The 283,270-nt window shown below is 45.5% G+C and overlaps 14 protein-coding genes, 3 long non-coding RNA genes and 4 other non-coding genes across 36 annotated transcripts in view; 8 read left to right on the forward strand and 13 right to left on the reverse strand.

Moving 5' to 3' along the window:
* Positions 1-8,884: 8,884 nt before the first annotated feature.
* Positions 8,885-26,761, reverse strand: LOC124059708 (protein NLRC3-like). The gene is made up of 11 exons (XM_046389961.1): positions 25,876-26,761; positions 24,204-25,335; positions 23,966-24,091; positions 23,107-23,223; positions 22,582-22,660; positions 22,270-22,498; positions 20,394-22,191; positions 18,712-18,885; positions 17,106-17,279; positions 9,961-10,007; positions 8,885-9,725 (listed from the first exon to the last, which is right to left on the reverse strand). Exons 2-11 carry the CDS (start codon positions 24,326-24,328, stop codon positions 9,184-9,186), a joined length of 3,411 nt encoding a protein of 1,136 aa, XP_046245917.1. The 5' UTR covers positions 24,329-25,335; positions 25,876-26,761; the 3' UTR covers positions 8,885-9,183.
* A 6,093-nt stretch (positions 26,762-32,854) lies between these two features.
* LOC124059709 (protein NLRC3-like) lies at positions 32,855-120,336 on the reverse strand. Its single transcript, XM_046389963.1, has 13 exons — positions 119,779-120,336; positions 118,113-119,243; positions 117,875-118,000; positions 117,331-117,444; positions 97,723-97,801; positions 97,411-97,639; positions 95,529-97,317; positions 94,616-94,789; positions 94,324-94,497; positions 93,009-93,055; positions 92,184-92,773; positions 34,168-34,182; positions 32,855-34,078 (listed from the first exon to the last, which is right to left on the reverse strand). The coding sequence occupies exons 2-11, from the start codon at positions 118,235-118,237 to the stop codon at positions 92,223-92,225; spliced, it is 3,408 nt and encodes a 1,135-aa protein (XP_046245919.1). The 5' UTR covers positions 118,238-119,243; positions 119,779-120,336; the 3' UTR covers positions 32,855-34,078; positions 34,168-34,182; positions 92,184-92,222.
* LOC124059706 (NACHT, LRR and PYD domains-containing protein 12-like) lies at positions 34,011-44,725 on the reverse strand. The gene is made up of 14 exons (XM_046389959.1): positions 43,064-44,725; positions 42,832-42,951; positions 41,983-42,096; positions 41,458-41,536; positions 41,146-41,374; positions 40,092-41,067; positions 39,267-40,055; positions 38,344-38,517; positions 37,272-37,445; positions 36,944-37,117; positions 36,619-36,792; positions 36,323-36,496; positions 35,008-35,054; positions 34,011-34,772 (listed from the first exon to the last, which is right to left on the reverse strand). The coding sequence occupies exons 1-14, from the start codon at positions 43,186-43,188 to the stop codon at positions 34,210-34,212; spliced, it is 3,912 nt and encodes a 1,303-aa protein (XP_046245915.1). The 5' UTR covers positions 43,189-44,725; the 3' UTR covers positions 34,011-34,209.
* On the reverse strand, positions 53,115-64,697 carry LOC124059237 (NACHT, LRR and PYD domains-containing protein 12-like). Its single transcript, XM_046389089.1, has 10 exons — positions 64,029-64,697; positions 63,785-63,916; positions 63,465-63,555; positions 63,260-63,328; positions 62,948-63,176; positions 61,066-62,869; positions 57,884-58,057; positions 56,214-56,387; positions 55,411-55,457; positions 53,115-55,175 (listed from the first exon to the last, which is right to left on the reverse strand). The coding sequence occupies exons 1-10, from the start codon at positions 64,151-64,153 to the stop codon at positions 54,628-54,630; spliced, it is 3,393 nt and encodes a 1,130-aa protein (XP_046245045.1). The 5' UTR covers positions 64,154-64,697; the 3' UTR covers positions 53,115-54,627.
* On the reverse strand, positions 70,532-99,556 carry LOC124059707 (protein NLRC3-like). The gene is made up of 13 exons (XM_046389960.1): positions 99,471-99,556; positions 81,720-81,861; positions 81,488-81,607; positions 80,639-80,752; positions 80,114-80,192; positions 79,802-80,030; positions 77,920-79,723; positions 76,993-77,166; positions 76,665-76,838; positions 76,337-76,510; positions 76,037-76,210; positions 71,522-71,568; positions 70,532-71,286 (listed from the first exon to the last, which is right to left on the reverse strand). Exons 2-13 carry the CDS (start codon positions 81,842-81,844, stop codon positions 70,739-70,741), a joined length of 3,762 nt encoding a protein of 1,253 aa, XP_046245916.1. The 5' UTR covers positions 81,845-81,861; positions 99,471-99,556; the 3' UTR covers positions 70,532-70,738.
* Positions 81,754-89,034, forward strand: LOC124059717. Its single transcript, XR_006843419.1, has 4 exons — positions 81,754-83,209; positions 83,441-87,715; positions 87,796-87,872; positions 88,574-89,034. It is a non-coding gene; the product is annotated as an uncharacterized LOC124059717 (long non-coding RNA).
* Positions 120,337-128,742: 8,406 nt separating the features above from the next.
* Positions 128,743-137,276, reverse strand: LOC124059712 (NACHT, LRR and PYD domains-containing protein 12-like; the record flags this gene model as incomplete). Its single annotated transcript, XM_046389970.1, has 8 exons — positions 128,743-129,465; positions 129,701-129,747; positions 131,031-131,204; positions 134,483-134,656; positions 134,812-134,985; positions 135,141-135,314; positions 135,470-135,643; positions 136,270-137,276. Coding segments are annotated over 8 exons (2,466 nt in total), but the record flags the coding sequence as incomplete, so codon positions are not given.
* A 2,691-nt stretch (positions 137,277-139,967) lies between these two features.
* Positions 139,968-141,823, reverse strand: LOC124059718. Its single transcript, XR_006843421.1, has 2 exons — positions 140,901-141,823; positions 139,968-140,360 (listed from the first exon to the last, which is right to left on the reverse strand). It is a non-coding gene; the product is annotated as an uncharacterized LOC124059718 (long non-coding RNA).
* Positions 141,824-142,519: 696 nt separating this feature from the next.
* Positions 142,520-170,871, forward strand: pak4 (p21 protein (Cdc42/Rac)-activated kinase 4). Of its 5 annotated transcripts, XR_006843417.1 has the most exons (12): positions 142,520-142,665; positions 158,259-158,495; positions 158,775-158,986; positions 159,068-159,272; positions 159,551-159,766; positions 160,424-160,876; positions 161,780-161,913; positions 162,344-162,470; positions 165,221-165,346; positions 165,441-165,575; positions 166,990-170,157; positions 170,189-170,871. XR_006843417.1 is itself a non-coding variant. In XM_046389966.1 (11 exons), exons 2-11 carry the CDS (start codon positions 158,295-158,297, stop codon positions 167,143-167,145), a joined length of 1,965 nt encoding a protein of 654 aa, XP_046245922.1. In that variant the 5' UTR covers positions 142,520-142,665; positions 158,259-158,294; the 3' UTR covers positions 167,146-170,871. The 5 variants fall into 5 exon arrangements, 4 of the variants coding, with proteins under 4 accessions (XP_046245922.1, XP_046245923.1, XP_046245924.1 ...); XM_046389966.1 differs by having other exon boundaries at positions 166,990-170,871; XM_046389967.1 differs by lacking the exon at positions 142,520-142,665 and adding an exon at positions 150,039-150,270 and having other exon boundaries at positions 166,990-170,871.
* On the forward strand, positions 169,232-180,656 carry zgc:152863 (uncharacterized protein LOC562658 homolog). 7 transcript variants are annotated; one of them, XM_046389974.1, is made up of 5 exons: positions 169,232-169,368; positions 176,250-176,356; positions 177,091-177,294; positions 178,994-179,138; positions 179,233-180,656. In XM_046389974.1, the coding sequence occupies exons 2-5, from the start codon at positions 176,263-176,265 to the stop codon at positions 179,564-179,566; spliced, it is 777 nt and encodes a 258-aa protein (XP_046245930.1). In that variant the 5' UTR covers positions 169,232-169,368; positions 176,250-176,262; the 3' UTR covers positions 179,567-180,656. The 7 variants fall into 7 exon arrangements, with proteins under 7 accessions (XP_046245930.1, XP_046245934.1, XP_046245932.1 ...); XM_046389978.1 differs by lacking the exon at positions 169,232-169,368 and adding an exon at positions 172,345-172,557; XM_046389976.1 differs by lacking the exon at positions 169,232-169,368 and adding an exon at positions 173,183-173,524.
* A 121-nt stretch (positions 180,657-180,777) lies between these two features.
* Positions 180,778-188,583, forward strand: LOC124059716. Its single transcript, XR_006843418.1, has 6 exons — positions 180,778-180,942; positions 181,037-181,147; positions 183,701-183,757; positions 185,512-187,222; positions 187,522-188,371; positions 188,444-188,583. It is a non-coding gene; the product is annotated as an uncharacterized LOC124059716 (long non-coding RNA).
* On the reverse strand, positions 183,785-196,938 carry hif1al (hypoxia inducible factor 1 subunit alpha, like). Of its 2 annotated transcripts, none has more exons than XM_046389964.1 (15): positions 196,781-196,938; positions 191,503-191,693; positions 190,716-190,876; positions 190,130-190,214; positions 189,636-189,748; positions 189,168-189,352; positions 188,952-189,058; positions 188,476-188,623; positions 188,070-188,344; positions 187,608-187,774; positions 187,422-187,526; positions 187,007-187,170; positions 186,047-186,158; positions 185,506-185,629; positions 183,785-185,197 (listed from the first exon to the last, which is right to left on the reverse strand). In XM_046389964.1, the coding sequence occupies exons 1-15, from the start codon at positions 196,813-196,815 to the stop codon at positions 185,130-185,132; spliced, it is 2,040 nt and encodes a 679-aa protein (XP_046245920.1). In that variant the 5' UTR covers positions 196,816-196,938; the 3' UTR covers positions 183,785-185,129. The 2 variants fall into 2 exon arrangements, with proteins under 2 accessions (XP_046245920.1, XP_046245921.1); XM_046389965.1 differs by lacking the exon at positions 196,781-196,938 and adding an exon at positions 192,591-193,492.
* Positions 196,939-198,627: 1,689 nt separating this feature from the next.
* Positions 198,628-208,696, reverse strand: zmp:0000000529 (WD repeat-containing protein 20). Its single transcript, XM_046389982.1, has 4 exons — positions 207,363-208,696; positions 205,182-205,364; positions 203,135-204,538; positions 198,628-202,587 (listed from the first exon to the last, which is right to left on the reverse strand). Exons 1-4 carry the CDS (start codon positions 207,777-207,779, stop codon positions 202,540-202,542), a joined length of 2,052 nt encoding a protein of 683 aa, XP_046245938.1. The 5' UTR covers positions 207,780-208,696; the 3' UTR covers positions 198,628-202,539.
* A 105-nt stretch (positions 208,697-208,801) lies between these two features.
* Positions 208,802-234,616, reverse strand: LOC124059719 (mitogen-activated protein kinase kinase kinase kinase 5-like). Of its 3 annotated transcripts, none has more exons than XM_046389980.1 (32): positions 234,251-234,616; positions 223,366-223,423; positions 222,182-222,272; positions 222,029-222,093; positions 221,553-221,608; positions 221,276-221,323; positions 219,996-220,038; positions 219,596-219,668; positions 218,946-219,077; positions 218,492-218,554; positions 217,995-218,076; positions 217,240-217,356; positions 216,976-217,051; positions 216,496-216,548; positions 215,705-215,751; positions 215,566-215,610; positions 215,369-215,389; positions 215,231-215,276; positions 214,793-214,946; positions 214,388-214,488; positions 213,962-214,003; positions 212,995-213,073; positions 212,817-212,905; positions 212,567-212,627; positions 211,815-211,917; positions 211,644-211,702; positions 211,357-211,457; positions 210,196-210,373; positions 210,008-210,076; positions 209,756-209,848; positions 209,531-209,657; positions 208,802-209,370 (listed from the first exon to the last, which is right to left on the reverse strand). In XM_046389980.1, exons 1-32 carry the CDS (start codon positions 234,356-234,358, stop codon positions 209,274-209,276), a joined length of 2,577 nt encoding a protein of 858 aa, XP_046245936.1. In that variant the 5' UTR covers positions 234,359-234,616; the 3' UTR covers positions 208,802-209,273. The 3 variants fall into 3 exon arrangements, with proteins under 3 accessions (XP_046245936.1, XP_046245935.1, XP_046245937.1); XM_046389979.1 differs by having other exon boundaries at positions 211,357-211,460; XM_046389981.1 differs by lacking the exon at positions 234,251-234,616 and adding an exon at positions 223,730-224,364 and having other exon boundaries at positions 211,357-211,460.
* Positions 234,617-239,049: 4,433 nt separating this feature from the next.
* eif3k (eukaryotic translation initiation factor 3, subunit K) lies at positions 239,050-242,282 on the forward strand. 2 transcript variants are annotated; one of them, XM_046389984.1, is made up of 8 exons: positions 239,050-239,387; positions 240,033-240,131; positions 240,322-240,442; positions 240,771-240,848; positions 241,353-241,419; positions 241,537-241,614; positions 241,693-241,818; positions 242,139-242,282. In XM_046389984.1, exons 1-8 carry the CDS (start codon positions 239,326-239,328, stop codon positions 242,168-242,170), a joined length of 663 nt encoding a protein of 220 aa, XP_046245940.1. In that variant the 5' UTR covers positions 239,050-239,325; the 3' UTR covers positions 242,171-242,282. The 2 variants fall into 2 exon arrangements, with proteins under 2 accessions (XP_046245940.1, XP_046245941.1); XM_046389985.1 differs by having other exon boundaries at positions 239,074-239,387; positions 240,774-240,848.
* A 363-nt stretch (positions 242,283-242,645) lies between these two features.
* Positions 242,646-255,725, forward strand: zgc:85932 (uncharacterized protein LOC405875 homolog). Its single transcript, XM_046389983.1, has 20 exons — positions 242,646-243,157; positions 245,289-245,358; positions 245,538-245,656; positions 245,844-245,977; positions 246,583-246,754; positions 246,898-246,969; positions 247,505-247,596; positions 248,057-248,131; positions 248,460-248,620; positions 249,818-249,975; positions 250,057-250,265; positions 250,464-250,506; positions 251,030-251,104; positions 251,206-251,266; positions 252,033-252,097; positions 252,889-252,957; positions 253,594-253,672; positions 254,256-254,372; positions 254,892-254,950; positions 255,149-255,725. Exons 1-20 carry the CDS (start codon positions 242,906-242,908, stop codon positions 255,173-255,175), a joined length of 2,109 nt encoding a protein of 702 aa, XP_046245939.1. The 5' UTR covers positions 242,646-242,905; the 3' UTR covers positions 255,176-255,725.
* trnak-uuu lies at positions 250,745-250,817 on the reverse strand. The gene has a single exon. It is a non-coding gene; the product is annotated as a tRNA-Lys (tRNA).
* Positions 251,666-251,737, reverse strand: trnad-guc. Its single transcript has one exon. It is a non-coding gene; the product is annotated as a tRNA-Asp (tRNA).
* trnak-uuu lies at positions 252,260-252,332 on the forward strand. Its single transcript has one exon. It is a non-coding gene; the product is annotated as a tRNA-Lys (tRNA).
* On the reverse strand, positions 252,729-252,801 carry trnak-uuu. The gene has a single exon. It is a non-coding gene; the product is annotated as a tRNA-Lys (tRNA).
* A 2,177-nt stretch (positions 255,726-257,902) lies between the features above and the next one.
* The window catches only part of actn4 (actinin, alpha 4), a 44,061-nt gene continuing 18,693 nt past the window's right edge, over positions 257,903-283,270 (forward strand). For both annotated transcript variants that reach the window (XM_046389988.1, XM_046389987.1), the window contains exon 1: positions 257,903-258,295. In XM_046389988.1, coding sequence (XP_046245944.1) covers positions 258,170-258,295 — 126 coding nt within the window. In that variant the 5' untranslated portion in view covers positions 257,903-258,169. The remainder of the gene's footprint in view (positions 258,296-283,270) is intronic.

Genomic DNA, 283,270 nt, shown 5'->3' on the forward strand with positions numbered 1-283,270 from the left:
CCACCTTTTGGTCATTTGAACGTATAAAAGAACCTTTGAAACCTAATCAGTGTGCACTTCTTCATACACTCCCCTCGAGGACACTTAGAACCACTGATATCCCTATGAAAAACCTTGAATTCCCTGACGGACATCACTTGGAACCTTTGGAGCCTTCTCAAGAACTTTGGAAAACCCTTGAGGACACCACTTTGAAGGTCTTCAGCTATTGCAACCGATCAGGAACTCTTGAACCCCTAAATACACCTTTATAACCCCCTGAACTTCCTTAGAAGCACTTTCACTGGCGTCTGGTGAGTCTGATCTCAGCCACAGAGACCGCTCGAGGACGTCCGTCCGAGGGCCACCGCTCTGCACTAATGGAGACTTCTTTATAAGATATGCCTACAGAGGAACGATGGACCTTTCTCTCCTTTTCCTTCTTTCTTTCCACAGCAGGATGCTGTTTGTATTCAGGTATCTAGAGGAACTTCAAGCGATACTGTACTGTAGCAGAAGTAGCCTAAATTGTGATCTAGCTCGTAGCTGTATGAAATGCAAGGCGATCACTTACTATACTCTCAGTAGTTGCAGCAATTTTACCTTTTTAGAGCAACTTTTGTCTTGCGTCGCCTCACAGAATGAGCATAAATATCCAGCGTACCTCTTCTCGATGGCACGGTTTGTTCACCTCACTTCCTGTTCATAATTTAGGCTACACTCCCTTAAATTCTAGACTGTTTTGTTTACGATGTAGCCTTGAGAAGTTATTGTTATGATATGATAAACTATGCATTTATTCCAGTGTGGGTGTCGTCATTGTGGCAGCTGCCGGCAGATGAAGACGTGCAGACGGGTCATCCTGCACTGAAACAACAGGAGGACATTTCACTGGAAAGGCCAAGCTGACGTCAGCTGGGTGCTGTTTTGAATTTTGAGACATTTGTGCATTTATAAAAACAAGCCTCTGTGACATTTCCTGGCATCCACTCTCTGTACAAACCCGCGGCTGTTAGACTTTCTAAATTGCAGCAGGAAATAATGCTTGTGTAAGTGCATGCACCTTCGTCAGCAAGACAGCTGCTTGGCCTTCTCCTCGACCCTCCACATCCACTGACCTTTCTCCTGTTTATATTATTATTGCTTTGGTAACTCGGAGACTGTGTGTGAAGTTTTCTCTGATGAGTAACAAGTCACAAGGAGAGGATGGAGGGAAGTGATTTTTACTTTTTTTAGACACGAGACGTTTCACTTTTTCCATCCAGCTTCTGCGGTGTTCAATATTCAGTATTTCAGATCTGATATCTGTTGATTTTAGTGGTGATAAGTTATTCTGATGCACAGTTCTGTTGTTAGCTGATGGTTTATACACATAAAAGATTTCTGCAGGAACACAATTAAAATGCAACTTTACTAACTTCACTAACTAAAGTACACGCAGCTGCAGTTGTTGCAGGGTAACATGAACTCCTGTACAGTTTAATGCAGTCCAAAGGCCTTGCAATAAATGCAAGCTTTGTGAAGCTTTTAGTGATGAATCACCTCTTTTTGAAGTGGCGGTTTTAATAATGTTGTTAAGGTGTTTTTGTTATCGTGACAGCTCACTTCAGATCAGCCTCCCGAGGTTCTGATCCCGGAACAGCAGGATAAATGCGAGTGAAAGTGGCTGCCGAGGAGCTTTTGAGCAGACACACTTGACCTTGACCAGATGAAGACTGAAACTGTTTTGGCCGTCGTGCAGGTGAGCAACCCAGTCAGCAGGATATAAAACCAGGGATCACACTTTATGTTCAGGTTTTATGTTGTGACATCACTGTGCTTAAGGACACGGTTTGGAAGAGATTTGCTTTGCATACCGTGTTTTGTCACCACAAACACGAAAACCATGAAAATGTCTGCTTCATTTGTCACATTCACGGCTGGAAAACAACTACACAATATCACAACAGATGGTTGCCAGGTGTCAATGCTAAAACGTATGTATCTTTGACAAACGTTTGTAATTTTAATAGCAGAACATTTTGGTTTTTGAAATGTTTCATATTCACATTGAGGCTCACAGTCCTCACTCTGCAGAAATACATTTCAAAGACAATATGAGGCCGCAGCAGTTTGAGTTTGACAAATAAAATGGGTCCAACGTGAATCCTTTTGGGCACAGCTGAGCGGTTCTGTAGGAACAGCAACAGGAAGAGAGTTTTGTATTAACCGCCAGAGTCTGACTTCCTGTCACGTCCTGTTTGATGGGAAGCCGGTGAGGGATCTTCCCATTTTCTGCTAACAAACTAGACAGAAAACTAGTATCAATTAAAAACAAAACAACAACAACAAACCAAAACAAATTAAAGAGTTTAATTTGAGAGAGAACAATGAAAAGCACAAAAAATTAAAAAAAATACTGTAGGTGGTAATCATCATAATTTAAATAGTACAGGTCTGGTCCAAAGCGCATTAAAATCCAAATGATTAAAACAAAAATAAAAAAAGGGTAAAGCTGTGACAAACTCTTGTTGTTTCACAGTTAGATTCATAATTAAAGCCACTCGGATGTCAACCTCCTCAGTGCGCGCCGGGGACTTGACTCGATGTATAATTTGTGATACCACAGCAGCACAAACAGCGTGTGTGTGCGCGTGTGCGCGCATGCGTGTGCGATCCCTCTTTCAATCAATAATTGAGTTAGCGGCTGAGGTTGTCAGCAGTTGTTCTTCCTCGCTGGTTGCAGAAGCTGCGGCCTGAACACGAGCATCGTGTGACTCAGCACAGCTCGCCGTCCTGTCGGGACTGCAGCAACAAACAAACAAACAGACTGCAGCAGCTTGGAGCTGTTCACGCCTCAGTCGTTCAGCGTCTCCTCCTCTTCTTCTTTTCTTTAGTCGTTTATAAAATCCAACGTAGATCACGACGTTTTCTGACTTCATCTGAGGACGCGCAAAGTGCTCGAACCAACACAGATTTCCGTTTCCGGCCTCCAAACTGCGACGCGACATGAGAGTGGCAGATTACTGGATCCCTTCACACCCGATCAGCAGCAACAAAATATAAATTAAAATGTGTAAAAACAAAAAAGCAGCATCCGGGTAACAACAGATACATTAAGATGTGCAGAAACACAGCTCTCATGCAGTCATTTTAGCCAGTTCGTCATCAGTTGCGTTTTGTTTTACCAGGGTAAAACAGGGAGGGACCACACGCTGACTGTGCTGCCTCGCCGACACCTGAATCAATAGGTCAAGTCAAGTCAAGTCAACTTTATTTGTATAGCCCATTTTTACAAGCAGTTTGTCTCAAAGGGCTTAACATAACATCATAGCAACATCCTCTGCCCTTCGACCCTCACATCGACTAAGGAAAAACTCCCAGAAAAACCTTTAACAGGAAAAAATGGAAGAAACCTCAGGGTGAGCAACAGAGGAGGGATCCCTCACCCAGGACGGGCAGACGTGCAATGGATGTTGTACAGGCAGGAAAGCAATTAACAACATGAGAAATGACATTACTAAAAAGATAAGCAAAACAAAATCTCAACTGTTTAGTTTCACTTTTGCTACCACCTCAATATGATTTTAACATTTCACAAGTTATAAGAAAATTATAGTAATGAAAATTATAATGAACTGCTGTAACATTCATGTATTCTTTTTTTATGTGATGTTGAGAATCAAGATCCTATCAGTTCGATTTCGGCCCGTAGGGAGAACCACCCCGCCGATAGTCGGTACACAGAGGAATGACAGGCAGATGACAACAATACACATTGGGTTGGTCATAGAGCCGGCTACAGTTCAACTTGAAGATCTGGATGGAGAGATACCTGCAGAAAGATACAGAGAGAGAGAGAGAGAGAGAGAGGGAGGGAGGGAGAGACACAAGACTACGAGGAGCACTGGACACACAGTTAGTGACATAATATAATGAACTGCATGTTAATCTGACGAGGGGAGAGGATAGAAGAGGAGAAGGAGGAGGGGAAACTGCTTGGTGGATCATGTTTGTGTCCCCCGGCAGCGTAGGCCTATAGCAGCTTAGCTATGATAGAGATAGGTGGATGAACCACTCAGTGAACTACACTCTCCTGAATCATTTTCCTCTGAGGGATACACTTTCATGGCGCCCGTTGTTCCCCGTTGTTTTAACAGATTTTTTCCAGATAAACAAACTTTCAAATTCAATTCAATTCAGTTTATTTATATAGCGCCAATTCACAACAAAAGTTATCTCATGACACTTTCCAATTTGAGCAGGTCTAGACCAAACTCTTTAATTGAATTGTCCCCCTTGAGCAAGCACTTGGCGACAGTGGCGAGGAAAAACTGCCTTTTAGAAGGCAGAAACCTCAGAGCAGACCCCGGCTCAAGATAGTCTAAGCCTATAGCAGCATAACTAGGGGGCGGCCTAGGCCAGCCCTAACTATAAGCTTTATCAAAGAGAAAAGTTTTTAGTCTACTCTTAAATATAGAGAGGGTGTCCGCCTCCCGGACCGAAATCGGAAGATGGTTCCATAGCAGAGGAGCTTGATAACTAAAGGCTCTGGTTCCCAATCTACTGTTGAGGACTCTAGGAACCACAAGTAGCCCTGCATTTTGGGAACGCAAAGTTCTGGTGGGATAATAGGGTACTATTAACTCTTTAAGGTATGATGGAGCCTGACCGTTCAGGGCTTTATAAGTGAGGAGGAGAATTTTAAAATCTATCCTGAATTTTACAGGTAGCCAATGTAGAGAAGCCAGAACAGGAGAAATATGGTCTCTCATGCTGGTTCTTGTCAGTAGTCATGCTGCAGCGTTCTGGATTAGCTGGAGAGTCTTTATGGATTTATTGGGGCAGCCTGATAGAAGGGAGTTACAGTAATCCAGTCTAGAGGTAATGAATGCATGGACTAATTTTTCTGCATCTTTCTGACTCAGGATGTGCCTAATCTTTGCGATATTGCGGAGGTGAAAGAATGCAGTCTTTGAAATATTTGCTATGTGCGAGTTAAAGGACATGTCCTGGTCAAAGATAACTCCTAAATTTCTTACAGTGGAGCTTGAGGCCACGGCTAAGCCATCTGGCAATGCAATATCACTGCATAATTTATTTCTAAGGTGTTCGGGGCCCAGAACAATAACTTCAGTTTTGTCTGAATTTAGAAGTAGGAAGTTGCTGGTCATCCAGGTTTTTACGTCTTTAAGACATGCCTGAAGCTTGACTAGCTGATTTGTTTCATCTGATTTCATTGATAAGTACAATTGTGTGTCATCTGCATAACAATGAAAATGTATGGAGTGTTTCCTAATAATATCACCAATGGGGAGCATATACAGGCTGAATAATATTGGCCCAAGGACAGAACCTTGGGGAACTCCATGACTAACCTTTGTGAGTGTGGACGATGTATCATTAACATGAACAAATTGAAATCGATCTGATAAATAAGACTGAAACCAGCTCAATGCAGTTCCTTTGATGCCAATTAGGTGTTCCAATCTGTGCAGTAATATAGAGTGGTCAATGGTGTCAAATGCAGCACGAAGGTCTAACAGTACAAGGACAGAGATAAATCCCTTGTCTGATGCCAGGAGGAGGTCATTTGTGACTTTGACCAATGCTGTTTCTGTGCTATGATGAGCTCTAAAGCCAGATTGAAAATTTTCAAATAAGTTTTTATTTTGAAGAAAGTCATATAACTGATTGACTCTGGATCAAGTGTGTGTTTTTTAAGGAGAGGTTTGACTACAGCTATTTTAAAGGACTGGGGTACATAGCCTGTTATCAGGGACAGATTGATCATGTCTAATAGACAGGTGCTAAGTAAGGGTAAAGCTTCTTTGAAAAGGTTGGTAGGGATGGGGTCTAAGAGGCATGTTGTTGGCTTGGATGAATATACGAGTGAGTATAGCTGATGGGGATCAATAAAGTTTAAAGTTTAAAGTGACATATTTTGTCATTGGAGGGAACTCACTCCAACGAAATTTGTTCTCTGCATTTAACCCACCCAAGTGACGTGCACACACACACAGCAAACCCGGGGCAGTGGGCGACTGCGTGCAGCGCCCGGGGAGCAGTGGGGGTTAGGTACCTTGCTCAAGGGTACCTCAGCCATGGACACCGGGACGGGGAATCGAACCAGCGATCCACCGGTTACGGGTCCGACACCCTAACCGCTGATCCACGACTGCCCCAATAGGTGAGAAGCAGTAAAGATGATTATCTGTTTCTACTGTTGGTTCTAAGACACTAATGTTTGCTGTTACATCAGGATCAGCTGAGGTCAGTAGGTGCTGAATATTGTCTCTAATGTTTAAGATCTTGTCATTAACCTGTTTGTGCAGATAGGGTTAAAACGGACCCGCCGGCGGGTCCAGATCAAATTCGGGGATTTACTGCTCATATACGTCTCCCATTTTCGAAATACAAACAAAATACCCATATATCTATCTTCTGTCATGTCAGAGCTTTGTGCTAAAGGAAAATTGGCTTATGTTATAAATACGTTATTCAGAAATAGTCACATTAGCTTAGCATAGCAATTCCCATTGACGAACACAGGAAGTAACATCCTTCTAAAACATTCATATTTATAAAGTTTTAACATTTCGAGTGAGCGCAAATGAAGGCATAATGTCATTATTTACCTTTTAGTCGTGTGGAAACTGGTCTTCATTGCATGGGAAAGGTCAAAACAATGCTTTATGTCCTTAGTCATTCCATCGTGTAAAATAGTCGTATTTCCCCATAAAAATCCACCGCGGTCTTCTCTAACTCGTTCTGACCAGCAATCGCAAATTTACTCGTAATGTTATACATGAATAGAAACTTGAAGATGTCCTCTACAAAACCAAAAGGTATTTATTTGTAATCCGCTGAGTAATTTCCGAAGCAGACGCTGTGTTTCATGTGTGCGCCGTGCACCCGAGTTGTAAACACAAAAGCATCGTCCAACTTTCTTCCTTGTTGCCGGTGTCAGGCTCATCTGAAGTGATTGACACCTCTTTCAACGAATAGTAAACCGACAAATGAACATTTAGGGGTTAGGGTGTCATGATTGCCCCAATGATGTCTGTGGACAGGAGGCGTGCGTAAAGCCCTGCGCCAATGATGTCTGTGGACAGGAGGTGTGCGTAAAGCCCTGCGCCAATGATGTCTGTGGACAGGAGGCTTGTGTAAAGCCCTGCGCCGCAGCTGAACTCATCGGGAGTCATTGACCGACGTCATTACGCATGTGTAACCTGGCGAATTAGCAAGTGTCACCGTGTTGTTGGCAAACTTTTGTTTGTTTGGTGAAGTTTGCAGTTTGAAGTTTGCAGTTTGCAGTTCCTGCAAGTTTTTACCTCTACACATCATGGCCAGGCCTAAACGGACTGTTTTCACTTATATACTCACAATCACTCCAAAACATATTATTTAGTAGGTACTATATAGGTATTTATAGGTATTTATAGTATTTATAGGTACTGAAGTTCTTGTGAATTTTAGTCTGGAATGCAGTAAAATGTATTTGTACTATTTCAAAATGAAGGAAAAAAAATATTACAATCACCCCCTTTTGTATGGTGCAATTTTTTTTTTGGAGAGCTTGGAGAGGTTTTGGAGAGGTTTTTGGAGAGGTTGGAGACGCCTATTTGTACCCTATGGAAATGGTTGTGTAGCACCTATGTACTTTTATGTATCTACTTCAAATTTTGGATTTTACTTTCCAAGACCATGTAGAATCAGGGCATGTACAGTTTGACAGTTTGATCTTTTCTTATCAGCCTTGAACTCACTGAAAACTAAAAAAAAGTTAGGCGATTTTTACTTTTTTGACATTTTATGCTATGTATGATCTTCTGAAATGGACACTTAATGAGTAAAATAAACAGCTAGACATCAATACATGTCTTGGCCCATGTGTCTTCTTTAATTTAAGCCCCCATTTAGCCATGTGCTACATGTATAGCATGAGATAATGAATGCTGAAGGCTATGTCTACAAAACGTCTCCAAATTTTGCTGAATTCCTATTTGCAGAAAGGGGTTAAAAAAGGTTATAAAGTCATTGCTGCTGAGGGTCACAGGGATACAAGGCTCGATAGCACTATGGCTCTGTGTCAGCCTGGCTAAACTTAAAACATTAGGCTGGCAGTAATGAGAAGAGAGTGAGACTCACCAGCAGGCACCAGGCAGGAGCGACGGTGGTCAGCCCGGGGAGGTTCAGCCTCAGGTGCCTGAGGATCCACTTGATGGGGACTTTAACACCTCCAGAAGGAAATGAAACTGACATCTTCAAATGCAGATCAACAATAGATCAACTTCATACTCCTTCAGGATTTATGAGCTCCTCATCCTGTCTCCAAGGTTGAGCCCATCCACCCTCGTTTGTGAACGAGTCCCCAAGTCACTTGAACTCATTTTCAAACAGCTGCCCCTGCAATAGAGGCTTTAAACATGTCCAACTGTGACTCTCACTCCTGACTCTCCTGCTCTCCAAGTGGCCTCTGTGTGACGGATGCTGTTCTGTAGTACCAGGGCCTGAGGGGAAGTGGAGCAACTACAGACACACAGCGACTGACTCCACTGCAACACTACACTTCCTGTTACATCACCCAAAGAATGATGGGAAGTGTAGTGCTAAAAACGTCTCATTCAGCCCAAATTTAAGACAAACAGCAGAAGTGAAGAAGAAAGACAAAATGCATGAAAATGAACATTTTGATGTTTTACAATATGAGTTGATTTTTGACAGAAGTGTCAGAATGTCTCATCAACATGTTTCTTATATCCCTGGAACACTGACACTCACCTCCATCCATTCATATACACAGATTTACTGTGGAAATGACTCTGAAGGATTTCTGACAGCTTTCAACCTTCCCAGGATCAATTACACACCAATAACATCAACATTAATATCAAAGTGATCAAGAAAAAATCTTTAGATGATGTGAGAGTCTGGAACCTGATTTTATTGGATAAACACGCTTATTTATGTGAGAAATCAATTCAGATTGTAAAGTACAGAAAACATCAAACTAAAATTTTTGTTACAAAACCTGAATGAAAACAGATTTAAAAGGTTATTTCAAAGTTATTTCAAACTGTGTGTGTGCAGTGCAGTCAGCAAAAACACTAAATTCAAACACTATGTTATGATAATGAGTCAGTGTGCCTCACAAAAAGTGTGTGTGTGTGTGTGTGTGTGTGTGTGTGTGTGTGTTTCTCTAACAGGAGGAGACTCTCCCTCCTACACTGAACACAGAGACACTGAGGAGGAACCCAATGACCAGGACCAGAATCCAAATCCAGCATAAAGAGGTTCAGTGAATGTGGTGTTGAAGGTGTGGAGGTGGATCAGTGTGTCAGAGGAGACTCTGTAGAAGGACAGAGTGCCAGCAGGACAGTCCACATACACTGCAACTCTGTGAGGGACAGAGGAGCAGGAGGGGAGGACTGTTCTTATGTTATTGTGACAGACACAGAAACCATCAACATCAGAGCAGCTCAGACTCCAGGACTGATTATTCCATCCAAACACACAGTCAACAGTGTTTCCTTTCCTTCTGATTCCTCTGTAAGCCACTGATACAGAAACTCCTCCACTCCACTCGACCTCCCAGTAGCAGCGACCAGTCAGACCAGTTCTACACAGCAGCTGATGCCAGTCAAACCTCTCTGGATGATCAGGATGAGGCTGCTTCTCTGTCATTCGTGTCACCTTCCTGTTGTTGTCAGACAGTTTGAGGTTTGTGTTTACTGTGTTTGTGTCCACTGTGAGTTCACAGGCATCTGATGGAGAGAACAAGACACAATACAGCAGCAGTTTATCATCTAACACACCTGATGGCTTCATTTGTTGCTTCATTAACAGACTGACTGTTCATTAGATCAAAACTTCACAGTGACTCATCTTGTTGGATCTTCTATCAAACTGAGAGCTGAATGCAGATACACAAGCTTTAGACTGAAACTACTTTAACATGTGCTGCCTTGTTTTCATCAATCAAAGTCAACACACACTTACACTTCCTCGGACCAGGTTTCAGCCTCTGCTGTCCACCATGTTCCACCCTGGAGGAAGAAACAAAGTCAGAATGAACCTTCAGAAGCTTCCTCATCAATGATCTTCATCAACCTTCACTCAGATCCACCATGAAGACAAAACAGCTGCATTTAGAAAACACATTTCATACACAGACTCAGTTCAACTTGACATCAAACATTCAGAAGAAAACAACAAGAGAAGAAGAAACCAGCTGACATCCACTTTTCTGACATGTGATGAAGCTCCCAAACTGTGTGTCACGTCCTGGTTCTGGTTTTTGATTTTGGAGTCCACGTGCCATGTTTCATGTTTGTCTCTCATGTGTTTTCATGTTTTATGTTCAAGGTTTCTCTCACATCCTGGTTCTCTGTCTTTTGGTTGTTGAGTCCTTGTGTCATGTTCCATGTGTGTCTTGTGTTTCCGTGTATTATGTTCAAGGTTTTTGTCATGTCCTGTCTTATTTTGAAAAGCGTCACTTGCCCTGTGTGTCCTGTTTTCTTGTAGCTTTGCTTTTGGTTTTCCTGATAACCAATATAGCCAAGTTTATTAGACAACCAACCCCCTGACATCCCAGGGTCGAGGCCAGGAAGCAGAGTCGCTGTCTTACACACTTCTCTGCTGCTTCTGTAGGACTGCCGCCCTCCGTTAAAAAGTAGAATAAATAAAAATATAAATGCACACAGTAATACTAAGTTTAACAATCCCATAGACATAGTGTCAGTGCCTCGTCCTCCCATAGTCCAACCAGCACAAAATTAAAGAACTGTTAATCAAAATAACCTCATAAAAATACAAACTAGCAAATATTTAGAGCCAAAAAATAGGACAGTCAGATGTGGATTATTAAATATACAATCCCTCCACTCTAAATCCCTCCTAGTCAGTGATCTAATTATTGATCATCAGTCTGATATATTCTGTCTCACTGAGACTTGGTTATGGGATGAAGAATATGTTAGTTTAAATGAATCAACTCCATCTGGTTATATTAACTGTCATGAGGAGGAGGAGGAGTGGCAGCAATCTACCACTCCAGTCTTCAGATTAACCCCAAACCTAAATCTATCCATAGCTCATTTGAGAGTCTCACTCTCAGCCTGTCTCACCAAAACTGGAAGTCAGGAAAGCCAGTTTTATTAGTTGTTGTGTATTGTCTGAGTTTTCAGACTTCTTATCTAGTTTAGTGCTCAGTACAGATAAAGTCATAGCAGATAAAGTCATCACTCCATCTCTGGACAGTCATAGTGGGTGACTTTAACATTCATATGGATGTTGACTCTGACAGTCTTAAGACAGCCTTTAGTTCACTCTTAGATTCAACAGGTTTCCTTCAGACAGTAAATGAACCAACACACTGAAGAAGAAGAAGAATCACTTTTTGGACAGTATATATATTTTTACATACACACACTGAATTCGTCTTCTGCATTTGACCCATCCTTAGTTGAACACACACATGCAACACCCGGCAAATTACATGCAGTGAAACACACACAGGAGCAGTGGGCAGCATCCAGCGCCCGGGGAGCATATTGGGGGGTTAAGTGCCTTGCTCAAGGGCACATCAGCCGGCTAATGAAGGGGGGGGCATTTTTCGCATTAATCATTCCGGTGGGGGAATCGAACCGGCGACCCTCCAATCACAAGCCGCTTCTCCAACCGCTGGGCAACGGCTGCCCCCACACTGCCGCCACACTGCCATAATCACACCCTCGATCTGGTTCTCAACTACAGCCTAGAAACTAAGAACCTGTTAGTTGTCCCTCAAAACCCTCTCCTTTCAGACCATTCACTTGTAATTTTTGAGCTAACTCTAACAGACTTTACAGCACACAACAAAAAGGTCTACTGCACCAGATGCCTCTCTGAGAATACTGTAGACAGATTTAGGGATGACATCCCATCACAGCTCCCCTCAGCACCATGTACCAGTACAACAGAGCGTACTGATTTAAACGTTACTCCTGCAGAAATTGATTCTTTTGTTAATAACACTGCAGCCACGTTGCACACAGTTTTAGATATGGTTGCTCCACTGAGAAAGAAGGTTACAAATCATAGGAGGCGAGCTCCTTGGTATAATTCAAATATACGAACACTGAAGCAAACATCAAGACGAGTGGAGAGGAAGTGGTACTCCTCCAAATCAGCTGAATCCCAGAGAGCCTGGAAAGACAGTCTACTGACATATTTAAAGGGTCTTCATAAAGCCAGAACAGCTTATTATTCATCATTAATAGAGCAAAACAAGAACCCACGTTTTCTCTTTAACAGTGTAGCCAGGCTGACTAAGAGTCACAGCTCTGTTGAGCCTTGTATTCCTGCAGCTCTTAGTAGTGAAGACTTCATGAGTTTCTTCACCAATAAAATCAATAACATTAGAGAAAAAATCAATAAAGATCTCCCCACAATAGCCAACATACTGCCAGAAACTTCTTTTAATCCTCCTCCATCTCTGGACAGCTTCCTGCCCATAGACCTCCCTGAGCTGACCTCCAGCATTAACAAATCTAACCCAACCACATGTCTCTTAGACCCCATCCCAACTAAGCTCCTCAAGGACGTCTTTCCCTTGATTGGCGTTTCCTTCTTAGGTCAGATCAACTTGTCTTTAACAACAGGTTATGTACCACAGGCGTTTAAAACTGCTGTTGTCAGGCCTTTGCTTAAAAAGCCTTCATTTGACACAGACATCTTAGCAAACTATAGGCCGATATGCAACCTCCCATTTTTGTCTAAAACACTTGAAAGAGTGGTTGCAAATCAGTTAACTGATCACCTACACATGAACAGTCTGTTTGGAGTGTTTCAGTCTGGTTTCAGAGCCCATCACAGCACAGAAACAGCACTGGTTAAAGTCACAAATGACCTCCTCATGGCATCAGACCGCAGGCTTGTTTCCATACTCATTTTACTGGATCTCAGTGCTGCTTTTGCGTTATCTTCGATCAGGACGTGTCATTTATTCATCACATTAAACAGATCTCTAAGATCGCCTTCTTTCACCTCCGTAACATTGCTAAGATTAGGAGTGTCCTCTCTCAGAGTGATGCTGAAAAACTTGTCCATGCTTTTGTTACTTCTAGGCTGGACTACTGCAACTAACTATTGTCAGGATGTCCAAATTACTCTATTAATAACCTGCAGCTGATCCTGAATGCAGCAGCTGGAGTTTTAACAGGAATCAGTAAAAGGGATCATATCTCCCCCATCTTAGCTTCTCTTCACTGGCTTCTGGTAAAATTCAGAATAGACTAAAATTCTCCTATTTACATATAAGGCCCTAAATGGACCAGCCCCATCACACCTGCAGGATCTAATAGTCCCATATATTCCCAATAGAACACTCAGATCACAGAGTGCAGGTTGACTTGCAGTTCCCAGAATTCATAAAAGTAGAACGGGAGGACGAGCCTTTAGCTATCAGGCACCCCTGCTGTGGAACCAGTTGCCAATCTGGGTTCAACAGGCAGACACCACCTCCACTTTTAAGACCAAACTTAAAACCTTTCTGTTTAGTAAAGCGTATAGTTGGCCTCAAACAAAGTGTGTAGGGCTGGTAGGCATAGTTACAGTCACTTCTTGACAGACAGCCACAGGTAGAATAGGTCTGACTAACTGTTAATCTTTAATCTCTATCATAGCTAAGCTGCTATAGGCCTATGCTGCCGGGGGACACAAACATGATCCACCAAGCAGTTTCCCCTCCTCTTTTTCCTTTTCTTCCTCCCCTCGTCAGATTAACATACAATTCATTATTTTATGTCACTAACTGTGTGTCCAGTTCTCCTCGTAGTTTTGTGTCTCTCCCTCCCTTTCTCTCTCTCTCTCTCTCTCTCTCTCTCTCTCTCTGTATCTTTCTGCAGGTATCTCTCCATCCAGATCTTCATGTTGAACTGCATCCCTCTGACCAACCCAATGTCTACTGTTCACATCTGCCTGTCATTCTTCTGTACACTGACTATCGGCGGGTTGGTTCTCCCTTGTGGGTCGGGTCCTGCTTAGGTTTTCCTCCTGTTGGGGGTGGGGGGCTCCTTGCTACTGTCTGCTTGCTCGGGGGTTTGAGCTCTAGGTGTCTGTGGAGCATCTGGAGGCGATCTCGATTGTATAGGGTGCTATATAAATGATTTGAACTGAATTGATAGGATAGTGGTTTTCAACAGAACGTGAGAAATACATGAATGATACAGCATTTCATTATAATTCATTATTACAATTTCAGTCTTGGGAAATAAAAGTTTAAGATGGCGGCGCGCGGTAGTGCAGCGGCTTCTCACGCTCCCAGGTTTAAGCCCTTTTTTTGTAGTTTTTGTGCTGGTCTGAAGGCCAACTCTACTTGTTTCGGTTGTCTAAACAAACGCATAAGGTACAGCCGAGCCAAACTTTTTAAAATAAGGGACGGCTCGAACACTATGACCACTACGACAACAACAACAACGGCCTCACATCAACTCGGAGCTTCATTGGGCAGACTGCAGCTGCTAAGAACACCGGACTGGCGTAGCAGGCTATACCGGACGGAGGGCAAGGGGAAGCGGTGTGCGCGGAAGCAGAAGAGGGGCAAACGGGGCGGCCTGTGAGCTAGGCTAAAGGCTAACGCCGGGAGACTTCAACCACGAAAACCTGACAGACACTCTGCCTAAGTTCTACCAGCATGTCACCATACCAACACGGGGAAATAACACGCTGGACCATGTTTACACAAACAAACGAGACGCATACAGAGCTGTCCCCCACCCCCACCTTGGCTTCTCCGACCACATCTCCATCATGCTGGTTCCTGCCTACCGTCCGCCGCTCAGACGCCACACACCAACACAGAGGACCATCACCGTGTGGCCCAGCGAGGCAGTCCCTGCACCACAGGACTGTTTCCAGCGCACAGACTGGCAGGTCTTCAGGGAAGCAGCTGTCCGTGAGGGAGAGGTGGACCTGGAGGACTACACATCTGCGGTCCTCAGTTACATCTACACGTGTGCACCAGGACAGTAACCACCTACCCAAACCAGAAACCCTGGCTGAACACGGAGGTCCGGTCTCTGCTGAAAGCCAGGGATGCTGCGTTTAGGTCAGGTGATAGAATGGCACTCAGGGCGGCAAGAAGAGAGCTGACGGCAGGAGTGAAGAGGGCCAAGACCGCATACGCCCAGAGGATCCAGGGACACTTTGAATCCAACGATCCACGGAGCATGTGGAGGGGCATTAAGTGCATCACAGACTATAACACCAAAGATGCACAATGCCCCAGGGACCCCTCTCTGCCTGAGGCTCTCAACAACTTCTTTGCCCGCTTTGAGGACCCGGACGCCCCCCTCAGCACCAGACTCACCCCCCCACCTGGTGAAGAGCCCCTCAGCGTGACCTCAGCAGAAGTGAGGAGGACCCTCCAGAGGATAAACCCACACAAAGCTGCAGGTCCCGATAATATCCCGGGGCGGGTGCTGAAGGGCTGTGCACATCAGCTCACAGAGGTACTGACGGACATCTTCAACACCTCTGTTCACCCTGCTAACACACGACTGCTCAGCACAACATCCGAGCTTCCTCATCGTGAAGTTTGCGGATGATACAGCTGTGGTTGGACGCATCGCCAACAGCGACGAGGCCGACTACAGGCAGGAGGTGGAACGCCTGGAGGGTTGGTGCAGAGAGAACAACCTCTGCATCAACATGAAAAAGACCAAGGAGATGATCGTGGACTTCAGAAGGGGCAGACATCTCCCCTTCCTCCCCTGTACATCGGAGGGACAGCGGTGCAAGTGGTCTCCAGTTTCAGGTACCTGGGCGTCCACATAACGGACGACCTCACCTGGAGCAACAACACTTCCTGCCTCATCAGGAAGGCACAGCAGCGCCTCTACTTCCTCAGGAGGCTGAGGCGTGCCGGACTGGGGAGCTCAGTCCTGACATCATCCTACAGATGTGTGGTGGAGAGCGTCCTGTGCTCCTGCATCACTGTGTGGCAGCTGCTCTGCAGCAGAGAAGAAGGCTCTGCAGAGGGTGGAGAAAGCTGCACAGAAGACTGTGGGATGCAGCCTGTCCACCACCACAGACATTTACACCTCCAGGTGCAGGAAAAGGGCCTCCTGCATCGTGAAGGACCCCACCCATCCCTCACACAAACTGTTTGCCCCTCTCCCCTCAGGCAGGAGGCTGCAGAGCATCAAGAGCAGGACCACCAGACTGAGGAACAGCTTCTTCCCAGAAGCTGTGAGACTGTTGAACTCTGGAGGTCCTCTGTAGCCCCTGCTGCCAAACTCACACCTCACACACCAACAAACACACAAACAACCACCCATGGAACATTTTGCACAATGCAGCATTTGCACAGAACTCTAAACTACTCATGTTCATTGCACTACTGCCATTTTGCACTACCCTGTCAGCCATTTGCACTACTGTTTATACTGTTTACACTGATGTTTATATCATCTACTGTTTTTCTTTATATTCTACTGTTTTTATATTATATAGCGTTGTTTGTATTTATATTTATTTTGTTAGGCAATTGGGCTTATACTGGGACCGGGGAATCTAATTTCGTTCCACTCATGTTCTACGTGTGTGAAATGACAATAAAGCTCCTTGAATCCTTGAAAATCATATTGAGGTGGGATGGAAAGTGAAACTGAACGGATGAATGACGTGAAAATTTTAAATTTTTATGAGTTGAGATTTTGTTTTATTTGTCTTTTTAGTAATGTTTTTCTCATGTTGTTAACTGCTTTCCTGCCTGTACAACATCCATTGCACGTCTGCCTATCCTGGGTGAGGGATCCCTCCTCTGTTGCTCACCCTGAGGTTTCTCCCATTTTTTCCTGTTAAAGGTTTTTCTGCGAGTTTTTCCTTAGTCGATGTGAGGGTCGAAGGGCAGAGGATGTTGCTATGATGTTATGTAAAGCCCTTTGAGATTAACTGCTTGTAAAAATGGGCTATACAAATAAAGATGTCTTGTCTTAATATTAGTTAGGAGGTCAGTCTCAGTGGGGACAGGGACTCTCAGCACATCAGTTACTGTCTTCACTGTTATCAGCAGTGCTGCTGGTCCACACTGTGAACCAACAGTCCTCAGCTTGTCACTGTGACAGACAAACTGTGTGTGAGCTCTTGTTGTCTGTTCATACCTGAGAGTGTCCAGTCTCCAGTGTGGATCCTCCAGTCCAGCAGACAGCAGCTCCACTCCTGAGTCTCCTGGATGATTGTAGCTCAGGTCCAGCTCTCTCAGATGGGAGGGGTTGGATCTCAGAGCTGAGGCCAGAGAAGTACAGCCTTCCTGTGTGATCATACAGCCTGACAACCTGGAGACACACACACACACACACACACACAAACAGATTGGTGGCTCTCATCAGTGACATCAGCATGTATATGTCCAACAAAACTGACATGGACATCTGTTAAACACAAGCTGAATCCTGACCTGAGAGTCTCCAGCTGACAGTTTGGACTCTTCAGTCCAGCAGACAGCAGCTTCACTCCTGAATCCTGCAGGTGGTTGTTACTCAGGTCCAGCTCTCTCAGACTAGAGGACTGGGAGCTGAGAACTGAGGACAGAGCTTCACAGCTTCTCTCTGACAGATTACAGCCACTCAGCCTAAACAAAACATACAGGACATATAAGAAAACATTTCATTGTATATTTAATATGACTCACACTGGTAGTTATTTGAGTAATAAAATGACAACAAAAATATAAAAGTATATAACAGTTATGGGTCACCCTTCAAAAGTTAATTCATCTCACTCCTGTGGAGGGTCAGCGAAAGTGAAGAAACAGTTTATGTCACGTTGAAGTTTCAGTTAGTTAGTTTTCATTTTTATTTTCTAGTTTGTCTCCTCTTGGGCGGCACGGTGGTGCAGTGGTTAGCACTGTCGCCTCATAGCAAGAGGGTTCCAGGTTCGAATCCCGGTCTGGGCCCTTCTATGTGGAGTTTGCATGTTCTCCCTGTGCCTGCGTGGGTTTTCTCTGGGTTCTCCGGCTTCCTCCCACAATACCAAAAACATGCACATTAGGTTAATTGGCTACTCTACATTGCCCCTAGGTGTGAGTGTGAGAGTGTGTGGTTGTTTGTCTTTGTGTGTTGGCCCTGCGATTGACTGGCGACCAGTCCGGGGTGAACCCTGTCTCTCGCTGTAATCAGCTGGGATAGGCTCCAGCTCCCCCGCGACCCTGACGGATAAGCGGTATAGAAAATGGATGGATGGATGTCTCCTCTTGTGTCTTGTTTAGCTTGTCATTTCCTGTCTTTGTCTGTTTTCCCTCCTTTTTTGACAGTTTGCTCCTCCCTGATTAGTTTCACCTGTGTCTCGTTACATCACCTATATACACCTGTGCTGTCCTTGTGTTTGTTGTGGATTTGCTGTGTTTCTCTGAGTTCCCTGGCAAACCCTACGTTCTCTGTTTTCCGGTGGTCTCAGTGTTGCTTATGGTTTCTGGATCTTCTTTGTTTGAACCATTTTTTTTAACCAGGACTCACAGTCGCCTTTTGATTGCCAAATTCAAACTAGAGGACTGGGAGCTGAGAACTGAGGACAGAGCTTCACAGCTTCTCCCTGACAGATTACAGACACTCAGCCTAAACAAAACATACAGGACATATAAGAAAACATTTCTGTCTGATTTAGATCTATATTTATCTGAAAAAAACGATCATTAAATTACTGGAGAACAGTGATGACAAAACTTGAAAACAATGATTGTTTATCCTTCACAAATTAATTAATCATGACCTGAGAGTCTCCAGTTGACAGTTTGGACTCTTCAGTCCAGCAGACAGCAGCTTCACTCCTGAATCCTGCAGGTGGTTGTTACTCAGGTCCAGCTCTCTCAGACTAGAGGACTGGGAGCTGAGAACTGAGGACAGAGCTTCACAGCTTCTCTCTGACAGATTACAGCCACTCAGCCTGAAGGAGAGTTAGTGATAAAGACAAACTCTGATATGGTTTCTGTTGTATACAACATAAAATATATCATATCTCACTGGCTGCCCCTAATGAGTTAATGAGTAACTGTCAAAACAGCAGTGACATCAAACACTAGAGGGCAGCAATACGACTTTACAGAGTCTGTCTCAAATCCCAATTTCAACCCCAGGGATCACACACACACACACACACACATTGATCAGCTCAAATATCTGATCTGACAGTGCAATGCATTTATGTTAACAGTGCAATATATCTTTACTGTTTAATCTGTTATTCTGTACTTCATGTTTAATTACATGTGAATGTGAATGTTGTCATGACTGGTGCTTCTGTAATTGTTGTGAGCACATTAGGCACAGCCAACCAAATTTCATTGTACATTTAGTATAATGACAATAAATTGTTTGTGTTGTAGTAAATTGTATTGTCACCGTGTTAACAACAAAACAGCAAATCATCTCCCTGAGCCACACAGTAATAAGATAATAATGCAGGCAAAATGTTGGAAAGGGGTTAGTTATCAAGAAAACAAAATATTAAAAGTGTAGCATCTCTTCTTTCTGCTGTACAGTTTGTGCCATGACTTTATTGATCTGTTCAGGTCGTGTGGATCTGCTCATCAATCAGGTTATGGAAAGTTTGGAAGCAGAAGTGACCTTGAATACCACAATCTCCATGATTAGCCTGAGAATTAGACTGTGGACGTTCAAGATCGATCTCTTGGACAAAATTGGTAACACAGTGTTTTTGGTATAATCTACACTGTTAAACACTACAAATGTTGGTCATCTGTTTTTAAATCCAATTCAAATTTTATGTCAGTCTGGATGTAAAGGCTGATCTCTGAAACAGAAGCTGAATCCTGACCTGAGAGTCTCCAGCTGACAGTTTGGACTCGTCAATCCAGCAGCCAGCAGCTTCACTCCTGAATCCTTCAGGTCGTTGTTACTCAGGTCCAGCTCTCTCAGACTAGAGGACTGGGAGCTGAGAACTGAGGACAGAGCTTCACAGCTTCTCTCTGACAGATTACAGCCACTCAGCCTAAACAAAACATACAGGACATATAAGAAAACATTTCATTGTATATTTGATATGACTCACACTGGAAGTTATTTGTGTAATGAAATGACAACAAAAATATAAAAGTATATAACAGTTAAGGGTCACCCTTCACAAGTTAATTCATCTGGTTTCTGGATCTTCTTTGTTTGGACCATTTTTACCAGGACTCACAGTCGCCTTTTTGTTTGCCTGCTTCTGTTTCATTAAAGTTCATTAAAGTTTCTTTTGTTCACCTCAACTCTGGTGTCAGGGTCTGCACTTTGGGTCCTGATCTTTGATGTGATTCTAACACTTCGCAGGTTTTTCAACTGATCAACCTATCAACTACATTTTTTGACTCTTATTTGACCAAAACACATATTATTTGAGAACAACCCGTCACATGTGATCCAGTCAGAATCTGCAGTTCTGTGGTCACTTACAGAGCTTTGTTGGAGGCTTTGACCACTGGCAGCAGCCTCAGAAGAGCCTCCTCTGAAGCAGAGTATTTCTTCAGGTCAAACACGTCCAGATCTTCTTCTGATGACAGTAAAATGAAGCCCAGAGCTGACCACTGAGCAGGAGACAGTTTATCTGTGGAGAGACTTCCTGACCTCAGGGACTGTTGGATCTCCTCCACCAGAGAACCATCATTCAGTTCATTCAGACAGTGGAACAGATTGATGCTCCTCTCTGGAGACAGATTCTCACTGATCTTCTTCTTGATGTACCTGACTGTTTCCTGTTTGGTCTGTGAGATACTTCCTGTGTGTTTCATCAGACCTCGTAGGAGAGTCTGATTGGTCTGAAGTGAAAGACCCAGGAAGAAGCGGAGGAACAAGTCCAGGTGTCCATTTGGACTCTGCAAAGCCTCATCCACAGCACTCTGGTACAGATGAGTTAGTTTTGAGTCATTTCTGAACAGTTTAAACCACTTGGATGTTGATGATTCTTCAGCCAGCAGGTTGACACCAGATTTGTTGAATGTCTGGTGGACATGAAGAGCAGCCAGAAACTCCTGAACGCTCAGATGGATGAAGCAGAACACCTTGTCCTGGTACAGTCCTCTCTCCTCTTTAAAGATCTGGGTGAACACTCCTGAGTACACTGAGGCTGCTCTGATATCGATGCCACAGTCTGTCAGGTCTGATTCATAGAAGATCAGGTTTCCTTTCTGCAGCTGCTCAAAAGCCAGTTTTCCCAGAGACTCAATCATCTTCCTGCTGTCTGGACTCCACTGTGGATCTGTCCCATCTCCTCCATCATACTTGATGTTCTTCACTTTGGACTGAACCACCAGGAAGTGGATGTACATCTCAGTCAGGGTCTTGGGCAGCTCTCCTCCCTCTCTGGTCTTCAACACATCCTCCAGAACTGTAGCAGTGATCCAGCAGAAGACTGGGATGTGGCACATGATGTGGAGGCTTCGTGATGTCTTGATGTGGGAGATGATTCTGCTGGCCTGCTCCTCATCTCTGGATCTCTTCCTGAAGTACTCCTCCTTCTGTGGGTCAGTGAACCCTCTGACCTCTGTCACCATGTCAACACACTCAGGAGGGATCTGATTGGCTGCTGCAGGTCGTGTGGTTATCCAGAGGCGAGCAGAGGGAAGCAGATTCCCCCTGATGAGGTTTGTCAGCAGCACATCCACTGAGGTGGACTCTGTGACATCAGTCAGGATCTCATTGTTGTGGAAGTCCAGAGGAAGTCGACACTCATCCAGACCGTCAAAGATGAACACAACCTGGAACTCTTCAAACCTGCAGATTCCTGCTTCTTTGGTTTCAATGAAGAAGTCATGAACAAGTTCCACCAAGCTGAACTTTTTCTCTCTCAGCACATTCAGCTCTCTGAAAGTGAATGGAAATGTGAAGTGGACGTCCTGGTTGGCTTTGTCTTCAGCCCAGTCCAGAGTGAACTTCTGTGTTAAGACTGTTTTCCCAATGCCAGCCACTCCCTTTGTCATCACTGTTCTGATTGGTCCATCTCTTCCAGGTGAGGCTTTAAAGATGTCTTCTTGTCTGATTGTTTCTGGTCTTGTGGTTTTGCTGGATGCTGTTTCAATCTGTCTGACCTCATGTTCTTCATTGACCTCTGCAGTCCCTCCCTCTGTGATGTAGAGCTCTGTGTAGATCTGATTCAGGAGGGTCGGGTTTCCTGCTTTAGCAATCCCCTCAAACACACACTCATACTTCTTCTTCAGCTTAGATTTGAGCTGACGACAAACTGGAGCAACAGTTCCTGAATGAAAACACAACAAATCAGTGAGTGGATGTTGGTGTTAATGTGAGAAAAGTGGAGTGTGGAAAATCCTCTTACTGCTGTGCAGACGGTCAGCCAGCTCCTCCTGCTTCATTCTCCTCAGGAAGTGCAGTGTGATCTTCAGAAATGCGTCTCTGCTGCTGCTCCTCTGCTCTTCATCCTCACCATCCAACACCTCCTCATCCTCACTCTGTCTCTCTAAGCTTTCTGGGTAATCTGGACTCAGAACCTTCTGGAACTTCTTCAGCTCATTCCTCACAAAAGTGACAACGTTCTCCTCAAGATGCTGGAAAAGAATAAAACAAAGATGAACCATGTGTTGATTTGATTTGGAGCTGAGCTAAAAGTTGTTGTTGGACATTTACACACCATGAATATGGAGTCCAGGTCTGCTGGATTCTGCTGGACAGACTGACCACCGAGAACATCTGACTGTTGCTGCTGAACTCTGTGGAGAAAACAGGACGTATGATGATTACACACATTTTAGCACTTGTTGCTTTTCAAGGATCAGCTGATCCAGTTTTCTGGCACCAATGAGGCCACCTTCAGGTTGGTCTAAGAAGCAGCTCACTGTCACCTGCTGACAAAGTGTTTGGTTGGTCAAACCACGAGTTTCATCCAAATTTCCTGGAAAACTGATGTGTTTCTGTGGACTGAATCTCCTGCTTACAGAAAAGTGAAAAAGCTACAGGAAACAAAATGAGTTTGAAAAAGCTTTGCTGGAATCAGCAGACTGAGACCACCGAGCAGCTGCCTTACAGTAACTTTGTAATGACAAATCTGGAGCCAGTGGAGTCTGAAAGCTGAGACCAACTGGTAGATCTTTTTGTGGACTGACTTGATAGAAGGAGAAGCTGCAGAACATCAAACTCATCTGCTTTAAACTCTTACCTTCCTTCAGCAGAGTCGTGTCCACCTCTGAAGTGAAGAGGAGGATGAAACATGGACCCGTCACTCTTCATGGACACACAGCTGGGTACAGGAGAGTCTGCTGTCTGCTGGTCCACACTGATAGAAACACACAGACAAACTAATGCGCCTCTCAGCCCTCTCAGCTTCACTTTGATGGTCAAGCTGGAGACAAAACATTCAAAGCTCTGCCGACTCCTGGAGATGTGAGCATCTCAGTGAAGGTCAGAGAGAGGAAGAGGAGGGAACAGGAGCTCTCCAGGGAGACATGACAAAGGCAGGAGGACAGCAGGACAGGAGGGGACGCTCCTCTGTCTCATGAGGATTTACAAGCCTTCATGCAGGACTGAGGGGACAGTTAATGTGCTCGTCAGCAAACAGCATTTTGACTTGAGTGTGAATGTGATGACGACACACTGGAAGCCTCCCTTTGCTTTCTGATGTGGACTCTAACTGACCCTGATGTCATGTACCTCAAATGAACAGCCTGAAGGAGTCAACAGTCCAGATGTGCTATTGGCTGATTTCAATTGTTCAGCCCAGCTCTGTAGTGAGAGTGAACAACAAACTGCTCTGAATCTTTGACACTGAAAAAAGCTGCTGGAAAATAAAATCCAACCTCGTCTATTTTGTTCACTTGATGAGTTGATTAGAAGGAACAATCAAAGTGAAGGGACAGCATGTGGGGGGGCAGAACAAATCCATGATGGTCTCTACCTGCTCTCATGCAGCTCCTGAGTAAATATGAAGAAATATGAAGTCAATGAAGAAGAATCTGAAGCAGCCAGGATCACAGGAAGTTATGGGAAAGTTCCTGCTAACTGGGACTGTGTTGACTTACTGAGTCTCTGAAGGAAGTCGTCCTTTAAAATATATTGGTAGACCCATGGACCTGTCACTCTTCATGGACACACAGCTGGGTTCAGGTTCAGGTTCAGGACAGTCTGGTTTCTGCTGCTGCTCGGGGCTTCAACACAACACACACAGAGCTTTGAGTGTGAATAATGATGGTGGAGTGATGTGAGTGCTGAGCTGTGACATGGAGAAGAGTCATGGACAGTTAGAGATCCTCATCTCACCTCTGAGCTTTGGTCTGGCTGTCATGTTCCCCACACAGAGTGGTTTTAGAGGGAGGGACTCCCTCCTCTGTCTCCTCACACTGATTCATAGCAGAGCCCACACCTTCACACAAACACAACAACATGCTGTCAGAGCTCCAACATTCATGACAACAACGTCTCCATCACACGTTACAAGATTTCTGCTGCTGTCCTGCTGGTGGACGTCCTGCTGTGTTTTCTGTGTTGTGGCTGTTGGATTCAGTTCCCCCTCAGAGTACATGAACTTGGATTCAGTATCACATCCTGAGCTGAGCTGACATTTAGCTGCAGGAAGTCGCCCCCAACGTGAGGAGAGAACAGTGGAAACCAAAGCAGAACCGCCTTCAGTTCCTGTGGTGGAAAAGTCTGAACCTCAGTGATGGTCAGCATGAAGCTTGTAGCTGCAACAACTTCTCCATCATTCACACAGTTAACATCACTGGGTGGAACTGGAGTCAACATGAGGACATGAATTCATCTGACTGAAACATCATCACATCTTTGTTCTAAAACAGAAAAGAGCTTCCACTTTGGAGCTTCGGTTCTCTGGAGTTTTTGTTCTCCTCTTCCACCTCTACAAGTCTTCATTACATCCACTCAAACTCCACATTTTTGATCGATTTTCTGTCCAACTTGTAATCTCAGCCCCTCAGATTCAGTGGAAACATCATCAGGAATGTGCAACACAAAGTTTGGGTTTATAGTTCAGTTCCTGAGTTTAGTGCCTGTGGCTCCATGACTATAAAGAAATAAGAAAGTCTTCATATTTGCTTTGTTCATCATATTTTTATTGTCTTGTGAAGCAGAAACTCCAGCTGAAAGCCCTGACTGAAGTTCTCTGCTGTCTTATCTTGGACTGATAGTCCTGTCCCACCACAGCAACACAAACCATATTAGCATTTCCTGACAGAGACGGTGGCGAGTGTTAAACCCAGACTGCAGGGTTCAAAGTTTCCCATCAGAAACCTCTGGGCTTCCTCACAGACACTCTGGAAGTCTTTGGATTCAGTCTGTGGGTCAGGACTAAAAGGACGCTTTGCTGCTGTTGACGACGGGGGTCCACCAGTTAAAAGATTCACACTTCTGATAGCAGGAGGTTTGTGACACACACCTGCCAATCAGAAACACCAACCTGACAAACCAAACCCAGGGACCACAACACAAGCCCCGCCTCCTCCAGTGTCTGACATCACAACATGAACTTTCCTAAATTTGTCTCCTGGTAAAGACAACAAGCAGCAGGAGTTCTTTGATTCACTGCTGGGTGTCGTTTTGTACCGTCAGAGAATAAACAGCTGATCGAGTTTCAATCAAAGATAAAAACCAGTTCAGGCTGTCAGACCAGTTCTGACTGTCCCTCATCTCTCAGCAGTGAAGTCAGCTCAGCTCAAGTTCTGACTTGTTTCCTGGTGCAGATGAAATGTGAATAAACTCAACATGAAAAGGCTCATTTTGGACCAAAAGTCACATCTCATAGACTCATTAGTGAATTCATTCATGAATATTCAGACCTACAAACAGGAAACAACAGTGTTGTCAGAATGCATCACTGCTCTCATCTACAAGTCTGTTATGTAGCTCCCAACATAACGAGTGACAGCAAACAGTTTCTTCATCAAAGGTGTGTCGTGTTACCTGTCAGGGGTCTCACCTGTTCAGCTCCACACGAGATCAAACACACTTTGTTTCTTCGTCCGCAGACGCCGACAGACGCTGCTGGTGTTCGTCCGACCGACAGCCGTCACATCCTCATACCTTCAAATCCAAATCCAGAAACGTCAGTCTGACGTGAGAGCAGAGAGCCAGTGTGAGCTGCAGTGCTGCCAGTCAGCAGCAGGTGGCAGTGTTACTGAAGGTCTGTCAGTCAGTCTGAACCGCAGCTGGAGACACTGACGGAGCTCCACAAAGTCCAGACTGCAGCAACACTGAAGAAGAAGACAATCAGCTTCATTACTGGATGAGGAGGGACAAACAGTCTGTGAACTCATGTGACAAACACAAACTGCATCAACAAGCACAGAAGAAGAAGAAGAAGAAGAAGATTCTTCATCGTCACGTACACTCAAACTAACAGTTAACTCGTGAAAAAGACGAGTTAAAGTTACTGACTGAAGTCCTGTCAGAAATGTGTTTTAATCTTGTCAAATAAACACATTACTGTTAGTGACGTCACATTCACATCAGGATTGTGAGGATTTCAAGAATACTTTACCAGATAAAGTGGTAGTTTTTCTCATTGAGCAGAAAGTGACTTAATTACAAAAGATAAGATAAGAACTTTATTGATCCCACAGGAAATTGTTGTGCCAGGGTTGCAGTACAAAGAAGCAAATGAAAGTATCAAGTTATCACACAAAATATAAAATAACAGAGTAATATAAAAAAATAGCTGAGTACTGTAAAAAAATAACATGATATACATGATATAGATAATGGCAGATAAGGTGCAGAATGGCAACGGAAGAAAAAACCACAAGAAAGCACACTATGCTTAAAATAAATTATTTAAAAAGAGAGAATTCTAACTAAAGAAATTAACAAAAATCCCGTGTAGATCGTGAGTGCTTCTACTGCCATAAGAAGGGTCATATGATTGCTGATTGTCTCTCTTTGAAGCGTAAACAATCTACCTCGAGTTCTTCCCAGCCGTACTCTGTAACTGCACTCTGAGAAACTTCAACAGCAGTTCTCAGCTAACAACTCGGCCTCTGTGTGGAAAGGGCTTAGGCAAATCACCAACTACAAGCCCAAAGCCCCCCAGTCCACTGACGACCTGCGACCAGCCAACAGTCTGAATGAGTTCTACCGTCGCTTTGATGGACTATCTGCCGGCCCTGAGTCCTCCACACACCCCATCAACACGGTCATTCACACCCCCCGCACCCTTGAAGACATCCCACCAGTGTCCACCTCCTCCACCACAGCCCTCTTTATCCAGGAGGAGGATGTTAACAAGCTGTTCAGGAAACTGAACCCTCACGAGGCTCCTGGACCAGACGGTGTGTCCCCCTCCACCCTGAGACACTGACTCCAGTGTTCACAGACATTTTCAACACCTCTCTGGAGTCCTGCCATGTGCCAGTCTGCTTCAAAGCCTCCACCATAGTTCCAGTCCCCAAGAAGCCGAGGATCACTGGACTTAATGACTACAGACCTGTGGCAGTGATATCTGCACTCATGAAGTCATTTGAGCAGTGATGGGTAGATGAGGCGTCATGATGCGTTTCGACACGTTGCCAAACTGTTTTGATACTGTGTTGATACTGTGTCACTGAATACTGACACCTGCTGGACCTTAAAAATCCCTACAGGCAACCGAGTTGACAGACTCAACTGACACTGATTTGATGACCTAGTATATACAATAATATAATTTAAGTCATTGTATTTTATATTGTATTATTTCATATCTTCATTTAAATTGAAAATATCTTTGATATTTTTAGATACGGTCAATAAATAATGTGAACATGTATCATAACGTGAAAATCTAAGTGAACGTGTTGTGAATGAGGATGCTTGTGGACTGGGATTTTTCTTTTAAATTTTTATTCATAAAAATAAGTTTCTCCAACGTTTTGAAATTGAGTCTGTTAAGCTTTTTTGATACAACTTCTCCAGCTGTAGAAAACACCCGCTCACACGGCACAGATGAGGCTGGAGTGCAGAGAAATTGAAAGGAAAGCTGGTAGAGGTTTGGATAGATTGTCTTTTGGTTGTCCCAGTATCTCATAGGATCCTGGGACCTGGCAATATTGCCCTCTGCCAGGTATCTCTGCACCTCCTGGATGGCATCAGCTGTGGCACTTTTGGTCTGCCTGCCCACTTCGATGTCGAAATGTTGCCAAAGGTTATCTAGAAAACAACAAATTGGCATTTTAGTACATGATTTCCAGACAACAACAAACAAATGATGCTGAATAACATGCCTGAAGTGGGTGCGGACAGCTGTTGTGAAGACGGTCCCGGCTGGGGCTCATTTGTGCGTCCGATTACAGACGCACATTCTGACCGCAGTCTACTGCTGGCCTCATTGCACTTGGAGGAACTGCGGAACCCGAGTGATTTAAATCACACTAAATGACTCCAGATTGGAAGCAGTGTCTGTGACTCGACGCTTCAGGTGTTCATGTAGGTGTATGGCTGCCTGTGTGTGCAAGGTTGAAGCATTACGCTCTAGTGCACGATAGAGCATTTTCATCATCTGGATGACCTTTGACCCCGACACTCGCCTCTCTTCAGACAACTCCACTGTGGCTTGATGAAAAGGAGTAAGCACAAGAAGTGTTTCTCCTAAGTCTCCTAAGTGTTTCTCCTAAGACAGCATTTCATATGTGCTGTTCCAGCGTGTTGGCACCTCATTGATAAGTTTCAGGGTTGGTCGTCCCATCTGTTGCTGCACTTCAGCAAGCTTCTCCTTGGCTGTAGTGCTTGATCTGAAGTATGTGACAATGTGCCTAGCTTTGTGTCTGATGGATGTAAGTGTGGGGATCTGATCACATGATTTTCTAACTAATACATTGAGACTCTGTGCGATGCAAATTGAGTGCCGAATTTAGAGCTGTCTAGCGGATGCAATCATGTTTGGTGCTGCGTCGGTCACAAGACACTTTACTTTATTGGTTGTGGCCCAGTCCTCCATCACGCCCCTTTTGACTTGGGCCAAATTGTCAGCAGTGTGACTTTGTGGAAAGTATTGCACTCCCAACACAGATGTACACAACTGCAAATTCTCATTAATGTAGTGACAGGTAAGAGCCAACTAAGCCTCCATGTTCACAGATGTCCACATGTCAGCTGTTCTACTCACTGCCACAGCTTGCTGTACTTCCATTTTCACTCGTTCCCGTTCCTCCTCATACTTTTTGGCCACCATTTGTTTGATGGTCTGAAAATTACACCAAGTCAAACCAAAAGCAAATCAATATATTTAAATGAAAGATTAAATAAACTGGATATATCAACTACTACTTTAGATAATTTCCACACAAACCTTTCTGGTGCGCAAAACATATGAGGGCTCAAGGACCTGAACCAGTTCCCTGAACCCTTCACTCTCAACAATGCTGAGGGGCTGGCAGTCCTTCAGGATGAAATTCAGCAGAGCCTCATCCAGCATCTGCTTCCTGGAAGCTTGATGGTTAAAAATGAAGTAAAGAATAAATTAATAGGAATTAATTATCAATAAAGCAACTGTGAGTAAGTTGTAGAGTGGCTGTATACCTGAGTTTATCCTGGGTGTATCTGGGACTTCATTCTCATGCCTGGCCCTATAATGCCTCAGCATTGTAGAGGTGCTTTTGTTTAAATAGGATAGTTCTGTCGAACAAATGCGACATTTAACCTGCAGAAAATAATATGAATAGTAAACTAAGAGTCACTTTGAAATGAATTTGAATTCAGATAGATCGAGTGGAAACTCTGAGAGGAACAGGATGAAACAACAAGGATATTAAAACAAAGACCTTATTTTCTGACATGAGATCAAAATGGTCCTACACGGCGGAAACCTTTCTCTTGGCTTGAGGCTGCGTCATAATTCTTGATGAATTCAACGATGATCAGATCAGATCAGATCAGATCAGATCAGAGATCCTCCCAGACCTTTGTGTGGACTGGTGAGTGCCAAAAGGCCTTTGAAAGTCTTAAAGGTATCCTGTGTTGAACCCCTGTTCTGTCTGCCCCAGATTTTTCCAGACCTTTTAAGCTTGAAGTTGATGCCAGTGCTGCTGGAGCTGGGGCTGTTCTCCTGCAGGAGAAGGATCAAGGTACTGACCATCCTGTAAGTGACTTCTCTCACAAGTTTAATAGATCAAGTATTCTACTATTGAGAAGGAGACTCTGGCATTGCTGTTGCCCTTACAGCATTATGAGGTTTACCTGGGGTTGGGTGTTAAACCCATCCAGGTCTTTATAGACCACAACCCCCTAGTGTTCCTCTCAAGGATGTATAACCATAACCAGCACCTCATGCGCTGGTCCCTCATTGTGCAAAACTACAACCTCAAAATCAACCATCAGAGGGGATCAGAAAATATCCTTGCAGATACTTTGTCCAGTGCTGTGTAGCATAGTGGTGGTACTGGGTAGTTCCAAACATGTTTGGACTTATATGGGAGGGGGTGTTACATGCAGGCAGGTTTGTGTGTGTGTGTGTCTCTTGTTCGCTCTTGGTTGATCTCGGTGGATCCACCTGTGCATCCAGGCTGTCCTGCTGATTGGTACATTGGAGCTTAAATCTAGCCATTCACCATTCAGGGACCTTGATATATATAAGCCAACACACCTAAAGAATCTTTATTTTTCTCCACCACATGGACTCCATTAAATTGTTTGGTTGTTGTGTTACAGCTTCCAGTATCCCTCTAGACCAGTGTTTTTCAACCACTGTGCCGCGGCACACTAGTGTGCCGTGAGATATTGTCAGGTGTGCTGTGGGAAATTATCCAATTTCACCTAATTAGTCTAAAAAAGAGTTTTTTGAAAACGCATAAATTATTATCTGCAAATAATGCGCCATTGCCGAGTGTCCGTGCGGTCCAGTGACTGGCAGAGTAATCATGTAATACTCTTCCATATCAGTAGGTGGCAGCAGGTAACCCATTACCTTGTACTTGGAGACAAGAGAATTAGTGATGCATGGATGGGACAGGTGGCAGTGACAGTAGCATTGTGGCTAGCGGGACTATTCGGTGACAGCGATGGAGAAGTTTTTGAAAAGGGAAAATGCTAACTCCGAACTGGACCCTGGACAAAATTCGGACCCAGATGAAGGCCCGAGTATGAGTGGAGGTCAAAAGAAAGCAACCAGACGAGCAAAGTCTCTGGCGCGAGGCAATACAGCGAAAGCTATGTTTCATTTGGATTTACTTTCACTGGGGATGCAACGACACCGACTCCGTTGTGCTTGGTGTGTGGTGAAAAGCTTTCCAACAGTGCTGTGGTCCCAAGTAAGCTTAAACGCCATCTCCAAACGAAACACCCTTCGCTTCAAAACAAGGATGTGGAGTATTTTGTTCGCCTGCGTGAACACACGGAGAAACAGGCAACTTTGATGAGAAAAACCACAAAGGTAAATGAGAGAGCCCTTAAAGCTAGCTACCACGTTGCTGAAATTGTAGCTAAAATCAAAAAAGTCCCACACTGTGGCAGAGACATTAATACTTCCCGTCTGCAAAGCCAAATGAGATGCTCGGACCTGAAGCGGCTAAAGAAATAGCCAAAGTCCCTCTCTCAGATAACACAATATTCAGACGTATTGATGACATGTCTGCAGACATCGAAAGTGTGCTTTTGGAGAAGATCCGTATCAGTAATAAATTTGCGTTGCAACTTGATGAGTCTACTGATATTAGTGGACCTGCTCAACTCTTGGCCAATGTGCGTTTTGTGGATGGAGACGCAATCAGAGAAAACTTCCTGTTTCCTAAAAAACAACAGGAGAGGAAATTTTTCTGGTCACATCAGAATATCTTGAAAAAGGAAGACTTCAGTGGCAAAACTGCACTCGTGTCTGCACTGATGGAGCTGCAGCCATGGTTGGGCGCACCAAAGGCTTTGTAAGCAGAGTGAAGGAAAGAAACCCAGACGTGATTGTTACGCACTGTTTTTTACAGCGCGAGGTCCTCGTAGCCAAGACTTTACCAGCAGACCTCGTTCCTGTGTTGGATGATGTGAACCTGTGAAACCTGTGAACCTGTGAAAAGTCGCATATTTGCAGTTTTGTGTGAGGAAATGGGAGCGGAGCATAAAGCCTTGCTGTTTCATACGGAGGTCCGATGGTTGTCGCGCGGCAAGCTGCTGGCCCGTGTGTATGAGCTGCAGGAGGAACTTAAAGTGTTTCTGACAAACCAGAGGTCCGATTACGCAAAGCTGCTTGCAAGTGATGAATGGTTGGCAGGGCTGGCATACCTGGCAGATATTTTTCATCATCTGAACGAACTGAACACACGAATGCAAGGCAGAAATGAAAACCTGCTTACAAGTACAGATAAAATAAATGGATTCCGTTCAAAGGTGCACCTCTGGCAACAACATGTGGAAAGTGGCAACCTTGATATGTTCCCACTCACCAATAAATGGCAAGAGGTTAATACTGCCGCATTGTGTGAGGTAATAGTCAAACATTTGAAAACTCTTGAGGAGAAGATGTCATTTTATTTCTCCTCAGCCTCCACTGAATGCCTTGACTGGGTTAGGGACCCAAAGAGCTCAGCATCAGTTGTTGGAAAGGACATGACTTTACAGAAGCAGGAGGAACTAACTGAAGTGAGAGAAGATGGTGGTTTAAAGCTAAGCTTTGCTGATCTACCTTTGGACAGTTTTTGGTTGGCTACTGCCAAGGAGTTCCCCATGCTGCCAAACAAAGCTATTTTGACTTTGCTCCCATTTTCCACAACACATCTGTGTGAGGTGAGCTTTTCAAGTCTGACTGCTATAAAAACTAAAAACAGAGAGAGACTGAGAGCTGTTGAGGAAGAGCTTCGTATGTGTCTTTCTTGGATTCCTGCCAGGATATCAGCTCAGTTTTAAAGATTAAAAGAGATGAAAACTTATTTCTTAGTGTTTATTTCATTCATATTCCAGACACTTTGACGAGAATGACTTTATATTGTTAATATAGGCTTTTAAAAACATTTTCAGCTGGTGCTGTGCCTCGTGATGTTTTCAATGAAAAAAATGTACCTTGGCTCAGAAAAGGTTGAAAAACACTGCCCGAGACTCCACCTCAATGGGGGCGTAACACTGAGCTTCAGGTGGTTGCTGATGAAGCTCCCCGTCGGTCACCACATGTCTGAGTCTGGACAGACGGATGGAAACTGACGCTCAGAGGCCTCAGAGGCTCTGCATCCAGGAAGGCGAGTGTTTGTAATTCGTCACTTCCACCCCTGACTGTAACCAGTTGTCTGTCCTCGATTGAACCTTTTAATGAAACAGCTTTGAGGTCTGGACCACATGAAGTAACTTGTGCTGGGCATTTTGCCATTTGTTTTTAAGGATCCATATAAATAACCAGGAGTAAACAGACTCGCCGTCGTCTTTTAATTCTCCATAACGGACACCTTGTGGGCATTAATCCTCACTTGATTTCTTTCTGTCAAGTCTTTCTTGGTGGCCAATCTGGTGGCAGCAGACGAGACAGAATCACTCATCCATCCTTCTCCCTCATGTTTTCCAGCCCCTTGTTGGGGATCCTCAGGCACATGGGATATGTAATCCCTCCAGTGGAACCTGTGCCCTGTGATCTCCTAGAGGGATGTGACTTTAACACCTCCAGAAGGAAATGAAACTGACATCTTCAAATGCAGATCAACAATAGATCAACTTCATACTCCTTCAGGATTTATGAGCTCCTCATCCTGTCTCCAAGGTTGAGCCCAACCTTGGAGCAACTACAGACACACAGCGACTGACTCCACTGCAACACTACACTTCCTGTTACATCACCCAAAGAATGATGGGAAGTGTAGTGCTAAAAACGTCTCATTCAGCCCAAATTTAAGACAAACAGCAGAAGTGAAGAAGAAAGACAAAATGCATGAAAATGAACATTTTGATGTTTTACAATATGAGTTGATTTTTGACAGAAGTGTCAGAATGTCTCATCAACATGTTTCTTATATCCCTGGAACACTGACACTCACCTCCATCCATTCATATACACAGATTTACTGTGGAAATGACTCTGAAGGATTTCTGACAGCTTTCAACCTTCCCAGGATCAATTACACACCAATAACATCAACATTAATATCAAAGTGATCAGGAAAAAATCTTTAGATGATGTGAGAGTCTGGAACCTGATTTTATTGGATAAACACGCTTATTTATGTGAGAAATCAATTCAGATTGTAAAGTACAGAAAACATCAAACTAAAATCTTTGTAACAAAATCTGAATGAAAACAGCTTTAAAAGGATTTCAAGTTATTTCAAACGGTGTGTGTGTGTGTGTGTGTTTCTCTAACAGGAGGAGACTCTCCCTCCTACACTGAACACAGAGACACTGAGCAACCGAATGACCAGAGCCCAAATCCAGCATAAAGAGGTTCAGTGAATGTGGTGTTGAAGGTGTGGAGGTGGATCAGTGTGTCAGAGGAGACTCTGTAGAAGGACAGAGTGCCAGCAGGACAGTCCACATACACTGCAACTCTGTGAGAGACAGAGGAAGAGGAGCAGGGGGAGGAGGAGGAGGAGGAGGAGGAGTGGAGGTCTGTACTTCTGTTATTGTGCCAGACAGAGAAACCAACATCAGAGCAGGTCAGACTCCAGGACTGATTATTCCATCCAAACACACAGTCATCAATGTTTCCTTTCCTTCTGATTCCTCTGTAAGTCACTGATACAGAAACTCCTCCTCTCCACTCGACCTCCCAGTAGCAGCGACCAGTCAGACCAGTTCTACACAGCAGCTGATGCCAGCAGTCAAACCTCTCTGGATGATCAGGATGAGGCTGCTCCATCATCACAAATGTCACCTTCCTGTTGTTGTCAGACAGTTTGAGGTTTGTGTTTACTGTGTTTGTGTCCACTGTGAGTTCACAGGCATCTGATGGAGAGAACAAGACACAATACAGCAGCAGTTTATCATCTAACACACCTGATGGCTTCATTTGTTGCTTCATTAACAGACTGACTGTTCATTAGATCAAAACTTCACAGTGACTCATCTTGTTGGATCTTCTATCAAACTGAGAGCTGAATGCAGATACACAAGCTTTAGACTGAAACTACTTTAACATGTGCTGCCTTGTTTTCATCAATCAAAGTCAACACACACTTACACTTCCTCAGACTAGGTTTCAGCCACTGCTGTCCACCATGTTCCACCCTGGAGGAAGAAACAAAGTCAGAATGAACCTTCAGAAGCTTCCTCATCAATGATCTTCATCAACCTTCACTCAGATCCACCATGAAGACAAAACAGCTGCATTTAGAAAACACATTTCATACACAGACTCAGTTCAACTTGACATCAAACATTCAGAAGAAAACAACAAGAGAAGAAGAAACCAGCTGACATCCACTTTTCTGACTGTGACTCACATGTGATGAAGCTCCCAAACTGTGTGATTCATGATGCACACAAACCTGCTAAATATGTGTTTTTCTGATAGATCGATTGTTCTTTGATGTTCAGTTTGAGCTCACGTTTGATTCGTTTCCTGATTGATCAGCAATTGAAGAAAGTTTGATCTGGCCTGTCAGGAGCTTCCAGAGTCCACACTGAAACACCAAAGCCACTGAGCGCCGTCAGTCTCCAGCTGGTCTGCGCTCGCCTTTAGTCATCTTTCCAGTGGAAAAGAAATGCTGAGACACAGCAGTGAAGACACTGAAGGACAGATTTGACTGTGAGGACATCAGGCAGAACCTTCAGAGCCTTTTGATGTGCTGGAAGAACCTTAGAGATGGTCAGCTTCTGCTTCGTGGCCTCTCCATCCATTTGTGTGGCCCAAAGAGCAGCACAGGCAACACTGTGTGAGCTCCATGTCTGCCTGTGCATCATCTCCTTCATAACTCACATCAGGTCTTCAATGAACTACTGGAGGAGAGCAGATCCACTTCCTGATATGCATGTTCACTGTTGTGTATTTAGATCAACAGCCTCCAGCTGCTGGGATGCAGTCAGAGTCCTTGTTGCAGAACCTGACTGAACTCTGATTATCTGCTTTGTTTTATGTCACCAGTGATGGAAAGAAGAGATTTTATACAAACAAAATAAATCTTTTCCATTTTGCAATTTTTGTTTCACAACAGGAAATCAACTGAAACGAAGGTACACGGATTGTCAAGCCTGAACTTTGAACCTCTTGAGGATTCTGCATGATGGTTCATCAACACTTTATATTATTTCATTCGTAAATCCTTTTTGACTGTATTTGTCACAGAGTGTGTGTGGTGGTCAGTAAATGATGGACAGCAGATCCTGGTGTGATATTAGTTAGGAGGTCAGTCTCAGTGGGGACAGGGACTCTCAGCACATCAGTTACTGTCTTCACTGTTATCAGCAGTGCTGCTGGTCCACACTGTGAACCAACAGTCCTCAGCTTGTCACTGTGACAGACAAACTGTGTGTGAGCTCTTGTTGTCTGTTCATACCTGAGAGTGTCCAGTCTCCAGTGTGGATCCTCCAGTCTAGCAGACAGCAGCTCCACGCCTGAGTCTCCGGGATGATTGTAGCTCAGATCCAGCTCTCTCAGATGGGAGGGGTTGGATCTCAGAGCTGAGGCCAGAGAAGTACAGCCTTCCTGTGTGATCATACAGCCTGACAACCTGGACACACACACACACACACACACAAACCAACAGATTGGTGGTTCTCATCAGTGACATCAGCATGTATATGTCCAACAAAACTGATATGGACATCTGTTAAACAGAAGCTGAATCCTGACCTGAAAGTCTCCAGCTGACAGTTTGGACTATTCAGTCCAGCAGACAGCAGCTTCACTCCTGAATCCTGCAGGTCATTGTTACTCAGGTCCAGCTCTCTCAGACTAGAGGACTGGGAGCTGAGAACTGAGGACAGAGCTTCACAGCTTCTCTCTGACAGATTACAGCCACTCAGCCTAAACAAAACATACAGGACATATAAGAAAACATTTCTGTCTGATTTAGATCTATATTTATCTGAAAAAAACAGTCATTAAATGACTGTAGAACAGTGATGTCAAATTCAGAAAACGATGGTTCATCCTTCACAAATGAATTAATCCTGACCTGAGAATCTCCAGGTGACAGTTTGGACTCTTCATTCCAGCAGAAAGCAGCTTCACTCCTGAATCCTTCAGGTGGTTGTTACTCAGGTCCAGCTTTCTCAGACTAGAGGACTGGGAGCTGAGAACTGAGGACAGAGCTTCACAGCTTCTCCCTGACAGATTACAGCCACTCAGCCTAAACAAAACATACAGGACGTATAAGAAATCATTTCTGTCTGATTTAGATCTATATTTATCTGAAAAAAAAGATCATTAAATTACTAGAGAACAGCGATGACAAAACCAGTAAACAATTATGGTTCATCCTGTACAAATTAATTCGTCCTGACCTGAGAGTCTCCAGCTGACAGTTTGGACGCTTCAGTCCAGCAGACAGCAGCTCCACTCCTGAATCCTGCAGGTGGTTGTTACTCAGGTCCAGCTCTCTCAGACTAGAGGACTGGGAGCTGAGAACTGAGGACAGAGCTTCACAGCTTCTCCGTGACAGATTACAGCCGCTCAGCCTGAAGGAGAGTTGGTGATAAAAGACAAACTCTGATGCGGTTTCTGTTGTATACAACATAAAATATATCATATCTCACTGGCTACTGAGTTAATGAGTAACTGTCAAAACAGCAGTGAAATCAAACACTAGAGGGCAGCAATACGACATTGCAGAGTCTGTCTCAAATCTCAATTTCAACTCCAGGGATCACACACACACACACACACACACACACACACACATTGATCAGGTCAAATATCTGATCTGACAGTGTAATGTATTTATGTTAACAGTGCAATATATCTTTACTGTTTAATCTGTTATTCTGTACTTCATGTTTAATTACATGTGAATGTGAATGTTGTCATGACTGGTGCTCCTGTAATTGTTGTGAGCACATTAGGCACAGCCAACCAAATTTCATTGTACATTTAGTATAATGACAATAAATTGTTTGTGTTGTAGTAAATTGTATTGTCACCGTGTTAACAACAAAACAGCAAATCATCTCCCTGAGCCACACAGTAATAAGATAATAATGAAGACAAAATGTTTGAAAGGGGTCAGTTATCAAGAAAACAAAACATTAAAAGTGTAGCATCTCTTCTTTCTGCTGTGCAGTTTGTGTCATCACTTTGTTGATCTGTTCAGGTCGTGTGGATCTGCTCATCAATCAAGTTATGGAAAGTTTGGAAGCAGAAGTGACCTTGAATACCACAATCTCCATGATTAGCCTGAGAATTAGACTGTGGGCGTTCAAGATCGATCTCTTGGACAAAATTGGTCACACAGTGTTTTTAGTATAATCTACACTGTTAAATACTACAAATGTTGGTCATCTGTTTTTAAATCCACTTCAACGTTTATGTCAGTCTGGATGTAAAGGCTGATCTCTGAAACAGAACCTGAATCCTGACCTGAGAGTCTCCAGCTGACAGTTTGGACTCTTCAGTCCAGCAGACAGCAGCTTCACTCCTGAATCCTTCAGGTGGTTGTTACTCAGGTCCAGCTCTCTCAGACTAGAGGACTGGGAGCTGAGAACTGAGGACAGAGCTTCACAGCTTCTCTTTGACAGATTACAGCCACTCAGCCTAAACAAAACATACAGGACAAGAAAACATTTCATTGTGTATTTGATATGACTCACAGTGGAAGTTATTTGAGTCATAAAATGACAACAAAAATATAAAAGTATATAACAGTTATGGGTCACCCTTCACAAGTTAATTCATCTCACTCCTGTGGAGGGTCAGCGAAAGTGAAGAAACAGTTTATGTCACGTTGAAGTTTCAGTTAGTCAGTTTTCACTTTTATTTTCTAGTTTGTCTCCTCTTGTGTCTTGTTTAGCTTGTCATTTCCTGTCTTTGTCTGTTTTCCCTCCTTGTTTGACAGTTTGCTCCTCCCTGATTAGTTTCACCTGTGTCTCGTTACATCACCTATATACACCTGTGCTGTCCTTGTGTTTGTTGTGGATTTGCTGTGTTTCTCTGAGTTCCCTGGCAAACCCTACGTTCTCTGTTTTCCGGTGGTCTCAGTGTTGCTTATGGTTTCTGGATCTTCTTTGTTTGGACCATTTTTACCAGGACTCACAGTCGTCTTTTGATTGCTTTCATCCGTTTCATTAAAGTTGATTAAAGTTCCTTTTGTTCACCTCAACTCTGGTGTCAGGGTCTGCACTTTGGGTCCTGATCTTTGATGTGATTCTAACAGTTTGCAGGTTTTTCAACTGATCAACCTATCAACTACATTTTTCGACTCTTATTTGACCAAAACACATATTATTTGAGAACAACCCGTCACATGTGAACCAGTCAGAATCTGCAGTTCTGTGTTCACTTACAGAGCTTTGTTGGAGGCTTTGACCACTGGCAGCAGTCTCAGAAGAGCCTCCTCTGAAGCAGAGTATTTCTTCAGGTCAAACACGTCCAGATCTTCTTCTGATGACAGTAAGATGAAGACCAGAGCTGACCACTGAGCAGGAGACAGTTTATCTGTGGAGAGACTTCCTGAACTCAGGGACTGTTGGATCTCCTCCACCAGAGAACCATCATTCAGTTCATTCAGACAGTGGAACAGATTGATGCTCCTCTCTGGAGACAGATTCTCACTGAGCTTTTTCTTGATGCACCTGACTGTTTCCTGATTGGTCTGTGAGACATTTCTTGTGTGTTTCATCAGACCTCGTAGGAGAGTCTGATTGGTCTGAAGTGAAAGACCCAGGAGGAAGCGGAGGAACAAGTCCAGGTGTCCATTTGGACTCTGCAAAGCCTCATCCACAGCACTCTGGTACAGTTCAGTTAGTTTCGAGTCATTTCTCAACAATTTCAGCCACTTGAATGTTGATGACTCTTCAGCCAGCAGGTTCACACCAGAGTTGTTGAATGTCTGGTGGACATGAAGAGCAGCCAGAAACTCCTGAACGCTCAGATGGATGAAGCAGAACACCTTGTCCTGGTACAGTCCTCTCTCCTCTTTAAAGATCTGGGTGAACACTCCTGAGTACACTGAGGCTGCTCTGATATCGATGCCACAGTCTGTCAGGTCTGATTCATAGAAGATCAGGTTTCCTTTCTGCAGCTGCTCAAAAGCCAGTTTTCCCAGAGACTTAATCATCTTCCTGCTGTCTGGACTCCACTGTGGATCTGTCCCAGCTCCTCCATCATACTTGATGTTCTTCACTTTGGACTGAACCACCAGGAAGTGGATGTACATCTCAGTCAGGGTCCTGGGCAGCTCTCCTCCCTCTCTGGTCTTCAACACATCCTCCAGAACTGTAGCAGTGATCCAGCAGAAGACTGGGATGTGGCACATGATGTGGAGGCTTCGTGATGTCTTGATGTGGGAGATGATTCTGCTGGCCTGCTCCTCATCTCTGGATCTCTTCCTGAAGTACTCCTCCTTCTGTGGGTCAGTGAACCCTGTGACCCCTGTCACCATGTCAACACACTCAGGAGGGATCTGATTGGCTGCTGCAGGTCGTGTGGTTATCCAGATGCGAGCAGAGGGAAGCAGATTCCCCCTGATGAGGTTTGTCAGCAGCACATCCACTGAGGTGGACTCTGTGACATCAGTCAGGATCTCATTGTTGTGGAAGTCCAGAGGAAGTCGACACTCATCCAGACCGTCAAAGATGAACACAACCTGGAACTCTTCAAACCTGCAGATTCCTGCTTCTTTGGTTTCAGTGAAGAAGTCATGAACAAGTTCCACCAAGCTGAACTTTTTCTCTCTCAGCACATTCAGCTCTCTGAAAGTGAATGGAAATGTGAAGTGGACGTCCTGGTTGGCTTTGTCTTCAGCCCAGTCCAGAGTGAACTTCTGTGTTAAGACTGTTTTCCCAATGCCAGCCACTCCCTTTGTCATCACTGTTCTGATTGGTCCATCTCTTCCAGGTGAGGCTTTAAAGATGTCTTCTTGTCTGATTGTTGTTTCTGGTCTTGTGGTTTTCCTGGATGCTGTTTCAATCTGTCTGACCTCATGTTCTTCATTGACCTCTGCAGTCCCTCCCTCTGTGATGTAGAGCTCTGTGTAGATCTGATTCAGGAGGGTCGGGTTTCCTGCTTTAGCAATCCCCTCAAACACACACTCATACTTCTTCCTCAGCTTAGATTTGAGCTGACAACAAACTGCAGCAACAGTTCCTGAATGAAAACACAACAAATCAGTGAGTGGATGTTGGTGTTAATGTGAGAAAAGTGGAGTGTGGAAAATCCTCTTACTGCTGTGCAGACGGTCAGCCAGCTCCTCCTGCTTCATTCTCCTCAGGAAGTGCAGTGTGATCTTCAGAAATGCGTCTCTGCTGCTGCTCCTCTGCTCTTCATCCTCACCATCCAACACCTCCTCATCCTCACTCTGCCTCTCTAAGCTTTCTGGGTAATCTGGACTCAGAAGCTTCTGGAACTTCTTCAGCTCGTTCTTCACAAAAGTGACAACGTTCTCCTCAAGATGCTGGAAAAGAATAAAACAAAGATAAAAATTGTGTTGATTTGATTTGGAGCTGAGCTAAAAGTTGTTGTTGGACATTTGCACACCATGAATATGGAGTCCAGGTCTGCTGGATTCTGCTGGACAGACTGACCGCCGAGAACATCTGACTGTTGCTGCTGAACTCTGTGGAGAAAACAGGACGTATGATGATTACACACATTTTAGCACTTGTTGCTTTTCAAGGATCAGCTGACCCAGTTTTCTGGCACCAATGAGGCCACCTTCAGGTTGGTCTAAGAAGCAGCTCACTGTCACCTGCTGGCAAAGTGTTTGGTTGGTCAAACCACGAGTTTCATCCAAACTTCCTGGAAAACTGATGTGTTTCTGTGGACTGAATCTCCTGCTTACAGAAAAGTGAAAAAGCTACAGGAAACAAAATGAGTTTGAAAAACCTTTGCTGGAATCAGCAGACTGAGACCACCGAGCAGCTGCCTTACAGTAACTTTGTAATGACAAATCTGGAGCCAGTGGAGTCTGAAAGCTGAGACCAACTGGTAGATCTTTTTGTGGACTGACTTGATAGAAGGAGAAGCTGCAGAACATCAAACTCATCTGCTTTAAACTCTTACCTTCCTTCAGCAGAGTCGTGTCCACCTCTGAAGTGAAGAGGTTGATCCATGGACCAGTCACTCTTCATGGACACACAGCTGGGTACAGGAGAGTCTGCTGTCTGCTGGTCCACACTGATAGAAACACACAGACAAACTAATGCGCCTCTCAAAGCTTCACTTTGATGGTCAAGCTGGAGACAAAACATTCAAAGCTCTGCCGACTCCTGGAGATGTGAGCATCTCAGTGAAGGTCAGAGAGAGGAAGAGGAGGGAACAGGAGCTCTCCAGGGAGACATGACAAAGGCAGGAGGACAGCAGGACAGGAGGGGACGCTCCTCTGTCTCATGAGGATTTGCAAGCCTTCATGCAGGACTGAGGGGACAGTTAATGTGCTCGTCAGCAAACAGCATTTTGACTTCAGTGTGAATGTGATGACGACACACTGGAAGCCTCCCTTTGCTTTCTGATGTGGACTCTAACTGACCCTGATGTCATGTACCTCAAATGAACAGCCTGAAGGAGTCAACAGTCCAGATGTGCTATTGGCTGATTTCAATTGTTCAGCCCAGCTCTGTAGTGAGAGTGAACAACAAACTGCTCTGAATCTTTGACACTGAAAAAAGCTGCTGGAAAATAAAATCCAACCTCGTCTATTTTGTTCACTTGATGAGTTGATTAGAAGGAACAATCAAAGTGAAGGGACAGCATGTGGGGGGGCAGAACAAATCCATGATGGTCTCTACCTGCTCTCATGCAGCTCCTGAGTAAATATGAAGAAATATGAAGTCAATGAAGAAGAATCTGAAGCAGCCAGGATCACAGGAAGTTATGGGAAAGTTCCTGCTAACTGGGACTGTGTTGACTTACTGAGTCTCTGAAGGAAGTCGTCTTTTAAACTGTATTGGTTGAGCCATGGACCTGTCACTCTTCATGGACACACAGCTGGGTTCAGGTTCAGGACAGTCTGGTCTCTGCTGCTGCTCGGGGCTTCAACACAACACACACAGAGCTTTGAGTGTGAATAATGATGGTGGAGTGATGTGAGTGCTGAGCTGTGACATGGAGAAGAGTCATGGACAGTTAGAGATCCTCATCTCACCTCTGAGCTTTGGTCTGGCTGTCATGTTCCCCACACAGAGTGGTTTTAGAGGGAGGGACTCCCTCCTCTGTCTCCTCACACTGATTCATAGCAGAGCCCACACCTTCACACAAACACAACAACATGCTGTCAGAGCTCCAACATTCATGACAACAACGTCTCCATCACACGTTACAAGATTTCTGCTGCTGTCCTGCTGGTGGACGTCCTGCTGTGTTTTCTGTGTTGTGGCTGTTGGATTCAGTTCCCCCTCAGAGTGAACTTGGATTCAGTATCACATCCTGAGCTGAGCTGACATTTAGCTGCAGGAAGTCGCCCCCAACGTGAGGAGAGAACAGTGGAAACCAAAGCAGAACCGCCTTCAGTTCCTGTGGTGGAAAAGTCTGAACCTCAGTGATGGTCAGCATGAAGCTTGTAGCTGCAACAACTTCTCCATCATTCACACAGTTAACATCACTGGGTGGAACTGGAGTCAACATGAGGACATGAATTCATCTGACTGAAACATCATCACATCTTTGTTCTAAAACAGAAAAGAGCTTCCACTTTGGAGCTTCGATTCTCTGGAGTTTTTGTTCTCCTCTTCCACCTCTACAAGTCTTCATTACATCCACTCAAACTCCACATTTTTGATCGCTTTTCTGTCCAACTTGTAATCTCAGCCCCTCAGATTCAGTGGAAACATCATCAGGAATGTGCAACACAAAGTTTGGGTTTATAGTTCAGTTCCTGAGTTTAGTGCCTGTGGCTCCATGACTATAAAGAAATAAGAAAGTCTTCATATTTGCTTTGTTCATCATATTTTTATTGTCTTGTGAAGCAGAAACTCCAGCTGAAAGCCCTGACTGAAGTTCTCTGCTGTCTTATCTTGGACTGATAGTCCTGTCCCACCACAGCAACACAAACCATATTAGCATTTCCTGACAGAGACGGTGGCGAGTGTTAAACCCAGACTGCAGGGTTCAAAGTTTCCCTTCGGAAACCTCTGGGCTTCCTCACAGACACTCTGGAAGTCTTTGGATTCAGTCTGTGGGTCAGGACTAAAAGGACGCTTTGCTGCTGTTGACGACGGGGGTCCACCAGTTAAAAGATTCACACTTCTGATAGCAGGAGGTTTGTGACACACACCTGCCAATCAGAGACACCAACCTGACAAGCCAAACCCAGGGACCACAACACAAGCCCCGCCTCCTCGAGTGTCTGACATCACAACATGAACTTTCCTAAATTTGTCTCCTGGTAAAGACAACAAGCAGCAGGAGTTCTTTGATTCACTGCTGGGTGTCGTTTTGTACAGTCAGAGAATAAACAGCTGATTGAGTTTCAGTCAAAGATAAAAACCAGTTCAGGCTGTCAGACCAGTTCTGACTGTCCCTCATCTCTCAGCAGTGAAGTCAGCTCAGCTCAAGTTCTGACTTGTTTCCTGGTGCAGATGAAATGTGAATAAACTCAACATGAAAAGGCTCATTTTGGACCAAAAGTCACATCTCATAGACTCATTAGTGAATTCATTCATGAATATTCAGACCTACAAACAGGAAACAACAGTGTTGTCAGAATGCATCACTGCTCTCATCTACAAGTCTGTTATGTAGCTCCCAACATAACGAGTGACAGCAAACAGTTTCTTCATCAAAGGTGTGTCGTGTTACCTGTCAGGGGTCTCACCTGTTCAGCTCCACAGGAGATCAAACACACTTTGTTTCTTCGTCCGCAGACGCCGACAGACGCTGCTGGTGTTCGTCCGACCGACAGCCGTCACATCCTCATACCTTCAAATCCAAATCCAGAAACGTCAGTCTGACGTGAGAGCAGAGAGCCAGTGTGAGCTGCAGTGCTGCCAGTCAGCAGCAGGTGGCAGTGTTACTGAAGGTCTGTCAGTCAGTCTGAACCGCAGCTGGAGACACTGACGGAGCTCCACAAAGTCCAGACTGCAGCAACACTGAAGAAGAAGACAATCAGCTTCATTACTGGATGAGGAGGGACAAACAGTCTGTGAACTCATGTGACAAACACAAACTGCATCAACAAGCACAGAAGAAGAAGAAGAAGAAGAAGAAGAAGAAGAAGATTCTTCATCGTCACATACACTCAAACTAACAGTTAACTCGTGAAAAAGACGAGTTAAAGTTACTGACTGAAGTCCTGTCAGAAATGTGTTTTAATCTTGTCAAATAAACACATTACTGTTAGTGACGTCACATTCACATCAGGATTGTGAGGATTTTAAGAATACTTTACCAGATAAAGTGGTAGCTTTTCTCTTTCTCTTTGTCTCTCTTTGAAGCGTAAACAATCTACCTCGAGTTCTTCCCAGCCGTACTCTGTAACTGCACTCTGAGAAACTTCAACAGCAGTTCTCAGCTAACAACTCGGCCTCTGTGTGGAAAGGGCTTAGGCAAATCACCAACTACAAGCCCAAAGCCCCCCAGTCCACTGACGACCTGCGACCAGCCAACAGTCTGAATGAGTTCTACCGTCGCTTTGATGGACTATCTGCCGGCCCTGAGTCCTCCACACACCCCATCAACACGGTCATTCACACCCCCCACACCCTTGAAGACATCCCACCAGTGTCCACCTCCTCCACCACAGCCCTCTTTATCCAGGAGGTGGATGTTAACAAGCTGTTCAGGAAACTGAACCCTCACAAGGCTCCTGGACCAGACGGTGTGTCCCCCTCCACCCTGAGACACTGACTCCAGTGTTCACAGACATTTTCAACACCCAGTCTGCTTCAAAGCCTCCACCATAGTTCCAGTCCCCAAGAAGCCGAGGATCACTGGACTTAATGACTACAGACCTGTGGCAGTGATATCTGCACTCATGAAGTCACTTGAGCAGTGATGGGTAGATGAGGCGTCATGATGCGTTTCGACACATTGCCAAACTGTTTTGATACTGTGTTGATACTGTGTCACTGAATACTGACACCTGCTGGACCTTAAAAATCCCTACAGGCAACCTGGTTGACAGACTCAACTGACACTGATTTGATGACCTAGTATATACAATAATATAATTTAAGTCATTGTATTTTATATTGTATTATTTCATATCTTCATTTAAATTGAAAATATCTTTGATATTTTTAGATACGGTCAATAAATAATGTGAACATGTATCATAACGTGAAAATCTAAGTGAACGTGTTGTGAATGAGGATGTTTGTGGACTGGGATTTAATTTTTATTCATAAAAATAAGTTTCTCCAACGTTTTGAAATTGAGTCTGTTAAGCTTTTTTGATACAACTTCTCCAGCTGTAGAAAACACCCGCTCACACGGCACAGATGAGGCTGGAGTGCAGAGAAATTGTAAGGAAAGCTGGTAGAGGTTTGGATAGATTGTCTTTTGGTTGTCCCAGTATCTCATAGGATCCTGGGACCTGGCAATATTGCCCTCTGCCAGGTATCTCTGCACCTCCTGGATGGCATCAGCTGTGGCACTTTTGGTCTGCCTGCCCACTTCGATGTCGAAAATGTTGCCAAAGGTTATCTAAAAAACAGCAAATTGGCATTTTAGTACATGATTTCCAGACAACAACAAACAAATGATGCTGAATAACATGCCTGAAGTGGGTGCAGACGGCTGTTGTGAAGACGGTCCCGGCTGGGGCTCATTTGTGCGTCCGATTACAGACGCACATTCTGACCGCAGTCTACTGCTGGCCTCAGTGCACTTGGAGGAACTGCGGAACCCGAGTGATTTAAATCACACTAAATGACTCCAGATTGGAAGCAGTGTCTGTGACTCGACGCTTCAGGTGTTCATGTAGGTGTATGGCTGCCTGTGTGTGCAAGGTTGAAGCATTACGCTCTAGTGCACGATAGAGCATTTTCATCATCTGGATGACCTTTGACCCCGACACTCGCCTCTCTTCAGACAACTCCACTGTGGCTTGATGAAAAGGAGTAAGCACAAGAAGTGTTTCTCCTAAGTCTCCTAAGTGTTTCTCCTAAGACAGCATTTCATATGTGCTGTTCCAGCGTGTTGGCACCTCATTGATAAGTTTCAGGGTTGGTCGTCCCATCTGTTGCTGCACTTCAGCAAGCTTCTCCTTGGCTGTAGTGCTTGATCTGAAGTATGTGACAATGTGCCTAGCTTTGTGTCTGATGGATGTAAGTGTGGGGATCTGATCACATGATTTTCTAACTAATACCTTGAGACTCTGTGCAATGCAAATTGAGTGCCGAATTTAGAGCTGTCTAGCGGATGCAATCATGTTTGGTGCTGCGTCGGTCACAAGACACTTTACTTTATTGGTTATGGCCCAGTCCTCCATCACGCCCCTTTTGACTTGGGCCAAATTGTCAGCAGTGTGACTTTGTGGAAAGTATTGCACTCCCAACACAGATGTACACAACTGCAAATTCTCATTAATGTAGTGACAGGTAAGAGCCAACTAAGCCTCCATGTTCACAGATGTCCACATGTCAGCTGTTCTACTCACTGCCACAGCTTGCTGTACTTCCATTTTCACTCGTTCCCGTTCCTCCTCATACTTTTTGGCCACCATTTGTTTGATGGTCTGAAAATTACACCAAGTCAAACCAAAAGCAAATCAGTATATTTAAATGAAAGATTAAATAAACTGGATATAGCAACTACTACTTTAGATAATTTCCACACAAACCTTTCTGGTTGGCAAAACATATGAGGGCTCAAGGACCTGAACCAGTTCCCTGAACCCTTCACTCTCAACAATGCTGAGGGGCTGGCAGTCCTTCAGGATGAAATTCAGCAGAGCCTCATCCAGCATCTGCTTCCTGGAAGCTTGATGGTTAAAAATGAAGTAAAGAATAAATTAATAGGAATTAATTATCAATAAAGAAACTGTGAGTAAGTTGTAGAGTGGCTGTATACCTGAGTTTATCCTGGGTGTATCTGGGACTTCATTCTCATGCCTGGCCCTATAATGCCTCAGCATTGTAGAGGTGCTTTTGTTTAAATAGGATAGTTCTGTCGAACAAATGCGACATTTAACCTGCAGAAAATAATATGAATAGTAAACTAAGAGTCACTTTGAAATGAATTTGAATTCAGATAGATCAAGTGGAAACTCTGAGAGGAACAGGATGAAACAACAAGGATATTAAAACAAAGACCTGATTTTCCGACATGAGATCAAAATGGTCCCACACGGCGGAAACCTTTCTCTTGGCTTGAGGCTGCGCCATAATTCTTGATGAATTTAACGATGATCAGATCAGATCAGATCAGATCAGAGATTCTTTTGGCCGATACATCCCATTGACAGATGTGTTTCCTTATAAACACAGTTTGGTGCGTCAGTGTCAGTTCGAAACAGTTCCTGTATCGGTCACGTGACTTTCTTAAAGCGATACGCGCACCGACACGGGGTTTTGCTCTATGAGCTCGACGCATGCGCCGATGCATCGGTGTTGCTGGACCCATCACTACATTTGAGTGCCTGGTTCTGTCCCTCCTCAAGTCCATCACGTTTTGGCTTATTCTATTTTATTTTATTCTACTGTTATATGTTACTCGTTCTTACGTTCTGTTTGCACCAATCACCAAGACAAATTCCTAGTAATGTGAAACCTCTTCACTTACAGGGCAATAAAGACGATTCTGATTCTGATTCTGATTCTAACCCCAGACCAATCAAGCAGCATGCTTATCGGGTTAATCCAGTTAAGAGGGAAATCATGAAGAAAGAGGTTGACGATCTTGTGCAGAATGGCTTTGCAGTGCCAAGTTCAAGCCTGTGGAGTTCATCTTGTCTTCTAGACGTTAAGTCTGATGGAAGTCCCAGGTTTTGTACTGACTATCACAAAGTGAATACAGTCACTGTGCCAGATGCACATCCTTTGCCTCTCATTGATGACTGTGTTGATGAAGTTGGGCCTGCAACATATGTCACAAAGCTTGACCTGTTAAAAGGATATTGGCAAGTTCCTTTAACGCCACGTGCCTCTGAAATTTCTGCTTTCATGACCCCTGACAACTTCCTCCAGTACACAGTAATGCCCTTTGGAATGTGTAATGCTCCTGCAACCTTTCAGAGGCTGGTAAATGAGGTGCTAGGAGGTATTCCGAACTGTCGATCGTAGATGACATTGTTATTTACTCTGATGACTGGGTAAGTCATGTAACTACATTAAGGGAAGTTTTCAGACTACATCCCTTACCTTAAATCTTGCCAAATGTGAATTTGGGAAAGGTACTGTGCTCTACCTTGGTCATCAGGTTGGTAGTGGATGAGTGTGTCCTGTGGGCGCCAAAGTCTCAGCTATTGCAGAATTCCCCGTACCTACCACTAAGAGACAGCCGCGCCGTTTCTAGGAATGGCTGGATCTTATCACCGGCTCTGTAGAAATTTTTCTTCTGTTGCAGCCCCGTTAACTGCTTGACCAGTCCTTCCCAGACCTTTGTGTGGACTGGTGAGTGCCAAAAGGCCTTTGAAAGTCTTAAAGGTATCCTGTGTTGCACCCCTGTTCTGTCTGCCTCAGATTTTTCCAGACCTTTTAAGCTTGAAGTTGATGCCAGTGCTGCTGGAGCTGGGGCTGTTCTCCTGCAGGAGGACGATCAAGGTACTGGCCATCCTGTAATTTACTTCTCTCACAAGTTTAATAGGCACCAGATCAAGTATTCTGCTATTGAGAAGGAGATTCTGGCATTACTGTTTGCCTTACAGCATTATGAGGTTTACCTGGGGTTTAGTGTTAAACCCATCCAGGTCTTTATAGACCACAACCCCCTAGTGTTCCTCTCAAGGATGTATAAGCATAACCAGCACCTCATGCGTTGGTCCCTCATTATGCAAAACTACAACCTCAAAATTAACCATCAGAGGGGATCAGAAAATATCCTTGCAGATACTTTGTCCCGTGCTGTGTAGCACAGTGGTGGTACTGGGTAGTTCCAAACATGTTTGGACTTATATGGGAGGGGGTGTTACATGCAGGCAGGTTTGTGTGTGTGTGTCTCTTGTTCACTCTTGGTTGATCTCGGTGGATCCACCTGTGCATCCAGGCTGTCCTGCTGATTGGTACATTGGAGCTTAAATCTAGCCATTCACCATTCAGGGACCTTGATATATATAAGCCAGCACACCTAAAGAATCTTTATTTTTCTCCACCACATGGACTCCATTAAATTGGTTGTTGTGTTACAGCTTCCAGTATCTGTCACACCGCGGTGAGGTATTGTCTTGTTTTGGGTTTTTGTCTCGTCACTTCCTGTTTTATTTTGAAGTATAACTCTCCTCTCGTTTCAGGTCACTTGCCCTTCCTCGTGTCTCCAGTCTGATTGTCTTCCCGATTACCTGAGTGTTTCCACCTGTTTTCCCATTACCCTCATGTGTTCAAATAGTCTGCGTTTCCCTTGTCTTGTGCCAGTGTGTTTCGTCTTCGTATGATCACGCCAGCGTACCTTGAGCCACAGTCATAGAAATCTTGTTTTTGAATCTCTTTGTTGAATCCTCTGTCTGAGTGAGTTTTGTTAAACCTTTTTCATAGCGCAGCTTAGTTTCTTGTTAGTATTTTGACATAGCCATTCCTCTTTATGAGTGATTTTTTGTTGTAGTTCTTTATAGTGTGATTTCGTTTTTTCCTCCTTTGGAGTGATTTTTCGTTGTTGTAAGTAAATATATTCCTCCTTAGGGAGCGCTTTCTGTTCGTTAATTCTTATAGCCTGCTTTCGTTTTCTCATTGTTTTGTAAATGTTTCATAGCCGTGGGTTCTCTTCTAGAGAGGATCTCACGTCAGGTAATTTTCATAGCCTCTTTGTTATTACACTCTGCTTAAAGGATTTGTCACAGACATTCTCAATAAAGATTGTTTTTGCTACACGAGTCTCTGCATCTGAGTCCTGCTCCGAGCCCCAGCCTGACAGTATCCCCCTCGACCATTGATTTTCAACCACTGTGCCGCAGCACACTAGTGTGCCGTGGGATATTGTCAGGTGTGCTGTGGGAAATTATCCATTTTCACCTAATTAGTCTATAAAAGATTTTTTGAAAACGCATGAATTATTATCTGCAAATAATGCGCCATTGCCGAGTGTCCGTGCGGTCCAGTGACTGGCAGAGTAATCATGTAATACTCTTCCATATCAGTAGGTGGCAGCAGGTAACCCATTACCTTGTACTTGGAGACAAGAGAATTAGTGATGCATGGATGGGACAGGTGGCAGTGACAGTAGCATTGTGGCTAGCGGGACTATTCGGTGACAGCGATGGAGAAGTTTTTGAAAAGGAAAAATGCTAACTCCGAACTGGACCCTGGACAAAATTCGGACCCAGATGAAGGCCCGAGTATGAGTGGAGGTCAAAAGAAAGCAACCAGACGAGCAAAGTCTCTGGCGCGAGGCAATACAGCGAAAGCTATGTTTCATTTGGATTTACTTTCACTGGGGATGCAACGACACCGACTCCGTTGTGCTTGGTGTGTGGTGAAAAGCTTTCCAACAGTGCTGTGGTCCCAAGTAAGCTTAAACGCCATCTCCAAACGAAACACCCTTCGCTTCAAAACAAGGATGTGGAGTATTTTGTTCGCCTGCGTGAACACACGGAGAAACAGGCAACTTTCACGAGAAAAACCACAAAGGTAAATGAGAGAGCCCTTAAAGCTAGCTACCACGTTGCTGAAATTGTAGCTAAATCAACAAAGTCCCACACTGTGGCAGAGACATTAATACTTCCCGTCTGCAAAGCCAAATGAGATGCTCGGACCTGAAGCGGCTAAAGAAATAGCCAAAGTCCCTCTCTCAGATAACACAATATTCAGACGTATTGATGACATGTCTGCAGACATCGAAAGTGTGCTTTTGGAGAAGATCCGTATCAGTAATAAATGTGCGTTGCAACTTGATGAGTCTCCTGATATTAGTGGACCTGCTCAACTCTTGGCCAATGTGCGTTTTGTGGATGGAGACGCAATCAGAGAAAACTTCCTGTTTCCTAAAAAACAACAGGAGAGGAAATTTTTCCGGTCACATCAGAATATCTTGAAAAAGGAAGACTTCAGTGGCAAAACTGCACTCGTGTCTGCACTGATGGAGCTGCAGCCATGGTTGGGCGCACCAAAGGCTTTGTAAGCAGAGTGAAGGAAAGAAACCCAGACGTGATTGTTACGCACTGTTTTTTACAGCGCGAGGTCCTCGTAGCCAAGACTTTACCAGCAGACCTCGTTCCTGTGTTGGATGATGTGAACCTGTGAAACCTGTGAACCTGTGAAAAGTCGCATATTTGCAGTTTTGTGTGAGGAAATGGGAGCGGAGCATAAAGCCTTGCTGTTTCATACGGAGGTCCGATGGTTGTCGCGCGGCAAGCTGCTGGCCCGTGTGTATGAGCTGCAGGAGGAACTTAAAGTGTTTCTGACAAACCAGAGGTCCGATTACGCAAAGCTGCTTGCAAGTGATGAATGGTTGGCAGGGCTGGCGTACCTGGCAGATATTTTTCATCATCTGAACGAACTGAACACACGAATGCAAGGCAGAAATGAAAACCTGCTTACAAGTACAGATAAAATAAATGGATTCCGTTCAAAGGTGCACCTCTGGCAACAACATGTGGAAAGTGGCAACCTTGATATGTTCCCTCTCACCAATAAATGGCAAGAGGTTAATACTGCCGCATTGTGTGAGATAATAGTCAAACATTTGAAAACTCTTGAGGAGAAGATGTCATTTTATTTCTCCTCAGCCTCCACTGAATGCCTTGACTGGGTTAGGGACCCAAAGAGCTCAGCATCAGTTGTTGGAAAGGACATGACTTTACAGAAGCAGGAGGAACTAACTGAACTGAGAGAAGATGGTGCTTTAAAGCTAAGCTTTGCTGATCTACCTTTGGACAGTTTTTGGTTGGCTACTGCCAAGGAGTTCCCCATGCTGGCAAACAAAGCTATTTTGACTTTGCTCCCATTTTCCACAACACATCTGTGTGAGGTGAGCTTTTCAAGTCTGACTGCTATAAAAACTAAAAACAGAGAGAGACTGAGAGCTGTTGAGGAAGAGCTTCGTATGTGTCTTTCTTCGATTCCTGCCAGGATATCAGCTCAGTTTTAAAGATTAAAAGAGATGAAAACTTATTTCTTAGTGTTTATTTCATTCATATTCCAGACACTTTGACCAGAATGACTTTATATTGTTAATATAGGCTTTTTTAAACATTTTCAGCTGGTGCTGTGCCTCGTGATGTTTTCAATGAAAAAAATGTACCTTGGCTCAGTAAAGGTTGAAAAACACTGCCCGAGACTCCACCTCAATGGGGGCGTAACACTGAGCTTCAGGTGGTTGCTGATGAAGCTCCCCGTCGGTCACCACATGTCTGAGTCTGGACAGACGGATGGAAACTGACGCTCAGAGGCCTCAGAGGCTCTGCATCCAGTAAGGTGAGTGTTTGTAATTCGTCACTTCCACCCCTGCCTGTAACCAGTTGTCTGTCCTCGATTGAACCTTTTAATGAAACAGCTTTGAGGTCTGGACCACATGAAGTAACTTGTGCTGGGCATTTTGCCATTTGTTTTTAAGGATCCATATAAATAACCAGGAGTAAACAGACTCACTGTTGTCTTTTAATTCTCCGTAACGGACACCTTGTGGGCATTAATCCTCGCTTGATTTCTTTCTGTCAAGTCTTTCTTGGTGGCCAATCTGGTGGCAGCAGACGAGACAGAATCACTCATCCATCCTTCTCCCTCATGTTTTCCAGCCCCTTGTTGGGGATCCTCAGGCACATGGGATATGTAATCCCTCCAGTGGAACCTGTGCCCTGTGATCTCCTAGAGGGATGTGACTTTAACACCTCCAGAAGGAAATGAAACTGACATCTTCAAATGCAGATCAACAATAGATCAACTTCACACTCCTTCAGGATTTATGAGCTCCTCATCCTGTCTCCAAGGTTGAGCCCATCCACCCTCGTTTGTGAACGAGTCCCCAAGTCACTTGAACTCATTTTCAAACAGCTGCCCCTGCAATAGAGGCTTTAAACATGTCCAACTGTGACTCTCACTCCTGACTCTCCTGCTCTCCAAGTGGCCTCTGTGTGACGGATGCTGTTCTGTAGTACCAGGGCCTGAGGGGAAGTGGAGCAACTACAGACACACAGCGACTGACTCCACTGCAACACTACACTTCCTGTTACATCACCCAAAGAATGATGGGAAGTGTAGTGCTAAAAACGTCTCATTCAGCCCAAATTTAAGACAAACAGCAGAAGTGAAGAAGAAAGACAAAATGCATGAAAATGAACATTTTGATGTTTTACAATATGAGTTGATTTTTGACAGAAGTGTCAGAATGTCTCATCAACATGTTTCTTATATCCCTGGAACACTGACACTCACCTCCATCCATTCATATACACAGATTTACTGTGGAAATGACTCTGAAGGATTTCTGACAGCTTTCAACCTTCCCAGGATCAATTACACACCAATAACATCAACATTAATATCAAAGTGATCAGGAAAAAATCTTTAGATGATGTGAGAGTCTGGAACCTGATTTTATTGGATAAACACGCTTATTTATGTGAGAAATCAATTCAGATTGTATGTGTGTGTGTGTTTCCCTAACAGGAGGAGACTCTCCCTCCTACACTGAACACAGAGACACCGAGGAACCAAACCAGAGCCAAAATCCAGCATAAAGAGGTTCAGTGAATGTGGTGTTGAAGGTGTGGAGGTGGATCAGTGTGTCAGAGGAGACTCTGTAGAAGGACAGAGTGCCAGCAGGACAGTCCACATACACTGCAACTCTGTGAGAGACAGAGGAAGAGGAGGAGGAGGACGAGGAGGGGAGGTCTGTTCTTATGTTATTGTGCCAGAAAGAGAAACCATCAACATCAGAGCAGCTCAGACTCCAGGACTGATTATTCCATCCAAACACACAGTCAGCAGTGTTTCCTTTCCTTCTGATTCCTCTGTAAGTCACTGATACATAAACTCCTCCTCTCCACTCGACCTCCCAGTAGCAGCGACCAGTCAGACCAGTTCTACACAGCAGCTGAGGCCTGCAGTCAAACCTCTCTGGATGATCAGGATGAGGCTGCTCCTCTGTCACTCGTGTCACCTTCCTGTTGTTGTCAGACAGTTTGAGTTTTGTGTTTACTGTGTTTGTGTCCACTGTGAGTTCACAGGCATCTGATGGAGAGAACAAGACACAATACAGCAGCAGTTTATCATCTAACACACCTGATGGCTTCATTTGTTGCTTCATTAACAGACTGACTGTTCATTAGATCAAAACTTCACAGTGACTCATCTTGTTGGATCTTCTATCAAACTGAGAGCTGAATGCAGATACACAAGCTTTAGACTGAAACTACTTTAACATGTGCTGCCTTGTTTTCATCAATCAAAGTCAACACACACTTACACTTCCTCAGACCAGGTTTCAGCCTCTGCTGTCCACCATGTTCCACCCTGGAGGAAGAAACAAAGTCAGAATGAACCTTCAGAAGCTTCCTCATCAATGATCTTCATCAACCTTCACTCAGATCCACCATGAAGACAAAACAGCTGCATTTAGAAAACACATTTCATACACAGACTCAGTTCAACTTGACATCAAACATTCAGAAGAAAACAACAAGAAGAAGAAACCAGCTGACATCCACTTTTCTGACTGTGACTCACATGTGATGAAGCTCCCAAACTGTGTGATTCATGATGCACACAAACCTGCTAAATATGTGTTTTTCTGATAGATCGATTGTTCTTTGACCTTCAGTTTGAGCTCACGTTTGATTCGTTTCCTGATTGATCAGCAATTGAAGAAAGTTTGATGTGGCCTGTCAGGAGCTTCCAGAGTCCACACTGAAACACCAAAGCCACTGAGCGCCGTCAGTCTCCAGCTGGTCTGCGCTCGCCTTTAGTCATCTTTCCAGTGGAAAAGAATGATGCATGATGGTTCATCAGCACTTTATATTATTTCATTCGTAAATCCTTTTTGACTGTATTTGTCACAGAGTGTGTGTGGTGGTCAGTAAATGACGGACAGCAGATCCTGGTGTGATATTAGTTAGGAGGTCAGTCTCAGTGGGGACAGGGACTCTCAGCACATCAGTGACTGTCTTCACTGTTATCAGCAGTGCTGCTGGTCCACACTGTGAACCAACAGTCCTCAGCTTGTCACTGTGACAGACAAACTGTGTGTGAGCTCTTGTTGTCTGTTCATACCTGAGAGTGTCCAGTCTCCAGTGTGGATCCTCCAGTCCAGCAGACAGCAGCTTCACTCCTGAGTCTCCTGGATGATTGTAGCTCAGGTCCAGCTCTCTCAGATGGGAGGGGTTGGATCTCAGAGCTGAGGCCAGAGAAGTACAGCCTTCCTGTGTGATCATACAACCTGACAACCTGGAGACACACACACACACACACACACAGAGGCAAACAGATTGGTGGCTCTCATCACTGACATCAGCATGTATATGTCCAACAAAACTGACATGGACATCTGTTAAACAGAACCTGAATCCTGACCTGAGAGTCTCCAGCTGACAGTTTGGACTCTTCAGTCCAGCAGACAGCAGCTTCACTCCTGAATCCTGCAGGTGGTTGTTACTCAGGTCCAGCTCTCTCAGACTAGAGGACTGGGAGCTGAGAACTGAGGACAGAGCTTCACAGCTTCTCCCTGACAGATTACAGCCACTCAGCCTGAAGGAGAGTTAGTGATAAAGACAAACTCTGATTCGGTTTCTGTTGTATACAACATAAAATATATCATATCTCACTGGCTGCCCCTAATGAGTTAATGAGTAACTGTCAAATCAGCAGTGAAATCAAACACTAGAGGGCAGCAATATGACATTGCAGAGTCTGTCTCAAATCCCAATTTAAACTCCAGGGATCACACACACACACACACACACACACACATTGATCAGGTCAAATATCTGATCTGACAGTGTAATGTATTTATGTTAACAGTGCAATATATCTTTACTGTTTAATCTGTGATTCTGTACTTCATGTTTAATTACATGTGAATGTGAATGTTGTCATGACTGGTGCTCGTGTAATTGCTGTGAGCACATTAGGCACAGCCAACCAAATTTCATTGTACATTTAGTATAATGACAATAAATTGTTTGTATTGTAGTAAATTGTATTGTCACCGTGGCAACAACAAAACAGCAAATCATCTCCCTGAGCCACGCAGTAATAAGATAATAATGCAGGCAAAATGTTGGAAAGGGGTTAGTTATCTAGGAAACAAAATATTAAAAGTGTAACATCTCTTCTTTCTGCTGTGCAGTTTGTGCCATCACTTTATTGATCTGTTCAGGTCGTGTGGATCTGCTCATCAATCAGGTTATGGAAAGGTTGGCAGCAGAAGTGACCTTGAAAACCACAATCTCCATGATGAGCCTGAGAATTAGACTGTGGACGTTCAAGATCGATCTCTTGGACAAAATTGGTTACACAGTGTTTTTAGTATAATCTACACTGTTAAATACTACAAATGTTGGTCATCTGTTTTTAAATCCACTTCAACTTTTATGTCAGTCTGGATGTAAAGGCTGATCTCTGAAACAGAACCTGAATCCTGACCTGAGAGTCTCCAGCTGCCAGTTTGGACTCTTCAGTCCAGCAGACAGCAGCTTCACTCCTGAATCCTGCAGGTGGTTGTTCCTCAGGTCCAGCTCTCTCAGACTAGAGGACTGGGAGCTGAGAACTGAGGACAGATCTTCACAGCTTCTCCCTGACAGATTACAGCCACTCAGCCTAAAAAAACATGCAGGACAAGAAAAGATTTCTATGTGATTTAGATCTATAAATGACTGGAGAACAGTGATGACAAAATCAGAAAAGAGTGATGGTTCATCCTTCACAAATTAATTAATCCTGACCTGAGAGTCTCCAGCTGACAGTTTGGACTCTTCAGTCCAGCAGACAGCAGCTTCACTCCTGAATCCTGCAGGTGGTTGTTACTCAGGTCCAGCTCTCTCAGACTAGAGGACTGGGAGCTGAGAACTGAGGACAGAGCTTCACAGCTTCTCTCTGACAGATTACAGCTACTCAGCCTAAACAAAACATACAGGACATATAAGAAAACATTTCATTGTATATTTGATATGACTCACACTGGAAGTTATTTGAGTAATAAAATGACAACAAAAATATAAAAGTATATAACAGTTATGGGTCATCCTTCACAAGTTAATTCATCTCACTCCTGTGGAGGGTCAGCGAAAGTGAAGAAACAGTTTATGTCACGTTGAAGTTTCAGTTAGTTAGTTTTCACTTTTATTTTCTAGTTTGTCTCCTCTTGTGTCTTGTTTAGCTTGTCATTTCCTGTCTTTGTCTGTTTTCCCTCCTTTTGTGACAGTTTGCTCCTCCCTGATTAGTTTCACCTGTCTCGTTACATCACCTATATACACCTGTGCTGTCCTTGTGTTTGTTGTGGATTTGCTGTGTTTCTCTGAGTTCCCTGGCAAACCCTACGTTCTCTGTTTTCCGGTGGTCTCAGTTGTTGGGACCATGTGCTGTCATGTGTTGGTGAGAACAATAGAGAGGCCTACATGTGACCCATAAAGCCTGACTTAGAGTGACTAACCGTTAGAAATCTATTTTATGGCGTACGCCTAGTCATAAATTCCTGAGCTCAAACTCCGGACGAGCACGGACATTGGCTGCGTGCCAGCCATCCCTAAAGAATCTACGGTGACGTCACTCAGGTAATAAAAGTTCAGCGCGACCCTCAGTCGTGGCTTTTTTCCCGTGCACAAGGACAGTGGAGAGCTGTGAAGTTCTCTACAACTTAGTCGCCAAAAGGGAGCAACTCCTCGAACGTTTGAGCATCATCATCTTAAATCCTAGGTCACAGTCTCTCGCAGGCCGAGAAATCGACTGTAGTGTGTTTCGCTTCTTTTTCCTTTTTTTCCTTTTCCTCCAACATGTATCGCTACAACCAGCTGATTACATGCGAACGAGGACCACGCGCGCCAACTTTGTTAAAGCAAAACAAAGTTTGTTAATTCACCGGTGATTTTTCCCCCGCAACCGCCGAGGGACCACTGTGCCGCATCATCTGAGACGCAGATCGTCAGCATCCGCCGAGGACAACGCTGCGACCGCTCAAGCGGACTGTTTAAACTTCCAACTCCGAAGGATCGGAGCAACGAAGAGTAAGAGGCTTATGTCTGGGCAGAGATAACGTAAAATAGATTTGCTTACACATGCTTTGTAACTTTGTAAGTGCTGCATTTAATTGTTTTGGTTACCGATCACCCACTTCCTCCGGCTCAGCAAACCCACGTGTCACTAGTTAAAGGACCAATAGCTGAGCAGATAGACTCCGGTTTACTGACTCCGCTATTGTGTGGTGATAAACGGGTTTCCAGAGACGTGAAGTGGTTTATTTTCCTATTTGGGTGTATTCCTCTTTCTTCTATCTCTTTCCTTTCTTCTTTTTACTAATCCTTCTGAACGGTGAGACTAAAGCCCGACCACGTGGTCACGAACCGTAACCAAGGGGTACGTGGCTCCCAAAGGCTTTCGTCCATGGTTCTTGTCTGTGGTCACGCAAAACAGGCCACGTGAGCCATTACCACTCTGGCCCGAATAACATACTTGACGTGTTGTTCTGTAGCCATTGTGAGTACTGTTAAATTACAAGTGTATTATTCTGCTGATTTAATGTGTTAATTAATTTGATGTTTCGTGTGCTGTTTTAATTTGCTGTTTATGGCTGCTTATTCTTTGTGCTGGCTCCCCCTAGCGTAGTTATTCACCTCCCCTTTTTGTTATAATCTACTGCCATCTTGTGGCCGTAGCTTGTCATCATTTTAGTTATAGTCTGCTGCCATCTTGTGGTCGTAGTGCGCCACCAATTTAGGGTATAGTCTGCTGCCATCTCGTGGTCGTAGCCTACCTTCATTTTAGTTTTAGTCTGCTGCCATCTTGTGGCTGTAGTCTGTCACTACTTCGATTTTAGCCGGCCGCCATTTTGTTTGTTTTTAGCCTTTAGCTTGTTAGCCACCCTCGAGCTAGCTTGCTAACCGCCATTTTGTTTGTTTTTAGCCTTTAGCTTGTTAGCCACCCTCGAGCTAGCTTGCTAACCGCCATTTTGTTTGTTTTTAGCCTTTAGCTTGTTAGCCACCCTCGAGCTAGCTTGCTAACCGCCATTTTGTTTGTTTTTAGCCTTCAGCTTGTTAGCCACCCTCGAGCTAGCTTGCTCGCTGCCATTTTGTTTGTTTTTAGCCTTTAGCTTGTTAGCTGCCCTCTAGCTAACTTGCTAACCTCCATTTTGTTTGTTTTTAGCCATTAGCTCGTCAGTCTCTTCTTTGTTTATTGTCTACCGCCAGTGTTAACTCTCTCTCACTCTCTATACACACACCCACACCGTTATGAATGTCTTTTGCTGCTGTATCTGTATACCTATTGTAGCTAGTAGTTTAGTGTGCACTCAGAAACTTGAACTATAATAGCTTTGTTTTGAAGTGATACTTATCTTTGGATGCTTGTTACTTTAATAAATCTTGTTATAGTTTAACCTGTCGTGGACTGTGCTTATTGTGGGAAGTATTAATGACAACAGTTGGATCCGTGACAGCCAGTGCTCGAGTTTACCCTTCCAAACATTCAGAGACTGTTATTTCCCTTATTAATTTGGCTATTGGTCCCTGGTGACAGGGTGGTGCCCCGATATTCGTGTATTAAGCATACACTGATTTTACTTTAATGATTATTTCCCATAATCATTGACTCTTTGCCAATAACCAAATTGCTCCTACTAAGTCGCACAACACAGTGTTGCTTATGGTTTCTGGATCTTCTTTGTTTGGACCATGTTTACCAGGACTCACAGTCGCGTTTTGTTCGCCTGCTTCTGTTTCATTAAAGTTCATTTTGTTCACCTCAACTCTGGTGTCAGGGTCTGCACTTTGGGTCCTGATCTTTGATGTGATTCTAACACTTTGCAGGTTTTTCAACTACATTTTTCGACTCTTATTTGACCAAAACACATATTATTTGAGAACAACCCGTCACATGTGATCCAGTCAGAATCTGCAGTTCTGTGGTCACTTACAGAGCTTTGTTGGAGGCTTTGACCACTGGCAGCAGCCTCAGAAGAGCCTCCTCTGAAGCAGAGTATTTCTTCAGGTCAAACACGTCCAGATCTTCTTCTGATGACAGTAAGATGAAGACCAGAGCTGACCACTGAGCAGGAGACAGTTTATCTGTGGAGAGACTTCCTGACCTCAGGGACTGTTGGATCTCCTCCACCAGAGAACCATCATTCAGTTCATTCAGACAGTGGAACAGATTGATGCTCCTCTCTGGAGACAGATTCTCACTGATCTTCTTCTTGATGTACCTGACTGTTTCCTGATTGGTCTGTGAGACACTTCCTGTGTGTTTCATCAGACCTCGTAGGAGAGTCTGATTGGTCTGAAGTGAAAGACCCAGGAGGAAGCGGAGGAACAAGTCCAGGTGTCCATTTGGACTCTGCAAAGCCTCATCCACAGCACTCTGGTACAGATGAGTTAGTTTTGAGTCATTTCTGAACAGTTTAAACCACTTTGATGTTGGCGATTCTTCAGCCAGCAAGTTGACACCAGAGTTGTTGAATGTCTGGTGGACATGAAGAGCAGCCAGAAACTCCTGAATGCTCAGATGGATGAAGCAGAACACCTTGTCCTGGTACAGTCCTCTCTCCTCTTTAAAGATCTGGGTGAACACTCCTGAGTACACTGAGGCTGCTCTGATATCGATGCCACAGTCTGTCAGGTCTGATTCATAGAAGATCAGGTTTCCTTTCTGCAGCTGCTCAAAAGCCAGTTTTCCCAGAGACTCAATCATCTTCCTGCTGTCTGGACTCCACTGTGGATCTGTTCCATCTCCTCCATCATACTTGATGTTCTTCACTTTGGACTGAACCACCAGGAAGTGGATGTACATCTCAGTCAGGGTCCTGGGCAGCTCTCCTCCCTCTCTGGTCTTCAACACATCCTCCAGAACTGTAGCAGTGATCCAGCAGAAGACTGGGATGTGGCACATGATGTGGAGGCTTCGTGATGTCTTGATGTGGGAGATGATTCTGCTGGCCTGCTCCTCATCTCTGGATCTCTTCCTGAAGTACTCCTCCTTCTGTGGGTCAGTGAACCCTCTGACCTCTGTCACCATGTCAACACACTCAGGAGGGGTCTGATTGGCTGCTGCAGGTCGTGTGGTTATCCAGAGGCGAGCAGAGGGAAGCAGATTCCCCCTGATGAGGTTTGTCAGCAGCACATCCACTGAGGTGGACTCTGTGACATCAGTCAGGATCTCATTGTTGTGGAAGTCCAGAGGAAGTCGACACTCATCCAGACCGTCAAAGATGAACACAACCTGGAACTCTTCAAACCTGCAGATTCCTGCTTCTTTGGTTTCAGTGAAGAAGTCATGAACAAGTTCCACCAAGCTGAACTTTTTCTCTCTCAGCACATTCAGCTCTCTGAAAGTGAATGGAAATGTGAAGTGGACGTCCTGGTTGGCTTTGTCTTCAGCCCAGTCCAGAGTGAACTTCTGTGTTAAGACTGTTTTCCCAATGCCAGCCACTCCCTTTGTCATCACTGTTCTGATTGGTCCATCTCTTCCAGGTGAGGCTTTAAAGATGTCTTCTTGTCTGATTGTTGTTTCTGGTCTTGTGGTTTTCCTGGATGCTGTTTCAATCTGTCTGACCTCATGTTCTTCATTGACCTCTGCAGTCCCTCCCTCTGTGATGTAGAGCTCTGTGTAGATCTGATTCAGGAGGGTCGGGTTTCCTGCTTTAGCAATCCCCTCAAACACACTCTCATACTTCTTCTTCAGCTCAGATTTGAGCTGACATCGACAAACTGCAGCAACAGTTCCTGAATGAAAACACAACAAATCAGTGAGTGGATGTTGGTGTTAATGTGAGAAAAGTGGAGTGTGGAAAATCCTCTTACTGCTGTGCAGACGGTCAGCCAGCTCCTCCTGCTTCATTCTCCTCAGGAAGTGCAGTGTGATCTTCAGAAATGCGTCTCTGCTGCTGCTCCTCTGCTCTTCATCCTCACCATCCAACACCTCCTCATCCTCACTCTGCCTCTCTAAGCTTTCTGGGTCATCTGGACTCAGAACCTTCTGGAACTTCTTCAGCTCGTTCTTCACAAAAGTGACAATGTTCTCCTCGAGATGCTGGAAAAGAATAAAACAAAGATAAAAATTGTGTTGATTTGATTTGGAGCTGAGCTAAAAGTTGTTGTTGGACGTTTACACACCATGAATATGGAGTCCAGGTCTGCTGGATTCTGCTGGACAGACTGACCACCGAGAACATCTGACTGTTGCTGCTGAACTCTGTGGAGAAAACAGGACGTATGATGATTACACACATTTTAGCACTTGTTGGTTTTCAAGGATCAGCTGATCCGGTTTTCTGGCACCAATGAGGCCACCTTCAGGTTGGTCTAAGAAGCAGCTCACTGTCACCTGCTGACAAAGTGTTTGGTTGGTCAAACCACGAGTTTCATCCAAATTTCCTGGAAAACCGATGTGTTTCTGTGGACTAAATCTCCTGCTTACAGAAAAGTGAAAAAGCTACAGGAAACAAAATGAGTTTGAAAAACCTTTGCTGGAATCAGCAGACTGAGACCACCGAGCAGCTGCCTTACAGTAACTTTGTAATGACAAATCTGGAGCCAGTGGAGTCTGAAAGCTGAGACCAACTGGTAGATCTTTTTGTGGACTGACTTGATAGAAGGAGAAGCTGCAGAACATCAAACTCATCTGCTTTAAACTTTTACCTTCCTTCAGCAGAGTCGTGTCCACCTCTGAAGTTAAGAGGAGGTTGAAGCATGGACCTGTCACTCTTCATGGACACACAGCTGGGTTCAGGTTCAGGTTCAGGACAGTCTGGTCTCTGCTGCTGCTCGGGGCTTCAACACAACACACACAGAGCTTTGAGTGTGAATAATGATGGTGGAGTGATGTGAGTGCTGAGCTGTGACATGGAGAAGAGTCATGGACAGTTAGAGATCCTCATCTCACCTCTGAGCTTTGGTCTGGCTGTCATGTTCCCCACACAGAGTGGTTTTAGAGGGAGGGACTCCCTCCTCTGTCTCCTCACACTGATTCATAGCAGAGCCCACACCTTCACACAAACACAACAACATGCTGTCACACAGTATTGATCAGCAGTCCCCTCAGTCACATGACAAACATCCAGAGCTGTGATTGGACGAAACACAAAGCTGACAGCTGACATGACATCGTAGAAATGCTGACACTCTGAGCTGCACTTTAATCTCTACTCGAAGATTTGTTGGACTTTCGGGCTCTTTAATGATTCAAGTTGAATGGTGCCAGTTTAAAACACGGACAGACTGCAGGGCGTCTCTACTCTCATGTTTACGGTAATGAACGTGACTTGCTTTAGGAAAAAACAAACAAACAAACAAAGTGTGAGAATAAACAAGCTTTCCCGCTGATTCCTGACTGTTAGCAGCTGTTAGCATCACAGCTGAAGCCGCTTTTCACTCTTTCAAACGTCTTCTGCTAAAAAGCACAAGAGCCGAGCGGTCGATCGTGTCGGCCGACAGACTCGACTCCTGCCACACATTCAAACACTTTGGACTCTGAGGATCGAGTCAAAGTAACGGAAGGCACAAACAGTCACATAACACGAGTCATTAGAGAACAACAGAGAGAAAAACACACGTTTACCTTTGAGTGCGGAGCCACTAAACAATCTGCGTCAGCAGCTGAGAGAAAGTGAAAGTAACACAAACTTCCTGTTACGCCTCAAAAACAGACGACAGCAGATGGCTGAAGCTCTGCGGTCAAACCAGCCTTCACAATGTTTTCAAGGGCGGCCCTTTGCCGGGGGCGGCATGTGAGGACCTCCGCCCCGCCCACCGAAAAAAAAGATAAAAAATATCTAAATAATTAATTAATAATTGGCGTCCCCTGGCGTTGTAAATACGCCCCCCGAGAGCGCCGCTGCGACTCTGCAAGAAGGGGGGTGGAGGTGGAGGTGGGGTCACTCACCGAGGTCAAACCACTGGAGTAAGGAGGAGGGGGAACGGGGATCCTCCTAATTGTTCCACAGTTATGGAATCAAAAAGCACTCAAAGTAAATTTCACTCATAACACCAGGTAGTTGCCTACTGTAGGCCTGTTTCACATTCCATACACTCTTGTTTATCGTCTGTGGGTTGTGCGAAGGCCAATAATACAGCCTTACTGTTCAAAAATGAGACTATCTGTACCCCACCAATGTGTTGGTTTAGTCCTGACCCCTGCTGTCCGTCACGTCAGAGGCCATTGGCATCAGCGTAACCTGTTGATTCCCGAGGCGACTCCGATTCAGGTAATAAACATAATGGGTATAAAAAGGCCAAAGCTATCGGGTGCTTATTTCAGAAAGAAAAGGAAAGAAGAAGAGGAGAAACGGTCCAAAAACAAAGGTATGTAGCTAATGTTCCCTCTGGAGTGTACGTGTGCGCGCATGCGTGTGCGATCCCTCTTTCAATCAATAATTGAGTTAGCGGCTGAAGTTGTCAGCAGTTGTTCTTCCTCGCTGGTTGCAGAAGCTGCGGCCTGAACACGAGCATCGTGTGACTCAGCACAGCTCGCCGTCCTGTCGGGACTGCAGCAACAAACAAACAAACAAACAAACAGACTGCAGCAGCTTGGAGCTGTTCACGCCTCAGTCGTTCAGCGTCTCCTCCTCTTCTTCTCTTCTTTAGTCGTTTATAAAAAAAATCTAAAATCTTTTCTGACTTCATCTGAGGACGCGCAAAGTGCTCGAACCAACACAGATTTCCGTTTCCGGCCTCCAAACTGCGACGCGACATGAACATCAGCGGACGTAACGCCTGCAGAGGTCAGGATCTGACAGGATCAGAGGGTCAGGATCTGACAGGCGACCGTGGCAGATCACTGGATCCCTTCACACCCGATCAGCCTCACCGGGAACACGACTGATAATAAAATTAGTCGAACAGAGAACAATAAACATTTTAAAAGAAAGTTAAACTCCTCACAAATAAAAATAAATCAACGTGCTTGTAGAGAAACATTTAAGCTCAGGTGGCCTCAAACCTGAGACTTTGGCTGGTTTAGAGCTTTTACTTTTTGTATTTTGTCTTCATTTCTCCACTTCTGTGTGAAGCCACAGAGGGGATGCAAATGAATGAAATTCCCGTTATGTTTTATTTATAGACAATAACAACAAAAACTACATTAAAATGGGCATTTAAAGGGTTATTTTAAAGGAGGAAACTCCTCTGACTACATCAGACTGCGTCACCTTTGACCTTTAACCTGAACTTTATTCAGCGAGGCAGGTTACATCCAAACAAATTCATATTTACAATAACAGAGAAATTAAGTTCAGCCACAACTTTATGGAAAAATGAAACAAGAAATCAAACATGAAGAGGCAGAAAACACAGCAAGACAAGAAGCAAAAACGTTACAGGACAAAAAGTAAAACTTGATTTATCCAGGAAACATGTTGGATGCAGAAGAGCAGGAAAGCTGGAAAAGACGAAGCCTCCTCAGCGAAAACATCTCGCTGGATTAATGAAGACTGGAAAGTTGAAGAACGAACACGAGCAATCAGCAGGTTCAGCACATTCACTGAATATTGATCTCCGCTTGCAGGATGACAAGAAAAAGTCGCTGATATTGAGAATTTGCTTCCACAGCAACGGCAGGATTGGTTGAATTAAAGCCAGACAGCACATGCTCACACACACACACACACACACTTGTCAGAACTAAATTATTATTATTATTATTGTTATCAAATGTACAATTTCAAAATAAAACTCTATTGTAAGGAGGGATTTTACAGTTGGTTTGTCTTCAGAAGTTGAGCAGGTTTTTGATTTTTTGGGTTGAATTTACTACCATCAACATATGGTTGAGGTTTTCAACAAGAGTCTCCTTCTAAAATTACTATCAGTAAGAAAAGAAACACAAGAAAAATAACTAAACATCCTGAAACTTTACTTCATGTGGAATATACAGTACGTGTGTTTGACCCCTAGAGGGCAGTGTTACACAGACAAAGTATTAACACAAAAGTATTAACATTAAAATACACGTAAAGCACCAAAAGTAAAAGTACTCATTATGTGTGACATAATTCAGAATAAACTTTACATATTATTGTATCATAATTTTAGATGCAGTCACGTGTTCCTCACTTTAATATTGAAGCTGGTAAAGGTCGATTAACTACTTTATACAGCCTATGTGCTGGGAGTCTTGGGGATCAAGAAAGTTTAATATGTATTTATAGTATTACATCATATTTTATTTGTTAATTATATGTTGTATTGTTAAGCAAAATCTGCCTCTCTGACTTGTATCAGAGGCAGGAGGACTTAGTGTGGCCTCCAAGAAAGGTCTCGCAGCTACTCTGTCCTGATGTGGAGACGGATCAAGCTCTCCGCCATCCAGGAAACGTCTGCTTAGGCTCGTCAAGGGTCTGGACTGACAAATGTGCAGGTGGAGGAGGAGTTAGTAAGACTCCCCCACATCTCCTCACTCCTTCTCCTCACTTCACCCTCAGGGGCCGCAGATCACATGCTGAGCCCCAAAGCGGGTCCTGGACTCTCTCACACAGAGAGCAGCCTGAAAGGTCTAATTCAGGGAGGCACTGCTGTCGACTCCCTGCTTTCACAAACTCCACAGGTGCTCTGAGCTGAAGCTGTTCCTGTTCCCGTCTGATCACCAGCCTGGACGGCCACATAATCTCTGTCCCAGCCTCCTGTCTGCAGGAGAAACCACTCGACGGCTGTGTTGTCCCACGGCAGCATACACCTGATATGTAGCTCCACGATGATCCGCCCAGCTCCATGTCTGCTCTGTGCTGGACCTGCAGGTAAACTCCACTCAAATATCTGCTCTCAGAGGCCTGTGGGGCAGTCCGTCAGTCTCACCTGGTCAATCAGTAACCAGTCCTTCTACTCTTCAGCTGTTTATCACAACTGTACGATGTGGAGGCAGGATAAAACCTGCTGGCTGAACTTTGCCTCCCGCCACTGATGCGGTTGAGTCGTGTCAGCGTATTGTAATTAAACATAAAGAAAATGCATCAAATACAGAGGATAATAAAAGAAGATGCCTGGACAGAACAACAGAGCTTCAGCGCTAATGATCGCGACCCGCCAGGCACACACTGAGCTCCTCTTTAACCTCATTACCCTGAACCCCCCTGTTAAAGCCTTAAGGTCACACTCTGAATCTGCAATTTTGCAATAAATTCTGAGCCATGTCAAGTCATCTTGTAAGTTTAAAAAGATTAGACAATCCTGTATTGATCCCCAGAGGGGACATTCAAGTACTGCAGCACCTCAGGATAGAATAAGTACAGGAACAAACAAGAAGGAAAGAAAAAGACAGAAACTATAGTGCACTAAATACTAAATACAATTCACACATACCGTATATGTACAAGAGTAAGTCTGTGTTGTACATTTGTGAGATTATTTTTTGGTTATGGTGGTGCACTTTATTTGATAACACAATGCAATGTGCAGTGGTAAGGGAAGAAGGCGGTCTCACCTGGAAAAACAGAAAGTTAAATAAAAAGAGCATTTTAAACATGTGGCTGTGAACTTGTTTTCTACTTGTTCTTGTGTTGCTGGGCTACTGAAAGAGCTCCAATGGTTGCACACCTGTAGCCATCATAATAGGAAATAAATGAATCACATGAATAAATAGTGGAAAATAAAAAAATGAAACAATTATTTACGAAAATATTTTAGATATTGAGGATTATTTGACCCCATTTAACTGTAAACAGGGTAAGTAAATTAGAAAGCAAATAGTTTCTTTCACACATGCTTGTATACATACTACATAAGGAACTATGTCACGTCCTCTGAACAACAGCACTGATTAAAAACAGATGTAGTAACCAGAGGAGGCCACCAGGGGGAGCAGAGTGTGTGAGCTGTGAAGGAGGCGCGTCACTGCCCGCCCTCAGTGAATACACACATGTAGTGATGGGAATTGTCTGTTCTTTTTGCTTTTTCCTCATTCTTCCGTCCTCTGATTGGTTGGTCAGAGCAAAAGTCACAGTCAAGTGCGACTAGCAGTTCTGAACTGCTCCGGATGATGTACATGGCACAGTTGCTGTTGTAGTGTAGAGGTTTGGAGTTGTCTTAACTGTGTTTCTTGTTGTATTAATAATGTTAATTATCCTCAACACCTGAAATTCCTCTCTCTAATGCCACACCTTGTCACATTGCGTTTGTGGATAGTATTGATGATTTATTTATAATTGCTACGTGATAGCGGTTGTATTAAGAGGTGGACTAAGTCAGGTATGTCCCCACTGAGGGCCCAGGTACCAAATGAACGACCCGCCACTGGAAGCAACACAACATCAACAAAACTACACAACAAAATATAAAATAAAATGTGCAAAAACAAAAAAGCAGCATCTGGGTAACAACAGATACATTAAGATGTGCAGAAACACAGCTCTCATGCAGACATTTTAGCCAGTTCGTCATCAGTTGCGTTTTGTTTTACCAGGGTAAAACAGGGAGGGACCACACGCTGACTGTGCTGCCTCGCCGACGCCTGAATCACTCGGTGGATGAATCACTCAGTGAACTACACTCTCCTGAATCATTTTCGTCTGAGGGATACACTTTCATGGCGCCCGTTGTTCCCCGTTGTTTAAACAGGTTTTTTCCAGATAAACAAACTTAAAACGTTAGGCTGGCAGTAATGAGAAGAGAGTGAGACTCACCAGCAGGCACCAAGCAGGAGCGACGGTGGTCAGCCCGGGGAGGTTCAGCCTCAGGTGCCTGAGGATCCCCTTGATGGGGACTTTAACACCTCCAGAAGGAAATGAAACTGACATCTTCAAATGCAGATCAACAATAGATCAACTTCATACTCCTTCAGGATTTATGAGCTCCTCATCCTGTATCCAAGGTTGAGCCCATCCACCCTCGTTTGTGAACGAGTCCCCAAGTCACTTGAACTCATTTTCAAACAGCTGCCCCTGCAATAGAGGCTTTAAACATGTCCAACTGTGACTCTCACTCCTGACTCTCCTGCTCTCCAAGTGGCCTCTGTGTGACGGATGCTGTTCTGTAGTACCAGGGCCTGAGGGGAAGTGGAGCAACTACAGACACACAGCGACTGACTCCACTGCAACACTACACTTCCTGTTACATCACCCAAAGAATGATGGGAAGTGTAGTGCTAAAAACGTCTCATTCAGCCCAAATTTAAGACAAACAGCAGAAGTGAAGAAGAAAGACAAAATGCATGAAAATGAACATTTTGATGTTTTACAATATGAGTTGATTTTTGACAGAAGTGTCAGAATGTCTCATCAACATGTTTCTTATATCCCTGGAACACTGACACTCACCTCCATCCATTCATATACACAGATTTACTGTGGAAATGACTCTGAAGGATTTCTGACAGCTTTTAGCCTTCCCAGGATCAATTACACACCAATAACATCAACATTAATATCAAAGTGATCAGGAAAAAATCTTTAGATGATGTGAGAGTCTGGAACCTGATTTTATTGGATAAACATGCTTATTATATCATATATATTAAGGGAAATTTTAAAGAATTTCCCTTCGAATCTTCTGATTCTGATTATTATATTATTTGTTACAAAACCTGAATGAAAACAGATTTAAAAGGATTTCAAGTTATTTCAAAGTGTGTGTGTGTGTTTCTCTAACAGGAGGAGACTCTCCCTCCTACACTGAACACAGAGACACTGAGGAACCCAACCAGAGCCAAAATCCAGCATAAAGAGGTTCAGTGAATGTGGTGTTGAAGGTGTGGAGGTGGATCAGTGTGTCAGAGGAGACTCTGTAGAAGGACAGAGTGCCAGCAGGACAGTCCACATACACTGCAACTCTGTGAGAGACAGAAGAGGAGGAGGAGGAGGAGGAGGAGGAGGAGTGGAGGACTGTTCTTCTCTTATTGTGCCTGACAGAGAAACCACCATCAGAGCAGCTCAGACTCCAGGACTGATTATTCCATCCAAACACACAGTCAGCAGTGTCTCCTTTCCTTCTGATTCCTCTGTAAGTCACTGATATAAAAACTCCTCCACTCCACTCGACCTCCCAGTAGCAGCGACCAGTCAGTCCAGTTCTACACAGCAGCTGCCAGTAGTCAAACCTCTCTGGATGATCAGGATGAGGCTGCTTCTCTCTCACTGCTGTCACCTTCCTGTTGTTGTCAGACAGTTTGAGGTTTGTGTTTACTGTGTTTGTGTCCACTGTGAGTTCACAGGCATCTGATGGAGAGAACAAGACACAATACAGCAGCAGTTTATCATCTAACACACCTGATGGCTTCATTTGTTGCTTCATTAACAGACTGACTGTTCATTAGATCAAAACTTCACACTGACTCATCTTGTTGGATCTTCTATCAAACTGAGAGCTGAATGCAGATACACAAGCTTTAGACTGAAACTACTTTAACATGTGCTGCCTTGTTTTCATCAATCAAAGTCAACACACACTTACACTTCCTCAGACCAGGTTTCAGCCTCTGCTGTCCACCATGTTCCACCCTGGAGGAAGAAACAAAGTCAGAATGAACCTTCAGAAGCTTCCTCATCAATGATCTTCATCAACCTTCACTCAGATCCACCATGAAGACAAAACAGCTGCATTTAGAAAACACATTTCATACACAGACTCAGTTCAACTTGACATCAAACATTCAGAAGAAAACAACAAGAGAAGAAGAAACCAGCTGACATCCACTTTTCTGACTGTGACTCACATGTGATGAAGCTCCCAAACTGTGTGTCACGTCCTGGTTCTGGTTTTTGATTTTGGAGTCCACGTGCCATGTTTCATGTTTGTCTCTCGTGTGTTTTCATGTTTTATGTTCAAGGTTTCTCTCACATCCTGGTTCTCTGTCTTTTGGTTTTTGAGTCCTTGTGTCATGTTCCATGTCTGTCTTGTGTTTCCATGTTTTATGTTCAAGGTTTTTGTCATGTCCTGTTAAGTCAGTCTTAAGAAAGCCTTTAACTCACTCTTAGATTCAATAGGTTTCCTTCAGATAGTAAATGAACCAACACACTGTCATAATCACACACTCGATCAGGTTCTCACCGACGGCCTAGAAACTAAGAACCTGTTAGTTGTCCCTCAAAACCCTCTCCTTTCAGACCATTCACTTGTAATTTTTGAACTAACTCTAACAGACTTTATAGCACACAACAAAAAGGTCTACTACACCAGATGCCTCTCTGAAGATAGTGTAGACAGATTTAGGGATGCAATCTCATCACAGCTCCCCTCAGCACCATGTACCAGTACAACAGAGCGTACTGATTTAAACGTTACTCCTGGAGAAATTGATTCTTTTGTTAATAACACTGCAGCCACGTTGCATACAGTTTTAGATATGGTTGCCCCACTGAGAAAGAAGGTTACAAATCATAGGAGGCGAGCTCCTTGGTATAATTCAAATATACGAACACTGAAGCAAACATCAAGACGAGTGGAGAGGAAGTGGTACTCCTCCAAATCAGTTGAATCCCAGAGGGCCTGGAAAGACAGTCTATTGGCCCGTCGTGAAGCCAGAACAGCTTATTATTCATCATTAATAGAGCAAAACAAGAACAACCCACGTTTTCTCTTTAACAGTGTAGCCAGGCTGACGAAGAGTCACAGCTCTGTTGAGCCTTGTATTCCTGCAGCTCTTAGTAGTGAAGACTTCATGAGTTTCTTCACCAATAAAATCAATAACATTAGAGAAAAAATCAATAAAGATCTCCCCACAATAGAAGAAGAAGAAGAATCAACTTTATTGGCAGTATATATATTTTTACATACACACACTGAATTTGACTTCTGCATTTGACCCATCCTTAGTTGAACACACACATGCAACACCCGGCAAATTACATGCAGTGAAACACACACAGGAGCAGTGGGCAGCATCAGGCGCCCGGGGAGCATACTGGGGGGTTAAGTGCCTTGCTCAAGGGCACATCAGCCGGCTAATGGAGGGGGGGAGTATTTTTCGCATTAATCACTCCACCACACCCAAATTTTTCCTGCCCGTCCGGTGGGGGAATCGAACCGGTGACCCTCCGATCACAAGCCGCTTCTCCAACCTCTAGGCCACGGCTGCCAGAAACTTCTTTTAATCCTACTCCATCTCTGGACAGGTTCCTGCCCATAGACCTCCCTGAGCTGACCTCCAGCATTAACAAATCTAACCCAACCACATGTCTCTTAGACCCCATCCCAACTAAGCTCCTCAAGGACGTCTTCCCCTTGATTGGTGTTTCCTTCTTAGATCAGATCAACTTGTCTTTAACAACAGGTTATGTACCACAGGCGTTTAAAGCCGCTGCTATCAGACCTTTGCTTAAAAAACCTTCACTTGACCCAGACATCTTAGCAAACTATAGGCCGATATCCAACCTCCCGTTTTTATCTAAAACACTTGAAAGAGTGGTTGCTAATCAGTTAACTGATCACCTATACAGGAACAGTCTGTTTGAAGTGTTTCAGTCTGGTTTCAGAGCCCATCACAGCACAGAAACAGCACTGGTTAAAGTCACAAATGACCTCCTCATGGCATCAGACCGCGGGCTTGTCTCCATACTCGTTTTACTGGATCTCAGTGCTGCTTCTGACACTGTAGATCACAACATTTTATTACACAGATTAGAACATGAGACTAGGATCACAGGGACTGCGCTACGCTGGTTCAAATCATATTTAACAGATGGATATCACTTTGTTCACATTAATAATGTTTCCTCTTCATATTTAAGGGTTAGCCTCGGTGTTCCACAAGGTTCAGTGCTTGGGCCGATCCTGTTCACCTTATACATGCTCCCTCTAGGAAATATTATTCAGAAACATGGCATAAACTTTCATTGTTATGCTGATGACACTCAGCTGTACTTATCCTTAAAGCCTGAAGAAACAGAGCTGTTAGCCAGACTCCAGGCATGTCTTAAGGACATAAAGGACTGGATGGCCTCCAATTTCTTATTATTAAACTCAGACAAAACTGAGGTCATTGTTCTCGGCCCCAAACACCTTAGAAATAGAATAGCTGACAATATTCTCTCTCTGGATGTCATTACGTTGGCCCCCAGTACGACTGTGAGGAACCTCGGCGTTATCTTCGATCAGGACGTGTCATTTATCCATCACATTAAAAAGACCTCTAAGACCGCCTTCTTTCACCTCCGTAATATTGCTAAGATTAGGAGTGTCCTCTCTCAGAGTGATGCTGAAAAACTTGTCCATGCTTTTGTTACTTCTAGGCTGGACTACTGCAACTCACTATTGTCAGGATGTCCAAATTACTCCATTAATAGCCTGCAGCTGATCCAGAATGCAGCAGCTCCAGTTTTAACTGGAATCAGTAAAAGGGATCATATATCCCCCATCTTAGCTTCTCTTCACTGGCTTCCGGGAAAATTCAGAATAGACTTTAAAATTCTCCTACTTACATATAAGGCCCTAAATGGACCAGCCCCATCATACCTGCAGGATCTAATAGTCCCACATATTCCCAATAGAACACTCACATCACAGAGTGCAGGTTTACTTGCAGTTCCCAGAATTCATAAAAGTAGAACGGGATGACGAGCCTTTAGCTATCAGGCAGCCCTGCTGTGGAACCAGTTGCCAATCTGGGTTCGACAGGCAGACACCACCTCCACTTTTAAGACTAAACTTAAAACCTTTCTGTTTAGTAAAGCGTATAGTTAGCCTCAAACAAAGTGTGTAGGGCTGGTAGGCATAGTTTCACTCACCTCATGATATATAGCCACAGGTAGAACAGGTCTGACTAACTGTTAATCTTTAATCTCTATCATAGCTAAGCTGCTATAGGCCTATGCTGCCGGGGGACACAAACATGATCCACCAAGCAGTTCCCCCTCCTCCTTTTCCTCTTCTTCCTCCCCTCGTCAGATTAACATGCAATTCATTATTTTATGTCACTAACTGTGTGTCCAGTTCTCCTCATAGTTTTGTGTCTCTCCCTCCCTTTCTCTCTCTCCCTCCCTTTCTCTCTGTATCTCTCCATCCAGATCTTCATGTTGAACTGCATCCCTCTGACCAACCCAATGTCTACTGTTGACATCTGCCTGTCATTCTTCTGTACACTGACTATCAGTGGGATGGGTCTCCCTTGTGGGTCGGGTCCTGCTCGGGGTTTCCTCCTGTTGGGGGTGGGGGGCTCCTTGCTACTGTCTGCTTGCTCGGGGGTTTGGGCTCTAGGTCTCTGTGGAGCGTCTGGAGGCGATCTTGATTGTATAGGGTGCTATATAAATGAATTGAACTGAACTGAATTGAATTGAATTGATAGGATAGTGGTTTTCAATAGAACATGAAAAATACATGAATGATACAGCATTTCATTATAATTTCATTATTAAAATGTCAGTCTTGTGAAATGTTAAAATCATATTGAGGTGGTATGGAAAGTGAAACTGAACAGATGAATGTCAACACACACTTCATGTCATGAAAATTTAAAATTTTTATGAGTTGAGATTTTGTTTTACTTGTCTTTTTAGTAATGTTGTTCTCATGTTGTTCACTGCTTTCCTGCCTGTACAACATCCATTGCACGTCTGCCCGTCCTGGGTGAGGGATCCCTCCTCTGTTGCTCACCCTGAGGTTTCTTCCATTTTTTCCTGTTAAAGGTTTTTCTGGGAGTTTTTCCTTAGTCGTGAGGGTCGAAGGGCAGAGGATGTTGCTGATGTTATGTTAAGCCCTTTGAGACAAACTGCTTGTAAAAATGGGCTGTACAATTAAAGTTGACTTGACTTGACTTGACTTGAGTGTGTGGTGGTCAGTAAATGATGGACAGCAGATCCTGGTGTGATATTAGTTAGGAGGTCAGTCTCAGTGGGGACAGGGACTCTCAGCACATCAGTTACTGTCTTCACTGTTATCAGCAGTGCTGCTGGTCCACACTGTGAACCAACAGTCCTCAGCTTGTCACTGTGACAGACAAACTGTGTGTGAGCTCTTGTTGTCTGTTCATACCTGAGAGTGTCCAGTCTCCAGTGTGGATCCTCCAGTCCAGCAGACAGCAGCTCCACTCCTGAGTCTCCTGGATGATTGTAGCTCAGGTCCAGCTCTCTCAGATGGGAGGGGTTGGATCTCAGAGCTGAGGCCAGAGAAGTACAGCCTTCCTGTGTGATCATACAGCCTGACAACCTGGAGACACACACACACACACACACAAAGACACAAACAGATTGGTGGCTCTCATCAGTGACATCAGCATGTATATGTCCAACAAAACTGACATGGACATCTGTTAAACAGAAGCTGAATCCTGACCTTAGAGTCTCCAGCTGACAGTTTGGACTCTTCAGTCCAGCAGACAGCAGCTTCACTCCTGAATCCTGCAGGTCGTTGTTACTCAGGTCCAGCTCTCTCAGACTAGAGGACTGGGAGCTGAGAACTGAGGACAGAGCTTCACAGCTTCTCTCTGACAGATTACAGCCACTCAGCCTAAACAAAACATACAGGACATATAAGAAAACATTTCTGTCTGATTTAGATCTATATTTATCTGAAAAAAACGACAATTAAATTACTGGAGAACAGTGATGACAAAATCAGAAAACAATAATGGTTCATCCTGCACAAATTAATTAATCCTGACCTGAGAGTCTCCAGCTGACAGTTTGGACTCTTCAGTCCAGCAGACAACAGCTTCACTCCTGAATCCTGCAGGTGGTTGTTACTCAGGTCCAGCTCTCTCAGACTAGAGGACTGGGAGCTGAGAACTGAGGACAGAGCTTCACAGCTTCTCTCTGACAGATTACAGCCACTCAACCTAAACAAAACATACAGGACATATAAGAAAACATTTCTGTCTGATTTAGATCTATATTTATCTGAAAAAAACGATTATTAAATTGCTGGAGAACAGTGATGACAAAATCAGAAAACAATAATGGTTCATCCTGCACAAATTAATTAATCCTGACCTGAGAGTCTCCAGCTGACAGTTTGGACTCTTCAGTCCAGCAGACAGCAGCTTCACTCCTGAATCCTGCAGGTGGTTGTTACTCAGGTCCAGCTCTCTCAGACTAGAGGACTGGGAGCTGAGAACTGAGGACAGAGCTTCACAGCTTCTCTCTGACAGATTACAGCCACTCAGCCTAAACAAAACATACAGGACATATAAGAAAACATTTCATTGTATATTTGATATGACTCACACTGGAAGTTATTTGAGTAATAAAATGACAACAAAAATATAAAAGTATATAACAGTTATGGGTCACCCTTCACAAGTTAATTCATCTCACTCCTGTGGAGGGTCAGCGAAAGTGAAGAAACAGTTTATGTCACGTTGAAGTTTCAGTTAGTTAGTTTTCACTTTTATTTTCTAGTTTGTCTCCTCTTGTGTCTTGTTTAGCTTGTCATTTCCTGTCTTTGTCTGTTTTCCCTCCTTTTTTGACAGTTTGCTCCTCCCTGATTAGTTTCACCTGTGTCTCGTTACATCACCTATATACACCTGTGCTGTCCTTGTGTTTGTTGTGGATTTGCTGTGTTTCTCTGAGTTCCCTGGCAAACCCTACGTTCTCTGTTTTCCGGTGGTCTCAGTGTTGCTTATGGTTTCTGGATCTTCTTTGTTTGGACCATTTTTACCAGGACTCACAGTCGCCTTTTGTTTGTCTGCTTCTGTTTCATTAAAGTTCATTAAAGTTCCTTTGGTTCACCTCAACTCTGGTGTCAGGGTCTGCACTTTGGGTCCTGATCTTTGATGTGATTCTAACAGTTTGCAGGTTTCTCAACTGATCAACCTATCAACTACATTTTTCGACTCTTATTTGACCAAAACACATATTATTTGAGAACAACCCGTCACATGTGATCCAGTCAGAATCTGCAGTTCTGTGTTCACTTACAGAGCTTTGTTGGAGGCTTTGACCACTGGCAGCAGCCTCAGAAGAGCCTCCTCTGAAGCAGAGTATTTCTTCAGGTCAAACACGTCCAGATCTTCTTCTGATGACAGTAAGATGAAGACCAGAGCTGACCACTGAGCAGGAGACAGTTTATCTGTGGAGAGACTTCCTGACCTCAGGGACTGTTGGATCTCCTCCACCAGAGAACCATCATTCAGTTCATTCAGACAGTGGAACAGATTGATGCTCCTCTCTGGAGACAGATTCTCACTGATCCTCTTCTTGATGTACCTGACTGTTTCCTGATTGGTCTGTGAGATACTTCCTGTGTGTTTCATCAGACCTCGTAGGAGAGTCTGATTGGTCTGAAGTGAAAGACCCAGGAGGAAGCGGAGGAACAAGTCCAGGTGTCCATTTGGACTCTGCAAAGCCTCATCCACAGCACTCTGGTACAGATCAGTTAGTTTTGAGTCATTTCTCAACAGTTTAAACCACTTGGATGTTGATGATTCTTCAGCCAGCAGGTTGACACCAGATTTGTTGAATGTCTGGTGGACATGAAGAGCAGCCAGAAACTCCTGAACGCTCAGATGGATGAAGCAGAACACCTTGTCCTGGTACAGTCCTCTCTCCTCTTTAAAGATCTGGGTGAACACTCCTGAGTACACTGAGGCTGCTCTGATATCGATGCCACAGTCTGTCAGGTCTGATTCATAGAAGATCAGGTTTCCTTTCTGCAGCTGCTCAAAAGCCAGTTTTCCCAGAGACTCAATCATCTTCCTGCTGTCTGGACTCCACTGTGGATCTGTCCCATCTCCTCCATCATACTTGATGTTCTTCACTTTGGACTGAACCACCAGGAAGTGGATGTACATCTCAGTCAGGGTCTTGGGCAGCTCTCCTCCCTCTCTGGTCTTCAACACATCCTCCAGAACTGTAGCAGTGATCCAGCAGAAGACTGGGATGTGGCACATGATGTGGAGGCTTCGTGATGTCTTGATGTGGGAGATGATTCTGCTGGCCTGCTCCTCATCTCTGGATCTCTTCCTGAAGTACTCCTCCTTCTGTGGGTCAGTGAACCCTCTGACCTCTGTCACCATGTCAACACACTCAGGAGGGATCTGATTGGCTGCTGCAGGTCGTGTGGTTATCCAGAGGCGAGCAGAGGGAAGCAGATTCCCCCTGATGAGGTTTGTCAGCAGCACATCCACTGAGGTGGACTCTGTGACATCAGTCAGGATCTCATTGTTGTGGAAGTCCAGAGGAAGTCGACACTCATCCAGACCGTCAAAGATGAACACAACCTGGAACTCTTCAAACCTGCAGATTCCTGCTTCTTTGGTTTCAGTGAAGAAGTCATGAACAAGTTCCACCAAGCTGAACTTTTTCTCTCTCAGCACATTCAGCTCTCTGAAAGTGAATGGAAATGTGAAGTGGACGTCCTGGTTGGCTTTGTCTTCAGCCCAGTCCAGAGTGAACTTCTGTGTTAAGACTGTTTTCCCAATGCCAGCCACTCCCTTTGTCATCACTGTTCTGATTGGTCCATCTCTTCCAGGTGAGGCTTTAAAGATGTCTTCTTGTCTGATTGTTGTTTCTGGTCTTGTGGTTTTCCTGGATGCTGTTTCAATCTGTCTGACCTCATGTTCTTCATTGACCTCTGCAGTCCCTCCCTCTGTGATGTAGAGCTCTGTGTAGATCTGATTCAGGAGGGTCGGGTTTCCTGCTTTAGCAATCCCCTCAAACACACACTCATACTTCTTCTTCAGCTCAGATTTGAGCTGATGTCGACAAACTGGAGCAACAGTTCCTGAATGAAAACACAACAAATCAGTGAGTGGATGTTGGTGTTAATGTGAGAAAAGTGGAGTGTGGAAAATCCTCTTACTGCTGTGCAGACGGTCAGCCAGCTCCTCCTGCTTCATTCTCCTCAGGAAGTGCAGTGTGATCTTCAGAAATGCGTCTCTGCTGCTGCTCCTCTGCTCTTCATCCTCACCATCCAACACCTCCTCATCCTCACTCTGCCTCTCTAAGCTTTCTGGGTAATCTGGACTCAGAAGCTTCTGGAACTTCTTCAGCTCGTTCTTCACAAAAGTGACAACGTTCTCCTCAAGATGCTGGAAAAGAATAAAACAAAGATAAAAATTGTGTTGATTTGATTTGGAGCTGAGCTAAAAGTTGTTGTTGGACATTTACACACCATGAATATGGAGTCCAGGTCTGCTGGATTCTGCTGGACAGACTGACCACCGAGAACATCTGACTGTTGCTGCTGAACTCTGTGGAGAAAACAGGACGTATGATGATTACACACATTTTAGCACTTGTTGCTTTTCAAGGATCAGCTGATCCAGTTTTCTGGCTCCAATGAGGCCACCTTCAGGTTGATCTAAGAAGCAGCTCACTGTCACCTGCTGACAAAGTGTTTGGTTGGTCAAACCACGAGTTTCATCCAAATTTCCTGGAAAACTGATGTGTTTCTGTGGACTAAATCTCCTGCTTACAGAAAAGTGAAAAAGCTACAGGAAACAAAATGAGTTTGAAAAAGCTTTGCTGGAATCAGCAGACTGAGACCACCGAGCAGCTGCCTTACAGTAACTTTGTAATGACAAATCTGGAGCCAGTGGAGTCTGAAAGCTGAGACCAACTGGTAGATCTTTTTGTGGACTGACTTGATAGAAGGAGAAGCTGCAGAACATCAAACTCATCTGCTTTAAACTCTTACCTTCCTTCAGCAGAGTCGTGTCCACCTCTGAAGTTAAGAGGATGAATCATGGACCAGTCACTCTTCATGGACACACAGCTGGGTACAGGAGAGTCTGCTGTCTGCTGGTCCACACTGATAGAAACACACAGACAAACTAATGCGCCTCTCAAACCTTCACTTTGATGGTCAAGCTGGAGACAAAACATTCAAAGCTCTGCCGACTCCTGGAGATGTGAGCATCTCAGTGAAGGTCAGAGAGAGGAAGAGGAGGGAACAGGAGCTCTCCAGGGAGACATGACAAAGGCAGGAGGACAGCAGGACAGGAGGGGACGCTCCTCTGTCTCATGAGGATTTGCAAGCCTTCATGCAGGACTGAGGGGACAGTTAATGTGCTCGTCAGCAAACAGCATTTTGACTTCAGTGTGAATGTGATGACGACACACTGGAAGCCTCCCTTTGCTTTCTGATGTGGACTCTAACTGACCCTGATGTCATGTACCTCAAATGAACAGCCTGAAGGAGTCAACAGTCCAGATGTGCTATTGGCTGATTTCAATTGTTCAGCCCAGCTCTGTAGTGAGAGTGAACAACAAACTGCTCTGAATCTTTGACACTGAAAAAAGCTGCTGGAAAATAAAATCCAACCTCGTCTATTTTGTTCACTTGATGAGTTGATTAGAAGGAACAATCAAAGTGAAGGGACAGCATGTGGGGGGGCAGAACAAATCCATGATGGTCTCTACCTGCTCTCATGCAGCTCCTGAGTAAATATGAAGAAATATGAAGTCAATGAAGAAGAATCTGAAGCAGCCAGGATCACAGGAAGTTATGGGAAAGTTCCTGCTAACTGGGACTGTGTTGACTTACTGAGTCTCTGGAGGAAGTCGTCTTTTAAACTGTATTGGTGGACCCATGGACCTGTCACTCTTCATGGACACACAGCTGGGTTCAGGTTCAGGACAGTCTGGTCTCTGCTGCTGCTCGGGGCTTCAACACAACACACACAGAGCTTTGAGTGTGAATAATGATGGTGGAGTGATGTGAGTGCTGAGCTGTGACATGGAGAAGAGTCATGGACAGTTAGAGATCCTCATCTCACCTCTGAGCTTTGGTCTGGCTGTCATGTTCCCCACACAGAGTGGTTTTAGAGGGAGGGACTCCCTCCTCTGTCTCCTCACACTGATTCATAGCAGAGCCCACACCTTCACACAAACACAACAACATGCTGTCAGAGCTCCAACATTCATGACAACAACGTCTCCATCACACAAAAAACAGGAAGTTGGGCTTCACTGTAACATCTCAGAAGTGACGTTCTGAACAGCCTTTTGTCTGCTGGATTCTTCAAGGCTGACAGACTTTGGCTTTTTGTCCTTTTGTTTCACAAAGTTAAAGTGAAGCCCCGTTCAAACTTTAACATCCAAGTGTAGAAACATGAAACCAGTCTGACCAGTTCTGTCAGTCCACTAGATGGAGCTCATGACCCACACAGCACAGACGGACAGACTGCAGTGCGTCTCTACTCTCATCTTTACGGTAATGAACGTGACTTCTTTTAAGTATTTTCTCCATCACAAACTAACAAACAAAGTGTGAGAATAAACAAGCTTTCCCACTGATTCCTGACTGTTAGCAGCTGTTAGCATCACAGCTGAAGCCGCTTTTCACTCTTTCAAACGTCTTCTGCTAAAAAGCACAAGAGCCGAGCGGTCGATCGTGTCGGCCGACAGACTCGACTCCTGCCACACATTCAAACACTTTGGACTCTGAGGATCGAGTCAAAGTACCGGAAGGCACAAACAGTCACATAACACGAGTCATTAGAGAACAACAGAGAGAAAAACACACGTTTACCTTTGAGTGCGGAGCCACTAAATAATCTGCGTCAGCAGCTGAGAGGAAGTGAAAGTAACACAAACTTCCTGTTACGCCTCAAAAGCAGACGACAGCAGATGGCTGAAGCTCTGCGGTCAAACCAGCCGTCACAATGTTTTCAAGTGCGTTTATGTACGAGACACTAATATAAACACGAGTTCATATGGCGACTTCGAACCGATTTCACAATAAAAGCATGTCCAGGCAAATAGAAAAAGTTACATTCAGTCATTAAATCAAATTTTCTTTAAGCTAATCATACAATAATACATGATCACATCAATATAACAAATGAATGAATGAATAAATAAATAAAGGTAAATAAAATATAAACACAATGAATATGAATAATAAATATCTCATCAAATTTGTTCTCTGAATTCAGAGTGCTATTTCAAGGAAACTTCCTGTTGCCACTTGTAACTGAGTCAGTTTAAGTTAAGTTCATAAATAGTTTTGAGTTTAAAAATAATCATTTATGTTTGTTTTTGTTTCTTTCCTTGTTAATGAACATGACTATCAAACTGATGCAGTTTGTCTCCGCGGGGGGTCGGGTTATTATTACCTGCACTCGGGAGACTCACCTTGAGAAAGAGACTTTACTGGCGTCAGTGAAGATGTTTGTTGTCGTCACGTTGCTGCAGTATGACAGAAGATGTGGTTAAGAAGGACTGAAAGACTTGAAGTTTTCTTCGTACCAACGCGGCCAATGAGGTGCGCTCGTTATGTGTTTGTTTACGTTCTGTAAGTGAGGCTTGAATATGCTAATTTGTTAGCTCATTTGAATATTAGTAACGTGACGACCTGTTTGCATTTCGCTGATATAACTTACAAGTTAAGTTTATTCTCTTATTTGTTTGTAACATTGTTGAATGCTTATTCTCTGTGAGAATGTTTTATATTGTTTTAACTCAGCTTGTGTTTTTGTGTATTTTATTTATTTAGTCCTCACGGCTTGACGGACTGATGACGTATCGTGACGTATCGGCACGTGGCAACTGCATGTTGAGGACGCAGATAAAAGCCTGGAACCAAAGACCGCTTTGTGCTCGTGATTAAACTGGAGGGGACTCACACCACTGACCAGTTTCACTTCAGGATGATAGCAGACCACACCACGGTGTTTCACAATGAGTTTCAGGACGTTCTGATGTAGCATTTCAAAATAAAGGCCATCCAAAATCCCACATATCAGCTAGTTTTTACTCTGTTTTCAGAGTGTAATTAAAAGGAAACCTTCTGTTGCCACTGACCAGTTTCACTTCAGGATGATAGCAGACCACCCCACGGTGACACATGACATGATGTTGTTATTGAAAAGAACTCAAATAATAACCATCATTCTAAATAAGCATTCTTCTAATCATCATTTCCTGTCCTGTCCACCCAATATGTGTTGTTCTCCATGTGCTCTTGGTTTCCATAGCGGCATCAAGCTAACAAATGTAGAGAAGTGCAGGGTGCTGTTTGATTGGCAGCAGTGAGCCTCAGTGTTTGAGCCTTTAACTCATTAGCTGGTGGTGGAAAGTAACAAAGTACACTTACTGAAGTACTCAGTAGCTTTTACTTTCACTCCTTGGCACATCAGAGGCAGAAAATGTACATTTGCTTTGGTTATAGTTACTTTCAGATTAAGATGTCACCTTAATAACATGTTATATGTTTACAAAATACAAACAGGATTCTTTGAAGCAGTGATTTTAACCTTCTGCACTGTGACCTCCAATGTGTCACTGAGTCTTCTGTTGGGTTTCAGAGACTTTCACCTCTAAATGTCTCACATGGTTTCATTAGTGACAAATGATTCAGCAGTTCACTAAAATCAGCTGGAAATCAGACTTTTTGTCCTCCTTCTCCCAGTAACCTGAGGTATCTGCTGACCCTTTAAAGGGACCCGACCTTCAGGTTGGGAACCACTGGATTAACGAGTGGCTGAGACTGAGTCCACCTGACGCTTCAGCGTGAAGGCGAGCAGGAAGAGGTTTTAATGAGCGCTGGATCCACTGAGTCGTGTCTCTGCAGAGTCACATGTTCCACCGTTTCCACCCAGCTCGTAATCATGACAACAATGAATACTTTATAAAATATTTTATGTTTCTCACCTTTTTTGACTCAAACACATCATCACCAGGTCTTGTGATGTGCTGCTTCAATGCATTTAAACAATTTAACACCCAGGATTTCACATTACAGACACCACTGAGCCGTTACAGACGGACCACAACACACACTGATGACACGAGGCTCAGCTATACAGCAGCTTTTGAGCCAGTTTTAAGAAATGAAAAAGCCAGAAAAAAGTAACGTGAAGTAGACAAACAGACACAAAATACTTGATGTGCTTAACAAGGTGTTATGTGTCTGAACAACAGACAGTCAAGCATCACTTCAGTGCTTTAATAAAGACTCAGAACACTAAAGGGACATCAGCTGTGACATCAACAGACTGCAGCTTGTCAGTTTTGCTGCTGGGCTGTCGGGTCTTCAGAGTTTATCTTCCTCAGCTCAGTCTCTGCATCTCTGTTTCCATTGCTTTGTCTGTGTCTAAACAGGAAGAAAGAAAAAGAGGAACGTAGTCACTTTTAACCTGATCGTGACCTCTGAGGAGCCTGGATTCTGATTGGTTGGAAGCCGTGGCTTTACCAGGTCACCTGCAGTATTATGTGTGTGTTTGATTGTATTTCTAACTGAGTGTACTGCCACTGTGTAAAGACAAGGAGAGCATAGAACTTGGGTTATATGTGTAACTACCAACCACACAAATTTACATTCAGTCCATTAATGTGACTGAAGGGGACATGAGAAATAACTGCTTAAGTATGAGAGAGACAGACAAGGAGAGACCAGCTGTCTGTGTGATAGATGGGAGGACAGTGGCTGCTGCTTAAAAATGTCTTTTTAACTCTCTCAGGTCACCTCTGTGGTCACACTGTGTCCCTGTTTGACAATATCTGACATAAAAATACAATTTCTTTGTATTTTCATATCTGATCATGTTTTCTTCCTGTTAAAATATGAAGTGTTGTTAAGATAGAAGCCAGCAGTTTCAACCAATAATATCACGACTTCCACCAATCAGTAGATCCTCAGCTTTTAATGACACAGAGTGATCATTAGATTTAGTCAGTGTTTCATTTGTGTATGTGGGTCCTGGAGGTGAAAAAGTCTGGGACCACTGTTTTCAAGAACCCTTCTACAATATGCACACATGGTAACACAATCTCCAGTTTCCTGCATGGAGCTCAGATGTTTGACTCCACCAGAGCAAAGAGATGGAGCCGTAAAATCTCCTTCAGACAGACAGTAACACAGAAACCCTCTACCTTCCCTCCTTGACATCCAAGATGTTTTCAGGCGGACGGAAGTTGAGCGTCTCAGGGAGCACGAAGACCAAGCTGCCGATTCCCGTCCCAGCGAAGATCAGCGGCGGCAGGAGAAGCCGGACGTCCTCCAGCAACACAATCGTGGGAGCCAATGAACTGCCGATGCGACAGATACACGAGGTGTAGCCTGTACCACACTGCCTGTCCAGAAACACAACCAGGAGGGTCAGTTTTAATGCTGCTGGCAGGGTTTACATTTAAGTAGTTCAAGTAGAAAGAAAGTCTGACACCAGTAATGCAAGATAACATCAGTACGCCATCGCTGTCTGCTGACGAAGGCTTTAGAATGAGATTTTAGAAGCCAAACCTCAGTCGCACCAGTTCTGCGAGACACTGAAATAAATACAAATTGTCACATTTTTACTTACAAAATACTGAAGAAATGATGACACTCTTGCAGTGGTGGATTGCAGCCTAAAAAATGTATGTTTTAAAGTTTCTGCATCCAGAAATTTTTGGTGAGAGCTGCAGAGTTTAGAGATATCAGCTGTAGAAATGTCTTCCTACTCTTGAATACAGAGGAATTAGATGGTACTTAACCTAAAAAACGTAACAGTGAAGCTTCCAGAAAATCATCACCCATTTGCTCAAGATAACCTACAGACCCTGTTGTGAGGAGTTTGGATGTGGCTCTAAAAATGAGCTGTCTAACTGTTATGGGAATTTCTCAAGAAATGCACACAGGGCCGTTGCTAGCCATTTGGGTGCCCTCAGCACAGATGCTTTGTGGTGCCCCCCTCCCCCCGGAATGAACAATAATTCAGAATTTATCAGTGCGATTCGCTTTATTTCCAAAACAACTCATCAGTATTAATGTTTTGAATAAATACTTCTGAATTAATAATGACACCAAACATGAAGTTAAAAAGGTTATAATGATAAATAAACACAACCACCATTATTATAAACAAAGATTTGTACGATGACTGTAGACTGAACATTGAACTAAACATTGTAAACACAGAACAAATTATTCAAGTATACACCCTTGTAAGTAATAATGTGCAAATTTCTCCAGTAAATAACTACACATAAGAACAAATAACTGCACAACAGAATTTACTCAACAGAGGGACTTTACCATCTCAGTACAGAGATCATTCTGCTATTCAATAGAACTATGTTACAGACATTTTCACAACCACCAGAGCTGACTTTTAAAGGACCTCTCCGCACAATTTCCACACGATCAGCATCTAAAATGTGAGCTGACCACAGAGCAGGATCAGTTGGAGGGGGCACATATGTCTCTACAGTGTCACTTGCTGATGGCCTCTCAGTGACAGGACTCACTCTGCTTTCAGAAGCGGTGGTTGTGTGTGGAGTTGTATCTGTACCTGAACTGGTAGTTGATGGTTGTTGCTGGTCAGGGCTGGGACCTGTTGCAGAGTCTACAGACCAGCTGCTGGATGGTTGATCATCTAAATCTTGAACCTGGAAACCGACGAGAACCGTTTACGTGTAAATGAGAGGGAAACCGCATAAATAAATAAGGGTGTTTATAGACATCCTGAAATGCAGCATCATGTGAAGTAAACTTGGCTAACAGGGTAACGACACTTGACTGCACCTCTGACGGCAGAAAGCCCCAAGTTAAGCTTAATCAGAAATAGCATAGCTAGCTAGTGTGACAGGTCGTCTCTCTCCCTGCCATTACATGGCACCGTGTCAACCCACTGAGCGTCCTGATTGAGGGGCGGCACTATGTGTCCCTAGAGAGGTGCAGATACACCTGCCTTTTCCTCTTCCTCCGCTTCCTTCCGGTGGCCACCGGTTTGGTGTGACCACCGTGATTGTTTGGCGTGGCCGTTGCGGGTGCACGGTCCTCTTCATTCAGGTAACGCATTCTGTTAGTCTTCCATTGCTCGTGTGTGCATAGAGCGCTCGTTTTGGTGACGCGATCTTGGCTCTGTATAGCGCGACCGGCTGCCGGGGCCGTGAGGATGCATCGCTCCGGGGAGGCCTCTCCTGGAGGTGCTCGCCTGCTCCTTTCGGTAAGTTCGCGACTGTCCGCCGTTCAGCGGCTTTGTTTCTCAGTTCCCAGCTGATTCTTTTCTGGTGTTTTGGTGCAGCTGAGTGAGCACGAGCTGGTTGTCCTCTGCCTCTTTTTGGCGTGACTGTAGCCTGACGGAGTGCTGCGTATGAATTTGTTTCAGTTACGTAACTTACGCGCAAAGTTAGTTTGTGTGCCTCCATGGTAAATTGCCGGCTATAATCAGCCACCCTTCCCTGGGTCCACACTGCTGTTTTGGCTTGTGGGTTTTGTTTCCTCTCTTGCTCCTGGGTCGTTTTCCTTGTTGGTCCGGACTCCGGCGGCTGGCGTGACTGAAGCGCCCTCCGCCTTTGTCCGTCTTGTTGAGCGCTGCCTGGGCCCGCTCCGCGTTATCCGCTTGAGCGTGGCACTGACTGTTTTGTGACCGTATGGTGCTCACGCCACCGATGCGGGTCCCGGTGGTGTGATTGTAATTGTGTTGGTCCTTTTCATTGTATTGATGAGTTTATTTAAATTGTTTTCCTTTTGTTTTTTCCTTTTATTTAGGTAAATGTTTGTTTAGTTCACTAAACAAACATCTTTCACATCTTTGATTTGAAGCCGTCTCGCTCTGTGGTGTTTAAACCTGCGTGGCCTTGATCTATATAACTAAACACCGTTTTGCTCAGATTGTGTCGCAGCTATAATCTCCATTCTCCATAGTTTACACCTCGCCACAGCAACTTCAACTGAGATTGAGGCCTAATCGAACAGACCACTGGGAGGCGGGGCAGGGGGGCACCAGGAGGAGACTGGAGAGAGGACCACAAAGGAGAGCCACCTTTTACTCCAGCAAGTTGGCATATGCTGCTTTTGTATTGCTTATACATATTAACATGCCTTGCATATATTTTATATATATATTGTTACTAGTACTTAGCCTATTGTGATGATTTTTTCATGAGTCTGATTTTTTGGTGCCCCCGCAGGCACTTGGTGCTCTACGCGCTGTGCGTAATGTGCGTGTGCGGAGCGACGGCGCTGCATGTAGTGATGGGAATCGTCTGTTCTTTTTGCTTTTTCCTCATTCTTCCGTCCTCTGATTGGTCGGTCAGAGCAAAAGTCACAGTCAAGTGCGACTAGCAGTTCTGAACTGCTCCGGATGATGTACATGGCACAGTTGCTGTTGTAGTGTAGAGGTTTGGAGTTGTCTTAACTGTGTTTCTTGTTGTATTAATAATGGTAATTATCCTCAACACGCAAAATTCCTCTCTCTAATGCCACGCCTTGTCATATTGTGTTTTTGGACAGTATTGATGGTTTTTTTTTGGTTTTTTTTAATAATTGCGACATGATAGTGGTTGTATTAAGAGGTGGACTAAGGCAGGTATGTCCCCACTGAAGGCCCAGGTACCAAATGCACAAAATTGCACGAAAAGTCTGCACTTTGCCCTCCAACTATCAGTTATATTAAAACGTGTCCAAATTTTACTGTGTTTTCTGTCGCTCATTTCTCTCACCTTTCCTGTGTGTGTGACTATGTAGCAATTCTCTCTCCTACTGGTGTTGTGTCGTTCGTGAACGATTCGTTCAAAAGAATGATTCTTTTAAGTGAACGTACTGAATCGAATCACTGCCTCAAGTGATTCGTTCGTTTCACAGTTCAGTTGAGCTGTCAGCAGCACAGCTGCCGCTGCAGGGAGGGAGGGGCCACACGCTGACTGCGCCGCCTCGCCGACACCTGAATTAAAGTGACATATTTTGTCATTGGAGGGAACTCACTCCAACGAAATTTGTTCTCTGCATTTAACCCACCCAAGTGACGTGCACACACACACAGCAAACCCGGGGCAGTGGGCGACCGCGTGCAGCGCCCGGGGAGCAGTGGGGGTTAGGTACCTTGCTCAAGGGTACCTCAGCCATGGACACCGGGACGGGGAATCGAACCATCCACCGGTTATGGGTCCGACACCCTAACCGCTGATCCACGACTGCCCCTTTCACTCGGTGGATGAATCACTCAGTGAACTACACTCTCCTGAATCATTTTCGTCTGAGGGATACACTTTCATCCCTGTTGTTTTAACAGATTTAGTTTCCACATAAACAAACTTAAAAGGTTAGGCTGGCAGTAATTAGATTAGATTACATTAGATTAGATTCAACTTTATTGTCATTACACATGTACAAGTACAATGCAACGAAACGCAGTTTGGCATCTAACCAGAAGTGCAATAAGCAGTAAGTGCCAGGTATACAGTAATTTACAGTATGTACAGGGTATGTACAGGTGTCTATGCTACAGATATAATATAAACATGATACACAGGTAGTTGTCATAATATACAGGGTTTCTAAGTACTATGAACATACTATACAGATGGATATGTGCTTTAATGTGCATCCAGTGTAGGCGGAAACTATAACACAATTTACAAATGATATTTACAGATGTTATATTAAGCTATAAATCACGAGTGCATTGGACAATATGGTGTGAACAGCGATAGGCAGTAGGCTAACTATATTAACAGTGAGGTAGAGGAACTAGTGCAACACTCAGTTAGGATAGGGTGGTGTAGTGGAGTGTGGTGTAGGGTGAGGGTGTTAGTGGGGGGCTGAGTTCAGTAAGGAGACAGCCCTGGGGAAGAAGCTGTTGCTCAGCCTGCTGGTCCTGGTCTTGAGGCTCCTGAAGCGCCTGCCAGACGGCAAGAGTGCAAACAGACCACGAGCAGGGTGGGAGGAGTCCTTGAGGATGCTGCGAGCTTGACGCAGACAGCGTTTCCTCTGGATGTCTTCAAGGGCTGGAAGTGGAGTCCCTGTGATGCGCTGGGCGGTTTTCACCACTCGCTGAAGCGCCTTGCGGTCTGCAACCGAGCAGTTCCCATACCATACTGTGACACAGCTGGTCAGGATACTTTCAATTGCACAGCGGTAAAAGTTCACCAGGATGGCTGAAGACAGATGGTGTTTCTTCAGTGTCCTCAGGAAAAAGAGGTGCTGGTGAGCCTTCTTCACAAGGCTGGAGGTGTTGGTGGTCCAGTTCAGGTCCTCTGAGATGCAGGTCCCCAGGAACTTGAAGCTGGAGACACGTTCAACCGTCATCCCGTTGATGTGTATGGGGGCATGCGTGCCTCCTCTCTCCCTGAAGTCAACAATGAGCTCCTTTGTCTTGCTGGTGTTAAGGAGCAGGTTGTTGTCTGCACACTATGTGGCCAGGTGCTGTACCTCCTCCCTGTAGGCTGTCTCATCGTCGTTGCTGATGAGGCCAATAACTGTGGTGTCATCAGCAAATTTGATGATGGAATTGGATCCATATGCAGGCCTACAGTCATGGGTGAAGAGGGAATAGAGGAATGGGCTCAGCACACAGCCCTGTGGTACGAGAAGAGAGTGAGACTCACCAGCAGGCACCAGGCAGGAGCGACGGTGGTCAGCCCGGGGAGGTTCAGCCTCAGGTGCCTGAGGATCCCCTTGATGGGGACTTTAACACCTCCAGAAGGAAATGAAACTGACATCTTCAAATGCACATCAACAATAGATCAACTTCATACTCCTTCAGGATTTATGAGCTCCTCATCCTGTCTCCAAGGTTGAGCCCATCCACCCTCGTTTGTGAACGAGTCCCCAAGTCACTTGAACTCATTTTCAAACAGCTGCCCCTGCAATAGAGGCTTTAAACATGTCCAACTGTGACTCTCACTCCTGACTCTCCTGCTCTCCAAGTGGCCTCTGTGTGACGGATGCTGTTCTGTAGTACCAGGGCCTGAGGGGAAGTGGAGCAACTACAGACACACAGCGACTGACTCCACTGCAACACTACACTTCCTGTTACATCACCCAAAGAATGATGGGAAGTGTAGTGCTAAAAACGTCTCATTCAGCCCAAATTTAAGACAAACAGCAGAAGTGAAGAAGAAAGACAAAATGCATGAAAATGAACATTTTGATGTTTTACAATATGAGTTGATTTTTGACAGAAGTGTCAGAATGTCTCATCAACATGTTTCTTATATCCCTGGAACACTGACACTCACCTCCATCCATTCATATACACAGATTTACTGTGGAAATGACTCTGAAGGATTTCTGACAGCTTTCAACCTTCCCAGGATCAATTACACACCAATAACATCAACATTAATATCAAAGTGATCAGGAAAAAATCTTTAGATGATGTGAGAGTCTGGAACCTGATTTTATTTTAAAAAACATGGTATATATATTATTATATAATTTGTTACAAAACCTGAATGAAAACAGATTTAAAAGGATTTCAAGTTATTTCAAACTGTGTGTGTGCAGTGCAGTCAGCAAAAACACTAAATTCAAAGTGTGTGTGTGTTTCTCTAACAGGAGGAGACTCTCCCTCCTACACTGAACACAAAGACACTGAGGAACCAAACCAGAGCCAAAATCCAGCATAAATAGGTTCAGTGAATGTGGTGTTGAAGGTGTGGAGGTGGATCAGTGTGTCAGAGGAGACTCTGTAGAAGGACAGAGTGCCAGCAGGACAGTCCACATACACTGCAACTCTGTGAGAGACAGAGGAGGAGGAGGAGGAGGAGGAGGAGGAGGGGAGGACTGTTCTTCTGTTATTGTGACAGACAGAGAAACCATCATCATCAGAGCAGCTCAGACTCCAGGACTGATTATTCCATCCAAACATACAGTCATCAGTGTATCCTTTCCTTCTGATTCCTCTGTAAGTCACCGATATCTCAACTTCTCCACTCCACTTGACCTCCCAGTAGCAGCGACCAGTCAGACCAGTTCTACACAGCAGCTGAGGCCAGCAGTCAAACCTCTCTGGATGATCAGGATGAGGCTGCTTCTCTGTCATTCGTGTCACCTTCCTGTTGTTGTCAGACAGTTTGAGGTTTGTGTTTACTGTGTTTGTGTCCACTGTGAGTTCACAGGCCCCTGATGGAGAGAACAAGACACAATACAGCAGCAGTTTATCATCTAACACACCTGATGGCTTCATTTGTTGCTTCATTAACAGACTGACTGTTCATTAGATCAAAACTTCACACTGACTCATCTTGTTGGATCTTCTATCAAACTGAGAGCTGAATGCAGATACACAAGCTTTAGACTGAAACTACTTTAACATGTGCTGCCTTGTTTTCATCAATCAAAGTCAACACACACTTACACTTCCTCACACCAGGTTTCAGCCTCTGCTGTCCACCATGTTCCACCCTGGAGGAAGAAACAAAGTCAGAATGAACCTTCAGAAGCTTCCTCATCAATGATCTTCATCAACCTTCACTCAGATCCACCATGAAGACAAAACAGCTGCATTTACAAAACACATTTCATACACAGACTCAGTTCAACTTGACATCAAACATTCAGAAGAAAACAACAAGAGAAGAAGAAACCAGCTGACATCCACTTTTCTGACTGTGACTCACATGTGATGAAGCTCCCAAACTGTGTGATTCATGATGCACACAAACCTGCTAAATATGTGTTTTTCTGACAGATCGATTGTTCTTTGACCTTCAGTTTGAGCTCACGTTTGATTCGTTTCCTGATTGATCAGCAATTGAAGAAAGTTTGATCTGGCCTGTCAGGAGCTTCCAGAGTCCACACTGAAACACCAAAGCCACTGAGCGCCGTCAGTCTCCAGCTGGTCTGCGCTCGCCTTTAGTCATCTTTCCAGTGGAAAAGAAATGCTGAGACACAGCAGTGAAGACACTGAAGGACAGATTTGACTGTGAGGACATCAGGCAGAACCTTCAGAGCCTTTTGATGTGCTGGAAGAACCTTAGAGATGGTCAGCTTCTGCTTCGTGGCCTCTCCATCCATTTGTGTGGACCAAAGAGCAGCACAGGCAACACTGTGTGAGCTCCATGTCTGCCTGTGCATCATCTCCTTCATAACTCACATCAGGTCTTCAATGAACTACTGGAGGAGAGCAGATCCACTTCCTGATATGCATGTTCACTGTTGTGTATTTAGATCAACAGCCTCCAGCTGCTGGGATGCAGTCAGAGTCCTTGTTACAGAACCTGACTGAACTCTGATTATCTGCTTTGTTTTATGTCACCAGTGATGGAAAGAAGAGATTTTATACAAACAAAATAAATCTTTTTCATTTTGCAATTTTTGTTTCACAGCAGGAAACCAACTGAAACGAAGGTACACGGATTGTCAAGACTGAACTTTGAACCTCTTGAGGATTCTGCATGATGGTTCATCAACACTTTATATTATTTCATTCGTAAATCCTTTTTGACTGTATTTGTCACGGAGTGTGTGTGGTGGTCAGTAAATGATGGACAGCAGATCCTGGTGTGATATTAGTTAGGAGGTCAGTCTCAGTGGGGACAGGGACTCTCAGCACATCAGTTACTGTCTTCACTGTTATCAGCAGTGCTGCTGGTCCACACTGTGAACCAACAGTCCTCAGCTTGTCACTGTGACAGACAAACTGTGTGTGAGCTCTTGTTGTCCGTTCATACCTGAGAGTGTCCAGTCTCCAGTGTGGATCCTCCAGTCCAGCAGACAGCAGCTCCACTCCTGAGTCTCCTGGATGATTGTAGCTCAGGTCCAGCTCTCTCAGATGGGAGGGGTTGGATCTCAGAGCTGAGGCCAGAGAAGTACAGCCTTCCTGTGTGATCATACAGCCTGACAACCTGGAGACACACACACACACACACACAAACAGATTGGTGGCTCTCATCAACAACATCAGCATGTATATGTCCAACAAAACTGACATGGACATCTGTTAAACAGAAGCTGAATCCTGACCTGAGAGTCTCCAGCTGACAGTTTGGACTCTTCAGTCCAGCAGACAGCAGCTTCACTCCTGAGTCCTGCAAGTCGTTGTTACTCAGGTCCAGCTCTCTCAGACTAGAGGACTGGGAGCTGAGAACTGAGGACAGAGCTTCACAGCTTCTCTCTGACAGATTACAGCCACTCAGCCTAAACAAAACATACAGGACATATAAGAAAACATTTCATTGTATATTTGATATGACTCACACTGGAAGTTATTTGAGTAACAAAATGACAACAAAAATATAAAAGTATATAACAGTTATGGGTCACCCTTCACAAGTTAATTCATCTCACTCCTGTGGAGGGTCAGCGAAAGTGAAGAAACAGTTTATGTCACGTTGAAGTTTCAGTTAGTTTTCAGTTTTATTTTCTAGTTTGTCTCCTCTTGTGTCTTGTTTAGCTTGTCATTTCCTGTCTTTGTCTGTTTTCCCTCCTTTTTTGACAGTTTGCTCCTCCCTGATTAGTTTCACCTGTGTCTCGTTACATCACCTATATACACCTGTGCTGTCCTTGTGTTTGTTGTGGATTTGCTGTGTTTCTCTGAGTTCCCTGGCAAACCCTACGTTCTCTGTTTTCCGGTGGTCTCAGTGTTGCTTATGGTTTCTGGATCTTCTTTGTTTGGACCATTTTTAACAGGACTCACAGTTGCCTTTTGTTTGCCTGCTTCTGTTTCATTAAAGTTCCTTTTGTTCACCTCAACTCTGGTGTCAGGGTCTGCACTTTGGGTCCTGGTCTTTGATGTGATTCTAACAGTTTGCAGGTTTCTCAACTGATCAACCTATCAACTACATTTTCCGACTCTTATTTGACCAAAACACATATTATTTGAGAACAACCCGTCACATGTGATCCAGTCAGAATCTGCAGTTCTGTGTTCACTTACAGAGCTTTGTTGGAGGCTTTGACCACTGGCAGCAGCCTCAGAAGAGCCTCCTCTGAAGCAGAGTATTTCTTCAGGTCAAACACGTCCAGATCTTCTTCTGATGACATTAAGATGAAGACCAGAGCTGACCACTGAGCAGGAGACAGTTCATCTGTGGAGAGACTTCCTGACCTCAGGGACTGTTGGATCTCCTCCACCAGAGAACCATCATTCAGTTCATTCAGACAGTGGAACAGATTGATGCTCCTCTCTGGAGACAGATTCCGACTGATCCTCTTCTTGATGTACCTGACTGTTTTCTGATTGGTCTGTGAGACACTTCCTGTGTGTTTCATCAGACCTCGTAGGAGAGTCTGATTGGTCTGAAGTGAAAGACCCAGGAGGAAGCGGAGGAACAAGTCCATGTGTCCATTTGGACTCTGCAAAGCCTCATCCACAGCACTCTGGTACAGATGAGTTAGTTTTGAGTCATTTCTGAACAGTTTAAACCACTTGGATGTTGATGATTCTTCAGCCAGCAGGTTGACACCAGATTTGTTGAATGTCTGGTGGACATGAAGAGCAGCCAGAAACTCCTGAACGCTCAGATGGATGAAGCAGAACACCTTGTCCTGGTGCAGTCCTCTCTCCTCTTTAAAGATCTGGGTGAACACTCCTGAGTACACTGAGGCTGCTCTGATATTGATGCCACAGTCTGTCAGGTCTGATTCATAGAAGATCAGGTTTCCTTTCTGCAGCTGCTCAAAAGCCAGTTTTCCCAGAGACTCAATCATCTTCCTGCTGTCTGGACTCCACTGTGGATCTGTCCCAGCTCCTCCATCATACTTGATGTTCTTCACTTTGGACTGAACCACCAGGAAGTGGATGTACATCTCAGTCAGGGTCTTGGGCAGCTCTCCTCCCTCTCTGGTCTTCAACACATCCTCCAGAACTGTAGCAGTGATCCAGCAGAAGACTGGGATGTGGCACATGATGTGGAGGCTTCGTGATGTCTTGATGTGGGAGATGATTCTGCTGGCCTGCTCCTCATCTCTGGATCTCTTCCTGAAGTACTCCTCCTTCTGCGGGTCAGTGAACCCTCTGACCTCTGTCACCATGTCAACACACTCAGGAGGGATCTGATTGGCTGCTGCAGGTCGTGTGGTTATCCAGAGGCGAGCAGAGGGAAGCAGATTCCCCCTGATGAGGTTTGTCAGCAGCACATCCACTGAGGTGGACTCTGTGACATCAGTCAGGATCTCATTGTTGTGGAAGTCCAGAGGAAGTCGACACTCATCCAGACCGTCAAAGATGAACACAACCTGGAACTCTTCAAACCTGCAGATTCCTGCTTCTTTGGTTTCAGTGAAGAAGTCATGAACAAGTTCCACCAAGCTGAACTTTTTCCCTCTCAGCACATTCAGCTCTTTGAAAGTGAATGGAAATGTGAAGTGGACGTCCTGATTGGCTTTGTCTTCAGCCCAGTCCAGAGTGAACTTCTGTGTTAAGACTGTTTTCCCAATGCCAGCCACTCCCTTTGTCATCACTGTTCTGATTGGTCCATCTCTTCCAGGTGAGGCTTTAAAGATGTCTTCTTGTCTGATTGTTGTTTCTGGTCTTGTGGTTTTCCTGGATGCTGTTTCAATCTGTCTGACCTCATGTTCTTCATTGACCTCTGCAGTCCCTCCCTCTGTGATGTAGAGCTCTGTGTAGATCTGATTCAGGAGGGTCGGGTTTCCTGCTTTAGCAATCCCCTCAAACACACACTCATACTTCTTCTTCAGCTCAGATTGGAGCTGACGTCGACAAACTGCAGCAACAGTTCCTGAATGAAAACACAACAAATCAGTGAGTGGATGTTGGTGTTAATGTGAGAAAAGTGGAGTGTGGAAAATCCTCTTACTGCTGTGCAGACGGTCAGCCAGCTCCTCCTGCTTCATTCTCCTCAGGAAGTGCAGTGTGATCTTCAGGAATGCGTCTCTGCTGCTGCTCCTCTGCTCTTCATCCTCACCATCCAACACCTCCTCATCCTCACTCTGCCTCTCTAAGCTTTCTGGGTAATCTGGACTCAGAACCTTCTGGAACTTCTTCAGCTCGTTCTTCACAAAAGTCACAACGTTCTCCTCAAGATGCTGGAAAAGAATAAAACAAAGATAAAAATTGTGTTGATTTGATTTGGAGCTGAGCTAAAAGTTGTTGTTGGACATTTACACACCATGAATATGGAGTCCAGGTCTGCTGGATTCTGCTGGACAGACTGACCACCGAGAACATCTGACTGTTGCTGCTGAACTCTGTGGAGAAAACAGGACGTATGATGATTACACACATTTTAGCACTTGTTGCTTTTCAAGGATCAGCTGATCCAGTTTTCTGGCACCAATGAGGCCACCTTCAGGTTGATCTAAGAAGCAGCTCACTGTCACCTGCTGACAAAGTGTTTGGTTGGTCAAACCACGAGTTTCATCCAAATTTCCTGGAAAACTGATGTGTTTCTGTGGACTGAATCTCCTGCTTACAGAAAAGTGAAAAAGCTACAGGAAACAAAATGAGTTTGAAAAAGCTTTGCTGGAATCAGCAGACTGAGACCACCGAGCAGCTGCCTTACAGTAACTTTGTAATGACAAATCTGGAGCCAGTGGAGTCTGAAAGCTGAGACCAACTGGTAGATCTTTTTGTGGACTGACTTGATAGAAGGAGAAGCTGCAGAACATCAAACTCATCTGCTTTAAACTCTTACCTTCCTTCAGCAGAGTCGTGTCCACCTCTGAAGTCATCAAGATGAAACATGGACCAGTCACTCTTCATGGACACACAGCTGGGAACAGGAGAGTCTGCTGTCTGCTGGTCCACACTGATAGAAACACACAGACAAACTAATGCGCCTCTCAAACCTTCACTTTGATGGTCAAGCTGGAGACAAAACATTCAAAGCTCTGCCGACTCCTGGAGATGTGAGCATCTCAGTGAAGGTCAGAGAGAGGAAGAGGAGGGAACAGGAGCTCTCCAGGGAGACATGACAAAGGCAGGAGGACAGCAGGACAGGAGGGGACGCTCCTCTGTCTCATGAGGATTTGCAAGCCTTTGTGCAGGACTGAGGGGACAGTTAATGTGCTCGTCAGCAAACAGCATTTTGACTTCAGTGTGAATGTGATGACGACACACTGGAAGCCTCCCTTTGCTTTCTGATGTGGACTCTAACTGACCCTGATGTCATGTACCTCAAATGAACAGCCTGAAGGAGTCAACAGTCCAGATGTGCTATTGGCTGATTTCAATTGTTCAGCCCAGCTCTGTAGTGAGAGTGAACAACAAACTGCTCTGAATCTTTGACACTGAAAAAAGCTGCTGGAAAATAAAATCCAACCTCGTCTATTTTGTTCACTTGATGAGTTGATTAGAAGGAACAATCAAAGTGAAGGGACAGCATGTGGGGGGGCAGAACAAATCCATGATGGTCTCTACCTGCTCTCATGCAGCTCCTGAGTAAATATGAAGAAATATGAAGTCAATGAAGAAGAATCTGAAGCAGCCAGGATCACAGGAAGTTATGGGAAAGTTCCTGCTAACTGGGACTGTGTTGACTTACTGAGTCTCTGGAGGAAGTCGTCTTTTAAACTGTAATGGTGGACCCATGGACCTGTCACTCTTCATGGACACACAGCTGGGTTCAGGTTCAGGACAGTCTGGTCTCTGCTGCTGCTCGGGGCTTCAACACAACACACACAGAGCTTTGAGTGTGAATAATGATGGTGGAGTGATGTGAGTGCTGAGCTGTGACATGGAGAAGAGTCATGGACAGTTAGAGATCCTCATCTCACCTCTGAGCTTTGGTCTGGCTGTCATGTTCCCCACACAGAGTGGTTTTAGAGGGAGGGACTCCCTCCTCTGTCTCCTCACACTGATTCATAGCAGAGCCCACACCTTCACACAAACACAACAACATGCTGTCAGAGCTCCAACATTCATGACAACAACGTCTCCATCACACGTTACAAGATTTCTGCTGCTGTCCTGCTGGTGGACGTCCTGCTGTGTTTTCTGTGTTGTGGCTGTTGGATTCAGTTCCCCCTCAGAGTACATGAACTTGGATTCAGTATCACATCCTGAGCTGAGCTGACATTTAGCTGCAGGAAGAACAGTGGAAACCAAAGCAGAACCGCCTTCAGTTCCTGTGGTGGAAAAGTCTGAACCTCAGTGATGGTCAGCATGAAGCTTGTAGCTGCAACAACTTCTCCATCATTCACACAGTTAACATCACTGGGTGGAACTGGAGTCAACATGAGGACATGAATTCATCTGACTGAAACATCATCACATCTTTGTTCTAAAACAGAAAAGAGCTTCCACTTTGGAGCTTCCATTCTCTGGAGTTTTTGTTCTCCTCTTCCACCTCTACAAGTCTTCATTACATCCACTCAAACTCCACATTTTTGATCGCTTTTCTGTCCAACTTGTAATCTCAGCCCCTCAGATTCAGTGGAAACATCATCAGGAATGTGCAACACAAAGTTTGGGTTTATAGTTCAGTTCCTGAGTTTAGTGCCTGTGGCTCCATGACTATAAAGAAATAAGAAAGTCTTCATATTTGCTTTGTTCATCATATTTTTATTGTCTTGTGAAGCAGAAACTCCAGCTGAAAGCCCTGACTGAAGTTCTCTGCTGTCTTATCTTGGACTGATAGTCTTGTCCCACCACAGCAACACAAACCATATTAGCATTTCCTGACAGAGACGGTGGCGAGTGTTAAACCCAGACTGCAGGGTTCAAAGGTTCCCATCAGAAACCTCTGGGCTTCCTCACAGACACTCTGGAAGTCTTTCGATTCAGTCTGTGGATCAGGACTAAAAGGACGCTTTGCTGCTGTTGACGACGGGGGTCCACCAGTTAAAAGATTCACACTTCTGATAGCAGGAGGTTTGTGACACACACCTGCCAATCAGAGACACCAACCTGACAAACCAAACCCAGGGACCACAACACAAGCCCCGCCTCCTCGAGTGTCTGACATCACAACGTGAACTTTCCTAAATTTGTCTCCTGGTAAAGACAACAAGCAGCAGGAGTTCTTTGATTCACTGCTGGGTGTCGTTTTGTACCGTCAGAGAATAAACAGCTGATCGAGTTTCAATCAAAGATAAAAACCAGTTCAGGCTGTCAGACCAGTTCTGACTGTCCCTCATCTCTCAGCCGTGAAATCAGCTCAACTCAAGTTCTGACTTGTTTCCTGGTGCAGATGAAATGTGAATAAACTCAACATGAAAAGGCTCATTTTGGACCAAAAGTCACATCTCATAGACTCATTAGTGAATTCAGTCATGAATATTCAGACCTACAAACAGGAAACAACAGTGTTGTCAGAATGCATCACTGCTCTCATCTACAAGTCTGTTATGTAGCTCCCAACATAACGAGTGACAGCAAACAGTTTCTTCATCAAAGGTGTGTCGTGTTACCTGTCAGGGGTCTCACCTGTTCAGCTCCACACGAGATCAAACACACTTTGTTTCTTCGTCCGCAGACGCCGACAGACGCCGCTGGTGTTCGTCCGACCGACAGCCGTCACATCCTCATACCTTCAAATCCAAATCCAGAAACGTCAGTCTGACGTGAGAGCAGAGAGCCAGTGTGAGCTGCAGTGCTGCCAGTCAGCAGCAGGTGGCAGTGTTACTGAAGGTCTGTCAGTCAGTCTGAACCGCAGCTGGAGACACTGACGGAGCTCCACAAAGTCCAGACTGCAGCAACACTGAAGAAGAAGACAATCAGCTTCATTACTGGATGAGGAGGGACAAACAGTCTGTGACCTCATGTGACAAACACAAACTGCATCAACAAGCACAGAAGAAGAAAAAGAAGAAGAAGATTCTTCATCGTCACGTACATTCAAACTAATAGTTAACTCGTGAAAAAGACGAGTTAAAGTTACTGACTGAAGTCCTGTCAGAAATGTGTTTAAATCTTGTCAAATAAACACATTACTGTTAGTGACGTCACACGACGACAGCGGAGTCACATCAGTGCTTTTACTTTGAAAGGAAAATGTACTTTGGAAAACTAATATGTTTAAAAACAGGTACTGCAGTACTTTAACTGCAGTCAAACTCACCTTCATGCTGTGAAGACGGGATGAAACTGATGAAACTTTCATACAGCAAACTGACTAAACCTCATGACCAGACTGAAGTGCGTCTCTACTCTCATCTTTACGGTAATGAACGTGACTTCTTTTAAGTATTTTCTCCATCACAAACAAACAAACAAAGTGTGAGAATAAACAAGCTTTCCCGCTGATTCCTGACTGTTAGCAGCTGTTAGCATCACAGCTGAAGCCGCTTTTCACTCTTTCAAACGTCTTCTGCTAAAAAGCACAAGAGCCGAGCGGTCGATCGTGTCGGCCGACAGACTCGACTCCTGCCACACATTCAAACACTTTGGACTCTGAGGATCGAGTCAAAGTAACGGAAGGCACAAACAGTCACATAACACGAGTCATTAGAGAACAACAGAGAGAAAAACACACGTTCACCTTTGAGTGCGGAGCCACTAAATAATCTGCGTCAGCAGCTGAGAGGAAGTGAAAGTAACACAAACTACCTGTTGCGCCTCACCTGAAGGCAGGTGGCGGCAGCACTGCGGTCAGGTGATGTGCGGATCGATACTGAAATCCTTTATCTGAGGATCTTCATGCTCTAAATCGATTCTCAAATCAAAATATCGATACTTTTGATACTTCAGTCATTTGAGGTGATGTAAATCATTAACAGGAACACAGTGGAAAGTAACTAAACTACTGAGATCTTGTCTAAATGATACGCGGTTGGTGGGAACTACTTTTTCTTCCGCCCTGTAAGTGCGTAATGCGGCACGCTGCTCAGCCAGTCAGTCTCAGTGTGTAGACACAATGTCATGTCATGTGTGGAGCGATTTCGGCTCCTGAACAGCCAAGACGCGGTTTGTGATGTTTGTGGCAACACCACAAACCTCGTGAAACACCTGAGGTTAAACCACAACACAGAATACGAGGCGTTCATGCAGTGGCGGTCCTAGCCTGAATGCCCCCCCCCCGCCCCCGCCCCCAGCCTGGCTCACGCCCCCACCAACCCAAACAGAACATCAGGTGAAAAGTATATCAGAATCAGAATCAGAATCAGAATTCCTTTATTAATCCCTGGAGGGAAATTCTTGTATATGTATAAACTTTATTATGATAGAAATACAACAAAACAAACTAAACATTAAACAACCAATTTAAAGTGCACAACCATAAATATATGCAAGATATATATTGTTTTTAAAGTGCTTTATACATAAAGCTGAATTAAATTGAATTGAAAGAAAATACACATTTCATATCACAAGCATAGAAAAGCACGACAAAGAAATAAGGATAATTGAATATAAATAACAACAATAAAAATACAAGTCAAAATACACAAATCCCATTAGGAAAAAAGAAATCTGATGCCACCTAACTTGGCCCTCTGCGTACCAACTCGGTCCTGATGCTGTCTGTCAGAGGTGATGGCCAGTCTGCAGGGTCTGTTGAAAGAGGCTCCTCCCCAGTGGAAGATGAACTTTGTGGGGGTTCAGGCATTTCTGTAGAACAGCACATTTGATTTGGCACATTATTCAAAGCACACAGCAGTGGAACAAAACATGGTTTTAAGAAATAGCAAAACTGGATTAATCACAACTAACAGGAAAAAATGTGTACAGGCAGGTAAAATCCACAGATAAAACACACTGCTACTTCTGTCTTCACACACACACACACACACACACATGACAGCAAAATACCATCCACCTATAGGCTCCTGCTGAGGAGAAGCAGCAGCAAACTCCTCATGGCCTTCCTGAGACATGGCAGGAGATGCCATAGAAGCTATAGCAGCCGTAGAGGTGGATGGGATCTCCTGATCCTCTGCTACAGATGAGGCCTCTGTTGCTGGAGACTCATCCTGGGCAGGAGGCTCCAAAATATTTTAGCAGCGTTGCTGGAAAAGTGCATCACTGTAAACATGCATGAACGGCACACTTAAATACATTAGCTCTCACTTAATGTTATTACGCCTATTACATGCTATTAACCTCCAGATTAACCAACGGGGAGAAATGCTTCACTGCCCAAACTCTATTAACGTTACACTGAGACAGAAAATAATGGACGAAATGTGGGCAACGTCCGTCTTTTTAAGGCCAAATACAGTACGCAGCGATAACCAAATGGTCACAAAGCAATGACAGCAAAGGTGCTGATAGCTTAAGTGTAGACACAGTTATTGGTATGTATGTATGTTAACTCAGATAATGTTCAGGGGCCCGTTTCATGAAGCAGGTTATGTGGAAACTCTGAGTATGTTAAGCCTGAAATCAGCGAAACCCTGAGTTAAGCGTTTCAAGAAGCGAGGTAAGTTAACCCTGAGATCGGGGTAAGTTCAGGAGTAAGTTAAGCCCGTTTCATAAAGCGAGGTAACTCATACTCGGAGTCTGTTACCACGGTAACTTAGTCTGTGAACATAACCTGGTTGGGAGCAGGTTTTATCCCAGAAACCCTGAGTTTGTCTCCGACTCCTCCCCTTTACGGAACATAAGCCTGAACCGTTTCCTTATTCACCGAGTCTCCGTCGAACCTGCTAAGTTTACGAAAATCGAGTGTGTGTTTCTGGAGGAGCCCGTAGACGAAGAAGCAATACTGATTCACAGAGAAATGTGATTGCGTCGGGCGAGGATTTTCCGAGCACGTCTGGATAATCTTTCATCCTGTCCCGACTTTTTATATGAGCCTTATCGTTTTTCGTTACAGTCACTGCAATACATTCACAACTTCATCCGTCCTCTCATCGCTCACATCACCCACCGTGGCCGTGAACTCACCACCGAGCAGATACTTTGCGTTGCTCCGCGTTTCTGCAAACGGGAGTGTTTTATACAACACTGGAGATGCAGAGCACATAAGTAAAGCACATGTTTGCAGAGCTGTCAGAAAGGTGAGCCTCGCTCTGAAACGGTTTCTCTCAGTTTGTCTTGTTTTTCCTGGCCACAAGCCTGTGAGAGCCATCAAATGGGACTGCGGGTAAATCATTTCAAATGAATAATAATTTTTCTGTTGCTGAGACCTCTGGGAGCAAAGATTTGAATGTCTTTTAGGATTTCCCAATGTGATTGGCTGCATTGATGGCACTCACATTCCTATCACTGCTTCTTCACAAAATGAATATTATGTGAACAGGAAGTCCTCCCACAGATTTCATCTAACCTGTCTCATTTTCTGTACTGTTAAAATCGTTTGTGATGCAGCTCACATCATCACAAATGTGGAAGCCAAGTGGCCTGGGTCTGAGCATGACTCCTGTATATATCAAGAGTCTATTCTGAGCAACAGAATATACTGTGGCAAGTGGCCTGAAACACTGCACTGGTGGCTGTTTGTCACTGTAAAGATCTTTGAAAAATATCTGTACTAAATAAATGTGACTTTACTTGCAGGAGAGATTGAAGGCTTCCTTCTGGGTGACAGGAGTTACCCCTGCTAACCCACACTCATAACTCCTTACCCAGACCCTCAACCAGGCCCCCAGCAGCACTTGCAGGACAAGAGCCAGGGTAGAGATGACTGTAGGCCTGCTGAAAGCCTGTTTCCAGGGCTTACGTCATCTCAGAGTAACCCCTGAGAGAGCCTGTGACATAAGTGTGGCTTGTGTTATCCTCCATAATATTGCGACTATTAGAGGAGAGCAACACCCTGCCCTACAAACAGAAGACCATGAGGAGGACCCCATCCACCTCCCAGAAAACCAGGATGGAAGAGCAATCAGAGATCTCATATGCAATAATCATTTTCCAGGTTAAATCAATAAAAGCACGACCACACTGTCACACATTGATTTTATTTAGTCTTCCTTATATCCTACAGACAGAGAGAGACAAAGAGAACATTTTTCTGTTAGTTTTTCATATTGTTCCAATAATAAATTAAATTTACCTGTGACTGCACACCCACCTCTAAGTTGTATTTAAGTATCTCGATTTCCAGATCTGCCTTTTGGATCTGGCGGTCCAAGTACACCATTTCCTTATCTGTTATATATTATTCTACATGTGCAATTGTACAGAATTAAACTGTGTTGTTTACTGAAACTCTCACTGTGTTCATTGGTGCTGCAGAGTTTGATGGACCCTCTTCATGCTGTCCAGTTACGCTCTGTTAACAAAGGATAACAATGTCAGCTTCCATGTCGATATAAATCCATACAAGAATGTCACATGTAAAGCTGATCTAATATGACGCCTCTGTAGGCCTTTCTGTGACAGCAGACACAGTGTCTTCATCTTCATTATCCTTTGAAGACAAGCATTTTATTCTGTGAACTTTACACCACTATTGGTTATGAGTTTTGGTGTGTTGAGTGACATACAACAGGCTGGAGTCTGGAGTCTGCCCTCTTTCTGTTGGCCAGGCAGGAGTCAAATATTAACTTCACCACATTAATTAATGAAACATTACAGAGAACAGAATGTGTGAAAACATCATGCGGAGATGAAAGAGTTGTACAGTATTAAATCATTTAAATACATTTAAATAGTTTGACATGTCAAATGTTAGCAAAGTGAGATACAACCAGACATGTTATGTTTCAGCCTCACCTGACTGAATTATATTTTTTTATTTCACCCGTTTTTCACCCCCTGGGTTGCACCTACATGAACAGAGGGTCAATACCATATTTTACATGCAATATTTTATGAGTGATTAAACAAAACTTACGCATTGACTCGAGCAGTGATTTTTTCCCCACGCATTTTCGCTTTCCTTTTGCCGCAGGTGTTACTTTTTTCCGGATTATATACCGATATTCACCGTACGCCTCCATCAAAATTTCCAGCTCCAGCGGTGAAAAATATGCTGAGCGCTTTCTTTGCCCTCTGGCCTCCGTGGTGAATCAGTGAATCGGGGCTCCATTGATGAGGGCTTTTTTTATAGTCGCGGTGCACGAGCTTGAGTCAACATACTCAGAGTCGACAAAACTAATGCGAATCCGCTTTGTTGAAACAGGAAACTCTGAGTTTTTCATCTCAGGGTTTGTCAACTCAGAGTTAACATACATACTCAGAGTTTGTTGAACCTGCTTCATGAAACGGACCCCAGGTTAACTATAACCAGCGCACATAACAGCAAACAAGCTAATGACCGCTAAACAATTAACGTTAGCCCCTTTTCATAACGTAATTACAGTCGTACGCTACAGAGGGAACATTAGCTACATACCTTTGTTTTTGGACCGTTTCTCCTCTTCTTCTTTCCTTTTCTTTCTGAAATAAGCACCCGATAGCTTTGGCCTTTTTCTGTCCATTATGTTTATTACCTGAATCGGAGTCGCCTCGGGAATCAACAGGTTACGCTGATGCCAATGGCCTCTGACGTGACGGACAGCAGGGGTCAGGACTAAACCAACACATTGGTGGGGTACAGATAGTCTCATTTTTGAACAGTAAGGCTGTATTATTGGCCTTCACACAACCCACAGACGATAAACAAGAGTGTATGGAATGTGAAACAGGCCTACAGTAGGCAACTACCTGGTGTTATGAATGAAATTTACTTTGAGTGCTTTTTGATTCCATAACTGTGGAACAATTAGGAGGATCCCCGTTCCCCCTCCTCCTTATTCCAGTGGTTTGACCTCGGTGAGTGACCCCACCCCCCTCTTGCAGAGTTGCAGTAACTGCAGCAGTGCTCTCGGAGGGACGTAATTACAACGCCAGGGGGCGCCAATAATTAATTGGTTATTTCTATTGGTTTTATTTCTTTATCCTTTTTTGCGGGGGGCGTGGCGGGATTTCTCACATGCCGACCCCAGCAAAGTACCGCCCACTACTGCTTCCTGCTTCCTCTTGAGTTAACGCGGCCAATGAGGTGCGCTCGTTATGTGTTTGTTTACGTTCTGTATGTAAGGCTTGAATATGCTAATTTGTTAGCTCATTTGAGACCACAGACTGTGGATCTAACAGCGCCTCTGGGATGAGGACTAAATTCTATTTCTCAGCTGTGCTTTTCAAAAGTTCCCACTTTGTAAGGTTGTGGAGTTTTGAGTCTTCAACCCACCAGACTTCGACCTGCCAGGTGTCTCACTTGTTGTGTCCATCACCTGTGCTGACAGGCTGACACCAGCAGGGGGAGACATTACATCAGGCATACATTCAACCAACAGCTGCGACAAGTAGAGAAGAACAATTAAATAATCTTCATGTTCCGTCATGTCTCAGTCTTCATTTGTGTTTTTATTATCTGCAGTACCAGCAGTGCAAACTGACCTGGCAGCAAAGCAGCACAACAATTAAAACATCATCCAAAGTGCCAGCAGTCAGCTGAAGCTCCGAGGAGACAACTGCTGGTCCATCTGCTGGCTCAGAGTGGACAAGGACCAGTTCATTGGATTGGACTCCCTGCTCCTCCACTTTCCCTCTGCTCTCCAAGTGGCCTCTGTGTGACGGATGCTGTTCTGTAGTACCAGGGCCTGAGGGGAAGTGGAGCAACTACAGACACACAGCGACTGACTCCACTGCAACACTACACTTCCTGTTACATCACCCAAAGAATGATGGGAAGTGTAGTGCTAAAAACGTCTCATTCAGCCCAAATTTAAGAGAAACAGCAGAAGTGAAGAAGAAAGACAAAATGCATGAAAATGAACATTTTGATGTTTTACAATATGAGTTGATTTTTGACAGAAGTGTCAGAATGTCTCATCAACATGTTTCTTATATCCCTGGAACACTGACACTCACCTCCATCCATTCATATACACAGATTTACTGTGGAAATGACTCTGAAGGATTTCTGACAGCTTTCAACCTTCCCAGGATCAATTACACACCAATAACATCAACATTAATATCAAAGTGATCAGGAAAAAATCTTTAGATGATGTGAGAGTCTGGAACCTGATTTTATTGGATAAACACGCTGATTTATGTGAGAAATCAATTCAGATTGTAAAGTACAGAAAACATCAAACTAAAATCTTTGTTACAAAACCTGAATGAAAACACATTTAAAAGGATTTCAGGTTATTTCAAACTGTGTGTGTGTGTGTTTCTCTAACAGGAGGAGACTCTCCCTCCTACACTGAACACAGAGACACTGAGGATCCAGATGGCCAAAACCCAAATCCAGCATAAAGAGGTTCAGTGAATGTGGTGTTGAAGGTGTGGAGGTGGATCAGTGTGTCAGAGGAGACTCTGTAGAAGGACAGAGTGCCAGCAGGACAGTCCACATACACTGCAACTCTGTGAGAGACAGAGAAGGAGGAGGAGGAGGAGGAGGAGGAGGAGTGCAGGTGTGTTCTTATATTATTGTGCCAGACAGAGAAACCAACATCAGAGCAGCTCAGACTCCAGGACTGATTATTCCATCCAAACACACAGTCAGCAGTGTTTCCTTTCCTTCTGATTCCTCTGTAAGTCACTGATATATCAACTGCTCCTCTCCACTCGACCTCCCAGTAGCAGCGACCTGTCAGTCCAGTTCTACACAGCAGCTGATGCCAGCAGTCAAACCTCTCTGGATGATCAGGATGAGGCTGCTTCTTCATCACAAATGTCACCTTCCTGTTGTTGTCAGACAGTTTGAGGTTTGTGTTTACTGTGTTTGTGTCCACTGTGAGTTCACAGGCATCTGATGGAGAGAACAAGACACAATACAGCAGCAGTTTATCATCTAACACACCTGATGGCTTCATTTGTTGCTTCATTAACAGACTGACTGTTCATTAGATCAAAACTTCACAGTGACTCATCTTGTTGGATCTTCTATCAAACTGAGAGCTGAATGCAGATACACAAGCTTTAGACTGAAACTACTTTAACATGTGCTGCCTTGTTTTCATCAATCAAAGTCAACACACACTTACACTTCCTCACACCAGGTTTCAGCCTCTGCTGTCCACCATGTTCCACCCTGGAGGAAGAAACAAAGTCAGAATGAACCTTCAGAAGCTTCCTCATCAATGATCTTCATCAACCTTCACTCAGATCCACCATGAAGACAAAACAGCTGCATTTAGAAAACACATTTCATACACAGACTCAGTTCAACTTGACATCAAACATTCAGAAGAAAACAACAAGAGAAGAAGAAACCAGCTGACATCCACTTTTCTGACTGTGACTCACATGTGATGAAGCTCCCAAACTGTGTGATTCATGATGCACACAAACCTGCTAAATATGTGTTTTTCTGATAGATCGATTGTTCTTTGACCTTCAGTTTGAGCTCACGTTTGATTCGTTTCCTGATTGATCAGCAATTGAAGAAAGTTTGATCTGGCCTGTCAGGAGCTTCCAGAGTCCACACTGAAACACCAAAGCCACTGAGCGCCGTCAGTCTCCAGCTGGTCTGCGCTCGCCTTTAGTCATCTTTCCAGTGGAAAAGAAATGCTGAGACACAGCAGTGAAGACACTGAAGGACAGATTTGACTGTGAGGACATCAGGCAGAACCTTCAGAGCCTTTTGATGTGCTGGAAGAACCTTAGAGATGGTCAGCTTCTGCTTCGTGGCCTCTCCATCCATTTGTGTGGCCCAAAGAGCAGCACAGGCAACACTGTGTGAGCTCCATGTCTGCCTGTGCATCATCTCCTTCATAACTCACATCAGGTCTTCAATGAACTACTGGAGGAGAGCAGATCCACTTCCTGATATTCATGTTCACTGTTGTGTATTTAGATCAACAGCCTCCAGCTGCTGGGATGCAGTCAGAGTCCTTGTTGCAGAACCTGACTGAACTCTGATTATCTGCTTTGTTTTATGTCACCAGTGATGGAAAGAAGAGATTTTATACAAACAAAATAAATCTTTTTCATTTTGCAATTTTTGTTTCACAACAGGAAATCAGCTGAAACGAAGGTACACGGATTGTCAAGACTGAACTTTGAACCTCTTGAGGATTCTGCATGATGGTTCATCAGCACTTTATATTATTTCATTCGTAAATCCTTTTTGACTGTATTTGTCACAGAGTGTGTGTGGTGGTCAGTAAATGATGGACAGCAGATCCTGGTGTGATATTAGTTAGGAGGTCAGTCTCAGTGGGGACAGGGACTCTCAGCACATCAGTTACTGTCTTCACTGTTATCAGCAGTGCTGCTGGTCCACACTGTGAACCAACAGTCCTCAGCTTGTCACTGTGACAGACAAACTGTGTGTGAGCTCTTGTTGTCTGTTCATACCTGAGAGTGTCCAGTCTCCAGTGTGGATCCTCCAGTCCAGCAGACAGCAGCTCCACTCCTGAGTCTCCTGGATGATTGTAGCTCAGGTCCAGCTCTCTCAGATGGGAGGGGTTGGATCTGAGAGCTGAGGCCAAAGAAGTACAGCCTTCCTGTGTGATCATACAGCCTGACAACCTGGAGACACACACACACACACAGATTGATGGCTCTCATCAGTGACATCAGCATGTGTATGTCCAACAAAACTAACATGGACATCTGTTAAACAGAAGCTGAATCCTGACCTGAGAGTCTCCAGCTGACAGTTTGGACTCTTCAGTCCAGCAGACAGCAGCTTCACTCCTGAATCCTGCAGGTCGTTGTTACTCAGGTCCAGCTCTCTCAGACTAGAGGACTGGGAGCTGAGAACTGAGGACAGAGCTTCACAGCTTCTCTCTGACAGATTACAGCCACTCAGCCTAAACAAAACATACAGGACATATAAGAAAACATTTCTGTCTGATTTCGATCTATATTTATCTGAAAAAAAGATCATTAAATTACTGGAGAACAGTGATGACAAAATCAGAAAACAATTATGGTTCATCCTGCGCAAATTAATTAATCCTGACCTGAGAGTCTCCAGCTGACAGTTTGGACTCTTCAATCCAGCAGACAGCAGCTTCACTCCTGAATCCTGCAGGTGGTTGTTCCTCAGGTCCAGCTCTCTCAGACTAGAGGACTGGGAGCTGAGAACTGAGGACAGAGCTTCACAGCTTCTCTCTGACAGATTACAGCCACTCAGCCTACACAAAACATACAGGACATATAAGGAAACATTTCTGTGATTTAGATCTATATTTATCTGAAAAAAACGATCATTAAATGACTGGAGAACAGTGATGACAAAATCAGAAAACAATTATGGTTCATCCTGCACAAATTAATTAATCCTGACCTGAGAGTCTCCAGTTGACAGTTTGGACTCTTCATTCCAGTAGAGAGCAGCTTCACTCCTGAATCCTGCAGGTTGTTGTTTCTCAGGTCCAGCTCTCTCAGACTAGAGGACTGGGAGCTGAGAACTGAGGACAGAGCTTCACAGCTTCTCTCTGACAGATTACAGCCACTCAGCCTGGAGGAGAGTTAGTGATAAAGACAATCTCTGATACGGTTTCTGTTATATACAACATAAAATATATCATATCTCACTGGCTGCCCCTAATGAGGTAATGAGTAACTGTCAAAACAGCAGTGAAATCAAACACCAGAGGGCAGCAATACGACATTGCAGAGTCTGTCTCAAATCCCAATTTCAACCCCAGGGATCACACACACAAAAAGTAAACACCCGAAAGCTAAGACGAGGAAATATGACGAAGCATATGTAGCGCTTGGCTTCACTGTGACTACAGTGGGAGACGAAAGACCGGTGTGTTTACTGTGTCTAAACATGCTGGCAGCGGACAGCATGAAGCCAAATAAATTACATCCCAATCATGCTGATAAGCCGCTGGAGTTTTTTCAGCCAAAACGTGCCGAATATTGCCAACAATCATCCCGCTTTGTGAATGCTACTTCAGTAAACCATATTATTAAATATTATTACATATTATTATTACTATTATTTATAGTCGCGGCGGAGGTTGGGGGGGGGCACGAATTGTTTTCTTCTTGCTAGGGGGGCGCAACAGAAAATAATTGAGAAGCACTGGATTAGCCTGAGAATTAGATTGTGGACGTTCAAGATCGATCTCTTGGACAAAATTTTTAACAGTGTTTTTGGTATAATCTACATTGTTAAATACTACAAATGTTGGTCATCTGTTTTTAAATCCACTTCAGCTTTTATGTCAGTCTGGATGTAAAAGCCGATCTCTGAAACAGAACCTGAATCCTGACCTGAGAGTCTCCAGCTGACAGTTTGGACTCTTCAGTCCAGCAGACAGCAGCTTCACTCCTGAATCCTGCAGGTGGTTGTTACTCAGGTCCAGCTCTCTCAGACTAGAGGACTGGGAGCTGAGAACTGAGGACAGAGCTTCACAGCTTCTCCCTGGCAGATTACAGCCACTCAGCCTACACAAAACATACAGGACAAGAAAACATTTTTATGTGATTTAGATCTATATTTATCTGAAAAAATGGCCAAAAAAAAAATTCCTGGAGAACAGCGATGACACAACTTGAAAACAATGATGGTTCATCCTTCACAAATTAGTTAATCCTGACCTGAGAGTCTCCAGCTGACAGTTTGGACTCTTCAGTCCAGCAGCCAGCAGCTCCACTCCTGAATCCTGCAGGTTGTTGTTACTCAGGTCCAGCTCTCTCAGACTAGAGGACTGGGAGCTGAGAACTGAGGACAGAGCTTCACAGCTTCTACCTGACAGATTACAGCCACTCAGCCTAAACAAAACATGCAGGACAAGAAAACATTTCTATGAAGAAGAAGAAGAATCAGCTTTATTGAGAGTATATATATTTTTACATACACACACTGAATTCGTCTTCTACATTTGACCCATCCTTAGTTGAACACACACATGTAACACCTGGCAAATTACATGCAGTGAAACACACACAGGAGCAGTGGGCAGCATCAAGCGCCTGGGGAGCATATTGGGGGGTTAAATGCCTTGCTCAAAGGCACATCAGCCGGCTAATGGGGGGGGCATTTTTTGCATTAATCACTCCACCACACCCAAATTCTTCCTGCCCGTCGGGTGGGGGAATTGAACCAGTGACCCTCCGATCACAGCTTCTCCAACCTCTAGGCCACGGCTGCCCCCCTAACATGGAGCTCCTCTTCCACACATTGTGTTGGTGTGTTAACTGTTTGAAAAAGACCCCTTCTCCTCTTCTCATGTGATTTAGATCTATATTTACCTGAAATAAACGATCATTAAATTACTGGAGAGCAGTGATGACAAAATCAGAAAACAGTGATGGTTCATCCATCACAAATTAATGAATCCTGACCTGAGAGTCTCCAGCTGACAGTTTGGACTCTTCAGTCCAGCAGACAGCAGCTCCACTCCTGAATCCTGCAGGTGGTTGTTACTCAGGTCCAGCTCTCTCAGACTAGAGGACTGGGAGCTGAGAACTGAGGACAGAGCTTCACAGCTTCTCTCTGACAGATTACAGCCACTCAGCCTAAACAAAACATACAGGACATATAAGAAAACATTTCATTGTATATTTGATATGACTCACACTGGAAGTTATTTGAGTAATAAATTGACAACAAAAATATAAAAGTATATAACAATTATGGGTCACCCTTCACAAGTTAATTCATCTCACTCCTGTGGAGGGTCAGCGAAAGTGAAGAAACAGTTTATGTGACGTTGAAGTTTCAGTTAGTTAGTTTTCACTTTTATTTTCTAGTTTGTCTCCTCTTGTGTCTTGTTTAGCTTGTCATTTCCTGTCTTTGTCTGTTTTCCCTCCTTTTTTGACAGTTTGCTCCTCCCTGATTAGTTTCACCTGTGTCTCGTTACATCACCTATATACACCTGTGCTGTCCTTGTGTTTGTTGTGGATTTGCTGTGTTTCTCTGAGTTCCCTGGCAAACCCTACGTTCTCTGTTTTCCGGTGGTCTCAGTGTTTCTTATGGTTTCTGGATCTTCTTTGTTTGGACCATTTTTACCAGGACTCACAGTCGTCTTTTGTTTGCCTGCTTCTGTTTCATTAAAGTTCATTAAAGTTCCTTTTGTTCACCTCAACTCTGGTGTCAGGGTCTGCACTTTGGGTCCTGATCTTTGATGTGATTCTAACAGTTTGCAGGTTTTTCAACTGATCAACCTATCAACTACATTTGTCGACTCTTATTTGACCAAAACACATATTATTTGAGAACAACCCGTCACATGTGATCCAGTCAGAATCTGCAGTTCTGTGTTCACTTACAGAGCTTTGTTGGAGGCTTTGACCACTGGCAGCAGCCTCAGAAGAGCCTCCTCTGAAGCAGAGTATTTCTTCAGGTCAAACACGTCCAGATCTTCTTCTGATGACAGTAAGATGAAGACCAGAGCTGACCACTGAGCAGGAGACAGTTCATCTGTGGAGAGACTTCCTGACCTCAGGGACTGTTGGATCTCCTCCACCAGAGAACCATCATTCAGTTCATTCAGACAGTGGAACAGATTGATGCTCCTCTCTGGAGACAGATTCTCACTGAGCTTCTTCTTGATGTACCTGACTGTTTTCTGTTTGGTCTGTGAGACACTTCCTGTTTGTTTCATCAGACCTCGTAGGAGAGTCTGATTGGTCTGAAGTGAAAGACCCAGGAGGAAGCGGAGGAACAAGTCCAGGTGTCCATTTGGACTCTTCAAAGCCTCATCCACAGCACTCTGGTACAGATGAGTTTGTTTTGACTCATTTCTGAACCGTTTAAACCACTTGAATGTTGATGACTCTTCAGCCAGCAGGTTGACACCAGATTTGTTGAATGTCTGGTGGACATGAAGAGCAGCCAGAAACTCCTGAACGCTCAGATGGATGAAGCAGAACACCTTGTCCTGGTACAGTCCTCTCTCCTCTTTAAAGATCTGGGTGAACACTCCTGAGTACACTGAGGCTGCTCTGATATCGATGCCACAGTCTGTCAGGTCTGATTCATAGAAGATCAGGTTTCCTTTCTGCAGCTGCTCAAAAGCCAGTTTTCCCAGAGACTCAATCATCTTCCTGCTGTCTGGACTCCACTGTGGATCTGTCCCATCTCCTCCATCATACTTGATGTTCTTCACTTTGGACTGAACCACCAGGAAGTGGATGTACATCTCAGTCAGGGTCTTGGGCAGCTCTCCTCCCTCTCTGGTCTTCAACACATCCTCCAGAACTGTAGCAGTGATCCAGCAGAAGACTGGGATGTGGCACATGATGTGGAGGCTTCGTGATGTCTTGATGTGGGAGATGATTCTGCTGGCCTGCTCCTCATCTCTGGATCTCTTCCTGAAGTACTCCTCCTTCTGTGGGTCAGTGAACCCTCTGACTTCTGTCACCATGTCAACACACTCAGGAGGGATCTGATTGGCTGCTGCAGGTCGTGTGGTTATCCAGAGGCGAGCAGAGGGAAGCAGATTCCCCCTGATGAGGTTTGTCAGCAGCACATCCACTGAGGTGGACTGTGTGACATCAGTCAGGATCTCATTGTTGTGGAAGTCCAGAGGAAGTCGACACTCATCCAGACCGTCAAAGATGAACACAACCTGGAACTCTTCAAACCTGCAGATTCCTGCTTCTTTGGTTTCAGTGAAGAAGTCATGAACAAGTTCCACCAAGCTGAACTTTTTCTCTCTCAGCACATTCAGCTCTCTGAAAGTGAATGGAAATGTGAAGTGGACGTCCTGGTTGGCTTTGTCTTCAGCCCAGTCCAGAGTGAACTTCTGTGTTAAGACTGTTTTCCCAATGCCAGCCACTCCCTTTGTCATCACTGTTCTGATTGGTCCATCTCTTCCAGGTGAGGCTTTAAAGATGTCTTCTTGTCTGATTGTTGTTTCTGGTCTTGTGGTTTTCCTGGATGCTGTTTCAATCTGTCTGACCTCATGTTCTTCATTGACCTCTGCAGTCCCTCCCTCTGTGATGTAGAGCTCTGTGTAGATCTGATTCAGGAGGGTCGGGTTTCCTGCTTTAGCAATCCCCTCAAACACACACTCATACTTCTTCTTCAGCTCAGATTGGAGCTGACGTCGACAAACTGCAGCAACAGTTCCTGAATGAAAACACAACAAATCAGTGAGTGGATGTTGGTGTTAATGTGAGAAAAGTGGAGTGTGGAAAATCCTCTTACTGCTGTGCAGACGGTCAGCCAGCTCCTCCTGCTTCATTCTCCTCAGGAAGTGCAGTGTGATCTTCAGAAATGCGTCTCTGCTGCTGCTCCTCTGCTCTTCATCCTCACCATCTAACATCTCCTCATCCTCACTCTGCCTCTCTAAGCTTTCTGGGTAATCTGGACTCAGAACCTTCTGGAACTTCTTCATCTCGTTCTTCACAAAAGCGACAACGTTCTCCTCAAGATGCTGGAAAAGAATAAAACAAAGATAAAAATTGTGTTGATTTGATTAGGAGCTGAGCTAAAAGTTGTTGTTGGACATTTACACACCATGAATATGGAGTCCAGGTCTGCTGGATTCTGCTGGACAGACTGACCACAGAGAACATCTGACTGTTGCTGCTGAACTCTGTGGAGAAAACAGGATGTATGATGATTACACACTTTTTAGCACTTGTTGCTTTTCAAGGATCAGCTGATCCAGTTTTCTGGCACCAATGAGGCCACCTTCAGGTTGATCTAAGAAGCAGCTCACTGTCACCTGCTGACAAAGTGTTTGGTTGGTCAAACCACGAGTTTCATCCAAATTTCCTGTAAAACTGATGTGTTTCTGTGGACTGAATCTCCTGCTTACAGAAAAGTGAAAAAGCTACAGGAAACAAAATGAGTTTGAAAAACCTTTGCTGGAATCAGCAGACTGAGACCACCGAGCAGCTGCCTTACAGTAACTTTGTAATGACAAATCTGGAGCCAGTGGAGTCTGAAAGCTGAGACCAACTGGTAGATCTTTTTGTGGACTGACTTGATAGAAGGAGAAGCTGCAGAACATCAAACTCATCTGCTTTAAACTCTTACCTTCCTTCAGCAGAGTCGTGTCCACCTCTGAACTTAAGAGGTTGAATCATGGACCCGTCACTCTTCATGGACACACAGCTGGGTACAGGAGAGTCTGCTGTCTGCTGGTCCACACTGATAGAAACACACAGACAAACTAATGCGCCTCTCAAAGCTTCACTTTGATGGTCAAGCTGGAGACAAAACATTCAAAGCTCTGCCGACTCCTGGAGATGTGAGCATCTCAGTGAAGGTCAGAGAGAGGAAGAGGAGGGAACAGGAGCTCTCCAGGGAGACATGACAAAGGCAGGAGGACAGCAGGACAGGAGGGGACGCTCCTCTGTCTCATGAGGATTTGCAAGCCTTCATGCAGGACTGAGGGGACTCAAAACTGAAGGGACAGCATGTGGGGGGGCAGAACAAATCCATGATGGTCTCTACCTGCTCTCATGCAGCTCCTCAGTAAATATGAAGAAATATGAAGTCAATGAAGAAGAATCTGAAGCAGCCAGGATCACAGGAAGTTATGGGAAAGTTCCTGCTAACTGGGACTGTGTTGACTTACTGAGTCTCTGGAGGAAGTCGTCCTTTAAAATCTATTGGTTGACGCATGGACCAGTCACTCTTCATGGACACACAGCTGGGTTCAGGTTCAGGTTCAGGACAGTCTGGTCTCTGCTGCTGCTCGGGGCTTCAACACAACACACACAGAGCTTTGAGTGTGAATAATGATGGTGGAGTGATGTGAGTGCTGAGCTGTGACATGGAGAAGAGTCATGGACAGTTAGAGATCCTCATCTCACCTCTGAGCTTTGGTCTGGCTGTCATGTTCCCCACACAGAGTGGTTTTAGAGGGAGGGACTCCCTCCTCTGTCTCCTCACACTGATTCATAGCAGAGCCCACACCTTCACACAAACACAACAACATGCTGTCAGAGCTCCAACATTCATGACAACAACGTCTCCATCACACGTTACAAGATTTCTGCTGCTGTCCTGCTGGTGGACGTCCTGCTGTGTTTTCTGTGTTGTGGCTGTTGGATTCAGTTCCCCCTCAGAGTACATGAACTTGGATTCAGTATCACATCCTGAGCTGAGCTGACATTTAGCTGCAGGAAGTCGCCCCCAACGTGAGGAGAGAAGAGTGGAAACCAAAGCAGAACCGCCTTCAGTTCCTGTGGTGGAAAAGTCTGAACCTCAGTGATGGTCAGCATGAAGCTTGTAGCTGCAACAACTTCTCCATCATTCACACAGTTAACATCACTGGGTGGAACTGGAGTCAACATGAGGACATGAATTCATCTGACTGAAACATCATCACATCTTTGTTCTAAAACAGAAAAGAGCTTCCACTTTGGAGCTTCGGTTCTCTGGAGTTTTTGTTCTCCTCTTCCACCTCTACAAGTCTTCATTACATCCACTCAAACTCCACATTTTTGATCGATTTTCTGTCCAACTTGTAATCTCAGCCCCTCAGATTCAGTGGAAACATCATCAGGAATGTGCAACACAAAGTTTGGGTTTACAGTTCAGTTCCTGAGTTTAGTGCCTGTGGCTCCATGACTATAAAGAAATAAGAAAGTCTTCATATTTGCTTTGTTCATCATATTTTTATTGTCTTGTGAAGCAGAAACTCCAGCTGAAAGCCCTGACTGAAGTTCTCTGCTGTCTTATCTTGGACTGATAGTCCTGTCCCACCACAGCAACACAAACCATATTAGCATTTCCTGACAGAGACGGTGGCGAGTGTTAAACCCAGACTGCAGGGTTCAAAGTTTCCCATCAGAAACCTCTGGGCTTCCTCACAGACACTCTGGAAGTCTTTGGATTCAGTCTGTGGGTCAGGACTAAAAGGACGCTTTGCTGCTGTTGACGACGGGGTCCACCAGTTAAAAGATTCACACTTCTGATTGCAGGAGGTTTGTGACACACACCTGCCAATCAGAGACACAAAGCTGACAAACCAAACCCAGGAACCACAACACTCGCCTCCTCCAGTGTCTGACATCACAACATGAATTTTCCTAAATTTGTCTCCTGGTAAAGACAACAAGCAGCAGGAGTTCTTTGATTCACTGCTGGGTGTCGTTTTGTACCGTCAGAGAATAAACAGCTGATCGAGTTTCAGTCAAAGGTAAAAACCAGTTCAGGCTGTCAGACCAGTTCTGACTGTCCCTCATCTCTCAGCAGTGAAGTCAGCTCAGCTCAAGTTCTGACTTGTTTCCTGGTGCAGATGAAATGTGAATAAACTCAACATGAAAAGGCTCATTTTGGACCAAAAGTCACATCTCATAGACTCATTAGTGAATTCATTCATGAATATTCAGACCTACAAACAGGAAACAACAGTGTTGTCAGAATGCATCACTGCTCTCATCTACAAGTCTGTTATGTAGCTCCCAACATAACGAGTGACAGCAAACAGTTTCTTCATCAAAGGTGTGTCGTGTTACCTGTCAGGGGTCTCACCTGTTCAGCTCCACACGAGATCAAACACACTTTGTTTCTTCGTCCGCAGACGCCGACAGACGCTGCTGGTGTTCGTCCGACCGACAGCCGTCACATCCTCATACCTTCAAATCCAAATCCAGAAACGTCAGTCTGACGTGAGAGCAGAGAGCCAGTGTGAGCTGCAGTGCTGCCAGTCAGCAGCAGGTGGCAGTGTTACTGAAGGTCTGTCAGTCAGTCTGAACCGCAGCTGGAGACACTGACGGAGCTCCACAAAGTCCAGACTGCAGCAACACTGAAGAAGAAGACAATCAGCTTCATTACTGGATGAGGAGGGACAAACAGTCTGTGAACTCATGTGACAAACACAAACTGCATCAACAAGCACAGAAGAAGAAGAAGAAGAAGAAGAAGATTCTTCATCGTCACGTACACTCAAACTAACAGTTAACTCGTGAAAAAGACGAGTTAAAGTTACTGACTGAAGTCCTGTCAGAAATGTGTTTTAATCTTGTCAAATAAACACATTACTGTTAGTGACGTCACATTCACATCAGGATTGTGAGGATTTCAAGAATACTTTACCAGATAAAGTGGAAGTTTTTCTCATTGAGCAGAAAGTGACTTAATTACAAAAGATAAGATAAGAACTTTATTGATCCCACAGGAAATTGTTGTGCCAGGGTTGCAGTACAAAGAAGCAAACGAAAGTATCAAGTAATCACACAAAATATAAAATAACAGAGTAATATAAAAAATAGCCGAGTACTGCAAAAAAATAACATGATATACATGCTATAGATAATGGCAGATAAGGTGCAGAATGGCAACGAAAGAAAAAACCACAAGAAAGCACGCTATGCTTAAAATAAATTATTTAAAAAGAGAGAATTCTAACCAAAGAAATTAGCAAAACATAACACAAAGACACGGAGCAACTCTGGCAGGCGTCCGTTCGTAGCGGCGCCGGAAGTGACATCAAAACGCGTCCATACTGGCTGATGAATTTGTGTTGACACATAAAAATGTGTTTGTGTCTTCTTCCCGCTCAGACAGAGTTTCTGTGTCATGAAGGCCGGGACCTGATCCTGGTTGCCTCCCTTCTGAAAAACCTAAGGGTCCACCATCACCTCCCCGTGTAGATCGTGAGTGCTTCTACTGCCATAAGAAGGGTCATATGATTGCTGATTGTCTCTCTTTGAAGCGTAAACAATCTACCTCGAGTTCTTCCCAGCCGTACTCTGTAACTGCACTCTGAGAAACTTCAACAGCAGTTCTCAGCTAACAACTCGGCCTCTGTGTGGAAAGGGCTTAGGCAAATCACCAACTACAAGCCCAAAGCCCCCCAGTCCACTGACGACCTGCGACCAGCCAACAGTCTGAATGAGTTCTACCGTCGCTTTGATGGACTATCTGCCGGCCCTGAGTCCTCCACACACCCCATCAACACGGTCATTCACACCCCCCACACCCTTGAAGTCATCCCACCAGTGTCCACCTCCTCCACCACAGCCCTCTTTATCCAGGAGGAGGATGTTAACAAGCTGTTCAGGAAACTGAACCCTCACAAGGCTCCTGGACCAGACGGTGTGTCCCCCTCCACCCTGAGACACTGACTCCAGTGTTCACAGACATTTTCAACACCCAGTCTGCTTCAAAGCCTCCACCAGTTCCAGTCCCCAAGAAGCCGAGGATCACTGGACTTAATGACTACAGACCTGTGGCAGTGATATCTGCACTCATTAAGTCATTTGAGCAGTGATGGGTAGATGAGGCGTCATGATGCGTTTCGACACATTGCCAAACTGTTTTGATACTGTGTTGATACTGTGTCACTGAATACTGACACCTGCTGGACCTTAAAAATCCCTACAGGCAACCTAGTTGACAGACTCAACTGACACTGATTTGATGACCTGGTATATACAATAATATAATTTAAGTCATTGTATTTTATATTGTATTATTTCATATCTTCATTTAAATTGAAAATATCTTTGATATTTTTAGATACGGTCAATAAATAATGTGAACATGTATCATAACGTGAAAATCTAAGTGAACGTGTTGTGAATGAGGATGTTTGTGGACTGGGATTTAATTTTTATTCATAAAAATAAGTTTCTCCAACGTTTTGAAATTGAGTCTGTTACGCTTTTTTGATACAACTTCTCCAGCTGTAGAAAACACCCGCTCACACGGCACAGATGAGGCTGGAGTGCAGAGAAATTAAAAGGAAAGCTGGTAGAGGTTTGGATAGATTGTCTTTTGGTTGTCCCAGTATCTCATAGGATCCTGGGACCTGGCAATATTGCCCTCTGCCAGGTATCTCTGCACCTCCTGGATGGCATCAGCTGTGGCACTTTTGGTCTGCCTGCCCACTTCGATGTCGAAATGTTGCCAAAGGTTATCTAAAAAACAACAAATTGGCATTTTAGTACATGATTTCCAGACAACAACAAACAAATGATGCTGAATAACATGCCTGAAGTGGGTGCAGACAGCTGTTGTGAAGACGGTCCCGGCTGGGGCTCATTTGTGCGTCCGATTACAGACGCACATTCTGACCGCAGTCTACTGCTGGCCTCATTGCACTTGGAGGAACTGCGGAACCCGAGTGATTTAAATCACACTAAATGACTCCAGATTGGAAGCAGTGTCTGTGACTCGACGCTTCAGGTGTTCATGTAGGTGTATGGCTGCCTGTGTGTGCAAGGTTGAAGCATTACGCTGTAGTGCACGATAGAGCATTTTCATCATCTGGATGACCTTTGACCCCGACACTCGCCTCTCTTCAGACAACTCCACTGTGGCTTGATGAAAAGGAGTAAGCACAAGAAGTGTTTCTCCTAAGACAGCATTTCATATGTGCTGTTCCAGCGTGTTGGCACCTCATTGATAAGTTTCAGGGTTGGTCATCCCATCTGTTGCTGCACTTCAGCAAGCTTCTCCTTGGCTGTAGTGCTTGATCTGAAGTATGTGACAATGTGCCTAGCTTTGTGTCTGATGGATGTAAGTGTGGGGATCTGATCACATGATTTTCTAACTAATACATTGAGACTCTGTGCGATGCAAATTGAGTGCCGAATTTAGAGCTGTCTAGCGGATGCAACCATGTTTGGTGCTGCGTCGGTCACAAGACACTTTACTTTATTGGTTATGGCCCAGTCCTCCATCACGCCCCTTTTGACTTGGGCCAAATTGTCAGCAGTGTGACTTTGTGGAAAGTATTGCACTCCCAACACAGATGTACACAACTGCAAATTCTCATTAATGTAGTGACAGGTAAGAGCCAACTAAGCCTCCATGTTCACAGATGTCCACATGTCAGCTGTTCTACTCACTGCCACAGCTTGCTGTACTTCCATTTTCACTCGTTCCCGTTCCTCCTCATACTTTTTGGCCACCATTTGTTTGATGGTCTGAAAATTACACCAAGTCAAACCAAAAGCAAATCAATATATTTAAATGAAAGATTAAATAAACTGGATATATCAACTACTACTTTAGATAATTTCCACACAAACCTTTCTGGTTGGCAAAACATATGAGGGCTCAAGGACCTGAACCAGTTCCCTGAACCCTTCACTCTCAACAATGCTGAGGGGCTGGCAGTCCTTCAGGATGAAATTCAGCAGAGCCTCATCCAGCATCTGCTTCCTGGAAGCTTGATGGTTAAAAATGAAGTAAAGAATAAATTAATAGGAATTAATTATCAATAAAGCAACTGTGAGTAAGTTGTAGAGTGGCTGTATACCTGAGTTTATCCTGGGTGTATCTGGGACTTCATTCTCATGCCTGGCCCTATAATGCCTCAGCATTGTAGAGGTGCTTTTGTTTAAATAGGATAGTTCTGTCAAACAAATGCGACATTTAACCTGCAGAAAATAATATGAATAGTAAACTAAGACTCACTTTGAAATGAATTTGAATTCAGATAGATTGAGTGGAAACTGAGAGGATCAGGATGAAACAACAAGGATATTAAAACAAAGACCTTATTTTCTGACATGAGATCAAAATGGTCCCACACGGCGGAAACCTTTCTCTTGGCTTGAGGCTGCGTCATAATTCTTGATGAATTTAACGATGATCAGATCAGATCAGATCAGATCAGAGATTCTTTTGGCCGATACATCACATTGACAGATGCGCTTCCTTATAAACACAGTTTGGCGCGTCAGTGTCAGTTCGAAACAGTTCCTGTATCGGTCACGTGACTTTCTTAAAGCGACACGCGCACCGACACGGGGTTTTGCTCTATGAGCTCGACGCATGTGCTGATGCATCGGTGTTGCCGGACCCATCACTACATTTGAGTGCCTGGTTCTGTCCCTCCTCAAGTCCATCACAACCCCCCTCCTGGACCCCCTGCAGTTCTCCTACAGGGCCAACAGGTCTGTAGATGATGCAGTCAACCTGACTCTACACTTCATCCTGTGGCATCTGGACTCCCTGGGAACCTACGTTAGGATCTTGTTTGTGGACTTCAGCTCTGCCTTCAATACAATCTGCCCAGCTCTCCTCCAGGACAAGCTGCCCTTGTTGAACGTGCCTGACCCCATCTGCCGGTGGATCACTGACTTCCTGACAGACAGGAAACAGCATGTAAAGAATGTCTCAGACACCCTGACCGTGCTGTGTGCTCTGCTGAGAAGGTGATTGGCTGCAGCCTTCCATCTCTCTGAGACCTGTACATCTCCAGGACTCTGAGGCGTGCAGGTTAGATCACACCTGACCATTCTCACCCTGAACAGCTGGGTGCTGTTCTCCTGCAGGAGAAAGATCAAGGTACTGGCCATCCTGTAAGTGACTTCTCTCACAAGTTTAATAGGCACCAGATCAAGTATTCTGCTATTGAGAAGGAGACTCTGGCATTGCTGTTTGCCTTACAGCATTATGAGGTTTACCTGGGGTTGAGTGTTAAACCCGTCCAGACCTTTATAGACCACAACCCCCTAGTGTTCCTCTCAAGGATGTATAACCATAACCAGCACCTCATGCGCTGGTCCCTCATTGTGCAAAACTACAACCTCAAAATTAACCATCAGAGGGAATCAGAAAATATCCTTGCAGATGCTTTGTCCCGTGCTGTGTAGCATAGTGGTGGTACTGGGTAGTTCCAAACATGTTTGGACTTATATGGGAGGGGGTGTTACATGCAGGCAGGTTTGTGTGTGTGTGTCTCTTGTTCACTCTTGGTTGATCTTGGTGGATCCACCTGTGCATCCAGGCTGTCCTGCTGATTGGTACATTGGAGCTTAAATCTAGCCATTCACCATTCAGGGACCTTGATATATATAAGCCAGCACACCTAAAGAATCTTTATTTTTCTCCACCACATGGACTCCATTAAATTGTTTGGTTGTTGTGTTACAGCTTCCAGCATCCCTCTAGACCAGTGATTTTCAACCACTGTGCCGCGGCACACTAGTGTGCTGTGAGATATTGTCAGGTGTGCTGTGGGAAATTATCCACTTTCACCTAATTAGTCTAAAAAAGATTTTTTGAAAACGCATGAATTATTATCTGCAAATAATGCGCCATTGCCGAGTGTCCGTGCGGTCCAGTGACTGGCAGAGTAATCATGTAATACTCTTCCATATCAGTAGGTGGCAGCAGGTAACCCATTACCTTGTACTTGGAGACAAGAGAATTAGTGATGCATGGATGGGACAGGTGGCAGTGACAGTAGCATTGTGGCTAGCGGGACTATTCGGTGACAGCGATGGAGAAGTTTTTGAAAAGGAAAAATGCTAACTCCGAACTGGACCCTGGACAAAATTCGGACCCAGATGAAGGCCCGAGTATGAGTGGAGGTCAAAAGAAAGCAACCAGACGAGCAAAGTCTCTGGCGCGAGGCAATACAGCGAAAGCTATGTTTCATTTGGATTTACTTTCACTGGGGATGCAACGACACCGACTCCGTTGTGCTTGGTGTGTGGTGAAAAGCTTTCCAACAGTGCTGTGGTCCCAAGTAAGCTTAAACGCCATCTCCAAACGAAACACCCTTCGCTTCAAAACAAGGATGTGGAGTATTTTGTTCGCCTGCGTGAACACACGGAGAAACAGGCAACTTTCATGAGAAAAACCACAAAGGTAAATGAGAGAGCCCTTAAAGCTAGCTACCACGTTGCTGAAATTGTAGCTAAATCAACAAAGTCCCACACTGTGGCAGAGACATTAATACTTCCCGTCTGCAAAGCCAAATGAGATGCTCGGACCTGAAGCGGCTAAAGAAATAGCCAAAGTCCCTCTCTCAGATAACACAATATTCAGACGTATTGATGACATGTCTGCAGACATCGAAAGTGTGCTTTTGGAGAAGATCCGTATCAGTAATAAATGTGCGTTGCAACTTGATGAGTCTACTGATATTAGTGGACCTGCTCAACTCTTGGCCAATGTGCGTTTTGTGGATGGAGACGCAATCAGAGAAAACTTCCTGTTTCCTAAAAAACAACAGGAGAGGAAATTTTTCCGGTCACATCAGAATATCTTGAAAAAGGAAGACTTCAGTGGCAAAACTGCACTAGTGTCTGCACTGATGGAGCTGCAGCCATGGTTGGGCGCACCAAAGGCTTTGTAAGCAGAGTGAAGGAAAGAAACCCAGACGTGATTGTTACGCACTGTTTTTTACAGCGCGAGGTCCTCGTAGCCAAGACTTTACCAGCAGACCTCGTTCCTGTGTTGGATGATGTGAACCTGTGAAACCTGTGAACCTGTGAAAAGTCGCATATTTGCAGTTTTGTGTGAGGAAATGGGAGCGGAGCATAAAGCCTTGCTGTTTCATACGGAGGTCCGATGGTTGTCGCGCGGCAAGCTGCTGGCCCGTGTGTATGAGCTGCAGGAGGAACTTAAAGTGTTTCTGACAAACCAGAGGTCCGATTACGCAAAGCTGCTTGCAAGTGATGAATGGTTGGCAGGGCTGGCATACCTGGCAGATATTTTTCATCATCTGAACGAACTGAACACACGAATGCAAGGCAGAAATGAAAACCTGCTTACAAGTACAGATAAAATAAATGGATTCCGTTCAAAGGTGCACCTCTGGCAACAACATGTGGAAAGTGGCAACCTTGATATGTTCCCACTCACCAATAAATGGCAAGAGGTTAATACTGCCGCATTGTGTGAGATAATAGTCAAACATTTGAAAACTCTTGAGGAGAAGATGTCATTTTATTTCTCCTCAGCCTCCACTGAATGCCTTGACTGGGTTAGGGACCCAAAGAGCTCAGCATCAGTTGTTGGAAAGGACATGAATTTACAGAAGCAGGAGGAACTAACTGAACTGAGAGAAGATGGTGCTTTAAAGCTAAGCTTTGCTGATCTACCTTTGGACAGTTTTTGGTTGGCTACTGCCAAGGAGTTCCCCATGCTGGCAAACAAAGCTATTTTGACTTTGCTCCCATTTTCCACAACACATCTGTGTGAGGTGAGCTTTTCAAATCTGACTGCTATAAAAACTAAAAACAGAGAGAGACTGAGAGCTGTTGAGGAAGAGCTTCGTATGTGTCTTTCTTCCATTCCTGCCAGGATATCAGCTCAGTTTTAAAGATTAAAAGAGATGAAAACTTATTTCTTAGTGTTTATTTCATTCATATTCAGGACACTTTGACCAGAATGACTTTATATTGTTAATATAGGCTTTTTAAAAACATGTTCAGCTGGTGCTGTGCCTCCTGATGTTTTCAATGGAAAAAAATGTACCTTGGCTCAGTAAAGGTTGAAAAACACTGCCCGAGACTCCACCTCAATGGGGGCGTAACACTGAGCTTCAGGTGGTTGCTGATGAAGCTCCCCGTCGGTCACCACATGTCTGAGTCTGGACAGACGGATGGAAACTGACGCTCAGAGGCCTCAGAGGCTCTGCATCCAGTAAGGTGAGTGTTTGTAATTCGTCACTTCCACCCCTGCCTGTAACCAGTTGTCTGTCCTCGATTGAACCTTTTAATGAAACAGCTTTGAGGTCTGGACCACATGAAGTAACTTGTGCTGGGCATTTTGCCATTTGTTTTTAAGGATCCATATAAATAACCAGGAGTAAACAGACTCGCCGTCGTCTTTTAATTCTCCATAACGGACACCTTGTGGGCATTAATCCTCGCTTGATTTCTTTCTGTCAAGTCTTTCTTGGTGGCCAATCTGGTGGCAGCAGACGAGACAGAATCACTCATCCATCCTTCTCCCTCATGTTTTCCAGCCCCTTCTTGGGGATCCTCAGGCACATGGGATATGTAATCCCTCCAGTGGAACCTGTGCCTTGTGATCTCCTAGAGGGATGTGACTTTAACACCTCCAGAAGGAAATGAAACTGACATCTTCAAATGCAGATCAACAATAGATCAACTTCATACTCCTTCAGGATTTATGAGCTCCTCATCCTGTCTCCAAGGTTGAGCCCATCCACCCTCGTTTGTGAACGAGTCCCCAAGTCACTCGAACTCATTTTCAAACAGCTGCCCCTGCAATAGAGGCTTTAAACATGTCCAACTGTGACTCTCACTCCTGACTCTCCTGCTCTCCAAGTGGCCTCTGTGTGACGGATGCTGTTCTGTAGTACCAGGGCCTGAGGGGAAGTGGAGCAACTACAGACACACAGCGACTGACTCCACTGCAACACTACACTTCCTGTTACATCACCCAAAGAACGATGGGAAGTGTAGTGCTAAAAACGTCTCATTCAGCCCAAATTTAAGACAAACAGCAGAAGTGAAGAAGAAAGACAAAATGCATGAAAATGAACATTTTGATGTTTTACAATATGAGTTGATTTTTGACAGAAGTGTCAGAATGTCTCATCAACATGTTTCTTATATCCCTGGAACACTGACACTCACCTCCATCCATTCATATACACAGATTTACTGTGGAAATGACTCTGAAGGATTTCTGACAGCTTTCAACCTTCCCAGGATCAATTACACACCAATAACATCAACATTAATATCAAAGTGATCAGGAAAAAATCTTTAGATGATGTGAGAGTCTGGAACCTGATTTTATTGGATAAACATGCTTATTATATTATATATATTATTATATTATTTGTTACAAAACCTGAATGAAAACAGATTTAAAAGGATTTCAACTTATTTCAAACTGTACGTGTGTGTGTGTGCGTGTGTGTGTGTGTTTCTCTAACAGGAAGAGACTCTCCCTCCTACACTGAACACAGAGACACTGAGGAACTGAACAACCAGAGCCCAAATCCAGCATAAAGAGGTTCAGTGAATGTGGTGTTGAAGGTGTGGAGGTGGATCAGTGTGTCAGAGGAGACTCTGTAGAAGGACAGAGTGCCAGCAGGACAGTCCACATACACTGCAACTCTGTGAGAGACAGAGAAGAAGGAGGAGGAGGAGAGGCGTGTGGTTCTGTTATTGTGCCTGACAGAGAAACCACCAACATCAGAGCAGTTCAGACTCCAGGACTGATTATTCCATCCAAACAAACAGTCGTTGCTGTATCCTTTCCTTCTGATTCCTCTGTAAGTCACTGATATATAAACGTCTCTACTCCACTCGACCTCCCAGTAGCAGCGACCAGTCAGACCAGTTCTACACAGCAGCTGATGCCTGCAGTCAAACCTCTCTGGATGATCAGGATGAAGCTGCTTCTCTGTCACTGCTGTCACCTTCCTGTTGTTGTCAGACAGTTTGAGGTTTGTGTTTACTGTGTTTGTGTCCACTGTGAGTTCACAGGCCCCTGATGGAGAGAACAAGACACAATACAGCAGCAGTTTATCATCTAACACACCTGATGGCTTCATTTGTTGCTTCATTAACAGACTGACTGTTCATTAGATCAAAACTTCACAGTGACTCATCTTGTTGGATCTTCTATCAAACTGAGAGCTGAATGCAGATACACAAGCTTTAGACTGAAACTACTTTAACATGTGCTGCCTTGTTTTCATCAATCAAAGTCAACACACACTTACACTTCCTCACACCAGGTTTCAGCCTCTGCTGTCCACCATGTTCCACCCTGGAGGAAGAAACAAAGTCAGAATGAACCTTCAGAAGCTTCCTCATCAATGATCTTCATCAACCTTCACTCAGATCCACCATGAAGACAAAACAGCTGCATTTAGAAAACACATTTCATACACAGACTCAGTTCAACTTGACATCAAACATTCAGAAGAAAACAACAAGAGAAGAAGAAACCAGCTGACATCCACTTTTCTGACTGTGACTCACATGTGATGAAGCTCCCAAACTGTGTGATTCATGATGCACACAAACCTGCTAAATATGTGTTTTTCTGATAGATCGATTGTTCTTTGACCTTCAGTTTGAGCTCACGTTTGATTCGTTTCCTGATTGATCAGCAATTTTGATCAGTTTTGATGAGCAAAGTTTGATCTGGCCTGTCAGGAGCTTCCAGAGTCCACACTGAAACACCAAAGCCACTGAGCGCCGTCAGTCTCCAGCTGGTCTGCGCTCGCCTTTAGTCATCTTTCCAGTGGAAAAGAAATGCTGAGACACAGCAGTGAAGACACTGAAGGACAGATTTGACTGTGAGGACATCAGGCAGAACCTTCAGAGCCTTTTGATGTGCTGGAAGAACCTTAGAGATGGTCAGCTTCTGCTTCGTGGCCTCTCCATCCATTTGTGTGGCCCAAAGAGCAGCACAGGCAACACTGTGTGAGCTCCATGTCTGCCTGTGCATCATCTCCTTCATAACTCACATCAGGTCTTCAATGAACTACTGGAGGAGAGCAGATCCACTTCCTGATATGCATGTTCACTGTTGTGTATTTAGATCAACAGCCTCCAGCTGCTGGGATGCAGTCAGAGTCCTTGTTGCAGAACCTGACTGAACTCTGATTATCTGCTTTGTTTTATGTCACCAGTGATGGAAAGAAGAGATTTTATACAAACAAAATAAATCTTTTTCATTTTGTAATTTTTGTTTCACAACAGGAAATCAACTGAAACGAAGGTACACGGATTGTCAAGACTGAACTTTGAACCTCTTGAGGATTCTGCATGATGGTTCATCAACACTTTATATTATTTCATTCGTAAATCCTTTTTGACTGTATTTGTCACAGAGTGTGTGTGGTGGTCAGGAAATGATGGACAGCAGATCCTGGTGTGATATTAGTGAGGAGGTCAGTCTCAGTGGGGACAGGGACTCTCAGCACATCAGTTACTGTCTTCACTGTTATCAACAGTGCTGCTGGTCCACACTGTGAACCAACAGTCCTCAGCTTGTCACTGTGACAGACAAACTGTGTGTGAGCTCTTGTTGTCTGTTCATACCTGAGAGTGTCCAGTCTCCAGTGTGGATCCTCCAGTCCAGCAGACAGCTGCTCCACTCCTGAGTCTCCTGGATGATTGTAGCTCAGGTCCAGCTCTCTCAGATGGGAGGGGTTGGATCTCAGAGCTGAGGCCAGAGAAGTACAGCCTTCCTGTGTGATCATACAACCTGACATCCTGGAGACACACACACACACACACACACACATGCGAACAGATTGGTGGCTCTCATCAGTGACATCAGCACGTATATGTCCAACAAAACTGACATGGACATCTGTTAAACAGAAGCTGAATCCTGACCTGACAGTCTCCAGCTGACAGTTTGGACTCTTCAGTCCAGCAGACAGCAGCTTCACTCCTGAATCCTGCAGGTCGTTGTTACTCAGGTCCAGCTCTCTCAGACTAGAGGACTGGGAGCTGAGAACTGAGGACAGAGCTTCACAGCTTCTCTCTGACAGATTACAGCCACTCAGCCTGAAGGAGAGTTAGTGATAAAGACAAACTCTGATACGGTTTCTGTTGTATACAACATAAAATATCTCATATCTCACTGGCTGCCCCTAATGAGTTAATGAGTAACTGTCAAAACAGCAGTGAAATCAAACACTAGAGAGCAGCAATACGATATTGCAGAGTCCAGTCTGTCTCAAATCCCAATTTCAACCCCAGGGATCACACACACACACACACACACACACACACACACACGTTGATCAGGTCAAATATCTGATCTGACAGTTCAATGTATTTATGTTAACAGTGCAATATATCTTTACTGTTTAATCTGTTATTCTGTACTTCATGTTTAATTACATGTGAATGTGAATGTTGTCATGACTGGTGCTCCTGTAATTGTTGTGAGCACATTAGGCACAGCCAACCAAATTTCACTGTACATTTAGTATAATGACAATAAATTGTTTGTATTGTAGTAAATTGTATTGTCACCGTGTTAACAACAAAACAGCAAATCATCTCCCTGAGCCACACAGGAATGAGACAATAATGCAGGCAAAATGTTGGAAAGGGGTTAGTTATCAAGAAAACAAAACATTAAAAGTGTATCATCTCTTCTTTCTGCTGTACAGTTTATGCCATCACTTTATTGATCTGTTCAGGTCGTGTGGATCTGCTCATCAATCAGGTTATGGAAAGTTTGGAAGCAGAAGTGACCTTGAATACCACAATCTCCATGATGAGCCTGAGAACTAGATTGTGGACGTTCAAGATCACAGCACAGAGACCACACTGGTAAAAGTCACCAACGACCTGTCATTGGCCTCTGACCAGGGCACTGTTTCAGTACTTGTCCTTCTGGATCTTAGTGCTGCATTTGATACCATTGACCAATTGGTATAAATGGAACTGCTTTAAGCTGGTTCAAGTCCTATCTATCAGACAGACATCGCTTTGTACATGTAAATCACAATTCGTCCATGCACACTAAGGTTAGCCATGGTGTTCCACAAGGTTCTGTGCTTGGCCCATCCTATTCACAAGCTATATGCTCCCACTAGGCAATGTGATCAGAAAGGACTCTATAAATTTTCACTGTTATGCTGACGACACCCAATTGTATTTATCAATGAAGCCAGATGAAAGCAATCAGCTAAAACAACTGCAATCCTGTGTTGCAGATATTAAGTCCTGGATGACCCACAACTTTCTTCTGTTGAACTCAGACAAAACTGAGGTTCTACTAGTTGGTCCAAAACATCTTAGACAATCTTTAACTAATGATATACCCTTTCATAACAGAATAGCTCCTGCCTCTGGCACCATTGTAAAGAACCTGGGTGTTAGCTTTGATCAGGACTTGTCTTTCAACATGCACATAAAACAAATCTCAAGGACTGCCTACTTCCACCTTCGTAACATTGCAAAAAATCAGGCATGTCCTTTCCTTAGATGCTGCTGAGAAGCTCATTCATGCTTTTGTTACCCCCAGGCTTGATTACTGTAACTCTCTTTGGTCAGGATGCCCTAAAAAGTCCCTCAGGACTCTGCAGCTCATGTTCTGACTAAGACTAAGAGGCGTGGCCACATTTCACCTGTGCTGGCCTCTCTACATTGGCTCCCAGTAAAATTTAGAGTAGAATTTAAGATCCTCCTCCTAACCTACAAAGCCCTGCATGGTCTGGCACCATCATATATCACTGATCTCACTGAACCATGTCAGCCCCCTAGGGTGCTGCATTCCTTAGATTCAGACTTACTGGTAATACCACAAATCTCCAAAAGTAGATATGGAGCCAGAGCCTTCAGTTATCAAGCTCTTCTTCTGTGGAGCCAATTACCAGCCTCAGTTTGGGTGGCAGACACCCTCTCTATGTTTAAGAGTAGACTTAAAACCCTCCTTTTTGACAAAGCCTATAGTTAGGACTGTTCAGGCTAGTTATGCTGCTATAGGTTTAGATTGCTGTGGGAGATCCTCAGACATTGAGCTTTTAGAGCAGGGGGACTCACTCATCATGTCCCATCACTGGTACAGCACTAACTCGTCCTCTCCCCCAGAGCTGAGCTCTTGTGCTCCATCTTTTCTCAGCAGTTCCAGAGCATGTTGCTGGATCCAGAATCTCCTACCCCGCCCTCCTGAGGCCTGGTACTGCTGCTGGATCCTGAGCCCTCTCCATGGCCCTGCCCAGATCCTGCTGCTCCTGCTCTGCACTGTTCTCTCTATCCTCCCTGTCTCTCTTCTCTCCTTTTTCTATCTCCTCCTCTCCTTTCTCTTGCCATCTCCTTGTATCTCCTCTCCCCCCTCTCCCTCCCAGGCGGTTGCAGCAGAAGGCCGTCTACACTGAGTCTGGTTCTGCTTGAGCTTTCTGTCTGGGACCTGGCTCCCTGGGACCTGTTTCTCTCTGATTCTCTTCTTTTTGTTGAATGTGTTCTTTACACACCTGTAAATTGTCTTTAGAAAACTGTGTTATGAATTGGCACTTTAAATAAAATTGAATTGAAGATCGATCTCTTCGACAAAATTGGCAAGTATAATAAGTATATAATTTAGTATAATCTACATTGTTAAATACTACAAATGTTGGTCATCTGTTTTTAAATCCACTTCAACTTTTGTGTCAGTCTGGATGTAAAGGCTGATCTCTGAAACAGAAGCTGAACCCTGACCTGAGAGTCTCCAGCTGACAGTTTGGACTCTTCAGTCCAGCAGACAGCAGCTTCACTCCTGAATCCTGCAGGTCGTTGTTACTCAGGTCCAGCTCTCTCAGACTAGAGGACTGGGAGCTGAGAACTGAAGACAGAGCTTCACAGCTTCTCTCTGACAGATTACAGCCACTCAGCCTAAACAAAACATACAGGACATATAAGAAAACATTTCTATCTGATTTAGATCTATATTTACCTGAAAAGATTTGGTCATTAAATGACTGGAGAACAGTGATGACAAAACCAGAAAACAATGGTGGTTCATCCTGCACAAATTAATTAATCCTGACCTGAGAGTCTCCAGCTGACAGTTTGGACTCTTCAGTCCAGCAGACAGCAGCTTCACTCCTGAATCCTGCAGGTCGTTGTTACTCAGGTCCAGCTCTCTCAGACTAGAGGACTGGGAGCTGAGAACTGAAGACAGAGCTTCACAGCTTCTCTCTGACAGATTACAGCCACTCAGCCTAAACAAAACATACAGGACATATAAGAAAACATTTCTATCTGATTTAGATCTATATTTACCTGAAAAGATTTGGTCATTAAATGACTGGAGAACAGTGATGACAAAATCAGAAAACAATGATGGTTCATCCTGCACAAATTAATTAATCCTGACCTGAGAGTCTCCAGCTGACAGTTTGGACTCTTCAGTCCAGCAGACAGCAGCTTCACTCCTGAATCCTGCAGGTCGTTGTTACTCAGGTCCAGCTCTCTCAGACTAGAGGACTGGGAGCTGAGAACTGAAGACAGAGCTTCACAGCTTCTCTCTGACAGATTACAGCCACTCAGCCTAAACAAAACATACAGGACATATAAGAAAACATTTCTGTCTGATTTAGATCTATATTTACCTGAAAAGATTTGGTCATTAAATGACTGGAGAACAGTGATGACAAAACCAGAAAACAATGGTGGTTCATCCTGCACAAATTAATTAATCCTGACCTGAGAGTCTCCAGCTGACAGTTTGGACTCTTCAGTCCAGCAGACAGCAGCTTCACTCCTGAATCCTGCAGGTCGTTGTTACTCAGGTCCAGCTCTCTCAGACTAGAGGACTGGGAGCTGAGAACTGAAGACAGAGCTTCACAGCTTCTCTCTGACAGATTACAGCCACTCAGCCTAAACAAAACATACAGGACATATAAGAAAACATTTCTATCTGATTTAGATCTATATTTACCTGAAAAGATTTGGTCATTAAATGACTGGAGAACAGTGATGACAAAACCAGAAAACAATGGTGGTTCATCCTGCACAAATTAATTAATCCTGACCTGAGAGTCTCCAGCTGACAGTTTGGACTCTTCAGTCCAGCAGACAGCAGCTTCACTCCTGAATCCTGCAGGTCGTTGTTACTCAGGTCCAGCTCTCTCAGACTAGAGGACTGGGAGCTGAGAACTGAAGACAGAGCTTCACAGCTTCTCTCTGACAGATTACAGCCACTCAGCCTAAACAAAACATACAGGACATGTAAGAAAACATTTCATTGAAAGCGAAGAAACAGTTTATGTCACGTTGAAGTTTCAGTTAGTTAGTTTTCACTTTTATTTTCTAGTTTGTCTCCTCTTGTGTCTTGTTTAGCTTGTCATTTCCTGTCTTTGTCTGTTTTCCCTCCTTTTTTGACAGTTTGCTCCTCCCTGATTAGTTTCACCTGTGTCTCGTTACATCACCTATATACACCTGTGCTGTCCTTGTGTTTGTTGTGGATTTGCTGTGTTTCTCTGAGTTCCCTGGCAAACCCTACGTTCTCTGTTTTCCGGTGGTCTCAGTGTTGCTTATGGTTTCTGGATCTTCTTTGTTTGGACCATTTTTACCAGGACTCACAGTCGCCTTTTGTTTGCCTGCTTCTGTTTCATTAAAGTTCATTGAAGTTCCTTTTGTTCACCTCAACTCTGGTGTCAGGGTCTGCACTTTGGGTCCTGATCTTTGATGTGATTCTAACACTTTGCAGGTTTTTCAACTGATCAACCTATCAACTACGTTTTTCGACTCTTATTTGACCAAAACACATATTATTTGAGAACAACCCGTCACATGTGATCCAGTCAGAATCTGCAGTTCTGTGTTCACTTACAGAGCTTTGTTGGAGGCTTTGACCACTGGCAGCAGCCTCAGAAGAGCCTCCTCTGAAGCAGAGTATTTCTTCAGGTCAAACACGTCCAGATCTTCTTCTGATGACAGTAAGATGAAGACCAGAGCTGACCACTGAGCAGGAGACAGTTCATCTGTGGAGAGACTTCCTGACCTCAGGGACTGTTGGATCTCCTCCACCAGAGAACCATCATTCAGTTCATTCAGACAGTGGAACAGATTGATGCTCCTCTCTGGAGACAGATTCTCACTGATCTTCTTCTTGATGTACCTGACTGTTTTCTGTTTGGTCTGTGAGACACTTCCTGTGTGTTTCATCAGACCTCGTAGGAGAGTCTGATTGGTCTGAAGTGAAAGACCCAGGAGGAAGCGGAGGAACAAGTCCAGGTGTCCATTTGGACTCTGCAAAGCCTCATCCACAGCACTCTGGTACAGATGAGTTTGTTCCTGTTTGTTTCTGATTCGTTGAGACCACCTGGAGGTTGATGGTTTTCCTGACATCAGGTTGACACCAGATTTGTTGAATGTCTGGTGGACATGAAGAGCAGCCAGAAACTCCTGAACGCTCAGATGGATGAAGCAGAACACCTTGTCCTGGTACAGTCCTCTCTCCTCTTTAAAGATCTGGGTGAACACTCCTGAGTACACTGAGGCTGCTCTGATATCGATGCCACAGTCTGTCAGGTCTGATTCATAGAAGATCAGGTTTCCTTTCTGCAGCTGCTCAAAAGCCAGTTTTCCCAGAGACTCAATCATCTTCCTGCTGCCTGGATTCCACTGTGGATCTGTCCCATCTCCTCCATCATACTTGATGTTCTTCACTTTGGACTGAACCACCAGGAAGTGGATGTACATCTCAGTCAGGGTCTTGGGCAGCTCTCCTCCCTCTCTGGTCTTCAACACATCCTCCAGAACTGTAGCAGTGATCCAGCAGAAGACTGGGATGTGGCACATGATGTGGAGGCTTCGTGATGTCTTGATGTGGGAGATGATTCTGCTGGCCTGCTCCTCATCTCTGGATCTCTTCCTGAAGTACTCCTCCTTCTGTGGGTCAGTGAACCCTCTGACCTCTGTCACCATGTCAACACAGTCAGGAGGGATCTGATTGGCTGCTGCAGGTCGTGTGGTTATCCAGAGGCGAGCAGAGGGAAGCAGATTCCCCCTGATGAGGTTTGTCAGCAGCACATCCACTGAGGTGGACTCTGTGACATCAGTCAGGATCTCATTGTTGTGGAAGTCCAGAGGAAGTCGACACTCATCCAGACCGTCAAAGATGAACACAACCTGGAACTCTTCAAACCTGCAGATTCCTGCTTCTTTGGTTTCAGTGAAGAAGTCATGAACAAGTTCCACCAAGCTGAACTTTTTCTCTCTCAGCACATTCAGCTCTCTGAAAGTGAATGGAAATGTGAAGTGGACGTCCTGGTTGGCTTTGTCTTCAGCCCAGTCCAGAGTGAACTTCTGTGTTAAGACTGTTTTCCCAATGCCAGCCACTCCCTTTGTCATCACTGTTCTGATTGGTCCATCTCTTCCAGGTGAGGCTTTAAAGATGTCTTCTTGTCTGATTGTTGTTTCTGGTCTTCTGGTTTTCCTGGATGCTGTTTCAATCTGTCTGACCTCATGTTCTTCATTGACCTCTGCAGTCCCTCCCTCTGTGATGTAGAGCTCTGTGTAGATCTGATTCAGGAGGGTCGGGTTTCCTGCTTTAGCAATCCCCTCAAACACACACTCACACTTCTTCTTCAGCTCAGATTTGACCTGATGTCGACAAACTGGAACAACAGTTCCTGAATGAAAACACAACAAATCAGTGAGTGGATGTTGGTGTTAATGTGAGAAAAGTGGAGTGTGGAAAATCCTCTTACTGCTGTGCAGACGGTCAGCCAGCTCCTCCTGCTTCATTCTCCTCAGGAAGTGCAGTGTGATCTTCAGAAATGCGTCTCTGCTGCTGCTCCTCTGCTCTTCATCCTCACCATCCAACACCTCCTCATCCTCACTCTGCCTCTCTAAGCTTTCTGGGTCATCTGGACTCAAAACCTTCTGGAACTTCTTCAGCTCCTTCTTCACAAAAGTCACAACGTTCTCCTCAAGATGCTGGAAAAGAATAAAACAAAGATCAAAATTGTGTTGATTTGATTTGGAGCTGAGCTAAAAGTTGTTGTTGGACATTTACACACCATGAATATGGAGTCCAGGTCTGCTGGATTCTGCTGGACAGACTGACCACCGAGAACATCTGACTGTTGCTGCTGAACTCTGTGGAGAAAACAGGACGTATGATGATTACACACATTTTAGCACTTGTTGCTTTTCAAGGATCAGCTGATCCAGTTTTCTGGCTCCAATGAGGCCACCTTCAGGTTGGTCTAAGAAGCAGCTCACTGTCACCTGCTGACAAAGTGTTTGGTTGGTCAAACCACGAGTTTCAGCCAAATTTCCTGGAAAACTGATGTGTTTCTGTGGACTAAATCTCCTGCTTACAGAAAAGTGAAAAAGCTACAGGAAACAAAATGAGTTTGAAAAAGCTTTGCTGGAATCAGCAGACTGAGACCACCGAGCAGCTGCCTTACAGTAACTTTGTAATGACAAATCTGGAGCCAGTGGAGTCTGAAAGCTGAGACCAACTGGTAGATCTTTTTGTGGACTGACTTGATAGAAGGAGAAGCTGCAGAACATCAAACTCATCTGCTTTAAACTCTTACCTTCCTTCAGCAGAGTCGTGTCCACCTCTGAACTTAAGAGGTTGAATCATGGACCAGTCACTCTTCATGGACACACAGCTGGGTTCAGGTTCAGGTTCAGGACAGTCTGGTCTCTGCTGCTGCTCGGGGCTTCAACACAACACACACAGAGCTTTGAGTGTGAATAATGATGGTGGAGTGATGTGAGTGCTGAGCTGTGACATGGAGAAGAGTCATGGACAGTTAGAGATCCTCATCTCACCTCTGAGCTTTGGTCTGGCTGTCATGTTCCCCACACAGAGTGGTTTTAGAGGGAGGGACTCCCTCCTCTGTCTCCTCACACTGATTCATAGCAGAGCCCACACCTTCACACAAACACAACAACATGCTGTCAGAGCTCCAACATTCATGACAACAACGTCTCCATCACACGTTACAAGATTTCTGCTGCTGTCCTGCTGGTGGACGTCCTGCTGTGTTTTCTGTGTTGTGGCTGTTGGATTCAGTTCCCCCTCAGAGTACATGAACTTGGATTCAGTATCACATCCTGAGCTGAGCTGACATTTAGCTGCAGGAAGTCCTCCCCAACGTGAGGAGAGAACAGTGGAAACCAAAACAGAACCGCCTTCAGTTCCTGTGGTGGAAAAGTCTGAACCTCAGTGATGGTCAGCATGAAGCTTGTAGCTGCAACAACTTCTCCATCATTCACACAGTTAACATCACTGGGTGGAACTGGAGTCAACATGAGGACATGAATTCATCTGACTGAAACATCATCACACCTTTGTTCTAAAACAGAAAAGAGCTTCCACTTTGGAGCTTCCATTCTCTGGAGTTTTTGTTCTCCTCTTCCACCTCTACAAGTCTTCATTACATCCACTCAAACTCCACATTTTTGATCGATTTTCTGTCCAACTTGTAATCTCAGCCCCTCAGATTCAGTGGAAACATCATCAGGAATGTGCAACACAAAGTTTGGGTTTATAGTTCAGTTCCTGAGTTTAGTGCCTGTGGCTCCATGACTATAAAGAAATAAGAAAGTCTTCATATTTGCTTTGTTCATCATATTTTTATTGTCTTGTGAAGCAGAAACTCCAGCTGAAAGCCCTGACTGAAGTTCTCTGCTGTCTTATCTTGGACTGATAGTCCTGTCCCACCACAGCAACACAAACCATATTAGCATTTCCTGACAGAGACGGTGGCGAGTGTTAAACCCAGACTGCAGGGTTCAAAGTTTCCCATCAGAAACCTCTGGGCTTCCTCACAGACACTCTGGAAGTCTTTGGATTCAGTCTGTGGGTCAGGACTAAAAGGACGCTTTGCTGCTGTTGACGACGGGGTCCACCAGTTAAAAGATTCACACTTCTGATTGCAGGAGGTTTGTGACACACACCTGCCAATCAGAGACACAAAGCTGACAAACCAAACCCAGGGACCACAACACAAGCCCCGCCTCCTCGAGTGTCTGACATCACAACATGAACTTTCCTAAATTTGTCTCCTGCTAAAGACAACAAGCAGCAGGAGTTCTTTGATTCACTGCTGGGTGTCGTTTTGTACCGTCAGAGAATAAACAGCTGATCGAGTTTCAGTCAAAGGTAAAAACCAGTTCAGGCTGTCAGACCAGTTCTGACTGTCCCTCATCTCTCAGCCGTGAAGTCAGCTCAGCTCAAGTTCTGACTTGTTTCCTGGTGCAGATGAAATGTGAATAAACTCAACATGAAAAGGCTCATTTTGGACCAAAAGTCACATCTCATAGACTCATTAGTGAATTCATTCATGAATATTCAGACCTACAAACAGGAAACAACAGTGTTGTCAGAATGCATCACTGCTCTCATCTACAAGTCTGTTATGTAGCTCCCAACATAACGAGTGACAGCAAACAGTTTCTTCATCAAAGGTGTGTCGTGTTACCTGTCAGGGGTCTCACCTGTTCAGCTCCACACGAGATCAAACACACTTTGTTTCTTCGTCCGCAGACGCCGACAGACGCTGCTGGTGTTCGTCCGACCGACAGCCGTCACATCCTCATACCTTCAAATCCAAATCCAGAAACGTCAGTCTGACGTGAGAGCAGAGAGCCAGTGTGAGCTGCAGTGCTGCCAGTCAGCAGCAGGTGGCAGTGTTACTGAAGGTCTGTCAGTCAGTCTGAACCGCAGCTGGAGACACTGACGGAGCTCCACAAAGTCCAGACTGCAGCAACACTGAAGAAGAAGACAATCAGCTTCATTACTGGATGAGGAGGGACAAACAGTCTGTGAACTCATGTGACAAACACAAACTGCATCAACAAGCACCGAATAAGAAGAAGAAGAAGATTCTTCATCGTCACGTACACTCAAACTAACAGTTAACTCGTGAAACAGACGAGTTAAAGTTACTGACTGAAGTCCTGTCAGAAATGTGTTTTAATCTTGTCAAATAAACACATTGCTGTTAGTGACGTCACACGACGACGGCGGAGTCACATCAGTGCTTTTACTTTGAAAGGAAAATGTACTTTGGAATACTAATATGTTTAAAAACAGGTACTGCAGTACTTTAACTGCAGTCAAACTCACCTTCATGCTGTGAAGACGGGATGAAACCGATGAAACTTTCAGACAACAAATTGACTGAAACTACTAAACACACACATCTCCGTGTTTACGTGACACAACAGGAAGTTGGGCTTCACTGTAACGTCTCAGAAATGACGTTCTGAACAGCCTTTTGTCTGCTGGATTCTTCAAGGCTAACAGACTTTTTGTCCTTCTGCTTCACAAAGTTAAAGTTCAAACTTTAACATCCAAGTGTAGAAACATGAAACCTGTCTGACCAGGAAGTAAAGGTCTGATTTTATATTTTCTTGGCAGGACTTTGTCACCAATTAGAGGAGAATACAAAATTATAATGAGGCCATGAGAAACATGGAGTCACATTTCACCTCATTAGCTGTTTGTTGTCTCTTCACCAGTACAGAAGACGGCTCACATCAGGCTCAGTGATGAAGAAGATGATGATGATGTTATCATGAATGATCCCACCTGTAGTCGTTGCTGTAATTTACTGTTATTTCCTGTCCGATTACAGTCCGGTCTGTAGCTTTCCCCACTGGGAGCCCCTGCACATGTGAGGAGGAAACCTCAAATTCTACATTGTTATAAATCTGTTTTCATGTTCTTTAAAATCTGTTCTAATGCGTCACATTGAAAATAATTTATTGTTAATTTGTTGTCATGTGACCTGATGTGAGTGAGTCCAGTATGAATCAATGAATCTTCAGCTGGAGCTTTTCTCCACATTTAAACTGCTTCTCCTCAACATTAAATGCTTCATGGTTCACTTTGTGTCTGTGTGACGGGTACAACAGAAGTACAGTACAGCACTCACAGCGTTAAGTCAGACCCAGCAGAGTCATATATTTAGTGTCTGTGTTTTGTAATACTAATAATTCTAATATTATGCTAATTCATGCTACCTTCACGCATCTGTTTCCCCAGCGGGCCGTCGCTGGCTCGGTTGCCATGGAGCTTGGTCGCAGTTTCCCGGATGTAGTATTTTTCCCCGTTCAACATGGCGTCGGCGAAGTGAGACTTCGGCTAATGTTACACAGTTTGACCAAAGTTTGCTCGCGTCTGCTCTTTCAAGAAGAGGAAAGTTTATTTCCATTTCAGGTTGGCAGCGGAAAAAAAGTTTCCTCCGGAAGTTTCTGAGTGAGTAAGCACATTTGGTTCTAATAATTGTAGTTAAAGCGGGATGTGCTTTAGCCTGTGGCGCCTCTACTCTCCGTTCAGTTGCTAACTGTGGCTAACGTTAGCCGCGTTCGGGTCTGAATCTGAGGGGCCAGAGTAACCTCCTTCGGTCTGGTCTGTGTGTGTATGTGTGTGTTATGTAATGTGTGTTATGAATGTCTCAAGAGCGTGTCGTCCTCGAGGTGCGATCACGGTGCGCCGTGATGAGTCACTTGTGAAAGTTGTTCAACACTTCACCGCATCTCCGGACACCTAATGAAGCCAGTGTTACGTTGGGGCTGTGTTTCTTTGCTAAGACCATACAGTCAATGGCTAAGACCCTCTAAGCTCGCAGGGCGGCTTAATGGCAAATCCAGGAGACATGCTGGTTCTGGTAAAATTGGCTTTTCTTATCGGTCTACCTGCTAACTGCTATGGATGACCGAGGCCAACTTGTCCTCACTGCCATTTCTCTGTTAGTGATAATACAGTGCGTGACGTGTGGGTACGTTGAACTGGTTACTGTTCTCCACCGTGATAAACTTCCCTGTCCACATGTGAGTCGGGTAGGGGGTTATGTGTCTCATCCTTGCGCTGTCTCGCCAGGCTGAAAGAGGAGAGGATGTTGTCTGTCTGAGAGTTTATTAAATAGCTCTCTCCCCCTTTCACACAAGTCCTTTCTCCATATCCTGGGGTCCTCAGTGCCCCCCTCCTTCCTCTGCCTTCAGCTGGCAGATATGTATGCGTGCTACTCCCGAGGCGTTCATGTGTCTGCAGTGTGTGTGAGTGAGTGGAAATGTGCACTTAGTTAGTCAGCAAGGTTGTGCGATTAGTGCTGGGTACGCCACACATTCCTGGCATGCCAGAGCTTTATGTTGGGGTCACTCTTCTCACTCACATGCACACTCACATGCACATCCCCAGCAGTGAGCGGTTTGATCAGAATCAATCCCCAACTGTATTGGCTCGGCCCTGCCAGTGATGTTAAAAGGAACTCTATATCAGCCTGGGAAATCAAAGGGGACTGCAGGTCAGCTGACAAAAGTTGCACTTGAAGATCAGCATGCTACCTATCCCAGCAGATTACAGTCATATCTTTGTAATGTAATACTGTTTGTACAGCTAACAGCTCACTGTGGTGTTTTTGTGATCCCTTTTCTAGTAGTAGTATAGGAAACAACTGTCAGTTTAGCAGCTAGGCAAGAGTTGGACCTCGGGCAACAAGACCACTTCGGGATAGAATTTGTAATAATTCTTTAGACTTTGTTAACATGCTAATCTCTTAATCCAGTTAGTATCCAGTAGCACGTTGGTGAAGAGAATGTGGAATATGGTGGAAACATTCCAATCATCTGCTGTGTATTGAAAAGGAGGGGCCGCTAGACATGGTAAAGCAAAGCGAATGAATGAATGAATGAATGAATCACACAGGGGAAATAGGCTAGCAGGTTAAACACTCACTAATGCAGTCAAACGAGATGTTTGTTGAACAAAATCGCATAACAAAATTTAATCCAAATATGGAGGGTGTTTCTCTGATGTTATCCTATCATGCTGTGAGGATCGTTTTTATAATTTTGTGTTTTTTATGAATACATGTGTCTTTTCTTATCGTGTATTTGTATGTAACTTGTTATTTGTGGGCTTTATATTTCACTGGTGACTATCACATGACAAGAGCATTTGTGTGTCCCTGTATGTTTAGCTGAGTATGAAGAGCAGCGTTAAGTCCATATGTGTTTTCATTGCTGTCTTCTATTGGCCCAGCACCTGCCCTGAGTGCTGTTTGGCTCCGCTTTGCCACAGTGTATTGCCTCATCTTTGAATCTTTATTGGGTATAAACAGAATGAACAGACCTGCAGCATTTAAATGTTGATGTAGAATTTGAATTCTTGAATTTGAATTGAAGTCACGTTTTGAAAGAAGCTTCAAACTCTTTGGTCCAGCACTCCTAAAATCACGCAGGTTTGGTTCAGTGTATAAAAACAAAGGCGGCAAATGACAGACCTTCTTCCCTGCTGTATATCTGTTTAAAGAGAGCGAAACACAGCTGCTGTTTATGCATCTTCCATGAACTCCTGACGGTTTCCACATTGACATGTGAGGTGTCAGCTCGAGGCCAAAGCTGCAAATGATCATATTAGATAAAAATGTTGAAAGCTGGCTTCATCACTCTGCACATTTGGGGTGCCTGTTATTGCTGTAATCCTGCATGGTAGCTGTTTATCAGACACTGACGTTATGAATGCCATTTTCTGTGTTGGGTCCTTTGTTATTGAGAGAGACTGGAAGAGAAAATGTGATTGTCCATTGTGGTCTGAGTGAAGAGGTTGATTCCCCAAAAAATCAGAGAGTTGATGGCAGAACAGCAACTGTGTTCCCTGCTGTGCACATTTCCAGAGGTTTAGCTTTTCTTAACTACTTTCATGTTCACATTTTATACCGAAGACTCTCAAGATGTCAGTATCTTCAGTATTTAGCATTTCGACTGCCTGATATTCTGATCACATTTATTAGATGTGATGTCACGAGGAACAAAAATGTACTTGCCGATCAGTTCATTGTAATTAGTTAATTGATGAAGACACAAGCAAATCATTTTTTATTTTTTACTTTTTTTTTTTTACTCTGAGAGTCATTTTAACACTTGGATTAATATCTGACTTTTTTATCAAGTGAATGATTAATTTACGTCTTTGATTAAATCAACAATGAAGATCATTGTTAGTTGTAACTTTGGTTCTCTATTATTTGTGCCCTCCCTTCTGTTTTCTTCCTCTTGTTCCAACCTCTTTGTTTCCGTGTTTGTTGAGTTTATGCTGTGGTGGATGAGTGACTGTGGAAACTCTTATCTCTTATCTTTCTCCTGGTATCGAGTTTCACAGAAAAAGATGGTATTGCCTTTAAAAAGAAGAGGGAAGTGCTATGTGTGTGTGTGTGTGTGTGTGTGTGTGTGTGAAAGAGTGAGAGAGAGTTGGCAGTCGAGTGATATGGGAGGAAGACAGAGAGCAAAGATGAAAATGGATACTTTTCCCTCTGCATGCAGGTAGGTCAGGGTGTTTGTGGAGAGTCCAGAGAGAGGCAGCATGAGGGGGGGGGGGCGAGGGGGGAGGCGAGGTGCAGAGCAACCACTGGGCCAGATTCAACTAAAGCCGAACAGCCCAACAACCAGATCTGCACAGAAAACACAGCAGTGGAGCTCAAAAAGTGAAAAGTCCCAACTCCACCTCACGCCAGGGGAGTGATGAAGAAGGAAGTTTTGGAAGAGAGAGAGCAAGAAGAACTTTAGGATGAATAAACTTTGATTCTTTGTTTCTCTCTGTTTTGCTTTTTGGTTATTATCTGGTTAATCCCTTGATTTCTTTCTTTCATTTCTCACTTTTGACAGGATATTTTGTCAGACATACTTAAAAGGATTTTTTTTTGTCTGCACAAGCAAGAAAAAGTAAATGGAAAACATCTACAGTTGCTCATTGACTTATTAAAAATGATCCATCTTAAAGAATCTGGAGACGGAGGATCATGGTAAGCTCTCTGGATTAAATAAGGCCTGGGTGGAGAAGAGAAGGAGAAGGGAAAACATGCTGAGGGTCATATCAGACTCTACATTATGATTCTTCACTGTAACAGGGAGAAAGAGCCAGGCTTATTTCCTTAGAGGAAAGAAAATCCTCTCTGGAATGACTGCAGCAGCCAACATCAACACAGCCCTCTAGGTGCTCGAGATCAGAGATGAGAACAGCGTATGAATTAAAGAGATATTTGGTATCAAACAATAGCCTATTTTGAGGCTTAGTCTGAGCCAGGATTGTGGACAGCATGGAGTACAGAGAGTTAAAAATTACTGATGGATTTGATATGTAGCTAGAGATCAGGGAATTTTCTTTTTATTTGTTTATTTATTTCCTGAACATATTGGTTAAAAAAAAATCACAGGTATCTGACATTATTTTCTGACATTTTATAGACCAAACGACTCATTGGTTAATCCAGAAATCTGATTAAGCTATAAAGAAATTGATCATTACAGGCCTGAATTGCTTCCCCTGCTGGTAATTGTTGGAACGACTTGTGGAGCCATCGGGATAACCTCCATGCTGTTCTTCTCTCTGTGTGTCCGGCTTTGCACGCAGTGACAGAGTGAACAGTTTTGTTCCTGTGCTTACATGTACTGTTGAAAAATCAAGCTTGGGCCTGCACCTTCCCAGTGATATGGAGGTTTCACACACACACACATAACAAAACAAAACAAAGAGAGTTCTGGATGATGAACACATTGAGCCTCAGTTGTTCTCATGCTGGTGAATGGCAGTATGTTGTAGAGAGAGGTGTAACAAGAGGAAAAAAAGCTGCTCTTCTGTTCATGTCTTTTGCACTTTCATGACACTGGAATAATCTGGATGAGACAGGCAGGACTTGGGTTGCAGTGCTCTGTAAGTAAGTATGGGATTCTTTCCCGGGGTCAGGATCCCCTGGCATGTACCATCTAAGAGCTATAAGATTAATACAACAGCTTCAAGAAATGTTATTGTAAAATCTTTTGATAGTTTTCAGCATTTCAGGTCAAGACGTAATTCTGAGGGAACTACTGAATGCATCTGGAATGTTTTCTTGGCATGAAACTTTGAGTTCTGCTAGTCCTTTCTTGTTCATGAGGAGGCCTGTCACGATATAAATATTTCTGATAAACAGTATTATTGTCATATTATTGTAAGACTGTTTTATTCCAGTGCAGAGTAATGCAAATACAAACTTTCAAAGAGCTATGAACTTATGATCATATTTTGATAATATCCAGACTTTGGAATGTAAATAAAACACAATCTAAATAAACCCACACAACCAAAACAATAAGTCAGATGGATTTGGTTGATCTATTTAAAAAGAATCAACTTAAATGACCTGTTCATTCCAAAATCAAAAATGCATATTTTTCCGCTTGCCTGTAGTGCTGTTTATCCATCTGGATTGTTTTGTTGTGAGTTGTGGAGATGAGATGTCTGCCTTCTCTCAGTTACAATCAGCAGCACTTCACTGAATACGTCTGAAAAGCTCAACAGTAATTTCCCTTTGCAGAAATCGTCATCTGTTTACTCAGGTTAATCCACAGACTTTGTTGTGAGCACTTTCATGTAGGAACTGTGTTCGTTCTGTATTACCACACAGAAGGAAGTGGGCATCACATCATGTGCATGAGGCAGCTAACTAAGGTAACTAAACTAGTCAACATTCCAGCTCAGCCCAGGAGGAGGCCATTAATGTTTACATCCTGTCCTGTCACAAGCATGAGCCTCTCATCGATAAGATAAACATATGTGTGCTGAGTGTATAGAATGTGTATGCTCATAAGCAACACAGTGGTGGCTGTTGTAATAGAGGAATAGTGTTTACCAGCAGTTCATTGATCAGCTTCTTCCCTTCACTGTGTTTCTGGTCTGAGTCGAGTCTCGGTTTGTGCCTTGCAGACAGTAAATCTGAGGCCAGTGGATGCAGTGATGATGACTGGTCTCACTAATGACAGGGGAGACTGATGTGATGTTTGACTTCTGTGCAACAACATCGCATCACTGTCCCTGTTTTTGACAACATACCGTCACAGAGTAATGATGGTGCCGCACTGAGTCACGCTTTACTGTATGCTTTGATGCGTAACGTCACGTCGTGCAGTAGCACCAGCCAGTTATGATGAGAGCAGTTCAACACAAAGTAATGTGGAATCTGAGTTAGAGGTCATATTTTACTGTATTTTACTGTACTACCATAACTGTAGTCCAACTTGACTTGTCAAACAAGAGCTGAGTGATGGATCTCTCTCTCCTTCTCTTGTTTTACTGTTTCTGTCAGCTGTGACCTTTAATGTCTCATTCATCTTCAAACTTGTAGGTAGCTCATGAACCTTCCTGGCAGTGAACTTGACTTTTGTGTGAGTGTGTGTGTGTGTGTGTGTGTGTGTGTGTCAGTAAGCGCAGGGGAAGTGAAGGTCTGCAGGTCCTGTGCTCAGTGAGACCATCCGGCGCTGAGTGTGTGTGCTGAGATGTGTGTCGGCCAGCCTGTGTGCTCTCCCTGCCGTCTTTATCATTGACCTTTCCACATTCCACAACCTGCCTGTGGAAGTCAGCCCTCATTGGCTGCGACAGTGCGTGCTTTGTTTGAACTCGGCCTCGGCATCGGCAGGTTTGTGTGCCTTATTGGCCGGGATACGTTGACTGGACCTGTTCCTGCTGTATTTTTACACTCACAGGAATGTCAACAGGCCGTTTTTCCATGTTATGCTGACACCTTGTAGTCTGCTAGATGGTGGATAGCAGATAGTGAAACAAACAGAATCACCTGGACTGGCTTTGATAAGGGACTCCCGTTATAAACTGATCACTGATCTGTTTTAAGTTCTCCTGAAAGCAGGAAGTAAATATGGAAGGTTTTTATGATTTTTAAAGCAGTTTGTTCAGTTACTAATTCGTTTACATGAGGCTGAAACAACTTTGGTGATGTTTGTAATCTTGGACTTCAGTTGGTATGGCAACAAGACGTGTAAAAACAAGTTTGCGTTAAAAATGAATCACTTTGAATTATTCCTCTGACAAATTCTGTTTTTTTTTTGTTTGCTTTTTGTTTTTTGGAAGCTTGTCAAAACTCTTTGTTTAGGTTGGCAGCACTCCCAGCACAATGCGTAACTAAGCAAATTTTTTATTTTTTTATTTTTTTGCAGGCAGCATTTCAGCGTTCCATTAAAACGACAACAACATTGCTGTCACAGTTCCAGCGTGGCTCCAAGTTTTGTTTCAGTTGTGTTTCCGTCAGCCGTGGCTCACTGTTTGAGTGGCGATGGATCTGTTTGTATTAGCATGCAGTCGTGGTATTTCACAGTAACTTGTCCTGATCAGGCCGCTATGAATAGTAATAATTTGAGCCATCATCTGTTGTGCAAAAGTGAGTCACGTGCCGAAAGCAAACATAAATAATAGTAAAAAAGCACTTTAGCTTTCTACCGAATCTGAAAAAATAATAAATATCCTCATGAACCTAAACTACTCACTGGAGATGCAAAAACAAGGTCTTGATATGCATTTAATAATTTGAGTACATTTTTCCGCGGAAAAAGTGTCAAAATGAATTGGTTCTTTACTGTTCTGTGTTATACTTTGTGTATTGAATATCTCTAGGTTTACGTCTGCAGATGTCATTAAATTGTAAAGTAAAAAAACAAAAACAAAACAAGGTACACAGGTAACAGCACACACCTGAATGTGTCTGTTATTGTTAAATTCTGAGGCCAGTGGACCTTTATTTGACAGGACACGAACTTGCTTACCCGTCTGTCCCTCTCCCCCCTCCCTCTCCTCCCCTCCCTCCCTCTGACGTCACGATACTGGGCCGGGGTTTGCTGAAACCATAGGAATGCGACACACTTTACCCGACGCGGCGCTCCGAGTTTCCCTGCGTGTGTTTTGAGCGCGTTAGCGGCCGCTAACAGCCCTCGTGCCCGTTTCGTTTCTGTCACGAGGACGTAACGAAGCCTCCGACAAAGTTCTTCACGGAGACAAGTTTTGTTGCTGCAGGGAGTCCCCCCCCCGACACGAGATCAGGTGGACAATGTGTTGCTGCTGGCTAAAAGACTACCTGTGACTCAGTATTTCCGGGTTTCTCTGACGTTTTTGTTGCTGTATTGTATTTGAACTCGCTCGTAAAACAAGTGAAGAGTTGTAGGCGTAAATCAGAGCTGCGCCGCGCCGAGCGAAAGTTAATCTGTGGCACAGCAACACAACTCCGCTGTGAAAATCCCACAGCCGGGATTAGCTGTGAGTCATAAAGAAAAGATAATAACTTAATTGTTTGCGCTGTGTGGAGGTGGAGGCGGCGACGGCGACCAGGTGAGGGATGATTTCTGTCCTGTCGGACTGCTGGGAACTGACTGCATGGCTGGCTCTTCTAACTGCCTTCAGACCTGTTACAGACCGCTCATGTTACTGACCGTCAGGCCAGCTGTTACACTCAGCTGACCCCGGTCATCTGTCTCTCTCTGCACAAGTGTTGGTGACACATGGGCCAGGCAGAACAGCAGTAGTGATTTACTGTTACTCCGTGGCCTCGTGTTGAAGCTCTGTAGGAAGTCAGGTGCTGTCATGTGCTGAAGCTTTGTTTTATGCTGTTTGACAGCGAGGAGTAGTTTGGAGTTATTACTGTGAGACGCTCTTAGGTTTCCAATGCTTTGGTATTTGTTCTGCTTGTGAAGAAATCTTAGGTACAGGTATTTCTCAGGCATATTTGCTAAAACAGAATGTAGGAATTTGTTCTTTCAGTTGGTTTTAAATCAGTACCATGTTGGTAGAATTCACAAGTTTCATTGATCCTTTATGTTGTGTATCTTCTCAGATGAGTGTTTTATCACTCAGAGGGTATCTGAATGTTATAGCAAAACTCATATTTTCATTCTTTCCAATTTCAGTCTGTTTTATTCGTCTAGACATGGTTTGAATCATAATTTAAACTGACAAGCAATCAACCCTCAAATCCAAATCCCACTCTCTTGCAGTTATATTTTATTACACTACCAGGGTAACTGTTGTCAGTCTCAGGCCCGAGTTGCTCGCCTTTGTCAGGATTTCAGGCTGCCCATCTTTCCAGGCGATACTATGAGCTCAAATCAGCAGAGGTTCAATTTTAACCGCTCTTTCAATTTGTAAACATTAAGCATACTTATGGTCTCACTTCAGTCAGGAACCTCGAGTCTTTGATATGCAGTCCTTTCCTGATGACTGAAAGAGTGATAGCCAGTGAAAGTCCATGTTCTGACTCCATGGAACTGTGTGGACAGGCTGTAAGAGGCAGGACTCCATAAATACCCGACCTTCTGTTTTGAAATAATCTTCCTGAAGTGACTGAAGTCAGCTGCTACCTGTTACATTAGAGAGCTCGTGATGCTAACATCAGCTGGTTGTGTCATGGGAATTAAGAATAACAGCTGCTTCTCTCTTAACTACCCAGTTTACTGCAATAATAGGCAGATGTAAACAGGCTATTGGTCTTATATAGAAGCTGAGACTCTCTCTCTCTCTCTCACACACACACACACACACACACACACGCACACACACACACACACACACACTGAACATTGTGGATGAGTGTTCAGATATTTTACTGAACTAAATAAAATGCCAATAAAGCAGTGTAAAAATACTGCGTAACATGTCAGCCTTGCATTGAAAATACTGTTGAGTTACAGTGTGATCTAGCAGCTAAATACTTAAGTATTAAGCACTCAAACTGTAGTAAAATGACGTTATTATATTTTTGACACTGAGGCATCTGTGTGTGAACTGTGTTTTCCTGCTGTAGCTGCTCGGGGTGGGGAGCCACTTTGACCACTTTATATGCAGCTGGCTGGTTTAGTGCAGCAGCTTACCTCTCCAGTGAAGTGGAAGTATAAGGTAGAATAAAATGGAAATAGTCAAGTAAGGTGCAATTACCTCACAATTGTAGAGCACAGTAATTGAGTAAATGTCCCCAGCTGCTTTCCGCCACTGTTGTGAACTGGCTGATGGTTGTTAGAGCAGTCAGTAGCTCCAAGGTCGCACAGTGTGCAGTATGTTTGCACAGCACTTTATAAATCTGGGAAACACTCGGAAAGAGCTGCTGTCCTGTGTGTGTGTGTGTGTGTGTGTTTGTTTGCAGCAGTGAAAGAACATGCTATTAATTATCACCTCGATTCAGCTCCAGCAGGCTAATGTAAGAGCACCATAACAACCAGAGCACTGCTGTCTGCTTTTTTGGCATCTCGCTTTTTAAATCAGTGTATTTGTGTTGTATCACATTGACAGGCTAATACATTCATTCCTTTGCCTTGGTGAGCTCCACCTCAAGGGGCCATTTAGGTAAAAATACTGTATATTAAATCTAGCGTGAGAAATCGCCGCCTGACACACACTGGTGATGTTTTTTCTTTGCCTTGGCTGGTAACTTAATGTACTCTACCAGTTATTTTGGCAGGTTACCAGCCATCATTTAGAGGCTATTCATTGCCTCAAGTCTGGAAATGTGGTCAGCTGAAATATTTTGGCATTTTGCACTCATTGTGGCCTTTATGTGAACAACAGAGTTTTTATGCATTAATTAAAGTTACTCCAGTCATCCCAAAACTTCAGAGTTTTGCATCAGGCATGAGACTTAGTCAGCTACAAGTAATATGGCCTCCAGTTTGTGATTAAAAGTGTTCAGAAGACTTCAGTTAAATGTCAGTATTCAGTACATGTTATGTTTTGAAACACTAACCTGAAATGCAGGTTTTTAGTAAATGTTTGTGCTCGTAATGAAGGGACGATTTGCTGAACAAGCACTAAACTGTTTGATCTTCTTGTTGATTTAGTTTGCACTTATAGTTTGTCATAAATCAACTCCAAGCTAAGAAGTAATTAGACGGCTTAGTTAGATTCTCCAAACCGTCTCTGAAGTGATTCCTCCGGAGCCGTAAAGATTTATTTTGACTTCTGAAGTGTGTATACGTTGGCCTTCTCAAGCCCTGAGTGCTGTAGTGTCTTCTTAAGGTTGTAGCTGTGCAAGAAAGAAGGGAGGAAACATGTAATGATGATGATACACCTGTTTGTGTCTTTCGCTTTTATGTCAGGTTGCTGCTTTCTGGATAGGTTGAAGGTCAGCCTTATGTAACGTAGGTCTTGTGTCTGACATGGCTGCATCCTTGTTTTTGTTAACTATGATAATCTGGTCACGTCTGCGTCCAGGTGCCGTGTCACTTCCTCTTCCTCTCTTTGGGGGTAGAGATCGCAAGTGTAATGTTTTATATGATATACGATGAAAAATACAAACAAACAAAAAAACAAAACAGGTGACATATTTTCAAGTCACACTTGTGCTTGTAGTTATAAAATTTATTATCACTGACTGCAACAGTGGCTGCAAAGTGCGACTAAATGGTTGCAGCCCTGCCCTGCTCGTCATGCGTGGACTGCATTAGATGTATTTAAGAACGTGACCCTTGAATGCTTTAGTGATATTTCTTCCTCAAAGGGATTTTGCAACAGAACGTCCTCTGTAGAAAGAATTTCTGTTTGAATGGCGAAGCATTTTTTTTCTTTGTGTCAAAACATCCATTTCTTGTCATGTTTGAGCATGTAAAGAAACCAAATCATGTTGGCGTAAACAATATTTTGTTTTTTTGTACTTATTTTTATATATACTGTCGTTTATCGTAAATGACTTTCTTATTCTTTTTGGCCGTCTGTCCTGACAGACTTCCTCCTTTGCGTGAGGTTTGGAGTTACTACTAAAGAGAATAAAACCCCTTTTCCTGAGCAGATTCACAGCCTGTAAAAGTTTGGATCTGGTTCTGATTCAGAGCGGGTTCAGACCTGACAGTGTCATTGCAGTTAAATAGTATTGTTGTGGCCAATGGTGTCTTTCCAAGTGTGGACCACCCATGTGCATTACTTGAATCAGGCTGGAGGACAGCAGAGCTCATCAGCCTGGCTCTGGCCCACTAATCAGACAGGCTTTCTCACTGTTCAGCCAGGCATACATGAGAGGCAGCGGAGCAATGCAGAGGGAGAGAGTTAGGGAGAGAGGCTGAGTCTACCAGCCCATTCAGACTGGACAAAAACCCCCTCTAACACCCTCTAACATCTGGCTTTTGTCTTCAGTGGGAACCGGTACAGTCTGCATTCATGCCTGCATCAAATCACTCTGTGCTAATCATCAGGTATTTATTGCCTTAATTAGAAACTTTATGAGAAAAAATATCCAATTTCTCTGATTTCAGCTTGTCTAATGTGGATATATTCTGGCTTCTTAAGAGACCAGAAAATTGAATTTCTTTAGATTGTAGACAAAATTTGAGGGTGTCACCTTTGGCTTTGGAAATAAGTGATTGCCACTGCCTCCATGCTGCTTTCTACTGTTTTCTGTTTTTGAGTAAGTCATGTTCCATTTGAAAAACATCAGTAATTTGGCCGTTAATTCAGTCTTTGTGTTTCCATTTAAGCAGTAAATGAAACAAATCATCTTGTGGTCAAAAGGAGCAGACACCTGCTACTCTCATGTACCGGTTGTTTTCCGTTTTATGGTGATGTGGGCGGAGGGGAAAGTGACCATACACCTGCTGCAGCTGTTATTCAGACAGTCAACTGCATGTACGCCACCAAATCAGAATCTGTGTTTGCTGTTTAGCCTTTGTCACATGTAAACCTTATCCTGTCGTGGCTCTTGACAGCAGCAGCGGCGGTAAAATCTTGTTTTTCCACCAACAGCCCTGAAGCTGAGAGTGTGTGAACCATGTGTTTCCAGATGCAGCAAAAAGCTCAGGGTTTGAAAGCCACAATCCTCCCTGATTCACAGCCAGACCGCTGTCTGTGAATATGAGACTCTCGGTGTCATTCTCAATACCCACATGATGACTTTTTGTCCTGATTTACAGCCTGTTGAAACTCCTTATGCTTTCAGTGAAATGTTACAACTCTCAGGCCATTAACTAATAGCTCTAGCTGTTCCTATCTTGCACATAGCAGATCTAATCATAGGGTGCATGTACAGATTGGTTTATGTTATTGCACTTTGCAGGTGATAGTTTAATTTCTCCAGCCACCTCCTCTTCCTCCAGTCTTCATTAAGTTCATCCTTCCTTAAGGCAGCGGTTACTGTCTGTGCCCCAGCGTTCAGATGCATTGATTGACTGTATTGCTGTTTCAGCCCAACACTAATGATAGGCTTTTCCAGTGATTTATAGGCCTCATCTCTGTTGTCACCAGACTCATTATGACTGCAAAGAGGCATTTATCACCAGTGTTATAACCTTGCTGTTACGAGATAGTTTTGCTAATGGTTATAAAATCCAGAGATGGTAGTTGGGTGGAGACAAACACTTTTCTTAGAGAAATAACTGTTTGTGAACATGTAGCCTAATGTGGACTTGTACTGTAGCGTGGGTATGACGTGAAATTGCTTTTCAACTTTCAGGACACTTCAACTACACCAAGAGTGACAAATCTAATTTTGATGTATTGGATGGAAAACACATGGAAAATTATTCACCAAACATTTAAGGTTACTTGTGACTGTGATGTTTGGTAAAATTATAAGGATGTTCTGTCATTTTCAAAATTTGACTGGAATACATGATGGTTTTATGCCATCATTCTTCATTCTCTTTTTAATGATGTGGCATTAGAGAGTAATTTATGAGCACAGCTATTAATCAAGTTGTGCCTGAGAGCAGGAACTTTTGCAAAGGCATTTGGGCACATGTGCATGACTGCATAAACCCCAAACAACACTGGAAGATGAGTTGCATGCAAAATGCTGTTTAACATTTTATGTCCTGCTGGCTTTGCACAATGTAATAAAAATATTCAGTGTATATGATAAATATCCATATTGGTAGTTTGTCCTGGTGTACTCGTGCTGTTGTTAGACGAGTGTTGATGTCTTGTGTCGGTGCTGCTGAGGTTGCATTGTTGCCTGTGAACTTGGCTTTTCTTAGTGTGTTCCTGGGCGGGTCCTGCTAGACTTAAAACGCTCCTGCTGTGAAAGGCTTTATTAATGCTACATTTGTGAGCGCGGCAGCATGACTCATGCCCTCTAACTTAATGACCCGCCCAGATCGCCCTCGCACTCAGCTCACCCACCCACCATCCACCCATCCCTTTCTGGTCTTCACATCTCTGCATCTTTTTCATGGCTTTGTTTTTAACTTCCCCTGTTCTTTTCTCTTTTCTGGAGTAGGTGGTCTGAGTTGGGTGCAGTGTTTTGTAGAAAAACAAGAAGAAAAGGCTGTGGCAGACTCGAACAAGCCAAATGCCCCCTCAGCGGCCCAGCAGGGCCTGCTTCTGGTTGCTGTGGAGAGCCTCTGTTTGGCTACTGGGAGTGTCTCCTTTGATGCCCACTGTCAGAGCAGCGAGGTTGAGAGTTTTTCCACCATCCTTGGGTTTTTAGTTCACTCAGCCTCAGCAGCAGCAGATTTCCATGATTAGGTGTGGACTTCTGCAATGATGCACTTGTTATTGCAATTGATTCACAGTAGGACAATATGAGGCGGTAAAACTGTGTTAAAATTGAAAGACTAAAGTCAAAGGAAAAAGGAACTTTTTTTGCAGGATTTATGACCCATACATTACCAGAACAGTAAAAACTGTAATTGTTGTGTAATATTAATACAGCAGTTCTGTTATAAACTCAGAACAAAATATTTCTCGTTTTTGTTGTTGTGTTTTTCACAGCAGACATTTTGCCTTGTTATAGCAGGAGAAGTACAGATGGTATTAAACATGTCACATGACCGTGTGGCGGTGAGCCAGCATGCACAACACGACGGCGTCTAATATTTTGCCCACCTAGTTGACTTTCATTGTGTAGTGGATCGAGAATATTATTAATACTGTTTTGTGCTTTATCTGGAGGCCCATCTTGTATCCGAGTCCTGATGCAGGCAGCCATCAGCTATGGGAGGAAAATGTCACCAGACTGTATGTTTAGATACGAAGGCTGGGAAAAGTCGTCATAGGCATCCTGGCTCTTTCACACACTGATAAGTCTCAGTCAGAATTATTTTTAAATGAAGCCAGAACAGAGTATGCATCTGTTTAGTCTGACTGAAAGTGAGCTGTCAACAGCAGTCAGTCTGTTGTGTACCTGCACAACGCAGAGTGATACCTGAGCTGTGATGACGACGAAATGGATCATTGAAACGCTACTCTGATGTTGTGTTGTTATGTCCATTAGGAAATGCTGGAACAGGAGCAGTTATGCTGTCATTAGCAATGGGAGACCAGCAGTGGGTCTGTTGTTGAGCCTGCTGATGACCTTCAGCTAAAGGTCCCCACTGCTTTAATACAGTATGCCTGAAAATGTGCAGTAGGCTGAAATTACACACACAAAGCCTTTTTATCGTGGTGATGTCGGTTTTATCCACATCGGTTTGTTTGCCGCTTTATAAGCTTTCAGTCAGTTGCTGAGAAGTAAGCTGGAGTTTGAAGGGCACCAACTGCACTGGAAAATTAAAAAGTGAAGAGGTCTGCTGCTACAGCTTGTCTTTTTCTGTGATTATGCAAGGACAACAAAGCTGCTGTTCTTCTTGCAAAGATGTTGCCATTTTGATTAGATTTACAGCGTGCATGTGAGGAACTCGTCTTCTAGTAGAAGCCGATCTGCTGCTCGTCTTCCAGGCAGACTCTGGAAAGCAGAACAAACAGAAATACTGTGAGTCAGTGGTGTCCCGGTAACCATCCGTTTGGATGTCACGATAATCCAGGCCTTGTTCTAAATTTGGTTGAAATAGTTTACCCTCTCTCAGCCATTAATTGAATTTTATAGGAAACCACACCCAGCCTGCATTTCGAGCTCATTATAATCAATATTTTTAAATACTATTTGGGCCAAGTTCCTTCAAGTGGACTTTTAAGAACAGTAATTTGGTGTTTGCTGTGGTTGCTGTCATGGCCTGTCGGCATGCTTGTGTGCATGCATGGGTGGTTTGTTTTACATATGTCCCTTGGTACTTTCAGATTTGCATTTTCCTCCTCACTGTTCCCTGCTGACTCTCCTCTCTTTTCCTGCTTCCTCCCTGCAGGTCTGATGCTCGGCCGCAGCTGCCTCAGCCGCCGTCATGTTCACCAAAAAGAAGAAGTCTCGTATCCAGATCTCCGCTCCGTCTAACTTTGAGCATCGTGTGCATACAGACTTCGACGAGCAGGAGCAGAAGTTTGTCGGACTGCCAAGGCAATGGCAGTCGCTCATCGAGGACACGGCCAAAAGGCCCAAACCCTTCATCGACGTAACTGTCATCACTACTGTAGAGCCACGCAAGGTGGGATGAGTGAAGTTCTTAGCTCAGGAAAATGATGATGCAAAACTTCTGTAAAGCTGAATGTTGGTTGAACAGTCACTTATAAACCCAATGAAGGTCAGAATAATAACAACAGAAAACAGAATAATATAAACTTTTAAGCACCCACCAATTCTCACTACTTAACACATGGCAGATTTACCAAAGTGAGAGATTCAGATTGAGAGACAGACTTTGTATGTTAGGGCCCTCACATCACTTGACTGAAGTCCACTGGTTGTTTCCTGTTAAAACCTCCAGACTATTGTACGTGGCAGCAAGCTGGGAGCGGACGGCTCTCTGACGTGGCTGTTGGATGAATTTGACACCATGTCTGTGACTCGCTCCAACTCCCTGCGACGAGGCAGCCCTCCCACCCAGCCTCGCAAGGACTCAACCTCTTCAGGAGGAGGAGGGCACGAGAACGGCGATCCTCATCACAGACACTACTCACACCCAGACAGACAGGACAGGTAAGGAGTTCAGTTAAACTAAAGTAATACCAGAAACTGTGTCAGTATCTATACCTCTGTTTGTGCCACTTTGCTTTTCAGAGACCGACCCAGACCAGACCATCAGAGTGGAGGTGACCCCCGCCCGGGTCAGCGTGCGGTCCGTCCTCAGTGGGATGAGGTAGGCCAGGCTCGTCCCCAGCAGCAGCCCCGGGGCCAAGAGCCCAGCAGGGCCCACAGGGATAGGCCAGGCTCCGGCCCTCCTCCTCCACCTCACAGAGATAGAGAGCCTCGGGACCGGGACCAGGTAGGGACTGAAGATTAATCCTGGACCCAGCACCTCATCTTCATGTGAAGTCTTAGCTTGATACGTCCATTGTGGCAGCTAATGGTTTGAAAGTCTAAAAAGCCAGAGTGCATTTTAGTTAATAACCTTTGACCATCTTTGATTTGATATTCAAATGAGACACTGCAGCGGGAAAGCCACCATGTTGCTGTTGTCCTCTTGTAAACCTTGTCATCCTTTTTTCTCACATGTTCCACAATAATCCCTCCATCTTTCACCCAAATCCTGCTTCTCTTCAGGATCAACCCAGTGACCACAGGCCAAAGTCCAGCTACATGGTACGGGATGGCAGCCCTCAGTCTCCTCGGGACAAGAGGCCTCTTTCTGGGCCCAACATCCGCACCCCAAACCTGCCAGTAACAGATGGGGTGATGAAGACTGCCCAGCAGACCACACGGCCGTTTAACACCTACCCGAGGGCAGACAGCGAAGGTGGACGCAGTCCCACAGGACAGGTAGGGTCAGCTGCAGGGACAGACAGACAGACAGGGTGTTTTGAGCCAGGACGAGCACAAGGAGAGACAGCAGCCCTGAGGGAGGCTACTGACTGAGAGAAAAGGCAGACAGGTGCACATTGAGCCACTGGCTGATGGATGATAGCTCTTACCACCTTCTTCTGCCTTGGTTCTCTCTCCTGAAAGCTGTTAGTGACGGCAAGATTGATGCAGTTGAAGTTCAGTGTTTTTTGAAAACTTTGTGCCAAAGGGCCTTACAGAATTGTGTGATGCAAAGACAGTTCAGACTGAAATACACTTTAAGGTCCAGGCTTGGATTCTTATTTGATTTTTGTTTTGTTTATATTCTCAGTACAGTAAGAGCTTCCCAGCGTTGAACTGCAGCACATGTCCCTTTGTTATCTCTGTTTGTTTTTGCGTCAGTTGATCTGGTACCTTGTTTTATCAGGCAAAAACAGACATTTCTATTGTGTAATTGTATCCATAAACACTTTCTCAGTTGATTCTGAAATTATTACATTAAAACATATCTTAACAAAATTTATTTAATTTATTAATTCGTAGCTTGTTGCAGCTCCAACCCCGAGAAGATAATTGGAAGATTATTTCATACTTATGTTGTGTTTGTGATGACGTTCTCCCGTCTGTTTCTTAAAGCCGGTTCGACACCATGAATCCTCCCCTCAAAATGGTCCCTCTAAAGGTTCCACCCGAGGGTCGTCCAGCTCCAAGCCCCCTGTAAGCCACCCTCATCACACCTCCCACCCAAGCCTGACCCCTGAAGCCACCCAGCACCCACATACGCCTCACCCCAACGTTCCAGCCCCACGGCCCCCTGTGCCCTCCGGGCCCCCAGCTTCGGGTGCTCCACCCCAGGGCCGCTCACCGCAGAGGGAGCCCCAGAGGGTCTCTCATGAGCAGTTCAGAGCAGCACTACAGATGGTGGTGGATCCTGGCGATCCACGGACCTACCTGGACCACTACATTAAGATAGGGGAAGGGTCCACAGGGATCGTGTGCATCGCCACAGTGAAGACGACAGGGAAGCTGGTTGCTGTGAAGAAGATGGACCTGAGGAAACAACAGCGCAGGGAACTCCTCTTCAACGAGGTAAGGGTTTTCTCAGATGATCTCTGGTCAGAACCAGGTCCAGATGTTTCACACATGTAGCACACAGCAGGAGACAGTCCATGTCAGACATATTCTCGTCTGCTGGAAATGTGGTTTAGGTGAGGGTTGAAGCCTGGGTAGAACATGGAGGAGGAGGAGGTGAACTCTGACAGTTTTTGCATTGATAGCAGTACTATGTGTGTTTGGATGTGTCCACAGGCAGGTAGAACATAGTATTTGGTTTTGTTCCAGTAGCATGATAGAAATATCATCAACATGCAATAATCTGTTCTGTTCACATGTGGGCTCCATCAGACATGACAGAATGAAATCAGCTTAATGTCCAGGCCTGCTGATTCATGTTTGTGCAGAGTTGCAGTGTATGTCTGATAGAGACACATTTTTCTGACTGAGGACATTGACTGCCTTTCTCTTGTGTTTATAAATCTTGTAAAATTCGCAAGTCTAAAACTAGTGCAAATATGGTGCAAATATGGATGTCGCCGCCAGCAGAGCAGCAAAGCCCGTCTCACACTCGGCTCATGCAGCCTTCAGACATAAAATATATGAATAAAATGACTTCCTCAGACACACATCACAGAGCGAGTCACAACTGCTGTGGGTAGAAATGAGATGTTTGACTTTTGCGTAGGTGGCAGAGCACTCGGCTCCATTTCACACTTGCATCAGTTGCTAATTGTCACTCTGCATTTGAGACACTTGAACCAGCTTGTGAGTAATCAGGAAGGATTTCGGTGGTTATCGATTGATGCAGCACCAACCTTGCAGATGCATGATGATGATCACGTCTTTCTTCCTTCAGGGTCCTTCCCTTAAGTCTTAACTGACCCTGTGTGTGTATGTGTGTGGGGGGGTGTTCTTGTGTTTCTGTGATTACTGAAGGTGGTAATCATGCGAGACTATCACCATGAGAACGTGGTGGAGATGTACAACAGCTACCTGGTGGGAGACGAGCTCTGGGTCGTCATGGAGTTCCTGGAGGGAGGAGCTCTCACTGACATTGTGACACACACCAGGTGAGAAACTTGTGTGACAACTTTTAAGTGCATTACCTTTCCATTTCTTCAGTGTTTTATAATGATTTAATCCTTTCAGTTTCAACTGAAGGACTGGTTTTATGACTGCCTCACTGTCTGTATCCTGCTTTAAATTTCCCTTGTTAAATCCAGACTCTTTTCGTCCACAAGGGGGCAGTGTTACCCCATGTGTTGTGCACAGAGCGATACACCATCATGGCCTTTGTCATTTGAGCAGCTGTACGTTTTATCTCAACCGCAAGTTATTTATCAAGAGATAAGACAGTTGTGCAGATTCTTGCAGCTGTTTTGGCTGAGCACAGCTGCTTCAGAAACCTGAAAAGAAAAACAACAATAATGGAGGAACTGCAAAAACACTGGTGAAACGACTAAACTGACACGTCTCCCTGGTGTCTCCGTCCATCTGCAGAATGAACGAGGAGCAGATCGCCACAGTGTGTCTGTCTGTCCTGAAGGCGTTGTCTGTCCTGCACGCACAGGGTGTGATCCACAGAGACATCAAGAGTGACTCCATCCTCCTCACTCACGACGGCCGGGTATGTTGTCACTCAACTCACGCCAGGTCAAACGGCTGCATCTTAGTAAGGACAGAAGGAAGGGAGGAAGGAAGGAAGTTTATAAAAGGTTTTAAAGGGTGATGCTAAACATGTAAACCTTTACTGCAGTGATTCTGGAGAAAGAGCTCACATTTCTTTGTAAGTTGTCATTAATAAGAGGAGGTGAATACCCAGCATGTGGTTTGCAGCACACATCTGATTTTATATGTCAAACCACAGCAGTGAGCCTGAGGGCAACACATTACCAACACAAAAGAATAGTAAGCCTTTTTCACGGCACACATCTTAACTAGTCATGGCAGGACAAGCACTGGTGTCACCATTGAGATTAATTATTCATCTTACATTTTAATTATCTGTGTGTTTTTCCAGTGCCAGTCTGCACAATCCTGTAGACCTGTAAGGTTGAACTAAACACAGTGATGATTAATATTGTTAGCTATACCTGTGCTCTACCTGCCGTAGCTCGCACATGCACCTGGTGAGCACAGAGGTTTTCCATTCTCACTCCTGTTCAGAGTCCGTCTCACAGGATGCACAATGCAAGGGCCCACTGCACTGCACTGCAGCCATGAACACAACTTAACCCAGTTTCACAAGAAAAAAAAGAAAAACACTGGTTGGAAAATGGAATTAAATGTCACTCTGAGCTGCTACCAAATGACTTCCTGCCTGTTGACAAGCAAGTTTCTGCTTTCTACAGAAAATGAAACCAGCAAGGTTTCATGGCACGACAAGCAGAAGGAAGTCGGCTTCTGGTGTGTCAGTCAACAAACAGCACACACACACGCGTGCAGTGTGTATCCCTCAGTTCAGTTTGTTCTCTGGGCTGAATATTTGTGTGGATCTGCTGAGTTGAGGCTTCAGACACACTTTGAACATGCATTTTGTTAAGTTAAGGCAAACCTTTTGCTGAATGGTCAGTGCTTTGGTGAAGCTTGTGAGTTTGTCATAGTGAGTAATACAGCAGCCCAGCATTTCACAGCCTGCAGCTTATTCACTCTCATTCATTCAGTGTGAAGGTGAAGCTAAAATAAGTAGGATTTCTGCAGTAAAACGTCTAAAATCTGTAACTTCCGGGAGACAGACAGAAAGTGAGGAAGCAAGCCAGAGAACGTAAAGTGAATAAAACTTTCACAGATTGCTTTGTCTGTGATTGTCATAAGCGATGGTGGTTTTTCAGTGAACACAAAAACTCCCATGAGCTCAGTTAATTTACATTTAGCTTGTTCATTTACTTACTTATTTTTTTACATTGACGAGACGATCTGTGGGCCTGTTGTGGGATTTTGCTGAGTGTCTTGTGCTTAATGTTAACATGCGCTCTGTGTGTCACAGATGTGAACCACAGCATCCCCAATGACAGCTGAGGAGTGCTTGTGGTTTGGTGTGTTTATTAGCCATGGTTTTGCACCAGCAGCGTGCAGGGCCGAGCAGGTCTCTGCAGAGACGCTGAAGTTCTGCTTCTTCAGTTGTGATGCTCCGTGAGGCGGAAGAAGCACCAGCAGGCACTGCTGTGTGGTGCGTGTTAATAATTATAAATGTAACAGTGTGCAGTTTCATATAACCTTTGAACATGCATTCATTTATAAACGTCTAAAGGCAGCGTGTCTAATTCTGATAGTAATGATGTTAGTGGTGTTGCTTTAGTTTCAGGATGACCTCTGGTCTCTGGTGGTGCCATGTTCACACTGAAACCTGCTAGCTGCTGTGGTGTTTTAGTGCCGGGTTGGGTTACATTGTTGCTTGTAATTTGGTCAGGCAGGGGAAGTAGACTTAACCAAGCCTGAAGTGTTTCTCGGCAGTGCTGTGGTAGTTTGCTGTGTCTGAATGCACCTGCGTGCTGGGTGGTATACTGTCAGTGAAAGTGTGTCAGTTAAAAAAATAGGTCAAGGCACTGGATCTCTCTTCTGGTTACCTGTCGTATTAATGTCAGGGTTAGATTTATACTGGGGCTTTGTAGGTGGGCAGTTTGACGTCCTCCGAGAAGCTGAGTCAGTCAGTGGCAGCCATCATGTCGCAGCGTCTGTGCGTATGAAAGCACCGGTTCTCATAGCGAGATTGTTTCGTTTCTCTTTTCCGAGCCATCTGATGCTAACCTTGTGGGCAAGGCTGGCTTCAAAAGCTGGCTTTCTGTCCAGATACCCAGCCATGCAGAAACATTCTCATAAGGATGGGTGGAATGCAGTGAAGGCTGTGGGACTGACTTCACGGACGGGCGGGTCTACGCGACTGTTCAGGCATAAGAAGGAACTCGTGCCGTGCATGCAGCTGAAACACACCTCAGCTGTTTTATATCCAACCTGCTCGTTAATCAAAAGTGAAATTTACTTTGCGGAAAGAATTGATAGTTTATTATGCACTATGAGTGAACTGCAGGAACATTATGAGTAGTTTGGCAGCATGTGAAGGGTGATTGAAAAGGTCAGGCCAAGACAGAAGAGTCAGTTTTAGAAAACTTGAGTGCATTTATCTGTCATCACAGTCCCAGCTTACATTTGCATTCATGCAACAAAACCTGCGTGACTCGTCCCCTTCTGCCTTAGACCGTGGACTTATTAATGAGCTTGTGTTCATAAAGTGGAAGAGCTGACTTAGTGTGTGTCCTCAGCCTCACACACACAAATGTGATGTGGGAAAATCCTGATCACATTGTTGTGTAGTTTCTGTGAAAAATAACCGTGATGTTCTGTGTCTCCCCCTCTTTGTCTGGCTCATTCTGCCTCCAGGTGAAGCTGTCAGACTTTGGTTTCTGCGCCCAGGTGTCGAAGGAAGTGCAAAAAAGGAAGTCTCTGGTTGGGACGCCATACTGGATGGCACCTGAGCTCATATCCAGGCTGCCTTATGGGCCAGAGGTAATACTCACACTGTGTTTTCCCCCAGGACTTCTGTTACCTGAACTGAACAACCTGTTCCACTTGTTGACGGACTTCTTCCCGCTGTGTCCAGGTGGACATCTGGTCGCTGGGTATCATGGTCATAGAGATGGTGGACGGGGAGCCGCCGTACTTCAACGAGCCGCCGCTCAAAGCCATGAAAATGATTCGAGACAACCTGCCTCCTAAACTGAAGAACCTGCACAAGGTACAGAGACACAAACCGAGCGTGAGTTAGTCAGTGGTCAGAGCTGTCGTTAGACCATCGAACACATCCGACCTCCACGCTGTTGTGGTTCCTCTGAGCTGAGACAACAAAATCAGATGTATGAGAAATCATTAACCAACTCTTGTTTGTAACCACTCCGATAGCAACGAAAGTGTGTGACGTCCTTTTTTTTATCGCAGCAGTTATTAAGGCGTCTGAGGTTAAGAACTGTTGAGTAATCTAGGAACCAGCTTTGTTACTGCACACAAACCACAGTTGTTTCTTATCTTTGTTCTTATCTTTGATCTTAAATTGGATCTGCGCTGTTATTTGCAGATCTGTTTGGATTTGTGTGTGCAGACCTCACCAACCGATCCAACGGTTGCTGTGGTAACATCGTAGGCGTCAGTAATTGCGTATGGCGGTGAAGCTTTCCAATACGAAAACATGGGAAATGAAGATCAGTCGTCTCACTGTCGAGTCACAGGGCGGACAGCATCTGTCCACAGTCTGTTGTCCTGTCCTGTCCTGTCCTGTCCTGTCATCCGATTTGGGCAGCCAGAGTGCGTCCAGATGTGGTTTGAGTCCGATTTTCAAAAGCTGCACTTCTTGTGGGTTTTTTTTGTTCAAATGGGATGCAGTCTGGATTTCCCAGAGATCAGATTTGTCTGAACAAGTCCTTATTGACTTGTTCTTTCATCCTGGCACAGATCCCAGGACGACTAACGATGGCGTGTAATGCACAAGGCAAGCAGATGGCTAAATAAAGTCCAGCAGAAATGTGTGGTAGAGATGGGAGCAACAGAGGAGTCAGAGCTCTGCATCTTAGTCCGTCCCAGCACAAGGTTGTGTGGGTGGATCGTGTGGGTTTATATGTCTTGAAATGCAGTTTGGAGGAGTTGCAAAACAAAGAAAACATGAAAGAAAAGTTCACGTGAGTCTTAGGAATCCGTGTATTTCTGGCTCTCAGCAACAGCCTGATATCTGCACATAAATATCTGTGATTCCAGTTATAAGTTTAAATCAGACTAGAACTTAGAATGATTCGTTTCCACAGCTGGAAAACACCAACAGATACAGCGAGTAAAGTCTGTTTCTGCCACTGAGCCTTCAAACAAAACAGTCTGTCTAGAAAGGGAAGTTATTTTTGCTCTGCTGCCTCTGACACATCACTGAACAGATCCTCCCATAGGGGCTGTGTGAACTGTAGGGGAGATGCCTGATTACCGACCAGAGGAGCTCGTGTAAATGAGATCTGAATTCACAGTCATCGACTCTACAGGCAGCTGTGTGTACTTGTGGTTCACAGCCGTGTCACTTCCATGTTTTGTGCCAATAAAAAGTTGACTCCTTTTCAGACCTGCAGGATCACATCTTTAACACCTGACTGAGTCTGGATGGCTTCTCTTCCCAGGTCTCTCCTCTGCTTAAGGGCTTCCTGGACAGGATGCTGGTGCGAGACCCAGCTCAGAGGGCCACGGCCAGCGAGATCCTCAAACACCCCTTCCTGACCAAGGCGGGCCCGCCGTCCTGCATCGTCCCCCTGATGAGGCAGAACAGGATGAGATGAGACGAGCGACTGTGAGACCTCCGGACTGTGGAGGGCGCCGTGTGCAGGTTCAGATGGAACAGAATACTCCTGCACACAGAGGAGGGGCCCTCAGGGGTCAGAGGTCACAGACGGGAAGGTCTGTGCTTCGGGCAGAACTCAAACGTGCCGCTGAGTGTAAACTGGGTGTGCAGGAGTATTCTATTTTTCTTATGTGAATCACTGAACTGCGGGGAGTGTGTTCCCTTGATAAGAGGCAATAAGGCGGTGTGTGTGTGTGTGTGAGTGTGTGTGTGTGTGTGTGTGTGTGTACATGTACATGTATGTGTGTGAACACTGCTGACGACGGTGTTTCATGGCTCATACACGTGTGTGAGATCTCTCTTGGAGAGAGCAGAGCAGAGAAGCCACAACTTGCTTGTCGAGTGAGTTTTAGCCGATTTCACGCTTTTGTTTTGATTGAAGGGCCGAACCTGGAAAGCTTAAGGACTCTGGATGTTTTTATTCCTCTGTTTCGACCTTACCTGGATTTTAAGGGTGAAGGTGGGGGTTTTTGCACGCCAATCAGATGCTTTGAAGGAGCTGCGAGTCCATTGGCTGATTCTAGAGACTTTTTGTTGTTTTTTAATCTCACTACTCTCCTATACTCCGACTTTTCTCACTAGCGGGACTTCTCCTCTCGCAGACGGATCCCGGACTCGGACGCCGTCCTCGCCACGCCCAGAACTTACTACTGAGAGAGGAAACCTGTTGACTCAGAAATGAGTCAGACGGACTTTTATTTTGTAGCCATATAAATACTAGCTTCCTGTTGTAAACAAGCAAACATACACTAAGTCAAAAGGTAAACACTGGAGATGATTTTTTTCCTTTTATTTCCTCATTAATTCCCTGTGTAAGTACAATGAACATAGAGAGATTTATCAGTCCTGATGTTTTACTGTCTCTATTTTGTGATCGTTTTTTTTTATTGTTGTGATTTGTTTCTTGGTTTATATTAGAAGAAGATGTGATTGACTTTTGAAGCACTGTCGAGCAGAGATAGAAGCTGCACTCACGGTTGATTCCAGCACGCAGATAATAGACACTAGACGTTTTGTTTCGTTGTTGTTGTTTATTTTATTTTATTTTGTTAAACACCCGACTGAATGGGACTTTTAAATCGTAAAGCTCTGCGGTTAAGGTGTCACTGGGACCAGCAGGAAAGGTTTTACAGAAACAGGAGAAGCAGAGAGAAAAAGAGGGTGAAGAATCCTGAAGACGAGCGTGGGCTCTTCCTCTCCCTGTTTATCTCAGTCAGCTGTTAGGAGTAACTCGCTGCACACACTGATGGTTCTTCTGAGGTAGAAAAACAAAAGAACAAGAGCTGCTTTGTCAGCGAGTTTGTTTTTAAACTCCTTACTTCACTACAACACTACATACAAAGTCATCACGTGCTTCTGCTGCCCCACTTTTCTCACTGAATCGATTAATGTTTGATCGGTCGGTTAACGCGTCTGGCAGAGCACACAGAGGAGCGTCGGGGCGGGTTGAAGTCGTCCTGGACGGCGGAGCACAAAGGCTGGAAGCAAACGATCACCTGCAAAGCGTTAAACACGTGTTTTTGTTGGCGGTTCGGTTCGGTTCGGACCAGAACTCAGTCGAGTCGAGTCGCCTCGCGTCCCATCGCTTTTCATCTCTGAACTTTTGATGCTTCCCACCAATCTGCTGCTCCGTCATAATAAGCTTTTGATAAAACAAACAAAAACAAAAACCAGAACTTAAGTCCCTGTGATTCTGTATTAAAGGGACAGTTCACCCCAGAACCCCACAGAGAGGAAGAGCGTGTTTCATTTTGGGTCGAACTGTCCCTTTTTAATGTCGCGCAGCCTCACTAACATCACTAACTGCTGCCTGCATGTGTGTTGGTCGTGCCAGGCGCGATGCTCAATCCAGTAACCACACGGTGAAGACGTTTCCTTCCAGATGACGTGACGCCGCCGACGCGTGCGCGCGCAGGCTGACCGCTGGTCAGAGGTAAAGTCCGTCCCCGCTGCCGGAGGTCGCGGTGGACGTGTTGGACTTTGACTGCCTGGCAGCTCAGCAGACAGCGACGTGTCTCGGCTGTGTCGGGTTTCTGCCTCTGTGTTGTGGTCACGAGTGGGACGTGCGGCTAATGAGTCACAGATGAGGAAACGCGTTGTGGTGTCTTAATGAGAGGCGCGAAGGCTGAGCCCAGTGAAGTGAAAGATGGCCGACTTTCAGGTGGAGTGTTTTAAAAGTCCCGGGTTTTGGGGGACTGGGGCCTCCTGCTGAGTGCTGGTGACTGTCATCCGGTGTGTTTCTTGCTGTGCTTTCTGAGGCTTCTGGTGAAAATGACCAGCCAATCACTGGGATTGATTGAATTTGTTTTGGAGCCACTGAGCGGAAAATCCATTTCGAGAGTTTAGTAATGATATTAGAGAGAAGTGCTGTGATGTCTCGGCAGGTTTTCTCCTTCTCTGACAATAACAACAACATGTGTTAGTACTTCCTGACTGTCCACGCTGCAGCCTTTTGTTTCTGTTTGACTCGCGCCAAAACAAGTCAGTTCGTTGACCTGCGCGGCGTCGTGAGTCGCAGTCTGGAGAAGGTGGGACGTCAGGTTGATCATCTGACTTCCTGTTATGCATCCAACTTTGGCGTCCTTGTATTTGGATTTGATTCTGGACGTGGGTTCCTCGCAGTGGCCCTGCGTGTTTCCCGCATCGTTTGTTTCCTGCCGTGCAGCCAAACACACACACACAAAGTGCTTCTCCTCACGCCTCATCCCGCATTTGATCCGTTTTCCTTTTGATTATCAATGTGAAAATCCCGAGTCGAGTGTGTCCCCTGTTGCTCGTTGGTGTGGACCGGATTCGCCTGCGGTGTGTGCGCGGGAGTCCTGTGGGGGCTTGTTCGTGTGCACACTCATGCCTTAAGGTTTACAGTCACTACTTGACAGGTGATGATTTGACTCTGACTCGACACTACGGCCGTCGCTTCTCGCCTCGCGTGTTTGGAAAGCCTTTAAAGGTGCAGTAGGGACGCGGAGCGGACGGGTGAGGCGCGGCGGTCCTCCTCCAGAGTCCCGTACTGCGAGTCCTGCACCTCCTGACTGATGTGCTGAAGAAGTCGCAGCTCTCATCAACATTCCTGACAGTTTCCGTATCGCTGAGACCACTTCAGATTGAGGATTTTCAGGGTGTTTTTATTCCTTGTTAACGTGGTTACCGGGTGCCTCAGAGGCGGCGCTCGTCTCAGCTCGGTTGCGTTTTCCGCAGGGATTTTCCAAGAAGCGGGACGGCTTCACACCTGAGAGCCTCCGTCATATCCAGCGAGCAGCTGCTCAGGGTTCAGTGGGTTTAGTGCCTTGCTCAGCAGCACTTGCTTCTTGGAAAAGAAACCCCGCGGGGCTTTCTGCAGTGAGCATGCGGGGACTGAGGTTTGTTTTGGTGTCAACAGGATCACTACTGACCAAGCAGCCTGCTCTGAAACATGTGAAGTGAACTCACTCTCTGATGGACTGTTAGTACTCACATGTTGGGGAAAAGAAAAACTGATTTTGTTGCAGTGTTGACGGCTTTTGTCAAACGTCGGATTGCAGCTGCGGTTCCTGCACCATCTTGTTTTTGTAAACTTCACTGCTATTGTAAAAAAAAACAAACAAACAACATAGACTTCACTTTGCAAATGTTACTTTTTTTTATTTTATTTTTTCTTTTGCAAATACAGATTTTGTAAAAGTCATGCACGGCTTCTGTTTTCTGTCCCACTCGTGTGTGTGTGTGTGTGTGTGAAATGTTTTTCCTCTGCAGTTTTGCAGGTTTTGATCTTCACTCAGACCAGAAGCTGCTCCTTGTAGCACCACACTTCATGACACGTGACCTGAGGGTGCCAGCAGAAACGCCATGTTGTCAATCAAACGGGTGTACGGTGGCCTGTGTGGGACCCCTCAGCGTAACTTTCGCCGTCATTTCTTGGCTGTTTACGTGATTCAGAAGCGTCATCCGCCTCTTGGGCTCCGCCGTGTCTCATTTTTATCACGATGAGATCTGAATCGAAAGTCGCCTTGCAGCCACCGGCTAAGTGACTAATCTCATGCCCGACGACGCTCCTCCACGTCGACTAATCAGCTGATACTGTGAGCTCAGCTGTCGGTGAGAGAAACTGCTGTATCACCGCAGCAGGCAGCGTCACTTCCGCCAAGTCGCCCCGCGAGCCGCAGCTCTTCAGCTTTTACTGTAAACAGTCCGCTGCAAAGGGTGGGCCCCTGCAAACAGTGACAGCTGTGTCTGTGGTCCCTGTGCGAGCGCAGGGGCCTCACAGGGACACACAGGAAGGGGCGTTTTGCTGCTTCCTCCATTGCTTTAGTGGCCAATTTGAGAGTTCAGTTCACATGTAATTTTTAGATCAGTGCTCGAAAAACAGGACAGAGATTTTATTGTTTTATAGTTCGTTGATTATTAATAGACAGCATTGTCACAGCAGGTGCACATCACACATAAATGTGGGTCACGGCCCGTGTCGTCGTGTGTGTGTGTGTAAAACTGATAAATAAAAACTCCAAGCTACTGGTGGCGCTGAAGTTTTCCCATCGTGTCAAAAGGTGGAAGCAAACTAACAAACACGTGACCTGTTGCTTCAACATACATGTTACATGTTGGTAAAGTGAATGTTCACGGGACACCAAAGCTTCAGCTCATACGGTAAAAACAACTAACATTTAGCAAATGTTAGCATTTAGCTCCAGTGCAGCCGCCCAGTTTGGACTCGCACAAAGAGGTGCCAGCATCAACCATCAGTCTGTGGCTTCCATCTGAAAAGGATTTCCAGTAACAGTATTTTTACCTTTAATATGCTTATTTTTACGATGGCAGTGGCCGCAGTTTCCTCTTCCTATGAAGCTGCTGTCTGAGGAAATTAACTGGTTTCTGTGGTGTTCGCAGAATATGACGGAGCCGCGCAGGTGGGCGGTGCTTAGAGGCCAATAGGAAGCCTGCTGGGTGTCGCTGTCTCGAGCACAGCTGATCGATGAGTCAGGGCGAAAGCAGCCGAGAAGGAGCCACTTGTTGCCGAGCAGGAGCAGCGATCATCAGCTGACGAGCCGCGCTCCGATCCCGTCTGCGCTTCGCCTCCTCCGGTCTGTCGGTAAACACATCGAGGATCTCCCGTCAGCAGCCGCGTCCGTTCAGCCTCCCGTCACGGCTCTCAGGTGAGACGTCCTCGCCGTTTAAACCCGCTGGAAATGCGTTCAGAGGGAGCAGGTGTTTCAACTTCACCTGGCGGCGACAGCAGCCGGCCGGTGAAGCGGCGATTAAAATGAAAAATAAGACGGAAAAATACATCGACGGCTGCCTCCTCTGGTCTGCTGTGCGAAGAAAGAAAAAGAAAAGAAAAGAAAAGAAAAGGCGGCGATGTTCTGTTCATCTGATTGTAAGCAGGTTGTGTTCTCGCTTCTCAACGGCGAGTGTGTTAATTATGGTTGTATTGTTGTTAATTACTGACGCCGACAGCGCAGCTTCATTCACTGACGCGCTGGCGTTGCTGAGGAACAAAGGGGCTTTTTACGGGATAAAAATGAAATGAAACTCAGGTTTTCAAAGGGGGTCCGAGCGGGGGGCGGGTCGTGGACTTGAGTGCAGGTTTCTGAAAGCTGATCTCAGGTTGTTTTATGGCTGGAGTTTGTTTTTACTGCACATGTGGAGCTGAAACTATCAGTGAACAGACAGAATAACAATCTGAACCATTCAGACCGTCAGAGTCCAGCCGAGTCAGCAACCATCACCTGACTGCAAGGACAGAAAGAACAGCCCTGACAACACAGTGTGGACTTTAGTGTGTGTGTGTGTGTGTGTGTGTGTGTGTGTGGTGGGGGAGGCACTTGACTCACAGATAAGACTGTAGCATGATCACTTGTTCTCCATAGCAACACTGACTGATTAACTTTATATATTCAGTGAGGGTGATTATCTACAGCAGCTCTCTCTCTGTCACACACACACACACACACACACACTGTGTCGTGTAGTGCAACATCAGCACTTCCACTGTGTGTGTGTGTGTGTGTGTGTGTGTTCAGTTTGCATTGTGCACTCTGGCTGTTGTGAGTGTGACAAAGTGCTAACATGCGAGGCCTCAAACTGAGGCCAGTTTAAATTTAAAGTCATTAATATTATTGTTATTATTATCACCTCAGTCACAGTCAGCAGGAAGCTTTCAACATGCGGTCAGTGTAAAAAAAAGTGTTGTAATTTTATATACTTCCTCACTACTGAATGTGCAAAATACTCACAGCAGCGGGGAGTTTCTGGGGTTTCTTAAAGCGGCCGTTTTAACAACGTGCTGCCACACCTGTCTCACCTGGCGCTGCGGTGATCAGTCAGTCAGCTGCAGAGTGAAAGTAAGCACCTGTCGTGAGGACTCGTCTTCCTGCACACCTGCGCCTTTGCTGCGGTCATACCTGATCGTTTCACCTCCTCTGTTTTGGACCTCATTTAAAGCAGACGTGTTAGAAAATGTTTGACTGCTGTCTCGTGTCGCTTCGACCCCACAGAGGCTGAACTAACTCACCATCGTGTGCTTCTCTGTGGTGCTTTTGAAGTCCTCAGCTACAACAGCAGCAGAGCTGATAAAATCATGTTTTGTGAGCCATCAAAGAGGCTCTCTGGACATCCGGTTTGACTCCGCAGTGTGGCGGTGAGACGTGCGAACTGTGCGGGGCGGCAGAAGGGAAACTCAGCTGCTGTTTTTACCCGCGCGCTTCCCAAAGCAGCCGAGCGGAACGAGCAAAGTTCACCGCAACCCGGCAGCTACTGATCAACCAGACTGTCAGATGTGGTTCAGTGGGTGAAGACGCTCCACACGACTCGCTGTCGACCGGAGACCTGTGGTGGTCGTCCCGGTGGTTCGGCCCGTCCCGGTGGTTCGGCCCATCCTCAGAGGCCACGCGATGCGGGCGCCTCCTGCGGCGTGTTTGTCGTGGGATTTTCCTCGCGGACGCGTCTGTAGGTGCTGTTTGTTTGCTGTCATCGTTCCTGGTAGCCTGCCAGCCTTTCTTTGTGTGTGTTTGCTCCAAAACAAATGGCTGTTGTGGCTGGAAACATACAGCGCATCACTTCCTGTGTGCCAGAAAATATTTCCAAGAAGGAGCTGCCGGCGTGAATTCACGTCACGTAACACAACAGGACGTGACGTTGGGTTTGACTGAATTAAGAGTGTGAGCTCACAAACAAATTTAGAATCAGCTTAACAACACTGACCTTTCGGCCACAAAAACGAAAATCTTTTAAGTTAGGACCGTCAGCTCATGAAGGAGAAGAGACCCTGAGAGCGAGCCGCACCTGAGGAGGACATCCAATCCCCGCAGGGCTCAGCTCACCTGCAGTGAAGCTCAAACAAGCTGCCAGTCATGTTCAGCCTTCAGCAGCAGCGCCAGATTGCGCCAGCTGACACTGAAATCGGTGACATTTAAGGCCTGCCAGGAGGACGTTTGGCTGTGATGCTGATGGCGTGGAAGCGTCACGACTTCTTCTTCACGCGAGTTATTTCACAGGCTCTCGCGTGCGAAGGAGCTGAATTAATTCAGAAGGATTTTCTGTTGTCACAGTAATTCTGCCATTTCCAACTTGACAAACATTACAGCAGGAAGTTTTAATATCACAGCGGGCCACGGTGACTCAGACGTGGAGCTCCCACGCACACTGCGGTCGCATAAGATGGAGCTGTGAAGGTGTGTGTTTCAGTGTGTGTGTGTGTGTGTGTGAGACCGATGTGCGGGGGGGGGGGCTCCCTCGGTGCTCCAGAGATGACTGGCACCTCTCCTGACATGAAAGTGCAAAACACACAGTCAAGACAGCAAAGCACACCTACACACACACTCTTTCACACATGGCGGCACTCAGGCTGGCACTCGAGCACAGGTCTGGTTCTGCTGGCACCAGTTCGTCACAGGAAGTGTGTGTCTGCTTCGTCCGCGGTGCGAGTCGCCCGGGGAGTGAGTTCAGCTTTTTGTCAGATGATCTGACAGTCTGGTCACTGTGGTCGGTGCTGAAACAGTAAACAAGGCGAGGCAACAGTTTCACTATTGGTCGACTGAAAGGTTGAGGCAGGTTTAGTCGGGTCGTGAGAGGTTTGATGGGAGGGAAGGAGGACCGAGCAGGAGCGACGTTCAGGGTCAGATTGGCAGTTTTTCCACCACCTGCTGTCCCTTCTTTCTTATGAATCTAATATGTTTAAGGTTTGCTTAGAAGTCAAAAAAAGTTGTCATAAAACAGTCGTATAACTCAATGAAGGTTTAAGTGAAGCCGGTGCAGAAGTGTCTCAGACCTGCAGTCCTTCTAATGCCCAGCAGGGGCCGACTCCACCGGTTTCACACAGGAGTCTGATTCCGTGTAAGCTTATGAGAAAATGAGACTGTTTTCTCTTTTGAATTATGACGTCAGCAAACAGTTTCCTGGTGAGTTTACAGTCTCAGTCACTAGTTTCAAGCCTTCCTCGGTTCAGCAAGTTGTTTATTTTGTAAGCTACGGTCCCATTAAGAGTGAAATAGACCATGAAACAAGGTATACTTTGCACCTTGTGATTGACAAGTTGCTGCCACGGTCAGATCCAGTCGGGATGGAGGAGTAGCCACGCATATCATCCAGGCACCTTGGTGGATGGTGACGGCCATGATGCCAAACTCGAGGCTTGAAAACTGCAGTCCACAAACAAACTCCGCCGTGTCGTGACACTGTTTACCAGACAGTCTGTGTCCTCAGAAGAACCACAGCAACCGGACACGGTCTGATGGACGTTCATCACGTCAAGCAGCTGCAGTAAATGTGTGTTTGCTGTCGGAGTTTAGCCTGAACGCTTTACAGAAGTCAGTGTTGAATGCCAGGTATTGTTTGAAAGGTGAGCGCAGGTGTGGAGGCACCGAGCAGCTGACAGGTGTGAGCGAACACAACAGCGACAGGTTGCCTCAGTTCAGACCAAACGAACCCTGCTGACAGGCCACTCACATTTTCAGACTTTTCCTTCAGCTGAATCCAGAGCTCCTTGTGGCGAGTGAGGTGCGACTTCTGCTTCCTGTTCTGACCGGACATGTGCTCAGTCTGTGTTTTCTTCTTCATCTCTGTTTTCAGGAAGTCCGGTTTGATGTCTGGGTCGGTCGTGTATCCGTGGCCGTGTGGACCCGTCAGTCTGGTCTGTGGACTCCTCCTCGTGGCGTCCTCACCGCTCCTCACCGCAGGTACGACCCACCGTCTCCGTCTCTTTTCCCCTTCATTCACGTTTGCAGACATATTGAACATACTGAAAATAACTGCTGCCACTGGACCGAGCTGTGGGGAAAAGCATGACCTGCATGACCCCACACACACACACACACACACACACAACAAAAACCTGATACTAACTGAAAGCTGAAAGTGAGAAACGTAAGGAGTACTTTGAAATCTAATGGTTAGATACTGGAACAACCTCAAAACCGTCACACATGATATGAAAGAAGACGCAGATGAATGTTCGCCAGCGCTTTGGATTGAGCGTGAAACTGAATTAACTTTAGACAGGATGTTCAAAACTGCTTCTTTCTGTCTTCTTGTTCTTTGAGTTCACGTGTTATGTCGTGAACAAATTCTGGAGCTTTTATTTAATCTCTTTGAACAGTTTAAATTACGTCTGCTTCACGTCTGATGTTGCGAGAGTCGACTCTTTTCTCGTCGTAGTTTCATTTGCAGAAATTCTCGTGCTTTTCCGTCTCTCTGTCACACTTGACCTACTCCTCGCCCGCTAATGTTTGAGGTTGAGAAGCTTGGGTGCGCAGTGGAAATCGTCATCCTGCACACACAGGCTTTTTAAGGTGGAAGGTGAAGAAACGGAGGAAGTGGGTAAGAGCGCTGGCTGCTCTGGCGCCGCTGCTGGAGTGAGGCAGAGTCTGGCCTTTTGAAGACTGTCTCTCAGTGCTGTGTTGTGCTCCTACAGGCCGACTGAGCAACTGCAGCCACCCTCTGGTGCCGGAACATGGAGGCTTCCGCTGCGAGCCGTCCCCGTGTCGAGGTTTCCCCCACAAGACCTCCATCCATTTGTTCTGTGAGCCCGGATACCACGTCAGCAACAAGGTGCGCGTGTACAGGTGCCGCCACGGGAAGTGGCAGCCTCCGATACCTGCCTGCATCCCAATCAAAGGTAAGACTAGAACAGGTAATGCAGCACTCCTGTGTGTTTTCTGTGTGTCTGAGGCTGAGATGGTTTGCAATAAGGAAGCATCGAGAAGCTGATTTCCCTGCAAGATTAATTACATTCAGTGAGAGAGAGAGAGAGTCCACTGAATGCCTAAAAAATGTAGACAGGAAATGATTAGTCTGTCAGCTAAAAGTTTAAGTCACGTGTTTTCTGGTTTTGACTTCTCAAATGTGATAATTTGCTGCTTTAGTTTGGGTTTCAGTCACATTTCGTAGAAATCATTTAAACAAACTGTTTAATCTATAATCAAAATAAGTCTAAGGCCTCATGCAGACCAGATCAGGGAGTTCAGGGCCTAAACGCCATCTCCTGGTGCTGCACAGCCCCGCACTAACAACCACCACCACCACCACCACCCAACGCCTGATTTGGTCTGAATGAGGCCTGAGTCGCAGTGAGCTGAACGCTGCTCACTGCCAAACAACACCGCGAGGCCTCAGCAAACATCCGCCAGGATAAATGAAAACTTTCATCTGAGTTGTTTACAGCTGTTGTTGTATTTTCTTATTGAGGACAACAGAACGTGATGACATGAACCTGGTGAGAAAGCACAACGATAACCAATCAGTTTGCCGCAGAGAGAATATTCCAGTCCCGTGGAGCTCAGCGGGTCCAGCCCAGCCAGACTCTGATGTCTGCTGAGTCTGGAGTCAGGTGACATTAAAAGTCACGTCTTTATTGGTAAACATCTCTTGACATTTCCCAGCAGCCCCGGGCATGGCATTCCTCAGTGATTACCTCAGTTTGTAATCTGTTTGTGACTCATCACGGCGTTTAAAGGCTGATTAGTGTCTTTTATGGTGTTCCCTCTTTGTTCTGAGTGTTCAGGAAGCAGATTGTGTCTTCACTGCGGCCTCAAAATCTGTCACGGGCCACTGAGATCGAGTTTTGTCTCGTCTCACAAGAGCATGAAACTCCCTCCTGGTCTGATCGCATTCTAAATGTCATCTATGTTCAGTAAGATCAGAAAGACACTTTCATTTTGCACCTCTGAGTCTTCAAGTGTGATGCCAACGGCGGCGGCGGCGGCAGCAGCAGCTCACGTTTATCTTTTGACCTACTTAACAGACTCTCTGCAGGGGATCTAGAAGCTTTACTTTCCTCAGACCAGTTCTGACTTCCTCTGTCACCATTCACCCGAACGCGCAGCAGCAGGAAGTCGGAGCGTGGAGAGAGGAAGCGGGCAAAGCCACCATAATAACCATTAAACATTTCCTCCGTGTCGACAGCCTCATGGAAAGCTACTGCCATGTTGTCACAGGCGCAGAGGAACCACATAACTCAGTGAAACTTCCTCCCATAGATCTTGTGTTTGATTATTTCTGTCATGGCTTCTGCTCTTTGACCTCCAGATCGGCTTTTTAAAACCTAACACACGCATGATGTGATAATGTAACTCTGGGTTCACGTCTTCTGTTGATCAGGTTTATTTTGTCCTGTGGTCCATCAGTCCGTCAGTCCGTCAGTCCAAAACCCTACAATGTTCACGCTACGCTTTCATAAAGAGGAACAAAATCAGCGAATTTTCACACTCATGAAGCTGAAACCAGAAAATGTTTTGGTGTTTTCACTTGATGCATCAGCAGCGAATGACAGTTCAGTGTGTGTGCTGTTTGTCAACACTTGTCTTCCTCCTCCTCAGGGGGTCCTAACATGAGCTCTGATGGCGGAGAGAGCGACTCGATGCCCAGCATGGCCACGACGGCGGTGGGCGTGTCCATCTTCCTGCTCACCACCACCGCCTGCCTGGTGGTCAAGTCCCGCCTCTACCCCTGTCAGTCACACAGGTGAGATGAAGACGATTTACTGCAGTGATGCGATGCAGTTGATTTGGAAAGCAGAGAAAGATTTGTTGAAAACCGGTCTGTCTCTTTGTCCCAGCAGCCGTCGCTCCTCAGACCAGCTGGACCTGATGGTGGACGGACTCCCCGTCTCTCTCCCCTCCTATGAGGAGGCGGTGTACGGCAGCTGGGGCCAGCGCCTCCCCGCCTGCTCGGCACCCGGACCCACCCAGCTCCTGCTGGCTCAGGAGGCCCCCGGCTGCCACCAGCCATCTGAGTCGGACGGCAGCCAGCGCCCCCTCCTGTCGGGCCAAAGCCCTGACAACCCCCCGCCCCCATACGAGGAGGTCCAGTCATCACGTCTCAGGGACAGGCTGAGCGACGGAGACATCCGGCAGCTGCACGTCGCACTTTCAGATGACAAAGACACCTGACTGAACTGTGGTTCTGATGTGACACGTGGAGCGAAGTGGTTTTAGCACGATTTTGATTGACGGCCGACTGCTGCAGCGAAGTGTTGACTCTGCAGGTGATGGCGGCCCGACGACGGCTGACAAACAAAAAACACGGACTGACAGCAGCCTCCTGTGCTGCCTGCACTTTTCTGGTTGGCTGCAGCTCGCCAGCATCAGGACGCTCCTGTCCTGTCACACGCTATTCTAGTCGAAGCTGATAAGCTCTGATTGGCCAGTTGTTACAAAGACCTGACCGAGAAGGACTTCTATATAAATGAAGTGTTGATTGTATCGTGTGTTGTATGAATGTATGAGACAGAAGTCGGGTGGAAGCTTTGCATCCAGAATGTCTTCAGGAAACAAACTGCCTTGTTTTGTTTTTGGTTTTTACAACAATGCATTTCATTCAGAATGTAATTATTTAGCTTCAGCATACAAATCCAAATGTTCACAGGAAAGCAGTGAAGTGTGAGTGTGTGAGTGTGTGTGTGTGTGTTTTCAGTGTGTTTCTGGAGACGTCGTCCATCCTTCCCGTCAGTGACGGGGCCCATCGAGGCTTCTTGAGAAGTCAGTGATGTGCTGTTGTGGAAACGTGTGTGTTTTGTACAGTGTGGACTGTGGTGTTGTGATTATGAAGTCAGACGCTCGGCAAACAGAGAAACAACCAACCAGCAGCCTGTTGTGATGTTCATTTATAACATATTTGATTTTGTGTACAGCAGATAGACTTGAAAACGGTCTGTTAAAGCATTTCTACCGGGTTCATCCAGTGGTGAGTGAAGTAAAGTTGATATTTACACTCATTTAAATGTCACACACACACACGGGTGTTTTTATCCAAATAAATTTTATTCCACAACCTGCAAAAAACCTCACAAATGTTGGACCAAACCGATCTGAGTCCCTGTTTGACCTCTGCAGAGCGACTGACGCCTTCACAGACCTCGAATGTATTTTATGCTTCATGTAATGGCAACAAATCTAAATATTATATGGACAGATTATTTGTATATTGTATTATTGCACAGAGTTATATAATGAATAAATGTTGAGACGTGTCTTTGTTTGACATCTTGGCCTCGTCTGTGTCCTTATTTGGGGTTAATTTGCACCAGCTGAGTGCGTCAGTGCTGCACAGGACACACCTGGTGGGGTTTCGTCCAGCAGGCGACTGGAAGCCAAAGGTAAAGCAGTCATTTCAGGATTTTTATTCCCTACGCTTCTACGCTTCTTTTGTTTTAAATGAAGAGATCTTGCAGCTCTTACCACCATGAGGGAAATATTCTGGTTTTTGACACAATTCAACTATTTTGTCAGCAATCAAAGAAAAATGGCAAGAATTTACATGGAATCTGGTAACTGGTTAAAAACATGTTTGCAGTGTTTTTTGTTTTTTTTATGTCTGTTCATGTTGTGACAGTTAAATGTCATTGTTTGAATCCTTTTCAGATCCTGCATATGAACGCCCTCATGCAACAAAGATGTCCTGATCTGATGGATGTTTACCCTGCAGGTCAGCCGAAGTGACGGAGGAACGTCATCTTTATTAAAAAGTTTAAGGTATTTGGACACTTTAATACAAATGAATTGGTGTGAAAAGAGGACATGAAGTTTTCCATCTCATGTCTCTTATGGACTTTCATGCATGTATTTAAAAACACGTCTCTTCATATTGTGCGAACCTTTGAGTGTTAAAGCCCATGTTGATGGGACAGTGTGACATGCACCGGAAATAAAATAACGTTTAAGTTGATATTGCAGTAGCTTCATTTCCTGGCACAAGCTGAAAAAACCTGGAAACTTTAATCATCCGCAAGTTAAACACACATTAGCACTGCTTCTCTTGATTGTAGTCGCTTTATTGTTTCTGTACATGACATTTGACTCATAAAGTGAGTAAGTGTAAAGTCCAAACTGTTGCTGTTTTGCCCATAAACATGAGACTAGTCACTTCCTGCGAGGTGGAGGATTTTTCCATGGAAGCATCTGATTGGCTCAAATGTCCTCTAAGAGTTATTTGTAAAGACTGAAAGCTGCTGGGCGTTGGTGACATATGACCGCAATGATTAAGGGTTAAAAATTGGACTTCCTGCTTCAGTGGGTGTTCTGGGTGTGTCTGAGGGGTTTGTCCAGTTTGGTCAAAGTGAGAAGTTGGTTGTGCCAGTGTGTTGTTGGGAAGTGAAAAGCAGAAGAGGTGGTGCTGTTTACTGTAAGCAGTCAGCTGTGGGTACAGTCAGATGAATGGATGGCCGTGTCATTGATAAAGACAAACCAGTGTTTCCTCATGTCTATGGTGCACATGTACTTACACAAAGTACATTTACTCAACTGCTGTACTTCAGGACAACTTTCAGATACTTATTTTTCAGCTACTTTCTAAACGTTTGGGATAATATCGTCTACTTTGTGTTCCACTACTTTAACAGTCATTTTTCAGATGAAGGCTTTTACATTGAAAACATGCAGCGCAGTAACGCGTCATTCTGCGAATTAATCCGTAGGACTCGAGCAGAATTTTTTCTTTCACTGAATAAAACACAGCATTTATTACTTGTGCTCACATTAAAACATTTTCTGCCGACTACTTTCGGTTTGAAGTCACTTTTTAGATTCTAGACTTTTTAAACTGACGCTTTAACTTTACTCCGGATGAGGGATTTTAGTCATGTGACGTCTGCATCTTAAAGTTATTACGCAAACAAGCTAAGCTAACATAGCAGCAGTTAGCTAACTTCCTGTGCCCGCCAAAAAGCCTCAGAGAAGATCTGATTTTGAATGCTTAACTGCTCGGGGCTCGATGTTAATGTTAAAACTAAAGACCTCGGGACTGCTGCATGTGAGCATTTTGTTTAGCCCAGTAGCTAACCATTAGCTAACCGTTCAAACGAGCGCTGCGGTGCCGTTTTATCCCTTTAAACCGCGGTGTCTTTTTGAGACTTTCTAAAATACATCTGTAATAATAAATCAGACATCTGACAGTATTCTGCGCAGGAGTCATTTGGATGTCCAGGACTGTCGCACCAGAATCCAGGGTTTGAATCTCGTCTGTCGTTAGCTTTAGGTGGTTTAAGTTAGCTTTGGTTAAAGTTTAGGAAATACTGTGGTTTTGGTCACATGTTAATCAAAATGAGTTTGTGAAATAGTGACATTTTGTCTTTAGGATTCGTGGACATGGACACAGATTTAACATTTTGTCAATTTGTCCCCATGTACATGAATCCTGTTTATTTTAAGTTTTGTCAGTATATCATGAACTGCCATCAGACTACTTTTAAACATACAAGACTTTAAAAAAATGTGAGTCCTTTTGTTTCAGATGTTGTTTTCAGTTCCCTCTTGACTTCACATGGTGTATTGTCAAAAATTATTCAAAAGCTCAAGATGTAACTATTCAATATGTCCCCTGCAAAACATCAGACATTAGAAGTCAAATATGAGAACAAATTTGTGCAACAGAACTTGTTTGTCTCTTTTCAAAATGTTCTGACTGCAAGAAGGGTGGAGTCGCAGGATCTCATATCAGATTTCGTACAGGAAACCTTTAGGGACTTGCCTTCAGGTGACACCAGTTTGTTGTGCAAACAGGGTGAATTCACAGTTACACAGTCAGGGCCAGTGGTGGAACATCAAGTACAAATTTGAAGTTCTTGTACTTGTGTATTTTCTTCTTCTAAAACAGTAAAAACTGTACTTTTTACTTCACTACGTGTATATGACAGATTCACTTTACAAATTAAGATTTGAGCACACAATGACAAAACATGAATTGGCAACTACTTTGATAATCATTCCAGTAAACTTTCATGTAAAAACATTTTTGGTTGTTATTTTTAATAATCAAGAGGTTTGCTCTGTTGGTTTGACCAAAAATAATGATGAAGGAGAAAATCTTCATCTGCAGTCCTGTGCACAATAGTTCAAAATTGTTTTAGCAATCCAAATAATCAGATGATATCGTGTAAGTCATGGAACATTTTCTGTACATTTACTTGATTATACTTAAATGTTTAGTCACATTTTGAGTGCAGGCCTTTTACATAATGCTACAGATGTTTATATCATGTCGAAGTCTAAGTGGTCCAGGTGTGTGATTTATCTTTTGTATTTTTCCAGTTCAAACAGCAGCAGTGAGACTTTCCCTGCCGGTGGAGCAGCTCCTCCCTGACTGAGGTGAACAGACCACACAGCAGCTTCTGCTTTTACTTCACCGTTTTTATTTAGTTTCAGAATACATCCAGGATAAACAGTAGAAATAAAGAGAGTTCATTTTAAATCACTGGGGACTTTTAGAGCAGATCCTGCATGGATCAAACAGGACCTTCACTGGGTGATAAAAGGCACAAAGAACATGTTTGAGATACAGTTTTATATTGCCGGACGGATGCATGTAGAAAAGTGTGGCGGAGTAAAAACAATCCGCCACATCTCAGACGGCGTCACAACTTTTCATCGACACAGCAACTGAAAAAACACACATTAACTTTCAGGTCGTATACGCCGAGGCACAATTTCTTACAAATTATATGACAAAAACATGAATACTAGTGTTTTCATACATTTCTAATGAGTACATAAAAAAGCTAACCCTACTGCAAGTTTAATCAGAGCCCCACCCGCCCAGCACCTCAGGGAGATTAAAACAAACGCCGGCTGATTGTTGACTCAGGGTTTTCATCTTTCTGATAAATGAACTGCTTAAAAAGGTTTAGCACAAGTGTATAAAAAAGACGTAAAAACATGCCACTGAAATAAACGATGCCACTGATATCTCGCTAGCTTGTTTGTTCAGAACAACACAGAAGAAAAGAGTAGCAGCAGGAAGCTGTTCATATTCGACGGATGTTGGCTCAAAGTCAAAGCACTGAGACGATTAAATGTGACCAATTTGATTTAGCTGCTCAGAGAAAAAACACAATCCATGTAGGATTTTTAATCTTTCACACGTTTTGCATTAAAATTTCAGCACCGCAAAGCCGTTTCTAAGAAACAACCTGATCACAACGGTGGCTTCTCAGGCTGTGTCCTACCACACTATTTTAATATGACAGAAAAGGATTTAGTATGTCCCAGTACACAGTGTGTCAAACGCAGGTAGGCTTTTCTGGCCGTTCTGACCCACAATCCTCTGCACAGCGGCAGGTGCAGACAGACAACTGCACATCCAAGTGGAAATACTACACACTTTTGTGTTTGTGTGTCTAATTAGTACATTAATCTACTACGTTGGACGGCCACAGATGTATGAGCATCATCATGAGGGTCATCATCATGAGTCAAACTAAAAGTTAGAAAAGCATTTGGAGCACACACATCACAGAGATAAAGTGTAAAAGTAGAAGGAAAACAAGCGACTGGGGCAGCGATGGGTCGAGGAAAGCGAGCAGCACCTCCCACCCGCCTTACAGCACGTCGCCGTCCTGGTTCAGCTACAAGCAGCGAGGTCACGTCCGACCTCGCATCAGGGCCGCCCGGTGGGTTTATATGAACATGTGCGTATGTGTTTGTGGTGCCCTGCGTTTGATTCGAGAGGAAAGAAGCTCCATCAGGTCAAAGGCGAGAGAGGCGGCGACAGGTCAGGTGGGCGAGGTACGAAAAAGTCCTTCATCAGAGCTGAAAGAGAGAGAGAAACTTGAGATGGCGTCCAAGACCTCCTTTACACCTCGTGTCATAACATACGAGTCTCTCCTACAGCTGACTGCCCTCCTTATTATCGTGTACGGGATACATAATGAGTACTGAGTACAAAAACTTTACTGTGGTTGTTGCAGCAGATCCTGGAATGTTTTGTTTAAAGATAAATCATTGTGATGGATCAGATTAAAAGTTGCTGCAGACCTCCTGTGTGCCCACCAGGGGGCATCTTGTCACCTGAGAGTATCTGATCTTTTATGAACTCTGTGTGTGTGTGTTAATCTCACCTGCAGTGTCACAGAGTCCCTGTATGCCTCCTAAAAGTGGGTCTTTGTCTGTGAGCAGCTGACTCCGCCCTCCCGGTCCAGGGTCCAGGATCAAATCTGATTGGTCGGTTTCGTCCAGACAGTCCTGAAGATGCACAGATTGTCGTTGAGTGGATTTTTAAAGGTAATGTGATCATGATACATCCCAGTGAAACTGAAACAGTCTGATTTCTCTAATAACCCAAACTCTGTTGATATCATTGAAAACAGGAACACAGATAAACACACCCGGCATCTGTGCTTCCTGCCTGCTGCTTTCCGTCACAGATGAAGTGAAAATACTGAGTGCTGTGAGATGCCAACATTTTGTTTTTCTTTTTTTGTTTTGCTGCAGCTCAAAAGTTAACTGAATTACAGCTTTTTCAATTGTTTAAGGTAAAAATGTTGAGCAACGTCGAGTCTGATTTAGTTCCTCTTCTTTCTCCAAAGCACTCGATCAAATCCTTAAAAAGACTTTTTCAAAAAGTGCTGGATAAACACAAAGTCTTCCTCTTCCACTCACTAGTAATCTGTGGCTGAGGAGAAGTTCCTCTTCTAATGAGGAAGCCTGCTGTTTCTGTCTCTTGTCCTGAATGGTCAGCTGGGACGATGTCTCCTCCTCTGGGTTGTGAGTCCTGCAGACGGAGACGAGACTGTGAGACGTTTGTCCTTCATTGTTACAAACAGAACACTAAACTCTGCTTTGTCTCTGTGTTATCTGGTGTGTTCGGTTACAGCTGATGGGATCACTTTACTGCTTTATGTCACATTGCTTGCACTCGTAAAGTTCAAGTACACTAGTTTTGTGTAATGTCACTGCCTGTATTTTTGCTTGTAGAGATTCCATTTTATTTTACACGCTTTACATGTTATTTACTTGCTAAGTTCTCTGTTTATCTGTACTTATTTCTGTCCTTGTGCTGCTGTAACACCAGGCACAGGATTTTGTTCGCTCTTTCCCAATTCTGCTGTAAGCAGGTAAGAAAAGAACATAATGTTGGTATTTAGCCCAAAGTACAGCTGACATCTGTTAGCCTTCAGTGCAGCCATGAGTCTGACATATCCTGATTGGTCCTGAAGTGGGCACTGTACAGAGGATGAGACCTTTCAATGTAGCTGACATGGCCTTTACTCTGGCGCCACCCTCAGGACAAACATGTTGTCTCACACTGGATGGATTTTGTTCTCCTTGACAGCACTGACAGCACACACTGAGCACAAACGAAAGTTTTTCAATCAAAAGTTAATGCTCCCTTGCTCATTTCCACATTCAAATGGAGGTAAAAAATAAATAAATATATTTTTCTTGAAAGAAAATCAAATTTGTCTACACAACCAAGTAATGATAAATCAGTGAAATCAGAAATTCCTGACTGTGTCGCCACGTGTTCAGTTTCCACCTCTGACAGAAAAACATCTGTGGGGCTTTTCCCTGACATGCTGAACGTTGGTTAGGATTGTTCAACTCTGAGAGACTTCGTACCGTTTCCTGCTCACTGTGACTGCAGGCGTCACGGCTGAGGCTTCAGACGAAGAGGGCGGAGGTTTGTCGGCGTCCTCGGGCAAACTGCTGAGGAAGGTCAGCTGGAAGTCATCGTCCATAGAGATGTAAGGAGCCAGCATCTCCAGGTCCATCCCCTCTATGTCCTGAGAGAGGAAGGTGGACAGATGAACGAGATGAAGAAACAACAGATCAAAGGTCAGAAAATGATTCCACAATTAAAAAAATAAGCAGCATCAAGAGCTGCTCAAACTAAATAAACAGTCTGTGCCTCCAGCAGCTTTCTTTCCCTCATGAGATGAAAGATGCTGGATCAACCATGAAACAAAGCACTTTGGAACTTTGTTTCTACTGTTAGCAGTAGTGGTATCACCAGCTGTATGTTTTCTGCTCTTACCTTCTGTGTTTCTCCTTTGTTCTGACCATCTTCTGGCCAAACGGCAAAGAACTTCTCCACCTCGCTGGTGTCCATCACCACCTCCTCCTCCTCCTCACAGGAGCTCTGAGGAAGGTTGGCAGACACGGAAGTTAAGCGAGAGTCGCAGAGCAAATGACACTTAACAGATCTGAGGCTCCCGTTTACCGGCTCGGGGTCAGGCGACGAGGGTGGTGGTGATATCGATGAGGGCGGAGCGATGGGGTTGAAGATGGGCAAGAGGAGCTGTCGCAGCTGTGGGGTACACAGATCCTGCGGATGGTCCGGCACCGAGTTTAGACTGGATGGACTGAAGAACGACAGCTCAGCAAAATCTGACAGAGATGGAAACAGAAAGCGCTCAGAAAACTAAAACCATTTTAGACGTAAAAATGGATGACGGTTACAATCAAGCCCTGAAATTAATCACAACACAGATTTAAGTTTAGTTTCTTGTTCGTTAGTGAATGTTAGCATTGTAGAGCTGCTAGCGGCGCTCTATACTCCAGTCCTGCAAACAGCATGTGACAATGTGACATGCTGAACAGAAGTACATTATTTATCGACGACACGTTTTGGAAGATACAACAGCTGGTTCCCAGTTTGGGTGGGCAATGGGCTCCGTCTCACCTGTCAGCGGCACGATGACGTCTCCAGCCTCAGGAGCCAGCTGGAGAAGCTCCCAAGGCTTGTCCTTCAGTTTGAAGAAGAGCTCTGCAGCGCTGCTCTGATCCAAATCCACATCCTCGCCCTGGCTGGAGCTGGTGAGACGTTCGCTGTCAGGGTCAGAGCCATGGATGTCAGGAGACCCACAGTCCTCCGGTGCAGGCTCCGGTGAGCGGGGCTCAGCCTGACCGTGACGGATCTGCTCGACGGAGAAGACGACGTCCGGCTGCTCCACGGCACTGCAGAAGAACACGACGATGGAGGAGGTGAGGAAGAAGAAGAAGAAACCACATCACTGCCTCCATTACGTTAACCTTCATCCTTTTGTTCTGTGACAGCCGTAAAAGACCAGGCTGTGTGACTCGTGTACCTGAGGATGAAGTTGAGGCATACGACAGCCTCGGGCTGCGACGTCTTGCTGCTGTAGAGGACGGTCGCCTGCGTCTCGGCCCAGACGAAGCCGCCGCTGTTCACCAGGAAACGGTAGTGGCTGGTGTTCACCTGACCTTTGGACAGCACTGCAGAAACAGGAAGCCATGTGGTGCATTTATTGACATAAATTTAAGTCTATCAAGTTTTAAGTTAAAGACCTTTCCTCCTAAAAGCACATCAATAAATATGATAAAAAAGTTACAATATTCCAATTTCTGTTCTTTCTTCACATGCTGAAGACAATATTTGTGTTTTCAAAGTAAGTCTACAGGTTTATGTACATTAATAATGCCAGAACTTTCAAGCTTTCAAGAGTGAAACAAAAGCGTTTTGCTTATCAGTCACTGTTTGTGATGATTTTAATCAAAGCTAAAGTTCTTTCATACAAACACACACACACACACTGAGACTCACGTGTGTGTAGGCTCTTGTTGATGCGGTCGGAGTCGAGCGCGTGATGAAACTCGTAGGCCGAGCGGCCAATCAGATCGTCAGGTTTGTATCCCACCAACTCGGTCACCCTGGCAACAGGAAAGTGGAAGAAAAGCAACAGAAGAATTAAAACATCAAACAAAAAAAGTTCATAGGTTTCATTTTTGGGTTTGGTGGGCAGGTAAGGGCTCGTCCTACCTGCCCTCGCAGTGTGTGAAGCGCAGGTCCATGCTGTGGCGGGTGAGGAAGGTGCACGTGTCCAGGGGGAACTCCACACAGGACGGGTGAGGGATGGGCTCACACAGCAGAGTCATCACTCTGGCTGCAGGGGGCGACCTTGAGCTGCCGCCAAACGGACGCACGTGACCTGTACAGTGGAGCACCTGGAGAAACGGGAAAGATTCATCTAAGATGGAGGAACTGAGAACAAAAGTATCAAATGGTAGCAGTATGTAATGTCATCTTAACACTAGCAAGAGATTTTTCTGCAGAACACTTTAATGTGGCCAGGAACGAGCAGATGTACTGCGTTACAGTCCAAGACTGTGAATGTGCTTCGTGGTAAACAACCAACTGAACCACACACACTGAAGAGAAGCGGGTCAGCTGCCAGACCTGATCTGAGTGTGTGTGTGTCTTTATATGCAGTCTGTGGTAATACTGAACCTTCCAGGAAGCAGACTTGATGTTGACGGTGCGCCCCCTGCTGGTCAGAGTGCTCTTCATTCGCAGGAAGAAGTTCCTCTCGCTGGGCTGTCCTGTCTGTTTCTTACTCGAACCTGAAGGCAACACGACAGAGTCAATGTTTCCAGCTCACAAACGGCTGACAAAACAAGCCTCCTGTCTGTCCTTAAAGGTCCAGTTCGTAGGATTTAGTGGTTAAGGCTGTCGACTGCAACCATCTGAACACCCCCCCCTCCCCCCAACTCTTGTCTCACCTCCCCTGTGGCAGCTGCTAAACTGCTGGGCTGCTGTAGAAACATGGAGGACCAGCTTCCTCTGTACACATTCTAATTCCTGGTTTCAGGTGATCATACGCTATTAGAAACCGGACCTTTAATTACTGCAGGACAGACGGAGAAAATCATCTCACTGTCTTAGGAAGCGGTGGTGTTTGTGTGACGTTTCTTTTTGTGGTGATAATAAACAGTGTGTCTGACCTGGACGGGGAGTCAGCAGGTCTCTGAGCTCCTCCTGATCACAGGGATGAACAAAGTCATAAATACTCTGACCGAGCAGCTCCAGCTGTCAGGAACAAACAAAAAAACAATCCATCACCTCCTTAAGTGAATCAAAACAAAAGCGAATACAAAGACTCTGTTGACTGACATTTCACTGTGTGGTCCTGTGAGCGGCTAAAATGACCTCCACACATTTCAGGGATAAACCTGATCTCTGAACAGACCTAAGAATAGACTTAAAGGGTTGGCTTCGCTCTCGGCCCTCCATCCTGAGCAGGTCACGCCGTGTGCCAGAGGCTTACAGTAAAAGCACCGACTCCAAACACAGAAACAGACGTGTGGAGTCAGCGTACTAAAAGCTGCAGCCGAATGGGACACATTTCACATGTTCAGTTGTTTCTACTCAGTTTAATTACCCAAAAGGGGCTGAGGAAGGAAACTAAATAAAATGTTTTCATTTTGTTTTGTGGTCTCTGGGGCGATTCCTCACATGCACGCAGTCAAACAGCCACTCCACCAGACCGTTTCTGTCAGTGATCTGAGCGTCTTCTGTTGTCTGCTCTACCTGTGTGATGCCGATGTGTCTGCTGACGTTCTCCGTCAGGTAGATCATGTCCCCCTCCTCCGTCATCACCATGATGAAGCCAGCGAGCACCTGAGGGTAGAACGCATCCATCGGATCTTCCTCCTCTTCCTCGGCAGACTCTTCCTTCTGACTGCCACCTTCTGTAAGAGCGAGAACAGTCTTGGTTTAATCTTTACTCGCTTGTATGGCCGTGTTTCGTGAACCAGACCAAAATATTTTCTAATCGCCACCCAGCTGTGACTCTGCATCACCTGTGGGCGACACTTTACCTGAAGTCACCCCTCATTCCAGTCCGACTGGACACTCTGCTGCTATATGAACACTTGCATCAATGCTCGAGTAAAATAAAGCTTTTCTTATCCTCAGGTGGATCAGTTTCCAGGTATAAATCAGCTGTCAGCAGAGTCCCACTCCTGAGTGAGTTCATTACTCTCGGAGACTTTGACCGCACAGCAGGGGTGTTAATGATCCATCGATCTGGACTGATGTATCAGTTCACTGATCAGCGATCATTCAAACAGACGGGTGACGGCAAGCAGCCAACATAAAGACAATGGGAACATTTCTTCCCCTCCAGGGAACAAATCAAAAGTGTGGAAATATTTTGGATTTTGGAGAAAAGATGGTTTGTTACAACATTAGAAGACGTGTTGCGCTCACAATGGCAGCGTTAGTTACTCTGTATCAGTGATGTCAGGCCGGGGGGCTTGAAGTTGTATTATGACAAAACAAAAACATTCAGGAGGGACGGCCGTCTGATTCTTACCAGGTCGAAGGAGGCGGCGCATCCACAGGAAGCTGAGGGAGACTCTCATGATGGCGGATTTGTCCAGGTGGGTGGAGACTCGACGGGGGAGCGGCAGAGTGTGGGCGAGCTCATAAAACACCTCCGTCTCCTGACTCCGCCGATACCTGGCTGCATCGCGAGAACGCAGCTTCCTCTGCTCCGAACTGGTCCTGGAGGAGGACGAGGACATGATTAGCACAAACGAAAACAAAGTAAAACAGCAGAAACAAAAGCTGAAGGAATCCGTCTACAACAGGAACAAAGCAGGAGGACAGAAGACAAGCTGGGAGAAAGGGGGCAGTGGAGGAGGATCAACGTGACAGAAACCTTAACCACTGCCCTCATTTAAACTCTGGAGTCCTCGACCCTCTGTCGTCCCCGTGGGATCTCGACTCCGCTTTGGGAACACTTTCTATCCTCTCTGTAAATTCATCTGTGGTGCTTTTGAACGTGTGAGACATGAAAAACATCTGCCTCTTGAACAGGGAGATCATGACCAAACTGTTCAGCTCTGAGCACATTCCTGGACGTCCCCCGCCCCCCCCCCCATGGGAACACAACTTACAGCAAGACTCAGGAGAAATGTCCAAAACTGAAGAGAACAGAATGTTATTTATTTCAGCTTCTGGGAGAACGTCCAGATCCTCCCTCCCTCCCTCGCTGTCTTTCCTTCCCTCCCTCCCTCGCTGTCTTTCCTTCCCTCCCTCTCTGTCCTGTTGTGCTTTTGCCTCAGTCAAGAAAGCGTGTTGACAAGACAGAAGCAGGGTTTCATTTCTCTACAGTGTGTGATGTGAAACCACGTCCAATCAGGCGCAGCGTGAACTGGGGCCGACGTCAGACGACGACACCACTCTCACTGCACAGGAGCAGCGGCCACAAAGTCGTCCAAATGAAGTGAAATGAACTGCTGATCATTTCAGCACCACAGCCGAGAGGAGACGTGCGTTTTACGATTTGGGGTGAACTGCCCCTTTAAAGCAGCAGCTGACAGACAACAACAGCACATGATACAATATAAACTGACGCTATACAGCGTATTACAATACTACACCACATACTGTACCTACATGGTAAAAGACTTCATGCTCTGCATACTCGGTCCTCACTTCTGATTGGCTGGAGGTCTGATTTATCGCAGCACAGAAATGTCCCAGTTTGAGGTCATGTAAAAACAGCGCCTGTAGTTCACAGTCTGTCCACCAGAGGGCGCTGACGAACCGGTTAATACCCTGTAAACACCCTGCTCAGTATGTGTGTCAGTCTACATCCACTGAAAAACAAAGACGTGGGGACACAGATTTCCTGTCGGGTGGTAAGACGTCACTCGCTGAACCTGTTTGGGTTGTAACGCAGCGCAGCGTAACTCGATCCTGCAGTGTTCAGACAGCAGGACGCAATGTTCCTGCCGACTGACAACACGGAGACACGCCCCTCGCCGTACGCCCTCAGGTAACGGCTGAGCCACGCGTGCTGGAAGCTCCGAAGGTGTTCACACAAAGCTTTGAAATGATCCACACACACAGCTGTTTCTCACTGCGGCCCAGACGCTCCTCACTTAAAGGGACAGTTCACCCCGTGATCAGAACTCCATACTTTTCCTCTGAGCTGCAGTGCTGTTCATCCATCTGGACAGTTCTGCTGTGATGGCTCGTGTAGAAGAAACTTCCTTCTGTGCAACTTTGGATTTCGGGGTGAACTGTCCCTTTAACCTGTTCTCTCAGATTTATCCGTCGTGTCTCTCTGCAAAGCTCGCTGTTCACAAGACAACCTCAGACCGTCATGGCGTCACGGGGCTGCCAACAGACTTCTCATCTTGTCGGATCCCTTCTGGTTTATTTAGTTTTACTTTGTCAGCGAACTGAGCGTCCGTCAGCTTCTGTTGTGTAAATAAACACTGCAGATTGTTGATAGATTCTCAAGCCAAATGTATTTTTATATTGAGGAGTGACATATGACATTGGAGGGGAAGAGCAGCTGAACACACACACACACACACGCGCACACACACACACACGCACACACAACCGCCATGAGACACACATGACTTGCAGCTGCTGCTGAGGAATTCGTCTGATGAACCAAACAAAACAAAGAGTGGAACTTCGAGGCTTCGTCACACACCATCACACACACTCACACACACTCACTGACAGATCGTTTCAATGCTAAAACCCTTCAGGCAACAGTTTTGTAGGACAGCAGCTCAAAAGGTTTACAAAACCATTAACAGGACATGACAGAAGAAGAAGAAGAAGAGGAAGAAGAAGAAGAAGAAGAAGAAGAAGAAGGAGAAGAAGAAGGAGAAGAAGAAGGGTTATTTTTCAGACTTCCTTATCTTTACTTTGTGCTTGTGACCAAATGAAGATTTTACATCTTCAGGCCTCTCAACACGTTGTTACTATAACTACTACTACTACTACTAATACTACTACTGTTACTGTTAATACTAATGCTGTCAAACACGGTCTCACAGCCTGCCAGCTGGAGCTCCAGAGGACACAGTGTTCTTGGTCAGAGAGCAAAGCTGGACTTTGGCCACAGTTTCATATTGCTCAATGTGTGTGTGTGTGTGTGTGTGTGTGTGTGCTGTAGAGCAAACTGTGGTCAAGCCAACTCGATTACTGTAAGGCATTATTTACAGGTCCAGAACCAGGAGCAGAGACCACATAAGTCCAGTTTCAGCTTCCTGGGACAACATTCAGGATCAGTTTCAGAGTCCTTAACTGACCGAGCCACATCGCGGACTTCCTTCTTTACAGCATCAAATAACGAATTAAAACCTGGTCAGACAAATGAACAAGTGAACAAACACCAGCGTGATAAGAACTGATCAAAATGACAGAAACCAACTTTGGGAAAAATTAATTTGACGTGTACTTTGAGTTTTTAGTTTGGCTCATGAGCTGTACTGGAGCCAGCCACCAGGGGGCGATGATCAGGACAGTTTTATTCTCCATATTACTTTACATTAATTATTGCATCCTATCCTTGTTTGAAAGCATCTTTATCGTATTATTTTCACTTTCAGGCTCGTGTTTCATCTGTGCTGTTAGTCAGGTTCTTCTACGAAAGGAGCTGCACAAATGAAGAAGGTGATTATCACCGAACAGTCATGTGGAAGTGTGTGAGAGGTGAACACACACACTCTGTACAGTAGGTGTGTGTGTGTGTGCGTGTGTGTGTGTGTGTGTGTGTGAAGTTAAAGGAAAACCAGCAGGTTGACCTCCTTTGCAGAGAACACAATGTCCTCCACTGTCCTCAGCCAGAGGGAAAGAAATCACACAACAACTTTAGTAACTCTGCAGATTCGGTTCAATAAAACCACAAGTAGAAAAACTATATTAGAGAATAAGATAAAACTTTATTGATACCAGTGAAGAAATTCACCAAATACACCAGATGATTAACTGTTAAGCCACATTTGTTAAAGTCAATAATTATAATCCAGTAACAACATTATAATATGGATGAGTACTTTTACTTTTGGTACTACGAAGTGTATTAGATGCTAATACTTTTTCACTTTAAATGCATGACTGAGTGTTTGTACAGCTACTTTTTCTTACATATCAGAGTGCTGCTGCCACCCTGAAGGGAACACAGAGAGATGAAAACACAGCAGAGGAGAAAACCAAAGAGCGAGCCAGAGAGTGGAGGAAGACATGATGAGGTCCAGAGCAAACACCCTGACGGCCTTTCCAAACACAGCCAGGCATTTCCGCACACACACACACACACGCACACACACACGCACGCACACACACGCACACACACGCACACACACACACACACACACACACACACGCACACACACACACACACGCACACACACACTCTCACATCCCTGCTGACATGCATTGAACTCTGGTTTGGGTTGGGACACTCTGTTCACTGAAACAAAGAGTGTTGAAACAGGGAAGGTTTATTTTGTCGTGCGACGGCACGCAGACTCACACACACACACACACACACAAGTACACACAAGTAAACACACACAACCTCACACGACCTCACGCATTCAGACGACTACAGCTTTGCTTCCCTCGCCGACGCTGGCTGTTGGACCACAAAGACAACAGCACATTTTGGACTGAATCTGCCAACATTTTGTGATTTAAAAGGTTCACACGTCTCAGACTCCTCAGCTGCTTTACTGCATTTTCACTCGCTTATCTAAAAGGGACAAAAAGCTAAAAATCTCCGTTCCTCAGCATCATAAACAACACAGTGAGAAGCACAAACATGTCGGCTGACTGAACAACAACCTGAGTAACAAACTGAATATCTGTTACCTTCCACAACACAATAAAGACATAAACAATAATATATCATTAGGACTAAACATCTAAACAACAAAACAAACATAAACTGTGTCTGCATTTACCAGCTGCAACCGTAAGAGAGGTGAACAACACACACGTTACTCTGCCAAATGAGTACTTCACCGCAGGACTTCTGTGTATTTAACAGTGTATTTGTACACTGTGGTACCGCTGCTTTTATTTACAGAAATGATCTGAGCACGTGGTCCACCTCTGCTCTCCCAGGTAATCCTGCCAGGTAAACAGCGCTGCGGCTAAGAGGACTGGTGTGATGTGTGTTTTGGGCCGAACTGTCCCTTTAACCCGTCAGCTGGGTCCTCTCGGGTCATGTGTGTGCAGGCGGCTCTCCCGCAGCTATTTCCAGCTTCACGGTTCGCACTCCGCGCTGCTGCTTATGGGTTCGAATCCCTTCCTTGATAACTCAAAATGCACATTACTGCGCTCGAGCTCAACGAGCTCACGATGCATTTGTCGTTACTGTGTGTGTGTGTGTGTGTGTGCAGCAGGCCAAGGACCAGACTGTGAACTGAACGAACAAAAGGCTGAGCTGCGTAAACAACAACAACAACAACAACATGATTCTGTTTACCGCTCACCGCAGAGAACCACCCAATAAAACCTCCTCACGGTGGATTCAATTAAGACGCGCACACTCGGCATTTGGTGCAGAGATGAGACATTAAGAGACAACACAGGAAGCTCTAACGTGGCAGCGACACACACACTCTCACACACACACACACACACTCACACACTCACACACACACTCACACTCACACACGCCTTTAAGAAAGCCCTGAATGTGCAGCTGCAGCAGCGTGTCCTCGCGCGGCCCTCATCATCAGCACGCGGCTGCGACCCGAGGCGGAAAGTTGCACATAACAAACAAAAGAGAAAAACGCAGGAAGTTGTGTGTTTTGTTTGTTGAATCTCACCGTTTGACCGCGACGCTCTTCTCTTTCTCCTCCATGTTGTTCACACTGAACGTCAAGCTGCGACTCTGCGTTTAATTCTTGTTTATTCTGGCATGACGAGCACGTAAATACAGAAAGAAACGCCTCTCGGTCCAATCAGGTTTGCGAGTGTAAAGAAAACGCTGTTTCCGTTTGCTTTTCAAAATAAAAGTCTCCAGCTGCTGATGTCATTGGCTGCTTGGCAGCGGTGGGAAGTATCTCAGTATGTTTACTCAAGCACTGTAATGAAGTAATTAAGTTTGAGAACTTGTAATTTGAGTATTAATGTTCAAAGTTGCTTTATATTTAAGCCTCACTATAAATTGGAGGGAACTATTGTACTTCCTACTCTACTACATTCTCACAACATTTAACTTTGGTTACTGGTTACTTCTGTCTCACTAAACACATGACGCATTGGCAGAGATTAAAGGTCCTGTATGCTCACACAAAGCTTTAATTAGCTGATAACTTCTGAGTACAGGACTTTTATTTGTGTTTAGAATGAGTATTTTTACATTGCGTTATACTTTTACACAAGGATCTGAGTACTTCCTCCATCCGACACGTTCTCTATACAAAAATTAAGACGTGTATTTAAACCAGTCTTTTTTCAGTCATTACTCTTAATGCAGAGCTTTTTGAGTTGCATTTTGTTTTGACTTTTAGGTGTGTTGTTGACATCACTTTGTTACTTTTTTAATTATCAAGATGTACTGTTGCTATATAAACGTATTTTCTATTGTGTGTGCCTCTTCTGTGTGTGTTATTAACAAATCTGTGAACAGTAATAAATATAAAATAAAGAAAAAAATACCAAGTTAAATGTGTCGACTTTTTCATTTGAAAAATCTCAGTTTTTATTTAGTGACACCTTCACTAAATAAAACAAGTTGAGGTCAAGAAGACTTTGATGGGATATGGATTTTTAAAAACATTTTGTAGGCCAAATAATTTATTATTATTTTTGAAAACTGATCGTAGCCTTAGTGAATAATTAGGAATTCTCATGGTGCATATTTTATTTTGATAAATACATTCAGTTCCGGTGTCCCTGACTGTCTCTGAAATGATGCAGCCGACACTCCCATTATGGACGATATTTTTTTTCCAGGATGACGAAGGCACAACCCGTCCTGCTCCTCCGCTGATTGGCTTACCTCGATATTCTTACCTTAACTCGGACCAATTGCGACGAACACCAGCCAATCAGAGTCCGCGTAGGGCGGGCCCTGGCGTCGCCATCCTAGGAAAGACATCGGCGAACAGACGGAGCCGATCGGACGACATGACCGGCGTCACGTCCGCAGTCTTCCTGTTTTGTGTTTTCTTCCTTACACAAGCGCAGAGGAGTACTGAAACCCACTGCATTTGTCGGTATCGCCCTCTACCGACCACCAAAGAGAAAAGAGATGCTTTTTATATGAATAACTGAAACATTACGAAAATCAAATCAATCTCTCGGTGACTGCTGATGAAGACTTTCGTCTGAATTCGCTGTAACAAATCAATAACTCTTAACTTATTTATTTTTAAAAATGTAAAAGACAATCGTACTAAGTCCTGCCTCTCAAAACACAGTTTTTATGTTTTAGGTCAGATACACACATTTTTACTTGGTACTTACTTGGAAAAGTCGATATTTTTAAGCATGTTTTCAAGGGTGTACTTATTTATTTTTCTACTATATAAGACAGTAGCAAGAAAAATTAGTTTGTGTAGTTTAATCTTACCAAACAGTTTAAAAATAAGTAAAATAACTGACATTTAACATATACTAATAATCAATAAGAGCAGCAGGATCCAACATATCAGTTCACACACGACTGTTTCAGGTTTCAGGTTTTAATAACAGATCTCCATATACAAACTGGATACAGTGACGTCATTCTGCCATTATAACTTCCACCAGAACAGGCATGAAATGTGTGAAAGCGTGTGTGATGCTGTGTGTGTGTGTGTGTGTGTGTGTGTGTGTGTGTGCGCGTGGGCTAACTGTATGGTGAATAATGCATATTTTACACATACATACACAGACTTGAAACAAACAACCGTTAAAACAAAGTGTCTTTACGTGTCCGGATTCAGCCAAATCACCACAGAACGAACAGAAGCTGAACAGCGCTTGTTCCACGGGGACCGGATGTTTGTTTCTGTGCAGAACGAGGTGCGAAGAAGAAGGAAAGTCCTGACATGTTCATGAGACTTTGGTGGCTCTCCGTGGAGGCACATTACTGGATCTCGCTCAGGTGGAAACACTCGGCTGCATGGGGCTCCAGCTGGTCCTGTGATCTCAGCTTTTGTTCAGTTCAGTGCTCATTAGTCTGCGAGTTTCTGAACACCACACGCCCCCCTTTTGGATTAGACCTGATGCTCGCTAACACCACGCATTTATCTGGGATTTAATGTGTTCTTCAGGTCAGAAAATGCATCTTTAAAGAAGCCCAGAAAGTAACGTGACTCCCTGGATGACATACACTGAACCTTCAGTAGTGAGTGCCCAAGTAAGGAAATGAATGGATGGTGTCCAATGAGGCTTCCTCCAGACAACCACAATTCATGTCGAGTCTTTATTAGACCGTGGAAATCTGACCTCAGGGTGTTGTTTTGTGAGCGATCCAGCTTCTGACCACCTTCAGCTGTGATAACATTTCAAATGTCCACCAGCGATGTGAGTGGAGCAGAGTTTAGGAGGTGATGTTGTTCCACAAATAATAAAAATTTGTGAGTTGACTCCTGCATTTCTCACACATTTACCTCATACAGACTCTCAGCTCTTTCACTTCGGTTTCCAGAACGGTTTGCATGTTTCGGTTTTGTTTTTACTGTTTGAAAACACTCTCGTCCCTCATCTTGTCCCAGACGTCGCGATAAAGCATTAATCCAGACTGACCCCACGTTTCTGTTGCTATGACAACAAGGTCTGCAACGACGCCGGCTCAAACACAGCACGGCGACCCTGGTGGTTTGCCCGCTGCTCCAAGGGCATAACCTCGTCTGCCGCAGTACAGGAAGCTGCTCTGCTATTCATAGGACGTCCCGTCAGACAGGTGACTCCAGAACTCATGAAAATGACATAAATATCCAAACTTTGCTGCACTGTGAGCTACCGCGCATGTTAGACAGGAATAAGTAGTTTGTTGTGGCCCAACAATAAGAGCAGAACAGACGGATCCTGTTCAGAAACACTTCGGCAGCCCTCATCTTTCCAGCTCATGGATTTGACGAGCTGCAGGTGTGCCGACCGTTCTGAAGTCAAACCCAACTGATCGTCATTAAAGGTGCTTTTTCTGTTTCGCTTATCGATTCGTCAAAGGACCATCGCATTTGTATGATGTTTACAATATGGTGGACAGAAGTGAGCACCTGAACACGTTCTGATGTCACACAAGTCCGTACTGATACAGTGAAACGTAACCACCGCGGGAGGAAGTCTGTAGTTACAGAATATTTCAGGTTTCAGAGATTCAAATAGGTCTGGTGTCTCACTGTTTGGAATAACAACTGAGCCAGTCAGGGGTTAGCAGGTGGTGGAACTTTGGAAGTGGAGGTCCAGCTTCCTGCACCTGAGTGGTGAGTCTGCAGCCATGCTAACAGCTCTGTGGTGCTTTGAGCTAAACCCCAACATCAGCAAGCTAACACACGCACGATGAAAACATGCTGATAGGTTTGCCAGGTTCACCTGAGCTCAGCGTGTTAGCATGCTAACACCTGCTAATTAGCAGCAGACACAAAGTGCAGCTGAGGCCGATGGGAATGTCATTAGTTCTGCAGGTATTTGGTTCATAAACCAAAGTATTGGAAACTTTATAATTTTGTTCTGATGAGGGCACTAGAGTTAAATGTGGGAGATGATCAAAGTGTGTAGAATTTAAATTAAATTTCAGATGTCACCATCCCTCGCTGCTAACAGGGCTAACAGCTCTTGTGAAAAACACAAACTGCTCCTTAAAACTGCTGTTGTGGCAAAATAAAAACCCTCCCACAAAGAAGAAGTGAAAACCAAACGGGGACATTCGGTCTGTTGAGCCTGTGACGATAAAACATGTCATGCAGCGCAGTCTTAGAACGTCCCCTGACACATTTATAATCTCAAAACAAAACTAAAAATAATCATAAAATACTTTTTGCTGAGTGTTTGGCAGGACGCCCAAATCTGCTAAAAAACATATTTTTGCTTGCAACACATTTTGGTTCCTTTTGTTGTTCAAATAATAAGTCAGAAGCCTGAATAAAAACTCACTGAGCAGAGTCAAAAAGACGTAAATGAAGTAAATCTGGACATGGAGCCGCTTCCTCTGAAGACGAGCACCACCGTGTCAAAAACACCCAGTGAGCGGTGGGGTTACAGGGCCGGTTTCTGCACAGAAGTCAGATCCGTCCCGGCAGCTCAGGATGGACTGTGGATTTACTGCATGTGCAAATTCTTGCAAGAGGCAATTCAGGTGCAACAGGAATGGAGTCCAAGACACAGTGCATATGATGCTACACCATAAGGGCAGAGTGTGTGTGTGTGTGTGTGTGTGTGTTCACGATCGCGTTAAGATGCTGTTGGTCTACAGATGATGTTCAGGAGAATTTGGACAGACTCAACTGAAATGCACAGCCAGAAGCCACTCTGAAAATTGCTCTCTGCGCTCGACTCGGCTCAGGCTCTCAGGTCAAACCCGGCTCGCCCTCAGGGACGCACCAGAGAAGCTCTATCACACGAAATAAAAACACATTGACATCTTCAAGTTCCCTAAAACAGCAGACATTCAGTTTTTAACTGTGGTAGCTATGTACAATAGAAGGATCTTCGTCATATATTAATATTCTTCATCTTTCCTGTTCTTTGTTCTTCACTTCCTCTGCGGTCAAGGCCTTATTTCCATACATGTTTGTCCTTTTTGTATTTATAGAGTATTTTCAGTATTTACATTATAAATAACTACACAGTCTTGTGATAAAATAAATAACTTAAATACAATGGCCGTGGCTTTTGCAGTGTCTTTTGCATGGGGGGGTCGGACGAGGACGAGCAGGGAGGACAAGGACGAATGAAGGCTGAGCCTGGGCCTGCTGCTGTTTGCTTCTTGTTGGTTCAGCGTTGCAGACTGTTTGATGCAGAGGATCACAGACGGGTGGGACCATAAACTTTATTCCCATCAGGCGGGAAAAACCTCCTGAACGCCGAGTGCAGCGACGTCCTGTCCTACTGGTGACTGCCGTAATAACATCAGGAATCAGACACTTCAGATGTCTCACTGGTGTCATGCAAACTATGACGTCTCCTGGCAAATGTCCACTAAAATCGTTAAACTCTGACTGGTGGGTTAAACTAAGAAGCTGCCTGTTCTATCAGGACACAAGTTAACTTTTAAGACATAAACATTCACTTTATCCTTCTGCTTAATGTAGAAAAAGTAAAACGGTAGAGGAGTAGCTGAACTAAAAAAAAAGTCTATCTGAGGACTTCATAAATCTGTCGAAGCAACGTTTCGTACTGCACGTGCTACTGATTCAGGAAGCGTTTCCCACCAAACCGGCCATCATGAACGGGGACAGGGTTTGGGTCCTGGCGAGTACAGAGAGTCATACTGAGGGTTTAATACTGCAGTGGTAGGCGGGCTGGTTGTTGGACCCTAATTTGACATTTGAGGATCGGTGGAGAGGGTGCTGGACACAGAGAAGACAACAAAGAACGAAGGGGAGACGAGGACGAGGAGGAGAGAGGGATGAGTGCAAAGCTTCTCCTGTAGCTATACCACCGTGCCGCTCGGAGAGTTCCCGTTCTGTGCTGTCAAGTTCTGGACAGAAAGACAAAACATGAAAGAAAGTTAGACACTGGAGACGATCAGAACGAGAAGATCCAGACTCCACTGTAACAGTGCAGGAAGATAAAAAAAAAGCTATTGTTGCTCAGGAGACAAGAGGTGAAATCATCTCCAACCGCTGAGTCATTTCTTTAGCTTCTGAAGAGGCGCAATCTGAACTCGTTTACTGACCTGCGAGGACTAAACTCTGGTTGGGTGAAGCCTAAACCTCTTTTGTGTTGTAAAGAACTAAATATGACTTTATGACACTGATGTGTACATCTGTTGATGGGAAACATCCATCTGGTCTACTGTCGTCTAAACCAGTTTAATTTGGATCAATTTGAATTATTTGCTGAAGTTAAGGATTGGAAGGATAAACAATCTTCGGCTCCAGTCTGTAAAGTGGGAGAATTTGCTGTATTTTGTTTGCTAAAGTCTGCGACCGGCCGATTGATCTATCGGTCTGGTTTTAGTCGTAGCCAAAGCGTCGATGTATTCCAGAATGTCGTGTTTTTGAAAGACTGAACTGAGGACATACCGCCTTCCCCGGCCGTGCCCAGGTGCAGATGAGCCCCTCCTGGCAGGCTGTGATGATGCAGTCGTCCATGAACACCAGGACCGTCAGCCTCTCGTGTGCAATCTTCTTGCACACCAGCGGTTCCAGCAGCGGCACTTCATGCATGCGTGGGCACAGCGTGGTGCCCAGGACCTTGGCGGCGTCCAGCCGGTTGCTCCTCGGCGCCACGTTGATCTTATCGTTGCTTTTGCTGATGTTGCCCAGGCTGTGGTACCTCTTGTGCTCCTTCTCCACCCCGCCGCTGCAACCAGACTTGTCCGACTTGCGCTCCTGGAGTGACAATGTGGCGAAGCGGCCGATGCTGAAAGGGGTGCTGTTTCCCCCGCTGCTGCTACCTCCCCCTCCTCCACCTCCCCCTCCGCCCTCCGAGGTGCCCTGGCCTTTGGAGGCGTTGGCCACGGCAGGGTGGGGCAGAGAGTTGGAGCGGGAAAGGGAGCGAGGGAGCGGTAAGGGGAGTGTGGGTGGGTTGCCGGTGTTAGTGTTGGGCGGGTGATGGTGTCCCTCAACCCCTCCAGTTCCTCCCCCACCTGAAGTACTGTTGACCCCACCGCTGCCAGAGTTGGACAGCGAGGGTCCAAAAGTGTTAGTAAAGGCACGGGACAGCGGCAGGCGCGGGTATAACACGTCATCCGTCAAGTCCCACAGGCAGAACTGGGTGTCCTGCCCGACTGAGCCAAACCGGTACGTGACTGCCGCCGAGCCGCCACCTTTAGAGCTGTGCCGAGAAAGACGTGACAACGTGCTGCTCGTTCGGACCCGGCCGAAGTGCATGGAGTTATTTGGTGCCCCCTGGTGGAGGTCCTCCTCGCTGCCGCTGAGCTCCATAGGCTCATCGTCTTCAAGGGAAGTCGTGAAAGGGTCAAAGGCCACCACATTGACCCAGGACTTGTGGCCGTGCCCTCTCGCAACCACACGGCTTTCTGCAAATGACCAGACAGTAACCAGGTCATCCTCTCCGCCTGTGGCGAGATACTTCCCATCGGGGCTCCACGACACACACAGCAGCCCGCCGAAGTAGCTCTTCATCACCCCCTGCAGTTCCATCGAGTCAAAGTGGAAGACACGCAGGCAGCCGTCCTGGCCCACGCACGCCACATGCACGCCATCCGGGGAGAAAGCAAACTCATTGAGGCCTCCCTCGCCCACGGCCCATCGCAACAACGGGTTGCGCGGCGTCTTGGTTTTGCAGGCGTAGACGGCGAAGCCTTCGCCCTGCCGCAGGAGGGAGTACTGCGGGGCCGTGGTGCCACACGGGTGGTCCACGTTGTAGAGGTAGAGGTGGCCGCTGGCGTGGGAGGCCAGGAACAGGTTCTCTGACTTGGGAAGCCATTTTAGACACGTCACCTTGGATTTGTCTATCAACCTCTGGAAAAGGAGGTGGAGGAAAGGACAAGGACAGGAAGGAGAAAGAGAGAAGAGGGAAGAGCAAAAATAAAGATATCACAAATATCTTCATATTGGATCTTACGCTTTTATGTGGACGTCACCTCGCTGCTAATAAAACATGTGATCTAAAAGCACTGAATATAAACTACTGAGAGACGTGCAGGCGTGAAGGAAGCCTGGGAGGAGAGAGGAAATCAGTAGAGATCAAAAACCAGGCAGAGACAGATGGAAACCAACAGAGGGAGTGGAAGACGAGGAAAGAAAAAGATTTAGAGAAGCAAATCCCAGGGAGGTGAAGAAAAGATTCAGCAGACACACACACACACACACACACAAAGCAGCGCACACATACACTCCCGATCTCCTAAATTCAATTGGGAATCCCATTAAAGAGAATCCCATTAAACAGTGAGAGGCAATTCAGGAGTGAAAGAATGTGAAAACAACAAAGCAAGTCAGAGGGGGGAAAAACACCCGTCATGGCATCCGAACTCAGGCCAAAGTGAAATCAATAGAAGAATAACAAATCACTTCTGATGACAGGCTTTAATCACAGCAACACAACGCTGCCACCGCGGGCCTCTTTTCCCCAACGCAGAGGACAACAAACAGCATGACATACCTCCTCGTTGAAGAGTTTACTCGTCTCCTTCTTGATGGGGTCGAGATACTGGACCTGCCCGGCTGAGAAACCCACAATGAGAGCTACACTCTCTGCGGTGGCCGAGTACTGGTTGAAGTCGTGGCACGTGGGCTGAGTCCCTTTGTAGATTCTCTTGTCTATCGGCTTACTGAGGTCCACAGCCTGCAGACGGACAGAGCGGAGAAGGAGGACCAGGATGAATAAGCAAAACGTCAGCCAAGCAGGTGGAAGGTTCACAAACTGAGCTTCAGCGACTGTCAGAGCTTCCTGAAGGGACGTCATTTGTCCTGCAGGACAAAATCTGCACCAAAACACTTCACTGCTGTTACAAACATCTGCTGACAATAAATCATGTGTTTCTGGGGGCAGATACGAGACGATGAAAAGGCACAGAGAGAGACGTCCACAACCGCTACAAAAAAGACACTTTTCATCTCTAAGAAAGATCAATGGCAAACATCCGGTTTTGGTGCCAGAATTAAGGAGTTTCTTGAAGGGCTTTGGATGCTGACATTCAGGGAGAAATCCATCAAACACCACTGGGAGACACCAACACTGGCCACAAAAAAACCACAGAGTAAAATGGCTGCAGGTTTCTAGACTGGAAGAAGCACTGTGGCTCACGTTCCTGATCTACACGCCGAAAGGTCACAGCTGATCTCTGAGGGTTTGCTCGTTCCTGACCACGCTGCAGTCCTCGCCGTCGAGATTTAAAGCGTGCATGAGGGGAGTCACGGTGACGCAAGAGCAAAACAAAAAAAATCCTCCAACAAAAACGGTCGGATCTTAGTTTGATGTCAACACAATCGCACAGGTACGAATATGTTGTTTTCAGCCAACATGAAATACAAGTTGCTGTTCAAATCCAGGTGGGCGAGCAGGTGGGGAAGGCTGAAAGAGACGCCCCTGATCACTGAGTATACGTCCTGAAGTGTCACAACAACTTTTACTGTGTGTCAGTTTCCAGTTTCAGAGTAGCCTAACAGTACTGACAAACACCTGGACAAACCAACACGATCATTTCAAATCACCGAGTACGACCGTTAAAACAACATCTCCTCCGGGGCTCCCTGACACAAAGACGGCCGGGAATCCTCGAACGGTTAGGACGAGCTGTGGTGGTGTAATCTACTCACACCTGTGTCACACCTTCTGAATGCAAAACCCGACTAAAAGGCTGAAGGCACAGCATGCACACACTGCTGGCAAGTGAACTTCATTTACTGTACTTGTGGATTCATTTCACTGTCATCAGAAAAGAGGAACTGGACGATCCAAAGGTGTGACATTTTAATGTCACCTCAGACATTTTCCCATCACTGTGATGGTGCCACATGAGAGGAGGAGAAGCTTTTCACATTGGTCCTCCTCCTCCTCCTCCTCCTCCTCCTCCTAAACGGGTTATTAACATTTCTCATTAAGAAGCCAGCGGTGCAGCAGGCTGCCAGCTATTGCAGCCCTGTAAAAAGTCCTCAGTGCAGACAAGCCATGCTAAAAACACAAGCTTTGTGAGGAGAAGCTGGAGGACAAATGGAGACTCAGCTGCTTCCCCTCCTCACATCTGATTCAAAGTATTTCTATAAATGGGTCAATTAAAAGTACGAGCAATGACGAATGAGTAATATGGTTTCCACACTGGAATCTGGCTTTTCCTATGAGTGTGTCTCATTTACTCTCATTAAGGACAAGTTTTTGGATCAACAGTAAACCTTCTTCTGGGACCTGACCCCCCTCGCCCCTCCTTCAACTCCAAACATCAGGCGTTTGATTTGAGGACCGGCAGGTTCACATTAACCTTCACAACGCAGCAGAGAGACGAAACGGTGTTTAGCTCGCATGGTTTCGGCTAACAAATGCCGCGCCTGGAGTGCTGTCAGGGGCTTCCTGGTTGTCTCCTGGCTGCCCTCCTGTAGCGTCCACTGACTCGGTGCATCCGCCTGGCTCAGCCACATTATCAGCCACTCCATTATCGCATTGCATAACGAATAGAAATTCAACGCGAGCCCGTCGGCCGGCTCCGGCACCCGGTTCAGGCTCAGTTCGAGATGACGGGGGTCGAGCTAACGGCACCACATTAGCAATGCGGGCTAACATGCTAGGCTAACCGCTGACCGTCCAGTCTGTCATTCTGGCCGTGCACGGAAGGAGGAACGGGCTCACCTTCTTGATGTTCGTGTACGTGTAGAAATAAAGCTCCCTGCCGATGTTGAAGCACACCCGCTCCGACTCCTCGCTCGGGTCTTCGGGCTGCAGCTTGACCATAGAGACCCGGACCGGCGGCAGGAAGCCCGCCGGAGAGGAGTTGGCTGCTGCATTGGAGGTGGAGGATGCGGCGGCGGCTGCAGCGGCGGCAGCGGCGGCGGCAGCCCCGGGCCCCTGCAGCAGCCCGACCCCACCGCCCGGTATCGGACCGGGTCCAGCCCCTGGGCCCAGCGTGGCTCCTGCGGACGGACCCCGCGGCAGCCCGCCCCGCTGCTGCGAGTCCGAGAGGGTGAGCAGCTTGTAGAAGCCCTCTCTGGTCCGGAACTGGGATTTAATCTCATTGATATCCTTCAGAGTGCCGCCATCTCCGGCCATTTTTAGTACAAACAAGCCGCACAGGAAACTGAAATTCTGACCTGGAAATAATAAAGCTACAATTAAAAAAACAGTACTAGAATAGAAATGGGAGAGGCGAGGGCGAGCAGCAGCAGCCGAGCTCAGCTAGGCCGACCAGCACACCCGGTCTGCTCCAGTGCATCTTACACCAGCAGCGACAGCCACACCATCGCTACCCGATAAATGAAGCCCGAGAGAAAGCCCTTCTGGGCCGGTGTAAGCATCATCTCCGACCGGGTCCCTGCCTCCGCTCGTCCAATGTGCGTAAAGTACGTGCGACGATGCGTCGACGGCTGCGGCTGCTGGGCCGACCCGGCGCTGCGCCCTCCCACTGGGGTGTCGGGGGGTAACGAGAGGGCATGCGGCCCTGGACAACCTGCTCCACCTCCCCTCCCGCTGACAGCAGCACCCCTTTAAAGATAGATGTGATGTAGAAACAAATGTGCTGCTTCATGGTCCCGCCCTCCTGGACCAAAACAGTAAGCGGGACGGGATGTTGTACAAACCAGGCGTCTTCTTATGGAAAGTGATTAGTGCCACCAGACCAAGCGTCATTTGAATCGCACAAATCTGTTAAATAAATATTAATAAAAAAGACTTCCCAAATAAATTAATTAAAATTACAGCTTTGTAATACGGAACGCACAGGCTTGAAATTACATGCAAATATTATTCACGCTGTGTGCTGGGCTATAAATTTAAATGTGCTGTTTCCCAACACCTTCATGAGCCAGTATTTGTCTTCATAAGGCCGAATAGGACTCATTTATTATCAGACGACTTGTTTCACATTCAGCACTTCAGTCTGAGCACCACAGCACCACAGATTTGTGCACCAAACCTTCTGTGCTTTGTCCAAATGTAGTGAGGAACAAACTGAGTTCACACACACACACACACACACACACACACAGGTAGCCCCACTTAAACACACTAACCTGGATTAATTCATCAGCCTTCACCTCTCATTAGGTAACTATCGGTCCATAAAGCCCACCTCATCTTGTGGTAATTATCTTTATTACAGTGTAACGGCAGTAAGAAGTGTGTATTTTTCATACAAACTTTGGTAACAAAACACACAGCGTGAGCAGCAGTGTTGCTATGCTCCAGTCCTTTATGCGTGTACGTGGCAGCTCCGGGAAGCCATATGTTTCAGTCTCTGCAGGCGGCGACCGCTTCGATCTGATGAAAACTGTGGCAGAAGAAAGCAGGTCCTCCACTTCACTGTCAGAGGAGGTTAGGGTTCAGTTAGGGTTTTCTCAGCTGTGTGGATTCTGGAGATTCTGCTCTGGATCTCACAAACCAAGCTGACATTAGCATAAATTAAGAGCAGGATCCCCAGGATTAAGAAATGCTGTGGCAGTGATACATCCATGTTGGTCAGAGTTAATAATGACAGATGAAAGTCCCGGGAGGCGCTCATATCGAAGTGGGCTTTGGAGTTCCCCGTGACGCCAGCAGACAGGAGCGTCAGGGCAGCATCACGTAGTTCTCGGCAACTTCCAGGACATAAAGGGTGGACAGGCCCGACTGGTCCTCGATCTGATGCGTCTCCAAGACAACCATCCTGCAATGAGAAGATGATGAGGATGTCAAACATAGTTGGTGGTGGACTTTCTAAGTTTATACCTGCTTAAGTTTTGACCGGACAGACTATGACTTTCTAATATTCACATGACATGTCCGAGCAATGTTACACCACTGAATGGTAAATAGTGTCAACGTACCTGTCAGACTGCACCAGTCTGTAGATCTTCCTGGCGTCGGTGGTTTCCTCCAGCACCTCGTTGAAACCGTATCTTTTCCTCTGCCAGCCGTGACGCCACACTGCCAGCAGCGTGTCCTCAAAGTACACTGGACAGACAGACGGACAGACAGAGAGACGGAGTCGATGCTGAGCTCTGATCATCTACCACAGGAAGTGTCACTGGTTTGTCGCGGGATGTTCTCACCTATAGACTCAACCTCGTGAGAAAAGGTGGTGTCGTGTGGCGGAGGCCTGCTGCTCTTCAACTCGCCGTCCAGACCGACTATATATACTGACTCTGTGAAGGAGAGAGGCTTAGCGTGGGAAGAAACACGGACGCAGCCGCAGCACTTTCACCCGTGCAGAACGTTTAGTTTAACCGTGAAGCTTCAGAAATGTCCCGTGGGCCGAGAAACTTTGCCAGACTTTCCATCAGCGTGAGATTTGTGCTACTTACTTTCTATGAGGACGAGCAGTGACGTGTTGTCCAGCTGGTTTACTTGAACTACATCTGAGCAAGGTTTCTCTGCAAGGACACACACAAACACCATCATCAACAACAACAACAGAAACAACAGCGTCCAAAGGAAAACGCTGACATCAGGGTGTTGTGTTGTTCTTCATAATAATGCAGAGTCAGCCTACCCAGGCCAGAGTTGGTGAACCAGGATGTGTTGGAGTTGAGGTTGATGTAGTCTATGTGGACCGGCAGGTTGGGGCTGGACCCCCGAGAGACACCGATACACACCAGCGGGTACTCCTGCTGGGGCACCACCACCATCTCAAACACCCGCACAGGGTTTGGCAACGGGAAGTCAAAATGCTGCAAGCGTGAAGGAGGGAAAGTGCAAGTCAAGAGTTTAATCTGCTTTTAAAAGTCTTTGGGTGGTTCATCGTCTCACAAAACAAAGCAGGCAGGTCAAATGTTTTGTTCACGGATGCTTAAACCTGCAACCTTTCAGCCACAGCACGGAGCGTGAGGGCACCACTGAGTCTGTTCTCAAAAACCAGAAGGGTTTTATGGTTTAAACGCACACTCATAAATTTAACTGTGGCCATAAAATGCTTCACCTCCTTGCCAGTAGTCATTTTACAAGCTGCTGTCAGTGTTAACAGGCCAATAAAAAAATGGTAAAAACTGAAAGACTGACAATCATCAGGGATTTCAATACACATGAAAATGCATTTTGATGGAGTAATACACAGAACTGGCTGTTCTCATGATATGCTCCTTTACAAAGAAACAAAATGTTGTGTTAACATCATGAAGACAGTCAAAGTTAAAATCTGCGAAGGACAACAGAGTTGATTTTCTCATTCAGTCAAGCAACTTGAATGTGTTTTGGTGCACGTGTGCCAAAGAGGCAAGTACAACGTCTACACCTTGAACATGCACGGCTCGCCGAGTTGATTCTCAGTGCAACCGTCACAATCTGAATCTGTCAATAGTACAGTTAGTCAAAACAGAAATTTGTATATAAGAAACATTTTTGTTTCCAGATTGACTGCAAAACGACGGGTCAATTTACTGACACGATAGCTCGGCTCTGACATGCATGCATGAAATGCAGTTCAGGAGAAAACTGGAATAAGCCAGGCTTGATCTTCTGATGCAGAAATTGAAAATGGCAGTGAAATACATCAAGTTAGGTTCAGCTCAAGTTGTGTCTTTAAGGACCTGACAGAAGAAACCCTCAGAGCCACGCGTCCTCATTAACCATCTGCTTCAACGAGCTGCTTCACCGAGGCAGCAGGCAGCAGAGCCCAAACGCTTTCCTTAAACAAGCCAATCCCATTTGCACATACCTTGATGAGCATGAACTTGTGCATGGGCTCGTACCACTGCAGCAGCACCACACTGGACTCCAGACCGCAGCACAGGAACACACAGCCTCTCTGCACGCTACCTGCTGCAGGACACAAGGCACAGCTCAAGTTTCAGCTGCTCACACTGAAAAACTGCCTCACGTTGGTTCCACCCTAAAATGCCTTAAATTTGGTTTCAAATGATGCCAACAGCCATTTAAAGGGAAGCAGAGAGGCGTAGAAGAACAGAAAAGTGGATGCATCATTTTAATTATATGTATTCTCACCAACTGAGCAGGACTTGCAGCCTTTAGTATCGGGTATTTTACAGGTCACTGCACATTTCCTGAAAAACAAATCAGAAAATGGAGGTTTGATTGGCATGAGCAGCAAAGAGAAAGTGACTTCAATACACAGAGAGAGAGAGAGAGGGAGAGAGAGAGAGAGTCCAGCGTTACCGTGGTAACAGTCTGTGAGTCGGCAGGGCCACCATCCTCTGGTCCTTCTGGGCCTGTTCATACAACTCCTTCAGCAAATGGGAGTGAAGCTGCAACGATTTACCTGCGAACATCGAGTCAGATGCAGTCTGAAAGTGAATTTAACCGATTCATCCTGCCGAGAGTCAAACACTCGCGTTCACAACCAAGTCCAGTGTAGAGACTGTAAACCTGACTTTAAAGGTACACCACGCAGGATTTGTAAACACACGAGTAAGCAACTGCTGAAGCCGAGAAACGTCCCGATCGCAGCAAAATAACAAGAGAATAAAGGCCACTTCTACATGCACTTCTAGTGGGGACTGAGAGGGATTATTTTTGTACGAGTCTAAATATTGTGTTCTTTTTCATAGGAAAATCCATCACAGTAAAGCTTTAAATCCACATCAAAGTGCAGAACACATCACGGAGCTGCCCGGTTTTAGCGTCACTTGTTTTGATGAGGCCACTAACATGATAAAAGACAGAATGTTTATCTTTTTATCTGGGCTAAACTACGAGAGTCAGGATGAATTCAAACATTCAACATTTTCTTAATTTGTTTAGCTGCCTTATCTAAGAGCAGAAAGAATCAGAAATCCTTTTAGCTGTTAATTATTATTATTATGAGCTCCTCATCATGTTTGTTAAACTAAAAACTCCAGCGAGATGAGGAACTCCCGAGGAACAGATCCGTCCAGTTCCTTTTGTTATTCAACACTGCATTAACTTACCTGATACAGACATGAGGACGTTGTTAATGCTGTACACCCAGGTGCACTTCCCGGGATACAACTGCAAGAGAGGGAGAAGGCGTCCATGCGTTTAGCTCTGTAGCCACTTTTTATGATTATTTGTTCCAGACTTTTGGGAGAGCCTGTTTTACTAAAATATCTTCAATATTTTGCGCGGCAGCAAAGCCGAAGCAGCACTAACACAGACTAAAGAAGACCTCGATGAACGTGTGTGTGTGCTAACTCCTACCAGCTCCATGGTGGTCTCTGAGCTGTTCAGGCTGCTGCTGAGGTTCAGGGTGTAGATTCCCTCCTCGGCTCCCAGGATCAGATGCTGGTCTGAGGGACAGGGAGAGGACAAACAGGCTGGTCAGAAGGACAAAACAGAAGTTGGAGCAGATAAATTTACTGCTTTACGTGATGACAACCTTTGGTCGCTGGGTTTTCCCAGGTGGTGGAGCAGTTTATTTTAAGAGGGCAGCCATGGAAGATCTTTTTAAAGTAGACCTGGAGAGAGAGAGAGAGAGAGAGAGAGAGAGAAAGAGAGAGAGAGAGAGAGAGAGAGAGAGAGAGGAGGACGTTTAATTATTCATTTTGTCCCCTCTGCTGCAGAGACAGTACTTCAAGCCACTACGTGAAGTCTCGTAAAGGACTGACTTTATTTATCTGCTTTGTCTACAAAACAAACACCTCCAGTATGCCTACAAAACGCTTCCTGTTTCAGAGGTGAATGTCAGCGAGGTGATGATACTGTGGGTCTCATTAAACCACATGCTGACAAAGACAGCTTTGAATTTTACTTCATGATTATGCGCTTTTATTTTGTTACAGAAGCTGCTGGACAACATGTGCACACGTTTGACCTCAACTTCACTGATCATAACAAATATGTGCTTATTTGGTTTGGTGCCAGCAACACGTTTCAAACCAGTCGGGACGGCAGCAGCAACATGCTGGGAAGGTTGTGTCTGCTCAGGTACAGGTACAGGTACAGGTACAGGTACAGGTACAGGTACACAGCTGCATTCGTCACAGGTGATCATGACTGGGGCTTCTCTACATTTCTGATTTTAGTTCTTCTATTCCTCTTCTCACTTCATTTATTATGAATCAGTTGTAGGTAAGAAGGTATGATTAAAGTCTTACAAAAAAGTACAGAAACGTTTAACTTTACGTTTAATATTTACAAAGACTGAAATTACACAACAGCTTTGTCTGCTGGGGCTTTTTGAATTTGTGATGCTGGTTTCAGAAATACCAGTTCCTGCCTCATAATCTTAAACACGGATCCTCCTGCACTTAAATCATGAAAGACCTCCCAACAGCTCAGACACTCGGCTCTGAAGCTCAAATGAAGCGAGGAGAACGTGTGGCGGCGAAGCAGCAGAAACTCACAGGAGGTTTCTTCATGACGGGGCTGAAACACTCGGCGGGGTCCTGAGAATAAAAACGGAAACCTCACGATGAGTGTGTCGTCAGAGCTCGTGACGAAGAGAAGATGTGGAAAAAGGAAATGGAAACGTGCAGTTCTTTTTCCTCCACCAGCTACAGCTCAAAATTAGCTTGTGTAAATCATAAACATCCTTCTGCTCGCTCATTCTAACAGCATTTTGGTGTCTTCTGGGCACATTTCTTCTTCATGACCTGTTGTAGGTTACATACACTTTTTCTGTTCTTGTGAGCTGCCACGACAAGTGAATTTCCCCACTGTGGGATCAATAAAGCTCATCTTATCTTATCTTATCTTATCTTATCTTATCTTATCTTATCTTATCTAATACAAGGCTCTCCTGGGCAGATAATAATAATCTCCTGTTCTACCTTTGATGGGGGTTGCCGTCTGCGAACGCCTTTAGGGGGAAGCTCAGGAGGAAGGAGGTCTGCAGGGTTGTTGTTCATCTGGATATTGTGGGACGCAGGGTCTGAATCACACACACACGAACACACAAAGAGGAACTGTGTAACATCATTCATTCACATAAAAGCGCACACGTGTTTTCTGATGTTCTGCAGTTGCACAACCTCCAGCAGCAGCTAAGAGACGGTTTTAGACTGGTTATTAATGCCGAGGATGGAACTTCTCAGTGGAGGCTCACAGCTTCGCTTCATCAGTTGTGTATTAATGTTTGTTATTATTGGGAAAATATTGGAAACATTGCATGGAAGCGATAACATATTCAAGCTGACTACGTCTCTTCAGAACACTGCCAAGGTGAGGCAGCTCACCTGAGTGTCGTGAGGTTCGTGGTTGGGGCGTAGGCCGGACGTGCGTCCCACTGGAGGTCCTCATGAGGGGGGAGGGGGCGTACAGAGAGCTGTTCTTCCTCACCCGATCATCCTCCCACGCCATGCTTTCCTCCGAGCTGGTCCGCGCTTTGGGCTGCACGCACAGAAACAAACCGACGGGCTGAGTATCGTCTGCTTTTATGTTTTAAACACCAGGAACTGCTTACTGCTCTCATCCAAAACAATTTGAGAGGACAGACAGGCAGAAATGGTCTGATGTGCTCCGAGGTCGTTGGTAGGAACTGACAGCAGAAATCCGACTGCTACATTTACAGCTGAGGTCGGTGATTCTTATGTAAATACGATGTAAGAACAGTTTTAATAAGGCCTTGCCGTCACGGTGAGACAGAAATGGAGACGTTGCTGTTGTTTAATCACCTTTGGAGGAAGAGGAGGTGGGATGTCGTCAGCTGGCAGGGTGAGGCTGTTGGCAGAGAGAGCGTTGGTTCAGTCTGCTGTGTCAAATGATGCAAATACTTATTAAAAAAGATGGGAGTTTGTGTTTATTTGGCTCACCTGGTGTCCTGCATCACAGGGCTGAGGGGGCAAAAAAAGCAGAGAGAAAGAGTCAGCGCAGTCTGCTGAAACAACTGTGTTTAAACACTACGTCTCTGAGGCGGCTCCTGCTCTGAGCCTTAACAAGTTACGAAATAAGAATAAGAATTTTACACTCTGTGGCGTTTTGGTAAACATGGACAGAAACTGCGTCTTACATATCCACATCATCGTAGTCATCGTCCGAGTCCGTGTCCTGATCCCTGTTAAAGAGGTTAGATCCGTTAATAAGACATTTAGCAGATTTTAGTGTTTAATGTGATTCCATCTGATGATGATGATCGCTGATCCGGTTACCTCAGTGGACTCTTGCTGCTGCCGGTTGAACCCATCGAAGCCGTTAACTGTAAAGAACACAAGAGATGAGCGATATTGGAGGGACTGGTTCCAGTCAAGGAGCACACGCTCCGTAAAGCGTAAAGAAAAGGAGGTGAGAGGGTGAAGTTAGACAGAACTCAGCAGTCACGCATCCCCATCCACAATCCTTTGTTTGTTGTGTTACATTTAGATTTGTTGCTCATGATTAATATTGAGTGTGTGCTCAAAATGAGGCGAGGAACTGACAACTCCTGAGCACAAAGATCACCTCTGACGAGTCCTGTAGTTCTGGTTGACATGTACAGGACATAACATGTGAGGGGTTTTGGCAGACGAATCTCTTTTTATCTACAAAGATAAATACAACTTACAAATATGTAGTAAGCTTACCCTAACCTAAACCTAAACCTAAACCTGACTTTAAACCAAGTCTTCGTGCTAAATTTTAATCATTTATATTCCAGGGACATATGATTTGTCCCCATAAGGCAGGCAGGAGTCCACACAAAATGACTGCGTGTACAGATTAATGTCCCCTCAACGCGAGTGATACATGTCTAAACACACACACACACACACACACATTTCAGTAGACGTGAAGGTAAGACTGACACTTAAACAGCACAAAACAGCCCAAAGGACATGAATCTGCTATGAGCCACACGTGAGTAAGCACCCGCATGTTGCCAAAGTACACAGTTTGAACGCATGTGTGTGTGTTGTGTGTTGTGTGTACTGCACGCTGTGTACGTCTGCGTGGATGAGCTCACCGTTGCATTTGGTGATTCTCTCCTCATAGGCCTGCGAGTGTAGATCTGCTCCGCTGAACAACCACCAGCACAAAGATTAAACACAACGTCGCAGTCGTTTCACACAGACACACTTCAGTCACAGCAACAGCAGAATACACTTGGATTGTTTTCACCCAGTAAACACAGAGCAAAACGGGATGAAACAAACGTGTCAGCACAGCAGGATGAGTGAAATGATGCACGAATATTCAACACTCTAAATGAAGATGATTACTGTTCACGGAGGTGACTTCTTTTTCCTTTTTTTGCTAACATGAATGGGAACATTTGAATAAAAATGGAATGAAAATGTGGATCTAAAAACAGGAATCAATTAGTGATACTTATGATTACACTTATGTAATGTTATGAAACCTCAGCTCTTCAAACTCCATCTGATGTTAATTAATCCAGCAAGGTTCATAACAATATGACTCAAGTGAAAGTGTGTGTCCTTACAGTTTATGTCCGAGTTTGTCCTCTCTGCCCGGTTGTGTTTGTTGATGGACTGGATCCTCTTCAGAGGAACCCCCACCTTAAATCATGAACAGAACATATGATTAATCTAAGTCTGTAATCCCAAGTAGAAGAAGGAAGAAGGACAGCAGATAATCAAATTAAACCCCACCAACATTTAAATAATGCATTAAATAATCAATGAGGAGGGCGATAACATGCAAGGTTTCTGCTAAGTTTTATGATTAAAGTTGACTCGTGACTGACTTCCATCTCGTCGTCCTCTGTCACCATGCAGGCCTTCAGTTTCTCAGGGTTTCGATATTTCTCCAGCAGATCCAGGGTCAGGTCCTGGTTTAGACACCCCTGAGTCACAAACATGTGCTGCAGAGAGGGGACACAATAGAGGACAGCTCAGTCTCCAGTCCAAATGAAGACAAAGATTACAGGAGACTGAGGAAAGACTCAAACCAGACTGTAACTGGATGACAGTCAGTCAAGGCTGCTCTGGTCACCTGTTGTTGTTGTAAGCCTGCAGTAACAACTTTTCAGCCACTTGGGGGCAGCAGAACCAACCAACTAACTAACTAAAACCACACTTCTCAGAAAAATGAACACTTGAACAAACATAAGAACTCAGTAAAATGAGAGCAACCATCTTCAGGAAAATCTTATTTGACGTGCAGGGGGTTTATGAGCTGTACTGCAGCCTGCCACCAGGGGGCCGTCCAGCTGTTCCAGCTTGTCCTCCGTGTGTATTTTATGAAGACCATCACCTTTTTAGATGAAGTTGTCAGCAAACATTTGCATCTTTATTTGGAGTTGATAGCTGCTGGCTGCTCCTTATGACAGCTTGCATACAAATCACTGCTGCCTCTCGATTTTCCAACTCTTGTGAGAACATATTAAGTCAGAATTAATGTGTATTTAACTGACAGCTTGTAGCAATCCATCAGACTTTCCACACTCATTAGAACAGACGCTGTGTACTGTAAACCTGAACATGTGTGAGCAGTACTGACCGAGAGCATCTTGGCGGCGCTCGGTCTCTTCTTCGGGTTCCTCACCAACATGGCCTTTACAAAGTTATAGAACACGGAGGACCTGCAGCCAGGAGACACGTCAGTAGTGTGTTATTCAAGGATTCAAGGAACTTTATTGTCATACCAGCTCACATTCGCATGTTTATGGTACGAAATTAGGACTCAAGTCCCGGGAGCAGTAAGTGACTATAAAAATATAAAGATAACATACACACCAAAGTGGATACACACAGTGAATAAACTGCATTTAAATCCTGTCTGTTAGTTCGTAACAACACAACTCTTACAAGCAGGTCCTTTTACTTCTTTTAAATATCTGATGTGTGTAACAGTACTTCACGAAATCATCTGTTCAGGTTTGGGAAGTCTGATTGCATCTGATCATATCTGCTTTTCTCATGTTGTCAGAACCGTCTGCTGGCCTGGTGAGATGATAGAAATATAAGACATGTGGTGTGTTGTCGGTCTTTATTCACCATTTCGACTTGTCCTTCAGTTTAGGAGGCTGGTAGCCGCTCTTGGACATGAGAAACAGGACCCTACAGGAAACAACAGAGTACACCACAGTGATCAGAGTGTGTGTGTGTGTGTGTGTGTGTGTGTGTGTTCATGCGCATAAATGTCACATACTTGTATAACACATTTAGATTGTAGGCTGAACTGTAACCACAGGGTGTTTTGTGCTGCATTCACCAAGGTCAGTGTGTGTGTGTGTGTGTGTGTGTGTGTGTGTGTGTGTGTGTGTGAACATACAGACGGTTCACCGGACGTGTGGGCGGTGGAAACATTATTTCCATGTTTTCTATGGAATACAATAAGACCCCATCATGGGTGGTAACGTGTGCATTGTGTGTGTGTGTGTGTGTGTGTGTGTGTGTGTGTGTGTGTGTTGCACATGTACTGGAGTGCACACACAGGTTGTGTGTTTACCTCAGTGGGTGGACATCAAACATCGGTGGCTGCAGCTCTGCCAGCTCTATGGCTGTGATGCCAACAGACCAGATGTCACAGAGTTCATTGTAGCCACCTTTAATCTCCACTGCTGCCACCTCTGGCGCCATCCTGAGGACAGGAGGGAAACAGCAACAAGGCACAGTTGATCAGTGTTTACATTACAACTTTCTGTCTGAGCTTCTAACGAGAAAAATAATCTAATTTCTCTGGCTGGGTCACATCACATTGTGGCCTTGTGAAAACTGATAGCAGGGGAAACTTTGAAGTCAAGCAGTTGTGCTAATAACAAAAAATATTCTGGATCATCTGCAGTAAAACAGGTATTTAAGCTGTTTAAGCCCACATGACATCAATTTCCTCATGTTGACATATAGTTTAGTTCTTCATTTGACAGATACACCAAGAATTACAATGAAGCAGTCGTTGGCACTGAAATTCCTGACGTCAGACTCCTTCACATATGCTCATACATGAGTTATGAACAAAACAGATCACACAAAGAAACGAAATGAGATGAAAAAAGGAATCAAAGACATGAAAACATGAAACAGTGCAGACGTTAAAGGTGCATCTTGTGAAATACCTAACTGTTCAGACTGAGACTGATCTCTAAGGTGCGACCTTACCAATATGGCGTCCCGATGAAGGACATGCGCCGAGCCAGGGTGGCGGTGATCTGAGCTGAGATGCCAAAGTCAGCTGCACAACAGCGAAAACGGTAAACATAATCAGTTTAATTGCCATTTTCTACCATTTATGTCAGAGATCCTCACGCTCCCACCAAACTGTACAGCAAGTCTTTGGTGCAAAACCCAATTTTGAAATAAAATTAACTTTGTGAATGAAACATATTGCAGCTGAGTATTAAGCTCCGACCACCACAAAGTAAAGGTCCATAAGGGGGTCCATTCACTCCTTAAACAGCATACAAATGAGACAGCAGAGATGTGTTAAATGAAGCGTCACTCTTTCAGCGGGTGACTCATTTTAACCCTTCAGCTCAGCGCAGAGCAGGCATCCACTTACCCAACTTGACTTCGCCCTGGTCATTGAGGAGGATGTTGGCACCCTGGAGGCAGACGACAAACATCATCACACAACACAGACACGACCGCAGAGGGAAAACACAAAGAGTCCTTTACCCACTCAGTGATCTTTAACTGAACCCACGCAGGAGGGAAATCTAAAATCTGTTAGCAGTCTGGCCCAAAGTTCAGTTGAAATCATTCATTGTTGTGGTGTGTTTCATAGCTTGTCTCAATTAGTCTGCTGCGTGACTTTCAGTCGGCTTCAAGGAAAATTATTTATATGATGTCTCAGGGTTTGGAATTTCTTCAGATTTTCTTCAGGTAGCTTTAAAATTTAAAGGAGCATTACAAAAATAAGCTAATGAAGATGAATGGTGCGTCTGTCTCAGCTACTTCTGCCTAACTTGGGGGCAGCCGTGGCCTAGAGGTTGGAGAAGCGGCTTGTGATGGTTGCTGTGTGAAGGTTGCTGGTTCGATTCCCCCACCGGACAGGCAGGAAACATTTGAGTGTGGTGGAGTGATAATGTCCCCACCCCCCATTAGCCGACTGTGCCCTTGAGCAAGGCACTTAACCGCCAATATGCTCCCCGGGCGCTTGATGCAGCCCACTGCTTCTGTGTGTTTCACTGCATGTTGCATGTGTGTGTGTTTCAATCAGTGATGGGTTAAATGCAGAGAAGTAATTTCCCAACTTGGGATTAATAAAGTAACTTAAAAATAAAATAAAATAACACTTCACGTCACACAAACTACTGACTGTGGTGAAACTGGATTGTATTTTCTGGACAAAATGTTTTTCTGCTGTTCATTCTGTTGTCCCTTGGCTGCTCTGCCTCGTCTCTCTGTGATTTACAGAGTTTCCTGAAAGCAACCTCTAGCTGCTGCTAACCATAGCTGCAGGTTAGTGCTGTTAGCCTGTTAGCTCTGCAGCTGTTTGCGCTCACGAGTGCGGTTTAGCACACACACAGGATTAGGAGTGTTTTTTCAGGCCAGGGGCAGACCAGGCCGGACTGAGAACCAGAACCAGAAGTGGGCCAATGCAACAGAACGAAACTGCAGTGGAAAATTGTTTCAAAGACACAGGATAACAAAATAGATGACAGAACTACATACTGTGTTCAAACCCTGAACTTGAGCACACTGTTTGCTTTAGCTTGTAGCTGCACTTTCATCTACTGCAGTCCAATGTGCTTTACTACAAATAAATACAAGACACGCAAAGACAGGAAGCAAAAAAATATGGAGTAAAAGTGCTGCATCACCGTCAGACATGCTCACCTTGATGTCTCTGTGGATTTTCTTCTGTGCATGCAGGTAGTCCAGGCCCTGGTTTCACACACACACACACACACACACACACACAGTGAATATCACAGAAGTGATGGTTGAGCTTTACTTTTCACCCACCAAACCATGCAGAGAAAACAAAGAGGAGACAGAGGAGAGCAAAACCGATGGCAGAGGTGAAGACGTGAACGTCACTGTCAGCAGCTACGGCTGATTAATCCTCAGACCACAGTTAGTCATTAGTGAGTAATCAGTGTGACAAGTTTACCTGGAGCATCTCCCTGCAGATGTAGGCGATCTGTGGCTCAGACAGAGGACCAGTCACTGAGGAACACAGTTTGAACTTACGTAAGAATTCGTCTCAGCTCATCGCAGCAGTAACATCTGCTCTGTACATTATTTAACACATCAGCACTGAGGACTGAACGTTTTCTGAGTGGTGCAGCCACACATTCAGCCCCCTGTGGACACATTGTGTTCAGTTTTTATTGTCAGGTCGTAAAAACAGATTTAAGTGCCCCTTATTGCTCCATCATTAAGGTGCAGCTCTGAGCCTTGCTTCTGTGGTTTAAATGATTTTTAATGAGTTTTTAATTTAACATGTGATGCTTTCTCATTTGTACATCAATCACAAAAAAAATCTGATAGACAGAACTTCTTTGCAATAGATGAATAAAAACTAAGAAGTCATAGAGGCGGTTTGCTCAGGGCTGGTTTTTCAAATACACACACACACTGGCTCACCGTGGTAGATATCCTGCAGAGAGCCTCCTCCACAGAACTCCATACAGATCCACAGCTTATTAGCCCTGCAGACAGCAGGAGAGGAAAGCGCGGCGTTAACGAGAGCATCAGATTAACGAGGGAACGAGAACACATCAGGACCAGACGGCTCACCGGATGTAGCTGCCGTAATACGCCACGATGTTGGGATGTTTGCAGCTCTTCACGATGACGATTTCCTGCTGGATGATAGAAAAATCGTCCTCTGTGGAGCAGGACAGAGAGACGCCATCACGTCATCACGTGACACGTGAGCACAGGTGTAGTCAGAGGGGACCCGCGCGACATGCGGGCCTGGGATTCAGACTTTCAGCTGTAGTGGGTTGTGATGTTGTGCAGGATGTTTATCTGCTGTTTATCTGGTGACGTGTGCCTGCAGATGTTTGTCTGTTTAGCTGTCGGTGTGAGGCTGATGTTGCATGTAACCGGATGTTCTGTAGCGTCTGTGCGTAAATCATCTCATTTTGAGACGCACGGATTAATCATTTTGTTTTGAAGGGAAGTTTTTATTAGTGTGCAAACAGATGAACAGGAAGTCTAAATGAGGATTCAACCTGATACAACGTTTTTACTTACTGTGAGAATAAGCTGACACACTGAATGAGTCAGTGGAGTCTTATTTTGGTAGTCAGAGTGCCTGACTTCCTCTGGTTATCTGTGTCTGCGATGGAAATGATGAGTCCCTCTTTCTCCCTCTTTCAGTATGCGTGTGTCTCGATCTGCCCTTCAGCACTTGACTGCAGTGTCATGTTGTGTTCTAAGCCCCATCAGTGAGTCATGATGACTTTGGGGTCTGGTTATTGTGTTCTATAAAAGTCTGAGGATCTTAACCACCTGTTGGAAACATGCTTATTTACAGTAGTGGACGAAGTATTCAGAGTGAAAGTCCTGTGAGTGAGCATGCAAGTATTATTAGCTAAATATACTCAAAGTGTGAGAGAAGTACTCGTGTTCCGTGTGTTACGGTCGTGTCTGATGTGTTTTGATATTCCATCGATGTGTATTTCACTGCTGTGGATGTTTCAGCTCGTCTGAACTGCTGCTTTCACCCACAGCAGTGTGGCAGATGGCTGTGAAAACGAGTGAAACGTGTAATATTTCCCTCTGTGATGGAGATAAAGTACAAGTACCTCAAATTTGTACTTAAAGTAAAGTAAAAGTGCGTAGTCATGTTCCATGTCCCTGCCCGTCTCGGCCGTGAGGGACAATCCGTCCTCTGCAGCAGCACGTTTCAGCATCTTACATGTCAGAAATGTTCTGAGCAGGTGATTCATTTTGCAGCGCGCTGAAGTTCTCACCTGGCTCCATCTTGATGACCTTGATGGCTGCCAGCTCCCCGCTGTGCTTGTGGCGGGCCTGCACACACAAACGACAAAAGCGCGGTGAGTGTGTGAGCGGCAGAGTCGTGTTTTCTCGTGTGCCAGCAGAGCTTCATTTGCATGTTTGCTGTCCAGATCAGTGGAGTGCAAAAAACAGCCCACACTGTGGTCTTAAGCACACACACACACACACACACATGCACACGCACACACACACACACATGCACACGCACACACACACACACACGCGCGCGCACACACACACACACACACACACACACGCACACGCACACACACACACACGCGCACACACACACACGCACACACACACACTCATGTTGACCTTTAAAATGTGACTCCAGATAGCGGTCTCACTTCTCTTTGCTTATTCACACTGCTTGTGAACTGACACCATGACTTCCCTTGCACAGAAATATTTTCTAAATAAGTAAAGGTCGACTTTGTGCTGCAGCGATTTGACCACACGAGTTCGTGGCCGCGCTCGCGCTCGCGCTCCGTTCGGTGCTCCACCCTTCAGTCCCTCCACGAGGGCGACTCGGTTCAGCTCTTGCAGGTGGTTCCTCCTCTGCCTGCAGGTCAGCGTGATGCTGGGCAGGTCACATCGTGACCCGAGTACACCTACTCAGGTGATGCGACCGCACGGGCTCAGGAACACTTTGCAAACCTGTTGTTATAAAGTTTAACACAACACAACCGGATCGCTTTGCCTTTTCTTCAGAGGAGCAGCTGCCGACGGCGCAGGACCAACGTCATGAGCCGCGCCAGCACGACTGAAGGGCTGCGGCTGCCAATTATGTCCATGAAAAACTGATTATAACTGATTAATTACGTGTCAAGAAAATGTGAAAAATGCAGTCACGGATGTCCAGAGCTCCAAAGAGCTCCAAAGTGACGTCTCCAGAAAGTCCAAAACCCAAAGACTCTTCAGCTGCTGTCATGGATGTCCCACAATCACAATCACAATCACAATCAGCTTTATTTGCCAAGTACGTGTGACCATACAAGGAATTTGACTCTCCTGTGCAACATACAAACACACACAAAATACAAAAAAAATACAGTATTTACAAAAAGAAAAAAACAACATATAAAGGCAGCACATCCTGACATTTCAGAGGCTGAAACCAGCAAATGTTCCTCATTTTTGCCTGAAAAAAAGCAATTTAAACGATTTGCAGCTCGACCGGCAGACAGATGGAGACAAAATGAACAGAATGAAAGGATGATAAATTAAGCACAAACTCCTCTTTTCAGACTCGAGAGCGAGGGGAGAGGATGACCTCACAAACACGTCAGTCTGGAGTTCAGACATGACGATGAACTGCCGGTCCACCCACTGCACTGAGAGGAAATACCCATTCACACTGTGTCACTCCTGAACACAGAAGACAGTCATACGTGTACCTGCTCAGTGAGGACAGGACAGGTAGGACAGTGACGACGGAAACTCCGCTGCCTCACGGAGGGACGCTTAACATCATGACACAACCACATCTGAAGGGTCAGATATCATCAAAGTGCACATACACCATATAGACAAAAGTATGCAGACACCCCTCTTTCAGGGGCTGTTCCTCAGGGTTTGTTCTCGGCCCCTGACTTCCAGTGAAGGGAAATCTTAATGCTTCATTTTGGACAATGCTATGCTTCCAAAAAGTCTGACCTCAACCCCATCCAACACCTTTGGGATGAACTGGAACAGAGATTGTGAGCCAGGCCTTTTGGTCCAACATCAGTGTGTGACCTCACAAATGCTCTACTGCATGAATGGGCACAAATTCCCACAGAAACACTCCAACATGTTGTGGAAAGCCTCCACAGAAGAGTGGAAGCTGGTGTAATAGTCAGGTGTCCCAATACTTTTGTCCATACAGTGCACTTCCAGCATTAGGACCTCCACCAAAAGGCAACCCCGGGCTCGTGACGTAGCTTTACAGTCACATGTTGCTGAACTACTACAACAAAATGAGCTTGTTGTCACACGTTCCTCGAACTGAGCGGGCGTCAGCGCGATGTGTTAAGGTGCTAATTAAGTGAAAAAGCAAAACAACAGAGAAGAAACATTTTCTTGAAGACGGGCGGCCGCCTTCGCTATCGCTCTCCTTTGGTCGGAAAATCAAACTAACCGCCGACAAATGATGAAGTGCGATGGCAGCTGACGCTTCAGGCAGCTGAGACATTTTAGTGTTAGACTTCAGTGAGTTTGACACTGAAATGGAACAATGGAAAGTCGAGGGGTTGTGGTCACAGAGGAGGGTGGTCACAAACAACTGAAAGGCGTTTTTATTTTGAGCATCAGCCTCGTGGCCAAACCCAACGCTGCACCTTCCACACGCTCACTCTCGCCCGGTGGCGTCTGGCCATACTAATAGCTTTGGTTTCTAACAATAAGATTTCCTCTGCCGCCCCAACGTAACGCAGGCGAATGCGCTCACAGCTTTGACATATTAACTTGAGAAACGCCGCACCGCCGTGTTTTCCCTGACAGCAGGCCCACGTCATTCAGGTCAACACGCTGTCCTCGCTGTGAGCAGACTACACTGGAGCTGCTCTCAACCAAAAAGCCCCTTTTGAACACAATGAGCTCCACTGATTATCCAGAACAACAGGAAGATATTTCGTGCTGACGAGTCTTCTAAAAGAGATTCAGTGGTGGATGTCTGAACTCTTCAGCCCATAAAGCTGCGTGGTATCAGTGGTGATGCCACTGGAGTTTAACAGAAAACCAGGGCTGTACAGGAGTCACAGTAACTCAGGCTGCTAATGTGAGGTTGGTCTGCTGTTTGACAAACATCCAAAAAGGTTAAAACACTAAAAATGTCTCCAGGTGCAAGAGAAAGGCAGTTGCACTTCCATAATTAATGAAACAGCTATAGATAGATGTTTTTTCTGCACTGTGGGAGTGTTTGTCTTGCACCTGGTGTTTCCTCAGAGCCTCGATTGGACTTGTGTTGATCGTCATGAGGCTCTGAGCGACTGGAGGAACTTCGACAGGAAGCGTCGCCGTGGTGCGCGTATGACGGGCCGAGCTTGTGTTATTTATGAACATTAACAATATTTCTCACTCATCGTGAACGCATCTGTACATTGGCAAATTTTTGGCTAATCTTTCCTCCAACTTGACTGTTTTTCGCCTCCTTCTCCTGCTTGTTTATTCTCCTTCGCTTTTCTGCCCAAACGTTTGACCAGAAAGACAAACCTTCAGCTTTTAAGAAAGCAGTTGCATGCCGACGCATCCGGCAGAAAAGGCGCGAGTGTCACAACTTGAGAACAGTATTTGGCTGACGCTCCTTCTTAGCCACTCACCTGCACATCTCATGCTTTTTGTGTATGACGGCTTTCCTGAGCTGGAAACACGTCGCAGTCTGTATGTGCTGCCTCACAATGCAAACAGAACACAAACAAAAGCAGCTAAAAGGCTGGGGGTCGATTGTCTCGTTCACCCATTTAGGTTCATGAGTAATTTGATTTAGTTTCAAAATCAAGAATATGACTTTGTGCACTTTTGTGACAGTGTTGTTAAGAGAAACTGCTCTTCCGTGTTTCTGGGAAAGATTAGTCATATTTGTCACTAGACAGCAGATTACACGTACCTGTACAGTACTTTTTTTTTTTTTTTTAGAAATTATTGCATAACACTTCTGGTTACAACTGAGGCATGCAGGACTTACTCACACGTGCAGTACGGTAGTGAAAAACAAAAGCATTTAGTGGCTGAAAGCGAAGTGACATGATGAAAACAACAATGACAGTGGAAAACTCCACTCAGAACACGTGTGTGTGTGTGTGTGTGACATCAGAGAGGTCACTGAGAGGAAATATGACTCACAAGTGATCAGTAAACAACCAAACACACACACACACACGTGTTGGGCGTCGGAGTGGAGGCCGCGGACCTTCCACAGCAACATTTCCACTGATGAGTGATGGGGGGGGGTCTTTCCTGTCATTGACCTCTGAATTGCACACACGCAAAGTAACCGAGATCATAAACACGCTAAAGTCGGCGACAGCCGCAGGTTTCGTCAAGCTAACGATCAACAGGAACAGAATATTCCTTTAAGAATAAACAAAAACAGATTAACCTGTTGATATGAAAGGTCGCAGACAGGAAGTAAAAGTTTATAAACTGGCTTGGATTATACACCAAACTCATCCAACCATGTCTTTATGGAGCTTTGCTTTGTGCACTGGGGCACAGTCATGCTGGAATAGAAAAGGGCCTTCAACAAACTGTTGCCACAAAGTTGGAAGCATAGCATTGTCCAAAATGTCTTGGTATGCTGAAGCATTAAGGTTTCCCTTCACTGGAAGTCAGGGGCCGAGCCCAAACCCTGAGGAACGGCCCCATAGAGAGGCGTGTCTGGATACTTTTGTCCTCATATTCTAACTAACTAACTAACTAATTCAACTTTAATGTAAAAAAATAACCAGACCACCAGACGGTGGTTCACCCCAATCAGAACTACACAACTAAAACGGAGCTCGATGACACTTCACTTGTGGTGCTCCAAGCGCCACAAAACAAATTACATTTACAAAAAGTGAGCCAATGTCTCATGACCCAGTTACTTCAGATAACCCACAGTTGCAAGGAACCGTTTTATCTCTGCAACGTGCATCTACTCATCATGGATGGCACGGCGCCACCTGACACTCAACAGAAGGCAGACGTTTGGAAACTGATAAACTGTGAACACTTCACAGACTGTCATGACCCGAGAAGGCGAGCGGGTTCAAGTGATCGACGAAGGTCTAAAACATTACAGCCTCTGACAGGTCAAGCATCCGGGACATCCGACGCCACGGCGGGCTGTACTTGATCCGCAGTGGTGTTCAGCTGGGACCCGAACGCCGGGATCAGAGGTCACCTGATGGAGACGTCCCCAGAAATGAGTCTGACCTGTTGGAAAATAAAAAGGCTTCATGCCTGGACGTGAATCCTCTGGTTCTCGCTGCGTTAAGACGACGGCGTGCGGACAGACGCTCAGACGTGTGCGTTTGCCTTTTCAGCTGTGATTTCGTGTTCTCGCAAAGATTTCTGACTTGCTTGTCGTTGTTAAAAAACAAGAAGTCCAGATGAGAACTGAGTCTCGTGGTTCTTGTGCAAACAGGACAAAACAGTCTTGTCTTCATTTAGCTGAAGGAAGTCGAGTCCAGTGGCTGCCATGTTCACGGTTTTATCAGTTTCTAACACACCAGACACCTTTGAAGCATCTCACACTCAGATCAAACCTCCAATCTGTCCTCTCCCTGGGCTGTGAACCTTTTATCATACAAGCAAATTTTCCAAAACTCCAAACACACACACACACGCACACGCGCGCACACACGCACACACACACACACACAAAACATCAGTTATGGGCTGGTGGCCGCAATTTGTTTGATGTTCTCGGCATCATAACTGATCTTTCTTCCTCTTTTTTTTCATGTTTACAATAAATCAGGAACAGCCAAAATTCATTGTACACTTCATTGTAAATCACACACACACACACACACACGCACACACACATGCACAAAACCGCAGTGTTTTAGCAGAAACCTGACACAGTTGAGTCGACTCTGCAGCTCCTGCATGCAGTCCACTGCTCATTTATCTCACTTCTTCATTTTGCGTCTGAGGTTGCACACACACCAGGTGCAGCCCGCAGCTTCTGTGAGGCTGAAACTAGAGCTGCACCATATCGAAGAGCAACCCCAACTGCAGTTCAGAGGCACCAGCCACCTCTGATACGGAGAGTCAGGCTTTACTGCGACAGCAGGCAGATCCCGACGTGATCGGATTCTCAGAGCACAGCGACTCGAGCGACTCCTGCTCCAAAGAACTTTTCACACCCGTTTTTAAACCGCTAAACGCAGTGGAAGAAACATAAATGGCCAAATGTTAATAAAAAGAGATGATTTAGGTTTAAAATGAATTACATGGGAGGGGAACACTGACGAGTCAAGTCTGAGTCAAAGCTGGCAAGACTGTGACTGTGATCAAATGCAACTGAGCCCCTGACGTAAAGACCAACGCTGCAGATGGTCTTTACGTGCAGACGTTACGCTGAATGTTTGTGGTTATATGAGCAGGCTTAGAGCAGCAGATTCACCCTCTACGTCATTTAGTGGATATTTTTATCCTGGAGGCATTACCCCACAGACACTCAGCCTCTGTGGGTTAGCAAACGCACTAAAAGGTGAATGCGGTAAACATACTGCTCAACGTTAGCATGTCAGCGTTGTCGTGTGGGCATGTGGCTGTGCTAGCATTAGCATTAGCTCAAAGCACTGCTAATGCAGGATGCTGGACCCTCCTGTCGTGTTCAGGTAAAACAAAACCACAACCCTTCAGCTGGGGGAACAAAGAACCCTGAGCACGTGGGACCTGGGACCACAGGACCCGGAGAACGTAGGAGCCGCTTTGTCACACCTCCAGTGTGCCGGATAAATCTGAGCACCACAGAATATGTAACCTGCACAACAGTTTCTAAACTATCAAAGTGTCGTCTGTTGCGCATCCTGACCATTCATGCGTTCGCTCTCAGTGTGTGTTCTTCAGGGTCTTGTCACTGAGGATTCATTTGGAGACGTGAGGGTGTAGGGCTCATTTGGGAACATGAAATACTTCCTCACGTCGAAACACAAGTAAGTCTTTCTCTTTGTAAGCGTGTTCATGTCGTTACACATCGAAATCAGCTACAGGTGGCTGCACATCCACGTTGTCGCTCGTCAGGTCAAACCAGCTTCTATTTCCAGCACAGTCGAGCCAAAGAAAACAAGTTAGGAGCCAAAGAGTGTGATGTCTCAGCAGACAGAAATGTTGTTTGGGTGGATGCCACCATATATTCAGTGACAACTCTTGTTTCACACTATGAAATAAAAATAAATGCAACCACAACAACTTCTCGATACGTGTGATCGATTTACTTTGCCCCAACACACACAAGTTCTCATTTACTTTTTTTATTGTCATAATTCTTTGTATAATGTGTTCATTTAAACTTGCAGCTCGTCGGTAACTTGTTGATTTGACACACTGATGATTCATCAGTACATGTAGTGGCTCTTTTAATGGGGAAAAAACCTGCTCCTCACACACAAGACGCGATGCATCACATTGTGCAGAGATAAACCTGCTAACGGGTGACGGTGACACCATCAGAACAACACGATCCGGGAAAGTCGAATCGCGTTGGTTCAGATAAACAAAAACATGCAAACATGCAAACAAAACCGCAGCCAGATGACCAACACGACATTCGTCTCTGCTGAGATCCACTGAAGGGTGAAAAGCTGCCTCTCTCTCTCTCTCTCTCACACACACACACACACACACACACACGTACACACACACACGTACACACACACACGTACACACAGGCCTACTTTCTCACTGCTGCTGATGGTGCAAAAGTGTGGAATTTGCAGGCTGACCTCTGCTATAGTGACAGTGAAGCAACACGTATGCAAAAACATTTGCACGTGTGTGTGTGTGTTAGAGTATATCAGTGTGTGTGGGACCGTGTGTGTGTCCCAGTGTGAAGTAAGGACAGCTATGCAAAACTGAGTCTCTGTCTAAGCTGTTTGAGGAAGTGTGCTCTCCCTGCAGCCTACCTGCTTTACATCAGTCACATGTGCAGTTCACGCGTGTTGACTGCAGATCCTGCTGATCTCAGAGCAGCTCGGCTCTGCTCAGCCTGACAGCAGCTCTCACCATCTACACTGTTCTGTTCTGGTCCCTTTTGAGTCGTGCCAGTCGTCACATCATGAGGTCACGGAGACGCAGCACAGAACAGAGCGCAATTTATTTGGTTTTAAATTATATATTTTTACCCAAACCAAAAAGGTTAGTTACTGCAAATACACAGCCAGGACCTTCAGGCCAACGCTTGCCACGAGCTTTACGCACAGAAACACATTATTAAGACTTCACTGCTTAAATACTGCAGTTCAGTCTGGAGATTTCAAGCACCGAAGCAAAGTGACTTTATTTACCCAAATTATCATGAATGAATAAGAAGCAGACAGCTGAACAAAAGTATTATTCAGTGAACGAGAAGCATATTAGCATGTTAGCGTGCTAACATGCTAAGGTGAAGCTGATGCTAACAGTTTCAGCCCCTTTATTCATGCTTTTACATATTGTTTTGAAGTTAAAAAACCCACAAATCCATCACATTGAGGAACATCCAAGATTCAAGCGGAGAAACTCTTCAGTCTTTTTGCTTTTAGTGTCACGTTCTTCAGAACTACGACGGTACGATGGTATCGACTCTGACGTGAAATCACAGAAACAGTCGGGTGTTGGCCCACGAGAACATCTGCCCTCAGCCACCGACTGCAAAGAGCTGAAGACCTCCGGTACTGTGAACGGACTTTGGGCTGACCTCAGAAGTTTACTGTTAGTTTGCCCCTACAACATCCTACAGCACAGTAAGAGTATTTATGTTTCTGTCTTGGTAGATAAACGGGTGAAGAACATCCACCCACTCTGACCTCCACAGTCGGTCGCAGTTCACCCCCAGCTGATGGTGAACTCATGCCCTTCAAGCAAATTTATTTGCAAATGAACGTCAACCACGAGAGAAGAAAGAGACCGTTACTGGTCTGCCTTCCTCCCACCAGCCCGACTTCATCTAATCTGCCTGCAGTTTACGTACGCCGCCCTCTCCCGTCATCCATCCATCCGCCCTCGGCCTCCCGCGCTGGCCTCCACCTTCTCCTTTGCCCCGCGGCTCCGTCGCCTTACTGAGAAGGTCAGGTGAACGTTTGGCTCTGTGAAATGAGGGCTGGCAGGCTGGTGTGGAGCTGCTAATGCTAACAGAACCTAACAGTCCGTTGTGAGTTTTAACTGCAGCAGCTTTTCCATACATCATTGTTTCAGGTGTGACTGGCTGTGTGGAAAGTACCAGGAAATCCTGAGAATACTGTACACCTACACATGAGCGAGGCGCCACGTGTTCACTTCACTGTCCTTCGTTAACATGAAGCCACAACTGGCTTACTGTGGAGACTCCTCGATAAAATGAACAGAGTGATACCTCTGGAAGACATTCAGTAAAACACATCAGCGCAGAAACTCTGCGTGCTGTGACGTGTTTTTAAAATGTTAAACTCAAGCTCTCAGTTGCTCCCTCCACAGTTTCATGTATTTAGTAGAAATCTTATGTCAGACTAAGACTAAGACTAAGCCCACTGCTGGTTTTACTAAATCTGAATTTGATCCCATTAACGATCGGTTCAACCCAAATCACAAAACTGTCTTTCCAGTTTGTCCCTCGTGATGTCGACACACACGCACGCTTTGCGTTTATGTGCCAAAGCTTTGATGTGCTGTTCACTAAAGGAGAAATGGCTCAGGTGAGGAACAGAAAATCTGTTTGTAAAGTCGATTCGCGCTGGCATTTTCACACGTAGGTTTTCTACGCTGTGAACAGGATTTCATTCACTTCCACTGTGACGAGGTGGCGGCAGAAGTTTCACAACCCGTGGGACCTCAGAGCATAAAGCCAAAATTCTCTGCGTGATTGGACGAGCAGACAGCGTTAACGCGAAGCGGGACCTCGGGCTCCAATCAGATTTGGGCGAGCTGACCAGGTGATCTCTGTGACATCATCTAACCGAGCGCCGACGGAGGCTTCAGCGCTGAGCGCGTTTTTGACTTCAACCTAAACTCTACAAAGGTTGTTTTGTGTTCAGCAATGAGGAACTAAACCTGCGGGGCCAGAAAAGCGAATGTTGGCATTGAAAATAACATCTGGTGCTGAAAACAAAACCTGAACTGAAAAAGGAGACGTTTAGCATTGAAGCATTTGGTATTTTTATTTTAGAAGGTTGTATATTAGTGCTGGGATATACAGATGGCAAACACATACAGATGTTTCAGTTCAGGTTTTGTTTTCCAGCTGTGTCGATGCCAACGCCACAGATAAAATTAGCATTAAATGTGATATCTCTGGCGAAGGTTTGATTTGTTGTACACGTGTGTGTGTGTGTGTGTGTGTGTGTGTGAGTGAAAAATAAGATTAAAAAAGCTTATTTTTCAAGAGAGACTCCGACAAACAAAAACCTGAGCTGAGATTAAGATGAAAGATGAAAGATTTTACAAGAAAAAAACAAACAGAATCACCTGAAAAGGATCAGCCATCCAATCACAGTGAAGGGTTTGATCACAGGTGAACAAAGCAACTCCTGACTCAACTTCTGTGCTTTCACACATGTGTTCACATGTTGGGTTTTAAGTTTTGTTCACAGCTTGCAGTCCTTAAATACTTTTCGAAATCTACCTTGAAGGATTTCGGTTACAATCCAGAGTTCACGTCTTTCGGTTGGAGTAAAATTCTCAAAAAAAAAGGGGAAAAAAAGCTATCAGCTATTTGCAAGAATACTTTCACTTCATGTAAAACCACTTCCTCCAACAGGCCTGCACTGACTGCAGTCAACCAGTGAGACTAACATTAATCACACCCATATTTTCCTCCCAAATTCATTAAGTTTTCCCACCGAGCAGCGAACCGTTTATTCATCCCAGAGAAGCCAAATGTCTACTCTCAAGGTGCAGGTCACACTGTGAAGGGCTGTGAAGGGACGCAGTTAACGAGCGAAAGCAGGCAGAAGAAAGACACGCTCGACTTGAGGTGCCAAACATCCCCTTCACGGCAGCGACTTGACTCTGTTTGACAGCCTTAAACTTCATCTCACAGTGAAGGAGTTTGGTCTCCCGAACTGTTTCAGGAAGCCCTTCTCCAAAATGTTTCAAGACAAATGAGATGTTTGTAGGTCTGACACAAACCGCAAAGCTGAGCCTCTGAGCAGCGGCAGGACAGACGGGTTGAAAAGCGGCGGCTCTGACCTTGTAAACTTCCCCGTAGGTTCCTCCTCCGACTCTCAGCAGGATCTCGAAGTCATCCTGAGGGTCCCTGGTGGAGATATCCAGAGCTGCCCTGTGCTGGAAATCCATTCTGACGATTGTGCTGCTAATATTCCTCCTCAGGCATGTCACACACACGCTCTCTCTCTGTCTCTGTCACACACACACACACACACACCCCCACACACCCCCCCACACACACACGATCACACACTCAGGGTCATCTGCATCCACAGGACTGATAACCTGTCAAAAGAAGGGAGCTGCTGAGTAAAGACACTCTGCGTCTCTTTGTCTCTCTGACTGTCGTCCTGCTGCCGTCTCTCTCTCTCTCTCTCTCACACACTCACCTACTCACTCACACACACACCTTCCTGTTTCTGTTTCTCAGCCTGCCATCGATCCTCCCTGCCTCTTGTCACTCCCTCCCTCCATCTCTCACACCTTCTTCTCAAACATTTTTTTTCTCTGCTCATCCAATTCTGCTTCCTGTTGGGTGTGTGTGCATGTGAGGTTGATTCAGAGGCTTTTCTTTCATGTCGGTGCCTTTCATGTTTGTGTCATTTTGTTTGTAATTTTGTGTGTGTGTGTGTGTGTGTGTGTCGGGGGATGGGGTTTGAACTTGTGAGGATAAAGGTCTTTAAGAAAACTGTGTCAGTAATCAGTTTTCAAAAAGCTACTGGAGGCGGTAGAGTTAAGATTAAAGGTAAAAGTTCAAATCCTCACAGTGCAAAACTAACATCTGTGTGTGTGTGTGTGTGTGTGTGTGTGTGTGTGTGTGTGTGTGTGTTTGTGTGTGTGTGTGTGCAGTTATCTGCATATGCCTTGCTTGTAGCTGTTTAATGGCAGTTGTGCTGCTTGGGGTTTTCAGTGTAAGTTTCAGTCTCAGCTACTGAAATGTGTCTGTTTGTGTGAGTGAGTGAGTGTGTGTGTGTGTGTGTGTGTGTGTGTGTGTGTGTGTGTGTGTGTGAGTGAGTGAGCGTATGTGAGTGTGTGTTGCAGTTCTGCAAGAAGAGTCACTCGTGCTTGGAGCTCCCTGCCGGCTTCCTGTTCAGAAGCATTTCTCCGCAGGGGCACCCGTTACATCCTGTTAGCAACTCAGAATCTGCTCTGAAAATTCATCTTTCTTCATTAATTGCAGATTGCACATAAATCACTTTTACTCACAGGTTTAAGACGCCCGAATGGCCTGAATGCATTGATGGGTGTCTGTAGCGTCTGTAGCACTGCAGCGTGTTGATTTCATTTCATAATGTTTACCTTTTGTGCCTGGTTAGACAGCAAGAGTCAAGCTCACACATAACAAAATGACCCAAAGTTAATTCACTATCTGAATTAGAGGGAGAATGGATCCACCAGCAGAGCACACGCACAGGAAGACTTTTAAAGAGAAGACTATAAAAAGTCTGACATCATTCAGGCTCGATGCTAACTGAGAAAAAGAAATGCAGAAAGAAGTTCAAACAGCAAATCGAGAGTCTCCAGCCAAGCTAGCAGCTCCGAGAGGTTACTGTGAACACGTGTCGTCCGATCTCATCAGAAGCCAAATATGTTTAAAGTTGTCCCCATGTGGACGACATGAGTGAAGCAAAAACATCTGGCTCGCCCCCTGGTGGTTGGCTGCAGGACAGCTAATAAGCCCCTTCCCCCCATGTTAGCAGATGGGACGTGAGTCAAACTAAAAGCTCAAAGTACAAGTCAAATACATTTTTTCCCAAAGTTGGTTTCTGTCATTTTAGATGATTTTAATCACACCGATGTTGGTTTAATCCATCATTTGTCTGACAAGTTTGGTTTTAATTAGTCATTTGATGCTATTAAAAGGGGCTGAAAGATGATGATCGACAGCTGAGTGATGCTCGTGATTGGCTCACATGGGCGGGAACTTGATTATAACAACATTATAACAACGGCAGTACAAACAAAGCAGCAGGCTGCCGTTCACGCCACTCTTTGGATTAACTCTTGTAGCAGTTAGCTTCCCTAAACTACAATTCAGTGGGAGCTAACTAGCTGACCTTCATGTGTCACAGGTTACAGTGCTCTGATTGGCTGTAGGTCTATTCAGTTGTGTCCAGAGACGTTTTGGTCTGTGTCTGTTAATGTCCCCCTGGAAAATGAATTGAACCGAAAAGTTCCAGGCTGATTTACATTTGTGAACTGGTCTGGAGATGCCAGGCTGGTTATAAGTCAGACTACCACAGAACCAAGATTAAAGGTAATCAATTCAGAATCTGTGGGATTTTTCCTCTGGGGACCACGAATGTCTTCTATTCCATCAGGATTGATGAGAGTCAGGAACAAGGTGTTGGATTTATAGACGGACAGATGGCGCTGCTCGCTAAAATATGTTGAAGTGAAAAAAGAAAAAGAGAGAAAAAAGTTCAGTGTCTGCACACCTGTTCCAATTGATATTCTCTCAATGACTTCCTGTACTTTTTTCTTTGCTTGTTTTACTTTTGCAGCAAGCTGCTGCTACAGGATGTTCAAAGTTTCATCTCATCTCGCTGAGACACAAAGACAAATGCCAACCCCCGTCTGCTGATTTCAAATACATCAAATAAATAACCTCTGTGACATTAATGAACATTACAGGGACAATAAATCAACTCAGTGTGTGTTATTCGTAAAAGTAAGTAAAAGAACAAAGTGAAAGACGGATAACATCTTTATCATTTGACATTTATCCGTCTTCCTCCCACTTCTTGCCTGCCTACAGTCTCATGTCTACCACATGATTCACAAACACCCACATGTGAGTGTGACAGACACAAAACACAGGACGGCCAACCACAGATAACTGCCATAACCGCAGCTCAGCCATGCAAGCAGTGCTGGAGAGGTTATTAATAAAGGTTTAACACAAAGCATCTGTCACAGCTGAATGCATAAAGCTGTATGGGCTTTTCTCAGCTTGTGTACAACATGGCTGACCTGAGACATGCAGCTCAGTTGAACTGGAACTTGAAAGTCCGACTGGTCTCGAGGTTTGACTGTGAGCAAAACAAAACCAGACGGCTATTGACCAAACTCCTGGGGACGAGCAACAAATAGTCTGCTACTTTTCTTGGCAAGACCCACACTACTCTGCCTCCTGACCCAAACCGGAGCCGCTCCTCCTGCCTGGACCCAGCGCAAGGCAACCAGGGAGCCCCACAACTTCAAATTGCCTTTTTTTTGTCCAATCAAATGTCCAAAACTAAGAAAAGACTCAGTAAATAAGGAGTTTTTCCTTGCCACTGTCTGCTTGCTTGGGGGTTCAGACTCTGGGTCTCTGTAAAGCATCTAGAGACAATTTTGATTGTACAAGGTGCTATATGAATAAAATATATTGAAATTGAAATTATATTAAATATTGATAACTTTACATCTAAAATGCTGCATTTTAATTTGTTGTCAATCACCAAACTGATTGATCAGACAAAACATTTAAGCTACATCATAGCTCATGTCACGCTGTGTCACTTTACATGATGACATGTTATGTTATGTTCATTAACACGTTTAATGATTAATTTCCTCTTCTTCTCTTGCCGTCTGGCAGGCGCTTCAGGAGCCTCAAGACCAGGACCAGCAGGCTGAGCAACAGCTTCTTCCCCAGGGCTGTCTCCTTACTGAACTCAGCCCCCCACTAACACCCTCACCCTACACCACACTCCACTACACCACCCTATCCTAACTGAGTACTGAGTGTTGCACTAGTTCCTCTACCTCACTGCTAATATAGTTAGCCTACTGCCTATCGCTGTATACACCATATTGTCCATTGCACTAGTGATTTATAGCTTAATATAACATCTGTAAATATCATTTGTTAATTGTGTTATAGTTTCCGCCTGCACATTAAAGCACATATCCATCTGTATAGTATGTTCATAGTAATTAGAAACCCTGTATATTATGACAACTACCTGTGTATCATGTTTATATTATATCTGTAGCATAGACACCTGTACATACCCTGTACATACTGTAAATTACTGTACACCTGGCACTTACTGCTTATTGCTTCTGGTTAGATGCCAAACTGCGTTTTGTTGCATTGTACTTGTACATGTGTAATGACAATAAAGTTGAATCTAATCTTATCTAATCTAATCTATTTCATCCAAATACTGCTAGTTTAGCAATAATATATGCTGTTAGAGTTGCTCTGAAGCCAGATGTGTCAACTTAACCAATTTATTTAATACAGATTGCTTTTAGATGTCACAATTATAACCACCAACAGGAAGGAAGCAGGAGGAATGATAATGAAATCATTGTTTTGATTATAAATTAAAAAACCCTTAACACTAGCAAAGATAGCACAGCTATTGGTAGAAATAAAAGCAACTTCCACTCTATCTTATCAATCCCTTGACAGTCTTTTGACGCCAGGCGGAGATGAATGGGAACAATCCTGTTAGTTCTATATGTTAAGCTAGCTATTTTATTTTGATGGTAGTGACCGGAAATGCATGCTGTATTGTTAGTATTGATGCCACTTTTACGAATGTAATGTGCTGCAGTTTCGCAATGTGACCACCAGGTGGCAGTAAAATTCTCGCTGAGCGTAAAAGTCTCCCATTGGCGGCATAGGAAGTGTATGAAGTGTGATTATCGCCCCCCAGTGGCCATAATATGACACCGTAAAACATTGAATAGTCTTTAAGCCTCAACGCAGCTACGACAGCGTACTAAGACTTCCGATAAATATTTTCAAAGTACAGTAACAGCGCCGAAGGAAAGGAACGGGAAGTATTTAAACAATGCTGATGAAACGATCGCGTTGATTCGAAAACAGACTAAAGTCAGCTGTTATGGCATGTAAGTTCGTGCACTGAGTTAAGCACTGATCGCTCTTTTGCAGTATAACAATTACAAAGTTAGATAGAAAGTCGACACCGTAGCGGTCCGTCGATTCTGTGTGTCCGTATACTTTCCGGTCCGCCTGTGCGACGTTCTTTCCGTTCCGACCCTTTTAGCGCTCCGCCCGGTGCCTTGTCGACTCTGTGGCCCACGTGTGGATTTAAGTCGATTTTCTCCCTAAAGTTTTCTCTAAAAGTTCGGACCAAATGTCGTCGTCTTTCGAGCAGATGCGGGCGAACGTGGGCAAGCTCCTGCGAGGAATCGACAGGTATGGACGATGTTCCTAACGAGCTAACAGCCTGGCGCACAAGCTAACGGTAGCTTAGCTTGTTTGCTAATGTTTTAAGCTAACGTTTGCTGAGTTAAGTCACAAAAGCTTCCTGCATCTTTCACCGGGTTCGTGGTTTTCTGTGCATCCGATGTCTCTGGGAACAGCGTACTAATTATTAAAGTAAAAAAACGTATTTAATTACCTAATCAATTCATTTACAGTGAAATGTTGAAAGCCGCTGATTGAAGCTGACTCGAACAAGCTAATTCAGCTTAGTAACAGACATGAAAGTAACGTTTTGTTACTCAGGGCTGCTGTATGATTAACTTTATTTACTTTATTTATCCAGGTTTTATTTAGGGGTCGATTTAAAGATGAAATTTAATCCAGTTTCCTGTTCACGGCTGCTCTCGCACGGATGTTGACAGATGTTCAGGAGTGATGAGGCAGATGTTAGCGTTCAAAGGCTCACAGTGTGGCTAATAAAGCACGAACGGAAGAGTTTTATTCATTGTGATACAGCAGTGTTGTGCACAAGTGTGAGCTGACAAAGAGAAAGTTTTTTATGACTGGGAGGTGAGTTTCACGGTGCGGAGGACGCGTGCGCACTCGAGTCACCGGTTCTGATCTCGTCTCCCGCAGGTACAACCCGGAAAACCTGGCGACGCTGGAGCGCTACGTGGAGACACAAGCCAGAGAAAACGCCTACGACCTGGAGGCCAACCTGGCTGTCCTGAAGCTGTAAGTGAAAGCGTCACTTCCTGTTGGCTGAGCATCAGTTCGTTTCAGTGTGTTTGCCTTCAGCTGCTTTGTTGCTGTCGGTTCCTCCCGTCCGTCCGTCCCCAGTGCGTTTATATCAGCCTGTAACATTCATGAAAACATTCATGAGACCAGGTGAGGAAATCACTGCATCAAACGTCCGTCTGTGCAGGTACCAGTTCAACCCCGCGTACTTCCAGACCCACGTGACGTCTCAGATTCTGCTCAAAGCTCTGACCAACCTGCCGCACACCGACTTCACCCTCTGCAAGTGCATGATCGACCAGACTCACGTATCCTTTCGGTGCTGCTGCTGCCGCCGCCCTGTTGGCTTCCATTCTGTGACGTGTGTGTGTGTGCTTCAACCGTGCGACACACACGCCGGCGAGGCTGGCCTTCATTAGAGTGTGTGTGTGTGCCGTTCACAGTCCTGATAAGGTCGTGTTTGGTCAGACTGAGCTTTCAGACAGTAAACATGTCTCATATGAAGGCAAAAAGGAAAAGAAAATGTAGGGGGTGGGGAGGTGTGTGTGTGTGTGTGTGTGTGTGTGTGTGTGTGTGTGTGTGTTGGGGGGGTCTGCTTTGGGGTGGGGGGGCTTTGTTTCCTTGACTACAGTGTCGCAGCAAGAGGAGCGTCCTATCAGACAGATCCTCTACCTGGGGAACCTGCTGGAGACGTGCCACTTCCAGAGCTTCTGGGTACGACACACACACACTCACACACACACACACGCACACACTCACACACACACGCACACACACACACAGGCAGAGGTCACAGTTTGCTTGTTGTTGTCATTTTGAAAGGCAGGATCACAAAATATTCTGTCGTAATCTGTTATTACTCATCAGTCATGGAGCACTTTTTAAAGCTCATTATTACGCGACCAAATGTACACACACACACACACACACACACACACACACACATACACACACGCGCACACGCACGCGCACACACGCCCTTCAGTCTCTGATGTCTTGGAGCAGCGATGTCAAAGCAAACTTCCCTCATTGCCTCACATCTCACTCAGTCTGACATCATTGTTGCACCTGGAGCGAACAGGTGGGTCAGACTTTACCTGAACGACTAATCCGTCGTCAAGTCGCCTTCCTCGTTGTGACATCGCTGCTCTGACGTCTTTCTCTTATTCCAAACTTGCGAAAGCGTTTGTTCACTCGGTTGTCGTCTCTTCCTGACAGACGAGTCTCGAGGAGAACCGAGAGCTCATCGACGGCATCACCGGATTCGAGGACTCCGTTCGCAAGTGTGAGTATCGACCTCGCTGGGCTGTCGCAGTGAGCGCGAGCGGCTCTGCGGGACGCAACAGGAAACGGAAGTCTTTGGTTAAACTTTACCAACATCACTGATCCTCTTCCTCCTCAGTCATCTGCCACGTGGTGGGCATCACCTACCAGACCATCGAGCGCCGGTTACTGGCTGAGATGCTGGGAGACCCGCTGGGTAAGAACCAGAGTCCGGTCAGTCCGCTGCGCCGCGGGGGGAGACGATCCCACTTAACGTCTCGCTCTGTTTGTCCAGACACGCAGGTGAAGGTCTGGATGAACAAGTACGGCTGGACGGAGAACGAGGAAGGACAGATCTTCATCTTCAACCAGGAGGAGAGCGTCAAGCCCAAGAACATCGTGGAGAAGATCGACTTTGAGAGTGAGCGAACCCGAGCAGCCGAACTGATGATCGGGCGTCAGGCGCTTGCTGGCTCCGGCTGACCTGTTCGGGTCGGCCGATCGTGGCGGCTTGCGTGCTGATGTCCGAGCTGCCGTCGTGTTGAAGTGTACTTTTGTTTGCTGCTTTCGTCTCATCTCAGATTGAGTTTTTCAGGGCTTTTCATCTGCTTGGTTGTTTTCCAGTTTGATTAGGATGTTGCTGGATTATTTAGAGAAGCAGCAGTTTGCGCTTCAGAGACAGAAACACGATGAAGGAAGTGAAGTTTAAAGCTTTTTTCTTTCTCTTTTCTCTCCTCTCAGGTGTATCCAGCATCATGGCTACGTCTCAGTGATGCACACACACGCACACACACACACACGCACACACCAGCGTGACAGATTCTGACAGGTCATTTGCTTTCACAATCCATTTTTCTCAATAAAGGTAATTTATCATTGACAGCCTGTCTGTGTGTGCGTTTGGTTCTTCGTGCTGCCCCTCCAGGATGTTTCAGCAGAACATTTCGACAGCTCTTCCCATAAAGGATGTCACTTCCTGGTTTATCCCTGAGCGTTGCGTCAGCGCGTTGGCTGCACGCTGTCGGTGTGTTGCACGTGTTCTGCAGGATTGCACCAATAGGATGACGTTGCATTGTGAATGAACACCTGCTGAAGGTGTCAACAGAAACTAAACATGACGATAGGATTCCCGTCTTCGTTTTGTTCCGCGTCTGCACCTGATGTGTGCGTCAGAGGACGAACTGCTCCTTTAATCCTCTGAACCCGGACAGCAGCTGACGTTTCAGATGAGTTCAACAGGAAGTTGCGCTGTGTTGTATGAATGTGAAGCTGGTCTGAGAGCCCCGGATGTACTCGACATGAATCATTTTTACGTGACTTTTCCTTTGACTTGCGTGTTTACTGAAAACTTTTCTGCCGTTCGCGGAAGCAGCCGGTGACGTGTCGTCACGCGGGACACCCCCAGCTCCCGCCCAGGTGAGCATCTTCCCGACGGGGCGGGGCTTTACCTGCCTGCTGCTCTTATCTGCTCCCGTGACAGTCGAGAGAGTCGATAGTTCAGGTCCGACATGAAGAAGTCTCTCAGCGTGTCGTCTGAAGGCTCCCTCCCGCCGCTGGAGGACGATGTGGACTCGGTCTGCTCGGACGAGCTGCTCGGCTCTCAGTCCCGCCGCTGGCTGGCGGACCTCCTGAGCGGGGACATGTCTCCTCCGGACGGCGGAGACGTCAGCGTGGTGGGCCGGGACGGGCTGTTCGTGGACTACCACTTCCCCCTGGGAGAGCTGGAGATGCAGTCCAAGGTCCAGTGGAAACGACCCAAGGTAAAAGACCCAGACCCAGAAGACTGCAGCAGGAAAACAACCGACAAACCTGAACGTCTGTAGTTAGTGAGGACACGATGTGAGGACATGTTCATGCACTGACATCACCTGAACTACTTCATGCACTCAAGTACTGCACGATTCTGGAGTACACCAGTACTTCCATTTAATGCTTCTTTGCACTGCTGCTACACTACACGGTACTGGAGACGGGAAAGCAGAGAAAATACTGCACTCATTACTGTGTAGTACACTCACATTTACAGTATAAGTACAGAATAATACTGTGCTGCAGATGAGTGCTGAGCGGCTGAGCTACTGCAAACCAGCATCATAAATTCAAATTTGTTATCAGTGTATCATTTCTGAGTTATGGTCTTGGTCCTCAGGTGTGAACCTGCAGGTTCACGTCCTGCACAGTCTCAGCAGGGCGTGTCTCAAAGGAAACACCCAGCGACACCCGTGCACCCAGCGACAGGGACCCAGCCCCCCCTCTGAGTCTGGATGAGATAAAATCCTGCTGGGCCTTTGTCGAGTCAACGTGTGACGTGTCGACTGAGGGCAGCTCAGCTAACTTTGAACTTTACAGGCTTCACAGAGTCCTGATCGTATCGCCTCTGATCGTGGTCGATGGCTCCGCAGCCTCCGGCAGTCAGAGAGTAAAGATGGTTTTTATGGCTAGTTTGATCAGTTCCATATTAATTAATCATTAATCACTTTGACTCATACGGTCAAAGGTGGTTCACTCCCGTCGGCGTTAGGAGCGCGAGGCGGTGATATTGACCCATTGATCTGCTTCCTCCTGCTGTCTCAGCTGAGAGGATGCTGTCAGTTAGTGAGGTTTCTCTCCTTATGCCTTCCTGCAGCCTTTAATCTTCATTTTCACGTTGTGGCTGACGTTTGATTAGCTACACCTGTCAGGGTTTGCACCTGCAGGATTGGCTGCGTGTTGGTTATCCTCAGGTGTAAACAGGCTGATGAGTTGTTTTGGTTAAAGCCAAGCGTCCATGTGGCGTTTCAACACACGCTGAGGTCACCTAAAATGGACGCTCAGATTCGTAGATTCAGTGATGGTCTCGGCTCGCGGGATGTCGGGTGTCGTGTTTCTCTTTGTGCTCGGGCTGCGGTTTGTCACCTTGTTAACCGTGCAGCCCGTACGCAGGATACACACCAGTCCTGTTCAACTGGTCCTGCTGGGCCTCCTGAGACACACACACACACACACACACACACACAGCCTCCCTACACCTCATCCACGCTGCCGTACTGTCGTCGCTTCTCTCTCACACTCAGACGATGTGGTTGTGACTGATTCTGATCTGCCTCTGAATGTGCTGCGGCTGTGATGCATCAGGAAGTCTGTTCAGAGCTGATGTTCGCATCACTTCACAGCAGGCTTGTAGTCCTCGAGTCCAGGACTCAGACTTGAGTCTGACTTGGGCCCTAATTTTAAGTTAACTTGTGACTTGGCTCAGACTCGGACTTGTGCATTAACTGCATCCGGAGTCATAAATCGGAGACGAGTCCTCAGATTTTTGTTTTATTTTATGTAATATAACATCATAATTTGGCATAATATAATATCTATGTTAAGTTCAATATTAAATAATAATTTTACAATATTATATTAGGATTGGACTTGACTTGGACTTGACTCAGATCAGTACTGGACTCTACTCGGACTCGAACACTCGGAACTCAAAACTGGACTCGGACTCGAAGTTTGGTGACCACACTACAAAGCTGAACTTCACAGCTCCGAGTCCAGCTGTGGATGCACCTGAGATCCGACCGCTCAGACCACATTCAGAGGCGGTGTGGGCTCGCTCTCCCAGCAGGCAGCGGTTGGGGATTTGACAGCAGCAGGTCCTGCCTTCATGAAGGTTGTGACATTCTGTCCACGTCCACAGAGCTGGACTGTACTGAAAGCTTTATGGGGTTTTAGATGTACTGATTTCACGTCACGTGGGGCACCAGGCAGCAGACGTGAGCGAGTCTGTGCCACTTTGTGCTGATTGCTGGTCTCAGTCAGCTGGCTGCTGCTCCCTTTGGCTCAATGCCGTCCACACAAACTGAGTCCTGGTTTATTTGTGGCCATCTAACTGTTCCTCTGCCGTCCTCCTGTTCCTAGGAGTTCTGTGCGTCGCCTCAGTTCATAGTCAACGGAGCGACGCGTTTGGACGTCCGCCAGGGAAAACTCAGTAAGTAGACAAGCAGAGGAGACGCTTCTCACTGGTGTTTGTCTGATACACAAGCTTAAAGGTGGGTAAACCATGTAGAAAATGCAAACAGAATCTCCAGGCAAACTGAGGTCAGGTGAGTTCACAGGCGAACCCACCTGATGGTCTGACCTACTTCTTCTCAAACCTGCTCTCCTTAGACGACTGCTGGCTGCTCTCTGCCATCGCGTCCTTGTCCATGCATCGTGTCCTCCTCGAGAAGGTCGTGCCTCGGGGGCAGAGCTTCCGAGACGGATACAACGGCTGCTTCACCTTCAGGGTAAATACCTGAACCTCCAGAAACCATCAGTCACCTGCAGTCAGTGTGCAGGTCGCACAGACCAAGACAAACGAGGACACGTCGACGTTTGGCTCAGATTCAGATAACGTTTTCTGCACGATGACTCTCATCAGAAGTCGTTGACGGTCGCCGCGACTAAAACTCGTCTCCCTCTCTCCGTCTGTAGTTCTGGCAGTACGGTCTGTGGGAGGAGGTCAGGATCGACGACCTGTTGCCGACTCAGGACAACCAGCTGATCTACCTCAGCTCCCCGGACAAGCACGAGTTCTGGAGCTCCCTGTTGGAGAAGGCCTACGCCAAGTGAGTCCCTGTCAGTCAGTGTGTGTGTGTGTGTGTGTGTGTGTGTGTGTGAAACAGACGTCATCTCATCTCAATGCAACTGCACAACAAAACCAAACTTTTATGCCCCAGAAGTTTTTAGAGAAATTAGAAAAATGTTCAGGTGTGCCGTGTTTCAGCTGCCTGTCTGAGTCTGTCTGTCAGTCTGCCTCCGTGTTTTCAAATGCTTCTGGACATGGATTTGAATCAGTTCAGTCAGCCAGCTGCTCTGCCTTCAGACTGGACAGCCTGCCGTCAGCATCTCTTCTTCATTAGTCATCTGGATTCCCAGCTTTCACAATCTAAAAGCAAGCAGTTACTTGCCAGATTGGAAGTGGAGAATAATATCACGGAACAAAACAAGGTTCCTCACGTCTGTTCTGTGGGGCGTCAGGGTTTAGAGCAAACTGCAGCGAATCTGCGCCAGCCTTTCAGTTTAAAGGCGGACTTGTCTGGTTACTTCTGCTTCATTTTTCCTGTGATTTTACAAGAGAAGTTATGTGTCCCATCAGACAAAACCCTCAGTCTGTTCTTCTGTCCTGTTTTCTCAGTTTGTCCAGTCATTTGTCTCATGTCGTTTGTCCCAGGCTGAAAGGAGGCTACAGAGCTCTGGACATGGGCTTCCCTCACGAGGCCATGGTGGATATGACGGGCGGTGTGGCGGAGGTTTTGAACATCTCGCTGCTGCCCAAAGACCTGCCGGCCTTCCTCAGACAACTGCTGGCCAGAGGAGCCCTCATCAACTGTGCCAACTGCCAGGTACGGCGAGGAGGACTTGTTGGGTCTGGTTTAAGTCCGTCGACGTGCTGGGAAACGCCGAAGCGGAACGTGATGAGTCACACGAGTGTAGTTCTGCCTTTTGTCTTGTTGTCCTGACTGTGGGCGGGTGTTTTTCTCCTCAGGGTCCTTTGGAGCAAAGGAGCGAGCTGGGGATCATGTTCAGACATGCCTACTCTCTGACTGCAGTAGAGAAGGTGAACGTCCTGTTAACGCACTCACTGAGCTTGAATTGAACGAAAACTGGATAAACGAATTACAAAGTAGCCCAGAAATATGAAATCTTAAGGCAAAAACCTGATCACCTGCCAGAGGTGGGAGCGAGTCATTGTCCCCACAGGTCACAAGCAAGTCTCAGGTCTTTGCCCTCAAGTCTCGAGTCAAATCCAAAGTGAAGCGTGACGGGTCTCAAGTCAGGTTCCAAGTCCTAAACTTTGAGTTATGAGTCTTAAACAAGTCAGAAATCTTCATCAAATGTGGTTCAACAAAACTGACTTTCTGCTCTTCGTGCAACTTCAAATGTCACCCAGGGTTCAAAGCAGTCAAGTCCAAGGACCAAGTCATGTGACTTGACTTGGTGTATAATATAATATATTATGATGTGTATGTGCACTTCAGAGCAGCAGGAAGCTCAGGAGGCTGCTAAGACTGGCAGGACCAGAGTCTGGACGGAGGACCTGTAGAGCTGTGGGTTCATCACCGCCTCTGTTTTCTACCTTTTCTCCCTGCCAGGTGAGGACGGCTCACGGCACTGTGGATTTGGTGCGAATCCTCAACCCCTGGGGCAACACGGAGTGGGAGGGGCCCTGGAGTGACATGAAAGGGTGAGTGCACACACACACACACACACACACACACACACACACAGGAGCCGAAGTTGTGCAGTTTGTGACATCACAAACACCAGCGAGAACAACATTTGTGTATTCATCTGTCATGCAGTTTTTAATGAGGAACGAGGAAAGTTTTTAATGAGGAAATTATACTTTTACTCCCACAAAAACACTTTAGGGAGTTTTGTTCTTCACTGTGTGAATGAAAACCAAAAGAAAACCTGCAAGAATCTTCACTAACGTCCGTCTTCTTCCTGTCAGAGCAGGAAGATTCAGAAAGAAACGCTTCATATGTTCACACTCAGCATGTAAATAAGTCTCCCCTGTCTGTGTCTGTGTGTCTGTGTCTGTGTGTCTGTGTCTGTGTCTGTGTCTGTCTGTGTCTGTGCCTCTGTGCCTCTGTGTCTGTGTCTCTGCCTGTGTCTCTCCGTCTCCGTGTCTCCGTGTCCAGTCCAGAGTGGAACACGGTGAGCATCGAGGAGCAGAATCGGCTGGACAGGGTCCGACGGGAGGACGGGGAGTTCTGGTGAGTTTGTCCTGCATCTGAAACGTCTCTCTGTGACAAACTTGACTGCTGAGTCTCTTTGTCCGCCTTGTGCAAACATGAAACCAAACACTCTGACATGTGAGTCTCAGCCGCAACAGGAAGCACAAGGCAAACAAGTCAGCGCACGCTTGGTGTGACCTCACGCGCACACGTTTTGTTATTGTCATTTGTAAGAAAAAAGCTACGTGAACCCAGCTGTTAGAGTACTGATCAATGAGTTCAATGAGTCGATTGGAGGCCTCGTCTCCCTCCTGGAACTGATTGACGGGTTCGGGTCCGTCAGCTTACCCGTTTGTCTCTCCATCAGGATGTCGGTGTCAGACTTCCGACAGAACTTTGAGGTGATGGAGGTTTGTCACCTGACCGACGCTCTCGGCAAATCGGGATCCAGCGTGCAGCCGTGGTCCTGCATATTGCATCATGGGAACTGGGTGCCGTCCGTCACAGCAGGAGGCTCTCCGCAAGGAGGTAAAACACACGACGCTGCGTGGAGCGCGATGGCTGTTTCACATCATAAACTCTGTGATCGTCAGTGACTTTACCGCGTTGTTGTCTGCGTCCTGAGCGAGGGAGAAGCCTGTGTCTTTGTGTTTGCATTGTCAAACCGCACCCTTCATCTGCTTCACCTTAAAAACTAGTGAAGCGTGTGAAGTGAAGGGAAACTAAGACAGCATAACGAGAGAGCTGACTGCGCTCCTGACAGCTTTTATTTGAAAATGTCTTCATGTGTCCTTTGAGTCTGCATTTCGGTGTTCAAACTTTCCTGGTGACAAGCAGAGAGGCTTAGCGTGAGTGTGGATGCTGTTGTTAGTTCATACGTTCACACTGTGCAGTCAGTGCTTACCTTCATACTGGTGAGTTATAGCAAGCAAGCTGTCTGCTTCACTTTAAGATGGAGTCCAGTCTGCCTGCTGAGGTCTGCGGCTGTTAGAGACCCATTAATCAGGATTAGTTCTCATATCAAGCTGAGACAAGTTTGTCTGTACAGCAACAGGACCACAGCCTGTCTGTCTGCCTGCCTGTCTCCCTACCTGCCTGTCTGCCTTCCTGTCTGTCTCCCTGCCCGCCTGTCTGCCTTCCTGTCTGTCTCCCTGACTGTCTCCCTGCCCGCCTGTCTGCCTGCCCGCCTGTCTGTCTACCTGCCTGCCTGTCTCCCTGCCTGCCTGTCTGCCTTCCTGTCTGTCTCCCTGACTGTCTCCCTGCCTGTCTGCCTGCCAGCGCTGAGTCACAGCACAAAGTGAGTTTGCACGACGCTGTGGCACAGAAACATGTGGCAGCTCTCTGCTCCACGGAGCTGAACAGCAGAACATCCCAGCAGAAGCTTGCAGACGCTGAGCTTGATGCTGTGGTTGCAGACGAGCTGCGTTCTTATTGGAAGTCCTGTCCTGGGAGGTTCGCTCTTCTGTTCACAACACGAGAGCACAGTATAAATGTGGTGAAATCAGCTGATGTGACGCTGATCTCAGAGCAGATGGAGGTGACAGCTCATCAGTGCAGACGTCTTGGAGCGTCGGCTTGTGCCTGAACGTGGATGAGTTTTCACACTAAAAACTTTGTATCTTTGTAACGTGTGAACCACAACACACATGTGTTGTAGACATCTGAAATCAGTGTGTGTCTGAAAGTTAAGGAGAACTAATGTTGTGTGTGTGCGCGTGTTCCCAGGGTGGTTCTGGCAGAACCCTCAGTTCTGCTTCGACCTGTCGGAGGTGGACAGCGGTGCAGCCAACTCTCAGAAGACCTGCTCCTTCATTTTGGCTCTGATGCAGAAACACCAGAGACGCAGGGGCGTCGACCTCGCCATCGCCCTGCACGTGTACCAGGTACGCACACACGCGCAAATGTGGTTTGGTCTCTGACGACGGCAGCGGTCTGATCCGTCGGTGTGTGTGTGGTCCCTGCAGGCCCATCCGAGGAACGCCCACCTGTCGTCTGAGGACTTGCGTCTGCTCCGCCCGGTCCTCTGCAGCCCCCATTACTCCTCACGTCGGGAGGTGGTTCTCCGCGGCTCCCTCCCGCCTGGCCGTTACGTCATCATCCCTTCGACCGCCGAGGCCAACCAGCAGGGAGAGTTCCTCCTGCGCGTGCTGACGGAGCGGGGAAACACCGCGACGTGAGTCACCCGTCTCTGTGTGGACGGGCGGAGGTCCCACAGGATGGAGTTTGGCTGCTGTATTGCACAGTCGCTGTAATCAGTATTCAAGAGTTCATAACTCTTATATCATTACTCTTATCTCATATGTCAGAGTTTGTTGTTCTAAATATGAAGATCCTGACAAGTTTTTGTGTTTGTCTTTTTTATTTTTTCCAGTCCAGCTCACACAGCAGCACAGGACGTCCCCTCGGCAGCAGAGGTAAGAGACAAGTCACACCTGAGACACAAATACAGGATCCGATGATCCACCCGGCGAAGCAGACTCCATCAGAGTTAGAAACAAGAGTCTTCCTCTTTGCCTTCGCTGTTGAGCAGCGGCTTTAACTGACAGTGAAGTTACAACAGTCGCGCTTCCATTTGCATCATTTCCTTCACACACTTGAAGCAGACTGTGACGGTTTGAGGCTGAATGTTTGTCCACTTTTTAAAAACACACCCGCCTGAACAGGGACTTGAACCCTGGACCCTCAGATTAAAAGTCTGATGCTCTACCGACTGAGCTATCCAGGCTCTGCGTCAGGCGCTCAGCACGCCCACCTCAGTGTAAAATCTGGGACTTAAGGACAAATTATTTCAGACCAAAAGCTAAGTCAGAGTCTGTACTTCATCGTGTGGACTGGACCGGCGGCTCTTGTGTCTGCGTTGGTTTCCTTTGCATTTTCCTCTAAAGTCTCTGAAGTCCGGGAGGTGCAGAAGTTAAAATCTCTTTTTTCTCTCTGCAGGTTTCATTTCCTCACCAGGTTGCCCTTCCTTCTCTTAAATCCACCCAACTCCTGTTCAAGAAGCACTGCAACAAGGTGCGGTTTACTTCCCCTCGGCTGCTGCACGTCCCAGCTGTGAGCCTTGAATGTCTCCGTGTGAGTTACGCTGACTCGTGCGTCTGCTTCCTGCTTTTCAGAAGCAGTTTTGCAAACCGTTGCACCTCCACAACCTGCTGATCGAGGCCATACAGGGAGGAGGTCAGTCGTCCCTGCCTTCACGGGCAGATCAATGAACGTGTTCGGTCTTGTTTCTTTCAACACACCACTGTTTCCAAGGCGATCGGGCCTGCAGTGTTACATCGTGCTGTAAAGCAGCTGCTGGCGGCAGGCCGTCCAGAGGAAGTGGGACTGATGGAGCGGGATGTACAGCATGAATTAAGAATCACTTTATTGACAGTGTATATATTTTTACATATATATACCCATCTTCTGCATTTGACCCATCCTTAGTTGAACACACATGCAACACCCAGCAAATTACATGCAGTGAAACACACAGGAGCAGTGGGCAGCATCACTCCACCACACCCAAATGACCCTCCAATCACAAGCTGCTTCTCCAACCTCCAGGCCACGGCTGCCCCCAAAAGACATGTCCTCCCCGTCAGGGAATCGAACCCCGGTCTCCCGCGTGACAGGCGGGGATACTCACCACTATACTAACGAGGAGATGTTGAGCTTTGTTGATGTTGAACAGCAGACAGATAGAAGGCCTGTGTTTGTGTATGAAGTAAACTGGTGGTGTTCAGCCCCACCTTCCTCTGAAACAGGCTGTTTGAGGCTCATTAACATAACATTATCAGTCTCAGTGACTCTGGCCTGCACAGACAGGCCACAATAGCAGCACTGCAACACAGAACCAGAATCACAAAAGCACTCTGAGTCTCACATAAACAACATGTTTAAGTGCAAAGTTCACTTCCTGTTTGCATGTTTAAAATCTCCTCTGATGGTCCTTCTTCAGCGTTGGCCGGCAGTGAGAAGTACTTGTCTCTGGAGCACTGCAAGAGCATGGTGGTCCTCATGGACGTATCCTTGACGAGTGACGTGAACGGGCGCACGCCGCCGGGGAGACGATAACAGCTTTCTTTAGTGTCAGTCAAACGTAAGACAGCGATGTCAGATGTCTCGCGGCTCGTGTCTTTCAGGTTGTTGTCTACGTTCTGTGAGCTGTGAGCTTCTCCTCTCAGAGCCTGGATAGCTCAGTCGGTAGAGCATCAGACTTTTAATCTGAGGGTCCAGGGTTCAAGTCCCTGTTCAGGCGGGTTTGTTTTTAAAAAGTGGACAAACACTCGACTCGCTTACCTGCCTGCTGATTGTAGAAACAGATTAGTTGCTGTAGTACTGCTGCTCTGATTTGTGTACTTCTACCTCAGTTGCGTTTCTGCTGCAGAAGCCTGCGACTGAACTGAAGTAACACAACTCCAGTTTTTCTCTACTTGAGGCTGTTAGGTTCATTTTATTTTCACGTTTAACATTATTAGTAAACAGTTGTGCCATAATGCAGTAAAGTGACGGAGATGAAAATCCTGCTGAAAGTGGGATTTTAAGGCTGCACTCTGATGTTCAGATTGGTTGATTTCCTCTTTACAAACTGCAGAAGCTGTTAGTGTGCGTCCTGTCTGCCCTTCGCTCTCATCATGCGATCTAAAACAAGTCTCGCCTGAACAGGGACTTGAACCCTGGACCCTCAAATTAAAAGTCTGATGCTCTACCGACTGAGCTATCCAGGCTCTGAGGAGCCCTCACACTGCCGGCCTGTCGTGTCACATTTTGGCTGATTCGTCCGGTTGGTTTCCTTGACTTCAGTGTTTTCCCAGAGCCAAGGCAGCGCTCAGCTAAACTGGCCCGACTTCCAGAGTCTGTGGGACAAGATCAGGAGGTGGACGGTGAGGACCACGTTAACATGTGACTGACTGGTGTTTGCTCCGTTTTATGATCACCTAATCAGATTATATTTTCCAATTGAGTTTAGTGATAAGGAACAGCTCGTGACATTCGTTTGTATACCAACTTAAAGTGGCACACGTTGCATACAGAAGCAGAAAGAGGGAAGGCATGAAAGAAAAGTGCTTATTTAAGATAAGATAAGATAATCCTTTATTAATCCCATAACTGGGAAATTACAGAGCTGTTTGATCCTGATGAAACTGGTTTACTGTGAGCTGCTCATGTGTTTCTGAGTTTCATCTCGGAGATTTAAGCTTTAATCTCTCACAATATTCAAGTTTTAAACTCCTAAATTTGCGACTTTAACTCTGAATTTCTGAGCCGTTCATGTTTAAGCTCAGACCATCAAAGTTTCACTCCTACATTCGCCACAAAACCCTCAAGTGAAGCAACAAATGTTCACATACCAGAAATAATTTAATTACAATTAGATCATGGCAGGTTGGTCTTTTTTTCAGTTTAGTGTAAAACTTCCCCCGTGTGTTCAAATCACTTGACAAAATCATTTTCCACAAAAATCTGTCCATTGTTGAGTTGTCAGTGTGTTCAGTGTGCCTTGTTTAAACCCCCCTCAGGACATCTTCCTGGTGTTCGACAAGAACAAAACCCAGCGCCTCGAGTACCAGGAGGTGGCCCCCGCCCTGAAGGCAGCAGGTAGGACGTGAAGTCACTTTTCTCAGCCGCGTCCTGCACTTTAACGTGTTTAACGGCTTCAGTCTTGACTGGATTCCGACTTAAGTGTTGTGGTTCCACGTGTGACCAACAGGGGGAGCCAAAACACCTGCCTTCACTCCCCTGCTGTTTAACGTGGATCATTCAGAAGCTTTATAGACTCAGATCATACATGAAGTGAATTCACCACATTTAGACCAAACACAACACAGAGTCCAGCTGCTGGGCTAAACTGGTTTCAGTTCGGCTGCAGGCCTTCCTTATTGGCGCACTTTATTTTGAAATGTTTAACACTAAAATTATCCAGTGTGAACTTTGTCCTTTTTAAGTCATCAAACTTTTACCAAAGTAAGTCAGTAGAATATCACTGAGGGAATAGCAGTGCGCACAAAATGCTTTCTCACTCCGTTTGTTTGAGACGTTTTGGCAGGTTTGCTGCACTGACACGCAGCACACATGTAACACCTGCACGCAGGTGAATTTCAACGTCCGCTGTCCCTGAATCTGCTCAACAACGTGGTTTGTCCTGACCCCAGTTTGTTTGTGTGCTCCGTCTGTGCTGCAGGCATCGTGGTGGATGATCTGATAATGCAGCTGGTTGGACTGAGATACACGGAGCCCGACTTGACCATCAGTTACCCCGGCTTCCTGTACCTGCTCATGAAGCTGGAGAGCATGATCCGTAAGGGCGGGAGACGGGAAAGAGGGAGGAAAAAGACAAGTGGACGGCAGAGTATTCATAAAATACCTGAGCTGAATGCAAACAGCACCGTGTTTAAATGGCTGAAGTGTTTGTATGGAAGGCGTGCCAAGGCAGCCTGACCTGGATAAACAGAACTGCAGCCAAACAGGAAGCATCCGTAGTTTTCGTTTTGTGGTGGACTGTCCCTTTAAAGTCCAAACTGTCACTTTAAGCTGCACTGAATGTGGCGGTCAAATGGCTAAAATGTTGTTAGAACCACCTGACCTTTGCACATTTTAACCACCACATGTTTATCTGTGGAGCTCACAAACTGATGCCAAAGCTAACATTTGGGTTTCACCTGGCGACGGCGACTTGAAGGACCTCCCATGGTTTGTTTTGGCCGCCATGACGGCGCGATGGGTGGACTCAACCCGCCTGGTGCTGCACGCAGGGCAAAGCAGAAGCGACGATTTGTCACCGCAGTTCAAGTTTCTCTGTTTTTGTGCTCTTTTGCAGACAAATTTCAAGCGTACGACATGGTGGGAATGGGAGCCATCACTGTCAGCTACAGACAGGTGTGAACATACCTTTTTACCTGTGCAGCAGACACCTGCCTCGCTGTACAGTTTCAGTAACAGTTTGAATAGAGAATCAGAGGTGATATGTGACACTTTGGTTTCTGCTTCTTGGTTGAGATTCGTCATGAAGGCTGTCAAACATGAAAATAAATGCTCACAATAATGAAGTGTTTTCTGTTCTCTGATTGGTTCCAGTGGCTCCACATGACCATGTACAACTGACCTGATTTGCTGAGACGGATTCATCTGGATTTTTATCTTTTGTTGACTGTTTTTCTTCTGTTCCTATGAATGATTAGAATGTTTATGTTTCAGATGTATGAAAGTAGATGTACAGTAAAGTTCCAAAGCAAAAACAAAACTTTTGTAGTTTTGTATTTCTTATGCCGTTTATTTTCCCTCTTGTGTGTTGTCATCCTGTAACAGCAACAGTGGAAAAATCTTTTAAGAGCTTTTTTCAGTCGTGTAAACATCTGAGGTCAAAGGCTGCTGTGCTGCACGGTCTGAGCTCCACAACCCGCCTGCTGTGGCTGACATTTCTTTGATTTCTCAGTTGGATTTTTACTATTTAGGCGTCTTAAGTGGGACGTGCAGCCATCATTTCCCCACCTTTCATTTCACACTAAATGATCCTTTTACCCTGCAGGACAGCTGCTTTGTACATGATTGTCAAAAATGTTTATGAAGCAGTGTATGGGAAGTTATTTCATTTGTCTCCTTTGGCAAAATGTTTCAGTCGTTGGATTTCATCATAATAAAGAGACTCTGTGAAGTTTGTCTTCTTGGGTTTGTTTTGATGATGCTGACGTTCTCAGGCGCAGGCGTTTGTTCATTTGGTTTTTATTATCCAAAAAACCTATTTTAACATAATTTTTTTGTATAAAGACTATGATGCGTTAAATGATACAGTCGTTTCACTTCTGCTAAGACTGTTGGGATGTAAAGCCAGTGCAGCGTGCTCTGCCTTCACTTTAACGCCTCCTTCATTTGCTTAAAGGTCACTTATTTTTCTGTCTGCTTTGTGGCCTCCTCCTTGTGGCCACTTATTCCCAGTACGACTTTTCCACAGGGTCGGTCTGCGTGGTGACCCCGACCGCGGGGGGATATTTTAAGAAATGACCCTCTGTTCTTTGCTGGCGTCTGGTATGTGTAAATATCCGTCCTCCAGCATCGTGCTTTAAAGTGAGACCAGTTGGAGATCTGAAGAGGTCCTGTGTGTTTGTGTGTGTCAGATATCCTGTTGTGTTAGTCCAAACTGAGCTTTAGGAGGGCGTGTGACAGTCACACATCAGATCGGGCCCCCGTGCTAACTCCACGCCTCTGGTCTTGGTAAGCACCATCAGCTCCATCAGCTTTGTCCACTCGCTCTTTAAAGAACAGAAACAGTCCATTCATAAGTGGCCTGTTTCTGTTAATGGGCCCACGCTGACCAATCACAGAGCTGCGCCGCACGGCCGAGACCTGGCCTGGTCACAGCGGTCCTGCTCTCCTCCTCTACGTGCTGCACTGATGCTAATCGACCCGGACGGCCTGAACGTGACCTACTTCTGCAGGTGGCTCCTGCAGGCAGGACAGTCAGGAGCAGAGCCTGCACCTCCGGCCGGCAGATGTAATGGATGCTCAGGCCTCCCTGCTTTACGAGTGTCAGTCCTCTGGGTCAGCGGTTCTCAAGTGATTTGGACCGTGTGCCCCCTGAAGGCCACGGGTTGGACCTGAACCAGCTGCTGATGATTCGTTTCTCCTAATGGAGAATAATCAGGGACAGGGAATCACAAACCACAGAGTCCGTTAGCTCAGTCCAGCTCTGAGAAGAGAAACCTGCATCCCTCTGGTCCCAGTCTGGATTATTTAACTGAAAGCGTCCACCTTATTTCACTGCACTCTGTGTGCTGTGTCGCTCTGTGGTTACTCTCCACTTTCAACTGATGGGGAACAATGGGGTTCATTTTAAGGGAGTGAAGTGATGGGAAAATCACGTGTGTTGTTATGTGTGTGTGGTGTGCACATTTAAATGCTTTCATCACATTTTGATCGTGACTTTAGATTAATACAAATTTTATTGTAATCAGTGCTGAGCTGAGGCGAGACTGATTTGAAGATGAAGACTTTCCTGTAACAGCGACAACAAAGACTTCCTGTGGAAAACACACAGTCCAGCTGCTTTTGAGCTAATTTAACAAAGTGTGTGTTGTGAACATGAAAAACTGAGAAAATTCATTGGAAAATATTTTGTAAAAAAAAGAATATTTGAAGATTTTGTCCATTTTTAAGCATGAAGAGAAACTTTTTCAGACTTTGATTTTGAAGTATTCAGGTCAGATAATTATTATAATTACAGCTAAACAAAAAGTTTATTATTTAATCTATTTAGTTTCCGTATTTTAATTATGTTTTAATTATCTCCGCAGCTCACGTTCAAACGTCTTATGAATATTCATGAGCTGTCTGGGCCTATCGACGCTGTGCTGGAGGCAGGGTGACAGTGCAAACAGAAATACACACCGGAAAGAAGGCGAGGCTCCTTCAGAATAAAATCCCACAATTTCAGGGGAGGAAGAGGGGGAGGCTTCACAAAAGCTGCTGTAAGTCACAATAGACAGACTTTTAGAATTCTTTAAGAATGAATACAACACAAGCTGAATGCATTAATATCATCACAAAGGCGGCAGATTAAGGACTGTTAAAGAACAGCTTTTTAAAAGTTTTTTTTTCATCAATAAAAATAAATATGTCGAATGAAAATGTGCTTTGATCAGAAAGCAAACCTGTGTTTGAGAGAAACACCCGCCTCTCCCTCGCTTTATGGGTGACAACTGCTATGACTGGCGTTAAATGACGTGTGGGCGTCCTTTACGCTGAAAGGGGACGCCGGAAGCGCGGCCGCTCAGTGCGTCTCGCTTGTCTGAGTCGCCGCAGCCTGTAGGAGCGGTCGGTTCCTCCCAGCAGCCTCTCCGTTCAGAGGGAAAGCTTTTCTTCTCACAGCAGCAGCGGGGATTTTCTGCCTGCACACGCCGGATATTCTTCACATTAAAAAACACAGTCAGAGCTGAAAGCGGCCAGAGAAGAAGGACTCTTTCCAGGCCCGCGTATCGCTCCCCATCCCGCCTCTCTCATTTGGGACATCGTTGCTTTTTTCCATTTTTATTTTTTTTGTTTTTGTACCTTTTCCCTCCCCTGACAGTTTCTCTGTGGCGCACTCAGGTTTCTTTTGCTGACATGGTAGATTATCACGCTGCCAATAACCAACCGTCGGCCGGCGGGGCGCAGACCTACATGGAGCAGGAGAATGACTGGGACCGGGACCTGCTGCTGGATCCGGCCTGGGAGAAACAGCAGAGGAAGGTACGTGAACCAAAGTCGGGCCCAGCTGGGCCGAGTCGAGCCGGGCTGAGAGGAGGAGGAGGAGGCGGCAGGCAGAAAGAAAATGGCAGGGGAGGGATGGGATGGGGAGAGGAGGTCAGAGACCGAGTACGGGCCTCGCTTTTGCTCCAAAAAGCCCGCAGCTGCTCCCAGTGCCCCACTTTCTTCAACCATCCATTTTCTCCTCCCAGTCCGGCTCTCAGCTCGTCCCGCGGCTCCCCTCAATGTCAGGCTGCTTCATTTCTGTCTCGTTAAACGCAGATTCCTTGTGCTGCAGCTCGCCCTTCCCTTCTGTGAATGTAAAACTATTTGGCTGTGTGTGCAGAGCCCAGTCCGTGTCCAACATTAGCTGCTGCTTTTCAAGGTTGACCCCCCCGCCGCCACTTTTTCTCTCCCCGAGCGGAAACAGGGCGCCACATTGTTGCAAAAATCCGAAGTGTGATTGTGCAGACCTTTGGGGCCGAGAATAGCGAGTCGGCTTGTGTTTTTGAAGGGTTCGGTCCTCCTTCAAGTCCCGCTTGGCTGGTCTGGCCGGTTGGAGGCCGACCAGACTGAGAGGCGAGTTTGTGCTGCTGACCGATGCGACGCGTTCACGGCCGATATGTAGACGGTTAAATTGAGAAGCTGCTGTGATTCATTTTATCCACCTAAAAACCGGACGGACTCGGTGACAGTGAAGCGCCTCGCTGAGGCTTTCAGGGTAACTCAGGGAAACTGGAATTCCTCACATGGTCAGCACATTTTTTAAAAAACCTCAGAGTATTTGGCGGTTTATTTTAAAAGCGGCCACGAATCCAAAACACCACTGAGAGATGTAACTTCTCCACACAGCAGTCCTCATCGAGGGGCAGGAGTGTCTGACAGGACAGGTGAAGAGAGAGGTCATTGAACGCACCAGGAGCTGGAAGTAAACGGCTGCCGTGCGCGGCGCTAAGCTAACGCGGGCTAACGTTGCATCCGGTGTGACGGTCGCACCTTTGCTCGCACTAGTTTCTGTTTCCACGCTCGCGTTACTGCACAGACCCGAACACCCACACGCTGGGCCGCAGGTTGGAGCTCCACTGAGGTCCTGCTGAAACGCTCGGTCCTCAGCCCTGCCATCAACAAAACCACAGTCCTCCCGCCCATCAGCCCCCTTAACATTTACACAGCATTGTTCTCTTTAATTAATCTCAAACAAGCAGCCACACTCATCACCATCATCACCATCATCATCCCGCTTCTCCTCATCCTCTGATTCTGCTTCCTGTTCGACAGTTTCTTTTAAATAGATGCCACTGAGCTACCATCAGTGCTAATTTGGCAGCTTAAACAACACTGAACCTCTTTCACATCAGTTTTCTTTACCCTCCAAATCCTCCTCAGGGAGTGGAGAGGCAGGATGATGAAGATGATCTTAGCAGTGGAATGACTGTGTGTGTGTGTGTGTGTGTGTGTGTGTGTGTGACTGTGCACCCTGTGTTATTCACTAAGTATACAGATGACTGGCATACTTTCTAGTGGTGTGACAGCATGCCGAGCGTTGACTCGTGTGCTTTTATTGGACCACTCAGCACCGCGGCCGTCAACATCACACATTCCTGCACCTCCAGTGCTTCTCTGGTAACTCATGGTGGTTTAGCTGACTGTGCTGTGTGTGTGTGTGTGTGTGTGTGTGTGTGTGTGTGTGCTTAGAAATCACACAGGTCAAAGTTTCTCTGAAAGGAAAATCTAACCTGATAATCATTAACAGAGTGCGGCTTGTTGTGCAAACCTGTGCTGAGGTCCGTTCAGCTGCCGAGTCTTCGCTCACCAGTGGAGGCTGATGGGAGTTTGACGGGGAACAGTACAAGCTGGGGACATGCCCCCCCCCCCTTTGCCAAGCTGTGCTGGCCCCTGGTGGTGCGGGTGGGGTGTGGGGGGCAAATTCCTGCGGTGAATTGACGCTCTCCGTGCCGGTTATTGCGCCTCCTGCAGGAACATCAGCAGAGACGTGGATGTAATGAGTGTGGGAATGTGTTTGCCCTTGTGGTGCTGCGAGTCTGTAAAGGTCGCAAACGGGAGGCAGACTTTCCCGTCATGCTGACTCTTGCACATTCACGCTGTTGAGTAACACAAGACGGGGGGGGGGGGGGGGGGGGGAATCAGGATTTCCTCGCCTTCACTTAGCGTCCACAGTAGAAAAAGTGAGGGATGACCCGGCACCTGATAGCAGGCCTCGGTTAGCAGTGGACGTGATTAACGGAGGACACCCCAACGATCAGAGCTTTATCTGTTTGTCATCTTTCTTCTCTTCAGCAGACACACAGGAAAGAACAGATGAGGAAAGTTAAACATGCCTAAAGGATTTGGCAGCAGTTTACTTTACTTGCCCCTTCGGGTGAAGATTCAGAGTTTGCTGTGGAACAGAGATTCACTCTGCGCAGGAATAACTTGTTTTGGGAGTCTGTGCTGGAGGATTTTTCAGCTCTGTGAAGACTTGTGCAGTGTGAGCTTGTGTTTCTCTGGCAGAGGCACACGTTTGTCCTAGCAGAGAGTTTCTGCTTGTCCATTTTGAGCAGCATTTCTCAACACCCCAGAGTGGCTGAACTGAGCCCAGCTGAGTCCAGCTGACTGCACTTTGTCACAGGCGAAGCTCCCCGTTCAACAGACTTGTTACTAAATGTTTTCCCACTGCCGTCAGATCCGCCACACGTTGAAACATGTCAAAGTACGCAGTGACGCCACCAGAGGTTTTATTGGCCTGTCAGCAGTGTGGCGGGCGCTGCGTGCCAGTCCGACTTCTCAGCGACAGTTAGGCTTGCACATATTTCTCACGTCACGAGTCAGGACGAAAGCGCAGCGAGGTGGGTGGACGAGCTGACGAGCAGTAAAGCACACGAGCCAAAGGGCCTGGAGCGGGTTGGCGTCATTGCCGCCTGATTGCTCCTATTTGTCAAGGTGATGTACCATTGAAATTTAACGAGTCCTTGTTCCATCGTGCCCCATGTGATCCCTGCAACTTAAATTCAAATCTGAGCGCTTTCATGGCCGCCTGCCGGACAGATTTCCTTCTGGGCTCACGTCTTCACTCTGGCGGTCCGGCTGTGTTACAGTAGAAGAATCAGCTGCTGTCACTGGCTCAGACTTTTGTCTTCTTGTCCGGTCTTGCGCAGACTGACGAGAGCCGGACTGGACTCTGCAGGGACGACACAGAGCCGATAGTTTGATAAACCTTCATTTTCCTGTTGTTTTTCATGACCTCTGGTCCAGTCACACACGTTTTCCCTGCCCTGATGTTTCATAACTCCAGCTCGGTCAGTGCAGATGCGTCCTCCGTCGTCACTAAGTAAGCAGCATGAATCGGTTTGCAGCCGGCCTCCCGTGACACACACCGCTGTCGCCCACAGCACGCACGCACACACACACACACACACACACACACACACACACACACACACACACTTGGCTTTTCTCCATGGCTGCCAAGGTGGGCAGCTGGACACAGTGTTAGTTTGTTCTTTTGCCGCCCACTTTCACATGCTTTCTGTGTGAGCGGCTGGCAGGCGGAGTCGGTTCAGATGGCCCGGGTTGGCTCAGGACGAGCTGCGAGTGACTTTTTGTCAGGACGAACGGATCAAACCGACATCGTCTCTGCTCCGGCTGCGATCCTATTTTGTTTTCTCCCTCTTTTCAAACATAAGCACAAAAATGTTTGTGTAAGGTTGACTAAATTAGCCTGCTCGCCAAACAACAATACACAATGGCCCGTCTGTGGCGCGCGGAAGGAACAAATGCTTTGATTGGCTGTCAGTCTTTTTTGTGTGCGTGCGATTGGCTGATTGAGTGCAGCAGGACTGACCTGACTCGGGTGTGGCAGAGACCAGAGGAATCTGCTCCACTGTTGAATGAAGTCTCGCCACCTGATCCCATGTTTACCTGTGCTAACGTTGACTCTGCTTTGTCGGCGTCAGGTGTTGATCGGTTTAATCAATAACACACACGGATGATATTCACTGATTGTTATTGATCCAGTTGTGTATGCAGAAGCTTGTCCTGCTTGTGAGGAGCAAAATGTGATTTGTTTGAGCTCGAGGCACGTAGGGAAGTACATTTTTATACATTTTTTGTTCTATCAGTTGTAAACGTAGACGTCTGCAGGCGTGCGAGATGCTGGAAGTGTAGCCGTCGGTCATTCCCTCACTGCCAGCTGATTCCAGGTCAGCTGTGGGAAAAGCCCTCCGCCTCAGCTGATCCAGAATCAGCTTGTGGACCTAAACAACGAAGCAGTCAGTCGAGCAGCCGGAGAGGAATGTAACCCCTCTTTCTGTTCTGCCAGAGCATGCAGGGGGAAACATTCCTTTGGTGGCCCATTATAGCCTGCTAGGCCAGTGGGAGGGGGTTTTAAAGGGGGGTGGAGGGGGTGGAGGTGGTGGTGGTGGGAAGGGTGTCCTGTTTTTTTTTTGCCCGGCAGAGGAAAAAGAGTTGGGGGTTTGCAGGATTGCAGATGTGGTCTGTGTGGTGGACATGAGAGGGAGAATCATCCTCAGAGGGGGGCGGTGGGGGTGGAGGTGGGGGTGGGGTGTTTGTGAGAGTTTCCAGCCGGTTATGATGTGGCGGAAGTCCTGGCGCCAATCGTTGCTCCAAATAATTGTTTGTAGAAATGTTTTTAGGCCCGGTGGGGGGCGGGGCTGGTTAGCTGCAGGCCTGTGGGTCGACCTGCTGCTGCCTAATGCGTTTCAAAGAGATTTCTTTACGGTCTGTTTGCCTCCCACTCTTTGTGTGTGCGCGTCACCGTTTGGGTCGTAGAGGAGGACCCGAGTGCACCCGAATGTCAGGGAAGCCACGAGTCCCGGGATCGGGTTTGCGGCAGACGCGACCTCAGCGCGCTCTCATTGTGGCTGTGCTCACAAGCTTACTTCTTGGCTATTGTGTGCATAGTTATGAGGATTAGTAAATGGCATTTCCCTCTGATGAATTGAAATTGGCAACAATAGGGACTAAGAATTTCCTTTTGGTTGGCTGCCAGTTTGCATGTTGATGCTTTTAGCTTGAACTCATACCCCCCCGACACACACACACACACACACACACACGTCCCCTCTGTGTGTCCTCGACTAAAGAATTTAAAGGAATAGTGACTTTATTTACAGATGATCTTTGACCCATATGACACTGTGTGAAAACAGTTTGCCGTCTAGGATTTCCGTCGCCCTCAGTGCGTTTTATTCAAAGCACACTGCGAGATTTGCATCATTTCAGATGCTCTCCTGAAGGCGCTGAGGTGCCGCTCGCGCTGAAACGACTCATCAATCACACACATAATCATTTAATTCATTTATCAGAATGATAAGAAGATCGTCTTCAGTTTTTGCTGGATCACTCTGGATGAAGGACTGGTGAAACTGTGACTGCACTGAGTGTGTGTTCTGATGAAGCTCTAAAGGGGTGTGTGTTTAGGTGTGGTGTGTGTGTGGGGGGCACCTTTCTGTTATGGCTCTTGGGGAGGGAGGTCCCCTGAAGCTGCTGGTGAGCACCGTGCAGTTAAAGAGCTTCTCGTGTCCTCACCTGCAGCACGACGAGGTGCTGAGCTTTCTGCATCGACGTGTTCGGTCCATCTGACAGACGCAGGAATGAACGTGTGGGGAAACAATAAAATGTTTGAGCTGCAGTTCAGCTTTGCTTTTAGCAGGTTCCTCATAAACAAACAAACTCACTCCCCCCACTGTTTGTACGTGTCCAATTGAGCTGCACTTCTGATGTTGAAAAATAAGGAACTTCACGCTGTTTTCACCGCAATAATGCAGAATCTTTTATCTGAGAACCTCAACTGTCCCAGCTTTTTAAATGTCAGGATTTGCTGCTTTTCTTTGGTATTTCTGGCAGTAACGGAAGCGTCTTTCTGTTTGGGACTGTTGGTTGGATGAAAGCTGCATCTTGAAGACGTGGCTTTGGGCTGTGACCGGACTGTGAACGTCTCTGCCTGCACGGCGCACAGAACCTTCGTGCATGTGTGTTCTCTGCAGCGCTCTGTATTTTTGGAAACAACACACTTCAGAGCTCTGCTGTCATCCCGCACCTGAGCGAGAACGCCAAAGAGTTCAGATTCACTAAAAATTTGATCATAAAAATGGAAGCCAAAGCGTCTTCTCCCTGTTGTGTCAAAAGTGTCCTCAGCGGCTGAACAGGAAGCCGATGCAGTCCACCCCCTGCAGACTGCAGACAGACGCACGCTGGCGCTCTGTTTTCACTGTCGTATGAAAGGCTTTTTAAAGGGTGATGTGCTTGTTGGCGGGTGAGTCAGTGTGAGAATGTATGTGCATGTATTATCCTTGTTATTTCATTAATGCAATGAGAGAGCTAAATGACCTCCCCTCAGCCGTCTGAAGGCACCAGTTTGTGTTTTGTATCGCTGATGCATCGCTGTTGTCCTCAATCTATTGGTCCTGCGAAGGCCAGTGTGGCTGTGCAGCAGCGTCTGTCAGAGGGGGGACAGCCCAGCCCACCCACCACCACCACTCATCCAGAGATTACATCCCAGCTCGGATGACCAGATTACATCCAGATCTGACACACATCCGGGCTGAATGGAAAGGTGGGGAGTGATGCGTTGAGGCACATGACGTACGTCCGGATGGCTGCTGCTTTACTTTACGGTTCGTTAATGAAACGAGAGCGCAGTGATCAGAGGTGTGCTGGTCTGCAGTCTGAAATCAAACATTTGTCACAATTAGTGTCCTGAAAAACACCAATCTCCCACGGGGAACTAATTGCAAATGAGATTTCAACCCGTTTCTCATGACAATAGAAAGCAGCCGTCTCAGTCTGACATGAGGAGTTGATGAGCATCAGAGCTGCGGGTACAAAAGGCAGACATGTTTTTCTGATGTTCTTTAGAATAAACTTGGTGGATACATACATGGCCACACCTATACAGGTTATTCTCCCTCTGAGGTGGGTGTGTGAGCGACAGAGAAATGCACAACCAACAGGCCGTGCTGGTCTGCTGATGAAGAGCGAATGTTTTGTAAGCACTGAGTATCAAATGTCTGCACAGTTTGATTGATAATCCTGTTATATGTCGATAATCCTGATTCTTTGATCCCGGTTTGAGTCAGGATTTTGCCAGTTCTGCATCAGTGCTTCTGTGTGACGTTCAGGAAGGACTTTTCTCCATGTTTTGTTAATGAAAATGGTTCTTGACCTTGTTATTGGAGTACGCTGTGCTCCTGTGACTCTGCAGCGATCTGTAGGCGGCAGTTAGCGTTCCCGGTGGTGTAAAGAAGGGGCAAACATGACCACGATTCATACTGCGGCTGTGAGTGTGTTTGTTTCCTCTGCGGCCGTCTCTGATTTCCTCAGCGAGCTCCTTGTTGTATTATTTAGCAGCTTTCAAAGTGGGGCACTGGGCAAAGAGGTGAAGAGGAGAGGCCTGCTGGGACTGAAGCAGACACAATGGATCCTGTGCAGGCATACAGTGATGTAAACACACACACATGAAATATTCAGACAACACACTGAATCCACTGAAGGCACGTAGTTTAAACTGCCAGTGCCAACGGATTTTCCTCTGATACACCAAAAGCGACCGGAGACACGAGACTCGAGACATCACTTCCTGAATGCTCTTTGAAACCGCACATTAAAGTCACTGAGAATTCATCTGCAGAATATTAACGAGCGCCGGCTAAAATGAAGGTTTTTGAAGTTTTCTCTGGATTTGTGCACCTGAAGCACCAAACTGTTCTGTGGGCTGTCAGCTGGTTTCAGAGCACATCGCAGCAGCATTAAATATTTACCGACTGTGCCCGGCGTTCGGGTTCCTCTGCTCACCACGCGATCCCACGCAGCTCCTCCGCTCCTTCTCTCTCCACGCTTGTTTTTCCCCCTTGTGTTACACTATCAGCTTTTCTGTCTTTGCCAGAGTCGTTAAGGCAACAGGCGCAGACAAAAGAGGATAACTGCAGTGTGAGCTGCTATTCTTAGCGTTTGGTCGGCTTGTTTCTGCCCGCTGGTGTTGGTGCGAATTGTTTTTCTTTGCCTGTCTGTATGGTATGTCTTATATTTGTGGTCAGGCATCTCCAGGACCAGCCCGAGGCCTGTTCAGCAGTCTGCTTTTTGTTCGTCACAGTTCAGAGGAGGTTCACTGGAGACTACGAGCCCGGAGCTTTTACAGAGACGCACACAGGATGGGGGTCTAGTTTTTCTGATCTGTGCTGTGTTTGTATGTCTGGGATCCAGACGTCCTGTCCGTCTGTGCCGTTGCTCGTTTTGTCCAGCTTTGAATGAGCCTACGATCTTTGGTTGTTCTGCAGAGAACCAGGAGAGAAATCGAGGTGCACACAGACAGACATGTTTTTTGGGAGGCTTTGGGGCCTTTAAGTGTAACACTACAGTTAGACTCGCAGAGACAGATGGACGACAAACGCTTACTGTAGGTTCACTGCCAGCTGAAAAGACGGACGATTCAAACGTGCTGCTGCTGCTGCTGCTGCTGGCCTCAGGGTTTGAAACCAGAATGAAAATCAGGAGGATTGTTTCTTCAGACTCTCCGGGTTCCTCTCAGGAGTTGATGATATTGGTTTTCATGGCGAAGTGATGACGACAGAACAATTCGTTAATGTGAGCCACGCTGGGGCTGCAACTGTCGACCTGCTGATTGCTTTCAGGACTGTTCAGCTAATGGTTCAGTCCATAAAAAGTGAAAAATTACATCTTACAGTTGCCTCTTTTATCAAACCAACTGGCCAACATCCAAAGAATCTTCATTTACTGTCATGAATGACAAAGAAAATCAGCAAATTATGTTGAATTGATGTTTTAGCTTAAAAAAAAACATGTTGGTGCATTTAGCAGCCAGAATGGAGAAACAGTCGGTCTGCTGAACCGAACAAATCCTGGTTTGTGCTAAAGAATAGATCTCACGTCGGAGAGGAGTGGGACTCGGAGGTGCTGGCAGAATGACTGCAGCACTTGTGTTCGTCCTCATGAGAGCTGCAGCAGTGGAAGAAAGAGGAAGGAAGGCTGTGAGGTTTTTGTGGTTTTCTACCCCTTCCCTGTTTCACATATAAAGCAACCACACACGCAAACAGTCAGGCAGGCCCTCTGAGTCAGGCCCTGAAGACAGACGGATCACTGTGCGTCGCCCTCGCCTCAACGGAGCAGATGGCTGCCCGAAAGAGTCGGGGGAAAGCCTGCACACCAGCCTGACCATCGCCGAATCAAAGTACAGAACTGGGAATAATTTGTCTCCGGTTCTGTCTGAGGGGGGGGGGGTTAGGGTTATTCACAACAGCCGCCTGTGTTCACTTATCACGTCAATACGAGCCCGGCGGATACACGGAAAATTAAAAAAATATATATTGCAAAATGGATTTGTATGTTGGCTGACCTGCCAGTTTGAAAACCGTGTCCCCCCCCAGGCTGCCTGCTTTGTTGTCTGTGGGACAACTGAGCACCGCAGCAGGACAGCAAACAGACGTGAAGTACAGAGAGAGCTTCATGCTAACACAGCAGAGCCAAACAAGCCCAGAACTTCAAAATAAAAAAGTACTCTTAATGTGAAGAATTCACGATATTGCAAAATAAAATGTTTTTTAAAAAGTCGGAGCTTCAGCCAAAGCAGCTGCTGTAGCCGAGACTCGTATAGTTTCTCAGCTCTGCTGCTGGTCTTAATGTGGGTCAGGGAAGTCCTCTGTCCTCTCTGCCATTGGCCACGAGTCTACTATCCTGTCTGATCCAATCAAAGCTGGCCTGCAAGGGATTATTTAGCTACCGTTCCCTCAGTTAACAAAGACTCTTCTGTTGGCCTCACTCTGACTCTCGGCGCTGTGGGAGTGCACGGCGGCGTGCACGCGGAGTTAACGCAGACCCTGATACCCTGCAGTAGCTTCGCTTTAGCACAGTTTTAGCACTGTGCTCAGCACTCTGGTTTTGACACCACCGCTCTGGAGACGTGACGGAAGTTTGTGCAGCGTGAGAATCACATCGCAGCAACTTCCTGCTGCGCTCGTTGTCACCGCAAGATGAGACCGTTTGTGTGCTAACGCTTTCTGAGAGTGAACCGGGTTATTTTTGCCTTCACTGTGACATTCACACACAGATTGACAGCTGCAGTAGTTCTGCTTTCCAGCTGTGCTTTGTTGGAATAAAAGTCTGCTTTGGTTGAAAGAAGTCTTTCACTTTGTCACATTATATTAGGCAGGAGTGAGAGGAGGAGGAGGAGGAGGAGGAGGAAGCACAGAGAGGGTAACAGCAACTATGTGATGGATGAGCGGTTGAAGAATGATTTTAACAAAAACAAGCGTGCAGAGGTGTGAAGAGAGTTGGACTGGTTCATACTACGGACAGCAGAAGCATTTTAAACCTGCTAAAAATAAGATGCTGTAGTCTTAGGTTGCTTAGCAACAGCCCCGAAGCAGGATTGTGGTACTGATATCATGGCTGCTGTTGTCTCCTGTGCGACCAAGCGCCGCATAAGGATTTCCTCAATGAGACTTAGAACTGATAAAAGAGATCTGCAGCAGAACTGAAAGCAGTTGCATGCAGGTTGACGGTTTCATCTGCTGTGGTGTCTTAGTTCCTGGAAGTGAAGTGTCAGGTCGAGGTGAAAGTTGAGCATTTCAGGGCCTCCTCTTTGTTCATTTTCAAAATGCTATGTGCTTGTCACAATATGTCAGACTCGGCATGAGCTGCTGCTGCTGGTTCTAACCCGGTCGTTTAGCGTGTGAGAGGTGGTGCTGTGTCATGTCAGGTGTTTATAATGACACAGCACTCTCTCTTGAGCAGCTAGAGATTATGTGTAAAGCTGAAGAAGCCGCCAGCTAATCAGTGTTTTCACTCCTGGTGCAGCCGGTTGTCCAGTCGTCCATTGTTTGCATGCAGACGGACTGAAAGTGTTTGAGGGGATCAGACTGTCACTGATTCACTGTCTACACATCCCGGGCTGCTCCATGTACAGCACAGGAGGGGGGAGGGGGGTACAATATTAAAGTCATTTTAAAGGGATTGCATTGATGTGGAGCTGCGATCCCCCCACAGAGCAGACCTGCACTCGGTGGTAGAGACCATGACTGAGCCCTGCAGCCGGAGGGGCCTGCGTGTGTGTGTGTGTGTGTGTGTGTGTGTGTGTGTGTGTGTGTGTGTGTGTGTGTGTGTGTGTGTGCTCTGTCTGAGTCTAACTGGGGCATGAGGATCACTGCATTAAATCAACTTAAGGTTTTAGGTTCGTGTGGGAGGCAGAGTGTGTTGATGTATAAATGTGTGTGTTGGCTGGTCAAAATCATCACCATGTGAACATTTTTTTGGTTTTGCAACTCGTACGTCTGTGGGCGCAGCTCAAAAAGCTCAGAGAAGTGAACGCTCCTCCTGTGAGAAGCGGAATAAGAGAGCGTTTACGGGCTGAATCGGGCCTCAACACGACTTTCACACTGAAGGGTTCAAGTCAAACAAAACCGGCACGTCAGCCTGTGCAGGCTCAGCAGGACACGTTAACCTCCAGACTGACATTATTTACCCTGAAGCCTCATGTTATCTGATTAATGCTCTGAAACGGTTATAAAGTAACAAATGTTTAACCTAATAGTGTGACATAATAATAGTGTGACACTTTGTAGACTAAACAGCACAGCACTCACTGGTAATCCCTGTGCGCCGCTTTTATCTGCCCTGTCTGCGTGATGCGACACTCTCAGCAGCTGATTAATGTCAATTTGCGTGCTGATTTTTCTTGGTGTGTGCGTGTGTGCGTGCGTGCGTGTCAGACGGGCGTCGGGCCAGTGAGTCATGAAGCCATAAAGGGCAGGGTGAGCTCTGGAATGTGTGACAGAGCTGGACCGAGCGGGGGTGGGGGGTTGGTTTTGGTGTGTGTGTGTGTGTGTGTGTGTGTGTGTGTGTGTGTGTGTGCTGTACGGGTCATCAGCAAGCGGAAACTCTGAGGAACAAACAATGAGCCGCTCCTCCTTGTACCGGGTCTGGACCCTCTCGGCTCCTTTACGAGGTCTCCTCCCTCACTCGTCTCCTCACTCCTCGCAGCACCAGGAAGTCCTTGAGAAATCTGGAAACGGTTTGCGTGATTTAAGACCTTATCTCAAATGGGGTATTTAGAGATCTGATTATACCCACCGGTGACTGGTGTGTTTTCCCGCTTGTCCAGTCTTAAAATCTATTTCCACTTTGTGTTACATCAGGCCTCCAGTTTCTAATCTCCACAGTGACAATTAGTAAAACATCCTTCACTAATGGAGCTTGTATTTCTTTCTTGTGCACGCAGGTTGATTTCTTGGTTAAAAGTGCCTCCTGTCTGTTTAGGCAACACGTTTGGACTGAAGTGTCTGCATTTTGTGAGTCGTGGCTGGGGACGTTCCTCACACCAGCCTTCCCTGATGCTTACAGCTGAGCTGAAGCTTAAACTTTGGTTAGTCGAAGAGTAAGAAGAAAGTCAGAAAACAGTCAAAACTGGGCACAACTTAACGGGTAGTGTTGTTGAAATGAGTGATGGGTGATTGTTTCTTATAAAGCCACATGTGTGAGTGACTTCCTGTAAACTGCACACACACACACACACACACAGAGTTATTTGAATTCATCAGATGGGAGTCGAGGCCATCTAAGGACAGACACACACTCTTTGTGTTGACACACAGTACACTCTTGTACACTCGCAGGACGTCGGAAGGTGTTTTCTCTTAAGTCTTTCTTTGTCTTTTTCACGCTTATTTTTGCCTCTTCGCTCAACCCACCGTGTCACTTCCTGTCTCTCTGTATGTCCATCTTACTGTTCTTCTCTCTCCTGTTCGTCTCTGCTGCTTCATAAGAGGTGTGTGTGTGTGTGTGTGTGTGTGTGTGTGTGTGTGTGGTGTTCCACATTCCTTCACTTCAGGGAAACACACACACGCACACACATGTTCAAAATGCACAGGGATGCAGTCAGGTAACTTTAAACCTGCAGTGTCAGCTCCAAAGTGAGTGAGTGTGTGCGTGTGCGTGCGCTTCATTCTCCATGCATGTCCCCTCTTTGTGTGTGCGCGTGTGTGTGTGTGTGTCAGCAGGGGGTGCACCTTGCTGCCCTCTTACATCACCATTGTCGCCGTGACAGCCTGTTAAATGCGTTGCCTTATAAGGTAAAAGCGCGCGAGGTGGGTGAAAAGGAGGAGGGGCAGGAAGAGGCTGTTACCGTGACAATGCTGTCTGCTGCCGGGCAACTGGGCCCGCCTGAATCTCCCGTTTGGCCACATTTTCTCACACATACGTACACACACACACACACACACACACACACACACACACACACAAAGCCCTCTGCTTTTTTATTTTTCCTTCATCTTATTTGTCTCTCGAGCACCTCATGATTCATGCTTCTGTTTTTATTGGAAATATTTATGTCCTTTCTTCTTCTTTGTTGTCTGTTTTCTCGCTCGAAGGTGTGTGTGTGTGTGTGTGTGTGTGTGTGTGTGCACGCGCATACATGTTGGTTATCGTCATAGGGTTTGCATGAGATCAGTAGCACATGAGCAACAAAAACTCCTGTTACAGTGGGAATGCCAAGAATGAAAATTTAGAGCTATTGAAATTTCATGCTTCTCATACCACACATGCGCGCACACACACACACACACACACACACACACACTCTTGGGAAAAAGCAGGCCTGCTTTATCTGTTCACTTTCACTAAAAAACAAAAATATTGCTCAATGTTTGAGTGTTTCTCCTTTTCCCGTCATTTCCCCTCCAGCACCTGGACAGTCACTCTGCTGTGACCCTGGGTTCTATGACTTGATTGTCAGCTTTGTGTCTGACTGTGGCTGGTTGGTAGATGAAGTGATGCTGCCAGCCGAACACGTTTTTGGCTCATGTCAGTTTTTTTTTCCCCTCAGTGATTAAAATAATCCAGCGCTGAGTAACTCGGTGTCTGCGGTTGAGTTTAGCACTTACTCATTCTATCTATAGTGGTGTTTACTCACACGAGAAGCAGAAGGAATCACGCGCGACAAGCAAAGAAAAATGCCTCTGCGGGAGTGTTTTCAATATGTATTCATCAGATTGTAATTTAGGAAGAAAAGGTTCCCAGAACACCATTGTGGATGAATGCAGAATATGAAGTTGAATTACTTCTGTTTTCTGACCGATTACTTCCTCTAATGGGCTTCAGCTGGTTTCAGATGGTTTTTATCAGTCCCTGCCGCAAATAGACCCTGAGCTCTGTGGTGTGAAGAAACCCTTCAGCGTTCGTTGCCTAAACAGGTCTGTTAGTTGTTGTGTAGTAATTGCATATTGGCGTTATTGATAGCCGTGCACCTGAGAGAAGCTTTATTTAAATGCAAGTTAACAGTAAATAAGATTTTATACATGCGACCACCTTCTAAACCGGCACAGGCTCAAGTGCACTGAGAATCCAGGACGGGAACGCAGCTTCACAGCGTTTGGTTGTAGTTTTCAGAGTAACATCCACTTTGACATGCTGCACTTTATGAGCTTTAAAACCCCCCACGATCTGTTTCGGTTAAAAACACTGATAACATGCAGCGGTTGGCGAAGGCGTGGTGACACACGCTGCTGAAAGTTCACAGCTCGCACTGACATGATCTCCATCAAAGCTCAATCGCAGAGGAAAACGCCGCGTGTCCTTCAGCATCAGACCTCTCGGATTTGTAATGTGTTCTTGTAAGCGCAGCCCTCAGATGGTGAACGTCCGTTCAATGAGAGCGCAAGCGCGGTCATGTGACTCTCTGGATGTTTTGCAGTAACTCTGACTCTGTGTCATCGCCGTCATTCACCTTCATCGCCATAAAGCTGCGCCCGCCGTGATTCAGGCAGCGGTTACTCACAGACTTGTACACGAACTCGGACACACCCAACGTTACACACAAGCACGGCAAACCACTTTCACATGTCTGTGAATCATGAACGATTCTTGAATCGAAGTGAAGTGAAAAAACACTTGACATGACACGGGATAAGTTTCGCACAACAGCACGACAAAGAGACGAAATCCCTGCTTGTTTTTGTCAAAGCACATGAACACAGGATACGAGTTTGCTGCCGTTTTGTGTCACGTTTCCCAGTTTCACCAGCAGTTATTTTCCAGCTTAAACGCCTTAAAATGCCTCTTCGTGCACTGCACCTCCAGTTACATTTTTTATTTACTCTGGAAAACCCTTAAATGCTGTAAATACCGAACGGCAGAGCTGGCATCAGTCGGTTTGGCATGGGGACAACGGCACGCTTTCGAACAAAGCCAGGTTTGGTGCAGAGACTCCGTTTCCTCCTGCCTGAACTGATCAACAACAGAAGCGCAGAACTGTCGCGGAGCTCTGGAAACGTTCAGCCAGCGGTTTTAATAAAAGGCCGACACAAACAGCTGACGCTTCGCCCTGCCAACTGCTATCAGGCCTGCCAAGATCCTGATCGGGACTGTTGAAAAACACACACACACACACACACACACACAGAAAAGGGTGTGTAATAATAATGACCTCAGCTCATTCAGTGATTGGAGAGCTCTGGTTTTGTAATGGGAGCTCAGGCTGAGGAAAGAAGGGGAACACCACGCTGGCTACCAGAGCTTCTAGCTGCCCAGACCAAAAAAATGTGAGAAATTTAATAACTGAGAGGACCCACGTTTACGTCACAGCGAGGCAAAAGTTAACTCTGCAAGGTCAAAGCTCAGTCACAGCCCCGCCTGCTCCCTCCTCTTCTCTGTTGACTCGTGATAAACTTTGCCCGGTTTGTGGCCTGAATAATGTGAAGAGTGAGACCTCTGCAGCGGCGGCACGTCTTTTGTTTTAATGATGTCAGGATCACTGCAGCATAAAGCGTCTGAGTCAGACATGGAGCTGACACACTTAAGTGCCTGACCGAGCAGGTCTTGTCGGTTAACCTGGACACGAACCTGATGTTGGAATTTTTCGTTCCTTATCTGTGTTTCTGTCTGTACACAAGGTCCCGTTCCATTGTGTGCAGTTGTATGGCAGCTTCCAGGTGTTATCCCTGACCCGGGCTTGCTCTGCAGGCGTTAGTCCGGGCTGACCAGGCGCCTGAACGGGATCCCGAAGTGGATAACAAAGCGCATGCTGCCACAAGGCGTGATAAGAGATCAGATAAGAATCAGGCCTTGTTGACAGACTGTGTGTGTGTTTAAATCAGTTTTCAATGTCATTCAGGACAGCACTGTACTTTCATTTTGAGGAATTTGGATGAAGTTGCCTCATGAAGCAGCGCTCAGTAAAAGCAGTTGAAGACGTCAGTTTGAGTTGAACTCCCGGCTGTGGGTTTGTGTCGGGCTCTCAGCGTTTTCTCAACAGCGGTGGAACTTTACCAAACGTACGTGCTGGTTGTGAAACGACGTCCCGGTTGAGTCATCCAGTTGCGACTCGTTGGGTGATTTGTAAAATGGTGTCAATCATTGCAACACCTGCTGTTGTTATCTTTGCCCTTCTGTTTGCCTGAGGCGCGGCCTTTAGGGGTAAAGACTGTTCAGTGAGACGAGGACTCTCTGTCCTGTGAGACGAGGACTCTGTCCTGTGAGACGAGGACTCTGTTCAGTGAGACGAGGACTCTCTGTCCTGTCTGTCAAATCCCTGATAGCATCTCAGGCATTTAGAGGTTTGATTTGGTTTTACTTGCAGCATTCCATGTTGATGAGGTCGAGTATATAACCTCTTGGGAAAAAGAGAGGATGTTATTTGTCTTCTGAGCTTAGTCGTGTGTGTGTGTGAGTGTGTGTGTGTGTGTGTGAGCGAGATATGAGCCCTCTGATTCATTTGAATCACTTTGATTCTACAGTGTGAGTAATCAGCCTTCATTTCCCACTGATTTGGGTTGTTGAACATTTCCTCTTCAGTTTGCTTCTCCTCCACCACCTCGAGGCCTGAAAATGTGACTTTTCTTCCATTTGAGCTGCAGCTGCACAAACAGGAGCAGAGCAGCTATTAGGGTACCTGGGCAGGTATCAGGAAACCTGAGGAACCCAGTGAATCCTGGACTCTTTTCAACATAAAGTTTGCAAACTTATTTAATCAGTTTGCAGAAAATAAACCACATTAATCAGTTAATAATTAAATTGTTTGAACGTTTTGTCCAAGTGAAGTGAATCCCTCCAGCGGCGACTGCCACACTGGAGTTGTTTTAACCGAGCAGCATTAAAAATAAGCTGTAGTGAACGTTTCTGCTGAGGCTCTGCCCTCAGGAAACAAACCGGAGGTGTAAAATCCTCTCATGATGGCCGCCCTCCCCCTGTAGCCTTTGTGCACCGACCTCACTCGGCTCTCACTTCCTTGAATCATGTCAGCGCTTCGTCGTCGTCATGCATCACCGCACGGGAGGCTGTGAATCTTCAGATTTTTACAAGCTTGCTCAGGGGTTAATGTTTTACGTCTTGTACGGTGGGATTCACTCCGTGCATTCCTGGAGAATTAACATGGACATCCTCCGCCCCCGCGGTTTCCTGTGCTGCGCCTCTGAAGACAGGAAGTGCAGTTGTGGGCTGCTGATTGGCTGCAGAGAGAGAGAGAGAAGTGATGGTGTGATATGAGACACACGCACACACACACACACACACACACACACACACACACACACACACACACACACACACACACTGAGGGGAAACACTAATGCCAAGTAATGCTGACTCCCTCCTCTGTGAATTTCCTGTGTCATGTCCTCTCACTGCTGACTGCTGTCTTACATGTCACTCTGACAAGGAAAGAGACGGAAAGAAGTTCTGCAGGTGAAAGTCCAAAGTATTTGTGTCTCACATTAACTTTGGTTGCTGTTTATTAACAAAATCCAGCAAGAAACATCCTCAGTTACTATTTAGTAAGAGTCAAAAAACTTGATTTGCTTCATCAGGACTGTGTGATCTGATCACGTCGATTGATCGAGGCCGACAGCCTCACAGTTGATCACTCTTTGAACTTTAGCAGAATTATGAGTTCATGTGGGAACCCATTAACTTTAGGCCTTTAGGTGTTAAGCTGCTTAAGTCCCAGCGTGGGGAGCAGTTAGACATCCTGAAGCTGACTTCAGTCCCTGCTGCAGTGAGTCTTGACTAACTCCTGGCTCTCCATTCTGGACATCCAGTGGAGTTATTTGTCTCCTCAGAGGACACTCTTTATCAACTTCAAGTGTCTCAGAGACGCCTTATTTCCAAGAAACTTGAAACAGATGAGGACGAAGATGAAGCAGATGTGCCAGGAAGGGAGTCGGAGGAAGGAACAACATAACTGGCATAGTTGAAATCGCTGTCGCGTTTAGCCGGGCTGGAACCCGTTCGTCCACAGTTTCTGCTCACTTTGTCTTTGTCCTCTCTTTCCTCTCGTCCTGTCCCTTACGATTTCGATTTGCAGCAAAATGTCTGCGGTTTGTCTGGTGAGCTGAAGTGGGTGGAGTCAACACAGAAAGCAGCAGACCAAACAACAATGTGATCCGTCTGTGGCAGCAGTAGATAACTTATGCAGATGAGGCGAAGTCGCATGTCGTAATAATCTGACATGAATCTGAAGTTCTCTGCAGAATCAGTTGCTATTTGCTTACAAATTACATTCTCAGTATTTAGTTCATTAAACCTCTTAACATCCAGTATTTGCCAGGTCTCGTCTTTGTTGGGGGTGAGGACCCTGATCTGGATACAAGATCAAAGCCTGAGACCACATGTCAGAGATCTCCCGTCTCTTCCCGTCATGTAATCCCAGGAAACAGTCCCAGTGTCTGAGCTCTCAGCAAACCATTAAAGCCAGTGACAAAAACCCTTTCATGAGCACAAACAGAAGACGCTTCTGTGCGTTCAGCCGCCTCCGTCTTTCTCCCTCCGCTGCTGCCCTCGTGGGGGTGAACTTGGAAGGAAACTTGGAAACTTTTGGGCAGTCAAAGCGCTAAAAGGTGTGGACGGTAGATCCTGACACACTTGGCTCGAGTTGCTCCTCATTTGATACAACCTGAAATGCCGGCTCGGGTATCGGCAGAGTCCGATCCCACGGCTGGACTCTGCTGCTTTCCAGGATGCAACCCAACAGATGTTTTTAACTGCACAAGCAACAGCAAGCGTCTTGTGTTACGTGTCTTTGTCCCTCGAGTATCCGCTGGGTGACTGGGGATGTGCACTGGGTTGGAAGAAAAAAAACAACTATCACCTGCGTAAAACGAGCATATTTAATTAATGCGCTAAATCAAATGTCTACTTGGTATCGGCTGAAACAGAAGTTCACCAGGATGGAGAAAATGGTGTCTGAATCGACTTGTGAGCCTTTTTAGGTTGCCATACAGCCAGTAATAAATATTTTAAACTTCTGTCCATGTGCTAAGCTGGTTTCACAGTTTTGTCTGGGAGACTTTTCACATTAAACATTGATGCCGGCTGTTGTTGACCCTCAGGCTGCTGCTGCTGCTGCTGCTGCTGCTGCTGCTGCTGCTGCGTCCTCGTCGATTCCTCCAGCTTATTGCTTCGCTGTAACTTACACTGATTGGCTGTTCAGGGCTGATTTTCTTTATTCTCCACACGTTTTTCAGAGGGTTACTGTGTGTGGAGTGTGTGTCCATATCACACACCCAACCCAAAACCTCAGCGAGCAATTTCTGATGACGATCTTCTAGTAAAATGTGAACGCAGTGTCAACATACTGTCACACAGTGCTGGAGCAATGAGCCCCCGAAGCCACCAGCAGTTTTTATTGACACACAGCAGGACGCTGTGGCCTCATATGATGTTGAAATGACTGAGGCGGGGGCAGAGGACAGTCTCGGAGCTGAGACACGGGACTGGTGTGTTTACGGTGCGTCTGAATCGCAGCCGCTGTGGCTCGATGAAGGTCGTATCTCCAGATTCTGACAAATTAAAAAGAGATTTTTCTTATGCACCAGGCTGACTCTGTTATTCATTATTGGATTAAAATCATTTATTATTTTCATCGTGTAACCATTGTGTATGAAAATGTTCTTTTTTGAGAGCTCATCCTAAAATAGATTGGAAGAGACACACACACACACACACACACACACACACACACTCCTGTTTCTGTCAGCAGCAGTGCAATCTGACCCCTGGTCAGACTCTTTGAGCAACAAAGACAGGAAGAGGCATAAATAAATGAACAAATAACCACATCACTTGACACGTTACCCCTCCCCTCCCTTTCTCCTCCCCCTCCTCCCCCTCCTCCCCCTCCCTCCCTCCCTTAGTTCCTCTCCTTGTCTCTCCTTTCTCATCACCTTTTAGTCTCCTCTCATAAAACAGCAACAAATCAGTCAAAGCCACCAGGCAGTTGCTGATCAGTTTGCACTGAGTTTTTAAATCTAATATTTTAGTGTGACAAAATGAGCGTGTGACAGTTTTTTCTTCGACTGTCCTCTTCATCGTTTCCTCCTCGCCGTCTGGCGGCAGTGATCTCAGGGTCACTCAGAAGGTTGCTGCTTGCAGCCTCGGAGAACAACAACAACAACATGTTTTATTTATTCACTCATCTTAAAAGCATCTTTCATTTTACATTGATGATTTAATGTTGTGCTCCTTGTCCAAACATCCCTCCTCTTCCTCCTCTTCCTCCTCCTCCTCAGCTTCCAGCTCACCAAACAGCTTTTTTTCTTTCTCACCCATCCCTCCCTCACTCACCCTCCTCCTCCACTGCTCGTAAGGTTCTTTTAGTATTTTGGTATTTGTCACATTTGATGCCTGCCTTCTCCCTCTTTCCTGCTCTCCTCCTCCTCCTCTTCTTGACCATCTTGTCCCCCCCCCCCCCCCCCCCCCCCCCTTTTCCTCTCCCCTCCCCTCCTGTCCTTAATCCTCCCTTTCCTTTGTTTCTGTTAGCTGCTGCCTCCAGAGAGCCGTGTGTGTGTGTGTGTGTGTCTGTCTGGATGCAGTCGATGGAGCTTGTTGAAAACAGTCTGTGCTAAACTGTTGACTCACATAATGGCATATCTGAAGAGCATCAGGCCAGCCAAGAAGCACACAGCAATTACATGTTTGTCAGCTCCCTCTGGGAGGTTGTCCCCACGTTACAGCTTTGCTTTACTGACTACCTGTCAGCACATGAAGCCAGAGGGAGGCTCCCACGGTGTGTGTGTGCGCGCGCACATGCACGTTAATGATCACCTGTTCAGACTTGAGTGGATAATGAGACCAGGACAACCTCTGCAGCAGCTTCTCCTCTGTCTCCTCCTCTTCCTAATCCGTCCCTTCTCCTCTTCGTTGTGTTTGTTCATGATTAGCAGTTCTCTGGTGACCACGAGTATTTTGGACACCAACATCTTGGCCAGCTCCTCTTCCCTCTGTAGATTCACTACGCTTAGCTGTGGCGCTGCATTCCAGGTTATCTTTATCATTCATCATTTCTCAGTTAGACATGCTGCTGTGTGTGTGTGTGTGTGTGTGTGTGTGTGTGTGTGTGTGTGTGTGTCCTCTCGGTCGGGTTGAGGCCGGTCCATCTCAGTCTCCTCAGCTGTCAAACTGACACATGCACCGATGCACCCTGAGTCCTCCCAGGTCCCCCCCGTGGCCCCTGAGGGCCCGTGGGTGTCGTGTTCCTGCGCCGTGACTCTAGACCAGTACAGTAGCAGGCTGCGTATCCAGTTACACCACAGTCTCATGAACGGAGCTGCACTGGAATCCAGAGCGAAGATGTTTGTTTTTGCTCTTGTGTTTTAAAGTTGATTCTTTGATATTTTCTCAATACTGCGTGTTTAAAACAATACGATACCTGCAGCTAAAATGTGCCAAAGCTGTAAAACAAACACGTCTTCAATCAGATTTTCAACCCAAGGCTGCACAGATGTTAACATCAGCCAACGCTGTGTGCAGGTTGTTGATAAATAAGATGCTTATTTTCTTTTTGCTGCGGTGTAGAAGCGTAAAGTTCCGGTGTGTGTCTCCACTGCGGCTCTTCTGTTTTAGACTTTGTGGGATCTGGAGTTTGTGATTCCGGTTAACTTATGGTGTTTGTGTAAAAGTGGTTCAGTTGAAGTGCCCGTTGGTGTTGGTGAAGCCGTTCCTCCGTCTGAGGCAGGTGGGGACACCTCCCGGCTCGCTCCCCTGTGTGGACGTGTCTTTAAACAGAGCTGAGGCGAGCGTGTGACAGCAGTCAGCCGGGCTGCTGTGTCGCTCACCGCAGCCCTTTTTTAATTGCCGTGCGTCTAAGAATAGGAGTTCTTGTGTCAGGCCAGACCAGACTAGTTGCTGAGCTTTATTCACAGGGCCAGGCCAGCATGGTTTTGGCCCAGCTTGGTCTGGTACAGCCAGTCCAGTGTAGTACGGCTCTGTCCAAGTTCCTTGAGGTTGCACCTCCTGCCAGCAGGTCCCCATTTAACTCCTTTAACTAGCAGTGCAGATCGGCCCTTTGGTGCAACAGTCTGCCATCTGCTGCTGTTCCACTTTTGTCTTTTCGTTCCCGGACATCGCGTTGTGCCATGTCCATGCTTCAAACTCATGCAGCGTGCCATATTTACGCCTTGAAAGTGGCCACTGAAACCAGTGGGACGTTGTTGTGCTGTGCCAGTGGAGCAACAGGTATTTAAATGCCTCCATGGAGGGCGCGAGCAGCCTCCTCCTAACCCTCCCGCCTTCCTTTGGCTCTTCCTCTTTTCAGTGTTTGCTGTGAGTGTACACGGCTTGCAGGATCACTGAGGCTTCACTCAAAAACTGGGATTCGCAGCAGAGAAGCGAGTTTGTTCAAACCAACGGAAACTGAGAAAAGATGTCAGAGCCTCAGTGTACCAGTGTACCACCAAATGGTTCATTTCAACTAGATTAATTGCACATCTATTGGGTGTGTTTCTATGGCCTGTATATAGGCTGTGTGTGTGTGTATAGGAGTGTGTGGGCAGGCCTTGGCGGTGAGAGTGTGAGATGCACTGAGAATACACGAATCATAAAAGGCCTTAAATAAGACGTGCGGTTTCAAAGTCGGAGTCTTTTTGAAGTGTTCAGCAGCACAATCGGCTCCGGTTCGGTCTGACGTGTGGTCAGGTAATACGACACATCGTCTTCAACACAAGCTACGGTTTGTTCTCTCATGGCTGCGTGTGGAAGACAGAAAATCAAACAGAATGGGACATACATCAGAGGGTTTGTGTTTTAAAAAGTGTGTGAGGGCCACACACAGAGAAACAACCAATTGTCAGTGTGTGGAGTGAGCTCATCAAGAAGAAAGGGTGTGTGAGCTGCGACACACACGCACGCACGCACGCACACACACACGCACGCTGCTGATGTCATGCAGAGAATACAAGGCAGTTGAGCAATAACATTGTGTTCAGCCTGGCTCATTCTTCCCAGGTGCAACAAGACACACCCTAACCTGCCTCTGTGTGTGTGTGTGTGTGTGTGTGTGTGTGTGCATTTGTACTCACTCTTGGGTATACATACAATTAAGTCGCCTCTGAAGTCAGAAAATTATACATGCATTGAAAAATTGGGTGTGGGAATAATTGGTGTGTATGTATACTTTAAATGGAAGTGAACTAAGATAAGATAGAGGTGTGTGTGTGTGTGTGTGTGTGTGTGCAGGTGGTTACATGTGTCTCATACATTCCTGTATAAGGAGTGGTGTGTGTGTGTGACTGAGAGCAGCACAGGGTGTAAAGATGGACAGTCAGTCTAAGGAGGTCATGTTTTCAATCCGGTTTGTTTGTTTGTTTGATGTCACCTGGTTGCCATGTTTTCAGCCTGTAGTCCACACTGTTGGCTGGCTAATAATAACCGCAGATTGTCAGAGTGGATTACTGGCCTCAGTGGAGGTGTGAGTGCACTTCTGGGTTGTCATGTGTTTTTACATTCATGTGAGTGACTGAGTGTGTGTGTGTGTGCGCGTTTATGTCTGTGTTACTGCTGAGTTCCTTTCTTTCAAACGAATGATGAAGTGCTGACCTTTGACCCCGTAGGCCCAGTCTGTGTGTGTGTGTGTGAGGGCAGAGATCAAACGGCTGACCCCATTGGGCTCCCTCTCTTCTCCACGCTTGCAGCAGTGAAGCAGCGAGCAGGCAGTCGCAGTATATCTGCCGTGGGAGGAGACATGTTGGACAGCTTAAGCACTTCCAGACGCGCTCACAGTTTGTGCGGGACGCAAACAGCAGAGCAGCTGAACCCTCATCACACACCCCGCGTTGTGTTTGGGTAGCGACACGTTAGCCCTGTAATGGATGAAGATTTGCAGTGAAGTTTGACAGAAAATGACAGACGTGAGGAAAATGAAAGGAATCAGTTACGTTGCCTTTGCGGGGATAATAAGCATCTTAGATAAAATGATGAAGTGTTTCAATTGCAGACCGTTGAGCTGTAAAACAAACAGGTAATGATTTTCATTTTTAAACACAAACTGGGCACATTTTATTCTGACGAAGAGCGTCGTGACCCAGTTTCATCAAAGCTGCGCTCGACTGCTGACGACTTTTATGACAAAACACGTTTTTCCTTCTCATTTTGCGACACACTGTGGTGCTGCGGCAGAGCGAACGGAGGTGTTTGTGCACGAGAAATGACAAAAAAACAACTTGTAGTCTCCAGTTCACTCACAGTTTCCACTTTAATCCCATCACTGGATTTCCTGGTGTAACAGTCTGTACGTGTTTTGAGCAAAAGCAGCTTTAAAGCACATCAGTGTGGTCACGTGTTGCTTCGCTGTGGCTGCGGCGTTTATCAAACACAACAGAAGATAAGGACACAAGCTCGGTGCCTAAAACGCGAACCTGCTTAACGCTCACATCCACGCAGCCTTCAGCTCGTTATCTGTGTCCTCGGCTCAGCTCAGAAATCTCATCGGGACGATCTGATCTGATGTGCGCAGCTGGCACAGGACGGCCACACGGCCAGGTTTAACAGGCTTCGCCCGTCCTGTCCAGTCGCCTCCGTTCACTTTTAATTAGCTCGCTTCACCTTCTGAATTAACTCCTGAAACTGAAAGTCTTCTGGCTTGAAAGAGTTAAACACAAAGACAGGACTGGGCCACAGGGGATGTTGATAAACTTTGGACATTTTCTCTCGATGTTGAAATGAAATGAACCCGACAGCAGC

Source organism: Scatophagus argus, chromosome 5 (genome assembly GCF_020382885.2).
Source record: "Scatophagus argus isolate fScaArg1 chromosome 5, fScaArg1.pri, whole genome shotgun sequence".
Classification (NCBI taxonomy): domain Eukaryota; kingdom Metazoa; phylum Chordata; class Actinopteri; family Scatophagidae; genus Scatophagus; species Scatophagus argus.

Bases quoted from the DNA above. Each gene is read 5' to 3' on its own strand.
- LOC124059708 (XM_046389961.1), bottom strand. From the start codon at position 24,328: ATGTTGTTGTGTTTGTGTGAAGGTGTGGGCTCTGCTATGAATCAGTGT. The intron at 22,499-22,581 runs GTGTGTAAATGT...ATTCTTTTCCAG, and splicing joins ACCTGGACTCCATATTCATG to CATCTTGAGGAGAACGTTGT. The intron at 17,280-18,711 runs GTCATGATTAAT...GTGTGTCTCCAG, and splicing joins TGTCAACTGGAGACTCTCAG to GTTGTCAGGCTGTATGATCA.
- LOC124059706 (XM_046389959.1), bottom strand. From the start codon at position 43,188: ATGTTGTTGTGTTTGTGTGAAGGTGTGGGCTCTGCTATGAATCAGTGT. The intron at 40,056-40,091 runs GTATGATGGAGG...TCCACAGTGGAG, and splicing joins TCCAAAGTGAAGAACATCAA to TCCAGACAGCAGGAAGATGA. The intron at 36,497-36,618 runs GTCAGGATTCAG...GTGTGTGTCCAG, and splicing joins TGTCAGCTGGAGACTTTCAG to GTTGTCAGGCTGTATGATCA.
- LOC124059237 (XM_046389089.1), bottom strand. From the start codon at position 64,153: ATGTTGTTGTGTTTGTGTGAAGGTGTGGGCTCTGCTATGAATCAGTGT. The intron at 56,388-57,883 runs GTCAGGATTAAT...GTGTGTCTCCAG, and splicing joins TGTCAGCTGGAGACTCTCAG to GTTGTCAGGTTGTATGATCA. The intron at 55,176-55,410 runs GTAAGTGTGTGT...TCTCTCCATCAG, and splicing joins GAAACCTGGTCTGAGGAAGT to ATGCCTGTGAACTCACAGTG.
- LOC124059707 (XM_046389960.1), bottom strand. From the start codon at position 81,844: ATGTTGTTGTGTTTGTGTGAAGGTGTGGGCTCTGCTATGAATCAGTGT. The intron at 80,031-80,113 runs GTGTGTAAATGT...ATTCTTTTCCAG, and splicing joins ACCTGGACTCCATATTCATG to CATCTTGAGGAGAACGTTGT. The intron at 71,569-76,036 runs GTATGAACAGAC...TTCTTCCTCCAG, and splicing joins TGGAGACTGGACACTCTCAG to GGTGGAACATGGTGGACAGC.
- LOC124059709 (XM_046389963.1), bottom strand. From the start codon at position 118,237: ATGTTGTTGTGTTTGTGTGAAGGTGTGGGCTCTGCTATGAATCAGTGT. The intron at 97,640-97,722 runs GTGTGTAAATGT...ATTCTTTTCCAG, and splicing joins ACCTGGACTCCATATTCATG to CATCTTGAGGAGAACGTTGT. The intron at 93,056-94,323 runs GTATGAACGGAC...TTCTTCCTCCAG, and splicing joins TGGAGACTGGACACTCTCAG to GGTGGAACATGGTGGACAGC.
- pak4 (XM_046389966.1), top strand. From the start codon at position 158,295: ATGTTCACCAAAAAGAAGAAGTCTCGTATCCAGATCTCCGCTCCGTCT. The intron at 160,877-161,779 runs GTAAGGGTTTTC...TGATTACTGAAG, and splicing joins GGGAACTCCTCTTCAACGAG to GTGGTAATCATGCGAGACTA. The intron at 165,347-165,440 runs GTAATACTCACA...CGCTGTGTCCAG, and splicing joins GGCTGCCTTATGGGCCAGAG to GTGGACATCTGGTCGCTGGG.
- zgc:152863 (XM_046389971.1), top strand. From the start codon at position 174,074: ATGCGGGCGCCTCCTGCGGCGTGTTTGTCGTGGGATTTTCCTCGCGGA. The intron at 176,357-177,090 runs GTACGACCCACC...GTGCTCCTACAG, and splicing joins CTCACCGCTCCTCACCGCAG to GCCGACTGAGCAACTGCAGC. The intron at 179,139-179,232 runs GTGAGATGAAGA...TCTTTGTCCCAG, and splicing joins TACCCCTGTCAGTCACACAG to CAGCCGTCGCTCCTCAGACC.
- hif1al (XM_046389964.1), bottom strand. From the start codon at position 196,815: ATGGAGGAGAAAGAGAAGAGCGTCGCGGTCAAACG. The intron at 189,059-189,167 runs GTAGGACGAGCC...TCCTGTTGCCAG, and splicing joins TTCACACACTGCGAGGGCAG to GGTGACCGAGTTGGTGGGAT. The intron at 186,159-187,006 runs GTACGAAGTCTC...CTCCGTCTGCAG, and splicing joins GTCACAGTGAGCAGGAAACG to GACTCACAACCCAGAGGAGG.
- zmp:0000000529 (XM_046389982.1), bottom strand. From the start codon at position 207,779: ATGGCCGGAGATGGCGGCACTCTGAAGGATATCAATGAGATTAAATCC. The intron at 204,539-205,181 runs GTATGTCATGCT...CTCCTTTTCCAG, and splicing joins GTAAACTCTTCAACGAGGAG to AGGTTGATAGACAAATCCAA. The intron at 202,588-203,134 runs GTATGTCCTCAG...CTTTCTGTCCAG, and splicing joins GGGCACGGCCGGGGAAGGCG to AACTTGACAGCACAGAACGG.
- LOC124059719 (XM_046389979.1), bottom strand. From the start codon at position 234,358: ATGGATTTCCAGCACAGGGCAGCTCTGGATATCTCCACCAGGGACCCT. The intron at 220,039-221,275 runs GTGAGCATGTCT...GTCTGCCTCCAG, and splicing joins AAATCCACAGAGACATCAAG to GGTGCCAACATCCTCCTCAA. The intron at 218,555-218,945 runs GTAAACACACAA...TGTTTCCTGTAG, and splicing joins TTTGATGTCCACCCACTGAG to GGTCCTGTTTCTCATGTCCA.
- eif3k (XM_046389984.1), top strand. From the start codon at position 239,326: ATGTCGTCGTCTTTCGAGCAGATGCGGGCGAACGTGGGCAAGCTCCTG. The intron at 240,443-240,770 runs GTATCCTTTCGG...ACTACAGTGTCG, and splicing joins GCATGATCGACCAGACTCAC to CAGCAAGAGGAGCGTCCTAT. The intron at 241,819-242,138 runs GTGAGCGAACCC...CTCTCCTCTCAG, and splicing joins GGAGAAGATCGACTTTGAGA to GTGTATCCAGCATCATGGCT.
- zgc:85932 (XM_046389983.1), top strand. From the start codon at position 242,906: ATGAAGAAGTCTCTCAGCGTGTCGTCTGAAGGCTCCCTCCCGCCGCTG. The intron at 245,978-246,582 runs GTGAGTCCCTGT...CGTTTGTCCCAG, and splicing joins TTGGAGAAGGCCTACGCCAA to GCTGAAAGGAGGCTACAGAG. The intron at 246,970-247,504 runs GTGAACGTCCTG...TCTCCCTGCCAG, and splicing joins CTCTGACTGCAGTAGAGAAG to GTGAGGACGGCTCACGGCAC.